The sequence below is a fragment of the Oncorhynchus nerka genome, linkage group LG15 (genome assembly GCF_034236695.1).
Source record: "Oncorhynchus nerka isolate Pitt River linkage group LG15, Oner_Uvic_2.0, whole genome shotgun sequence".
Classification (NCBI taxonomy): Eukaryota; Metazoa; Chordata; class Actinopteri; order Salmoniformes; family Salmonidae; genus Oncorhynchus; species Oncorhynchus nerka.
In genome coordinates, this window is record NC_088410.1 from 59,096,868 (window position 1) to 59,377,511 (window position 280,644).

General features: G+C 42.4%; 11 protein-coding genes and 1 long non-coding RNA gene across 16 annotated transcripts; 4 read left to right on the top strand and 8 right to left on the bottom strand.

Moving 5' to 3' along the window:
* Nucleotides 1–59,220: 59,220 nt before the first annotated feature.
* slc6a11a (solute carrier family 6 member 11a) lies at nucleotides 59,221–130,488 on the top strand. Its single transcript, XM_029682920.2, has 16 exons — nucleotides 59,221–59,554; nucleotides 61,924–61,995; nucleotides 103,917–105,085; nucleotides 106,795–106,929; nucleotides 107,786–107,926; nucleotides 112,222–112,312; nucleotides 112,557–112,689; nucleotides 112,934–113,068; nucleotides 113,463–113,566; nucleotides 114,075–114,199; nucleotides 114,938–115,050; nucleotides 115,167–115,304; nucleotides 116,499–116,601; nucleotides 126,461–126,561; nucleotides 126,719–126,889; nucleotides 127,154–130,488. Exons 3-16 carry the CDS (start codon nucleotides 104,899–104,901, stop codon nucleotides 127,274–127,276), a joined length of 1,800 nt encoding a protein of 599 aa, XP_029538780.1. The 5' UTR covers nucleotides 59,221–59,554; nucleotides 61,924–61,995; nucleotides 103,917–104,898; the 3' UTR covers nucleotides 127,277–130,488.
* Nucleotides 130,489–141,703: 11,215 nt separating this feature from the next.
* On the bottom strand, nucleotides 141,704–142,977 carry ppil1 (peptidylprolyl isomerase (cyclophilin)-like 1). The gene is made up of 4 exons (XM_029684147.2): nucleotides 142,799–142,977; nucleotides 142,438–142,592; nucleotides 142,116–142,184; nucleotides 141,704–142,008 (listed from the first exon to the last, which is right to left on the bottom strand). Exons 1-4 carry the CDS (start codon nucleotides 142,852–142,854, stop codon nucleotides 141,788–141,790), a joined length of 501 nt encoding a protein of 166 aa, XP_029540007.1. The 5' UTR covers nucleotides 142,855–142,977; the 3' UTR covers nucleotides 141,704–141,787.
* A 635-nt stretch (nucleotides 142,978–143,612) lies between these two features.
* On the bottom strand, nucleotides 143,613–151,514 carry LOC135560220 (uncharacterized). 2 transcript variants are annotated; one of them, XR_010458807.1, is made up of 3 exons: nucleotides 151,265–151,514; nucleotides 149,462–149,673; nucleotides 143,613–146,142 (listed from the first exon to the last, which is right to left on the bottom strand). It is a non-coding gene; the product is annotated as an uncharacterized LOC135560220 (long non-coding RNA). The 2 variants fall into 2 exon arrangements; XR_010458806.1 differs by having other exon boundaries at nucleotides 149,462–149,682.
* Nucleotides 151,515–159,344: 7,830 nt separating this feature from the next.
* Nucleotides 159,345–166,784, top strand: eno1b (enolase 1b, (alpha)). The gene is made up of 12 exons (XM_029682927.2): nucleotides 159,345–159,453; nucleotides 160,579–160,673; nucleotides 161,427–161,522; nucleotides 162,844–162,902; nucleotides 163,095–163,164; nucleotides 163,359–163,492; nucleotides 164,456–164,678; nucleotides 164,862–165,059; nucleotides 165,388–165,589; nucleotides 165,849–165,957; nucleotides 166,110–166,168; nucleotides 166,330–166,784. Exons 2-12 carry the CDS (start codon nucleotides 160,589–160,591, stop codon nucleotides 166,394–166,396), a joined length of 1,302 nt encoding a protein of 433 aa, XP_029538787.1. The 5' UTR covers nucleotides 159,345–159,453; nucleotides 160,579–160,588; the 3' UTR covers nucleotides 166,397–166,784.
* A 321-nt stretch (nucleotides 166,785–167,105) lies between these two features.
* LOC115142989 (arginine-glutamic acid dipeptide repeats protein-like) lies at nucleotides 167,106–179,289 on the top strand. The gene is given in 19 exon segments (XM_029682921.2): nucleotides 167,106–167,307; nucleotides 168,667–168,715; nucleotides 168,991–169,115; nucleotides 169,646–169,745; nucleotides 170,000–170,098; nucleotides 170,477–170,557; nucleotides 170,756–170,909; nucleotides 171,066–171,146; nucleotides 172,988–173,181; nucleotides 173,336–173,503; nucleotides 173,731–173,844; nucleotides 174,094–174,877; nucleotides 174,880–174,979; nucleotides 174,981–175,355; nucleotides 175,567–175,780; nucleotides 176,305–177,025; nucleotides 177,464–177,625; nucleotides 177,765–177,963; nucleotides 178,144–179,289. Coding segments are annotated over 19 exon segments (3,780 nt in total). The 5' UTR covers nucleotides 167,106–167,281; the 3' UTR covers nucleotides 178,178–179,289.
* A 259-nt stretch (nucleotides 179,290–179,548) lies between these two features.
* On the bottom strand, nucleotides 179,549–191,673 carry LOC115142991 (PPARGC1 and ESRR induced regulator, muscle 1). Its single transcript, XM_029682928.2, has 4 exons — nucleotides 191,518–191,673; nucleotides 184,362–188,100; nucleotides 183,548–183,664; nucleotides 179,549–183,226 (listed from the first exon to the last, which is right to left on the bottom strand). The coding sequence occupies exons 1-4, from the start codon at nucleotides 191,641–191,643 to the stop codon at nucleotides 183,117–183,119; spliced, it is 4,092 nt and encodes a 1,363-aa protein (XP_029538788.1). The 5' UTR covers nucleotides 191,644–191,673; the 3' UTR covers nucleotides 179,549–183,116.
* A 457-nt stretch (nucleotides 191,674–192,130) lies between these two features.
* On the bottom strand, nucleotides 192,131–196,199 carry LOC115143673 (RING finger protein 223-like). The gene is made up of 2 exons (XM_029684148.2): nucleotides 195,891–196,199; nucleotides 192,131–194,927 (listed from the first exon to the last, which is right to left on the bottom strand). Exon 2 carries the CDS (start codon nucleotides 194,892–194,894, stop codon nucleotides 194,178–194,180), a length of 717 nt encoding a protein of 238 aa, XP_029540008.1. The 5' UTR covers nucleotides 194,895–194,927; nucleotides 195,891–196,199; the 3' UTR covers nucleotides 192,131–194,177.
* A 2,687-nt stretch (nucleotides 196,200–198,886) lies between these two features.
* lg15h1orf159 (linkage group 15 C1orf159 homolog) lies at nucleotides 198,887–205,217 on the bottom strand. Its single transcript, XM_029682930.2, has 9 exons — nucleotides 205,146–205,217; nucleotides 204,276–204,360; nucleotides 202,912–202,996; nucleotides 202,625–202,720; nucleotides 202,469–202,525; nucleotides 201,304–201,438; nucleotides 201,166–201,191; nucleotides 200,965–200,995; nucleotides 198,887–200,700 (listed from the first exon to the last, which is right to left on the bottom strand). Exons 2-9 carry the CDS (start codon nucleotides 204,345–204,347, stop codon nucleotides 200,603–200,605), a joined length of 600 nt encoding a protein of 199 aa, XP_029538790.1. The 5' UTR covers nucleotides 204,348–204,360; nucleotides 205,146–205,217; the 3' UTR covers nucleotides 198,887–200,602.
* Nucleotides 205,218–216,593: 11,376 nt separating this feature from the next.
* kbtbd12 (kelch repeat and BTB (POZ) domain containing 12) lies at nucleotides 216,594–224,449 on the bottom strand. The gene is made up of 6 exons (XM_029682931.2): nucleotides 224,289–224,449; nucleotides 222,651–223,858; nucleotides 221,816–222,086; nucleotides 219,740–219,890; nucleotides 219,095–219,292; nucleotides 216,594–218,358 (listed from the first exon to the last, which is right to left on the bottom strand). The coding sequence occupies exons 2-6, from the start codon at nucleotides 223,727–223,729 to the stop codon at nucleotides 218,189–218,191; spliced, it is 1,869 nt and encodes a 622-aa protein (XP_029538791.1). The 5' UTR covers nucleotides 223,730–223,858; nucleotides 224,289–224,449; the 3' UTR covers nucleotides 216,594–218,188.
* Nucleotides 224,450–231,486: 7,037 nt separating this feature from the next.
* slc26a6l1 (solute carrier family 26 member 6, like 1) lies at nucleotides 231,487–243,689 on the top strand. 2 transcript variants are annotated; one of them, XR_003865587.2, is made up of 20 exons: nucleotides 231,487–231,840; nucleotides 234,609–234,748; nucleotides 234,934–235,044; nucleotides 235,231–235,406; nucleotides 235,745–235,909; nucleotides 236,406–236,558; nucleotides 237,214–237,296; nucleotides 237,565–237,712; nucleotides 237,977–238,090; nucleotides 238,269–238,346; nucleotides 238,550–238,645; nucleotides 238,974–239,080; nucleotides 239,381–239,450; nucleotides 239,580–239,672; nucleotides 240,369–240,479; nucleotides 240,716–241,153; nucleotides 241,356–241,410; nucleotides 241,499–241,641; nucleotides 241,742–241,868; nucleotides 243,576–243,689. XR_003865587.2 is itself a non-coding variant. In XM_029682932.2 (19 exons), exons 1-19 carry the CDS (start codon nucleotides 231,701–231,703, stop codon nucleotides 241,766–241,768), a joined length of 2,448 nt encoding a protein of 815 aa, XP_029538792.1. In that variant the 5' UTR covers nucleotides 231,487–231,700; the 3' UTR covers nucleotides 241,769–242,190. The 2 variants fall into 2 exon arrangements, 1 of the variants encoding a protein (XP_029538792.1); XM_029682932.2 differs by lacking the exon at nucleotides 243,576–243,689 and having other exon boundaries at nucleotides 241,742–242,190.
* p4htmb (prolyl 4-hydroxylase, transmembrane b) lies at nucleotides 242,535–257,998 on the bottom strand. Of its 3 annotated transcripts, none has more exons than XM_029682934.2 (10): nucleotides 257,562–257,998; nucleotides 256,866–257,272; nucleotides 254,719–254,800; nucleotides 254,321–254,511; nucleotides 249,050–249,146; nucleotides 248,731–248,893; nucleotides 247,237–247,422; nucleotides 246,832–246,922; nucleotides 246,189–246,312; nucleotides 242,535–245,136 (listed from the first exon to the last, which is right to left on the bottom strand). In XM_029682934.2, the coding sequence occupies exons 1-10, from the start codon at nucleotides 257,569–257,571 to the stop codon at nucleotides 244,889–244,891; spliced, it is 1,599 nt and encodes a 532-aa protein (XP_029538794.2). In that variant the 5' UTR covers nucleotides 257,572–257,998; the 3' UTR covers nucleotides 242,535–244,888. The 3 variants fall into 3 exon arrangements, 2 of the variants coding, with proteins under 2 accessions (XP_029538794.2, XP_029538795.2); XR_003865588.2 differs by having other exon boundaries at nucleotides 245,050–245,136; nucleotides 246,822–246,922; nucleotides 257,562–257,997; XM_029682935.2 differs by lacking the exon at nucleotides 242,535–245,136 and having other exon boundaries at nucleotides 246,177–246,312; nucleotides 246,822–246,922; nucleotides 257,562–257,997.
* Nucleotides 257,999–262,337: 4,339 nt separating this feature from the next.
* On the bottom strand, nucleotides 262,338–277,451 carry LOC115142998 (myosin heavy chain, fast skeletal muscle-like). The gene is made up of 38 exons (XM_065001758.1): nucleotides 277,395–277,451; nucleotides 276,010–276,222; nucleotides 275,748–275,891; nucleotides 275,499–275,655; nucleotides 275,369–275,396; nucleotides 275,126–275,246; nucleotides 273,639–273,731; nucleotides 273,491–273,554; nucleotides 273,299–273,397; nucleotides 271,230–271,333; nucleotides 270,860–270,998; nucleotides 270,452–270,720; nucleotides 270,195–270,365; nucleotides 269,800–270,112; nucleotides 269,590–269,660; nucleotides 269,301–269,388; nucleotides 269,081–269,198; nucleotides 268,846–268,969; nucleotides 268,238–268,374; nucleotides 267,871–268,126; nucleotides 267,512–267,754; nucleotides 267,231–267,407; nucleotides 266,966–267,111; nucleotides 266,778–266,868; nucleotides 266,283–266,672; nucleotides 266,081–266,207; nucleotides 265,873–265,991; nucleotides 265,569–265,765; nucleotides 265,293–265,476; nucleotides 265,035–265,200; nucleotides 264,513–264,637; nucleotides 264,087–264,395; nucleotides 263,675–264,004; nucleotides 263,399–263,569; nucleotides 263,177–263,281; nucleotides 263,000–263,095; nucleotides 262,641–262,775; nucleotides 262,338–262,522 (listed from the first exon to the last, which is right to left on the bottom strand). The coding sequence occupies exons 2-38, from the start codon at nucleotides 276,208–276,210 to the stop codon at nucleotides 262,502–262,504; spliced, it is 5,829 nt and encodes a 1,942-aa protein (XP_064857830.1). The 5' UTR covers nucleotides 276,211–276,222; nucleotides 277,395–277,451; the 3' UTR covers nucleotides 262,338–262,501.
* Between the last annotated feature and the right edge of the window lie 3,193 nt (nucleotides 277,452–280,644).

Sequence of the window (280,644 nt, forward strand, 5' to 3'; positions counted from 1 at the left end):
GTGCTAGTTTGAAAGTACAGTAATCAGTCCCCCGAAGAAGGAAAGATTGTAGAAGATCAAACACTAGCTTACCAGTCCCTGATACGAAACAGGTTGAGAAACACTCCTGTAGATAATGGTACCTTAACAGAACTAGAATGAGTTCTCATCGCATTTCTATGGGTATCTTTGAACTACATTATCTATGATAAATATGTTTACCTTTAATGGTTCTCTGTTAATCCCAGAGTAGGATATCATCTTAGAAACCCAAACAGTTTGTTTCCAAACCAGTGGGTTAAATGTTAATGACACAAGCTGGTAAACATATTCACACTATAGGGCTGTTGTTCGGGGAACAATACTACGCTGGCTTGTATATGTTCTTTTCACAGTGTCCTTTTCTGCACGGTTCCTGCTACTATGGTGGATATGTAACCAGGCCCAGTAACCTAGTGAAAAGTTTACACCTGCACCTTAACATTCTCTGACTGAAGGACATTTCAGAAGATTTTAGGCAAAAATAAGTACTGCATGACAACATTACACCTGGACACTACAACTGCAGTCATTTTCTATTTAAAATGTCTTTAATATTTTATTTTACACTGCACATCTCAGAAATTCACCCTAAAATAGAAGTTGCTGTGTTATTTTAACAATTTCATCCATAACTTGTCATGAAAATGTTTCTGTTATACATTCAAAGTGTTTTCTCTTATACTAAGAGACTGAGAAATTGCCGATTTGGGTCATTCTACGAAAATGGTGGCTTTCTAATCCGGCCTTATTCATCAGGAAAAACACCAGAAAATGTGAGATAATGACACAGAAAATATTTTGTTTTGTTGTAATTGAAGTATTTTATTATTAATAAAACAGATGTAAGATAGTTATATTGCAAACATGTTTTATTTATTTATATATTGTAGAGCACGGTCAGGTCAGTACCATGAAATTGTCTTGTCCCTCTGGTAAGGAGTCATGGTTTAGTGACATTTTGAGTTAAAAAATATATTTCTCCCTCTTTAAATGTCATAATATAAAGGAAAGTATTATAGTTATTTAGTGGACTACTTAAAAAACTAAAATATCAAATAAATATTACAAATAATTTACAAGTAATAGCTGTTTCTTAATTTCCTGTCACTGGTGTTAAAATGTATAAAACCACCACTTTGAAAAAATGCAACATCCTTAACAAATTCTTCCTGCGTCAAAGGTTAATTGTAGACAGGACTGTTTTGATATGTTAACAATTTGAAGATTAACTTGGTAATTTCATGCGAGGACTTAAGATGTGTCACTGGTGTTATACAGTTTATGGTAAGTGAAAAGGAAAATGGATTAAATGACTTGATAATATTGCATTAAGTGATTTATTTACAATTTAAGAAGTGTGGTTTGACCTACAGTGGCCACCATCTACGATATGCCATCTTGTCTGCAGATTTGTCACTGGTGTTATCGTCACTGGTGTTACTGTTCTTGTTGGTAACACCAGTGGCATGACGATAACGCCAGTGACAATCAATACACCCCAAACTTTTTTCTCAACATAATGTTTTATAAAAACCTCAACAATCATATTAAAAAATACTTATTATCATTTTATTACTGTTTCAATATTGTAATCACACATCACTTGCAAGTATTCTTCAGAGATCCAGTCAGTTCACTTTTGGGGGGGTCACACAAGCAACTAACGCTCCACACTGGTGGACGCACACCCAGCAGAAGGCATGATCCAGCAGCCATATGGGCTAACCTGGACCCCATCTTGGGCATGATAAAACACCAGTACCCTGCCGTGCAACACTATCATTTCTTCAGTGATGGCCCCTGCCACACAATATAAATAGAAGGGCAACTTTTACATGGTTTGCACAGAACCTTACAAGAAGGGCTTCCAGGGGACTACGTGGAACTTGTTTTGAAGCCAGTCACGGTAAAGGTGCTCCAGATGGAGTGGGGTGTTCATTAAAGAGGTCAGCCGACCTCTTGGTCCGCCACGGGAGAGACATAACGGAAGCAATGTCTTTCTACCAGGAGTTGAGGGACTCTTGCAGTCAAATACAGTTGCATTATATCAGCGAGGAAGAGGTGGAAAGAAAGGCACAGAAGATGTCTGAGGTATCTCTGGTTACCGTGAAAGGAACCATGCGAATGCACCAGGTTGTAAGTATCACACCTGGCACCCTAAAATATAGAGATGTAAGTTGTCTCTGCCAAGCAGCGGAAGGCGTGTGGGGTTGCCCATGTTATGGACAGCCAGCAGCATACTACCCTGCATCCTACTGCTGGATTTCTTCTGAAGCTAAGCAGGGTTGGTCCTGGTCAGTCCCTGGATGCTGCTGGAAGTGGTGTTGGATGCCAGTAGGAGGCACTCTTTCCTCTGGTCTAAAATATCTCAATGCCCCAGCGCAGTGATTGGGGATACTGCCCTGTGTAGGGTGCCGTCTTTCTGATGGGACGTTAAACGGGTGTCCTGCCTCTCTGAGGTCATGGCACTTATTGTAAGATTAGGGGTGTTAACCCCAGTGTCCTGGCTAAATTCCCAAGCTGTCCCTCATACCATCATGGTCCCCTAATCATCCCCAGCTTACATTCGGCTCATTCATCTCCCGAGGTCGTTGCTATAAATGAGAACGTGTTCTCAGTCAACTTACCTGGTAAAATAAAATAAATAAAAATGGACTCCAAGAAGTTCCCATGCTGTCTAATGGCTGTGATCTCTCACCTCCACATCAACTAGATGTCATTGACCTGGACACCTCACCTCCACTTCGTCCAGATGTCATCGAGTCACCACAGTGGACAGTAGTGTATCTTGAACTACGACGAACAACCATACCCTGGCATTATACTGGAGGTTGAAGAACATAATGTCAAAGTAAAGTGCATGCACAGGAATGGTGTCAACAAGTTCTGCTGGCCAAGCCCAAGAGATGATATCAACTGGTATGGGGATGACCAGATTGTCTGTCTGATGCCAGAGCTGCTGCCAGTGAACAAAAGATCTGTTCAAATTTGCCACAGTATCTGGAAGTACTTGGAGGAGCTCCTGACGGTGTGAAAGTGGCAGATGTTAACTGGCGACTGGTAAAGAAGCTATCGGTAGCTAGAAAGCAATGGAGAGATGATAAGAGATGTACGCGACACAATCACGTGGCAAAGACAAACATATCTGAAGTAAAAGTGAAGAACAATACTGGAAAAATTCCATTAACATGTTTTACTGCCTACAAAATGTTTGTATCAGTGTGGTTAGGAAAACATTTTAAGTTCATGTTCAATGTTAGTGTTTCTAATGTTCTAGTGGACATGTCTTATATGTTTGTATGACAATGTTGTGTTTTGAAAGATACATTTTAGTCAATAGGCTTCATCTAAAAGAAAGGAGGACCAAGGCACTCTTCATATAATTGATTGAAATGCCTTTATTAGTATGGCATGTTCAATAGAAACAAAGTTTTTTTTTTAAACGACGCGTTTCGGCTGCATGACCTTCGCCAGGGACTACAAAAAAGAGGAAGGTCCTCTTTTAAACAGCTTATCAATTGGCCCTAATTGGAAGGGGGAGTGGTTACACAATTGATTGGACACGCCTAGTAAGCAATACTATACACATTGAAATACTGTAGCTATGTTATCATAAAAATACAACTCCAAACTAGAGGTATCAAAACACTAAAAGGTAGTTCTAACCTTACATATGACTGGGAGAAGTGTCAAGAATAAGAAAGCTAAATATACCATAGTACACTAGAACACAGCAAAACATGAACAACAACAGTCTAACCATAGCTGAGGGCAATGGAGCAAAATATCCACTAGATGACAGCAAATGGACCCATCACGACCCTACAGGAAGGGTGAGAAATCCATATCTTCATTTAAACCAGGGTATTTAGTGGCCTGTAGTTTGTAAATCCAAGGCTTCATCTTTTGGTCTTAATCTTTGACCAATAACCCTCATTTAAATTGTTCATATTTAATCAACCCATTTTTTAAAATCTGAAATTATTTGTAATTAAAAATATTTCTAATAAATTGATCAAATTTGTTTGAAATAATCTTATTGGTTTCACATTGTGTTACTGGTATTACTGTACGGCATGTTGGTGTTCTGGCATCAAAGTTGGCCAATTTAATTGAATATGGTTTTTGTATCAACCTGACTGTTGCTACATTCATTAGTAAACATTTTCAGGATATGAAAAGATGAGAAAGATGAGACTCTCAACTTGGTATGGAGACATTGACTGGAGGTTAAATACTGGATGTATTTATATTTTTTGAATTACAATTGCAATTTCATCAAGAAAGTGCCCAATATATTGCACAAATTGAAGTATTAGAATCCAGGTATCTCTTGAGACATTTACATGGTAGATACAGTATATCCTCCCGGGATTTAGTGGGACCTCTAGTACATAGCAATCACCAGAAGGGGGGTGTTAAGAGGACTGTTGGTGCCTGAGGGCTATTGAATGCAATGACAAGTGGGCTATGACAGTGTACAAAATTGAGCTGTAAAGTCAGATTTACTGTATAGCTAGATTTCACTCTCTTTTTCTCCGTAAATCTAGCTCTGTGACAGATTTGGTGCGTTTATCTTAAAACAGTCTTCCTGAATTGTAAAACAGTGTTACTGTCGTAAAAAATAAACATCTATTACTTTTTAGTGATACATTCTTTTGGCCATGTAGGGTATGTGGACAACCCTTTAAATTAGTGCATTCGGCTATTTCAGCCACAGCCATTGCTAACAGGTGTAAAAATCGAGCACACAGCCATGCAATCTCCATAGACAAACATTGGTAATGGAATGGCACGTACTGAAGAGCTCAGTGACTTTCAACGTGGCACCGTCATAGGATGCCACTTTTCTAACAAGTCAGTTCGTAAAATGTCTGCCCTGCTAGAGCTGCCCCGGTCAGCTGTTATTGTGAAGTGGAAAAGTCTAGGAGCAACAACGGCTCAGCCGCGAAGTGGTAGGCCACACAAGCTCACAGAACAGGACCGCCGAGTGCTGAAGCACGTAGCGGGTAAAAATCATCTGTCCTCGGTTGCAACACTCACTACCCAGTTCCAAACTGCCTCTGAAAGCAACGTCAGCACAAGAATTGTTCATGAAGCTTCATGAAATGTTGTTCATGAGCTTCATGAAATGGGTTTCCATGGCCGAGCAGCTGCCACAAGCCTAAGATCATGCGCAATGCCAAGCATCGGCTGGAGTGGTGTAAAGCTTGCCGCCATTGGACTCTGGAGCAGTGGAAACACATTCTCTGAAATGATGAATCGCGCATCACCATCTGGCAGTCTGACGGACAAATCTTGGTTTGGCGGATGCCAGGAGAATGCTACCTGCCCGAATGCATAGTGCTAACTGTAAAGTTTGGTGGAGGAGGAATAATGGTCTGGGGCTGTTTTTCATGGTTTGGACTAGGCCACTTAGTTCCAGTTAAGGGAAGTCTTAACGCTACAGCATAAAATTATATTCTAGACGATTCTGTTCTTCCAACTTTGTGGCAACAGTTTGGGGAAGGCCCTTTCCTGTTTCAGCATGACAATGCCCTCGTGCACAAAGCGAGGTCCATACAGAAATAGTTTGCCGAGATCGGTGTAGAAGAACATGACTGGCCTGCACAGAGCTCTAACCTCAACCCCATTGAACACCTTTGGGATGAATTGGAACGCCGACTGCGAGCCAAGCCTAATATCCCAACATCAGTGCTCAACCTCACTAATGCTCTTGTGGCTGAATGGAAGCAAGTCCGTGCAGCAATGTTCCAACATCTAGTGGAAAGCTTTCCCAGAAGAGTGGAGGCTGTTATAGCAGCAAAGGGGGGACGAACTCCATATTAATACCCATGATTTTGGAATGAGATGTTCAATGCGCAGGTGTCCACATACATTTGTACTAGTGTACATCTACCTCTATGCCAAATGTGGTTATTTTATCTCAAAGTTTTAAAAAATCAGCATAGTACTATACAAAAGAGAGATTATCTTACATTCCTCCATATTAACACAGAAATCATAGCAAATTGTTTTTGTTGGTAAGTAGTTTGATTAAAAGTCCTAAAAAAGGATTTAAAAATGCCTTCAAAATTGTCCTTTTTGGCACTTTAGGGTAAAAATGTACCCCCAGTTGACACTTTTAGAGTTAATAATATATGAATAACAGTAAATAACAGGTTATAACAGTTAACACGGATAATACAAGTTAATAACACATGTAATGGAAGGTAGTTATAGTTAATAACACTGCAGTGGAGTAATATTTTATGAATAACTATATAATATATATTGCACAATCGACCCAAAATAATACTTTGCAATTTAATATGACAAAGTCTATTAAAATGTTTATCGGACTCCATAAAACTGATTTAGCAAGAAAGGTCTGAGAATTGTCTATATCAAAGACAAATAGATTTAATATAATTGTAAAATGAACTAAACATTATACAAGGCATGAAGCTTAAGTTACAAGGTAATACTGACATTAACACAACATGAAGTATCTAAGCATGATCAGAGAGGGAGAGAGAGAAATGGCCCATAGCGCATGGGAGAGAGCGAGAGAAAAACAGTGTCTCTCACCACAGCAGGTCTGGAACAGAGAAGAGACAGACAATGAAAGTGAGACCCCTTTATAACATATGAGTTGTTGACCAATAGCATTACTGTAAAGTTAACCTCCAATCAGATATCATACCTACAGGATGTAAAGAAAACAACACCTACTGCCAAGCATGTAGGCCTTTCTACTTGTAATAGGCTTATCCTGATGTTGTGGGTAGAGTGCACTTTTTGAAATATTATTATTATTTTTTGTCTCACAGCCATTCTACATGAACAGTAAGCAAATGTCTATTCAAATCTCAGTGTATTTATCAGGGGCATGAACAATTAATTTGAATATGATTTGAATATGAAAAATATACTAGAGATGTGGTTGTTGCACTTCCTTATTTTACAGTCCTCTTTCAGTTGTTGAACTAATGTTTACTAGGATATTATTTGGTTACAATACATTATTTCCGGTACTTACTTCCAAATACACAAATAGCAATTATCTAGTGCTTGTTTTAATTGATGCCCAGAAAACATTATGTTTTGATCATGTAAGGGTTTTCCTGTGGTGAAGGAGAAGTGGACCAAAATGCAGCGTGGTGGTTATTCATGTTCTTTAATTTATAAAGACACTACACATTAAATAACCAAAAACAGTCCTATCTGGTGCAAACACAGAGACAGGAACAATCACCCACAAACACACAGTGAAACCCAGGCTACCTAAGTATGATTCTCAATCAGAGACAACTAATGACACCTGCCTCTGATTGAGAACCATACTAGGCCGAAACATAGAAATACCCCAAAACATAGAAAAACAAACATAGACCGTCCACCCAACTCACGCCCTGACCATACTAAAATAAATACAAAACAAAGGAAATAAAGGTCAGAACGTGACAGATCATATAATTATTAGGTTAGTATCATAATTAGTTTACCATTTAATTTATAAGTAATTAGTAAGTATCAGGTAAAATAAAAGGGTGGGGGAGAAGGTTTGTAGTTTAGCATGTCTTTTGGTTACGCTGACCCGCTGAGTCCACTAGATGACAGTACAGGACGTGTCTTACAGGACATGTGTGATAATAGAGGCTATGTCTGTACAAGTCAGACAGGAATGTACAACAGCCATGTTGTAAGCTTCTGTATGTAAACACACTCTCAATGCTATTGGATACCTGAATGATAAGGAGCAATTCAACCATTCACAGACATGGGACAGACAGATGCACAATTATTGTTGTTATGTGTGGTGTGCAGTGGTGATTTTAACATGTAAATCTTGGTGGGGCAAACACAAATCCATCTGGTTTGCGCTTAGTGGGACTATCATTTGTTTTTTAACAGGACAATAACCCAGCACACACCTTCAGGCTGCGTAAGGGCTATTTGGCCAAGAAGGAGAGTGATGGAGTGCTGCATCAGATGACCAGGCCTCCACAATCACCCGACCTCAACCCAATTGAGATGTTTTGGAATGAGTTGGAGTCAAGGAAAAGCAGCCCACAAGTGCCCAGCATATGTGGGAACTCCTTCAAGACTGTTGGAAAAGCATTCCTCATGAAGCTGGTTGAGAGAATGCCAAGAGTGTGCAAAGCTGTCGTCAAGGCAAAGGGTGGCTGCTTTTAAGAATCTAAAATAAAAAATATATTTTGATTTGTTTAACAGTTTTTTTGGTCACTACATGATGTGTTATTTCATAGTTTTGATGTCTTCACTGTTATTCTACAATGTAGAAAATAATAAAAATAAAGAAAAACCCTTGAATGTGTAGGGGTGTCCAAACTTTTGACTGGTACTGTATCTACATATTTAACTTTTTCTATTTAACCTTTATTTAACTAGGCAAGTCAGTTAAGAACAAATTATTATTCACAATTATGGCCTGCCAAGAGGCATAAGGCCTCCTGCAGCGACAGGGGCTGGGATTAAGAATAAAAATGTAGGTGAAAACATACATCATGACAAGAGAGATATCACAACGCTACATAATGAGAGACCTAAGACAACAACACAGCATGGCAGCAACACATGACAACACAGCATGGTAGCAACACAACATGACCAACACGGTAGCAACACAACATGGCAGCAGCATAACATGGTAGCAGCACAAACATGGTACAAACATTAATGGGCACAGACAACAGCACAAAGGAAAAAAGGTAGAGACAACAATACATCACACAAAGCAGCCACAAGTGTCAGTAAGAGTGTCCATGATTGAGTCTTAGAATGTAGTTTGAGTTTTTTTGCAGCTCATTCCAGTCGCTAGCTGCAGTGAACTGAAAAGAGGAGAGACCCAGGTATGTGTGTGCTTTGGGGAGCTTTAACAGAGTATGCAATGTTTCAGCAAGATAGTGGCCGTATCTGTTGCGCAGAAACTCACTGCGCAGCAACTCACTGCCTTCCTGAAGACAAACAATGTATACGAAATGCTTCAGTCTGGTTTTAGACCCCACCATAGCACTGAGACTGCACTTGTGAAGGTGGTAAATGACCTTTTAATGGCATCAGACCGAGGCTCTGTATCTGTCCTCGTGCTCCTAGACCTTAGTGCTGCTTTTGATACCATCAATCACCACATTCTTTTGGAGAGATTGGAAACCCAAATTGGTCTACACAGACAAGTTCTGGCCTGGTTTAGATCTTATCTGTCGGAAAGATATCAGTTTGTCTCTGTGAATGGTATGTCCTCTGACAAATCAACTGTACATTTTGGTGTTCCTCAAGGTTCCGTTTTAGGACCACTATTGTTTTCACTATATATTTTACCTCTTGGGGATGTCATTCGAAAACATAATGTTAACTTTCACTGCTATGCGGATGACACACAGCTGTACATTTCAATAAAACATGGTGAAGCCCCAAAATTGCCCTCGGTAGAAGCATGTGTTTCAGATATAAGAAGGTGGATGGCTGCAAACTTTCTACTTTTAAACTCGGACAAAACAGAGATGCTTGTTCTAGGTCCCAAGAAACAAAGAGATATTCTGTTGAATCTGACAATTAATCTTAATGGTTGTACAGTCGTCTCAAATAAAACTGTGAAGGACCTCGGCATTACACTGGACCCTGATCTCTCTTTTGAAGAAGATATCAAGACTGTTTCAAGGACCGCTTTTTTCCATCTACGTAACATTCCAGCTCCTCGTATCGGCCGGGCTAGAGTGGGCATCGAACCAGGTAAGGTTGGGCAGGCTCGGTGCTCAAGAGCTCCAGTGCACCAGCACGGTCCGGTCTATCCAGTGCCACCTCCACACACCAGCCCTCCGGTGGCAGCCCCCCGCACCAGGCTGTCTCTCCGTCCTTTGTCTACAGGTGCTCCCACCTGTCCAGCGCTGCTAGAGCCTTCCTCCTCTCCAGCGCTGCTAGATTCTCCCGTCTCTCCAGAGCTGCTAGAGTCTCCCGCCTGTCCAGAGCTGCTAGAGTCTCCCGCCTGTCCAGAGCTGCTAGAGTCTCCCGCCTGTCCAGAGCTGCTAGAGTCTCCCGCCTGTCCAGAGCTGCTAGAGTCTCCCGCCTGTCCAGAGCTGCTAGAGTCTCCCGCCTGTCCAGAGCTGCTAGAGTTCCCGCCTGTCCAGAGCTGCTAGAGTCTCCAGTCTGCAAGGAGCCGCCAGAGCCGCCAGTCTGCAAGAAGCCGCCAGAGCCGCCAGTCTGCCAGGATCCTCCAGAGCCCCCAGTCAACCAGGATCTTCCAGAGCCACCATTCAGCCAGGATCTGCCAGAGCCGCCATTCAGCCAGGATCTGCCAGAGCCGCCATTCAGCCAGGATCTGCCAGAGCCGCCATTCAGCCAGGATCTGCCAGAGCCGCCATTCAGCCAGGATCTGCCAGAGCCGCCCTTCAGCCAGGAGCTGCCAGAGCCGCCATTCAGCCAGGAGCTGCCAGAGCCGCCATTCAGCCAGGAGCTGTCAGAGCCGTCAGTCAGCCAGAAGCTGCCAGAGCCGTCAACAAGCCGGAGCTATCTCTCGGTCCTGAGCTACCTCTCGGTCCTGAGCTACCCCTCGGTCCTGAGCTACCCCTCGGTCCTGAGCTGCCCCTCAGTCCGGAGCTACCCCTCGGTCCTGAGCTACCCCTCGGTCCTGAGCTGCCCCTCAGTCCGGAGGAGTTTGTTTAGTTCAGTGGGGCCCTTTAGTAGGGTTGCCAATCCAAAGTAGGCGGTGAGGGTCGCTGTTCCTAGGAGGAGACTAAAGCGGACAAAGACAATGGTGGAGTGGGGTCCACGTCCTGCGCCAGAGCCGCCACCGCGGACCGATGCCCACCCAGGTCCTCCCCTATAGGTTTAGGTTTTGCGGGCGGAGTCCGCACCCTGGTGGGGGGGAGTACTGTCACGTTCTGACCATAGTTCTTTTGTGTTTTCTTTGTTTTACTGTTGGTCAGGACGTGAGCTGAGTGGGCATTCTATGTTGTGTGTCTAGTTTTCCCATTTCTATGTTTGGCCTGATATGGTTCTCAATCAGAGGCAGGTGTTAGTCATTGTCTCTGATTGGGAACCATATTTAGGTAGCCTGTTTTGTGTTGGGGTTTGTGGGTGGTTGTTTCCTGTGTCTGTGTTTGTGCCACAGGGACTGTTTCGTTGCCAGTTCACTTTGTATTTTGTATTTGTGTTCATGTTCAGTTTTCCCTATTAAAACATGGACACCTACCACGACGCATATTGGTCCGATCCTTGTTTCACCTCTTCAGAGGAAGAGGAGGAAATCTGCCATGACAGTATTTGGCTAAGGTGTATGTAAACTTCCGACTTCAACTGTAGGCCTAATCTTAAATATTTTCCCAATTTATCTAAGTGCGCAGTATTTGTTTGGCATGTATTTTCAAGCCAAGTTTGAACTCCGATGTCCAAACTAAGGATTTCATTTCCAGCCTATATTATGTTTAGATTGCACCCCTGTAGTGCTGTGGTGCTTGAGGCACACAGTTTAGCTGCTGGGAATTGACACAGAGGTATAGCTTACTTATTCAACTGTCATTCAAAGTAACATGATAGATTTTAGCTGCTAGTTTTGGAAGTCATTTTGTATGACCATTTAGTATGGCTGGTTTAAAACCATGGGGTGTCTATTGACAAAACACACTATGGCTCCGGTCTTTGCAAGAACAATAAACATCATGTATGCACATTACTTGTCTTGAAATATTAAACTTGTCTTTAGAATTTTTTATTAAATGTAGGCAATTTCTCCCACGGCATGTTTTGTAGAATTTGACAAGAGGAATCTGACAGCTAATTGGATAGTCCCTGTGAATGCAACTTCATCTGAGATGGAATTCTGGGAGTAAAAGGTGCTGAATGGTCAACGCAGCATTTGCGTTGATATGGCTTTCGCAGACGTTGTAGCAATCACTCTACTTGCGATTCATTCTTCCTGCGTTGCAGGAAGGTTCTCATGCAACAGAGTGATCAAATTAAGACCCTACATCTGTACAGTTACTATTGCTCTCCTTTTGCCAACTAGTATGTCAACACACATCCTTCTAAACGAATTCAACCTAATAGCACACAAGTCTCATAGCAGTTCAACATATTGTCAATGTGTTCAACATAATACTTCATCATCATCAGGGCAACTCAATAGGACTCAATCCTAACAGCTGTATTCATTTTAATTTGGGAGTTTTTTGCAGCTGCTAATTGAAGATAAGAGTCTTGAGTGCAGAAGTTATCATACAGTTAGTGTCTGACAGAAAAGGTCTAGGAATTGGACCACTGGCGTTAGGGACCCACGCAGAACCCGGAGGTTGGGCCCCCCAGATAGTAAATGAGCATGTCATAAGCCAGGAAATGTGTGTTAAAACTGCAACATTTTCTCTCTGACTCATGGCAAAACATGTAGAAAAGCAGAAAATTAGCTCAGGTTTTCTTGAAAATCGGGCACAATCCTTGTCCTGCAGGGAATGTTTTTTGTTCTCGAACTTGAACAAATTCACTCTAGACCCAAACTGCTACAGACCTATATCTATCCTGCCCTGCATCTCTAAGGTCTTCGAAAGCCAGGTTAACAAACAGATTACTGACCATTTTGAATCACATCGTACCTTCTCCGCTATGCTATCTGGTTTCCGAGCTGGTCATGGGTGCACCTCAGCCACGCTTAAGGTCCTTTTTAAAAAAAAATTTTTTTTAACCTTTATTTAACTAGGCAAGTCAGTTAGGAACAAATTCTTATTTTCAATGACGGCCTAGGAACAGTGGGTTAACTACCTGTTCAGGGGCAGAACGACAGGTTTGTACCTTGTCAGCTCGGGGGTTTGAACTTGCAACCTTCCGGTTACTAGTCCAACGCTCTAACCACTAGGCTACTCTGCCGCTTAAGGTCCTTAACGATATCATAACCGCCATCGATAAGAGACATTACTGTGCAGCCGTATTCATCGACCTGGCCAAGGCTTTCGACTCTGTCAATCACCACATTCTTATTGGCAGCCTTGGTTTCTCAAATGATTGCCTCGCCTGGTTCACCAACTACTTCTCTGATAGAGTTCAGTGTGTCAAATTTGAGGGTCTGTTGTCCGGGCCTCTGGCAGTCTCTATGGGGGTGCCACAGGGTTCAATTCTCGGGCCGACTCTCTTCTCTGTAAACATCAATGATGTCGCTCTTGCTGCTGGTGATTCTCTGATCCACCTCTACGCAGACGACACCATTCGGTATACTTCTGGCCCTTCTTTGGACACTGTGTTAACTAACCTCCAGACGAGCTTCAATTCCATACAACTCTCCTCTCGTGGCCTCCAACTGCTCTTAAACGCAAATAAAACTAAATGCATGCTATTCAACCGATCATTGCCAGCACCTGCCCGCCCATCCAGCATCACTACTCTGGATGGCTCTGACTTAGAATACGTGGATAACTACAAATATCTAGGTGTCTGGCTAGACTGTAAACTCTCATTCCAGACTCACATTAAGCATCTCCAATCAAAAATTTCACAACAAAGCTTCCTTCACTCATCCTGCCAAACATACCCTCGTAAAACTGACCATCCTAACGATCCTTGACTTCGGCGATGTCATCTATAAAATAGCCTCCAACACTCTACTCAGCAAACGGGATGTAGTCTATCACAGTGCCATTCGTTTTGCCACCAAAGCCCCATACACTACTCACCACTGCGACCTGAACGCTCTCGTTGGCTGGCCCTCGCTTCATACTCGTCGCCAAACCCACTGGCTACAGGTTATCTAGAAGTCTCTGCTAGGTAAAGCCCCACCTTATCTCAGCTCGCTGGTCACCATAGCAGCACCCACTCGTAGCACGCGCTCTAGCAGGTATATCTCACTGGTCACCCCCATAGCCAATTCCTCCTTTGGTCGCCTTTCCTTCCAGTTCTCTGCTGCCACTGACTGGAACGAACTGCAAAAATCACTGAAGCTGGAGATTCCCATCTCCCTCACTAGCTTTAAGAACCAGCTGTCAGAGCATCTCACAGATCACTGCACCTGTTCATAGCCCATCTGTATACAGCCCATCTATCTACCTCATCCCCATACTGTATTTATTTATTTTGCTCCTTTTGCACCACAGTATCTTTACTTGCACATCCATATTTTGCACATCTACCATTCCAGTGTTTAATTGCCATATTGTAATTACTTCGCCACCAATGCCTATTTATTGCTTAACTCCCTTATTTGACCTAATTTGCACTCACTGTATATAGACTTTGTTTTCTTTTTTTTCTACTTTATTATTGACTGTATGTTTTGTTCTTTCCATTTATAACTCTGTGTTGTTGTATGTGTCGAACTGCTATGCTTTATCCCTGCCAGGTCGCAGTTGCAAATGAGAACTTGTTCTCAACTAGCTTACCTGGTTAAATAAAAGGTGAAATAAAAAAATAAAAAAATAAAAATTTGATTTTGTTGCGTTATCTTGAGCTCAACATTTACATTTAGGGGAATTTTATCAGGAAATTATTTGTTTTTAGAATTTTCTAAATACTTAAATATTATTCATTTCCAATAGACTCTATGGCTGGAAATGCCCTTGTCCAAAGCAAAGGGTCACAATTTCAAATTCTTCAAAAAAGTAATAATGGATATTAACTGAACAATTATCTTATGTAGTTTCTTGCAATAGCCCTCTGTAACTTTAAATAATATCTCTCTCAAAACTATGATTCCTAAAATATGTGTCCGGAGATTTGCCTAAAATCCAAAATTCTTCAGGAATGAGCATGGTCAGCTATACCATAAGGTTCCCTTATTCATGTCTGCATTGTTGTGCAACAAGCCCACTCATGATCTGTAAAGTTCTCTACTTTTGATAGATTTAAGCAAACAATAGTGTAATCACCATACATTTTGATTTTATTAGGTTATAGAGCCATAAAGCAACTGAGATTTTGTTTTGCTACTGTGTACCACTTAAAAAAATACAAATTAAAAAGTAAACTCTATAAAGCCCCAACTCCATCAGATTTTTGTCTAACATCAACTCTGTCAGATTGCTGAAAAAGATGATAGGATGATTATGTTTCTATTCGGGATTTTCAAATGAATCATTTTCCATATTCTATAAACGTTTGTAGGCCTATTGAAATTTGATTTTTAGAGGCCAAAATATGTCTGTTTTGAGTAGACTATCTGTTGTCAACTTTGTCAGTGGCTTGTCAACTCACTGTTCTGCAACATATGCTTGAACAATTTAAGTATTTGCTGTGCTAGACCTGAGGGATAATGTTTGTTTTATTGTGACAGACACTGGGAGTCAGGAAGCAGGTGCAGATGGTGAGTTTAGTAATAACGAACATGGAGAGTCACAAAACAAGCGAAGCGCCTGGACATGAAAACTGAATCAATACTTCCTGAAGATAAAGATAAAGATAAAGGGGGAATAATCAGGGTAGTGATGGAGTTCAGGTGTGTCTCATGATAGGGCGCAGGTGTGCATAATGATGGGTTGCAAGGACCGGTGGTTAGTAGACCTGCGACGTCAAGCGCCGGAGCAGGAGTTGACGTGACAGTACATACACCCCCCCTGCTCCAGTCGCAGGATGATGCCGGGCCAGGAGGACGGCCCGAGGGTGAAGAGCGGGCTGGTCCGGACGGCGAAGGTGAAATTCTCGGCTGGTGTTGGGATCTAGAATGTCGTCCACCGGAACTCAGCACCTCTCCTCTGGACCGTACCCCTCCCAGTCCACCAGGTTTTGGAGCCGACCCCCACGACGTCGGGAGTCCAGGAGTGATCTGACGGCATAGGCGTGGCTCCCCTCGATGTCCAAGGGAGGTGGAGGGGTGTCGTGGGGGACGGCATCAGCCAAAGGACCAAGAACCACCGGCCTGAGGAGGGAAACATGAGAGATCCGGTAGTTAGTGGGAAGTTGTAATCTGTAAATTACTTTGTTGACCATTCGGAGGACCTTGAACGGTGGACCACAAACTGGGGACTCAGCTTCTTACAGGGCAGGCTGAGCGGGAGGTTCCTGGTAGAGAACCAGACGCGGTCACCAGGATGGAACTTCACACCGGAGGAGCTTAGGCGCTGGAGTTTCACACCGGAGAAGCTTAGGTCTGTCTCGGGGGAAGGGAGTCAGCCCGGTGGAGGAGTGTCGCAATGAATTCTGGGCGTATTCAGCCCAAGGAAAGAATCGGGCCCACTCCCCTTGCTGGTCCTGGCAACATTTTAACCTAGCCTCACGGCAAAAAAGGTAAAATAGCATTAGCTTATCTATAAAACCGCACATTTTTCTCTCTGCCCCCTTGCTTGGACCATGCGGGGCCCCGTGGAACTGCATTTAACCACCGAACTGGACAACTACAGCATTCTTGCTTTATAATATGATATCTAAAACATCTCAATATGTCTGTCTGTAAAACAGCGTTGAGGAAGGCAGGTTGTCCAACCCAACCCTAGTCCTGAAGGCTGTTCTCAGGGATTAGTGTTTGATTCCGACCATCTTGGAGAGTTACAGTTAAGTCAATATCCAAAGGATTTATTTAATTAAAGATGTGTTATTTAATCAATCAAGTGGAGATAAGAATGCTTGAGTAATCCAGAACAAGACACACATTGGTCTAAGGCTTATACCAACACATTTTGAAGGTGAAGCCTCTGGAGCCAATTATACATTAGTCATGATCAGGGCCAGCGTTATGGACAGGCCTGAAGTGTAAACCAGAGTCAACGGATGCTGTTGACGTAGCTATGCGGCTCTGAGACCACAATCTGCGGGTGACACACAGCCCAAATTCCCAACAAACGCGGCTCTGGTACTCATCCTCTAGTCATTTGAATGTGTTGACAGTTGGAGAAATTGCTTGAGCTGCGCTGAGAATTCAAAATGTATGAAAGCCAACTGTCCAATATTCTAGAACACAGCTGTGCATACACTTACATGCACACCACTGGCACGCGCTGTTGAGTTTTGGCCCATTCAATTTATTTTGACTATTTAGCTAACCATCCTATACATCTCATGAGAAATTAGGTGGTGTTTTAGTGTAACAACAGTGAAGTTATACTATGCTATTATATTTTATGTTATGTAGAATACAAATGAATCATTATGTGACCTTCCAAGACATGGATTCCGCTTTGATGTAACTTTAGGCCTACTTTGTGAGGAATGGGTGGCTCTGGCAGAAATACACCGCTGTTGTCCATTGCACTGAACAAGCAATTGAAGCGCACCTATAGCCTACTCTTTTGCCTTATGCAAAATTTGGGGATGTAGAAATGAGAGACCACATGTGTGGCCTTATGAAAATATTTGGCCAATGAAACATTTCTGGTTGGTCTCAGGGAATGTAAAACAGTTAGGGAGACTTTTAAAATGGGATTCAATGAGGTAGCAGCAAATACTGTATGTTGAATGAGCAACTAATAAGCATGGAAAGCCTCACATTTGATGAAATGACCTTATAGGCTCTCCTTCAGTATAATACACCAATTTACTTTTGTAGCTCTTCATCAGAAGCGCGCTTTTTGTAAGTAGTTAGGCCTACTGTCCTTTTCAAGTTTAGCTGGAATTTAGCCCTAAATTATTTGAGAAATAGGATTGGTTGACAATTGCCTATGAAATATGTATTTCTCTGCTCTGCGCAGATTATCAGATCTCAACAACAATTGGAGAAGTATTTAATATGACCAGTAGGCTTAGCTACCACATCCTTATAATATATATTTTATCATAAGCGCAACCTGACTGCAAGAGACAGGCTGGAATGTCTGACTGAAATACAGGACAAATCAATATTTTTGGGGTGTTTGAATTTGTTGAGGTACATGATTGTTTGGTTGTGGGAAAAAGGGACAAAATGCGGGACTGTCCCACACAATCAAGGACATGTGGTCACCCCTAGACCTGGCATGCCCTACCGTACCTCCTTGCCCATTGATAATTTATTTAACCGAGATGAGCACAGAATAAAATGAAGCATCCCAGCGAGTGAAACAGTGCCCCTTTGTCTCAGTATGTGTAGTCCATGTATCTGATGCTGTCTGGCCAAAAAGAGTAAGGCATGTCATACATAAAGTAAGACAGAGGGGTGCTGTTTTGCTCACTCGGATGCTCTCTCCGAGATAGTTTCAGCCCATTCCAAATTGAAGGACAGTTGGTATCATAGCCGCAGGAAGTAGGGGTGCTCAGGGTGCTGCAGCAACACCAGAAAAAACGTAATTAAAACAAAATTTAAATACATTTATTTTTTAACATGGTTGGTGGGTTCACACTGTTCGACTGCTGGAATTATTTTGGACGATTGTTTGAAGGTAACCTACTTTTTAAAAAGTGATTCGCTTGACAATCAGATGAAAACATCATTACTGGCTGTAACTTCAGGAAAATGTTATGTTTGCGCTTTTCTAATAACCAATTCGACTGGGTTCATGCAAGTGACTGATTGATCGTGCCTGGGAGGAATCCTCGTTATCAGTGTCTGCAATTTGGCTGTACGCCCAGAACATTGTTTTGAGAATAGAAAGGGATATCTGTCACATTGTATAAATGATTGGAGACCGGCACAGGAATTTGTAAAAAAAACACAGGGATGTAACCCGAACAACAGAGCGAGGTAAAACCTCTAATAAATACACAGGATGAGACCCACAATACACTACACGGGGCGAGACCTATAATAACAAATGTACAACAATTCACGGGATGAGACCGGTAATAACAAGTGAACAATAACCGACAAAACAATGGTGCACAGAGGGCACATATATACAATTACTAATCAAGGGAAAGGGACTCAGGTGTGCATAATGAGACAGTTAAGTGACGCCTAGAGGCCGGTGACGTAGACCTCCGGAGCTGGTGCACGGATTGAGCAGAGGTACCAGGGGAATCTGTGACAGTACCCCAAACTATAGTTTTGGCAAGTTGGTTAGGATATTTACTTTGTGCATGACACAAGTAATTTTTCCAACAATTTTTTACAGGCAGATTATTTCACTTATATTTCACTGTATCACAATTCCAGTGGGTCAGAAGTTTACACACAGTAAGTTGACTGTGCCTTTAAACAGCTTGGAAAATTCCAGAAAATGATGTCATGGCTTTAGAAGCTTCTGATTGGCTAATTGACATAATTTGAGTCAATTGGAGGTGTACCTGTGGATGTATTTCAAGGCCTACCTTCAAACTCAGTGCCTCTTTGCTTGACATCATGGGACAATGAACAGAAATCAGACCAAAGACCTCAGAAAATAATTGTAGTACTCCACAAGTCTGGTTCATCCTTGGGAGCAATTTCCAAATGCCTGAAGGTACCACGTTCATCTGTACAATCAATAGTCTGCAAGTATAAACACCATGGGACAACGCAAACGTCATACCGCTCAGGAAGGAGACATGTTCTGTCTCCTAGAGATAAACGTACTTTGGTGCAAAACGTGCAAATCAATCCAACAACAGCAAAGGACCTTGTGAAGGTACAAAAGGTACAAAAGTATCTATATCCACAGTAAAACGAGTCCTATATCGACATAACCTGAAAGGCCTCTCAGCAAGGAAGAAACCACTCCAAAACGGCCATAAAAAAGCCAGACTACGGTTTACAACTGCACATGGGGACAAAGATCGTCGTCCTCTGTTCTGATGAAACAAAAATAGAACTGTTTGGCCATAATGACCATCGTTATGTTTGGAGGAAAAAGGGGGAGGCTTGCAAGCCGGTGAACACCATCCCAACCGTGAAGCACAGGGGTGGCAGCATCATGTTGTGGGGGTGCCTTGCTGCAGGAGGGACTGGTGAACTTCACAAAATAGTTGGCTTCATGAGGAAGGAAAATTATGTGAATATATTGAAGGAACATCTCAAGACATCAGTTAATGCTTGGTCGCAAATGGGTCTTCAAAATGGACAATGACCCCAAGCATACTTCCAATATCGTGGCAAGATGGCTGAAGGACAACAAAGTCAATGTATTGGAGTGGCCATCACAAAGCCCTGACCTCAATCCCATCTAACATTTTTGGGCAGAACTGAAAAAGTGTGTGCGAGCAAGGAGGCCTACAAACCTGACTCAGTTACACCAGCTCTGTCAGGAGGAATGGGCCAAAATTCACCCAACTTATTGTGGGAATCTTGTGGACAGCTACCCGAAACATTTGACCCAAGTTAAACAATTTAAAGGCAATGCTACACAATACTAATTGAGTGCATGTAAACTTCTGACCCACTGGGAATGTGATGAAAGAAATAAAAACTGAAATAAATCACTCTACTATTATTCTGACATTCTTAAAATAAAGTGGTGATCCTAACTGACCTAAGACAGGGAATTGTTACTTGGATCAAATGTCAGGAATTGTGAAAAACTGAGTTAAAATGTATTTGGCTAAGGTGTATGTAAACTCCTGACTTCAACTCTATATACAATTACTAATCAGGGGAATTGGAATCAGGTGTGTGTAATGAGACAGTTCGCTGATGCCTAGAGACCGGTGACATAGACCTCCGGAACTGGTGCATGGAAGGGCAGCAGTACCGGGGGAATCCGCAACAATATCTCAGTTTCAAGGTCTCAGCTTGGAGAGAAGAAGCCTTGTGCGGTTTTGATCATTCACATACACGAAACAAACGTTAATGATGAATTAATTATGAATAATGAATAAGCTAAATCATGCAAATATAACTTGTCAGTGTAAGCAGTATATAAGAGAACTAACAGGACTGCCCCGGTGGAGCTCACTTCAGACTGGTATTTTATGCATCTGTTTGACTATGACCTCTTCAGCTTGCTGTTAATAAACAATGATTAATTTAGTATTGACTTCAGGTGTCCCTGGTGGTAATTTCTACAAAATTTTACAGTTAAATTACGTCTTTATTTTAAAACCCATGAAAAAAATGTGTAGCAGGTCCCGTGGAAAAAAAACATGCCCCCTATGGAAATCAAATGCCTGTCCAATTGATTTGTTTTGGCACTCCGTCCCTTGGTCAGGGTTACAATTCTGATACTGTAACGATCTGAGTGTAGTGGGTGAGGAGTCAAGCGCAGGAAGCAGAGAGTTCAGGTGAGTGCCATTTTAATGCACCGACAAACGGGAACATAAGCCAACCCACACGAACACACACGGCGTAATGAACAAACAGGGGAATTTAAACGGTCCAGGGAAAACCCACAAAATGGGAAAACACAAAACCCATAGACGTGCACACAAGTACACTAAAACAGATGGTCACAATAATTAATCCCGCACAAGGAACTCTGCGGGCCGGCTGACTAATAAAGCCTACTACCTAATTCAAAACAGGTGCACTCAATCAACACATAAGGAGGGGGAGGAAATAATCAGTAGTAGCTAGTAGGCCGGCGACGACGACCGCCGAGCGCCACCCGAACGGGAAGGGGAGTGTCCTTCGGTCGGAGTCGTGACAGTACCCCCCCCTTGACGCGTGGCTCCCGCAGCGCGCCGACACCGGCCTCGAGGTCGACCCGGAGGACGAGGCGCAGGGCGATCCGGATGGAGGCGATGGAAATCCCTCAACATTGACGGATCCAAAATGTCCCTGGTGGGTACCCAGCACCTCTCCTCCGGACCGCACCCTCCCAGTCCACGAGGTACTGCAGGCCCCTCACCCGGCGTCTCGAATCCAGAATGGCCCGTATCGTATACGCCGGGGACCCTCGATGTCCAGAGGGGAGGAGGGACCTCCAGTACCTCACCGTCCTGTAGGGGACCAGCTACCCCGGCCTGAGGAGAGACACATGAAACGAGGGGTTAATCCGATAATAGGAAGGGAGTTGTAATCGATAACACACCTCGTTTATTCTCCTCAGGACTTTGAACGGCCCTACACACTGCGGCCCAAGCTTCCGGCAGGGCACGCGGAGGGGTAGGTTTCGGGTCGAGAGCCAGACCCTGTCCCCTGGTACAAACACGGGGGCCTCACTGCGGTGGCGGTCAGCACTCCTTTTCTGCCGTCCACTAGCCTGTTGAAGGGATTCCTGGACGGCCCTCCAGGTCTCTATGGGAGCGCTGCACCCATTCCTCCACCGCAGGAGCCTCGGTCTGGCTCGGATGCCACGGTGCCAGGACCGGCTGGTACCCTAACACACACTGAAAGGGGGACACATTAGTAGAGGAGTGGCGTAGTGAGTTCTGGGCCATTTCAGCCCAGGGGATGTATCTCGCCCACTCCCCTGGCCGGTCCTGGCAGTACGACCGCAGAAACCTACCCACCTCCTGGTTTACTCTCTCCACCTGCCCATTACTTTTGGGGTGATAACCGGAGGTCAGGCTGACCGAGACCCCCAGACGCTCCATGAACGCCCTCCATACTCGGGACGTGAACTGGGGGCCCCGATCAGAAACGATGTCCTCCGGCACCCCGTAGTGCCAGAAGACGTGGGTGAATAATGCCTCCGCAGTCTGTAGGGCTGTTGGGATACCGGGCAACGGGAGGAGACGGCAGGACTTAGAGAACCGATCCACAATCACCAGAACCGTGGTGTTGCCCTGAGACGGGGGAAGGTCGGTCAGGAAATCTACGGATAGATGTGACCATGGCCGTTGTGGAACGGGGAGGGGTTGTAACTTCCCTCTAGGAAGGTGCCTAGGAGCCTTACTCTGGGCGCATACCGAACAGGAGGAGACATAAACCTTAACGTCCCTAGCCAAGGTAGGCCACCAATACCTCCCCCGAAGGCTCCCCACTGTCCTCCTCACCCCAGGGTGACCCGAGGAGGGTAGGACGTGAGCCCACCGAATCAGTTGGTCCCGAACACCAAGCGGCACGTACCTCCGCCCCGCCGGACACTGAGGAGGCGCGGGTTCAGCCCGTAACGCCCGCTCGATGTCCGAGTCCACCTCCCATACCACCGGTGCCATCAGCTTTGAGGCCGGAAGGATGGGAGTAGGTTCGGTGGACCTATCCTCCGTGTCGTAAAGGCGGGACAGTGCGTCCGCCTTCACGTTCTGGGAGCCCGGTCTATAAGATAAAGTGAACCGGAATCGAGTGAAAAACATGGCCCACCTTGCCTGCCGCGGGTTCAGTCTCCTAGCTGCCCGAATATACTCCAGATTTTGGTGGTCGGTCCAGATGAGAAAGGGGTGCTTAGCCCGCTCAAGCCAGTGTCTCCACACCTTCAGAGCCCTGACTACCGCTAACAACTCCCGGTCCCCCACATCATAGTTACGCTCCGCTGGGCTGAGCTTACTCGAGAAGAAAGCGCAGGGGCGGAGTTTTGGTGGCGTACCCGAGCGCTGTGATAGCACGGCACCCACCCCAGCCTCGGACGTGTCCACCTCCACTATGAATGCTAGAGAGGGGTCCGGATGCGCCAACACGGGTGCATCCGTGAACAGCGCCCTCAACCTGTTGAAAGCGCACCGGGCCCCCCTTTAGCAGTGAGGTAATTGGAGCCGCTACCTGGCCAAAACCCCGGATAAACCTCCGGTAGTAGTTGGCAAAACCCAAAAACCGCTGCACCTCTTTTACCGTGGTGGGAGTCGGCCAATTACACACGGCCTTACTGCGGTCACCTTCCATCTCCACCCCCGAGGTGGAAATGCGATAACCCAGAAAGGAGACGGCTCGTTTGGAGAACACACACTTCTCAGCCTTGACGTATAGGTCATGCTCCAGCAGTCTACCAAGCACCTTGCGTACCAGAGACACATGCGCGGCGTGAGTGGCTGAGTAGATCAGAATGTCATCGATATAAACAACCACTCCCTGCCCGTGCAGGTCCCTGAGAATATCATCTACAAAGGATTGAAAAATGGCTGGAGCATTTTTTAACCCATACGGCATGACGCAGTACTCATAGTGGCCCGATGTGGTACTAAATGCGGTTTTCCACTCGTCTCCCTTCCGAATACGCACCAGGCTATACGCGCTCCTGAGATCCAATTTTGTGAAGAACTGCGCTCTCTGAAAGGATTCCACTGCCGTAGCAATGAGAGGTAGTGGGTAGCTGAACCCCACTGTGATGGCATTTAGACCTCTATAATCAATACACGGACGCAATCCTCCCTCCTTCACAAAAAAGAAACTCGAGGAGACGGGTGAAATGGAGGACCGAATGTACCCCTGTCCCAGAGACTCCGTGATATATGTCTCCATAGCCAACGTCTCCTCTTGGGACAGTGGGTACACGTGACTCTTGGGAAGCGCAGCGTTACCCTGGAGATCTATCGCACAATCCCTTCCCGGTCGATGTGGTGGTAATTTAGTCGCCTTCTTTTTACTAAAAGCGATTGCCAAATCGGCATACTCAGGGGGAATGCACACTGTGGGACCCTGGTCTTGACTTTCCACCGAGGTGGCACCGACGGAAACTCCCAGACACCTTCCAGAACACTCCTCTGACCACCCCTGGAGAACCCCCTGTTTCCACAAAATTTTAGGATTGTGCCGGGCCAGCCAGGGAATCCCTAACACCACTGGAAACGCAGGCGAATCAATAATATAGAGACTGATACGCTCCCTATGATTCCTCTGCGTTACCATGACCAGTGGGATCGTGGTCTCCCTGACCACCCCTGACCCTAATGGCCGGCTATCTAGGGAGTGCACGGGAAAGGGAGAATCTATCGGCACAAGCGGAACACCTAATTTAATAGCAAGTCCGCGATCCATAAAGTTCCCAGCTGCGCCTGAATCGACTAGCGCCCTATGCTGGGAAGAGGGAAAAAATTTAAGAAAAAAAATCAAGACAAACATGTGACCAACAGGGGGTTCTGGGTGAGTCTGGTGCTGACTCACCTGGGGTGATCGGGAAATGTTCCGCCTGCCATCTCGACTCCCAGACGGACCCCCCCAGCACCGATCGGCCGTGTGTCCTCTCCGACCACAGTTGGTGCAGAGGGAGCCTCCTCCTCCGGTACCCCTCGGCAAAGCCCCTCCCAACTCCATCGAAACAGGAGTGGAGGTGCTGGGTGGTGGAACACACAGGACCCTCTCCGAACGCCCGCGGGCAGCCAGCAGATTGTCCAGTCGGATGGACATGTCAATCAGCTCATCTAATGAAAGAGCGGTGTCCCGACACGCTAGCTCCCTGCGGACGTCCTCCCGGAGACTACACCTGTAGTTGTTGATAAGGGCCCTGTCGTTCCACCCGGATCCTGCTGCCAAGGTACGGAACTCCAACGCGTAATCCTGGGCGCTCTTTTTCTCCTGCCGAAGATGGAATAGTCGTTCTCCCGCCGCTCGGCCATCTGGAGGATGGTCAAACACGGCGCGGAAGCGGCGAGAAAACTCGGGGTAGTGCTCCTTAGCTGAGTTTGGGCCATTCCAAACTGCATTTGCCCACTCCAGAGCACGACCCGAGGCAGGAGATGAGGACATTCACCCTCTCCGCTCCCGAGGGAGTAGGTCTGACGGTGGCCAGGTACAGTTCTAGCTGGAGTAAGAACCCCTGGCACCCTGCTGCCGCTCCATCATAGACCCTCGGGAGCGTAAGACGGAGGGGGCTGGAGTCGGGAGATGGGGAGTCCTGAGGAGGGGGGGGCGAAGGTGGAGAGAGACCGCTTCTCTCCCATCGGTCCATTCCCTTCATCACCAGATCCATCGCCATTCCGATCCGATGGAGAACGGTGGTGTGATGTAGAACCCTCTCTTCCATCGATGGGAGGGGAGTGGCTGTTGCTCCTGCTGACTCCATTCCTCAGTGGTGCGGGATTCTGTAACGATCTGAGTGTAGTGGGTGAGGAGTCAAGCGCAGGAAGCAGAGAGTTCAGGTGAGTGCCATTTTAATGCACCGACAAACGGCGAACATAAGCCAACCCACACGAACACACACGGCGTAATGAACAAACAGGGGAACTTAAACGGTCCAGGGAAAACCCACAAAATGGGAAAACACAAAACCCATAGACGTGCACACAAGTACACTAAAACAGATGGTCACAATAATTAATCCCGCACAAGGAACTCTGCGGGCCGGCTGACTAATAAAGCCTACTACCTAATTCAAAACAGGTGCACTCAATCAACACTAAGGAGGGGGAGGAAATAATCAGTAGTAGCTAGTAGGCCGGCGACGACGACCACCGAGCGCCACCCGAACGGGAAGGGGATTGTCCTTCGGTCGGAGTCGTGACAGATACATAGTATCTTGCTTGAGAAAGTTTGTCTCGGCTGTCTGAAGTCCATGTCACTGTGTCCTGTTGAGATGTCACTGAAGCCAGATATAAAACTAAATCCTTTGGGTGTCTCTACCCAGAGCAGCAATGTTATCTTCACTCACACCAATTGTTATGTCATTAGAATAATATTTGCCTCTTGGCAGATGCTTTTATCTAAACTTTAGCTTTAGTGAAAGACCATTTATTTAACTTATTTATTGCTGTTTTATTACAACATTAAGCCAAACATAATAATCAAGCTTATCTTGTATGCCTAGGCAAGAAAAAGAAAAACTTATAATATTGGGTGACAGCGTTTACATTGATCCAGGCCAACCCAGGTGTGAAATTGATCATTTAAGTATTTTCCTCTCTTCATGTCCTGCTGAGTCAATCGGTAAGTCTAAGGAGAGGTAATGAGGTGTGTCTGGTATGTGGTGATAAAATGGCAGATGTCCTTTGGCAGGATGAGACAGATATAACCCAGCTAGCGCATAACGTTCTGAGAACCATATGTTCCTCAGAATGTTCTACGGTGGGAATTTCAGTACTTCAGCATAACGTTTCTTACAGGTTTTCTCATGGTTATATTTAAATTAATGTTTGCATATTGTTTTGAGAACATTAAGAAACAATGTTCTTGTGTGGGAATTTCAGTACTTCCACAGAAAATTCCAAACAAATTCCCATGTGGTCATATTTAATGTAATATGTTTACTACATTCTGGGAACATTCTCAAAAATGGTGTGATTTAAGTGATGTTCTCAGAACGTTCAAAGAATGTATGGTTCTCTTTTATGTCAGTTCTTGGCAATATTCTGGGATTGTTCTAAAAATTAAAAAAATTCACATTAAAGGTAGACTCAGCTAAATGACGTTGCCATGAGCAGTACTGCAGATATTGAGATGAGCGAGATACAAGACTGCTCTCACACGGTCACACACACACTATCTGCGCATGTGCACGGGTTCGCTTTAGGCTGTTCATAGCGTGGGAGCCACGGGACCACAACAGTGGAGATGTTTGAGCCTCACACGTCAACTCTTAGTATTTGCGGAAATTGACCCACTATGCGGTTTACTTTCTGCATCTACGTCATATCACGAGTCTACCTTTAACATCAATACGCTTTAAATTCCGTTCTCAGAACACAAAGAACGTTCTATGAATGTTCAGTGTTATTTCCTGATAGTTGCTGGTTGAAAATATAATCTACACATGACCTTCTAATCAGCAGGTTTACATGGGCGGGAGTTTTGGCTATCCATGGTGATATCACCATGTGGTATATTTTTTATAGACCAATAACTAAACCTATCTGCCAATACCAGCTAGTTTTCAGTTGTCACTTCCCTACTCAGACCACACCCAGAGAGTTATAGCAAAATTCTTACTTGAGTAATATTTCTTTGCTAATAAGCTATTTTTGCCCATTTTAATGGAACTCTATTACAGTAAGGTACTTACTTGTTACACATAAATGATTTGATATTGATATAAAATGTCTGCATTTGGCTGTTAAGGCTAGCATGGTTCTGCCTTCTCTTCTTTATTGTCCATTCTCTGAAGATTTAGCTTATCTAAAGTGTAGTTATTTGAATTCATGTACAGAAGAAATTCAATCTATGAGATTTGACCTGAGCTGATCTTACCTTTTCATACCAGTTTTACCTAATTTAGGTGGACACATTCGTGGTGTATTTTGTGAATGTACGATCCAAGCTTTGTTGCTGGGTTTGCTATCTTCTCTGTGTTGGGCTTCATGTCATACGAACAGGGGCTGCTCATGTCTGAAGTTACAACATCTGGTAAGAGTACCACTAACTTCCTTGTCTGGTGCCAGATCAGTTTGTGCTGTCTTGCCAACTTCCCGTGACAATGACCATAGGAGTTGGCAAGACAACACAAACATATCTGGGACCAGGCCACCACTAACTTACATAGTTTACCACTAACTTACATATGTTTCAAGTTTCCATTAAGATTGTACTATTGGTTATCGATGACAATTCGGAAGATGTAGATGCTGTTTTACATAGGGTCAATGAAAATCCGTGTTCCTTCACCCAAAGCTTTGTTCCCACTCTCAAAAAAGGAATTTCTCAGTTTTACTTACCCTCAAACCTTGGAATCAAAGAGAGCAGGTTCCACTCATTCAGCATATCTTTACAAAGCTCATTGATTGTCATTAACCTCTGTATTTATGGACATAATTAAATAAATGTTAGAACCATAGCTAGCTAGCTAGCTAAACTAACTTGGCTACATCTCATTTAAGGTAAACTCTAACGTTAACTAGCTAATAGAATTTGCATCCATCCTCCTCAAACCATCCTTCTCCTCGACTAAAGCTGCCACTATCAGAAGTAATTGAAAACCAGTACAGTCAAGCTAACCTGTACATAGCCCATCTATCTACCTACCTCATCCCCATACAGTATTTATTTGTTTATCTTGCTCCTTTGCACCCCAGTATCTCTACTTGCACATTCATCTTCTGCACATCTACCATTCCAGTGTTTAATTGCTATATTGTAATTACTTCACCACCATGGCCTATTTATTGCCTTAACTCTATATAGACTTTTTGTTTTCTTTTGTTCTACTGTATTATTGACTATGTTTTGATTATTCCATGTGTAACTCTGTGTTGTTGTATGTGTCGAATTTCTATGCTTTATCTTGTTCAGGTCGCAGTTGCAAATGAGAAATTGTTCTCAACTAGCCTACTTGGTTAAATAAAGGTGAAATAAATGTTAAGCATTCATTTGGGCTGCAATTTCTGAGGATGGTAACTCTAAGGAACTCATCCTTAGCAGCAGAGGTAACTCTGGTACTTCCTTTCCTGTGGTGATCCTCGTGAGAGCCAGTTTCATCATAGCGCTTGATTGTTGTTGCGACTGCACTTGAAGAAACTTTGAAAGATCTTGACATGTTCCGCATTGACGGACTTTCATGTCTTAAAGTAATGATGGAATGTAATTTCTCTTTGCTTATTTGAGCTGCTCTTGCCATAATATGGACTTGGTCTTTTACCAAATAGGGCTATCTTCTGTATACTACCCCTACCTTGTCACAACACAACTGATTGGCTCAAACACATTAAGAAGGAAAGACATTCCACAAACAAACTTTTAGCAAGGCACACCTGTTAATTGAAATGCATTCCAGGTGACTACATCATGAAGCTGGTTGAGAGAATGCTAAGAGTGTGCAAAGTTGTGGCTACTTTGAAGAATCTAAAATCTAAAATATATTTTTCTTAGTTTAACACTTTTTTGGTTACTGATTCCATATGTGTTATTTCATTGTTTGGATGTCTTCACTATTAATCTACAATGTAGAAAATAGTTTTAAAAAATAAGAAAAACCCTTGAATGAGTAGGTGTGTCCAAACTTTTCACTGGTACTGTATTTCATATCCTTCAGGTAGTTTATGTCTTAACATGCACTCTGCGACAGTAATGTCATATTTATGGCTATGCTAATTAGTAGGTTATTCTGTGAGCTTACTATTGTATGCTGGCTAGCTCTGTTTTGGTTGTCATATCACTTCGGACATTTAACCCTGCATTTGCATAGGATAATATCCCCCAGTGCATTGTTTATATGCTCTGTAATTGTATACGTGTATGGTATTACATTGTATTTCAGTGTTTAGAGGTATTCAAGTTCATTGTGCAATTGTAGTCCTGTACTGAAAATGATAGTGCTATGCTTTGTAGTACACCTGCAGCGGCACCCCTATGATCTCAAATGAGTGTAGTCACGGTCACGTTTTATTGCTCTGTATGGTCCTGCATAGCATTAAGTAACCATAGTCATGTTATAGCCATGCATATTGTTTATATGTGATGTGAATTGGAGATTGTATTCAATCATTGTATCTTTATTTATCTCCTTACTTGTAGACCACACACACACTTTGGTTGAAGCAAGTTGCCAGACGACCAAGTGTCTTAGCCCATCTATACTACATACTCTCTGTGGTGCTGTTCCGTGCCTGTGCATCTTCAGCATTATTAAGCCACCTCAACTGGAATCCTACCTGTCGGTCATCTGTGCCCTTACCAGCACACAGCACAAAGTAAAACCTAACCTAAAGAATATACAGTCCACCAAGTCCTCATTTACACTTAACTTCACCAGAGCCTCTTAGAACCATGCGGCCACTTTGGGACTAGGTACATTACATGCACAGCTACCATAGATAATCTGGCCTTCATTTTACCATACTTGCTTTATTGGTAATTTGCACAGAAATCCTGTCACGGTGTCTAACCTGACATACAACACACACATCACAGGCTGGGAGCAGCTCATGGGCACTAAGGGGTAAAGTGCCTTGCTCAAGTGCACAACAGCAGCAGATAGTATACAGAAATATAGTAGCTGGCGACCCTTTGGCTGACGGATCACTCCCTGCAGATTTCCCCGCAGGCATCTCGGGGGTTCGAATATCGGCCTGCCTCAAAGCTACTGCCGCCCCTGTTCATTTGACACTTTCCCCCTTTTCATTTAGATCGTTCCTCACTCACGTTCCTTTGCTCAATCATTTGACCTGGCTTATCAACCCTTCCCTCAAAGTATTTCATTTAGAAACGTGGGTGAAACTATTCCTTTAATCTCCCCGTTAGCAGTTAAGCCTAGCGGTTAAGAGCGTTGGCCCAGTAACTGATAGGTCCCTGGTTCAAATCCCCGAGCCAGCAAGGTGGAAAAATATGCCATTCTGCCCTTGAGCAAGGCAGTTAACCTCCAACAACAACTGCTCACTGGATGTTGATTAAGGCAGCCCCCCGGGACCTCTCTGATTCAGAAGAAACATGCAGAAGAAACATTTTGGTTTAATGCATTCAAATAAAATGTATTTATATAGCCCTTCGTACATCAGCTGATATCTCAAAGTGCTGTACAGAAACCCAGCCTAAAACCCCAAACAGCAAGCAATGCAGGTGTAGAAGCATGGTGGCTAGGAAAAACTCCCTAGAAAGGCCAAAACCTAGGAAGAAACCTAGAGAGGAGCCAGGCTATGTGGGGTGGCCAGTCCTCTTCTGGCTGTGCCGGGTGGAGATTATAACAGAACATGGCCAAGATGTTCAAATGTTCATAAATGACCAGCATGGTCGAATAATAATAAGGCAGAACAGTTGAAACTGGAACATTCTGTTATGCAACTGACTATGTACCCCTTTTACCCTCTCTTTCGTAGCGGAAGAGATGGACCAGGAAACACACTTGCTTTTGGAAGGCTTGACTATATCCTAAAGTTAAATAACATAAAAGCCTTACACACAGTGAGTAGTCTGTAAACGCCACCTTTATTATACACCAGAGGAGGTCCTTGGGACACACACATGAATACATAGGACTGTGGACACACCAAGCTGGAGCAGTAGCCAGGTCTGCTACACGTTGAAAGATGTGCATTTTGAAAACGTTGTTAAAAATGATTGATAATTCATTGAATAGTTTGTGCTCACAACAGTCATATTTGAGAAGGCAGCCCAGAGGACCATGTGGCTGAACAACATCTGGTCGGCAAACCAGGTTGCGGAGTACATGAAGGAGACCGCGATCCAGAGGGCTCAGTGGACCAGACTGAATGTGGCCAAGACAGTCCGAGATAGTCCAAGAGTATCGGCTTCTGCTGGATACTCAAGGCATGGTGGGTAATTTTTTTTACAAAAACATTAGACTTGAATTTGATTCTGTTTGTTGTGATTAACTAGCCTGGCTGGCACGACCCACGTGACTCACAGCGCAGGGGGAGCTGTAACCACACTGGTCTGGAAAGGAGGTTGTTTGATAATTAATGCAATATTCACTAATAAATTGTGCAACAGGGTTTGATTGGTTCTCTCAAAAGTTTATTTTTTTTCTGGGGTTGAGATCTCTCATTGTTTGAATTTGAAAATCCTACCATTGTAATAGAAGAGGGGTGGCACTCAGGGGCTATGTATGGCTGTGGGTGTTTGAGTGAGAAAAACACAGAGGAGCACCAACCTGTAAATGTACAGCCCCCTTCATTATCAATGCATTGTGCAGACAACCTCAAAGAGCCATTCCAGACTCTGAAGTCAGGAGATTTGAGAACATGTGGATCTGAGCAACTGTGATGCCATTAATGTTTGTAGATATGTAAATGTTATCTGTTGTACAATATATTTTAAAGTAATTGTCTGCTTTACTACAGATTGCTCAGGACTTCTACATTTTAAACCCGGACTTCTCGGGGAAACTCACTGGATCGGTCTTCAAGGACAAAAATCGTACCTTTGCCAGGCCAGAGAGAAGCAGACCCAAGAAGTGCAGGTATATTTCAAAATGATCCTGCTGGTGGTGCGTCAGAGGCTCATTCATTTTTAGTCTGAAACAATCAAGTTATTCACTAAACATTCTTCTCTCCAGATACACAAGCTGACATCGCTTTAAGACTTCAGCCAGTGGTCCTCCCAACACCAGTCTACAAGAGGAAGACATTCCGACCCCGCTTCAATGAGACCAGAAAGTCCTTCATTAACTTGCAGCCCTTAAGTTTAAATAGTGGATGGTCATATTGGTCATATTGATGTGGAAATTAGAATGTCATTTTGTATACCTTGAATAAAACACTATTCCAAAATATGTTACGCATATCTGCACACTCCAAGACATTAGGAACATTTCCATCCAATTTCATGCAAATATTCTAAAATCTGCATAAAACCATAAGCATATTTTCCCACCGGAGATGATTCCATGACTTTTGCGGAGAAAAGGCTGTGCGTGATGACGTTAAAAAATACAAGTTAAATGGGTTTCCATCGCATTTTCAGCTCTACGGTTTCGTTATATAGCAAATGTGCCCACTCTGGTCTTGGCACATGCACTCTAGCCAACAGATCACACATACTGTATAGTGGGGGTAGGCTATCTATACTGATCAAAAATATAAACGCAACATGCAACACGCAATATGCAACATGCAACACTTTCAACAATTTGACTGAGTTACAGTGCATAAGGAAATCAGTCAACTGAAATAAATTCATTAGGCCTTAATCTATCACGACTCAGCAGGGGCACAGCCATAGGTGGGCCTGGGAGGGCATAGGGTCACCCACTTGGGAGCCAGGCCCACCCACTTGGGAGCCAGGCCCACCCACTGGGGAGCCAGGCCCAGCCATTCAGAATACGTTTTCCCCCACAAAAATACTTTATTACAGACATAAATACTCCTCAGTTTCATCAGCTGTCTGGGTGGATGGTCTCAGACAATGCCACAGGTAAAGAAGCCAGATGTGGAGGTCCTGGGCTGGCGTGGGTACACATGGTCTGCGGTTATGAGGCCAATTGGACGTACTGCCAAATTCTCTAAAACAACAGAAGTGGCTTATGGTAGAGAAATGTACATTAAATTATCTGGCAACAACTTTGGTGGACATTCCTGCAGTCAGCATAAGAATTGCACGCTCCCTCAACTTGACACATCTGTGGCATTGTGTTGTGACAAAACTGCACATTTTAGAGTGGCCTTTTATTGTCCCCAGCACAAGGTGAAACCTGTGTTATCATGCTGTTTAATCAGCTTCTTGATATGCCACACCTGTCAAGTGGATGGGTTATCTTGGCAAAGGAGAAGTGCTCACTAACAGGGATGTAAAGACATTTGTGCACAACATTTCACAGAGAAGCTTTTTGTGTGTATGGAATTTTTCGGTGAATATTTTATTTCATCTCATGACACACGGGACCAATATTTTACATGTTGCGTTTATATTTTGGTTCAGTATACATTATGAGATTATTATGGATAAGACTGATATTATTTGCAATCTGAGTGTGCACATCAAGTTCAACTGACACTTTAGTGTGGATGTTTGGACTGTTTGGTTCGTTAAATAATATAAATAAATTCTAATAATCATCTTATGAAATCTTAACTTGTAAAATAAGAAATATTTGGACAATAGGGCTTTTTTAGATGTGCTATTTAAAATATATATATATATATATTCTTGTACATTATCTGACGTGATGTATAGCAATAATGAAGTATTTGAAATTCAACATTGTATCTTGATTGTGTGTGTAGGAAAGGGAGGGGGTGAAATAGTAGAAAGGCAAAAATATGCAAGCAAATTGAAATTATGATGGCACTGAAAATAAACCAAGGATTACATAAATTAATCAACTGCTGTGTTTGTCCAATATTGACCCAGCGCTGGGTTGTCAAAATGAACAAAATGTGGTTATTTTTTACCCATCATTTTTTTAAATATTTTTTTTCAACAATAATTCATTTTGGAAAATAGTATGAATTGCCATAACTACAGTACATTTCTATATTTTATTTATTTTCTCCCCAATTTCGTGGTATCTCATTGCTACAACTCCCGTGCAGGCTCGGGAGAGATGAAGGTCGAGAACCATGCGTCCTCCAAAACACAACCCAACCAAGCCGCACTGCTTCTTAACACAGCACGCACCCAACTCGGAAGCCAGCCACACCAATGTGTCGGAGGAAACACTGTACACCTAGCGAACTGGTCAGCGTGCACTGCACCCGGCCCATCACAGGAGTCACTAGTGCGCAATGAGACAAGGATATCCCTACCGGCCAAACCCTCCCTAACACGGACGACGCAAGGCCAATTGTGCATCGCCCCATGGACCTCCCGGTCGCGGCCGGCTGCGACAGAGCCTGGGCTCGAACAGCTAGCACTGCGCCACCCGGGAGGCCTATTTCTACATATTTAAGATGCCAAAATATTAATTATTTTCAGTAATTGCTTTCGGTATCCTAATTGTGTTTTGTTTTCTGATTGTTTCATGAATGCATTCAACAAGCTTTGGATGAAGGACTTCCACAGGGCGCCATCTCCAAAGTTCACTCAAAAAGGCAATAGTTCTGAACTGGTTTACATTTTTTTGTTTTTGTTTTAATTATAAAAATTGTGTTCATTATCTTTTAAACTTCCATTGGTTAATCTATTTATCAGAAAATCACTTTGCTCATGTAAATAGTTCATAGTCCCTTTAAAGGAGCCTAAGGTAAACATCCCCATAGTGTCCACATTTCTCTCATGTACAGTGGGGCAAAAAAGTATTTAGTCAGCCACCAATTGTGCAAGTTCTCCCACTTAAAAAGATGAGAGAGGCCTGTAATTTTCATCATAGGTACACTTCAACTATGACCCTGAACAGGCAGTTAACCCACTGTTCCCAGGCCGTCATTGAAAATAAGAATTTGTTCTTAACTGACTTGCCTGGTTAAATAAAGGTAAAATAAAAAAATAAAATGAGAGACAAAATGAGAAAAAATCCAGAAAATCACATTGTAGGATTTTTTATAAATTTATTTGCAAATTGTGGTGGAAAATAAGTATTTGGTCACCTACAAACAAGCAAGACTTCTGGCTCTCACAGACCTGTAACTTCTTCTTTAAGAGGCTCCTCTGTCCTCCACTCGTTACCTGTATTAATGGCACCTGTTTGAACGTGTTATCAGTATAAAAGACACCTGTCCACAACCTCAAACAGTCACACTCCAAACTCCACTATGGCCAAGACCAAAGAGCTGTCAAAGGACACCAGAAACAAAATTGTAGACCTGCACCCGGCTGGGAAGACTGCATCTGCAATAGGTAAGCAGCTTTGGTTTGAAGAAATCAACTGTGGGAGCAATTATTAGGAAATGGAAGACATACAAGACCACTGATAATCTCCCTCGATCTGGGGCTCCATGCAAGATCTCACCCCGTGGGGTCAAAATGATCACAAGAACGGTCAGCAAAAATCCCAGAACCACACGGGGGGACCTAGTGAATGACCTGCAGAGAGCTGGGACCAAAGTAACACAGCCTACCATCAGTAACACACTACGCCGCCAGGGACTCAAATCCTGCAGTGCCAGACGTGTCCCCCTGCTTAAGCCAGTACATGTCCAGGCCCGTCTGAAGTTTGCTAGAGAGCATTTGGATGATCCAGAAGAAGATTGGGAGAATGTCATATGGTCAGATGAAACCAAAATATAACTTTTTGGTAAAAACTCAACTCGTCGTGTTTGGAGGACAAAGAATGCTGAGTTGCATCCAAAGAACACCATACCTACTGTGAAGCATGGGGGTGGAAACATCATGCTTTGGGGCTGTTTTTCTGCAAAGGGACCAGGCCGACTGATCTGTGTAAAGGAAAGAATGAATGGGGCCATGTATCGTGATATTTTGAGTGTAAACCTCCTTCCATCAGCAAGGGCATTGAAGATGAAACGTGGCTGGGTCTTTCAGCATGACAATGATCCCAAACACACCGCCCGGGCAACGAAGGAGTGGCTTCGTAAAAAGCATTTCAAGGTCCTGGAGTGTCCTAGCCAGTCTCCAGATTTCAACCCCATAGAAAATCTTTGGAGGGAGTTGAAAATCCGTGTTTCCCAGCAACAGCCCCAAAACATCACTGTTCTAGAGGAGATCTGCATGGAGGAGTGGGTCAAAATACCAGTAACAGTGTGTGAAAACCTTGTGAAGACTTACAAAAAACGTTTCACCTCTGTCATTGCCAACAAAGGGTATATAACAAAGTATTGAGAAACTTTTGTTATTGACCAAATACTTATTTTCCACCATCATTTGCAAATAAATTCATTACAAATCCTACAATGTGATTTTCTGGATTTTGTCTGTCATAGTTGAAGTGTACCTATGATGAAAATTACAGGCCTCTCTCATCTTTTGAAGTGGGAGAACTTGCACAATTGGTGGCTGACTAAATACTTTTGTGCCCCACTGTAAATGTTGTAGCTACACAAAAATATTAAATAAACAATTTATTTGGGAAATATCCAGTCTTTGCTATGTTCTTTATTACCATGCTGATGATTTCAAGTTGAATTGGATTTATGTTTTATTTGTTAAAAACGTTGAATACATCTTTTGTTAATTTATTACATTTATTATGTATAGTTTTTTTCTCTGTGAAGAAAGTTCATTTAAAGTTATGTGATTTGGTTTGTGTAGATACATGTCACTGTTTAAAACACAGTAACCAAAAACCTGCTCCAATTTGCATATTCATACTAAATGTTCGCCAGAAGTTCTCAAGTTGCGGCAAATTAACTGCAACATTTGCCACATAACGAATTTGCATGTGAAAATATTGGCTTGCTGCAAATTTCTGTTTGCCAGAAGCCTGTTTTTTCGATAAAGGTTGCCAAATATTTACATTATCAAATATTGCTAAGAATGTGAGAGTAGTGTATATCCGCTAGCAGGTCTCCAAACCGTACTACGAGCACCAATAACGAGTGCCCTAACCACTGTCCCAATAACGGATATCCGTAGGGTATGTGCTTTTAAGAATTAGTTCTTAACTGATGTTCCTAGTAAAATAACATTAAAATTGGGCCAGTATTGTTAGGGCCTGTCCAGAAGCATACCCTAGCCCGTTGTGTAGATCTGAAACAACCAGATAAATGAAAATTCACCCTATTGCTTACATCTAACTAGGCAAGTCAGTTAAGAACGAATTCTTATTTACAATGACAGCCTAGGAACAGTGGGTTAACTGCCTTATTCATGGGTAGAACGAGATTTACCTTGTCAGCTCAGGGATTCAATTTAGCAAACTTTCAGTTACTGGCCCAAAGCTCTAACTACTAGGCTACCTTCCGCCTGAATGCACTTTGAACTAAATTTCAGCTCTGTTAAAAGTACACTCAGGAAAACTGTTTTACTGATCATAGTGATTCAGGAGTAACATTAAAACGGGGTAAAATGCCCCACCAACATTAGGCCACTATACAGAAAGCCATAAAATTGCTGTAATAAGTAAATCAAATACGTTCTGAGAGTAGAGCTGACCCCATTTAGTTGACTGGTCAATTGTTTGGTCCATAGGCTGTTGTTCTACCGAGAATATTTTGTTGTTGAGCAGTTGCAAAAAAACACCAAATGTATAGCAGATGTTTTGATTGACGCCTGTCTCAGTGGTTTCATCCATTGTGGGGGCTTCGGGGATGGCACACCAGTATCACCAGTAGTAAACTGGTTACTTTTAATTCCCATAATTTCTAATCTACAATGTTTGTTTGGTTACCGTAATATCTGTTAATGTATTCAATATATTATGATTACAGTTTACAGTTCTCATTGTGCAGGCATGTTTGTAGAGCGAACAACCTAGACTACACTTGTGAGAAACAAGTTTTGGTTTATTTAATTCCATTTACAAGTTGTTAATTTATTCATTGTGTTTTGTTTGGAGCGCTCCTGTCAATGTTGAGTAAGGACATGCACCTGATTACGCATAGAAGTAGGCCCAGGCAACCTGGCCTGGGCGCAAATGTAGGCTTATAAATGTGCCCATTTTGGGGATCTGACTGTCTTAACTCACCACCACTAACATGCTGACCAGACCGGACACATCGCGTGAGCGAGCGCAAAATAAATGTAGAAATCCATGTTATTCAATTATTGCAACCACACTGCTCGCGTGCGCCAACGAGCGTCTGCGATGCCAAGGGCTAAAATATAAGTAAATCCTATTTTTGACGCAGACCGCACTGAAAGTCCTGCCTCTCCCATCTCCTCATGGTTAATAGAAGCAGGTACCCACGTGTCATCTCCTCATTGAAAGACTAACTGTTTTGCCGGTTGTCGTAATACTATGAAAGTGTAGATGCTGATCACCATATAGGTTCACTAGATGAAAAAGCCTGGAAGGAGGAGAGATGACTAGAAATGAATCGGTTGGCCGTTTTTTGTGTGGATTAATTGTCGGAGTAGAGGACCTTGTGCATTTCAGGTTAAATAACAACTCAATGTTTATATCCCAGGACAAATTAGCTAGCAACAGCAAGCTAGCTAAATAGGACAAATTAGCTAGCAAGTGCAAGCTAACAAGCTAAATTGCCATACATGTTTAATGCTTTTCGACCTGTCCCTAAATTAATGTCATTGGTTCAGAGTTTGTTTTGATATTTTAACCTGCGTGTCTAGATAGCGTTTGGTGTAGGGGGACACAATACAAAAGCGCACAAAGGCGCACGCGCGCAGCCGGTTTGGGTTCCATGTAATGAGCTGTGGAGCTTCTCAAAGTAATTGTCTTCACCTCAAACAAACAAAGTCTGTTTTTACATCCATTGAGAATGACAATAGTATCTCAATGTAGCCTATTTGAAAAATCTTTCCAGCTCTCTCCCTTTCGACAACCACTCTACGTGATTACTTCTTATCACTTAGCAAATACAGCTGTGTCTGTCTTGAGCACACTGGCGCTGCAAACTCTGAGGATCCAGAATATTTTATACAATGTTGCAAGTTTGCTAGCATGAGCTTCAGTCAGACCAAGTTGATAGTTGATACAATGTTTCAAGTTCCTTGTAGGCAGGCCGTGTGTAGCCAATGGTATTTATTTTTATCAGGATATTTTCTACCTGCAGGCTGCAATATTTGCTGGCTTTATTTAGGAAATTTTCATAGTTGGCAATGGCAATAGAAGTTACTAATTTTCATTTAAATATCATTTTTATTAACCACATGACAGTGATTTTGAGATATGAAGTCTTTATTATGTTCCACGAAAATGTGCATATGAAAATCATAACTGGCACACAGATTGGTAGAAATGGTAAGATAAATTAGCACTCCAAATGGAAAAGGTTGCCGACCCCAGCCTGTTACCGGTAAGTTAATGGCTGTTACCGGTAACATAATGGCAGAATTTGTGAAGGCCAGCAGCAGCGGGAGGTGGTGGTTCGTTAACAGTTAACAAAAAATTAAGTTATCTTGATCTCTGGCTCCCTCTTGAGTCATTTGTGTGTCTAAAGGATTTAATCACAGTGTGCTTAAAGCAGCAGATAAGCTCAGTAGCCTACATATAGTTGATTTTATTCAAACAAATAGGGTGTGTCTATATATGGAAAAATACTGATTTTATAATTTCGACCAGAAATATTGGAATTATGTTCAAATCCCAGGTGAGGACATGCTGAATAATAATGACTGTATACAGTAAATTAACATGCACAATGTAATTATGTATGTCAAAGCATGTCAAATATTAAGTTGGAGACACAATGCTCTATTGGACATCAAATCAAATCAAATTTTATTTGTCACATACACATGGTTAGCAGATGTTAATGCGAGTGTAGCGAAATGCTTGTGCTTCTAGTTCCGACAATGCAGTGATAACCAACAAGTAATCTAACTAACAATTCCAAAACTACTGTCTTATACTCAGTGTAAGGGGATAAGGAATATGTACATAAGGATATATGAATGAGTGATGGTACAGAGCAGCATACAGTAGATGGTATCGAGTACAGTATATACATATGAGATGAGTATGTAGACAAAGTAAACAAAGTGGCATAGTTAAAGTGGCTAGTGACATAAGGATGCAGTCGATGATCTAGAGTACAGTATATACGTATGCATATGAGATGAATAATGTAGGGTAAGTAACATTATATAAGGTAGCATTGTTTAAAGTGGCTAGTGATATATTTACATAATTTCCCATCAATTCCCATTATTAAAGTGGCTGGAGTTGGGTCAGTGTCAATGACAGTGTGTTGGCAGCAGCCACTCAATGTTAGTGGTGGCTGTTTAACAGTCTGATGGCCTTGAGATAGAAGCTGTTTTTCAGTCTCTCGGTCCCAGCTTTGATGCACCTGTACTGACCTCGCCTTCTGGATGATAGAGGGGTGAACAGGCAGTGGTTCGGGTGGTTGATGTCCTTGATGATCTTTATGGCCTTCCTGTAACATCGGGTGGTGTAGGTGTCCTGGAGGGCAGGTAGTTTGCCCCCGGTGATGCGTTGTGCAGACCTCACTACCCTCTGGAGAGCCTTACGGTTGAGGGCGGAGCAGTTGCCGTACCAGGCGGTGATACAGCCCGCCAGGATGCTCTCGATTGTGCATCTGTAGAAGTTTGTGAGTGCTTTTGGTGACAAGCCGAATTTCTTCAGTCTCCTGAGGTTGAAGAGGCGCTGCTGCGCCTTCTTCACGACACTGTCAGTGTGAGTGGACCAATTCAGTTTGTCTGTGATGTGTATGCCGAGGAACTTAAAACTTGCTACCCTCTCCACTACTGATCCATCGATGTGGATAGGGGGGTGTTCCCTCTGCTGTTTCCTGAAGTCCACAATCATCTCCTTAGTTTTGTTGACGTTGAGTGTGAGGTTATTTTCCTGACACCACACTCCGAGGGCCCTCACCTCCTCCCTGTAGGCCGTCTCGTCGTTGTTGGTAATCAAGCCTACCACTGTTGTGTCGTCCGCAAACTTGATGATTGAGTTGGAGGCGTGCGTGGCCACGCAGTCGTGGGTGAACAGGGAGTACAGGAGAGGGCTCAGAACGCACCCTTGTGGGGCCCCGTGTTGAGGATCAGCGGGGAGGAGATGTTGTTGCCTACCCTCACCACCTGGGGGCGGCCCGTCAGGAAGTCCAGTACCCAGTTGCACAGGGCGGGGTCGAGACCCAGGGTCTCGAGCTTGATGACGAGCTTGGAGGGTACTATGGTGTTGAATGCCGAGCTGTAGTCGATGAACAGCATTCTCACATAGGTATTCCTCTTGTCCAGGTGGGTTAGGGCAGTGTGCAGTGTGGTTGAGATTGCATCGTCTGTGGACCTATTTGGGCGGTAAGCAAATTCGAGTGGGTCTAGGGTGTCAGGTAGGGTGGAGGTGATATGGTCCTTGACTAGTCTCTCAAAGCACTTCATGATGACGGAAGTGAGTGCTACGGGCGGTAGTCGTTTAGCTCAGTTACCTTAGCTTTCTTGGGAACAGGAACAATGGTGGCCCTCTTGAAGCATGTGGGAACAGCAGACTGGTATAGGGATTGATTGAATATGTCCGTAAACACACCGGCCAGCTGGTCTGCGCATGCTCTGAGGGCGCGGCTGGGGATGCCGTCTGGGCCTGCAGCCTTGCGAGGGTTAACACGTTTAAATGTCTTACTCACCTCGTTTAAATGTCTTACTCACCTCGGCTGCAGTGAAGGAGAGACCGCATGTTTTCGTTGCAGGCCGTGTCAGTGGCACTGTATTGTCCTCAAAGCGGGCAAAAAAGTTATTTAGTCTGCCTGGGAGCAAGACATCCTGGTCCGTGACTGGGCTGGGTTTCTTCTTGTAGTCCGTGATTGACTGTAGACCCTGCCACATGCCTCTTGTGTCTGAGCCATTGAATTGAGATTCCACTTCGTCTCTGTACTGACGCTTAGCTTGTTTAATAGCCTTGCGGAGGGAATAGCTGCATTGTTTATATTCAGACATGTTACCAGACACCTTGCCCTGATTAAAAGCAGTGGTTCGCGCTTTCAGTTTCACGCGAATGCTGCCATCAATCCACGGTTTCTGGTTTGGGAATGTTTTTATCGTTGCTATGGGAACGACATCTTCGACGCACGTTCTAATGAACTCGCACACCGAATCAGCGTATTCGTCAATATTTCCATCTGACGCAATACGAAACATGTCCCAGTCCACGTGATGGAAGCAGTCTTGGAGTGTGGAGTCAGCTTGGTCTGACCAGCGTTGGACAGACCTCAGCGTGGGAGCCTCTTGTTTTAGTTTCTGCCTGTAGGCAGGGATCAGCAAAATGGAGTCGTGGTCAGCTTTTCCGAAAGGGGGGCGGGGCAGGGCCTTATATGCGTCGCGGAAGTTAGAGTAACAATGATCCAAGGTTTTACCACCCCTGGTTGCGCAATCGATATGCTGATAAAATTTAGGGAGTCTTGTTTTCAGATTAGTTTTGTTAAAATCCCCAGCTACAATGAATGCAGCCTCCGGATAAATGGTTTCCAGTTTGCAAAGAGTTAAATAAAGTTCGTTCAGAGCCATCGATGTGTCTGCACACTATGCCTGCTTAAAGTTCCATTTGAAAAGTATCACAGCGCCTCCATAAAAATATCATGTACATGTTGCTGTCCATATCATCTCTTGTATTTATCTAGCGGCATAATATTAGCCTCGCTGTCTGCCTGTCCGACCTAGGAAACAATGTTTCACTTTGGCATTTTGATCTCTGTGTCATACAGAGAGTGGTCTCTGTACCATACAGAGAGTGAACGGTGCCCAGACGAGACAACGTTTTCAGAGCTAGGCGAAATCACACATTACAGATTCACTGTATCACCGACTGGTACGGCAACTGCACCACCCGCATAGCAACTATGCAAAAATAATTAAAGACTGGGTCACATCTGTAGCAAGATGATCAAAAGAATTAACAACCAGATTATATATTCTTGTGGAAGAATGAAATTGTATTAATTTACTTATCAAAATAACGCTTGAATTAAAATATGTAATTCATCATTATTGTAATATGTTGGTAACAGTTTTATTTAAGTGATAATGCCCGACAATCCGGTGTTTGGAGGATATATTGGCACGTGCCAGACTTCGAGGACATTATCACTTTTATACAACTGGTTACCAACATATTCAAATAATGACTGACATATTTTCATTAAAAACATTATTTTAATGAATTTATTCATACTATTTATTCCTTCCACAATATATTGGGTGTGTTCATAAATTCAATCTGGTGTGTGGCGTTTGTAAATTCAGAGCGTTGTCTGATTGTCCTTTCGTAAATTCAGAGCGTTTCGTTCTCGGAGCTTTCAGAGCGCACGTTGGACGCTCTGGCCGAGGAGTAGGGTTGATCAGAGAGTTCTGGCCTCACAACGGCAGTCACGCTAACTGGCTAACGTTGGATAGCTACTGTTTTCATGTTATCCAGAGCGTTGGGGACTGTATCTGTGCTGCTGACAACAATGTAATTGAGTTTTTTTGCCAACGTTTACTGACACCGGTCATATTGAACGGGTGTTGGTTGCCCTTTCCTAAATTCATCAGTTATTCTGCACTCTGGCACACTCGGACGAGAGTGCTCTGAAATCGGAATGGATGGCCAGAGTGAATTTACAAACACACCCATAGTCCCGACACAAATCGAAGGTTGCTACCCAAGCCGGCTGGTCGTTTGTTCTATTGGTTCAGTTGCTAGAGACGGGACCCAGTCGTTCAGTCTTTTTGTTCTGTGCCTATGAACATGACCCAGTCGTTCGTTCTAAATGTTCCATTGCCATACTGGCAGGCAAAGTTCTTATCCCTTGCTTACACGTCAAAAAGTGCAGCCAGGATTTGGATACATCTGTGACATTGAGCTAATGTGGCACGATTTCGCCTGGCATAGAAAATGTGCTCACTCATCAGTACACTGTTTTTCAGAGGAGGTAGCCAACAACACAGCTAACACAATAACTGAAGCTGGAAAGACTGCAAACTAGCCGCACTTCATTTCGTTTTATCTTTTTTCTATTGACATTTCTTTGTATACATACATACAAATTATGCCAGCTGATTCATGATTGCCTGTCTGTCTCGTCCCAACTCGTTCATTACTACCTGACAGCAGGAGATCGAATTTAAATATTGAAACAATGTTGCAAATGCCGGAGAGACAGACAGCAAGGTTTATAACAAATATCCACTGTTGAAAATGAAATCTTATTCTAAAAGAATGTGAGATAATGTCTAGATGCTTTTTATAGTAGAGATCAAGTTCATAAATTGACTGGCTGGGCTGATGAGACAGTGGATTGCGCAGTAAAATGGAACAGAGTAAATAGGCATTAAAAAAAAAAGATTTAGCCTGTGGTAACTTGTGGAATAGACACCGGCTGGAATGCGGTTTTAACCAATCAGCATTCAGGATTAGACCCACCCGCTGTATAAAAAAAAGCAATAACGCACGGGAAGCAGTGCTGTATCATGAATAGAGTGACAGGTAAATGGGTTGACTGGCTATAGCATTGGGCTGCGGTACACCATTCACCTGTGACCGTATTCATGATACAGCACTGCCTTGCATGTCTTATTGCTTAATTCATATTTTATAATCTGACAACATGTCATTTCACTGTTTGTCCACACCTACAATTTGATTTGAACCATGTTCTGTGTATTTTTGGTGTGACGTTGATGGAATATTCTCCAAACCCTCAGAAAACTGGACACATGAATGTTCTTGCAAAGTTCCCATGAAAAATGCCTAGAACATTATTATGTTCTAAATAGGTTCTCAGGTGGTTTTCGCTAACATACATAGAATGTTCTCCTAACTAACGGGAAACTGGACACTCACAAACATCTGGGGAACATTCTCCCTTGAATTATTAGCTGGGATTTCTTCCTTCATTCCTGCTGTGTTAGTAGTCTACAGTAGTCAAGCACTGGAACAAAGTTATGTCCTGACCTAGCCAATGTCTCAACACTCTCTCAGTACACTAGTCTAGTGAGACCGCTGATGGGGCCTCCCCTCTACCAGAGGTTGAAACGGGTTTAGCTGCTTTCTGGGGGCATACAGTATGAGTCTTGTATCCTTGCACATAAATTAGCTAACACCCATGTCCTCCTTTAAGGTACTACACATACTATTGGCTACTAGTTACCTAAAAAAAATCACATTCTTATCATACTAATCTATCATCCTAGTTTAACATTTTATTAAAATGTTGTGATCATAAGATACCAGTGTATTTGTATACAGAATTATTCATAGTTTCACACTGTATGATAATGCCTGTTTTCTGTTGTAGGGAGTGGCAACAATCTCCTCCTGCTCTCTGTCTGTCAGTTTCTAGCAGTCGGTTGGATTTATGATAAATCCTCCAGATTCTCTGGTGATAACAAATGCAGGACAATTAGGTAATGTGTCTCTTCAGGAGTTAGTTATTTGCCCCAAGCGACAGTTCAGTTCATGTTTTGAATTGTGATATATCCTGAGTGAGAAACTACTATGTTGAAATATTTAGACCTTCTAAGATGGGTCTGAATCATTTTGGATGAATGCGGTTGTGGCAGACTTGTTTTCGAGTTGCTGTGCATTTTGTTGCCAACCTATTTTGCGGTTTTTTTACGGTTTTTACTTTTTAACCTCTTCAACCTATGGGGGCGCTATGTCATTATTGGATAAAAAGACGTGCCCGTTTAAGCGCAATATTTTGTCACGAAAAGATGCTCGACTATGCATGGAATTGACAGCCTTGAAAGACAAAACACTGACGTTTCCAAAACTGCAAAGATATTATCTGTGAGTGCCCCAGAACTAATGCTACAGGCGAAACCAAGATGAAGTTTCATACTGGAAATGCCCCAGATTCTGAAGGCGCTGTGTTCCAATGTCTCCTTATATGGCTGTCAATTGTGTCGTTTCTCCAAGGTGTCTGCAGCATTGTGACGTGTTTGTAGGCATATCATTGGAAGATTGACCATAAGAGACTACATTTACCTGGTGTCCCGCCCGGTGTCCTGTGTCGAAATGATTGCGTAATCTGTAGGTCCATGCGCGTTCCATTTCTTCATAAGAGAAAGTCAACTGCCACGAAGGATTTTATCGTCGATAGATATGTGAAAAACACCTTGAGGATTGATTCTAAACATCGGTTTGCCATGTTTCTGTCGATATTATGGAGTTAATTTGGAAAAAAGTTCGCGTTTTAATTTTTGTTTTTTTTCTTACCCAAACGTGATGAAGAATGATGAAGAAAACGGACCGATTTGTCAACACAAATAATATTTTTTGTAAAAACGGAACATTTGCTATCTAACTGAGTCTCCTCATTGAAAACATCTGAAGTTCTTCAAAGGTAAATGATTTTATTTGAATCCTTTTCTGTTTTTTTGTGAAAATGTTGCCTGCTGAATGCTAACGCTAAATGCTACGCTAAATGCTACGCTAGCTATCAAGACTGTTACACACATGCTTGTTTTGCAATGGTTGAGAAGCATATTTTGAAAATCTGAGATGACAGTGTTGTTAACAAAAGGCTAAGCTTGAGAGCAAATAGATTAATTTCATTTCATTTGCGATTTTCATGAATAGTTAACGTTGCGTTATGGTAATGAGCTTGAGGCTGTAGTCACGATACCGGATCCGGGATGGCTCGACGCAAGAAGTTAATTACCGTTTATATATATATATTTTTTTTCCTCAACTTTTTCCACTCCGGACGCTTTAACGGGACACGATTCGTCAGGACCTCCAACAGCTGAAGCTAAGTAGTAACATTAACATGATACCTTCTAATTGCAGTCGCTGTACACGCCTTACGGCGAGGATAGCTGTGCTACAAGCCCAGCTTCAGACGCAATCGTTAGGCAAGGGTAATTTCAGTGTAGGAAAGGATGAAACAGCCTCTGTGCCACCAGTAAGTACAGATAGTAGTATAAATCCCCTGGCACAGTCCCCGCAGCCGGACAACTTTCTCACAGTTTCTGGAAGGAAATGCTGTAATTAAGCAGCGAGTCGGAGTCAGAGGCCGAGTCTTCTCTGGTCTCTACTCCTCTCGTTACGGGGTCTGAGACGCCAAAGCTTCCCACCATTAGCTCTGACAAATTGAAAACTCTAGTCATTGGCGACTCCATTACCCGCAATATTAGACTTAAAACAAATCATCCAGCGATCATACACTGTTTACCAGGGGGCAGGGCTACCGACGTTAAGGCTAATCTGAAGATGGTGCTGGCTAAAGCTAAAACTGGCGAGTGTAGAGAGTATAGAGATATTGTTATCCACGTCGGCACCAACGATGTTAGGATGAAACAGTCAGAGATCACCAAGCGCAACATAGCTTCTGCGTGTAAATCAGCTAGAAAGATGTGTCGGCATCGACTAATTGTCTCTGGCCCCCTCCCAGTTAGGGGGAGTGATGAGCTCTACAGCAGAGTCTCACAACTCAATCGCTGGTTGAAAACTGTTTTCTGCCCCTCCCAAAAGATAGAATTTGTAGATAATTGGCCCTCTTTCTGGGACTCACCCACAAACAGGACCAAGCCTGACCTGCTGAGGAGTGACGGACTCCATCCTAGCTGGAGGTGTGCTCTCATCTTATCTACCAACATAGACAGGGCTTTAACTCCTCTAGCTCCACAATGAAATAGGGTGCAGGCCAGGCAGCAGGCTGTTAGCCAGTCTGCCAGCATAGTGGAGTCTGCCACTAGCACAGTCAGTGTAGTCAGCTCAGCTATCACCATTGAGACCGTGTCTGTGCCTCGACCTAGGGTGGGCAAAACTAAACATGGCGGTGTTCGCCTTAGCAATCTCACTAGGATAAAGACCACCTCCATTCCTGTCATTATTGAAAGAGATCATGATACCTCATCTCAAAATAGGGCTACTTAATGTTAGATCCCTTACTTCAAAGGCAATTATAGTCAATGAACTAATCACCGATCATAATCTTGATGTGATTGGCCTGACTGAAACATGGCTTAAGCCTGATGAATTTACTGTGTTAAATGAGGCCTCACCTCCTGGCTACACTAGTGACCATATCCCCCGTGCATCCCGCAAAGGCGGAGGTGTTGCTAACATTTACGATAGCAAATTTCAATTTACAAAAACAAATATGACGTTTTCGTCTTTTGAGCTTCTAGTCATGAAATCTATGCAGCCTACTCAATCACTTATTATGTATATACTTTTTTGTTTTCTTTTTTTTCTACTGTATTATTGACTATGTTTAGTTTACTCTGTGTTGTTGTAAGTGTCTAATTGCTATGCTTTATCCTGGCCAAGTCACAGTTGCAAATGAGAACTTGTTCTCAACTAGCCTACCTGGTTAAATAAAGGTGAAATAAAGAAAAGAAAATAGGCAAGGTGCAATAGATTATATAAAATACAGTATATGTAAGAAATGTAAACATTATTAAAGTGCCATTATTTAGAGTGGCATTGTATAAAGTGACTAGTGATCCAGTTATTTAAGTGACCAGTGATTGGGTCTCAATGTAAGCAGCAGCCTCTCTGACTTAGTGATTGTTGTTTAGCAGTCTGATGGCCTTGAGATAGAAGCTGTTTTTCAGTCTCTCGGTCCCAACTTTGATGCACCTATACTGATCTCACCTTCTGGATGGTAACGGTGTGAACAGGCAGTGGCTCAGGTGGTTCTTGTCCTTGATGGTATTTTTGGCCTTCCTGTGACATCGGGTGCTGTAGGTGTCATAGAGGGCAGATAGTTTGCCCCTGGTGATGTTCTGCAGACCAAACCACCCTCTGGAGAGCCTTGCGGTTGAGGGCGGTGAAGTTGCCATACCAGGCTGTGATAAAGCCCAACAGGATACTCTTGATTGTGCATCTCTAACAGCTTGTCAGGGTTTTAGGTGACAAGCCACATTTCTTCAGCCTCCTGAGATTGAAGAGGCTCTGTTGTGCCTTTTTCACCACACTGTCTGTGTGGGTAGACTATTTCAGTTTGTCTGTAATGTGTACGCCGAGGAACTTAAACTTTCCATCTTCTCCACTGCTGACCCTTCGATGTGGATAAGGGGGTACTCCCTCTGCTGTTTCCTGAAGTCCACGATCATCCTTAGTTTTGTTGATGTTGAGTGAGAGGTTGTTTTTCCTGACACCATACTCCGAGTGCCCTCACCACCCCTGTAGGCTGTCTCGTCGTTGTTGGTAATTAAGCCCACTCCTGTTGTGTCGTCTGCAAACTTGATGATTGAGTTGGAGGCGGGCATGACCACGCAGTCGTAGGTGAACAGAGAGTACAGGAGGAGGCTGAGCATGCACCCATGTGGGGCCCCAGTATTAAGGGTCAGCGAAGTGGAGATGTTGTTTCCTACCTTCACCACCTGGGGCGACCTGTCCAGGACCTAATTGCACAGGGCGGGGTTGAGACCCAGGGCCTCCAGCTGGATGATGAGCTTGCATGGTACTATGGTGTTAAATGCTGAGCTGTAGTTAATGAACAGCATTCTTACATAGGTATTCCTCTTGTCCAGGTTGGATAGGGCAGTGTGCAGTGTGATGACAATTGCATCGTCTATGGATGTAATTAAACGTTCAAATATATTGGAATGATGAGTTGCACGCATCATGCATGCGCTGCACTTTATTTGGCTAGTAGGTAAATAGGCCTACATTAGGGTACAATGACTGGATGGCTGTATGCCTCCAGAAGGGCATCTTCTGAGGCTGAGGGGTGCTTTTCCGAAGCTGCATGGTGCTGCATGGAGATCATAAGCTCTTCAACTGGGCAGCAGTGTCGTGGCATAATTGCCATATAATTGCATAATTAGACCACTGCAACAGAGTTGGTTTGAAGTGTGGGAATAAGTTTATGCCCGATTTAGCCTACATTTAAGCTCTCCTTTGAAGTCCATATATACTGATCTCACCTTCTGGATGGTAACGGTGTGAACAGGCAGTGGCTCAGGTGGTTCTTGTCCTTGATGGTATTTTTGGCCTTCCTGTGACATCGGGTGCTGTAGGTGTCATAGAGGGCAGATAGTTTGCCCCTGGTGATGTTCTGCAGACCAAACCACCCTCTGGAGAGCCTTGCGGTTGAGGGCGGTGAAGTTGCCATACCAGGCTGTGATAAAGCCCAACAGGATACTCTTGATTGTGCATCTCTAACAGCTTGTCAGGGTTTTAGGTGACAAGCCACATTTCTTCAGCCTCCTGAGATTGAAGAGGCTCTGTTGTGCCTTTTTCACCACACTGTCTGTGTGGGTAGACTATTTCAGTTTGTCTGTAATGTGTACGCCGAGGAACTTAAACTTTCCATCTTCTCCACTGCTGACCCTTCGATGTGGATAAGGGGGTACTCCCTCTGCTGTTTCCTGAAGTCCACGATCATCCTTAGTTTTGTTGATGTTGAGTGAGAGGTTGTTTTTCCTGACACCATACTCCGAGTGCCCTCACCACCCCTGTAGGCTGTCTCGTCGTTGTTGGTAATTAAGCCCACTCCTGTTGTGTCGTCTGCAAACTTGATGATTGAGTTGGAGGCGGGCATGACCACGCAGTCGTAGGTGAACAGAGAGTACAGGAGGAGGCTGAGCATGCACCCATGTGGGGCCCCAGTATTAAGGGTCAGCGAAGTGGAGATGTTGTTTCCTACCTTCACCACCTGGGGGCGACCTGTCCAGGACCTAATTGCACAGGGCGGGGTTGAGACCCAGGGCCTCCAGCTGGATGATGAGCTTGCATGGTACTATGGTGTTAAATGCTGAGCTGTAGTTAATGAACAGCATTCTTACATAGGTATTCCTCTTGTCCAGGTTGGATAGGGCAGTGTGCAGTGTGATGACAATTGCATCGTCTATGGATGTAATTAAACGTTCAAATATATTGGAATGATGAGTTGCACGCATCATGCATGCGCTGCACTTTATTTGGCTAGTAGGTAAATAGGCCTACATTAGGGTACAATGACTGGATGGCTGTATGCCTCCAGAAGGGCATCTTCTGAGGCTGAGGGGTGCTTTTCCGAAGCTGCATGGTGCTGCATGGAGATCATAAGCTCTTCAACTGGGCAGCAGTGTCGTGGCATAATTGCCATATAATTGCATAATTAGACCACTGCAACAGAGTTGGTTTGAAGTGTGGGAATAAGTTTATGCCCGATTTAGCCTACATTTAAGCTCTCCTTTGAAGTCCATATATTTAAGACCCGATTCATATAAATGATTTTAAATTCATATTAACCCCTCCTACAGAATATGCTTTGGCAAGATTTTGAGTGATGAAATCAATGTCAAAATATTCTGTCAAAATATTTTGAGTGGCAAAGATTCCAATGGGCATACATAATTGTCATAAGGTGAATGCACCAATTTGTAAGTCGCTCTGGATAAGAGCGTCTGCTAAATGACTTAAATGTAAATGTAAAATTATAGCTACTGTTTACAGGCCTCTTGGGCCATATACAGCGTTCCTCACTGAGTTCCCTGAATTCCTATCAGACCTTGTAGTCATAGCAGATAATATTCTAATCTTTGGTGACTTTAATATTCACATGGAAAAGTCCACAGACCCACTCCAAAAGGCTTTCGGAGCCATCATCGACTCAGTGGGTTTTGTCCAACATGTCTCTGGACCCACTCACTGTCACAGTCATACGCTGGACCTAGTTTTGTCCCATGGAATAAATGTTGTGGATCTTAATGTTTTTCCTCATAATCCTGGACTATCGGACCACTATTTTATTACGTTTGCAATTGCAACAAATAATCTGCTCAGACCCCAACCAAGGAACATCAAAAGTTGTGCTATAAATTCACAGACAACACAAAGATTCCGTGATGTCCTTCCAGATTCCCTCTGTCTACCCAAGGACGCCAGAGGGCAAAAATCAGTTAACCACCTAACTGAGGAACTCAATTTAACCTTGCGCAATACCCTAGATGCAGTTGCACCCCTAAAAACTAAAAACATTTCTCATAAGAAACTAGCTCCCTGGTACACAGAAAATACCCGAGCTCTGAAGCAAGCTTCCAGAAAATTGGAACGGAAATGGCGCCACACCAAACTGGAAGTCTTCCGACTAGCTTGGAAAGACAGTACCGTGCAGTACCGAAGAGCCCTTACTGCTGCTCGATCATCCTATTTTTCTAACTTAATTGAGGAAAATAAGAACAATCCGAAATTCCTTTTAGATACTGTCGCAAAGCTAACTAAAAAGCAGCATTCCCCAAGAGAGGATGACTTTCACTTTAGCAGTGATAAATTCATGAACTTCTTTGAGGAAAAGATTATGATTATTAGAACGCAAATTACGGACTCCTCTGAGTCTGCACAACTCTCCCAGGACCTAGGATCAAGAGAGACGCTCAAGTGTTTTAGTACTATATCTCTTGACACAATGATGAAAATAATCATGGCCTCTAAACCTTCAAGCTGCATACTGGACCCTATTCCAACTAAACTACTGAAAGAGCTGCTTCCTGTGCTTGGCCCTCCTATGTTGAACATAATAAACGGCTCTCTATCCACCGGATGTGTACCAAACTCACTAAAAGTGGCAGTAATAAAGCCTCTCTTGAAAAAGCCAAACCTTGACCCAGAAAATATAAAAAACTATCGGCCTATATCGAATCTTCCATTCCTCTCAAAATTTTTAGAAAAGGCTGTTGCGCAGCAACGTACTGCCTTCCTGAAGACAAACAATGTATACGAAATGCTTCAGTCTGCTTTTAGACCCCATCATAGCACTGAGACGGCACTTGTGAAGGTGGTAAATGACATTTTAATGGCATCAGACCGAGGCTCTGCATCTGTCCTCGTGCTCCTAGACCTTAGTGCTGCTTTTGATACCATCGATCACCACATTCTTTTGGAGAGATTGGAAACCCAAATTGGTCTACACGGACAAGTTCTGGCCTGGTTTAGATCTTATCTGTCGGAAAGATATCAGTTTGTCTCTGTGAATGGTTTGTCCTCTGACAAATCAACTGTAAATTTCGGTGTTCCTCAAGGTTCCGTTTTAGGACCACTAGTGTTTTCACTATATATTTTACCTCTTGGGGATGTTATTCGAAAACATAATGTTAACTTTCACTGCTATGCGGATGACACACAGCTGTACATTTCAATGAAACATGGTGAAGCCCCAAAATTGCCCTTGCTAGAAGCATGTGTTTCAGACATAAGGAAGTGGATGGCTGCAAATTTTCTACTTTTAAACTCGGACAAAACAGAGATGCTTGTTCTAGGTCCCAAGAAACAAAGAGATCTTCTGTTGAATCTGACAATAAATCTTAATGGTTGTACAGTCGTCTCAAATAAAACTGTGAAGGACCTCGGCGTTACTCTGGACCCTGATCTCTCTTTTGAAGAAGATATCAAGACCATTTCAAGGACAGCTTTTTTCCATCTACGTAACATTGCAAAAATCAGAAACTTTCTGTCCAAAAATGATGCAGAAAAATGAATCCATGCTTTTGTCACTTCTAGGTTAGACTACTGCAATGCTCTACTTTCCGGCTACCCGGATAAAGCACTAAATAAACTTCAGTTGGTGCTAAATACGGCTGCTAGAATCCTGACTAGAACCAAAAAATTTGATCATATTACTCCAGTGCTAGCCTCTCTACACTGGCTTCCTGTCAAAGCGAGGGCTGATTTCAAGGTTTTACTGCTAACCTACAAAGCATTACATGGGCTTGCTCCTACCTATCTCTCTGATTTGGTCCTGCCGTACATACCTACACGTACGATACGGTCACAAGACGCAGGCCTCCTAATTGTCCCTAGAATTTCTAAGCAAACACCTGGAGGCAGGGCTTTCTCCTATAGAGCTCCATTTTTATGGAACGGTCTGCCTACCCATGTCAGAGACGCAAACTCGGTCTCAACCTTTAAGTCTTTACTGAAGACTCATCTCTTCAGTGGGTCATATGATTGAGTGTAGTCTGGCCCAGGAGTGGGAGGGTGAACAGAAAGGCTCTGGAGCAACGAACCGCCCTTGCTGTCTCTGCCTGGCCGGTTCCCCTCTTTCCACTGGGATTCTCTGCCTCTAACCCTATTACAGGGGCTGAGTCACTGGCTTACTGGGGCTCTCTCATGCCGTCCCTGGAAGGGGTGCGTCACCTGAGTGGGTTGATTCACTGATGTGGTCATCCTGTCTGGGTTGGCGCCCCCCCTTGGGTTGTGCCATGGCGGAGATCTTTGTGGGCTATACTCAGCCTTGTCTCAGGATGGTAAGTTGGTGGTTGAAGATATCCCTCTAGTGGTGTGGGGGCTGTGCTTTGGCAAAGTGGGTGGGGTTATATCCTTCCTGTTTGGCCCTGTCCGGGGGTGTCCTCGGATGGGGCCACAGTGTCTCCTGACCCCTCCTGTCTCAGCCTCCAGTATTTATGCTGCAGTAGTTTATGTGTCGGGGGGCTAGGGTCAGTTTGTTATATCTGGAGTACTTCTCCTGTCCTATTCGGTGTCCTGTGTGAATCTAAGTGTGCGTTCTCTAATTCTCTCCTTCTCTCTTTCTTTCTCTCTCTCGGAGGACCTGAGCCCTAGGACCATGCCCCAGGACTACCTGACATGATGACTCCTTGCTGTCCCCAGTCCACCTGGCCGTGCTGCTGCTCCAGTTTCAACTGTTCTGCCTTATTATTATTCAACCATGCTGGTCATTTATGAACATTTGCACATCTTGGCCATGTTCTGTTATAATCTCCACCCGGCACAGCCAGAAGAGGACTGGCCACCCACATATGCTCTCTCTAATTCTCTCTTTCTTTCTCTCTCTCGGAGGACCTGAGCCCTAGGACCATGCCCCAGGACTACCTGACATGATGACTCCTTGCTGTCCCCAGTCCACCTGGCCGTGCTGCTGCTCCAGTTTCAACTGTTCTGCCTTATTATTATTCGACCATGCTGGTCATTTATGAACATTTTAACATCTTGGCCATGTTCTGTTATAATCTCCACCCGGCACAGCCAGAAGAGGACTGGCCACCCCACATAGCCTGGTTCCTCTCTAGGTTTCTACCTAGGTTTTGGCCTTTCTAGGGAGGTTTTCCTAGCCACCGTGCTTCTAAACCTGCATTGCTTGCTGTTTGGGGTTTTAGGCTGGGTTTCTGTACAGCACTTTGAGATATCAGCTGATGTAAGAAGGGCTATATAAATAAATTTGATTTGATTTGATTTGGATACATCCACCTAAATGTGTGCCACACCTAAACATGTGCTTTTTTTTGTCTTTTGCATTTTTTGTCACATTCTAAAATGGATTAAATTATTTTTTTCCTCATCAATCTGAACACAATATCCCATAATGACAAAGCAAAAACAGGTTTACACATTTTTGCAAATGTATTAAAAAAAAATGAAATATCACATTTACATAAGTATTCAGACCCTCTCCGATGCGGTCTCTCTCCCTTTTCCTTCACTGAGACTGACGATCTAATGATTTAAATGGGTGGTTCACAAGTAATTCCACTAATTATACATTACCAGTGTGATCATATACCTCACGTTTTGAGGTATAATTTTTAAATGGTCTGAGAAGAACAACATTGGCAGGGCAATTCAAGAATAGCCAATATACAGTGTTAATGTAATGAACAAATAGCCTCTGCACAAACCTCATTGCTGCAGAACAGTTTTTTAGGTTAATGTTGCACAAGTCATGTTGAATAAAAACATTTTACTCTGAATTTGATCTCGGCTCAGAAAAGGTTGGTGACCAATGCCCAAGGGCTATGAGAGTGTGTGTCATGAAATGATTTTCATGTCAGATGTACTGAAATCCTGTCAAAAGGTGTTATCACCCTCTGGGTGCTGTCTAGTTTAAATTCTTTCTTCTCAGGGATCTTTGATTTATGATGGGAATATAATTGACTTGCGGCACCCGTCCTTGCAGACGGTAAATCATTGGAAATTATTCTTTTGATTTAATGCAATTCCTCCCTCCTGCAAATATATATATTTTATTATCCGTTCAGCTTTTTGGTAACTGGATATATATACCAATATTCTCGACTCCGGAGCATTTAAAGCTCCAATATGTAACTTTTATGGCAACCTGACCAAATTCACATAGAAAAGTGAGTTATAGATCTGTGATTTTAATTGAAAGTGAGTCTAAGAAGTAAGTGGTAAATATGTTCTATGCGCCTTATTTCTACGCTTCCCTTTCCTAAGTTTCATGTTTGAGTCTTTTACTTTCGGTTTTGTACACCAGCTTCAAACAACTGAAAATACAATCTTTTTTCATATTATCATTTAAAATGTATTTCACAGCAGTTTAGAATGATCCTCTAGTGCTTGTTTTGTCACATAAACTGAAATTGGGCAAACTATTTTAATTTTAGCAACCAGGAAATGGCAGAGTGATTTCAGCATATTGCACCTTTAAAATCATTGACTCTATTGACACACCCCTGCCTCATTCTAAGTAACATAATAAAAGTATGTGGTCACCTGCTCGTCGAACATCTCATTCCAAAATCATGGAGTTGGTCCCCCCTTTGCTGCTATTTATATATATTATATATATATAGGAACAGTGGGTTAACTGCCTTGTTTAGGGGCTGAACAACAGATTTTTACCTTGTCAGCTCGGGAATTTGATCTAGTAACCTTTCAGTTACTGGGAACCTTTCAGTTACTGGCTATAACAGCCTCCACTCTTCTGGGAAGGCTTTCCACTAGATGTTAAAATATTGCAAAGGGGACTTGCTTCCATTCAGCCACAAGAGCATTAGTGAGGTCGGGCACTGAAGTTGGGCGATTAGGCCTGGCATCTGCCAAACCCAGATTCATCTGTTGGACTGCCAGGTGGTGAAGTGTGATTCAGAGTCCAATTGTGGCGAGCTTTACACCGCTACAGCCGATGCTTGGCTTTGCGTATGGTGATCTTAGGCTTGTGTGCAGCTGATTCATGAAGCTGATTCATCCTCTTCCAAGATGGCATAGTAGTTCAGACGTCTTTTGTCCTCGTCTTGTCGTGTCCCGTATATATATATATTTACAACTTTAAATATATATATTTTTTTTCCATCAACTCATCTTCTAAACACTCTACTGCAACCCGCTTCACCAATTTATATTTATAAAAAAGTATTATTTACCTCAAATCTGTAATCCTCCAAGAAGCTAGCCAGAAACTCCAAGAAGCTAGCCAGAAACTAGCCAGAAGCTAGCCAGGAGCTAGCCAGAAGCTAATCCAGAAGCTAATCAGAAGCTAGTTCAGAAGCTAGTTAGCTTCTTTACTGGCAAATCGTTAGTATTCAGCTAACCACGGTTTGTGGTCATCAGCTATCCTTTAGCTCGAAAATCTATCGCCAGTTTTGTACGGCGCAGCGCAGCGCGGCTCGGAACGGAACATACCGGACCAATTTTCTCTCCATGTCCCTGGATTTCAACCGCTCTCTGGACATTCATACCTGGATCTCACAGCTAGCTAGCTGCTATCCGTGTGACTATCGGCTTTCGTCGATTCCGGAGCAAACATCAATTATTCCGGAGCTAGCCAGTTCCATCAATCACTCCTGGGCTGCAGTCACCTATCCGGACCCGTTTTACTGCCTACGCGGAGCCCCACCGGGCCTTCACAACTGGACTGCCGACGTTATCTACCCGAAGGAGTTATCCGGCTGGCTCCTCCGTCACGACGTTACCTGAATGCCCATCTGCGGCCTGCTAACCGTTAGCTGTTTTATCGGCTGCTATCTGAATAGACAATCGGACAATTTATTTATTTATTTTTATTATTATTATGTTTTCTTCTTGGGCCTCTATAACTATATCTGTTGTTTTTATTTTTGTTTTTGTTGTGTGATTTGGATTAATCCCCTCTACCACACGGAACCCCACTAATCTACTGACGGAACGCAAGAGGTGGCTAATAACAGACCTCCATCCTATGCCAGCTTGCTACCTATGGCCTGGCTAGCTGTCTAAATCGCCGTGACCCCCAACCAACCTCTCCACTCACCGGACTCTTTTGATCACTCGACTAAGCATGCCTCTCCTTAATGTCAATATGCCTTGTCCATTGCTGTTCTGGTTAGTGTTTATTGGCTTATTTCACTGTAGAGCCTCTAGTCCTGCTCACTATACCATATCCAACCTATTAGTTCCACCACCCACACATGCAATGACATCTCCTGGTTTCAATGATGTTTCTAGAGACAATATCTCTCTCTTCATCACTCAATACCTAGGTTTACCTCCACTGTATTCACATCCTACCATACCTTTGTCTGTACATTATACCTTGATGCTATTTTATCGCCCCCAGAAACCTCCTTTTACTCTCTGTTCCAGACGTTCTAGACAACCAATTCTTATTGCTTTTAGCCGCACCCTTATTCTACTCCTCCTATGTTCCTCTGGCGATGTAGAGGTGAATCCAGGCCCTGCAGTGCCTAGCTCCACTCCTATTCCCCAGGCGCTCTCTTTTGACGACTTCTGTAACCGTAATAGCCTTGGTTTCATGCATGTTAACCTGTTGATCCTACTCCCTACTTTTTCGAACATTCTGTTAAAAATCGCGCAACATTTCAGCGCCCTGCTACTCATGCCAGGAATATAGTATATGCATATGATTAGTATGTGTGGATAGAAAACACTCAGACGTTTCTAAAACTGGTTAAATCACGGCTGTGACTATAACACAACGTGCGTTTCATCGAAAAGTGCAGGAAAATCTGATCACTGAAAATGGGAAAATATATCAATGCGCCACTTGAATGTATTGTTGAATGGAAACCACATTACCTGGAGCCGAGATTGCAATTCCTACAGCTTCCACACGATGTCACCAGTCTTGTCAATTGCCTAGGCTTTGTTTCTTGGTCAAACGAAGAAGAGACAGCCCATTTCTTCCGGTCTCCGACCGGGTGTTTTGGTCTTGAAATATCCTGAAATGATTTGAAGACATGGAGCTATTGAATATAGATCGCCCCGTGATCAATTTGATAGATTTTTAACGTTTACTAATACCTAAAGTTGCATTACAAAAGTATTTCGAAGTGTTTTGTGAAAGTTTATCGTCGACTTTTTTCATTTCAAAAAATGACGTTGCGTTATAAAACGCATTTTTTTTCCTTGATCACACAGTCTTCATAGATCAATATCTAAGCTATATATGGACCGATTTAATCGGGGAAAAAAGACCCAAATAGTGATGTTTATGGGACATCTAGGAGTGCCAACAAAGAAGATTGTCAAAGGTAATAAATGTTTTATATTTTATTTGTGCATTTTGTGTAGCGCCGACTGTGCTAATTATTTTGTTTACGTCCCCTGCGGGTCTTTTGGGGTGTTGCATGCTATCAGATAATAGCTTTTCATGCTTTCGCCGAAAAGCATTTTAAAAATCTGACTTGTTGGCTGGATTCACAACGAGTGTAACTTTAATTCAGTACCCTGCATGTGTGTTTTAATGAACGTTTGAGTTTTAACGAGTGCTATTAGCATTTAGCGTAGCGCATTTGCATTTCCAGATGTCTAGATGGGACGCCTGCGTGTCGGGGGGACGCAAGAGTTTAATAGTTCCAACAAGGTTAACTAATGCAAATCAAATCAAATCAAATCAAATTTATTTATATAGCCCTTCGTACATTAGCTGATATCTCAAAGTGCTGTACAGAAACCCAGCCTAAAACCCCAAACAGCAAACAATGCAGGTGTAAAAGCACGGCAGTGCAGGCAGGCAGTGTACAGTGCCTTGCGAAAGTATTCGGCCCCCTTGAACTTTGCGACCTTTTGCCACATTTCAGGCTTCAAACATAAAGATATAAAACTCTATTTTTTTGTGAAGAATCAACAACAAGTGGGACACAATCATGAATAATTTTGCACGCCCAATTTTTCCATTTTTGATTTGTAAAAAAAAGTTAGAAATATCCAATAAATGTCGTTCCACTTCATGATTGTGTCCCACTTGTTGTTGATTCTTCACAAAAAAATACAGTTTTATATCTTTATGTTTGAAGCCTGAAATGTGGCAAAAGGTCGCAAAGTTCAAGGGGGCCGAATACTTTCGCAAGGCACTGTATGTTTCTACGCACCCCAATATGTCCCTCCTTCCAAGCTGTGTGTGTGTGTGGTTTAGTTTTTCTTTGAAATTTTACGGGAAAAATGACTGATTTACAGTTCATGGGGGTTGCCTAATCACACATATGATGTTTTGGAAAGATCTGACTTTTTTAACCCTTCGAAACAGCCCCTGAGACACCAATTATGGCACTTCCGGTTGGCACAGGAAGCTATAAGTAATAACATATCCTTATTGGGATATGCTTTTACAGAATCCTGAGTTTGAAGTCTTTACGTTCAGAACTGACTGATTTACACAGGGTTGAATGCACTATTTCTATCAAACTGCAGGTTGGGTATGGATATACATTTTTAGGGTGATTTTAACCACTTCCGGTTGGTCCAGGAAGATTAGAATCGACACAGGTAGACCTCATAGTGGCCTGATGGTCTGTCATCGAAGACAGGTTCACACGGCATTCATAACCCACATAGGCTTCAGGTTGAATTTAGGAGTGCAGGCAATGTATTCCTATGGTGAGAGAAGTCATTGTAATCTGTGAGATAAAAAAAAAAAACTGATTTACTGTTAAGGGTTAATGCCACACGGTCAAGGTTAGGCTTGCATGGATCGGGAGGACCTCATGAACGTACCTGAGGTCGAATTGTGCTTCTCACCCTAAAGGTTCTCTCACTGTCACCCAAAAGCAAATGACGTTGGGGCAGGCTTCATTTTGGGCCTACTTTTCTCATGGTCGCTGCGCTTAGACCGAGCGAGCTACGGTCAAGCGGGATATCTCGTTGAACTCGGCACAGCCTAGAAATTATGGTAATGCCATTGCCTGCTCTCTGTGTCTTTAAGCAAAGCACTTTGTCAATCCATCCTTGCTGTGTGTGTGTGTGAGAGCTTTTCTTTGACATCTGTTGGGAGAAATGACTGATTTACAGTTCAGGAGGGTTACCTAGTCACACATATGAAGTTTTGGAAAGATGTGACTTTTTTAACCCTTCAAAACAGACACTGTGACCCAATTAAAGGCACTTCCGGTTGGCACAGGAAGCTATAAGTAAACACATGTCTTGATTGAGGTAGCCTCTTACAGAATCCTGAGTTTTAAGTCTTTAAATTAAGAATTGACTGATCTACACAGGGTTGAATGCAGTGATTTTCATGACAGGTTATGTGTTTCAAAACCACTTCCGGTTGCTCCAGGAAGCTTAGAATCAACACACGTAGACCTCATAGTGGCCCGATGGATTGTCATCGAAGACAGGTTCATACGGCATTCATAACCCACATAGACTTCAGGTTGAATTTAGGGGTGCAGGCAATGTATTCCCTTGGGGAGAGAAGTCAATGCAAACTGTTTGATGTAAACACCTTCTTTTAACTGGTAAGGGTTAATGGCACACGGTCAAGGTTAGGCTTGCACAGATCGGGAGGACCTCAGGAACGTACCTGAGGTCGAATTGTGCTTCTCACCCTAATGGTTATCTCACTGTCACCCAAAAGCAAATGACATTCAGGGCCAGGCTTCATTTTGGGCCTTCTTTTTTTCAGGGTCACTGCACTCAGAGCGAGCTACCGTCAAGCGGGGCGTCTCGTTGAACTCGGCACAGTCTGGAGACTATGGTAATGCCATTTTTAGTGTTGATTTCAGAATGCCATTTTGGTGATGGTCCCTCTCCGTTTAAACATATTGCAAATGTACAAAAGTCAACTAGCAAGTCAGTGTCCATCAGTCAATTATATGTCATTCTGACACCAAACTGATACCAATTGACACCAAACCCACTTTTTCCAACTCATTCAGAAGCCAACTATCACATATTTCAGAGCAGGCCCATAATTCACAGCGCCTTCAGTTTAAAACATAATAAAAACGTAAAACACATAGTTACCTTCTAGCTGCGGGTCCGGAAATTATGTGTAGGCCTATGTGAGGCGACCCCAAATCCTGAGTTTCGGCTCGATAGGTCATTCGGTGCCCGAGCAAGACCCTAATTGGTGCTGAAAATCCACTTTGTTCCATGCCTTGCTACGGGGTCCTTGAATGAGCTATCGGACAGAAATTTACATTTACATTTAAGTCATTTAGCAGACGCTCTTATCCAGAGCGACTTACAAATTGGTGCGTTCACCTTAAGACATCCAGTGGAACAGCCACTTTACAATAGTGCATCTAAATCTTTTAAGGGGGGGGGGGGGTGAGAAGGATTACTTTATCCTATCCTAGGTATTCCTGAAAGAGGTGGGGTTTCAGGTGTCTCCGGAAGGTGGTGATTGACTCCGCTGTCCTGGCGTCGTGAGGGAGTTTGTTCCACCATTGGGGGGCCAGAGCAGTGAACAGTTTTGACTGGGCTGCGCGGGAACTGTACTTCCTCAGTGGGTGGGAGGCGAGCAGGCCAGAGGTGGATGAACGCAGTGCCCTTGTTTGGGTGTAGGGCCTGATCAGAGCCTGGAGGTACTGAGGTGCCGTTCCCCTCACAGCTCCGTAGGCAAGCACCATGGTCTTGTAGCGGATGCGAGCTTCAACTGGAAGCCAGTGGAGAGAGCGGAGGAGCGGGGTGACGTGAGAGAACTTGGGAAGGTTGAACACCAGACGGGCTGCGGCGTTCTGGATGAGTTGTAGGGGTTTAATGGCACAGGCAGGGAGCCCAGCCAACAGCGAGTTGCAGTAATCCAGACGGGAGATGACAAGTGCCTGGATTAGGACCTGCGCTGCTTCCTGTGTGAGGCAGGGTCGTACTCTGCGGATGTTGTAAAGCATGAACCTACAAGAACGGGCCACCACCTTGATGTTAGTTGAGAACGACAGGGTGTTGTCCAGGATCACGCCAAGGTTCTTAGCGCTCTGGGAGGAGGACACAATGGAGTTGTCAACCGTGATGGCGAGATCATGGAACGGGCAGTCCTTCCCCGGGAGGAAGAGCAGCTCCGTCTTGCCGAGGTTCAGCTTGAGGTGGTGATCCGTCATCGAAATATTGGGGTCCGTCTCTATGGCCCGAGCCGGTTTCAATGCACCTAGTCTTGCGTCTCTGAGACTTTTCTAAATGTCGTCATTTTTGTAATGGTCAAAATGAATTGAAGTCATTGCAAATGTACGAGGCTGTTTCTCGGTCCGAGAACCTTCTAGAGCCAAGTAACTCACCACGCACTATCGACCTGAGGTCTAGAACAGGTTTCTAAAGTTTCAGAACTCTAGGTCTGGCTGTTCTTTTTTAGCTCGAACAAAGCGAACTATTGCAGGCACTGTCTGTCTCTACGCACCCCAATACGTCCCTCCTTCCAAGCTGTGTGTGTGTGTGTGATTTAGTTTTTCTTTAAAATGTTATGGGAAAAATGACTGATTTACAGTTCATGGGGGTTGCCTGTGTGTGTGTGAGAGAGAGAGCTTTTCTTTGACATCTGTTGGGAGAAATGACTGACTTACAGGTCATGGGGGTTGCCTAATCACACATATGAAGTTTTGAAAAGATCTGAACGTGAACACATATCCTCCTTGGGGTAGGCAAATCCAGAATCCTCAGAATCCTGAATCCTGAGTTATTTACGGAGGGTTTAGTGAGTGTGTGTTATTTCAGAAAATCACAGAAATCTCATAGAGCTCCGCAGCCCACTTTAAAAAGATTCGTATGAACACCCTGCAACTGGATCTGTAGCCGTTTTAAACAAACATTTTTTTTGAACATCACCAATTTGACATTGTATGATTTCTCTTAAATGACGATAGATAAATGTCTGGTTCTTTTTTTAATGACACCGTAGGTTCCTTTACTTTGACGTGAAGCAGAAAAATTATTGCTCTATTTTCATTTTGGACCTTTAATCCCAGAAAAATAGCCATAACTCAAAAACCGTTGAGGCCTAGATGCCATCTTGTTCGGGGCCAACTGCCCATTATGCCAAACCTACGCTCACCAAGTTTCGTCTTCGAAGTCTTTTCCGTTTTGGAGATAAGGCCACGTCGTGATTCGTGATGTTTTGTACATTTTCAATATGATTCCATTCGGCGTCTTGTGGGAGTTGTCGGGACAGCAGAAAAATGACCAAAATTTGATTATTTTATAAAACGGAAACCGAATGTCCGAGAGAGTTCGTTTGATGACTTCCCGGTAGATCCGGCCCTGCTGCACGGCCCGACGCCGTCCGCGAATTTTACAAACGTTTTCGGACGTCTGGTAAGGGACTGTACATTTGCAATACGGACTTTCTCACAAACCATATGGCGAATGTCAAAATGTTCCCTTAAGGTATTGAAGTCTGCCGTCACAGCCACTTCGGCTTTGATTGCAAACCAGAAAGGCTGTTCCCATTGACAGACCAAGGGCAAGTGCATATGAAAACTTTAGATCCACATGGGTTTACCATAAGGTTTCATAATGTTTTCATAAGGATCCATTTTCACTCATGTGCAGAGTGATGCTGTTTTACTATGTCATCTTGAACACTTTCATAAGGTAACATGTTTAAGATAAACCTGGCATGTTTTTGGAAATGGTGGCTGTTTGACTACCTTTGCAAATGTTTATTGTTTTATGGAAATAAACTGTCATCGGTTGTAAAACATAGATAGCCACTCCCCCTAGGGCAGTGGTCACCAACCTGTCAATTGCGATCCAAGGCTTTCCTCCTCGATCATCAAACATTTATGTGAAAAGCCCAACGATAAAGCCTTGCATTCCTATTTTTTAAATGTGTTTCACGCTGCATGCGGTAGGTGCACTTGATTCAGCTGCCCTACGTTCCGTGTAGTCGAAGTGTTCCGATTTTTAACCATTTCATGTGTCTGAAGGTGCAAACTTTGCCTATTTGGGCCCGGAGACCACATTGAGTTCACCTATATGCCTACCGCTGGCCAATCAGATCACTGTGTCTGAAGTAACCAAGGCGCCAGGGTCCTAAAACTCCTACAGTTTTGCTTCGGTACTGCCGTTTAACTGACGTCCGGCACAGAAAGACAATTTCCATAGAGGGCCACATAGAGAAGTCAAATTTGAAAAGTCAGAATAAGACACTTTAGTCATCACCTTTTTGCACCAAACATCCACTGAATTATTCAAATAATTGTTGCTGACGCCAAACTTTTTTCCATCACTCACAGCTGAAGATAATAATAATATTTTATATTCATCCTATGTCTGCCATGTTTTTGGAGCAGGTGATGATGTCGTCACTGCTCTCGCTGCTCCCTGTGCGCATAATGTTGCTAGTGTGCATGTGATGTTGGATGAACACTGAGTGTACAAAACTTTAAATCAAATAATATCAAATAAAATGTTCAGTAGCCTACATATAGTTGATTTTATTCAAACAAATAGGGTGTGTCTATATATGGAAAAATACTGATTTTATAATTTCGACCAGAAATATTGGAATTATGTTCAAATCCCAGGTGAGGACATGCTGAATAATAATGACTGTATACAGTAAATTAACATGCACAATGTAATTATGTATGTCAAAGCATGTCAAATATTAAGTTGGAGACACAATGCTCTATTGGACATCAAATCAAATCAAATTTTATTTGTCACATACACATGGTTAGCAGATGTTAATGCGAGTGTAGCGAAATGCTTGTGCTTCTAGTTCCGACAATGCAGTAATAACCAACGAGTAATCTAACCTAACAATTCCACAACTACTCCCTTATACACACAAGTGTAAAGGGATAAAGAATATGTACATAAAGGGCCTCCCGGGTGGCGCAGTGGTTAAGGGCTGACTCTGGGTTCGCGCCCAGGCTCTGTCGTAACCGGCCGCGACCGGGAGGTCTGTGGGGCGACGCACAATTGGCCTAGCTCCTTGTCTCATCGCGCACCAGCGACTCCTGTGGCAGTCCGGGCGCAGTGCTTGTGTTTCCTTCGACACATTGGTGCGGCTGGCTTCCGGGTTGGATGCGCCAACCTTCGTCTCTCCCGAGCCCGTACGGGAGTTGTAGCGATGAGACAAGATAGTAGCTACTAAAAATAATTGGATACCACGAAATTGGGGAGAAAAAGGGGTAAAAAAAAAAGAATATGTACATAAAGATATATGAATGAGTGATGGTACAGAACGGAGTAGGCAAGATGCAGTAGATGGTATAGAGTACAGTATATACATATGAGATGAGTGATGTAGGGTATATAAACATAAAGTTGCATATTTTACAGTGGCTAGTGAAACATGTATTACATAAAGATGGCAAGATGCAGTAGATGATATAGAGTACAGTATATACATATATGAGATGAGTAATGTAGGGTATGTAAACATTATATTAAGTGGCATTGTTTAAAGTGGAAAGTGATACATTTTTACATCAAATCCCATCAATTTCCATTATTAAAGTGGCTGGAGTTGTGTCAGTATGTTGGCAGCAGCCACTCAATGTTAGTGGTGGCTGTTTAACAGTATGATGACCGTGAGATAGAAGCTGTTTTTCAGTCTCTCGGTCCCTGCTTTGATGCACCTGTACTGACCTCACCTTCTGGATGATAACGGGGTGAACAGGCAGTGGCTCGGGTGGTTGTTGTCCTTGATGATCTTTATGGCTTTCCTGGGACATCGGGTGGTGTAGGTGTCCTGGAGGGCACGTAGTTTGCCCCCGGTGATGCGTTGTGCAGTCCTCACTACCCTCTGGAGAGCCTTACGGTTGTGGGCGGAGCAGTTGCCGTACCAGGCGATGATACAGCCCGACAGGATGCTCTCGATCGTGCATCTGTAGAAGTTTGTGAGTGCTTTTGGTGACTAGCCGTATTTCTTCAGCCTCCTGAGGTTGAAAAGGCGCTGCTGCGCCTTCTTCACAACGTTGTCTGTGAGGGTGGACCAATTCAGTTTGTTCGTGATGTGTATGCCGAGGAACTTAAAACTTACTACCCTCTCCACTACTGTCCCATCGATGTGGATAGGGGGTGCTCCCTCTGCTGTTTCCTGAAGTCCACAATCATCTCCTTTGTTTTGTTGACGTTGAATGTGAGGTTATTTTCCTGACACCACACTTCGAGGGCCCTCACCTCCTCCCTGTAGGCCGTCTCATCGTTGCTGGTAATCAAGCCTACCACTGCAGTGTCGTCCGCAAACTTGATGATTGAGTTGGAGGCGTGCATGGCCACGCAGTCGTGGGTGAACAGGGAGTACAGGATAGGGCTCAGAACGCACCCTTGTGGGGCCCCAGTGTTGAGGATCAGCGGGGTGGAGATGTTGTTACCTACCCTCACCACCTGGGGGCGACCCGTCAGAAAGTCCAGTACTCAGTTGCACAGGGCGGGGTCGAGACCCAGGGTCTCGAGCTTGATGACGAGTTTGGAGGGTATTATGGTGTTAAATGCTGAGCTGTAGTCGATGAACAGCATTCTCACATAGGTATTCCTCTTGTCCAGATGGGTTAGGGCAGTGTGCAGTGTGGTTGCGATTGCGTCATCAGTGGACCTATTGGGGCGGTAAGAAAATTGGAGTAGGTCTAGGGTGTCAGGTAGGGTGGAGGTGATATGGTCCTTGACAAGTCTCTCAAAGCACTTCATGATGACGGAAGTGAGTGCTACGGGGCGGTAGTCATTTAGCTCAGTTACCTTAGCTTTCTTGGGAACAGGAACAATGGTGGTCCTCTTGAAGCATGTGGAAACAGCAGACTGGGATAAGGATTGATTGAATATGTCCGTAAACACACCAGCCAGCTGGTCTGCGCATTCTCTGAGGACGCGGCTGGGGATGCTGTCTGGGCCTGCAGCCTTGCTAGGGTTAACACGTTTAAATGTTTTACTCACGTCGGCTGCAGTGAAGGAGAGTCCGCGGGTTTTGGTAGCGGGCCGTGTCAGTGGCACTGTATTGTCCTCAAAGCGGACAAAAAAGTTATTTAGTCTGTCTGGGAGCAAGACATCCTGGTCTGCGACGGGGCTGGTTTTCTTTTTGTAATCCGTGATTGACTGTAGACCCTGCCACATACCTCTTGTGTCTGAGCCGTTGAATTGCGAATCTACTTTCCTAATATTGAGTTGAACCCCCACTCCATTATGTTTTAATATTTTGTACATCAGTGTAGATGGTCCTTGAATCGGCGTATGCGAATGTTAGTAGACTACCTTGAAAATAACAGTTGGACATCTTGGACACAGTCTCCAGTTCTTATTTTTCCTCAGTGGCAGTAGCCTGTGCTGATTCCACAACAACCAGATGTTCCAGTTTTCAGGGTTAATGGAAAGAGAGCCTGTGCCATGACTTCCGCTTTTGATGTTAGCAAGCCGACGCCCTATCTTAACACCTCCTCCTCCACATTTACAGTTTTTTAAATTCTGGACAAGACCAGATTGCGGGGGTTCTAGTGTAAGGCGTTTCTTTTACTTTTTAAGTACAGTGCATTCGGAAAGTATTCAGACCCCTTGACTTTTTCCAGATTTTGTTATGTTACGGCCTTCTAAAATGGATTTAAAAAACAAGCCATGAGGTTGAAGGAATTGCCCGTAGAGCTACGAGACAAGATTGTGTTGAGGCACAGATCTGGGGAAGGGTACCAAAATATGGCCGCAGCATTGAAGGTCCCCAAGAACACAGTGGCCTCCATCGTTCTTAAATGGAAGAAGTTGGAACCACCAAGACACTTCCTAGAGCTAGCCGCACAGCAAAACTGAGCAACCGGGGGAGAAGGGCATTGGTCAGGGAGGTGACCAAGAACCCGATGGTCATTCTGACAGAGCTCCAGAGATCCTCTGTGGAGATGGGAGAATCTTCCAGAAGGACAACCATCTCTGCAGCACTCCACCAATCAGGCCTTTATGGTAGAGTGGCCAGACGGAAGGCACTCTTCAGTAAAAGGCACATGAAGGTCCACTTGGAGTTTGCCAAAAGGACCTAAAGGACTCAGACCATGAAAAAACAAGATTCTCTGGTCTGATGAAACCAAGATTGCACTCTTTGGCCTGAATGCCAAGTGTCACGTCTTGAGGAAACCTGGCACCATCCCTACGGTGAAGCATGGTGTTGGCAGCATCATGTTGTGGGGATGTTTTTCAGCGGCAGGGACTGGGAAACTAGTCAGGATCGGGGGAAAGATTAACGGAGCCAAGTTGAGAGAGATTCTTGATAATAACCTACTCCTGACTGCTCTGGACCTCACACTTGGGAGACGGTTCACCTTCAAACAGGACAACAACCTTAAGCACATAGCCAAGACAATGGAGGAGTGGCTTCAGGACAAGTCTCTGAATGTCCCTGAGTGGCCCAGTCAGATTTTGGACTTGAACCTGATCGAACTCAGAACCCTCAGAACCCAGATTCCACTCTTAATCCAACCGCAAATCAAGAGTACATGGAAAGTGACATAGTTGAGATAGAGATGCACACATGACATCTTGCTAATTTCAAAATATGATGCATAGTATTTTGATACGATATTTTCAGTGCCTAATGAAACAGTCCGTACATATGTAATATTTTAGGAATATATGCAAATATTAAAATGTATTCATGATTTATTTTCTTTCATCGCATCTCATATTTTGTGTTGAGGTAGTTTATTTCTTACCTCAGCGATACTACCTATTGTCACGGTCGTCCTCCTCTTCATCTGAAGAGGAGAGGCGAGAAGGATCGGAGGACCAAAATGCGGCGTGGTATGTGTTCATCATGAATTTTAATAAAGAAAACACTGAACACTGAAACACTATACAAAAACAATAAACAAAATAACAACCGTGAAGCTAATGAGAACTGTGCTGAAACAAGCAATCAACATAGACAATCACCCACAAACAAACAGTGCAACCCAGGCTACCTAAGTATGATTCTCAATCAGAGACAACTAATGACACCTGCCTCTGATTGAGAACCATACTAGGCCGAAACATAGAAATCCCCAAATCATAGAAAATCAAACTGACTGCCCACCCCAACTCACGCCCTGACCATACTAAATAATGATTAAAAAACGAAGGAAATAAAGGTCAGAACGTGACAGTACCCCCCCCCCCCCTCCCAAAGGTGCGGACTCCGGCCGCAAACCCTTAACCTATAGGGGAGGGTCTGGGTGGGCGTCTGTCCGCGGTGGCGGCTCTGGCGCGGGACGCGAACCCCACTTCACCATCGTCTTAGTCCGCCTCATTGGCCGCCTCCGTGGCTTCCTAACCATGGCAACCCTTCTAAATGACCCTACTGGACAGAGGGGCAGCTCGGGACAGAGGGGCAGCGCCGGACAGGCGGGAGACTCCGGCAGCGCCGGACAGGCGGGAGCACCTGTAGGGAGGAGACAGAGAGACAGCCTGGTGCGTGGGGCTGCCACAGGACCCACCAGGCTGGGGAGACCTCCAGGAGGCTTGGTGTTAGGATGAGGCACCTGAAGGACCGGGCTGTGGAGGAGCACTACTCTAGCCCAGACCCTCCAGAGTGCAGGCACAGGTTGAACCGGGCTGTGGGTAAGCACTGGAAATCTAGTGCCTACTACGTGCACCTCTCCCTTAGGCTCCACTCCCACATTTGCCCCTCTCCCTTAGGCTCCACTCCCACATTTGCCCGGCACGAGCGGAGCACAGGCATAGGACGCACTGCACCCTCCCAGCGCCCCAGAGACACAGTACGCAGAGCCGGCGCAGGATACCCTGGACCAAAACTGCGTACCGGCGACCAGACACGCTGAGCAGGCACCATACGCCCTGGCTCGATGCCCACACTCGCATGACACTCTCGGGGGGCTGCCCTATAGCGCACCGGGCTATGGGCACGTACTGGCGACACCGTGCGCTTAACACGGTGCCTGACCAGTAACGCACTGCTTATAATAAGCACGAGGAGTGAGCTCAGGTCTGCTACCTGGCTTAGCCCCACACCTCGTCTGCCACCCCCAAAAACATTTTGGGGCTGCCTCTCGTACCTGTCGCGCTGCCGTGCTGCCTCCTCATATCGCCGCTGCTCTGCTTTCGCTGCCTCCAGTTCTGCTTTGGGGCGGCGATATTCCCCAGCCTGTGCCCAGGGTCCCTCTCCGTTCAATATCTCCTCCCATGTCCAGGAGTCCTGTGATGCTGTTGTTGCTGCTGCTGCTGCTGTCGTCGCTGTCCTTTACCATGCCGCTTGGACCTTGGTTGGTGGGTGATTCTGTCACGGTCGTCCTCCTCTTCATCTGAAGAGGAGAGGCGAGAAGGATCGGAGGACCAAAATGCGGCGTGGTATGTGTTCATCATGAATTTTAATAAAGAAAACACTGAACACTGAAACACTATACAAAAACAATAAACGAAATAACAACCGTGATGCTAATGAGAACTGTGCTGAAACAAGCAATCAACATAGACAATCACCCACAAACAAACAGTGCAACCCAGGCTACCTAAGTATGATTCTCAATCAGAGACAACTAATGACACCTGCCTCTGATTGAGAACCATACTAGGCCGAAACATAGAAATCCCCAAATCATAGAAAATCAAACATAGACTGCCCACCCCAACTCACGCCCTGACCATACTAAATAATGAATACAAAACAAAGGAAATAAAGGTCAGAACGTGACACCTATAATGTATATAGGACCCACTTTAGGAGTGGATGGCAGACATATTTTTGTGATGGGGCTTTTATAAAGGTTACTGGGAGTTTTCTGCTACTTCTATCTTTTCAGATCATTTTAAGATGTTAATTTACTACTATGTACTGTAGATGGTGATGCTATAATGAAGGGGTTTCAATAGACTTGGTGGAACACTAACTTTTTCCAAATCAAAATCAAAGTTTATTTGTTGAGTACAGTTTAGCAGATGTTGTTGTGGGTGCAGTTGTTATGTATCTAGCACCTAACAATGTAGTAAAATGTCAAACAAGTACACAAATAAAATAAATATATCTAAAAAAATATAAATGAAAAACACTCCATCTTGAAATGTCGGAACGAATCCATTTAACAAACCAAATAGCACTGTAACAGTAATCCAAATGCAATATATACATATTTAAACCGGGTGAATTTACACAACATATATTAAGAATGATATGTACAGCAGTAGATATATTAGAGTGAGCTATGCCAAGAATCCAGTATATAAATACATATGGTGTGTATAAACAGTGTAACTAAAATGCAATGTACAGTAGTAGAAATAATAGAATGAAATATGTAAAGAATACAGTATTTAAATACACAGTACAAAACCCCATGGCAAAATGGATAGAATTGCAGGAATTTAGCATATAAATATATATGTATGTGAATGGTGTGTATGGACAGTATGTAAATAGAAAAGGTGGGTACAACAGTAGTTATTTAGGGTGAGCCATGACTAGAATATAGTATACACAGTGCATTCAGAAAGTTTTCAGACCCCTTGACTCTTTCCACATTTCGATACGTTACAGCTTTATTAATTCTTAAGGTTAGGATATTTTCACGTCAGGATGAAAAGTGTGCCCAAACTAAACTGACTGCTACTCAGGCCCAGAAGCTAGGATGTGCATATAATTGATAGATTTGGATGGAAAACACTCTAAAGTTTCTAAAACTGTTAACATTATGTCTGTGAGTATAACATAACTTATTTGGCAGACAAACCATCCAGGAATTTTGTTTTTGAGGTCACTCTCTTTTCAATGTGTTTTCTATGTGGATCTAGATTTCTAATGCACTTGCTTGCATTTCCTATCGCTTCCACTAGATGTCAACAGTCTTTAGAAATTGGTTGATGTTTTTCCTTTGAGTAATGAAGAAGTATGGCTGTTCAGAACAAGGGTCGAGTCTAGTGTACTGTTGTGGTTGGGGTGCACGACCTGAAAGCTCGCGCCACTTTGTTTTTGTCCTGTATTGAACACAGTTTAATCTGTCTTAAATGTTATTGATTATTTACATTTAAAAATACCTAAAGTTGGATTAGGAAAGTTGTTTGAAATGTTTGGATAAAGCTTACAGGTCATGGATAAAGCTTAGTCATGTTGAACGAGTTGGAACCGGTGTATTTTCTGAATCAAACGTGCCAAATAAATTGAATTTATCGAACAAAAGGACCATTTGTGATGTTTAATGGACATACTGGAGTGCCAACAGAAGAAATCTTCAAAGGTAAGGCATGAATTATATCGTTATTTCTGACTTTTGTGTCGCGCCTGGCGGGTTGAAATGTGATTTTCATGTGTTTATTTGATGAGGTGCTGTCCTCAGATAATAGCATGGTTTGCTTTCGCCGTAAAGCCTTTTTGAAATCTGACACTGTGGCTGGATGAACAAGAAGTTCATCTTTAAACCGATGTATAACACTTGTATGATTCATGAATTATTATTATAAGTATTTCTGTTTTTTAATTTGGCTTGATGCTATTTTACTGGGTGTTGTCAAATCAATCCCGTTAACGGGATTGGCGCGCGAAGGGATCACTAAGAAGTAAAAAAAAAAAAAGTTTACTCATCAATCTACACACAATACCCTATAATGACAAAGCAAAAACTGGTTTTCAGAAATGTTTGCAAATGTATTAAAATTAAAATAAATGGGACTATCAAATGTACATAAGTATTCAGACCCTTTACTCAGTACTTTGTTGAAGCCACTTTTGCAGCAATTACAGCTTTGAGTCTGACGCTATAAGCTTGGCACACCCATATTTGTCGAGTTTCTCCCATTCTTCTCTGCATATCCTCTCACGCTCTGTCATGTTAGATGGGCGTCGCTGCACAGCTATTTTCAGGTCTCTCCAGAGACGTTAGATCGGGTTGAAGTCTGGGCTCTGTCTGGGCCGTAGGGATGGTGCCAGGTTTCTTCCAGATGTGACACTTGGCATTCAGGCCAAAAAGTTCAATCTTGGTTTCATCAGACCAGATAATCTTGTTTCTCATGTTCTGAGACTCTTTAGGTGCCTTTTGGCAAACTTCAAGTGGGCATTTATGTGCCTTTTACTGAGGAGTGGCTTCCGTCTGGCCACTCTACTAAAAAGGCCTGATTGGTGGAGTGCTGCAGAGATGGTTCTCCTCCTGTAAGATTCTCCTATCTCCACAGAGGAACTCTGGAGCTCTGTCATCAGGTTCCTGTCATCAGTGCCCTTCTCCCCCGATTGCTCAGTTTGGCAGGGTGGCCAGCTCGAGGAATAATCTTGGTGGTTCCAACTTCTTCCATTTAAGAATGATAGAGGCCACTGTGTTCTTGGGGACATTCAATGCTGCAGACATTTTTTGGTACCCTTTCCCAGATCTGTGGATTGACACAATCTTGTCTCGGAGCTCTACGGACAACTCCTTCGACCTCATGGCTTTGTTTTTGCTCTGACATGCAGTGTCAACTGTGGGACCTTATATAGACAGGTGTGTGCCTTTCCAAATAATTTCCAATCAATTGAATTTACCACAGGTGGACTCCAATCAAGTTGTAGAAACATCTTAAGCATGATCAAGGGAAACAGATTCACCTGTGCTCAATTTTGAGTCTAATTGCAAAGGGTCTGAATACTTATGTAAATAAGGTATTTCTGTTTTTTATTTTTAATACATTTGTAAAATTGTCTAAAAACCGGTTTTCACTTCCTCATTTTGGGGTATTGTGTGTAAATTGAAGTGGATGTTTTATTTACTTAATCCATTGGAGAATAAGTCTGTAATGTAACAGAATGTGGAAAAATGTAAGGGGTCTGAATACTTTCTGAATGCACTGTACACTACCGGTCAAATGTTTTACAACACCTACTCATTCAAAGGTTTCTCTTTATTTGTACTATTTTCTACATTGTAGAATAATAGTGAAGAAATCAAAACTATGAAATAACACATATGGAATCATGTAGGTAACAAAAAAGTGTAAACGAATCTAAATATTTGAGATTCTTCAAATAGCCACCCTTTGCCTTGATGACAGCTTTGCACACTCTTGGCATTATCTCAACAAGCTTCACCTGGAATGCTTTTCCAACAGTCTTGAAGGAGTTCCCAAGTATGCTGAGCACTTGTGGGCTGCTTTTCTTTCATTCTGTGGTCCAACTAACCCCAAACCATCTCAATTGTGTAGAGGTTGGGTGCTTGTGGAGGCCAGGTCATCTGATGAATAACTCCATCATTCTCCTTTTTGGTAAAATAGCCCTTACACAGCCTGGAGGTTTGTTGGGTCATTGTCCTGTTGAAAAACACATGATTGTCCCACTAAGCCCAAACCAGATGGGATGGTGTATCGCTGTATCGCTGTTGCTGGTTAAGTGTGCCTTGAATTCTAAATAAATAACTGACAGTGTCACCAGCAAAACACCCCCACACCATCACACCTCCTCCTCCATGCTTTATGGTGGGAAATACACATGCAGACATCATCCGTTCACCCACACGGCATCTCACAAAGACACAGCGATTGGAACCAAAAATTGCAAATTTGGACTCCAGACCAAATGACAGATTTCCACCGGTCTAATGTCCATTGCCGTGTTTCTTTGCCCAAACAAGTCTCTTCTTAATATTGGTGTCCTTTAGTAGTGGTTTCTTTGCAGCAATTCCACCATGAAGGCCTGAAACACACAGTCTCCTCTGAACAGTTTATGTTGAGATGTGTTTGTTACTTGAACTCTGAAGCATTTATTTGGGCTGCAATTCCGGAGGCTGGTAACTTATCCTCTGCAGCAGAGGTAACTCTGGGTCTTCCATTCCTCTGGCGGTCCTCATGAGAGCCAGTTTCATCATAGCTTGATGGTTTTTGCAACTGCACTTGAAGAAACTTTGAAAGTTCTTGAAATGTTCCGCAATGACTGACCTTCATGTCTTAAAGTAATGATGGACTGTCGTTCCTTGTTACGAATCCCTTTTGGCCCGACAGTCTAGGGGGGATGGTAATGAGACCCGTAACATAACTCATGCAAATTATAATTGTGACAAAGTAAAAGTGAGAACGAAATAACCACAACAACTGAAATCTACCGTCAAACTCAGAGTTTATTGTTAAACACACGGTAATGGGAGGGGGGGGGGGGGGGCAGGAAAAGGGGCTGAGCTGGACCCAAGGAAAGAAACAATAAGTATTAAAAAAAAACCTAAGCTAGACTAGCCTACTTTAACAATAGCTAACTAACCAAAAATACAGTGGGTGGTCCGCCCAGTTCTAACTAGTGTATTTAACAAAGTCTACCTACGGGTAGTGTATGCCCATGGGCGACTTGTCTTGGTTTCCCCTTTTCCCACCAGCAAACAAACAAACAACATAACCAAAACAATACTCACATGTGATGAAAAAGTGCTACGGAGGTGCTCAAACAAAAGAGAGGTTAATACACAAAGAGAGAGTGAAACACAGAGACCTACAGACATGGCATTTACAGAGAGATTGAGCTCTAGAGCAAACAACTGATGGGGGTTTTAAACCAAGGGAAAGGAACTGTGATTGTTGACTGATTGGGGAGTGATGATTTTCACCTGTGAGGGGAGAAGGAGAGAAAACAACACAGGATACATACACACACACACAGGATACACACACAGGATACTTGTATCCGTAACACTCCCACCCTTAAAAGAGCAACCCTAGGGGGGATTGCGACCACAGTATTAATGAATACTCACAACAACAAAGCAACAACCTTGCAAAACATACAACAATCATTACACACGAGACAAAGTATCCGCAAACACATTATCAGAACCCTTTTTGTGGCGGATCTCCAAATTATAATTCTGTACAATCAGCGCCCAACGCATAGGGCGCTGGATCTGGTTGTACATTCGGTGGAGAAAAACTAAGGGGTTATGGTCAGTATATACAATAACTGGTAGGGCACTGGAACCAATATATACTTCAAAGTATTGCAGAGCCAACAACAAAGCAAGAGCTTCTTGTTCTATTGTCGCATAGTTTGTTTGACATTTATTAAATTTACGGGAAAAATAACAGGATAATCTACTCCACTCTTGTCCTGCTGCAGTAGAACAGCACCAGCACCTCTGGCACTAGCATCTACCTCAAGTTTGAACGGTTGTTCAAAATCCGGAGCAGCAAGTACAGGGGTACTACATAAGAGTGCTTTCACAGATTCAAAAGCTCTCTTACAATCAGGGGACCACACAAATGATCTAGCCGGACTAAGCAAATCGGTCAATGGAGCAACTACCGCAGAGAAATTTTTACAGAAGCTACGGTAGTAGCCAACCATCCCTAAAAAGCGGCGTAGCTCTCGTCTGGTGGTAGGGGCAGGGAATGCAGTTATAGCCAAGACCTTGGCATCAACAGGGCGCACCTGTCCATGGCCAACCTCTTTACCGAGATTGGGAAGGCTACTGTTACCGAACTCACACTTTGCCAAGTTCAGGGTTAGAGAAGCAGCTGCCAACCGTTCACATACTACCCTTAGAGAGTCAACATGATCTGACCACTCAGACGAATAAATCACTAGGTCATCAAGGTATGCACTACAATTAGGAACGCCAGCTAATACGGAGTTAACCAGTCGTTGGAAAGTGGCTGGTGCATTTCGCATCCCAAAAGCCATGACCGAGTACTGTAGGAAGTTGTCTGGGGTCACAAAGGCAGACATCTCAGAAGCACGTGAAGTTAACGGAACCTGCCAGTAACCTTTTAAGAGGTCCAACTTAGTTACATATTTAGCAGCACCAATAGTGTCGATACAGTCGTCCAGTCTGGGTAACGGGAACGAATCTGGCATTGTGACAGAATTGACCTTTCGATAATCCGTACATAACCTGGACGTACCATCAGGTTTAGGAACCAGAATGCAAGGAGAACTCCAAGGGCTTGAACTTGACGTAGCCAGGTCATTCTCCAACAAATATTTCACCTCATCCCTCATTATCTTCCTCTTGAAAGCGTTGATACGATATGGGTGTTGCTTGATAGGTGTAGCATTTCCAACATTAATGTCATGTTCCAACACGTTTGTGCGAGTAGGAACGTCATTAAACAGACATGGAAAACTGTGTAGTAGCCTCACAATATCATTGGCCTGTCCATCCGTTAAATGAACCAGACCTGACTGGATAGACAGCAGCATTTCTGAGTTGGGCAATCTAACACACTGCTGTTGAGTATTGCACAACTCCAATCCATCAACATCATCAATATGACAGTCCACTATCATAGCAGTAGTAGCAGAGGAGACAGCAGTACTGTCCTCTGTTTTTGAACTATCTAACTGTGTGATGGGTCGGGTGTGGTATGCTTTCAACATGTTAATGTGACACACACGAGATTGGCGTTGTCTATCAGGAGTTTGAAGCACATAGTCAGTTTCACTTATTTTATTTTCAATTAAATAAGGACCAGATAAACGAGCTGAGAGTGAAGATCCTGGAACAGGTAATAACACCAGTACTTCGTCACCTGGCTGTAGTGGACGAGAAACAGCCTATTTATCATAGTGTCTTTTCATGCTCCTCTGTGAGGAAGACAAATCAAATCAAATGTATTTATATAGCCCTTCGTACATCAGCTGATATCTCAAAGTGCTGTACAGAAACCCAGCCTAAAACCCCAAACAGCAAGCAATGCAGGTGTAAAAGCACAGTGGCTAGGAAAAACTCCCTAGAAAGGCCAAAATCTAGGAAGAAACCTAGAGAGGAACCAGGCTATGTGGGGTGGCCAGTCCTCTGGCTGTGCCGGGTAGAGATAATAACAGAACATGGCAAAGATGTTCAAATGTTCATAAATGACCAGCATGGTCGAATAATAGTAAGGCAGAACAGTTGAAACTGGAGCAGCAGCATGGCCAGGTGGACAGCAAGGAGTCATCATGTCAGGTAGTCCTGGGACATGGTCCTAGGGCCCAGGCCAGTTGAAACTGGAGCAGCAGCATGGCCAGGTGGACAGCAAGGAGTCATCATGTCAGGTAGTCCTGGGGCATGGTCCTAGGGCTCAGGTCCTCCGAGAGAGAGAAAGAGAGAAGGAGAGAATTAGAGAACGCACACTTAGATTCACACAGGACACCGAATAGGACAGGAGAAGTACTCCAGATATAACAAACTGACCCTAGCCCCCCGACACAAACTACTGCAGCATAAATACTGGAGGCTGAGACAGGAGGGGTCAGGAGACACTGTGGGCCCATTCGAGGACACCCCCGGACAGGGCCAAACAGGAAGGATATAACCCCACCCACTTTGCCAAAGCACAGCCCCCACACCACTAGAGGGATATCTTCAACCACCAACTTACCATCCTGAGACAAGGCTGAGTATAGCCCACAAAGATCTCCGCCACGGCACAACCCAAGGGGGGGCGCCAACCCAGACAGACTGACCACAACAGTGAATCAACCCACTCAGGTGACGCACGCCCCCCCAGGGACGGCATGAGAGAGCCCCAGTAAGCCAGTGACTCAGCCCCTGAACAGGGTTAGAGGCAGAGAATCCCAGTGGAAAGAGGGGAACCGGCCAGGCAGAGACAGCAAGGGCGGTTCGTTGCTCCAGAGCCTTTCCGTTCACCTTCTCACTCCTGGGCCAGACTACACTCAATCATATGACCCACTGAAGAGATGAGTCTTCAGTAAAGACTTAAAGGTTGAGACCGAGTTTGCGTCTCTGACATGGGTAGGCAGACCGTTCCATAAAAATGGAGCTCTATAGGAGAAAGCCCTGCCTCCAGCTGTTTGCTTAGAAATTCTAGGGACAATTAGGAGGCCTGCGTCTTGTAACCGTAGCGTACGTGTAGGTATGTACGGCAGGACCAAATCAGAGAGATAGGTAGGAGCAAGCCCATGTAATGCTTTGTAGGTTAGCAGTAAAACCTTGAAATCAGCCCTTGCTTTGACAGGAAGCCAGTGTAGAGAGGCTAGCACTGGAGTAATATGATCAAATTTTTTGGTTCTAGTCAGGATTCTAGCAGCCGTATTTAGCACTAACTGAAGTTTATTTAGTGCTTTATCTGGGTAGCCGGAAAGTAGAGCATTGCAGTAGTCTAACCTAGAAGTGACAAAAGCATGGATTAATTTTTCTGCATCATTTTTGGACAGAAAGTTTCTGATTTTTGCAATGTTACGTAGATGGAAAAAAGCTGTCCTCGAAATGGTCTTGATATGTTCTTCAAAAGAGAGATCAGGGTCCAGAGTAACGCCGAGGTCCTTCACAGTTTTATTTGAGACGACTGTACAACCATTAAGATTAATTGTCAGATTCAACAGAAGATCTCTTTGTTTCTTGGGACCTAGAACAAGCATCTCTGTTTTGTCCGAGTTTAATAGTAGAACGTTTTCAGCCATCCACATCCTTATGTCTGAAACACATGCTTCTAGCGAGGGCAATTTTGGGGCTTCACCATGTTTCATTGAAATGTACAGCTGTGTGTCATCCGCATAGCAGTGAAAGTTAACATTATGTTTTCGAATAACATCCCCAAGAAGTAAAATATATAGTGAAAACAATAATGGTCCTAAAACGGAACAGAGCTGCCTTTGCGAGAGCACAAGCTTGGTGTAGGCGCTCACGAAAGCGACTAACGTAGTCCAACACATTCTCATCTCCTGTACACAACTCTTGGGACAAGAACTGTTCTTTAAGGACTTTCATTGGTCCTCTTACTGTGTGACCAAACACTAGTTCAGCCGGGCTGAAACCTAGGGATTCCTGCACAGTTTCACGAGCAGCAAACAAAACTAGAGGAACTCCCTCATCCCAATCTTTCTCAGATTCCAAACAATATTTACGTAGCATAGACTTCAGTGTCTGATGCCATCTTTCAAGCGCACCCTGAGACTCTGGTTGATAGGCGCTTGACACACGGTGCATAATTGATAAGGAGTTTAACACCTGCTTGAAGAGCTTGGATAGGAAATTGGTACCTTGATCGCTTTGTACCACCTTAGGTAACCCGAAGGTCGTGAAGAATTTTATTAAGGCTTTATTCACTACCGGGGCTGTAATCCTTCGCAGAGGAATGGCCTCGGGGTATCTTGTAGCCATACACATTATCGTTAACAAAAACTGGTTACCCGATTTTGTCTTCGGTAACGGTCCAACACAATCAACCACCACATGCTCGAATGGTTCACCTATGACAGGTATGGGACAAAGAGGAGCGGGAGGAATAACCTGATTTGGTTTTCCTGTTATCTGACATGTGTGGCATGTCCGACAGAACTGAGCCACATCTTGTTTTAAACCCGGCCAAAAGAAATGTCGAAGGATCCGATCATAAGTCTTTGTGATTCCTAAATGACCAGACCACTGGTGATCATGAGCAAGGGATAATAAATTTTGTCGAAAGGCTGTAGGAATCACTATTTGGTAAACAGCATTCCAATCTCCACACGCGTCAACATGGGATTTCCATTTACGCATGAGGAGATTACCATCAATGAAGTAAGCCACGTTCTTCTTCTTCACATCTTCCAATGAGACAACACTAGAAAAACATTTAGCAAGTTTGTTGTCAACCTTTTGGTTAGCAATCAGCTGCTCACGAGTGACTGGTAACTATATTGCATCAGCAATAAGTTCAACGTTCTTTGATTCTTTCCTGGGCTGTTTGTCAGAGGTGATCAGCTTCTCAGAGGTATCACACAATCCATCCTCTTGATCATCCTCTTTGAACAGAACAGTGTTCGACAAATCTATCACGTCACCCTCTTGTAGTGCCTGAGCACGAGTGACAGCACAAGCGGGGAACACATGTGGATAACTCTGTGCCAGCTCATTCGAGAGAGAGTGGTCACTTTTATCCAATACTTCCAATACGGGTACTACCTTTCCTCCGGCAATATCGTTACCCATTATAAAGGTCACACCTTTCACTGGCAACTTAGGACGTACCCCCACTCTGAATATTCCACTGATTAACTCAGAGTGTACTTTCACAAAGTGCAATGGCACTGGGACAAAACCCATTTCAATACCCTGCACTAACACACTGGAACCACAGTATGTATCGTCAGATAAGGGCAACACATCAGACAATATAAACGACTGCGCCGCACCAGTATCTAAGGATTTTAACCGGACGCTGAGACGCTTCGTCATTCGTTAGGGACACAAACCCCTCGGAAATGAATGGTTCATAACTGCGGTCGGGGACTGAGACTTTCAAACTACAGTTACCCTGAGGCACCTGTTTTGTTGCAGACCTCACAACCGTACGAATTAGACCAACACCTGTTGGCGGCTTGGCACGAAGAGGCATCCCTTGTTTGCGTTTAAGCAGGAAGCAATCATTAATCATATGTCCTACTTTATGACAATAGAAACAGGGACGCTCATTCTTCTGGCGTGCTTGATATACTACTGCTGGCCGACTAGGGCTAAAAGTAGGAAACTCAGTGGATCTACTCTCAGTATGAGCCGAAAACACACTCTTGTGCGTCAACACAAACTCGTCTGCTAACTCAGACGCTTCTGCCAGGGAGGATACTTTGTTTGTTTAGGTAAACTACAATGCGTTCAGGTAAGCAATTTTTAAACTCTTCCAACAAGATTAACTCCCGGAGAGAGTTGAAATCAGTTACCTTACTAGCAGGATGCCATTTATCAAACAGATTTCCCTTGTCTCTAGCAAATTCCACATAAGTCTTATTAGAAGACTTTCTATGAGACCTAAATCTCTGTCGGTATGCCTCAGGCACAAGCTCATAGGCACGAAGAACAGTAGCTTTGACCACGTCATAATTCAAACTGTCCTCCAGAGGTAGCGCTGACAAAACCTCTTGGGCTTTACCAGTTTATTACTTCAGTGTAAATTGACACCATACCTCTTCAGGCCATTTCAATGCTACGGCTATACGCTCAAATACACAAAAATAGGAGTCAACCTCCGACTCTCTGAACAAAGGTACTAAGGCTATCTGCCTACTAATGTCAAACGTGTTTGAGGACACAGCAGGTGAGGACGACTCACTAACAGTGACAGCAGGACCGGAGGCTAGCCTCGCTGTCTCTACCTCCAGTTCCATTTGGCGCATTTTAAATGTCATCTGCCGCTGTTCTCGTTCTTTTTCTGCCTCAATGTTACACATTTCCAAATGCCGTTGTTCGCTTTCTGCCTCAATTTTACACCTCTCCAACTGGAGAGTCTCTCGCCTAATTTGGGCTCTCTTCCGCCTCCAGTTGGAACTGTGCTAAACGGACATCCCTCCTGGCATCACCGTTTGACAGTGGGGAGAGTGGATCAAAACGGGACAATGTGGCTGGAGCTTTAACCTCGCCCTCATTCTCAGACACCAATGGGCTTACAGGAGCAGCAACATCCCCTACAGGGGTAGTAGGCTCAGGCAGCGGTAACACAAGCACCTGCTCTTCCAACAATACATTTAACACTAGCTGTTTAACCTCCGCCTTAACTAAACTCTGCGGAATCAATATTGAATAATGGTCAGCCACGGTCATTAGGTCAACTCTACGACATTTGTCAAAAACCTCCCACGAAGGGTTATCCAAAAAGGATTTCAAATCAAAAGTAGTCATTTTACACAACTTCACAAGTGCCAAAGAAAATAGCAAACACTAATGCTACTTCAGCTATGACGCTCAACACTGAACTATACCACTATCACAATCTACATGAGCGGCATGGGTGTCAGTTATGACAGATCCTGGACGAGCCCCCACTTATGTTACGTATCCCTTTTGGCCCGACAGTCTAGGGGGGGATGGTAATGAGACCCGTAACATAACTCATGCAAATTATAATTGTGACAAAGTAAAAGTGAGAACGAAATAACCACAACAACTGAAATCTACCGTCAAACTCAGAGTTTATTGTTAAACACACGGTAATGGGAGGGGGGGGGGGGGGCAGGAAAAGGGGCTGAGCTGGACCCAAGGAAAGAAACAATAAGTATTCAAAAAAAACCTAAGCTAGACTAGCCTACTTTAACAATAGCTAACTAACCAAAAATACAGTGGGTGGTCCGCCCAGTTCTAACTAGTGTATTTAACAAAGTCTACCTACGGGTAGTGTATGCCCATGGGCGACTTGTCTTGGTTTCCCCTTTTCCCACCAGCAAACAAACAAACGCCATAACCAAAACAATACTCACAGGTGATGAAAAAGTGCTATGGAGGTGCTCAAACAAAAGAGAGGTTAATACACAAAGAGAGAGTGAAACACAGAGACCTACAGACATGGCATTTACAGAGAGATTGAGCTCTAGAGCAAACAACTGATGGGTTTTTTAAACCAAGGGAAGGGAACTGTGATTGGGTAGGAAACAGGAGGAGGTGTGTCTTCTGATTGATGATTATTGACTGATTGGGGAGTGATGATTTTCACCTGTGAGGGGAGAAGGAGAGAAAACAACACAGGATACATACACACACACACAGGATACTTGTATCCGTAACATTCCTCTTTGCTTATTTGAGCTGTTCTTGCCAGAATATGAATTTGGTATTTTACCAAATAGCGCTATCCATTGGCTCAAACGCATTAAGGAAAGAAATTCTTCAAATTAACTTTGAACCTTTTCACGCGTACCAACAGATGGATGTGATCATTCTACAGTGTTCCCTGTAGCATACGATCAAACCGGTGTGATTAGAATGTTTATTTAGAACGGCCAGTTTCGAATGAAGCTACAACAAGCATTTTAGCTGGCCACACTGTTTTGTCAGAAACATTTTGCACAAACACAGTCCTTACAAAGTTATGTCCAGAATGTGAGCAGTTTATTTTTGGATGCAATGTTCAGACATTCACAGAAGTATCTACAGCATAACATAATCATCCAAACGGAAAAATGTAGGCTACATTTGTCCTAGCGCTAACTGAGGAAAGATTGACTTAACACAAGCGGTCATATTTTTATAACTCTCGGCTGACATAAACTACAATATGAATTAGCTAATAGCAATTACTATTATAATTACTCACATCACGGGTGAGCTCAATAATGATCAAAATAATTGAGTAAAACATTCTCTAGAAATGGAAAGTAATCCGACGATGGGTAGTTTCTGTGCACTGTCATTAATTTTTTATCCTCACAGAAACCAAAGATAATAAGAGAAGACAAGATGAGTTTGGTCTGTTTATAGTATGCATGTTGAAGGGGGTGTGTCGTCTACCATTGTTCACATCCCACCATTCACTTCCGGAAGTTCTCAAAAAATGAGTGAACCCTTACTCACCTCATTTTGTTATAACATGTTTGGTCCGACAGACAATTACGTGAAATCCAGAATGCATTGTATGTCAACAAACATGGCTCCACACACAGATGGAATTAGCTTAGCTCATTATAATCAGTACAACCTTCAAAAAAGTATTTTACACACATAATATGTGCCCATTACAATCTATGCAAGAATCGGGATGCATGATTTGTCATCAGAACTTGAAAACATGAATAAAACAGTAAATATATCAATAATTACCACACAAAACATTTTCTGATCGTGATTTATTGATACAAGTGGCGTGTGCTGGCAGTCAATCACGTAACCTCTCACTCATGTTAACATTAGAAGCCTCCTCCCTAAGTTTGTTTTATTCACTGCTTTAGCACACTCTGACAACCCAGATGTTCTAGCCGTGTCTGAATCCTGGCTTAGGAAGACCACCAAAAATTTGGAAATCTCCATCCCTAACTACAACATCTTCAGACAAGATAGAAAGGCCAAAGGGGGCGGTGTTGCAATCTACTGCAGAGATAGCCTGCAGAGTTCTGTCCTACTATCCAGGTCTGTACCTAAACAATTTGAACTTATACTTTTAAAAATCCACCTCTCTAAAAACAAGCCTCTCACCGTTGCCGCCTGCTATAGACCACCCTCTGCCCCCAGCTGTGCTCTAGACACCATATGTGAACTGATTGCCCCCCATCTATCTTCAGAGTTCATGCTGCTAGGCGACCTAAACTGGAACATGCATAACACCCCAGCCATCCTACAATCAAAGCTTGATGCCCTCAATCTCACACAAATGATCAATGAACCTACCAGGTACCACCCCAAAGCCATAAACACGGGCACCCACATAGATATCATCCTAACCAACTTGCCCTCTAAATACACCTCTGCTGTTTTCAACCAAAATCTCAGCGATCACTGCCTCATTGCCTGCATCCGTAATGGGTCAGCGGTCAAACAACCTCCACTCATCACTGTCAAACGCTCCCTGAAACACTTCAGCGAGCAGGCCTTTCTAATCGACCTGGCCAGGGTATCCTGGAAGGATATTGACCTCATCCCGTCAGTAGAGGATGCCTGGTTATTTTTTTTAAATGCATGCCCCATTCAAGAAATGTAGAACCAGGAACAGATATAGCCCTTGGTTCTCTCTAGACCTGACTGCCCTTAACCAACACAAAAACATCATATGGCGTTCTACATTAGCAACGAACAGCCCCCGTGATATGCAACTTTTCAGGGAAGCTAGAAACCAATATACACAGGCAGTTAGAAAAGCCAAGGCTAGCTTTTTCAAGCAGAAATTTGCTTCCTGCAACAAACTCAAAAAAGTTCTGGGACACTGTAAAGTCCATGGAGAATAAGAACACCTCCTCCCAGCTGCCCACTGCACTGAGGATAGGAAACACTGTCACCACCGATAAATCCACTATAATTGAGAATTTCAATAAGCATTTTTCTACGGCTGGCCATGCTTTCCACCTGGCTACCCCTACCCCGGTCAACAGCACTGCACCCCCCACAGCAACTCGCCCAAGCCTTCCCCATTTCTCCTTCTCCCAAATCCAGTCAGCTGATGTTCTGAAAGAGCTGCAAAATCTGGACCACTACAAATCAGCCGGGCTAGACAATCTGGACACTTTCTTTCTAAAATAATCTGCCAAAATTGTTGCAACCCCTATTTACTAGCCTGTTCAACCTCTCGTTCGTGTCGTCTAAGATTCCCAAAGATTGGAAAGCAGCTGCGGTCATCCCCCTCTTCAAAGGGGGAGACACTCTTGACCCAAACTGCTACAGACTTATATCTATCCTACCCTGCCTTTCTAAGGTCTTCGAAAGCCAAGTCAATGAACAGATTATCGACCATTTCGAATCCCACCGCACCTTCTCCGCTATGCAATCTGGTTTCAGAGCTGGTCATGGGTTCACCTCAGCCACGCTCAAGGTCCTAATTTATATCTTTACTGCCATCCATAAGAAACAATACTGTGCAGCCGTATCAATTGACCTGGCCAAGGCTTTGGACTCTGTCAATCACCACATCCTCATCGGCAGACTCGATAGCCTTGGTTTTTCAAATGATTGCCTCCCTGGTTCACCAACTACTGCTCTGATAGAGTTCAGTGTGTCAAATCAGAGGGCCTGTTGTCCGGGCCTCTGGCAGTCTCTATGGGGGTGCCACAGGGTTCAATTCTTGGACTGACTCGCTTCTCTGTATACATCAATGATGTCGCTCTTGCTGCTGGTGAGTCTCTGATCCACCTCTACGCAGACGACACCATTCTGTATACTTCTGGCCCTTCTTTGTACACTGTGTTATTTAACAACCCTCTAGATGAGCTTCAATTCCATACAACTCTCCTTCCGTGGCCTCCAATTGCTCTTAAATACAAGTAAAACTAAATGCATGCTCTTCAACCGATCGCTGCCTGCACCTACCCGCCCGTCCAACATCACTATTCTGAACGGTTCTGACTTAGAATATGTGGACAACTACAAATACCTAGGTGTCTGGTTAGACTGTAAACTCTCCTTCCAGCCTCACATCAAACATCTCCAATTCAAAGTTAAATCTAGTATTGGCTTCCTTTTTCGCAACAAAGCATCCTTCACTCATGCTGCCAAACATACCCTTGTAAAACTGACCATCCTACCGATCCTCGACTTCGGCGATGTCATTTACAAAATAGCCTCCAATACCCTACTCAATAAACTGGATGCAGTCTATCACAGTGCCATCTGTTTTGTCACCAAAACCCCATATACTACCCCCCACTGCGAACTGTACGCTCTTGTTGGCTGGCCCTAAGCGTCATACTCGTCGCCAAACCCACTGGCTCCAGGTCATCTACAAGACCCTGCTAGGTAAAGTCCCCTCTTAACTCAGCTCGCTGGTCACCGTAGCAGCACCCACCTGTAGCACGCGCTCCAGCAGGTATATCTCTCTGGTCACCCCCAAAACCAACTCTTCCTTTGACCGCCTCTCCTTCCAGTTCTCTGCTGCCAATGACTGGAACGAACTACAAAAATCTCTGAAACTGGAAACACTTATCTCCCTCACTAGCTTTAAGCACCAGCTGTCCGAGCAACTCACAGATTACTGCACCTATACATAGCCCATCCATAATTTATCCCAAAAAGCTACCTCTTCCCCTACTGTATTTATTTATTTTGCTCCTTTGAACCCCATTATTTCTATCTCTACTTCTCTACATTCTTCCACTGCAAATCTACCATTCCAGTGTTTTACTTGCTATATTGTATTTACTTCACCACCATGGCCTTTCGTTTGCCTTTACCTCCCTTATCTCACCTCATTTGCTCACATTGTATATAGACTTATTTTTGTACTGTATGTTTGAGTTACTCCATGTGTAATTCTGTGTTGTTGTATGTGTCGAACTGCTTTGCTTTATCTTGGCCAGGTCGCAATTGCAAATGAGAACTTGTTCTCAACTTGCCTACCTGGTTAAATAAAGGTGAAATAAAAATGAATAAAAACTCCCACTCTGAGCCATTCAGTGTTGTTGTTTACAGTTGAAGTCGGAAGTTTACATACACCTTAGCCAAATACATTTAAACTCAGTTTGAAGTGAGCTCCACCGGGGCAGTCCTGTTAGTTCTCGTATATACTGCTTACAAGTTGTATTTGCATGATTTATATTATTCATTCATCATAATAAATTCATCATTAACATTTGTTTCATGTAAGTTATTGATCAATACCGCACGAGGCTTCTTCTCTCCAAGCTGAGACCTTGAAACTGAGATATTGTCACGGATTCTCCTGCCCTTCCATGCACCAATGTTCGATGGGATTGAGGTCAGGGCTTTGTGATGGCCACTCCAATACCTTGACTTTGTTGTCCTTAAGCCATTTTTCCACAACTTTGGAAGTATGCTTGGGGGCATTGTCCATTTGAAAGAACCATTTGTGACCAAGCTTTAACTTCATGACTGATGTCTTGAGATGTTGCCTCAATATATCCACATCATTTTCCTCCCTCTGATGCCATCTATTTTGTGAAGTGCACCAGTTCCTCCTGCAGCAAAGCACCACTACAACATGATGCTGCCACACCTGTGCTTCAAGGTTGGGATGGTGTTCTCCGGCATGCAAGCCTCCTTCTTTTTGACCTCCAAACATAATGATGGTCATTATGGTCAAACAGTTCTATTTTTGTTTCATCAGACCAGAGGCCATTTCTCGCAAAAGTACGATCTTTGTCCCTATGTGCAGTTGCAAAACATAGTCTGGCTTTTTTACGGCAGTTTTGGAGCAGTGGCTTCTTCCTTGCTGAGCGGCCTTTCAGGTTATGTCGATATAGGATTCGTTTTACTGTGAATATAGATACTTTTGTATCTGTTTCTTCCAGAATCTTCACAAGGTCCTTTGCTGTTGTTCTGGGATTGATATGCACTTTTCGCACCAAAGTACATTAATCTCTAGGAGACAGAACACGTCTCCTTCCTGACTGGCATGACGGCAGCGTGGTCCCATGGTGTTTATACTTGCATACTATTATTTGTACAGATGAACGTGGTACCTTCAGGCGTTTGGAATTTGCTCCTAAGGATGAACCAGACTTGTGGAGATCTACAATGTTTTTTCTGAGTTCTTGGCTGATTTCTTTTGGTTTTCCCGTGATATCAAGCAAAGAGGCACTGAGATTGAAGGTAGGCCTTGAAATACATCCACAGTTACACCTCCAATTGACTCAAATGATGTCAATTAGCCTATCTTTTTTGCTAAGTCAAACGACACCGCTGGCTCTGCTCACACTGCCCTACCCTGCCCTACCCTGTGCTCTGACCTCTTTCTCCCCTCTCTCTCCAGATGAAATCTTGCGTCTTGTGACGGCCGGCCGCCCAACAACCTGCCCGCTTGACCCTATCCCCTCCTCTCTTCTCCAGACCATTTCCGGAGACCTTCTCCCTTACCTCACCTCGCTCATCAACTCATCCCTGACCGCTGGCTACGTCCCTTCCGTCTTCAAGAGAGCGAGAGTTGCACCCCTTCTGAAAAAACCTACACTCGATCCCTCCGATGTCAACAACTACAGACCAGTATCCCTTCTTTCTTTTCTCTCCAAAACTCTTGAACGTGCCGTCCTTGGCCAGCTCTCCCGCTATCTCTCTCAGAATGACCTTCTTGATCCAAATCAGTCAGGTTTCAAGACTAGTCATTCAACTGAGACTGCTCTTCTCTGTATCACCGTTCCATGATCTCGCCATCACGGTTGACAACTCCATTGTGTCCTCCTCCCAGAGCGCTAAGAACCTTGGCGTGATCCTGGACAACACCCTGTCATTCTCAACTAACATCAAGGCGGTGGCCCGTTCCTGTAGGTTCATGCTCTACAACATCCGCAGAGTACGACCCTGCCTCACACAGGAAGCGGCGCAGGTCCTAATCCAGGCACTTGTCATCTCCCGTCTGGATTACTGCAACTCGCTGTTGGCTGGGCTCCCTGCCTGTGCCATTAAACCCCTACAACTCATCCAGAACGCCGCAGCCCGTCTGGTGTTCAACCTTCCCAAGTGCTCTCACGTCACCCCGCTCCTCCGCTCTCTCCACTGGCTTCCAGTTGAAGCTCGCATCCGCTACAAGACCATGGTGCTTGCCTACGGAGCTGTGAGGGGAACGGCACCTCAGTACCTCCAGGCTCTGTGTAGGATCAGGCCCTACACCCAAACAAGGGCACTGCGTTCATCCACCTCTGGCCTGCTCGCCTCCCTACCACTGAGGAAGTACAGTTCCCGCTCAGCCCAGTCAAAACTGTTCGCTGCTCTGGCCCCCCAATGGTGGAACAAACTCCCTCACGACGCCAGGACAGCGGAGTCAATCACCACCTTCCGGAGACACCTGAAACCCCACCTCTTTAAGGAATACCTAGGATAGGATAAAGTAATCCTTCTCACCCCCCTTAAAAGATTTAGATGCACTATTGTAAAGTGGCTGTTCCACTGGATGTCATAAGGTGAATGCACCAATTTGTAAGTCGCTCTGGATAAGAGCGTCTGCTAAATGACTTAAATGTAAATGTAAATGTAAATGTATCTGGAAATTTCCAAGCTGTTTAAAATTACAGTCAACTTAGTGTATGTAAACTTCTGACCCACTTGAATTGTGATACAGTGAATTATAAGTGAAATAATTGTCTGTAGACAATTGTTGGAATAATTACTTGCATCATGCACAAAGTAGATGTCCTAACTGACTTGCCAAAACTATAGTTTGTCAACAAGAAATGTGTGGAGTAGTTGAAAACGAGTTTTAATGACTCCAATCTAAGTGTATGTAAACTTTCGACTTCAACTGGATGTATGTAGCTATTGAGCTAAGCTGTAGCATTAGCAATGTCTTTCAAAAGGAAATAACTCACAAATGTGGAAATTCTGGAGATTCTTTACAAATTCTGACAATGAGTCTAAATGTCAGGAATCAGATTCTGACAGTGAGGAACTGCCCCCAACCTTTCAGCCATTGAGAACCCTGAATCTGAGGACCACTTGTCCACTGACGAAGTCCCAGGTCCCTTTAAAGATGCTGGTGGTGATGGAGGAAGACCGATAGTGGATGAAGTGCAGGAGTTCTATATTAGCTGGAAGGCCGCCAGCCATTTCACCCCTCCTGGCTCTGCTGTTTGCTTTGATGAGTCCCAGTCTGGAGTGCAACGCCCCTTGCCATTTCCATCTGAGGCAGAGTGATTCAAGTTGTTTCTGACAGAGGAGCTGGTGGGAGACATAGTAGAGGAGACCAATCGCTATACCTTGGAGCTACAGGAGAAGAGAAAGCCAGGAGTGAGGGGGAAACTCGCTAAATGGGTGACAACCACAATTAGTGAAATGTATACCTTCCTGGTGACAGTCCTTCTCATGGGGATAGTAAAGAAGAACTCCCTAAGAGAATACTGGAGCACAGATCCTATGTTTGCAACTCCCTTCTTTTGCCACCCTCTATTCCCAAGACTGCTTCCCAGTTGTGCCATACAACGACCTATGCATTGATGAGTCCCCAAAAGGCACAGGTTTGGGGCCATGTTCTTTATCATGTGCGACGTGAAGACAGGATTTGTCCAGGACATTATAGTTTACACAGGATCCACCACTGACATCCAACATTATGAGGGGCTTGGGGTGTCCAGTCCGTGGTGATGACCATGCTGGCTCCTCATCTCGGCAAGGGACACACTTTGTATGTGGACAATTGGTACAGTAGTCCCACACTCTTCCAGCATCTGCTCTCAAACATCACAGGGGCCTGTGGCAGAGTCAGGTCAAACAGGAAGGGGATACCGGCTTTCGGATGCAGGAAGATGCAGAGGGGAGGCGGAGTTCAAGCTTTCGGATGCAGGAAGATGCAGAGGGGAGGCGGAGTTCAAGCAGAACGGTCAACAGCTGGCAGTAAAGTGGCATGACAAACAATATGTCCATGTCCTCTCCACTGTCCATACAGCAACCATGTCGGCCACAGGGAAGGTGGACCAGCTGACGGGAGAAAGAAACATCAAACCAGACTGGGTGCTTGACTATAACCTCAAAAATGGGGGCAGTGGATAATTTGGACATGATAAACAGCTTTGTGGAATGTACTTGAAAAACGACCTCATGAGCGAGCTGCTGGAGGAAGACCACGCCCCTCGGGCGCCCATCCTGCTGCTTTCCTCTAGTCAAACAAGTTTTTGTTGTTGTTGTTCAACCAACCACCGCCAATACTGCAATAAAATAGACGACTATTACATATTGGATTACGGTATGTGTTTTCTTTCTGTGTTTTCATCCAGGTAAACTGTTCAGGAGTGTACACTAGCATACAAAAGCTGGCCTCAATCTTCAACTTGAAAGATGTCCAGCTGCAGCTCCAGTTATGATATTGGCAAATACTGTCTGTGGTTTCTGAAAGTACAGAATAAAGAGGAATTATTCACTAGAATACAATATAAGGATATAGCAATAAAACAATATTACAAGGAAGTAGCATAATAAACACTGCTATAAAAATAGTATATTGCAATGACAAAATCACTAATTTGAGTTACAACAGTAAGAAACAGCAACTTTTGAGCTCCACAGGGGGGGGGGGGGCAAGGCAGGACATGGAAGGGCAGGGCAGGGCAGGGCAGCGCTGTGCTAACTAGGCCAAATGAAAACAAACCATGGTGATATATTTTTTATTTAACTAGGCAAGTCACTTAACATTAGCTTTGATTAGCTTTCGTCCGAGATGGCATAGCAGTTCAGACGTCTTTTGTCCTCGTCTTGTCGTGTATATATATATATTTACAACTTTTTTTTCACATACATTTTATTTTTATTTTCCATCAACTCATCTTCAATACACTCTCCTGCAACCTGCCTCACCAATTGATATGTATAAATACGTATTATTTACCTCAAATCTGCAATCAAATCTGCAATCCTCCAAGAAGCTAGCCAGAAGCTAGCCAGAAACTCCAAGAAGCTAGCCAGAAGCTAGCCAGGAGCTAGCCAGAAGCTAATCAGAAGCTAGTTAGCTTCTTTACTGGCAACTCGTTCGTATTCAGCTAACCACGGTTTGTGGTCATCAGCTATCCTTTAACTCGAAAATCTATCGCCAGTTTTGTACGGCGCAGCGCGGCTCGGAACGGAACATACCGGACCGATTTTTTCTCTCCATGTCCCTGGATTTCAACTGCTCTCTGGACATTCACTCCCGGATCTCACAGCTAGCTGGCTACTATCCGTGTGTCTATCTGCTTTCGTCGATTCCGGAGCAAACATCAATTACTCCGGAGCTAGCGAGCTCCGTCAACCACTCCTGAGCTCCGTCAATCACTCCTGGGCTGCAGTCACCTATCCGGACCCGTTTTACTGCCTACACGGAGCCCCTCCGGGCCTTCACAACTGGACTGCCGACGTTATCTACCCGAAGGAGATCCGGCTGGCTCCTCCGTCGCGACGTTACCTGAATGCCCATCTGCGGCCTGCTAACCGTTAGCTGTCTTACCGGATGCTCTCAGAATAGACAATCGGACAATTTATTTATTTTTATTATTAACATGTTTCTTCTTGGGCCTCTATAACTATATCTATTGTTTTTATTTTTTTGTTGTTGTGTGATTTGGACTAATCCCCTCTACAACACGGAACTCCACTAATCTACTGACGGAACGCAAGAGGTGGCTAACAACAGACCTCCATCCTATGCTAGCTTGCTACCGATGTCCTGGCTAGCTGTCTAAATCGCCGTGACCCCCAAACCAACCTCTCCACTCCCTGGACCCTTTTGATCACTCGACTAAGGATGCCTCTCCTTAATGTCAATATGTCTTGTCCATTGCTGTTCTGGTTAGTGTTTATTGGCTTATTTCACTGTAGAGCCTCTAGTCCTGCTCACTATACCTTATCCAACTTATTAGTTCCACCACCCACACATGCAATGACATCTCCTGGTTTCAATGATGTTTCTAGAGACAATATCTCTCTCTTCATCACTCAATACCTAGGTTTACCTCCACTGTACTCACATCCTACCATACCTTTGTCTGTACATTATACCTTGATGCTATTTTATCGCCCCCAGAAACCTCCTTTTACTCTCTGTTCCAGACGTTCTAGACGACCAATTCTTATTGCTTTTAGCCGTACCCTTATTCTTCTCCTCCTATGTTCCTCTGGCGATGTAGAGGTGAATCCAGGCCCTGCAGTGCCTAGCTCCACTCCTATTCCCCAGGCGCTCTCTTTTGATGACTTCTGTAACCGTAATAGCCTTGGTTTCATGCATGTTAACATTAGAAGCCTCCTCCCTAAGTTTGTTCTTTTCACTGCTTTAGCACACTCTGCCAACCCGGATGTTCTAGCTGTGTCTGAATCCTGGCTTAGGAAGACCACCAAAAATTCAGAAATTTTAATTCCAAACTACAACATTTTCAGACAAGATAGAACTGCCAAAGGGGGCGGTGTTGCAATCTACTGCAAAGATAGCCTGCAGAGTTCTGTCCTACTATCCAGGTCTGTACCCAAACAATTTGAACTTCTACTTTTAAAAATCCACCTCTCTAAAAACAAGTCTCTCACCGTTGCCGCCTGCTATAGACCACCCTCTGCTCCCAGCTGTGCTCTGGACACCATATGTGAACTGATTGCCCCCATCTATCTTCAGAGCTCGTGCTGCTAGGCGACCTAAACTGGAACATGCTTAACACCCCAGCCATCCTACAATCTAAACTTGATGCCCTCAATCTCACACAAATTATCAATGAACCTACCAGGTACCCCCCAAAGCCTTAAACACGGGCACCCTCATAGATATCATCCTAACCAACTTCCCCTCTAAATACACCTCTGCTGTCTTCAACCAAGATCTCAGCGATCACTGCCTCATTGCCTGCATCCGTAATGGGTCAGCGGTCAAACGACCTCCACTCATCACTGTAAAACGCTCCCTGAAACACTTCAGCGAGCAGGCCTTTCTAATCGACCTGGCCGGGGTGTCCTGGAAGGATATTGATCTCATCCCGTCAGTAGAGGATGCCTGGATATTTTTAAAAATGCCTTCCTAACAATCTTAAATAAACATGCCCCATTCAAGAAAATTAGAACCAGGAACAGATATAGCCCTTGGTTCTCCCCAGACCTGACTGCCCTTAACCAACACAAAAACATCCTATGGCGTTCTGCATTAGCATCGAACAGCCCCGTGATATGCAGCTGTTCAGGGAAGCTAGAAACCGTTATACACAGGCAGTTAGAAAAGCCAAGGCTAGCTTTTTCAAGCAGAAATTTGCTTCCTGCAACACTAACTCTAAAAAGTTCTGGGACACTGTAAAGTCCATGGAGAATAAGAACACCTCCTCCCAGCTGCCCACTGCACTGAAGATAGGAAACACTGTCACCACTGATAAATCCACCATAATTGAGAATTTCAATAAGCATTTTTCTACGGCTGGCCATGCTTTCCACCTGGCAACTCCTACCCCGGTCAACAGCACTGCACCCCCAACAGCAACTCGCCCAAGCCTTCCCCATTTCTCCTTCTCCCAAATCCATTCAGCTGAAGTTCTGAAAGAGCTGAAAAATCTGGACCCCTACAAATCAGCCGGGCTAGACAATCTGGACCCTTTCTTTCTAAAATTATCTGCCGAAATTGTTGCCACCCCTATTACTAGCCTGTTCAACCTCTCTTTCGTGTCATCTGAGATTCCCAAAGATTGGAAAGCAGCTGCGGTCATCCCCCTCTTCAAAGGGGGGGACACTCTTGACCCAAACTGCTTCAGACCTATATCTATCCTACCATGCCTTTCTAAGGTCTTCGAAAGCCAAGTCAACAAACAGATTACCGACCATTTCGAATCTCACCATACCTTCTCTGCTATGCAATCTGGTTTCAGAGCTGGTCATGGGTGCACCTCAGCCACGCTCAAGGTCCTAAACGATATCTTAACCGCCATCGATAAGAAACATTACTGTGCAGCCGTATTCATTGATCTGGCCAAGGCTTTCGACTCTGTCAACCACCACATCCTCATCGGCAGACTCGACAGCCTTGGTTTCTCAAATGATTGCCTCGCCTGGCTCACCAACTACTTCTCTGATAGAGTTCAGTGTGTCAAATCGGAGGGTCTGCTGTCCGGACCTCTGGCAGTCTCTATGGCGGTGCCACAGGGTTCAATTCTTGGACCGACTCTCTTCTCTGTATACATCAATGAGGTCGCTCTTGCTGCTGGTGAGTCTCTGATCCACCTCTACGCAGACGACACCATTCTGTATACTTCCGGCCCTTCTTTGGACACTGTGTTAACAACCCTCCAGGCAAGCTTCAATGCCATACAACTCTCCTTCCGTGGCCTCCAATTGCTCTTAAATACAAGTAAAACTAAATGCATGCTCTTCAACCGATCGCTACCTGCACCTACCCGCCTGTCCAACATCACTACTCTGGACGGCTCTGACTTAGAATACGTGGACAACTACAAATACTTAGGTGTCTGGTTAGACTGTAAACTCTCCTTCCAGACCCATATCAAACATCTCCAATCCAAAGTTAAATCTAGAATTGGCTTCCTATTTCGCAACAAAGCATCCTTCACTCATGCTGCCAAACATACCCTTGTAAAATTGACCATCCTACCAATCCTCGACTTTGGCGATGTCATTTACAAAATAGCCTCCAATACCCTACTCAACAAATTGGATGCAGTCTATCACAGTGCTATCCGTTTTGTCACCAAAGCCCCATATACTACCCACCATTGCGACCTGTACGCTCTCGTTGGCTGGTCCTCGCTTCATACTCGTCGCCAAACCCACTGGCTCCATGTCATCTACAAGACCCTGCTAGGTAAAGTCCCCCCTTATCTCAGCTCGCTGGTCACCATAGCATCTCCCACCTGTAGCACACGCTCCAGCAGGTATATCTCTCTAGTCACCCCCAAAACCAATTCTTTCTTTGGCCGCCTCTCCTTCCAGTTCTCTGCTGCCAATGACTGGAACGAACTACAAAAATCTCTTAAATTGGAAACACTTATCTCCCTCACTAGCTTTAAGCACCAACTGTCAGAGCATCTTACAGATTACTGCACCTGTACATAGCCCACCTATAATTTAGCCCAAACAACTACCTCTTTCCCAACTGTATTTAATTTATTTATTTATTTTGCTCCTTTGCACCCCATTATTTTTATTTCTACTTTGCACATTCTTCCATTGCAATACTACCATTCCAGTGTTTTACTTGCTATATTGTATTTACTTTGCCACCATGGCCTTTTTTGCCTTTACCTCCCTTCTCACCTAATTTGCTCACATTGTATATAGACTTGTTTTAAAAAAATTTTTTTACTGTATTATTGACTGTATGTTTGTTTTACTCCATGTGTAACTCTGTCGTTGTATGTGTCGAACTGCTTTGCTTTATCTTGGCCAGGTCGCAATTGTAAATGAGAACTTGTTCTCAACTTGCTTACCTGGTTAAATAAAGGTGAAATAAATAAATAAAAAATAAAAACATCAAATTATTATTTACAACTACGCTAGGCCAATTGTGCACCACCCTATGGGACTCCCAGTCGCAGCCAGTTATGATACAGCCTGGATTTGAACCAGGGTGTCTGTAGTGACGCCTCTAGCAATGCGATGCAGTGCCGTAGACCGCTGTGCCACTTGGGAGTCACAAGGCCAGGGTAACTTCAAAATACAACACAAGCTAATACTTCTCTGATGCAATTAGCATTGTTTTACAGAGCTAATAGAATAATAGCTAACGGTTCATAAGCACGATTGAATATATAACCATAAAGGTTATGAAATGAGTAACGTTACCTTGCGTGTATAAGGAATATATATATACACAAATATATTATGCTCCATACATACAGTGAGCTACAGTAGAAACAACATACAGAAACTATTATAACGTAATAAGGCACTTACTTTGATAGAAATGCACACATTTCCAAAGTTATTAGTAATGAAAACAACAATGACCGCGATGCGGGCAACAGACGGCAAATGTGAACATGTGTGTGCAGATCCTGCTCTGACGGGAGATACGCAAAAGTCTACAGACTTAAAGTGCACAAACAATTGGGAAGTGCTTGGGGAATTTTGCTGGTCAGAAATGTCCAAAAAATTCATCGTCCACAAAAGTAGAAATGAATATTGTTATGTGAATAAATGAAGAGGAAGAACACACCTCAATTCAAACTGTTCTTAGAAAATAAAAACGTATTAGAAAATCATTTGGAATTGACAAGTTGAAACAACCGATAAATAAAAACAGGCTGCCGTGCATTGGTTTGTGGGGGCAGCGCAGGTTAAAGGGGTGGCCAGGTAGCCTAGTGAGCGTTGGGCCAGCAACCAAAAGGTTGCCAGATCGATCCCTGAGCAGACAAGGTAAAAATCTGATGTTATGCCTCTCAACAGGGCAGTTAAGCCGTAGGCTGTCATTGTAAAGAAGAATTTGTTCTTAATAGCCTAGATAAATAATTAAAAATGTACTGTTGTGTAACAATCACATTCTGGAATGGAGAGGACAATCTAACATCACGTGCATGAAAAACTCATGCTGGGGCAACCATTAGAGATAATTGGAAGGTTAAAAAGGCACACCTGTTAATTTAAATGCATTTCAGGTGACTACCTCATGAAGCTGGTTGAGAGAATGAGGCAAAGGGTGGCTGTTTGAAGAATCTCAAATATACTTAGATTTGTTGAACACTTTTTTGATTACTACATACATACACATATACATATGTGTTATTTCACAGTTTTGATGTCTTCACTATTATTTTACAATGTAGAAAATAGTTTTTAAAAAATAAAGAAAAAACCCTGAATTAGAAGGTGTTTTAAAACTTTTGACGGGTAGTGTACATATAAAGTGGTCAGAACAGTATCTAACATTATTAAAGTGACCCGCGTTCAATGACTCTATGTGCATAGGTCTTCAATCTCTAAGATGCAGCGTAGTGGTAGCTGGCTAGTTCATTCTAAATTGTTTTCAAGGTACTTACAGCAAGAGTAATTACTTGTCGGCTGACTCTTCTTATCTTCCTTCCTCAGCTCAAATTGATGAGCAATTTACATAAGCTAAGCAGAAAAGAAAATAGCAGGAATTCAGCAAATGAGCTGAAATTGATGAGCGAACGTATACTCGCAAGAAAAATAGACAAGCAGCAGGAATTGAGCAACCAATGCAGTAGACTGTTTCTGGGAATCTGAAGGAAACAGTGACAGGGCTTTTCTCAGAGGTGTCAAGCCAGTAATTAACAGGACAGTCATTCTGGGGGTAATTCTTCAGGAATTCACCAAAAGCGCAAAAGCAGTATGTCATCCCTTAAAGACAAGGTAAGAGTGATTACTTATCGGCTGACTCTTCTTATCTTCCTCAGCTCAAATTTATATGCAATTTATATAAGCTAAGCAGAAAGAAAATAGCAGGAATTGAGCAACCGAGCTGAAATTGGTGGGAGAACGTCGACATGCAAGAAAAACAAGCAGCCGGAATTGAGCAGACTGTTTCTGGACATCTGAAGGAAATATTGGCAGGATTGGCAGGTGTCAAGACCTTACATAACAGGACAGTCATTCTGGAGCTAATTCTTCAGGAATTCACCAAAGGCGCAAAAGATGTTCCACTTCTTATGGAACTTCATGTATGGAACTCCACGTCTCTTATTGGACTCCAGAAGCACATCAAGTTCATTTCAATTCCCTGTAGGACACATAAATTATCCAACCATTAACACCTTGGATTCAACTGATAAAGATAATTATCCAAATAACGCCCTATTCATTCACTTACTGTATTAAATGACAGACTTGATATGATAAGTGGAAAGGTGTGAAATTATCTTGTTAAACTGTCATTTACAGTTATCTTGAAACTGATCTGTTCAAGCTCTTTAGTAATACTCTTTTGTAACGCTGCTATGATACATAACAGCATGTTTTTTTTTAAACAGTTTTATAACACCAGCCTATGAATCAGTTCTTTCCATTCTAAATATCGTTGATGATATTAAAATCACCAAAAGTTGTTAATCATTGGCCAACTTTAAAACGTTTACAATTGTATAGTTCAGTAATAATAGCCTTCTCCATGCTTTATGGCTGCACTCATCCTGACAATGTGTCACAACTTATATGTCCACACGAGTCCACATTCTTCACAGAAAGCCTTTGTTGAACTGAACTGAACTGAAAGGGGAACTTAATGCAGGTAAAATAAAGTATATGTTATTTTCAAAGTCACGTAAAGATGTATCTGATAGTGCCTTCATTGATTGTGTCCCTACTCATAAATATCAAGGCATCCGGATTGATGAAAGCTTGACTTCAAAAAGCATGTTGATGAGTTAGTTAAGAAGTTAAGAATTAAAATGTGCTAATTTTATAGGAATAGGCAGAGACCTCATGCCCATAGGGGTCCCAAGGGAACATTTTTTAAATACCTTTAAATAAAATGTTCAGATGTTAAATTAATTTACTCAACTTAATTTTTAAGCCTACGTTATATCAGAATTATTAATAAAAATATCTTTCAGCTGTATTTTACGAAGGGGGCACACTGACTGGACCAGGCAAATAGTGCCCCTCCTATTCTCCCCAGTAAGTGGTTCCTTCCTAGAAACTTTAGTGTACATGCAGATCGTATCGTCAATGGAGGAGGAGAGAGTGTCAAGTGACGCACACAGCATTTGATTTGATTTTAACTGCCAGTGATGGGCAGGAGTCGCAGGAAGTATGTTTGTTCGTGAATTTGATCAAGCTATGTGTCATATTGATTCCATCTTGACAGATAAATACAACTAACGTGTTTTGTTGTTTCTCTGTAACCTAGCAATGTTATGAAGTTGGCTTTAGCTAGCCAGCTAGATATGTTCCCAATTTCCATTCAGGTGTTTAAAAATGCAAAATTCTCTATATTCCAGCCACCCCTACTCATCCTTATGTACTTTGTGCCCACTTTAAAATGTTGGGTGCATGACGCCCCCTGACTCTCAAACACATTTCTTCCTTAATTGTTTTTTAATTATTTCGTGTTTTTATTATTTTATTTTAAATTGAATGTACATTTGAAATGTATGGAGAATTCAAATGTATGTTTATTATGACATGAACAATTATGGTTCAAGTAGGATTAGGGTAAGAGTTAAGGTTAGGGAGAGGGTTCGGGTCAGTGGATAGTTAGTTGAAATGTTGTTGACAGTTAGTTGAACATCTACAAACCATCTATTTGGGACTATCCAAATAAAGTGCTAGCATTTAATCTATACAGTCTCTATGGTATAACCATATTGTAGTTCAAGGTCTAATTAGACAAGGCAAGCCACTCTCTTCAATCACACTGGTAACATGACATGATGCCTTCAGCTATTGAGGAAGACAGACATGATGCAAGAAAAACATTCTATGAATAAGGCCACCCAGGAACATTCAATGTCGTCTTGGTAAGCAACTCCAGTGTATATTTGGCCTTGTGTTTTAGGTTATTGTCTTGCTGAAAGGTGCATTTGTCTCCTAGTGTCTGTTGGAAAGCAGACTGAACCAGGATTTCTGTCTGTGTTTAGCTCTATTCCGTTTCTAATTATCAACAACAACAAAAATCCCTAGTCCTTGCCGATGACAAGCATAGCCACCACCATGCTTGAGTGGCACTCAGTGATGTGCTGTGTTGGATTTGCCCTAACCATAACGCTTGGTGTTCAGGACATGAAGTTAATTTCTTAGCTAATGTTTTTTTTTTTTTTTTACCTTAGTGCCTTATTGCAAATAGGATGCTTTTTTTCCCCCTGTACATTCTTCCTTCTTTTCACTCTGTCATTTTGGTTAGTATTGTGGAGTAACTACAATATTGTTGATCCAACCTCAGTTTTCTCCTATCACAGCCATTAAACTCTGTAACTGTTTTAAAGTCACCTTTGGGCCTCATGGTGAAATCCCTGAGTGGTTTCCTTTCTGCCCGGCAACTGAGTTAGGAAGGACGCCTGTATCTTTGTAGTAACTGGGTGTATTGACACATCATCCAAAGTGTAATTAATAATGTCACCATGCTCAAAGAGATATTCAATGTCTGCAATAGGTGCTCCGGGTCTTTGTGGTCGAATCTGTGTTGGAAACCCACTGCTCGACTGAGGAACCTTACAGATAATTGTATGTGTGGGGTACAGAGATGAGGTAGTCATTAAAAAATCATGTTAAACACTGTAATTACACACAGAGCGAGTCCATGGAACGTATTATGTGACTTAAGCTAATTTTGACTCCTGAACTTATTTAGGCTTGCCATAACAAAGGGATGGAATACTTATTGACAGTTCAGCTTTTCATTTTTGTATTAATATGCAATAATACAAAGTTTATTCCACTTTGACATTATGGGGTATTGTTCGTAGGCCAGTGACACAAAATCGCGAAAAATCTATTCTAAATTCAGGTTGTAACACAACAAGATGTGGAAAAAGTCAAAGGGTGTGAAAACTTTCTGAAGGCACTGTACGTATCATCTCCATCTTTTCATTCAGATTTCATGTCTCATAATAATAATAATCATTATCGTCATCGTCAACCCCTGAATAATTTGAAACAAATTCAAAACCTTCTGTAGTCTAGCCTGTCAAGTTCCTATTGCCTCTGTTCACCTGTTCACCTGTTTGAAAGAACTCATGTAGGCCTACACTAAAATGAAAAGGAGACATCCTTCATTGCATGAAAGGACAAATACTTTTGACTGTGTGCTCATTCGCTCTCCTCAGCTGTCTTCAGGCTCATTATTTACTAATGGGACACTAGCTTAGGTGTGCCCAGTTTAAAGGTGATCGGTCAGTGATCGGGGCCCACACTTGACCCGTCAGCGCACTTACAGTACCATCACTAATACTGTACACACCCTAAGCACATGAGACAGACACAGAACACGAGATAGACACGGAAACACGAGACACACGATAACAAAAACCTTTTTCATCTATTGTAAAAGAGTATCACTGTATTTCCAAGAATACTGTACTGTATGTAATACAGGAAATCCAAAGGCTCCTGGTTAGCCTCGTGCCCTAACCCCTATCCTCTCTGTCTGCACTTCTAGGAGTCACCATATGCTGCCTGTCACTCACAGAGCTACGAAGGCAGCAGCCCTATATACATAAATACCAACCGTATTTCAGGTTGGCCTCCCCATTGCGCTGGTATCTGGGACCTCAAGATGTACGCCCTTGATGAACTCAAACCCAGAAGTATAATGATGGACTTAAGGCCCAACCAAGGTCAAGGCTTCAGGAATGATGTGTTTTCAGTTTGATGTTCCATATTTTTCCATAGTAGGACTGACATACAGAGGCGGACTTAGTTCTATGTTTTTCCAGTTTCTAATGTAACTGATTCTGAATGCAAATCTGATGATTAAACAGTTTTATAGGGCGTATACACTGTGTAATTGCCTAAAATGAAACATATATATATAATAGAAACTTATATATAATAGGTATTTTTTAATTGTGGGATAATAATAATCATAGCAGTTCATTTACAAGGGGAAAGGGCCCTTATGAGGGTCCTCATCTGTTGAAATGTGTTAAATGGATCTGTGAGATCCATGTAAAGGTTGAGCCCCCCAGATAGAATATGAAGACTTCAAGAAATTAGCTTTAAAACAGCAACATTTTCTCTCAGCCTCATGGCAAAATGTGTAGAATAGCATGAGATTAGCTTTAAAACTGCAAATTATTCTCTTTGCCCAATGGCAAAAATAAATACCCCCCCACCACAAAAAAAAGTACTTGTCATTCTGTGTAGCTCTGCTGAAACATCAATCTCTTCCATTCCTGCTAAAAGAATCACAGTCCTGCAGGCATTATTTTGGACCGTGTCAAATGACAAGTTAGTCACACTAAAGGTGCAGCTCTCATTCAACTATCTAGTCCACATGTCTTTGGGTCCCCCCTCGGGCAGAAGCAGCTGGCATCTTGACAGTGCTGTTATCCATAAAAGCTCCAGCAGCAGCAGACAATTGCACCAACCATTGACTCCACCAGCAGAACTTGCCTCCCGAACCCTTTCTCTCTCGCAGGATGGCTGCTTCTCTCTCTGCAGGCAAGCATGAGACTCTCCCAGGGCCGGTGCAGGACACCCAACAAAGTGTGAAGGAGCGCGGCCAGTGGGATAGCAAAATGGAGTTTATTCTAACTGTGGCTGGCGCTATTATTGGACTTGGCAATATATGGAGATTTCCCTATCTTTGTTACAAGAACGGTGGGGGTGAGTCAACAAAGTCTTATTGGTTAACATACAAATCATTCAAACCCAGACAGAAAATATTTACACAAGAAGCAATCTAATATCATACAGTCACACAGTCAACAGTGGCTTGTTGGTTAAACATGTGCATACATTTCTACGTACTTTTAGTGGGGTCGGTGGGGGGTAAGGAGGTCAGTCCCTTGAAAAATGTTCTTTAGAACTTCCAAAATCCTCTTTAGAACTTCCAAAAGACTTACCATATTTATGGGTCAGTTTAGTGAAAATAAGAAATAGGTGTGTGAGGTATGTTGCAGCTGATCTAGTCTTTCATAACAGCTATTCTTACATTGAACCAGTCTGCTAGCTCAAGAGTTGGTTATATAGTAAATATAGTCATCAGTTCTGTCCTTGTTTTTTTATTTAACAGTTACAGTTGTATACTTTGTGACTCACAGGCAAGTCCTAAATGTATCGTCGTGTTGTACGTAAATATCTTTCAGTGTCACATCAGAGAACATGAAAATTAACCCCCAAAATATTTGATCTTATTTTATATTTCTCCCTGTGGGGGTGTGGTATATGGTCAATATACCACAGCTAAGGGCTGTTCTTAGGCACAACCCAAACCACAAACCACCAAGGTGCCTTATTGCTATTAGAAACTGGTTACCAATGTATTTAGAACAGTAAAAATAAATGTTTTTTTCAAACCCGTGATATACCTCGGCTGTTAGCCAATCAGCATTCAGGTTTCAAAACACCCAGTTTATAATACAGTTTATAATACAGTGTATTCTACAGGCTTAACTTGTGTGTCATTATACAATAGATACTAGAAAATATAATGTTGTATAACACATATACCATTCCTAATAACATTACATCCAAGTTTTTTATAAAAAGTTTGGTTGTGAGAGCATAATTATAATAATATGATGATGCAATTATCATATCCTATTCCACATTCTCTCATTCTTGTTTACAAATGTGTTGTTGATTTGTTCCCTGGTCAGATTTTATATCAGGCAAAAAGAGGAAAGAGGAGGATTGTTTTTTTGTTTAGCTGATATAAAGCTCATTGAAATTACACAAAAAAACATATCTGCATCCAAATACTTGAGTGAAACCCCCTGAGAACTGTGTGAACCCAGATGACCCCATGGTCATAGTGCTGGTTTATCATTCCCATCACTATGTGATAACTAAGTACACATTCATTCACCTTGCATGGTCACAATTTAAAATAATATTGATGATTGTTGAATGATACAGAGGATTTATTTATCCATCATTTTCCACACTGCACTTTCAGTAGTTTTCTTGGTTTGCTTGGTGTCTCTTAGATGGAGGGAGTTAGTTGACACTAGACTTAGATATCAGTCCTGTGACCTGTTCAGTATTGACGGAGGTTGAACCCGTCTGAGAGGACATCTGTCGCAGGCAACGGGAATGTGATTACTAAAACCGCGTATATTCCCGAGAGCCACATTGAGGGTGTGATCCACGAGGGCCAGATCAAAATGGGATTGTTCAGATGTGTAATGGTGAAAGATACAGAGAACTATGTATGCTTTCAGTGTCAACTAATCTCAGCACCCAGAACCAAGTCAGCTATATTTACGGCTGTCACAAAAGATTTGTGTCAACTAAAGTTTAACGTTTGAAAGTAGATTAACATTAGGCATTGTATGGAGGCCTAATATATATGACTCCTTCCTGTACTATAGGGGCGTTCTTCATCCCGTACATCCTGTACCTGGTGACCTGTGGCATCCCTCTGTTCATCCTGGAAACGGCTCTGGGCCAGTACACTAGCCAGGGTGGCATCACCTGCTGGAGAAAGATCTGCCCGGTGTTTGAAGGTGAGTTTCTCTGTCCAGTCCTGTACACTTAAGTTAAAAGTTACTTTTTCAAATGCCTTTGCCACAGCACAGGTAAGTTACATTGTTATCATTGTGACAAACACTGGTAGGATGAGCCTTCTATTATCTGCTTCACAGATAACGTCATAATGTAGATGTGCGTAGCATGGTCTTGTTACATCACAGTGAAGTTAAAAGATGATGCTACATCTATGTATGGTTGAAACGTTATTTAAGTTAAATAAGGCACACAGCAATGAAGAGTAGAGTGAGACTTACAGTAGAGTGAGTAGGCTCTATGATAGGGTGTGCGTTCGTTATTTGCGGTGAGACACAAAGCAAAAAATTGGTTTGTGATCTTCATTCATTAAGATGTCTGTGCAGTTATATAGGGCCTCTCCCATTCTGAGAATATGTTTAAAACACTAACTCATATATCTAACTCATATTACAACAGTGTCCCTTTCTGAAGACCCAGTCTGCATTACATTTTCATTAAAAATGTTGAATGAAATATAATATATGCCATTTAGCAGACACTTGGAATTGAACCGATGACCCTGGCGTTGCTAGAGCCACACTATTACCAACTGAGTCTGAGTCACAGCTGAACAAAGCACACTAACTTTCAAGGAATAAAAAAAGTTATTTCCAAAAATGCAAATCAAACAGCATTCAGAAACGGTACTTGTAACACAAATTGATTTGGATTTTAGACATATTTTCAGAATGAATGGGGCCCTGTAGTAAATCTGACTCATGGGGAATCAAATACAACCAAGGTAAATGGGAAAATCATGTTAGGTTGTTGATTTTTATCAGCATGTTGATATGTTTCTCTTCTTGTCTTCATCAGGAATGGGCTATGCCGCCCAAGTGATTACTATATATGGATGTATGACCTACATTGTGATTCTGGCGTGGGCTTTCCTCTACCTGTTCTCATCCTTCACTGTTGACCTGCCATGGGCCAACTGCAACAATGCCTGGAACACAGGTATTTACAGTACTGGTGACTCTACTGAAACGTGGTGCAGAGGCGGACTGCTATGTTTCATAGGTTTCGATTGAAACGGGCCCCAGCTGCCCACTGACTGACTGATAAAATAATTGTAAAAACATTATATGGTCTACGTATTAAAAAATATATTGAAATTAAAAACATATATGAAATAAATATTTTCAGTTGTGGGATAATAATAATCGTTGCAGGTAATGTCCGTGAGAAAATGTCCCTTTTGGGCGAAATCATTCGATAATCATTGCAGAAGCATCTACCTTCGTAGCTTAGTTGTAAAACACAGAGTGCTGCAAACAAATAACATCCATCACAAAAGTTCAACCAGTCCTAACCACCCACAATTCTAAACTGCTTGCAGGCAAAATAGTTCAGTGGAGATCATGAACAGTCAGTGTGTTCAGGTGAACACCTTCTGACAGTTTAAGAGAAGACAGACAAAACAGTGAGAATATAGTGGGGGAGGGGTGCTTTCTGCTGTAGGCTGTCTTCTACCTCTCACTACCACTCCCCCCTCCCACATCAACGTTTGTACCTTGTCATCGGACCTCTTTGCTCAGATTGAATTAAGTACATTCAAATGTACTCTGGGCGATCCACCAATTCGGTGCTTTTTGAGAAGTGTAACTTGGTCAAAAAAACGTTTGATTTCCCCAAATTTTGGCATTCTGTCATAAAGAGCACATGTTCAACTTCATAAACCTCGCATCTCAAGAGGTTACATACAAAAACAAATGATTATAGTACGTTCATATTAAGTGCCAAATAAATGAACAGGGTTAATGATTTAATCTTAAATCAGCCATAAATCCCCTTGTGACAGGGAGAATGGAAGCTTGTGTGCTACAGGGAGTGGCATTTTATCGATGTTTTTTTTTTACATTTCTAGCCTGTCTATCTATGGGTAACCTAACATAGCAGCTGTAAAAGAAATGCCTGAAACTAAATCCCCTACATACTGGTCTTGACAAGAAAAAAAACAACTGTTGGGGGAGGTTCACTTCTGCACTGTTCAACTAAACCAGCAAATTTAATGGAGGAGTTAAGATGGAGTGTTGCCTTGTTATTCTCCAAAAGCTCTTCTTAATGTACACAGGCACTCTTTCCATTTCCCCTGAAAACCGGAACATCCAGTTGTTGTAGACTCAGCAGAGGCTAATCTATGGGCAACAGAGTTGACACGTTGTGCTCAGTTTTCCACCACTAAACACTAGAAAATTGCCAAAAAGAGTCGAACCAGCTCACCTGCTTTTACGCTATGATCTGACTATTAGATGTTGAATGTTACTTTTGAAAAAAATATTTTGAAAGGAGCAGTTTCACGATATTAAATTGAGAAATCAGTTCATGTTATGGGGTTGACCTTAAAATGAGGGACAGATGCAAATGAATCACTAATCACATTAAATAAATAATAATCTTCATAAATGACTTTGTAAACACAACAAAGTAACTAGAGTATTGCAATGATGGTGAAAACTTTGAGAAATGTTGGGGTTAAAACTTCTTATGGCTGCAGGGGCAATATTGAGTAGCTTGGATGAAAGGTTCCCAGAGGTGCCCAGAGTAAACTGCCTGCTCCTCAGTCTCAGTTGCTATATGCATATTATTATTAGTGTTGGATAGAAAACACTCTGACGTTTCTAAAACTGTTTGAATTATGTCTGTGAGTATAACAGAACTCATATGGCAGGCAAAAACCTGAGAAGAAATCCAAACAGGAAGTGAGAAATCTGAGGTTGGTATATTTTCAACCCATGCCCAATTGAAATCAGAATTGGGATATGAATGAAGTTGCACTTCCTAGGGTTTCCACTAGATGTCAACCGTCTTTATAAACTTGAATGAGGCTTCTGCTGTGTTGTGGGACTGAATAAGAGCTGAATGAGTCAGCTTACTGGCAGAGAGCCATTTCCTGGTCACGCGCATTCCACATGATATCGACTTGCGTTCCGTTGCTTCTGTAGACACAAAGGAATTCTCCGGTTGGAACTTTATTGAAGATTTAAGATAAAAACATCCTAATGATTGATTTTATACTTAGTTTGAAATGTTTCTTCAACCTGTAATATAACTTTTTCAAGTTTTTGTCCAAAGTTTTTGTCCAAACGCCCAAGCGTTTGGATATGTGTACCTAAACGCTAACAAAAGAAGCTACTTGGACATAAATAACGGACATTATCGAACAAATCAAGCATTTATTGTGGAACTGCGATTCCTGGGAGTGCATTCTGATGAATATCATCAAAGGTAAGGGAATATTTATCATGTAATTTCTGGTTTCTGTTGATTCCAACATGACGGCTAATTTGATAAATTTTCTGAGCGCCGTCTCAGATTATTGCATGGTTTGCTTTTTCCGTAAAGTTCTTTTGAAATCTGACACAGCGGTTGCATTAAGGAGAGGTATATCTATAATTACATGTGTATAACTTGTATTATCATCTACATTAATCATGAGTATTTCTGTTGAATCGATGTGGCTATGCAAAATCACTGGATGTTTTTGGAACTAGTGAATGTAACGCTCCAATGTAAACTCAGATTTTTTATATAAATATGAACTTTATCAAACAGAACATACATGTATTGTGTAACATGAAGTCCTATGAATGTCATCTGATGAAGATCATGAAAGGTTAATGATTAATTTTATCTCTATTTGTGCTTTTTGTGACTCCTCTCTTTGGCTGGAAAAATGGCTGTGTTTTTCTGTGGCTTGGTGATGACCTAACATAATCGTTTGTGGTGCTTTCGCCGTAAAGCCTATTTGAAATCGGACACTGTGGTGGGATTAACTTCTTATGGCTGGGGGGCAGTATTGAGTAGCTTGGATGAATAACTTGCCCAAACTAAAAGGCCTGCTCCTCAGTCTCAGTTGCGAATATATGCATATTATTATTAGTATTGGATAGAAAACATTCTAAAGTTTCCAAAACTGTCAAAATATTGTCTGTGAGTATAACAGAACTGATATTGCAGGCGAAACCCTGAGGAAAATCAAACCAGGAAGTGGCTTCTATTTTGAAAACTCCATGTTCCATAGCCTGCCTTTGCTCCATTTAAAGGGATATCAACCATATGTCCTTTCCTATCGCTTCCTCAAGGTGTCAACAGTCTTTAGACATAGTTTCAGGCTATTATTTTGAAAAATTAGCGAGAAAGATAGCAACGCGTCATTGTATGGCCGGGTGCTAGCAGCGCTTTTTATGCGTAACAGAGTTTGGGCAGCCATTGCCTTTCCCTCTCCGACTGAAAAAGACAGTTGCGGTTGATATATTATCGATTATATATTTTAAAAACAACCTGAGGATTGATTATAAAAAACGTTTGACATGTTTCTGTGGACATTATGGATACTATTTGGAATTTGTCTGCGTTGTCATGACCGCTCTTTCCTGTGGATTTCTGAACATTACGCGCCAAACAAACAGAGGTATTTGGATATAAAAATAATCTTTATGGAACAAAAGGAACATTTATCGTGTAACTGGGAGTCTCGTGAGTGAAAACATCCGAAGATCATCAAAGGTAAACGATTAATTTTATTGCTTTTCTGATTTTCGTGACCAAGCTACTTGATGCTAGGTGTACATAATGTGATAAACTTACACAAACGCTTGGATTGCTTTCGCTGTAAAGCATATTTTCAAAATCTGACACGACAGGTGGATTAACAAAAGGCTAAACTGTGTTTTGCACTTGTGATTTCATGATTTCATGATATTTTTAGTAATATTATTTGAATGTGGTGCTATGCAATTCAGCGGTTGTTGATGACAATTATCCCAATAACGGGATGGCAGCCATAAGAAGTTAACAAAAAGATTACCTTTAAAATGGTATAATATACATGTATGTTTGAGGAATTTTAATTATGAGATTTCTGTTGTTTTGAAATTGGCGCCCTGCATTTTCACTGGCTGTTGTCATATCATCCCGTTAACGGGATTGCAGCCCTAAGAAGTGGGTTAAAATCTTCATAGAAGTCACAGAGGGTGAAATGTGACACTTTTAATTCTCCATGTGGTCTATATTAAAATGCAATATTGGTGCGCTCTTCTCGTAGAAAGACCCACTCTCTTTTTAAAAAAGTAAACAGACTCTAAAACTGTCCTATTCAAACCAGGTTTGATACTTCTGCCCCATAGCGTTTAGCATACACAAGTCGCTTTTGAGTCAATCACGTTAAGAGGATCTGGATATTAGCTAGCATATCCACTTAAAGCTGTCAAGTTTATAACATGTTACAACTAGACTTCAATCTTTTTCAGATGCTTGTGTGACATTTGGCACCAAGAATGCCAGCAGCAATTGGACTGGTTCTCTCCTGAATTCGTCATCTTCCGTTGTGGAGTTTTGGCAGTAAGTCTATAATTAATGCTGTGTTTTTTCACCACTGCATCTCTCATGATTAGATGCTTGACTACTTACATGAGAAATGAATAAGGTACCATAGTTTTTTTTTTAATTAAAGAGAGTTGTATCATAATGTTTAAATTATTGTTATAAGAATACAATAAACTACAATAGGCTGCAACACATTTACATACAATACATTTTCTTTGGGGATCAAATGTATTGCAGTGTCAACCATTTCTCCTTACAGGCGGCGAGTGCTGCGGATATCAGATGGGATTGAGTCCTTGGGAAGTATTAGATGGGAGCTGGCTCTGTGTCTTCTACTGTCATGGATTGTCTGTTACTTCTGTATCTGGAAAGGAGTGAAGTCTACTGGGAAGGTGAGGGTTATAAGATATTGTAGTCAGATAGTAGTTTCATAATTATGCATCATTCCAATCTCAATCAAATTTAAAATCAGAGGTAAAAAACAACAACAAAAAAACAGAGAAAAAAAACTGTTATTTTCTGTAGCTGTAAAGTTACTTGGTGAGACAATGGGTCCGTCGTTAGTGTGGTAATACCGGTATGTGTGGCTATGTTGTGTTTTCTGTATTGTACTAACCCTGTACTACTAATTCATAGGCAGCGTACGTCACGGCTACCTTCCCCTATGTCATGCTAGTGGTGTTATTTGTCAGAGGAGTGACCCTTCCAGGAGCTGAAGATGGCATCTTCTACTACTTGTATCCCAATACAACACGGCTAGCTGATCCACAGGTATTATCTGTAGTATAATCTGTAGTATAAATCTATGGGCCAGTTTCCCAGACAGATTAAGCCTAGTCTTGGACTAAAAAGATCATAGGAACAGGAGCCTTAGCTCCTTAGCCCCAATCTATCTCCTCAAAGCTGAGTAGCAAGCAGAAAAACATCAAGTCCCATTTTTACACAGCCAGGGATTGAACTCCCAACCTTACAATCTTAGGGAGGACTGTCTAACCACACGGTCATTGAGTTTTAGTCCAGGAGTATGCTTGATCAGTGTCCACGAAACCAGCCCTCTAAGTCTTTCTCTATTCTCACCACATCTTACTGGTATACATTTCCGTTGTGACATGTTCAGTTTATAACTTTAGTTTAAGTCTTCTTTGTCTGTTTGTTCATCAATAAGGTTTGGATGGATGCAGGAACGCAGATATTCTATTCTTACGCCATAGGCCTGGGCTACCTGACTTCTCTTGGAAGCTACAACAAATACAACAACAACTGTTACAAGTGAGTTTTCAACTAGGCTGTGGGTTTAATAAAACATGTGGCACGTTGAAGATCTTGCATAGTTGGCTTATTTAGCAGTGCCATGAGGATCTATAGCCACAAGATTTCTCCAGCCAGTCTGGAGACAGTAAAAAGGCACATCTGGGTAGGTGAGGTTCTGGCTGGAGGAGTAGAACACTTAGATAAGAAAAGCTACACAATCTCATGGCTCTGATGCATTCATTCTAGTCACTGAATAATGTTTCGACAGCAAGCTGCGTACATCAGGGTTTCATCTGGTAAACACTGCAGGTCAAGATCTCTTCAGAGCATATTATAAAAGTTGTCTCCATCAAATACAGTACGCCAGGAGGATTCATGGCACAACATGTCATGTCACAACACTTCCTCAATTGCCATGAATGTTAATCACCTGTATTTACATCTTATTAGACCCTTGCCAATGACAACACTGCATGTTAAAGAGGGTGACTATATCATGTGTTGAAAACGGTTTCGTGCCTTGCAGAGACTCCTTCTACCTGTGCTTGTTGAACAGTGGGACCAGCTTCGTGTCTGGTTTTGCCATCTTCTCCATACTGGGTCATATGGCTCGAGAACAGGGTGTGGACATCTCTGTGGTTGCTGAGTCAGGTGAGGCTCTAAAGGACATTCATCAACAAGGGTGTGACTCCTTATTGTTCTCCTGATCAACCTAAATACTGTCTGACAACATAACTGCACACTTTCCTCATCTGAACTGAATTTTTGTCTACCTCCTCTGGTAAAAGCACTGGCTGTGTTCGAAGTACTGTACATCTTGCCTACTACTTACTAAAACAACATACTGTGTACTAATCGTACTACATACTATTTAGAACATACTGTTTAGTAAAAACGAATGCAGTAAGCAACAAATATCAACATACTAGGCTCATCCTACTGAGAATGTTGCATTTAATGCTCAATTACGTTGATTCCTGACATTCCTTTCATTTTGGTACAGCGCGTCCACTCAGCTGATTGTCAGCTCTTGTCAAACACACGTAGGTCTCGAAAGACGATTCTCTTCCTCAATAGTGTGCAGCAAATTCTACAAGATGAAAAGCCAAAATGAGTATGACGTCCTGGCATTGAAAGCATACTTTTTTGAAAAACGTCACATATATGAAAAGTTATATTTTTGCATTCCCAAAATGCCTACTATTTAGAACGAAAGTACGGGTATTTGGACACAGCCCCTGTCTCACCTCATGGAATCTTAATCTTTTTTTATTTTTTATTATTTTTTACATACTATTACACATAACTGAATGTTTCGTTCGATTAATTCAATCAAATTATGTTTGGGTACATATATTCTACAACGTTTTCTTTGTTGCCCTGCTGCAGGTCCTGGCCTGGTGTTCATAGTGTACCCCCAGGCAGTGTCCCTGCTCCCCTGCCCTCAGTTCTGGGCTGTCTGTTTCTTCTCCATGATCATCCTATTGGGAGTGGACAGCCAGGTTAGAGCTCACCACGCCCTCCACCAACACCTCCACCTGGGTTTCTTGTCCCTGCTGTTCTTTCCTCTACTTTCCTCTCCCATGTACAGTACATTGCCCTCTCTCATGTTCCCCAGTTTGTCGGCCTTGAGAGCCTAATGACCTCAGTAACGGACGTCTACCCAAACCTCATCAGAAAAGGCTACCGGAGGGAGATGCTGCTGCTGCTCATCTGCTGCTGCTGCTACCTGGTCGGACTCATCATGGTCACAGAGGTGAGAGGTCACAGATGCAGGTCTCCAATACACACCAGCTCGAAGACTGTTGTTGTTGTTGTTGTGTGACTACCGAGGTGGTTCTCTGATATCTGAACATATAATATCAGGAACATAAATTGAAGCACCTTAGTGAGGTAAGTTAAATAACTTCAAAATAATGGCAATAAAAGGGTGGATCTGGGTAGCACTTTTTTATCCAAGTCCTTTATGGTTGTGTATTACAATAACTATAGTGGACAAAAATATAAATGCAAAATGCAACAATTTCAAGGATTTTACTGAGTTACAGTTTATATAAGGAAATCAATAAATTGAAATAAATTCATTAGGCCCTAAAGTATGGATTTCACAAGACTGGGCCGGGGTGCAGCCATGGGTTGGTCAGGGAGGGCATGGGCCCACCCAATGGGGAGCCAGGCCCAGCCAATCACAATGAGTTTCTCCCCACAAAAGGGCTTTATTACAAACATAAATACTCCTCAGTTTCATCAGCTGTCCAGGTGGCTGGTCTCAGACGATACCGCAGGTGAAGAAGTCGTATGTCGACGTTACACGTGGTCTGCGGTTGTGACGCTGGTTGGACGTACTGTCAAATTCTCTAAAACGACATTGGATGCGGCTTATGGTAGAGAAATGAACATTCAATTCTCTGGCAACAGCTCTGGTGGACATTCCTGCAGACAGTATGCCAATTGCAAGCTCCGTCAAAACTTGAGACAGCTGTGGCATTGTGTTGTGTGACAAAACTTCACATTTTAGAGTGTCCTTTTATTGTCCCCAGCACAAGGTGCACCTGTATAATGATCATACTGTTTAATTAGCTTCTTGATTTTCCACACCTGTCACTTTGATGGACTACCTTGGCAAAAGAGAAGTGCTCACTATCAGCGATGTAAACAAATTTGTGCACAAAATTTGAGAGAAATAAGCTTTTTGCGCAAATGGAAAATGTCTGGGATCTTTTATTTCAGCTCATGAAACATGGGACCAGCACTTTAAATGTTGCTTTTATATATATTTTTTATGATCAAATTAAACAGGATGCACCTGATCTCAATTTATATTAATTTCATACATTTTAGAATAAGGCTGTAACATAAAAAATGTCAATGGGTCTGAATACTTTCTGAACGCACTGTGATCTGTAAACATTGATTGTACTCTATATTGAAGCTTCCTTTTGTTTCGCAGGGTGGCCTCTACATCATCCAGCTGTTTGACCATTATGTGTGCAGTGGTGCCACTCTGCTGCTCCTCTCCATATGCCAGTCACTCAGTATTGGATGGATATATGGTAAGAATAGAGAAATTACACAATGTAATCATGGGCAAACACATACATATGCCAATCTAGCTTCCTCGCCAGATTTTCTCTCACTATAAAAAATAATCATAATTGAAAGTCCTGAAAGGGTCATGAGTACGCACTGGGCACACACTGATTGAATCAACGTTGTTTCAACGTCATTTGTTAACATATTGTGACATGGAATCAACGTGGAAAATACATTGGATTTTTTTAAAGTCATCAACCAGTACTGTTTTCATCTCATTTCAACCAGTGTTGTAAACATTTAAAGTATGGTAAAATGTCAACTTAAATACATAGAAATAACCTAACTAACAGGTTATTACATCAATCTAATTTCAACATAATCAACAGAACTATCTATATGTTGAAATTGCATAGAAAATTCCACAAAGAAACCAAAGTATTTTTTATCCTACATTCAATATACTGTATGTGCAATGTTCCCTCTAATTGAATATTGTGAGAATTCTGTGCAACTTCCGGCTTGTGTTTCCATGGAAAACTGAGGCTGTACCCACTTTAAGTTACAGTTTTAGACTGTAGCCAATAGGCTATTGTAGCTATTTGAGCATAATGTAGGTCTATCAGAGTGGCAAATCCTATAGCATTTTCACATGAAATAGCTTTTGGTTTCTATGATATAGCCTACAGCAGCCTATGTGGTGCTCAAAACAGCCTACATTCCATCATGAGACCTTTAAAAACTGTTTTAGATTATGCAGGGCTTGACATCAATTCATGTTTTTTTTACTTGGTCTGTAACACCATGGGCCAAATAGGTGACTGTAAATAGGTGACTGTAAATAGGTGACTGTAATTATGTGACTGTAATTGTATTGTCTTGCTTGATGCAAGAAACCACTTAAAATTAAGAATGAATTATTATTACCATACAGAGAACAAGACAATGTAGGCTACCCTCTGCCTATTGGCTTATTTGCATAATCAAGCCTATCTCAAAATACAACATTGTCCCTTTAATACAAATAAACAAGATTTTTTCTCCTGACTCGCTTTTCAAAGACAGTTTGAAATGTACATGTGTTGTGATCTTGTAGGAAGAAGTCATTCGTGGGCTAATAACTCACTAACTAGCAAAGAACATCAACAAATGTGCACACGCGTGGCTCTGTGCCCTGATCTGAAAAGGGGCATCCACTGGCGGGTGATTGAAAGGCTGCTCGTGGGCCAATAGGGTCAATAGATGCACTCTGGCTCTGACTACAACAAAATCACAGGCTCGATCTGGCAAAGTTCAATTTGGTTTGGTTTGTTGCATTGAAAAGAAGCTGATATTATGTCGATTAGATCACATCAGAGAAAACGTTGATCTATAGTGAAAACTAATGGGGCGAACTGTGAAGTTCAATCTCCTGCATCTTTGTAAGGGCTGGCATTTCTTCTGCGCGGCAGTCCCGGAGGAGGTGTGTGGCCGCTTAGAGGGAACATTGACTGCGTGGCTGAAATACCACTGTTGTTGGTTACTCAAAGAATGTGGACACCTGCATGCCAAACATCTCATTCCAAAATCATGGGCATTCATATGGAGTTGATCCACCCTTTGCTGCTATAATAGCCCCCACTCTTCTGGGAAGGCTTTCCACTAGATGTTGGAAAATTGCTGCGGGGACTTGCTTCCATTCAGCCACAAGAGTATTAGTGAGGTTGGGCACTGATGTTGGGCGATTAGGCCTGGCTCGAGGTCGGTGTTCCAATTCATCGCAAAGGTGTTCGATGGGGTTGAGGTCAGGGCTCTGTGAAGGCCAGTCAAGTTCTTCCACACCAAACTCGCCAAACCATTTCTCTATGGATCTTGCTTTGTACATGGGGGCATTGTCATGCTGAAACAGGTAAGGCCCTTCCCCAAACTGTTGCCACAAAGTTGGAAACAAAGCATTGTCTAGAAAATCACTGTTTGCTGTAGTGTTAAGATTTCTCTTCACTGGAACTAAGGGACCTATACTGAACCATGAAAAACAGCCCCAGATCATTATTTCTCCACCAAACTTTACAGTTGTCACTATGCATTTGGGCAGGTAGCATTCTCCTGGCATTGCCAGAACCAGATTTGTCCTTTTCGACTGCCAGATGGTGAAGTGTGATTCATCACTCCAGAGAACCTGTTTCCACTGCACCAGAGCCCAATGGCAGCGAGCTTTAAACCCCTCCAGGAGACACTTGGCATTGCGCGTGGTGTGCGCGGCTGCTCGGCCATGGAAACCCATTTCATGAAGCTCCCGGCCAACAGTTCTCGTACTAACGTTGCTTCCAGAGGCAGTTTGGAACTCAGTAGTGAATATTACAACCGAGGACAGACTGTTTTTTACGTGCTACATGCTTCAGCACTCAGCGGTCCCATTCTGTGAGCTTGTGTGGCCTACCACTTCGCGGCTGAGCCACTGTTGCTCCAAAACGTTTCCACTTCACAATAACATCACTTACAGTTGACCATGGCAGCTCTAGCAGGGCAGAAATTTTATGAACTGACTTGATGACCACCATTTTCGGCATGCAGCACGACACGTCTCCTTCGCATAGAGTTGATCAGGCTGTTGATTATGGCTTGTGGAATGTTGTCCCACTCCTCTTCAATGGCTGTGCGAAGTTGCTGGATATTGGAGAGAATTGGAACCCGCTGCCGTATAAGTCGATCCACAGCATCCCAAACATGCTCAATGGGTGACGTGTCTGGTGAGTATGCAGGCCATGGAAGAACTGGGAAATGTTCAGCTTCCAGGAATTGTGTACCAATCCTTGCAAGATGGGGCCATGCATTGTCATGCTGAAAAATGAGATGAAGGCGACGGATAAATGGAACAATAATGGGCCTCAGGATCTCATCACGGTATCTCTGGGCATTCAAATTGCTTTTTTATAAAATTCAATTGTCTTTGTTGTCTGTAGCATATGCCTGCCCATACCATAACCCCACTGCTACCATGGGGCACGTCAGTACGAGAACTCGTTGACATCAGCTGACATCACACTGTCTACCATCTGCCTGGTACAGTTGAAACCGGGATTCATACGTGAAGAGCACACTTTTCCAGTGTGCCAGGGGCCATCGAAGGTGAGTATTTGCCCACTGTAGTCGGTCACGACGCCAAACTGCAGTCAGGTCAAGGCCCTGGTGAGGACGGCGAGCATGCAGACGAGATTCCCTGAGACGGTTTCCGACAGTTTGTGCAGAAATTCTTTGGTTGTGCAAACCCACAATTTCATCAGCTGTCCGTGTGGCTGGTAACAGCTCTGGTGGAAATCTGGCAACAGCTCTGGTGGAAATTCCTGCACTCAGCATGCCAAATGCACACTCCCCCAAAACTTGAGACAGCTGTGGCATTGTGTTGTTTAACAAAACTGCACATTTTAGAGTGGACTTTTATTGTCCCCAGGACTTTTATTGTCCCCTGTGTAATGATCATGCTGTTTCTTGATATGCTACACATGTCAGGTGGATGGATTATCTTGGCAAAGGAGAAATTCTCACAAACATGGATGTAAAAAAGAAGAAGAATTCAGCTCATGAAACATGGGACCAACACTTTACATGTTGCGTATTTTCTTTTTCAGTGTATGTTGAATTTGAGATTTAACTAGACGTATTTTATTTGACCTCATTTCAATGTTGATAGTAAAATGGTTTGTTTGAACCAACGTCATTGTTTCAACGCCATGCAACATCGGGCCACCCAGGAGTGTGTGCTTAGCCCCTCCTGTACTCCCCGTTCACCCACGACTGTGTGGCCATGCACAACTCCAATTCCATCATCAAGTTTTTATTTGTCTTTTCTTTTTCTTTAATTAACTAGGCAAGTCAGTTAAGTCAGTTAAAAACAAATTCAAGTTTGCTGAAGGTACGACGGTGGGAGACCTGATCACCAATAACGACGAGACAGCCTACAGGTAGGAGGTCAGAGACCTGGCAGTGTGGTGCCAGGACAACAACCTCTCCCTCAACGTCAGCAAGAACAAGGAGCTGTCGTGTATTACAGGAAACAGGGGCAGGTGCACAGCCCCATCCATATCAACGGGGCCGCAGTGGAGAGGGTCAAGAGCTTCAAGTTCCTCAGTGTACACATCAATGTCCTCTAACTCCAGCACAGTTGTGAAGAAGGCACAGTAGTCCCTCTTTTCCCTCAGGAGGCTGAAACGATTTGGCATGGCGCCTCAGATCCTTAGGAACTTTGTAGCTGCACCATTGAGAAAACCCTGACTGGTTGTGTCACCGTCTGGTATGGCAACTGCACATTAAAACTGAAAGTGGATCTACCTAAACCAGTACGGACTATTGGAACTTTGAGAGTTACCATCCCTGTGAACAGGTTTGGTGTCTCATATTATTAATTTTTTACAGAAACTGCAACGTGTACGCTAAGAATTGGGAAGCAACTACAGGGAGTGCACATTTAATAATAAATTGAACATAGTTTAAAATAAGAAACATGAAAAGTGTACAGACATGAAACAGAGTCAATAACACCTGGGGAAAGAACCAAAGGGAGTGACAGATATAGGGGAGGTAATCAGGAAGATGATGGAGTCCAGGTGAATCTCATGAAGCGCAGGTGTGCGTAATAATGAGTAAACTGGCGACAACGAGCGCCAGAGAGGAGAAGCTGGAGTAGACGTTACAGTACCCCTTCCCTGACGCTTGGCTTCAGCCTCGGGACGCAGACCAGAGGGACGGTCTCAAGGACCAGGAGTGGGCCGATTGCTTCTGCTGAGGGGCAGGAACCTGTAGAGCTGGGCTGAGGCGCGGAAACCTGTAGAGCTGGGCTGAGGCGCGGAAACCTGTAGAGCTGGGCTGAGGTGCGGGAACCTGTAGAGCTGGGCTGAGGTGCGGGAACCTGTAGAGCTGGGCTGAGGCGCGGGAACCTGTAGAGCTGGGCTGAGGCGCGGGAACCTGTAGAGCTGGGCTGAGGCGCGGGAACCTGTAGAGCTGGGCTGAGGCGCGGGAACCTGTAGAGCTGGGCTGAGGCGCGGGAACCTGTAGAGCTGGGCTGAGGCGCGGGAACCTGTCGAGCTGGGCTGAGGCGCGGAAACCTGTAGAGCTGGGCTGAGGCGCGGGAACCTGTAGAGCTGGGCTGAGGCGCGGGAACCTGTAGAGCTGGGCTGAGGCGCGGGAACCTGTAGAGCTGGGCTGAGGCGCGGGAACCTGTAGAGCTGGGCTGAGGCGCGGGAACCTGTAGAGCTGGGCTGAGGCGCGGGAACCTGTAGAGCTGGACTGAGGCGCGGGAACCTATAGAGCTGGGCTGAGGCGCGGGAACCTATAGAGCTGGGCTGAGGCGCGGGAACCGCGAATCAAGTCAAATCAAATTGTATTAGTCACATGCACCGAATACAACAACCTTACAGTGAAATGCTTACTTATGAGCCCCTAACCGACAGAGCAGTTAAAAAATATATGGATAAGAATAAGAGATAAAAGTAACAAGTAATTAAAGAGGAGCAGTAAAAATAACAATATATACAGCTGGGGTGCCGGTACAGGGTCAATGTGTGGGGGCACCGGTTAGTTGAGGTAGTATGTACTGTACATGTAGGTTAATTAATTAAAGTGACTATGCATTGATGACAACAGAGTGGGAGGGGCAATGTGAATAGTCTGGGTAGCCATTTGACTAGATGTTCAGGAGTCTTATGGCTTGGGGGTAGAAGCTGTTTAGAAGCCTCATGGACCTAGACTTGGCGTACCGCTTACCGTGTGGTAGCAGAGACAACAGTCTATGACTAGGGTGGCTGGAGTCATTGACAATTTTCAGGACCTTCCTCTGACAATGCCTGGTATAGAGGTCCTGGATGGCAGGAAGCTTGGCCCCAGTGATGTACTGTGCCATTCGCACTACCCTCTGTAGTGCCTTGCGGTTGGAGGCCGAGCAGTTGCCATACCAGGCAGCGATGGTGCAGCTGGAGAACCTTTTGAGGATCTAAGGACCAAATCTTTTCAGTCTCCTGAGGCAGAATAGGCTTTGTCGTACCCGCTTCACGACTGTCGTGGTGTGCTCGGACCATGTTAGTTTGTTGGTGGTGTGGACACCAAGGAACTTGAAGTTCTCAACCTGCCTAGTCAAGCTATTAGAATCCCTGACCAGCTCACAGCTAACTTTTTAAACTTCTCACTTTATTCTGAATGTTAACCAGTCTGGTTTAGATTTGGACATAGCACTCTTTCAAGTCTTTGCTGGTTTTACATGTTGTGTTAAATTGCCTAGATCATAAAATCATTGTGCTGCCTTATTTACAGACCTTTCCAAAGCCTTCAACACTGTTGGCCATTCCCTACTCATTAAAAGACTGTCTGAAATGGGACTGGATCAGGAGTCTAGCAAATTCTTTAAGACTTATAATACAGACAGGGCACAATGTGTGCTTAACTGATGGTGTCAAGTCTAGTTTCCTCAATATTATCAAAGGTGTACCACAAGGATCTATTAAATCCTGTAATATTGTATGCAGACGATATGGTTATGTATGCCATTGCACCAACTGTTGATCAAGCTATGTTAGAGCTGCAATCTTATTTTGTTACATTACAGAAAGGCCTTGTTGATTTAAAACGTGTACTTAATGCAGGCAAAATGAAATATACACTACCAGTCAAAAGTTTTAGATCACATACTCATTCAAGGGTTTTTCTTTATTTGTACTATTTTATGCATTGTAAAATAATAGTGAAGACATCAAAACTATGAAATAACACATGGAATCATGTAGTAAACTAAAAAGTGTTAAACAAATCAAAATATATTTTTTATTTGAGATTCTTCAAATAGCCACTCTTTGCCTCGATGACAGCTTTGCACACTCTTGACATTCTCTCAACCTGCTTCATATGGAATGCTTTTCCAACAGTCTTGAAGGAGTTCCCATGTATGCTGAGCACTTGTTGGCTACTTTTCCTTCACTCTGCGGTCCGAATCTTCCCAAAACATTTCAATTTGGTTGAGGTCGGGGATTGTGGAGGCCAGGTCAACTAATGCAGCACTCCATCACTCTCCTTCTTGGTAAAATAGCCCTTAAACAGTCTGGAGGTTTGTTTGGTCATTGTCAAGTTGAAAAACAAATGATAGTCCCACTAAGCCCAAAACAGATGGGATGGCATATTGCTGCAGAATGCTGTGGTAGCCATGCTTGTTAAGTGTGCCTTGAATTCTAAATGAATCACAGACAGCGTTACCAGCAAAGCACCACACCTCCTCCATGCTTTACGGTGGCAAATACACAAATAATCTATGTAATCCGTTCACCCACACCGCGTCTCACAAGATACAGCGGTTGGAACCAAAAATCTCCAATTTGGACTCATTAGACCAAAGTACAAATTTCCACTGGTCTAATGTCCATCATTCAAATGTATTTATAAAGCCCTTCTTACATCAGCTGATGTCACAAAGTGCTGTACAGAAACTCAGCCTAAAACCCCAAACAGCAAGCAATGCCGGTGTAGAAGCACGTGTTTCTTAGCCCAAGCAAGTCTCTTATTATTGGTGTCCTTTAGTAGTGTCTTCTTTGCAGCAATTCACACAGTCTCCTCTAAACAGTTGATGTTGAGATGTGTCTGTTACCTGAACTCTGTGAAGCATTTATTTGGGCTGCAATTTCTGAGATTGGTAACTCTAATAAACGTATCCTTTGCAGCAGAGTTAACCCTGGGTCTTCCATTCCTGTGGCGGTCCTCATGAGAGCCAGTTCATCATCATAGCGCTTGATGGTTTCAAAGTTCTTAAAATGTTCCGTATTGACTGACCTTCATGTCTTAACCTTTTGTCACTAGGGGGCAGTATTTTCATTTTTGGAATATGCTAGAATATGCATATAATTGACAGCTTAGGATAGAAAACACTCTAAAGTTTCCAAAACATAAAACATATTGTCTGTGATTATAACAGAACTGATATTGCAGGCGAAAGATCGAGAAAAATCCAATCCGGAAGTGCCTCATGTTTTGAAAGCGCTGCGTTCCAATGCGTCCCTATTGAGCAGTGAATGGGCTATCAACCAGATTACTTTTTCTCCGTATTCCCCAAGGTGTCTACAGCATTGTGAGTAGTTTTACGCATTTATGTTGAAGAATACCCGTAAGCGGCTACATTGCGCAAGTGGTCACCTGATGCTCTCAGAGTGATTCTCGTGTAAAATAAAGAGGTAGCCATTATTCCAATCGGTCCTACTGAAAAACCAATTGTCCTGGTGGATATATTATCGAATAGATATTTGAAAAACACCTTGAGGATTGATTATAAAAATCGTTTGCCATGTTTCTGTCGATATTATGGAGCTAATTTTGAATATTTTCGGAGTTTTCGTGACTGCAATTTCCGGGCGATTTCTCAGCCAAACGTGAAGAACAAACGGAGCTATTTCGCCTACAAAAATTATATTTTTGGAAAAAAGGAACATTGGCTATCCAACTGGGAGTCTCGTGAGTGAAAACATCCGAAGCTCATCAAGCTTTGGCTGTAAAGCATATTTTGAAAATCTGAGATGACAGGGTGATTAACAAAAGGCTAAGATGTGTCTCAATATATTTCACTTGTGATTTTTATGAATAGGAATATTTTCTTGGAATATTTATGTCCGTTGCTTTATGCTAATTAGTGTCAGTCGATAATTACGCTCCCTCATGCGGCATGGTGGACTGTTGTTTCGCTTTTCTTATTTGAGCTGTTCTTGCCTTAACATGGACTTGGTCTTTTACCAAATAGGGCTATCTTCTATCTACCTTGTCACAACACAACTGATTGGCTCAAACGCATTAAGAAGGAAAGACATTCCACAAATTAACTTTTAACAAGGCAGACCTGTTAATTGAAATGCATTCCAGGTGGCTACCTCATGAAGCTGGTTGAGAGAATGCCAAGAGTGTGCAAAGCTGTCATCAAGGCAAAGGGTAGCTATTTGAAGAATCTCAGATATAAAATATATTTTGATTTGCTTGTTCTATAATTCACTCAAAAATGTCTCAGATGCACTACACATTTACTAATTGGAATCGTTCTCTCATCGAGTGGGATCCCGCCTATAAATATCTGGGCATTTGGATTGATAAAGATCTAACGTTTAAAAAACATACGGAAGAGCTAGTTAAAAATATACAATTTAAAGTGGGCTTCTGTCACGTCTACTCCCGCTCCTCCTCTCTGGTGCTCGTTGTCGCCAGTTTACTTATCATTACTCACACCTGCCACCATTGTTACGCGCACCTGCGCTTCATGAGACTCACCTGGACTCCATCACCTTCCTGATTACCTCCCCTATATCAGTCACTCCCTTTGGTTCATTACCCAGGCATTGCTGACTCGGTTTCATGTCTGTACACTTTTCGTGTTTCTTGTTTTGTACTAGTTTCCATTTATTATAAAATTTGCACTCCCTGTAGTTGCTTCCCGATTCTTAGCATACACGTGGGTTCACGTGCCTCGTGCCGGCTGAGGCGACGCCGGCTCTGCGGGTTCTTGCGCCTCAGCCTGCTCTGCGGGTAAAAGCACCTCATCGGGTTCCTCAGGGAGGAGGTACTGTCACGTCTACTCCCGCTCCTCTCTGGCGCTCATTGTCACCAGTTTTCTCATAATTACACACACCTGTCACCATCGTTACGAGCACCTGTGCCTCATGAGACTCATCTGGACTCCATCACCTTCCTGATTACCTCGTCTATATCTATCACTCCCTTTGGTTATTTCCTCAGGCGTTATTGTTTCTGTTTATATGTTTCACATCTGTACGCTACTCGTGTTTCTTGTTTTGTTCCATGTAACCTTTATTAAATACACTCCTTGTACTTGCTTCCCAATTCTTAGCGTACACGTTACATCCTGTAACATGTCTGTCTCTTTCGAAGGTGCTGAACGCTTCTGTGACAACATTGAGGATATGATTGGCTATAGGCCCTCCTCCCTGGTCAAGTATTGTTGGCTCTACATTACCCCTACTATCTGCACAGTGAGTTTAAACCCAGTCCATCATTATTTCATTCATTTTTTTAATAGATACAACTGAAATTATGCTTACAAAACTTTCTGCTGTCTATCAATGGCAAGGCATAATCAAAACAACAATGAAACAACATATTTCTGCCATCTTCTTTTCTCTTTTCAAGGGAACCTTTGTATTTTCCCTGCTGAAGTACAGTCCTTTGAAGTTCAACAACACATATTTGTACCCGTGGTGGGCCTACTGGCTAGGCTGGTTCCTGGCTATGTCCTCCCTATCTCTCATCCCCATCACCATGGTCTACAAATTGTACTGGGGCAAAGGGACTTTCTGGCAGGTCAGTATGATGGGAAGTTTTCCCTGGAACATTTAAAAGTGTGAATGATTGCATCAAATTCATATTCTTGTTGTTGCACTTTGTCATATTTACAAAGTTAACAATCTAGAAAATTTCAATTAGAAAAATCTGATCGGAAAGGCTGGGATCTTTCATCTGGTTCTTTCATCTCTAAGCATAGAGTTTATGCACTATTCTGAGATTTGTAAGAATACTTTTGTAGCACATTGATTATACTTACTTTGAGACCATTTTGCTCCCAAGCGCCTCCAGACAATCTGTCGGCCAGCAGATGACCTTCCTATGATGATGAAGGAGGAGATGGTAGGTCTCTATGCTCTGGACCATGTTACTGACGATGAGAAGACATACAGCAATAATCTATAGACTGACTGTTCTACTACTAGTTTTGGGGCTGGTTTCCCAGACACAGATTAAGCCTAGTGGGACTGAGACCATGATTTTTCGTCCAGGACAAGGCTTAATATGTGTCCGGGAAACCAGCCTTTTTTTGTTGTCTATTTTTGTAACTTAAAAAAATATATATATAGATACACACACACAGTGGCAAGAAAACGTATGTGATCCCTTTGGAAATACCTGGATTTGTGCATAAATTGGTCATCAAATTTGATCTGATCTTCATCTAAGTTACAATAATAGACAAACATAGTGTGCTTAAACTAATAACACTCAAATGATTGTATTTTTTGTCTATATTGAATGCATCATTTAAACATTCACAGTGTAGGTTGGAAAAAGTATGTGAACCCCTAGGCTAATGACTTCTCCAAAAGCTCATTGGAGTCAGGAGTCAGCTAACCTGGTGGCAGTGTAGCCTAGTGGTTTGAGTGTTTTATTAGTAACCGAAAGGTTGCAAGTTCGAATTCCTGAGCTGACAATCTCTCGTTCTGCACCTGAACAAAGCAGTTAACCCACTGTTCCTAGGCCATCATTGAAAATAAGAATTTGTTCTTAACTGTCTTGCCTAGTTAAATAAAGGTAAAATCAAAAAAACCTGGAGTCCAATCAAAGAGAGGAGATGAGATGTTGGTTAGAGCTGCCTTGCCCTATTAAAAAAACCACACGTAATTTGAGTTTGCTATTCACAAGAATCATTGCCTGATGTGAACCATGCCTCGAACAAAAGAGATCTCAGTAGACCTAAGAATTGTTGACTTGCATAAAGCCTTGATGTGCAAGACAAATTGTATATAAATGGAGAAAGTTCGGCACTGTTGCTACTCTCCCTAGGAGTGGCTGTCCTGCAAAAATGACTGCAAGAGCACAGTGTAGAATGCTCAATGAGGTTAAGAAGAATCCCAGAGTGTCAGCTAAAGACTTACAGAAATCTCTGGAACATGCTAACATCTCTGTTGATGAGTCTTTGATACGTAAAACACTAAACAAGAATGGTGTTCAGGGGAGGACACCACGGAAGAAGCCACTGCTGTCCAAAAAAAACATTGCTTTACATCTGAAGTTTGCAAAAGTGCACCTGGATGTTCCACAGTGCTACTTGCAAAATATTCTGTGGACAGATGAAACTACAGTTGCGTTGTTTGGAAGGAACACACAACACTATGTGTGGAGAAAAAAGCCACAGCACACCAACATCAAAACCTCATCCCAACTGTAAAGTATGGTGGAAGGAGCATCATGGTTTGGGGCTGCTTTGCTGCCTCAGGGCCTGGACAGCTTGCTATCATCGACAGAAAAATAAATTCCCAAGTTTATCAAGACATTTTGCAGGAGAAAGTTAGGTTACCTGTCCGCCAATTTAAGCTCAACAGAAGTTGGGTGATGCAACAGGACAACGACCCAAAACACAGAAGTAAATCAACAACAGAATGGTTTCAACAGAAGAAAATATGCATTCTAGAGTGGCCCAGTCTCAATTGGGTTGAGGTCAGGACTCAACCCGATTGAGATACTGTGGCATGACCTCAAGAGAGCAGTTCACACCAGACATCCCAAGAATATTGCTGAACTGAAACAGTTTTGTAAAGAGGAATGGTCCAAAATTCCTCCTGACTTTTGTGCAGATCTGATCCACAACTACAGAAAACGTTTGGTTGAGGTTATTGCTGCCAAAGGAGGGTCAACCATTTATTAAATCCAAGGGTTCACATACTTTTTCCACCCTGCACTGTGAATGTTCACACGGTGTGTTCAATAAAGACATGAAAACGTATAATTGTTTGTGTGTTATTAGTTTAAGCAGACTGTGTTTGTCTATTGTTGTTACCTAGATGAAGATCAGATGACATTTTATGACCAATTTATGTAGAAATCCAGGTATTTCCAAATGGTTCACATACTTTGTCTCGCCACTGTATATATATTAAGAGTTTTTGGGGGCTTTGTGTTTTATATAGTTCATGTAGCTGCTCAGAGTTGTGCTTGAGTAATGTGGGGTATTAGGTTTCAACTGCAGTATGATGTATAGTGAGTGTAATATCATAGTTTTATTTGAGCTTAATCAATTTAATATCTATAGCATAATGTGTGAAATCATAGAAACATATTTTTCTTAAGATTGAAATGATTAGTGGGTTGAAGACCAATCATAAAATAGCTACACCTAGATCACCTTAACATTTTGGGCCGGTTTCCCACACATAGAGAATCTCCATTGAACATGCTTTCTAGTCCAGGATTAGGCTTAATCTGTGCCTACACTCAGTATACAGTAGTTCATCAATCCAAGGCGTTGACGTGTATCTTTTATTTTACCGGGTAAATTGACATGCAATCACCCCATTTGTAATGAACTATTCTTATTTGAACAAACAAAATGAACAACCTCAGGATCTAATTCTAAAGAATAATGTGATAAACCCCTGTGTGTAATTTGGTCACAAAAAGATAATGCATTGTAGTCTACTGTTTAACTTCAAATCCATTTCTGATGTCTGTATCATGTTGTATCTTGCTGAAGTGTTGGTCGTGCAATACAAATCTACCACAGCAGGGTTTTTTATGTATTTTTTGAAAGTCAACAAGCACACCTGGAACATTGTATATACAGGTAACTGCCAAAAGAAAGGAAACACTTGAGGGATAAATGGGGGATACAAGGTCAATTGAAAGCAGTTGCTTTCACACAGGTGTGGTTCCTGAATTAATTAAGCAATTAAAACATCCCGTCATTCTACCATGGCTAGAAGGAGAGATCTCTGACTTGAGGGGTCTCAAAGGAGCAAAGAGGGGTTTAAAGTGTGTTTGGGTTGAGATCTGGTGACTGAGACACACAATCGAACACTTATGGGAGATTCTGGACTGGTACCTGAGACAGCGTTTTCCACAACCATCAACAAAATACCAAATTATAGAATTTCTTGTGGAAGAATGGTGTTGCATCCCTCTAATAGATTTCCAGACACTTGTAGAATCTATGCTGATGCGAATTGATGTTGTGATGGTGGCTCATGGTGGCCCAACGCCCTATTAAGACACTTTATGTTGGTGTTTCCTTTATTTTAGCAGTTACCTATATCTCATTATATTAACTTATGTAGAAATGTTCTATTTTATCTAATACTGTTTTACAATATATTTTTGTTAACGTTTCTGTAATAAAATACTTTTAAACAGAACACTGATCCTTCTTACTCCTTATTTGTATTTATTTTACCTTTATTTAACTAGGCAAGTCAGTTAAGAACAAATTCTTATAAACAATGATGGCCTACGAAAAGGCCTCCTGCGGGGACGGGGGATAGGATTAAAAATACAAATACATTTAATTAAAATATAGGACAAAACACACATCACAACAAGAGAGACAACACAACACTACATAAAAAGAGACCTAAGACAACAACATAGTATCCAGGACAAGGCTTATTCTGTGTCCATGAAACCAGCCCTTTTTTTGTCTATTCTAGTTTATTTTTGTAACTTAAAGAGAGACCTAAGATAACAACATAGCATGGCACAACACATGACAACACAGCATGGTAGCAACACAATAGGACAACAGCATGGTAGCAACACAATAGGACAACAACATGGTAGCGGCACAACATGGCAGCAGCACAAAACAGGGTACAAACATTATTGGGCACAGACAACAGCACAAAGGGCAAGAAGGTAGAAGCAACACATCACGCAAAGCAGCCCCAACTGTCAGTAAGAGTGTCTGGTGGGATGTAGGCCTATGTATCATATAGCCTACAATATGTGATACAGACCAGGGTTGGGGTCAATTCGAATTGAAGACTTTCAATTGAGGAAGGGATTTGAATTGAAAATACCAAAATTGAAAAAAGTTTGACATAAATACACTACATGACCAAAAGTATGTGGACACCTGCTCGTCAAACATCTCATTCCAAAATCATGGGCATTAAATTGGAGTTGGTCCCCCCTTTGCTGCTATAACAGCCTCCTCCACTATTCTGGGAAGGCTTTCAACTAGATGTTGGAACATTGCTGTGGGGACTTGCTTACATTCAGCCACAAGAGTATTAGTGAGGACGGTCACTGATGTTGGGCGATTAGGCCTGGCTCGCAGTCGGCATTCCAATTCAAACCCATTAACCCCAACTCTGATCCAGACCTCTGCTTGAAGAGGACAAAGGGGAACGTTTCATAACACATCTGTTTGGTCTGGTGGACTTAACAAAAATGTGTTCGCTCAACTGATTAGAAGAAGACAGCACTTTTCTGAGCTGAGTGAGTTTGGTGTAACAGTGATGCACCGCTTTATCTCCCAGAGAACAGCTAAGGTCAGCGAAAAAAGTGAGGGGCGGCCACAAATCAATTTAGTTAAAATATGGATTTTTTTTTTATGGAGACATTTGTGTTAATGGAGGATTTGTGTTTAATGTTGTAGGTGTGTACAGCCTCATGAAACATTTCAGTCTTGCTTCATCTCCTGGCATGATTAAGTCATGTAAAGTCGACGACAGGCTGTGAAAACCAACTTCTCCTCTCTACTTTGTCAAAAAAACTGTTAACAATTAATTCAGTTATATAAGATTTGCTTGCTCATGGAGAAACTCTACTTCAGATTCATTATGATGAGTTACAGATATGGCAGTGGTCTCCAACTAATGTTGGAATCTTGTCTTCGGTATTACTTCCTTATACCTACTTCCTTATACCTTCCTGTAACCGATCCAAATTTGCTTACACATTGAATGCTAAAAATGATAATTGAAAATGTCATGATTAAAGAAATGTTATCTCTTAGGACACGTTCTGTCTTTGACCCAGTTGTGTACTCGAGACTCAGAACTGTGTTATAATATAGCCTACGGACAAAATCAGGATCCTAAATTGGCAGATTTCCAAGGTTGTATAAGGGACCTTTTAGATGTTACAAAACGTTTCAGTGAATTTGGTCCTTTGTCAAATTGGCACGCAAGTTTGGCATCTTATCCAATGAACCGTGGGAGCCGGTAAATGAGTAGTCGAAACCCTGCTAAGGGCAGGTGCCAGGTGAACTTGGATAACCCTTAAACCAGGGATCATCAACTAGATTTAGCCGCAGGACGTTTTTTCTTGAGCGGATGGTCGGGGGTGGAACATAATTACAAATAATTTGTAGACTGAAAATTGACCGCAAGAACCCCAAACAGATATAATATATAATGATATAATATTTTCTCAGAAAACTTGTGGGGCAATTTTTTTTTTAAATGCCACTTGGGGAAACGTGCCTTAAGCTATAGGGAGATTATCAAACATTATAACCAAAACATCCTATCTGTGTCCACAAGAGTTGGCTATTTCTTATGTCACATAACAACCGTCTGATGAAATAGAAGGCCTACAGTATGCTTTGTTGTTTGTCTCCCTCCAGAGGTAGTCTGTTCAAGTTATAGGATGAGAGTTATCTGCAAGCGTCAGATAAGAAACAGCAGGCATATTTAGGGGTTCTCAGCTAAGCTGACATTGTCAAATAACTCAAGCCTAGATAATAACCTAGATTGATAACTTTGTTTTCACACAGAAACTAGAGGTCATGAGAAAATTGTTCTAAAAGAATGCCACCGATTGGCCTATAGTTGGCACTGTTAAAAGCAGTCTCACATCCTCATATCCGCGGCCCGTTCGACCTAGACTTACAACTTTGTATGTAGGTGTCTTTCCTCATGTCAAACAAATTTGCCTCAATTTGATTGGTTAAGACATGGCTGAGAAACTGATAAATCAGGAAATCCGATTTGACGTGTCCATTTAAATCCGTTGTAAATGACATTTAAGTGTCATCAAAGACATCATGGGGGGAGCACGTGATGCCGCGGAGCTGAGCAGACGTTGACAAACCGAGCTCTTCAAAGTTATTCTATTTTTACCTAAATAACAACGTTGAAACAATATTCTAACATCGGCTGATAAATTGTCAAGTACTTACCTTCCCAAAGAGCCATGGACCTCCGACCGAGAGGCAAGAAGGACGACCAAAACGTAGTTGATTCCCAAGATAACGATAACGCTACAGCTAGCAAGATTAGCATTAGCCCTCATAACTCAGACGACAGTTCCAGACTGTTGCTCTCAGCAGCCTCTTGCGAGCCTGCCGACATACTGGCTACTCTCCTCCGGGAAATTCAGGATGGTAACAGAGGTCTTTCTCTGAAAATGGATAAGAAATCGGCTGAACTCCATTCTTCCATTGACGACCTGAAATCCTCCATGAATGATCTCCTTTTGAGAGGCAGAGTTGTGCATTAGCACAGTTGAAGATACCATCGCTAGACATGACCAGGTCTTGACACAACTGCAAAAGGACAATGCCTACCTCAAAAACAAGGTAGATCAGATGGAGAACCAGAGTAGACGTAGTAATATCCGTGTGGTGGGATTGAAAGAGGACAGCGAGGGCCGTGACCCGGTCCGTTTCTTCACTCAATGGATCCCGGAGGTCCTAGGCATAATCAACTTCACCAAGCCGCTGGAAATCGAACGCGCCCACAGAACATCAGCGCCGAAACCCCGGCCAGATGAGCCCCCACGAGCCGTCCTGATCAGGTTCCTCCGTTTCCAAGACAGAGAGAAGATACTGCAACTCGCAAGAGCCAAAGGGGACATCACCATCGATGGAAAGAGGGTCAGCCTTTTCCCAGATATGAGCGCGGATCTCGCCAGACGCCGCAAGCAGTTCAGACCTGCCGCCAAAGCACTGAAGGAGAAGAACATCACCGGCTACCTCATCCACCCTGCGCGGATGAAAGTTCAGTACAAAGGCCGAAGCCATCTCTTCAACACACCGGGAGAAGTGCACACTTTTCTCAAAGTACTGAGCAACGTCTGAGTCTGAGCCAGGACGGTCTCTCTGGGGGATAAAATGCAGTTCATTTGTTTTCTCTTATCCGGATTGAACTGCTGGTATCTCCCGGTCACTTTAATTGATTTGTACATTTTCAACTAACCGTATCTTCCCGGGGTGAGTTCTATTACATTTACAGGAGAGTATATTTTGGTTTAGTCCATATCTACTGGGCGAAGCAATAAGTGGGTTTAGGCCCACTGCTTTCCCCCTCATTTATGTTAATCTTTCGAAAAGAGACTCAAGCATCCCTTACCGTGGGCAGTAAATATTCAGCCATAAATATCTATTCACAACGTTTGTTTTCAATTTAGAGAGCTCGCAGGTTTTAGTTTACGCCAAGGTTTAGCTAGTAAGAGCAAGATGGAAAGCGAGCAGCAACTTATCTCTACAAGTGTATTCATGTTTGATTGTTGGGATTGTTGTTTTAGTCTGACAATCGGGGTGGGTGGGATTTTTATTATTTTTTTCTTCCTTTTTTCTATGTTTATTGTTTCCTTCCTAAAGAGACACACAGGTCACTTTTGTACTCAAACCAAAGTTGAAACATTTCCTAATTATCTGCATATGATAGATTTCTATTCAGTTACATATTTGAAACCCAACCTATGCTTAATCCACAAAAATATGTCACATTCAACGTAAAAGATCTTAACAGCCCGATTAAAAGGAAAAGAGTCTATACATACCTTAAGAAATTAAAGGCTGACATTGTGTTTTTACAAGAAACACATCTTACAGCCAGTGAACACAAGAAATTGAAGAGGGAATGGGTAGGACACGTTTTTGCATCCTCTTTTAACTCCAAAGCAAGAGGAACTGCAATTTTGATAAGTAGACACATCCCCTTCTGCGTCAACAACACCATCTCTGATCCCTCTGGCAGGTTTGTTTTGGTGCAGGGGCATATGTTTTCAGAGTCTTGGACCCTATTGAATATTTATGCTCCTAACTTCGATGACCATATGTTTATTCAGAATGTCTTCCTTCAGGTTGCTCAAGCACCACCAGGATGGCTACTGGTTGGAGGAGATTTTAATTTTTGCTTAGATACAGTTCTTGATAGGTCTTCGATAAACCCTCACTTCTTACCAAAGCCGGCAAGCTCACCATGTCATTCATGAAAGATCTCAATTTACTAGACATCTGGAGACAGTTGCACCCACAGGATAGGGACTACTCTTTTTATTCACACCCACACAAGACACACACACGCATAGATCACTTTTTACTTTCGACACAACTGTTTCATAGAGTGTTAGATGTCGAGTATCTCCCCAGATTGCTTAGTGACCATTCTCCTCTGGTATTATCAATCTCCATTCCTACCAAGGTAAATGGAGCATATAGATGGAGACTAAATTCTACACTCCTAAAGCAACCTGAATTTTGTGCATTCATCAAAGAGCAGATCAATATTTTTACTTTGACAAACAAACCCTCTGCTCCTGACAGCTTCATTCTTTGGGACACATTGAAGGCCTATCTGAGGGGACAGATTATTTCCTATACTAAAGGGCTGAAGAAAAAACACGGTGCGGAACTGAGTGCCCTTGAATCTGAAATCTCAGAGCTAGAGAAAACCTACCAAAGAGGACCGACTAAAGATCTATACAGGCTTTTGGTAAATAAAAAACTTAAATATAATATTCTGAACACATATCAAGCTGAGAGGGCCATCACTAAATCAAAACAGCGTTATTATGAGCTTGGAGAGAAAGTTCACAAAGTATTGGCATGGCAACTGAAAGCAGAGGAAAGTAAGAGGACAATTAATGCCATAGAAACTCTTACTAAAGAGATATCTTTCGACCCTACTGAAATGAATAATACTTTTAAGAAATACTATGAAGACCTCTACACTTCCCAATCAAGCGATGATCTATCAGAGATAGACTCCTTTCTCTCCTCTCTCAACCTCCCATGCCTGTCAGGGGAAGACAGCGAGCGCCTGAGTGAACACTTCTCAGTTCCTGAATTGTTGGAGGCCATTAAATCCTTACCTTCTAATAAATCTCCTGGGGAGGATGGCTTCCCTCCAGAGTTCTATAAAGAATTTAGGGAGCTGTTGGTCCCCTACCTTATGGAGTTACTTAAAAAAGCCAGAGAAGACAACTGCTTTCCAGAGTCCTTCTCTCAAGCAGTGATTACTGTAATCCACAAGAAAGGGAAAAACCCGCTAAAGTGCGCCTCCTATAGACCAATCTCTCTCCTTAACACAGATTGTAAACTGGTCACCAAGATGCTATCTAAGAGACTGGAGTCATGTCTTCCCCTGTTGGTCAACCCAGATCAGACTGGCTTCATAATTAATAGATTGTCCTCCAATAATCTCAGGTTCTTTGATATAATTCACCTTGCTAGCAAAAACAAAATACCTAGTGTCGCAGTCTCCCTCGACGCTGAAAAGGCCTTTGATAGGGTTGAATGGCCATACCTCTTTCGCGTCTTGGAAAAGTTTGGTTTAGGTACCGTGTTTGTAAATTTGATAAAATCACTCTACAAATCTCCTAAAGCTAGGATTGCTACCAATGGGATTACTTCCTCCTCTTTCCCTCTTTATAGGGGGAACAGACAAGGTTGCCCAATTAGCCCCCACCTCTTTGCCCTCGCCATTGGAACCGTTGGCTGAGGCTATTAGAACGTGCCCTGACATACATGGCTTTGAGGTGGGCCCCCATACCCATAAATTATCACTCTTTGCGGACGACCTTATCTTATTTCTAACAAACCCAGAACACTCCCTCTCTCACTTGCAGATCCTACTACAGTGTTATAGTTCTTTCTCTGGATATAAGGTCAATTTTGATAAAAGCAAAATCTTACCGTTGTCTGTCTTTGACCATCATACCATCAAGCACAAGTTTCCTTTCAGATGGTCGCCTATGGGCTTCACATATTTGGGCATAATGGTGGATGGTAATCTGAACAACCTCTATAAACTCAATCTGGCCAGTTTGTTGCGAAAGGTGGAGGTTGACCTTTGTAAATGGATGGACTTACCTCTCACTCTACTGGGTAGAATCAATGTAATTAAAATGAATGTCCTGCCCAGGTTTCTATATCTGTTTCAATCTCTCCCTATCCCTGTTCCCGCAGCATTTTTTTCCTTTCTCGACAAGCTGACCAGACGGTTTATCTGGCACGGCAAAACCCATAGGGTTGGCCTGGATAAACTGACCCTTGATTACAGTCAAGGGGGCTTAAACCTCATCAATTTTAGAATGTACTACTGGGCTGCACAGTCTAGGTTTCTGGCTCAGAGGTTTGACAATGGTCCCTCTCCCTCATGGTTGAACATTGAAAAGCTTGAGGTAAATGATGACACTGGGGCAGTTTTGTTTTACAAATGGGACAGAAAATCTATAAAAACCATCACAGACAACCCTTTCCCCTAAAACCCCTTTATGGAACAATAGATTGATCCCTATGTTTTTCCAGAATAGTAACTTTAGACCATGGTCTGATAAGGGGATCTCTCTTCTGGAACATTGTTACGAGGAGGGAGTTCTTATGTCTTTTGATCAGCTGAAACAGAAATACCACTTGCCTAACAGGGACTTCTTTAGCTACCTACAACTACGAAACTTTATTAGGGTGACTCTCAAGGGACAATGGAACCTACCTAAGATGTCACCTATTGAACAACTCTGCCACGCAGACCAACCACTGTTCAAGACCATTTCCCGTGTTTACAATGCTCTTATGTCAGGACTAACACTGCCTGGGCTAGATAAACCCCGACTTAGATGGGAGAAAGATCTGGGTATTGATCTGTGGAGTGACCTATGCAGGGATGGTGTTACATCCACATTGAACTCCAGATACAGACTGATCCAGTTTAATTTCCTCCATCAGCTCTATATCACCCCATCTAGACTGCACAAGTTCAACCCAGATATCTCCTCCCTATGTTTTAGATGTGGCTCAGATGAAGGAACATTCCTCCATTCCACTTGGCAGTGTTCAAAACTACACGGTTTCTGGCAGAGGGTATGCGATACCATATCCTCAATTCACGGGGTTGCATTCCCTTTAGACCCGGAGGTCTGTCTACTGGGTAACTTTACTAACACCAATCTTAGGCAAAGCCATACTATAAAGCTAAACAGAAATATTGCTAGCGATTGCCAAGAAATGTATTGCCTTGAAATGGAAATTGGATTCCTCCCTGCCAGTTGCAATGTGGCTATCGGAAGTTAATAATTGTATCCCTTTGGAGAAAATCACTTACTGCTTGAGGAATAAGTTAAAGACATTTTACAGAATTTGGCAACCTTTTATTTACTATATGGAGAATCTCCCCCCACATCTCATTGATTGAATCTATATATAATCCTCACATAATGTTTCACACGTAATGTATAATATGTAGCCTGCGGCAGGTGATCCAATGTCTCGTTATTTATTTTTTCTTCTTTCTTTATTGTATGTTTGTTTATATAATTATTATTATTATTTATTTTTGTTACACTCGTCTGTTACTGTCACTTTGTCCTATCGTTGTCTAATATCTTTTCACTTTTGTTTTGAATGTTCTTAATTGGAAAATGCAAAAATAAAATATTTAAAAAAGACATTACCATGTTAAGTTTGACATTGAAATCTTTAAAAATTTGTAAAATGAACTATTCCCCTTTTTAAAAACTGTAATGCTAATGCTTAAAACAATCATTAAAAAAATAGACTAAAAGTTAGATTCACTCCAAATTTGGTCTTTGGACTCATCACAATCGTCCCTAAAGAGTTTGAGAAAATAACTTTAATGCATTCAAAGATGGCCACATAGATGCACATATGCAAAATATATAGAATTCTTCCTCATGAACTATAGGACCAAATGACACCAAATTTGGAATATAGGCTCATTCGTTTGAGAAAATATGGCTTAGTAACAGTGCCTCGCAAAAGTATTCATGCCCCTTGGCGTTTTTCCTATTTTTTTGCATTACAACCTGTAATTAAAATAGATTTTTATTTGCAATGGACATCCAAATTTGAGAAGTGAAATCAAAAAAACAACTTTTTACAAAAAATTCATAAAAAATTACAATGGAAAAATGGTGCGTGCATATGTATTCACCTCCATTGCTATGAAGCCCCTAAATAAGATTTGGTGCAACAATTTCCTTCTAGAAGTCACATAATTAGTTAAATAAAGTCCACCTGTGTGCAATCTAAATGTCACATGATCTGTCACATGATCTCAGTATATATACACCTGTTCTGAAAGGCCCCAGAGTCTGCAACGTCACTAAGCAAGGGGCACCACCAAGCAAGCGGCACAACCAAGCAAGCGGCACCACGAAGACCAAGGAGCTCTCCACACAGGTCAGATACAAAGTTGTGGAGAAGTACAGATCAGGGTTGGGTTATAAAAAAATCTAAAAAATATCAGAAACTTTGAACATCCCACGTAGCACCATTAAATCCATGATTAAAAAATGTAAAGAATATGGCACCACAACAAACCTGCCATGAGAGGGCCGCCCTCCAAAACTCACAGACAATGCAAGGAGGGCATTAATCAGAGAGGCAACAAATCTCCACAGCAGAGATTGGAGTATCTGTCCATAGGACCACTTTAAGCCGTACACTCCACAGAGCTGGGCTTTACGGAAGAGTGACCAGGAAAAAGCCATTGCTTAAAGAAAAAAATAAGCAAACACGTTTGGTGTTCGCCAAAAGGCATGTGGGAGACTCCCCAAACATATGAAAGAAGGAAATCTGGTCAGACGAGACTAAAATTGAGCTTTTAGGCCATCAAGGAAAACGCTATGTCTGGCACAAACCCAACACCTCTCATCACCCCGAGAACATCCCCACAGTGAAGGACGGTGGTGGCAGCATCGTGCTGAGGTGATGTTTTTCCATCGGCAGGGACTGGGAAACTGGTTATTCAGTTTTTTATATCTCAAAAAATAAGGAAACGATTCATGCAAAATAATCTGCAATAACCTTCTCCTCATGAACCAAACTTCAGATTCACTACATTTTGTTTTTAGACTCATGATTGCACATAAACGAAGATAGTTCCTACATGATAGAGTTACTTTACTTTGTTATCCAACTGATCTTGTGTCCTTTCAGTCATACTGTGAACCCCATTCATTGCTGCTCACAGCTTTATTTCAAGTTTGTCACTCCGACCATGTCACCCACAGTGGCGTGTATTCAAAATTGACCAATAAAACAATTCAGAAAAATAAAATAATGTATCTTTCGTCTCTGTGCTTCATAATTTTCTTTCAGTTTGCAAGAGGCTGAATGTACTATCTCACCAGAGAAATCATCCGAGGGAGCGAAACAGCACCCCTCTATATCTGTATGTGTAGGCCATCTATCTGATGCTGTCTGGTCAAAAGGAATATGACATTGGCATTGTACGCAAGGGAAGCCAGCGAGCATTTGGCCTCCCTTGATAAAAAAGTATAAAATAATAGCCAATCAACCGTTGAGCTAAACGGAGGGAACTCAGCAATGAATGGTCCAGGCGCATCACAAAAAAAGTGTCAAGGGAAGCCAGTGTGGATTTGGATTCACTAAAGTCACATCGAGAGCAAAACGCAGAATGACAGAAAATAAAACTTGAATTGTAGCCGTGTGTTGTTGTCCTCTGGTTGCTAGTTCCCTAAATTAGACATGGATGGAAATAGGGATTTGGACTTGTGGTTTTACTTAATTCTCCCTACTGGCCAATAACATCAAATCTGATCCAACCATTAATTCATACATTGTGCCCCTGGCTTGAGAGGATGGAAGTTCGATATGTAGCCAGATGTAGTAGGCTAATGTTAACTAGCTGGCCTGGCTCATTGTTGCCAATGAAAAAGTTAGGCTAGCGAGAAAGCATTTTAGCCAGGTAGCCTACGAAAACAAAAAATAAGTGTGTACTGTACGAGTTAGACTGCTTCGTCAACATGAGAGGAAGATGGCATTTCTCTACAAATAGGGTGTCAGCATGTTTTTTCTACTTGCACAAACACGTGCACGCACATACGCACAGAGAAGTCAGAATCATGGACAGCTACATCATATTTAGCTTACTTTGATTGCCCTAAATTGTTTTTGGAATCATTTAGTTGTAGACTAAGCATATGTGATTAGATGTTGAAGTGGTTGCTGGAATAGTGGAGGCAGCTCCTGTTTTCTTTGCGACTTGCGGTAACTCTGGTTCTAAATCAAGTTGTTTAGTAGTCCGAAAATGTTGGAAGCATTCACTTGCTTGACCATGCTGTAAGTCATGTAACAGAGGTTGCTCTCCGGATTTATGATGAAACATAGGTGTGGTTGAATTGATTCTGCGTCTTATTGTCTCGGCCTTAGGCCAATACGTTTGCAAGGCATATGAACCAACAGCTTATAGAGCAAACAAACGCAATTATCACAACATATAGGTTGTAATACGGTAATAACATTTTTAAAAAGATGGGGGTGGGCCTTGCCCAGTGATTTTACCCACACACCCTACACCCACAACGATTTAAGCGATTATTGACAATGGTTACATTATTGATTTGAGAATACCAAAATTAATTCAAAGGCATTTATTACAAAAAAAATCATGACAAAATGAATGTACAAATAAATGTAGCCATTGGTTGTATGAATGCATCTCAGTTGGGTACAGTCGTCCTGAGGATTTTTATGTCATCGGCAGGTCGGTCTTGTGTGTTTGTTTCCACCATGCCGACGCGGTTGACCACTGCCATACCTTGGCATACCCTCCCAAAGATACTGTGCTTCCCATCCAACCACTGAGTAGGCCCCAGGGTCAGGAAGAACTGGCTTCCATTTGTATCTGGTCCTGCATTGGCCATCGCTAGGATCCCTGCACCTAGGGAGAGAGCACCATAAGAGAGCAGTAGAAAGCACCATAAAAATACGACATTTTGGTACTATGATATGTTTGTTTCAATTTCATTACTGTGAGACTATTGTTACCTGTGAATTTCAGGTCAGGGTGAAGTTCATCTTCAAACTCTTTGCCAAATATGGAGGCACCGCCACGACCTATGAGCAACACACATTACAGGGAGTAAGAATCTGATGTTGACATCAACAGATTTAGTCATCATTTGAGTTAGTGACTCTTCTTTTCTGTCTCCCTGGGACATTCTGAATGCATCTAAAAAGAAAGTGAACAGCTGATTCATGATCAGGAAGACAAAAGCCTGGCAGTGGAACAAGTGGCATTCTGAAGAATTTCTCCAGGCCTCATCTATGTTAGTGTGTGTATATCTGTGTGTGTGTGTGTCTGTCTCACCTGTTCCTGTGGGGTCTCCTCCCTGCACCATGAAGTCCTTGATGATACGATGAAACTTTGTGTTGTTATAGTAACCTCTCCTGGCCAACTCAGAAAAGTTTTTGCAGGTTTTGGGAGCATGTCTCCAGTATAGTTCCACTGCAATTGTACCCATTCTGGAACACAAGAGAGGGCATGGCATGTTGCTAAGATGGAGCATTCATTTTCAATCGGATATTAAATTAACCAATGGACAGCATTTGATATTCGAAAAACATGATTTGCGTAACTCCGAACGAGTTAGCTAACTAGCTAACGTTAGCTATTCATTCACTCAAAACATTTAGCTAAGGTTAGTTAGGCTAGCAAGCTGAGAACTTACGTTGTCTCCAGGCTCACTGTGGGTGGCTGCCAGGTATCTGGTGGTATTCCCGACATGGTGACTAAACAAATCTAGAGTAATTGTATAAATAAATATACTAAAACTGCAAAGTAGCGAATGTTGTGCGCTGTATCAATGAAAACTGTCTAACGGCTACTGTGGTAGAAACCGGAAGTAATAGCCCCGTATGTGCACTGTGCCGGAAATGCATTTTTTTATTGCCTGAGTTCAGAATGGAACTTTACCGCCACCTAGTGCACAAAAAGTATAGTACAACGACTGAAGATATAAGCTTTTTTTTTTTGCGGTAGATATATATGCAAAAAATTGAGACTCCCATCTATGCTTCATGTGTGGCAGCATCAGTCTGTTCTAGTTGGTGTAATCATGCTTCATCAGAAATTATAAACTGGGTGGTTGGAGCCCTGAATGATGATTGGCTGACAGCCGTGGTATATCAGACCTTATACCACAAGGGTATAACAAAACATTTATTTTTACTGCTCCAATTACATTAGTATCCAGTTTATAATAGCAACAAGGCACCTCAGTGGTTTGTGATATATGGCCAATATACCACGGCTAAGGGCTGTGTCCAGGCACTCTGCGTTGCGTTGTGCATAAGAACAGCCCTTATCTGTGGTATATTGGCCATATACCACACCCCTTCTGGCATTATTACTTAATAAAATGTGTGTGTGTGAGATGCTCAGTGTGTGCGTGTGTGTATGTGTTTGTGGGTGGGTGGGTATGAATTCGTGGGCGCTCGCTCATGCTGTTTATAATGATTCATATGATAATGAAAAGCACAAAAGAACGTTGATGACCTTTATTAACATAATCAACAAAATACTGTTAGCAAATATCTGTTCAAGACATTTTACATACAAATACATAATTCCACCCAAAAAATTGACCTGCAATTAAACATTCTAAGCCAGTTATTGGCGAAATCATTGAGGGGTGAAAAAACATCACATGACCCGATACCAGTTCATTTGTACAGGATTGTCCAAGAGACTGACAGAGAAAGAGCGATGAGACACCTTGTAATGGACGGCATTACCAGACAGTATTAGACAGAGTAGCTAGATCTAAACTTGTCTGGTAAGACGACAATTACAAGGTTTAGGTAGGAGCATCAGAGGAAAGTAGCCAGGGTCTTTGTAGCTACAGCAGCTTGATGACAGACAAGCTGTGAAGACAGAAGACAGAAATGTTGGAGAATTGGAATAGTTTATAGAAATACATCATCAAGATACCAGTGGTGAAAAATGTAAAAATGTTATCAGAGTTAATAGTTTATCAGTGGAGCAAAACATGTCAAAAGGCAAGATGACACAATCTTTCAATAATTTGAACTTTAAAAGGACATGCCAATGAATTATGTAATTGGCCTACAATTTCAGAGAACAGAATGAGTATGCAAAGGGGTGATTCGATATCTGTGTGTTAAACCAGAACTCAGAAGTACAGCCCTTGACAAACATCACCTTTGAAACACCTCAATCACCTTATGCTTTTATATCTGTTGTCCATTGACTTGTACAGTCAACCTATTGTTTGAGAACACACAGTCTGCCAAAATTATTCAAATTATAATATAATAAAATATGCCATCGAGCAGACTCTTTTATCCAAAGGCGAATTACAGTCATCTGTGCATACATTTTCAAATCAAAATTTATTGGCCGCATACACAGATTTGCAGAAATTATTGTAGATGCAGCAGAATGCAAAATAACAAAACAATATACACGTTATCCAGAAGAAAAAATAAAGAAATAAAGAAATATCAGAAGTTTCTATGTCAAAGACTGGAATATAAATATATACAGTACCAGTCAAAAGTTTGGACACACCTACTCATTCAAAGGTTTTTCTTTATTTTTATATATCTTCTACATTGTAGAATAATAGTGAAGACATCAAAACTAGGAAATAACAGACATGGAATCATGTAGTAACCAAAAAAAAGTATTTTAGATTTTAGATTATTCAAAGTAGCCACCCTTTGCCTTGATGACAGCTTTGCACACTCTTGGCATTCTCTCAGCCAGCTTCATGAGGAATGCTTCTCCAACAGCCATGCTGGTTAAGTGTGCCTTGAGTTCTAAATAAATCACTGACAGTGTCACCAGCAAAGACCCCCACACCTCCTGCTCCATGCTTCACGGCGGGAACCACACATGCAGAGATCATCTGTTCACCTACTCTGCGTATCACAAAGACACTGTGGTTGGAAACAAAAATCTCATATTTGCACTCATCAGACCAAAGGACAGATTTACACCAGTCTAATGTCCATTGCTCATGTTCCTTGGCCCAAGCAAGTCTCTTATTATTATTGGTGTCCATTAGTAGTGGTTTCTTTGCAGCAATTCCACCACGAAGACCTGATTCATGCAGTCTCCTCTGAACAGTTGATGTTGAGATGTGTCTGTTACTTGAACTCTGTGAAGCATTTATTTGGGCTGCAATCTGAGGTTGGTAACTCTAATGAACTTATCCTCTGCATCAGAGGAAACTCTGGGTCTTCCTTTCCTGTGGCGGTCCTCATGAGAGCCAGTATCATCATAGCACTTGATGGTTTTTGCGACTGTGCCTGAAGAAACTTTCAAAGTTCTTGAAATTTTCTGCATGGACAGACCTTCATGTCTTAAAGTAACGATGGACTGTCGTTTTACTTTGCTTATTTGAGCTGTTCTTGCCATAATATGGACTTGGTCTTTCACCAAATAGGGCTAACTTCTGTATACCACCCCTACCATGTCACAACACAACATTGTCTCAAATGCATTAAGAAGTAAAGAATTTCCACAAATTAACTTTTAACAAGGAACACCTGTTAACTGAAATGCATTCCAGGTGACTACGTCATGAAGCTGGTTGAGAGTATGCCAAGAGTGTGCAAACCTGTGAGTGGCTACATTGAAGAATCTCAAATCTCAAATAACACTTTAACATTTTTTTGCTTACTAAATGATTCTGTATGTGTTATTTCATAGTTTGGATGTCTTCATTATTATTTTACAATGTAGAAGATAGTAAATATAAAGAAAAACCCTTGAATGAGTAGGTGTGTCTAAACTTTTGACTGGTACTGTATACAGTATGCATATAATGTAGTGTGTTAGACAGCATATGAATAGAAAAGATGCGTACAACAGTAGTTATATAGGATGATCCATGACTAAAATACAGTATATACATATAGAGTGGGTAAAACAGTATGTAAACATGAATGTTACCAGTTTTCAATGACTCTATGTACAGCTGTCTCTAAGGTGCAGGGTAGAGTACCAGGTGGGAGCCGCCTAGTTCCTCGTCTCCCTTCACTTTTCCTTGAAAAATAGTGTGTTGAATAGAAAAACAGGCCAATTGGTTGAGAGTTATAAAAGAGAATAGAGAGAGAGAGAGAGAGAGAGAGAGAGAGAGCATGAGAGTAGGAGAGCAATAGAGATCGTTGTGTTTATTTTTCTCACACAGATCTCAGGTGTCAGCTACACAATATGCCACGCAGGTACAGTAGCGCTGGACCAATCACAAGCCAACTAAAGCACAGGCTCAGCTCCGACTGGGGGAGGGGTAGAGGAAGTGGCTCCTACTGCAACAGTAATTTCACTGGTATTCTTTAACTACTGGGTGGGGTGGAAAATCTACACAAAAGGCAGGAGGTAGGAAGGAACTACCTATCACAAAAGGGGGGTTAGGCAGAAGGTGTTCACCACAGACAGCGTCAATCTCTTTTCCTATGGGACTATCTCTGTCAGCCTTCACTGTCTAGTGTGACACCTGTTCTGGTTGCTTCCTCCAGCCAGTTGTTCCATCATCTTATTATTTACCTATGTAGTCCTTTAAAAATAACTACCCTACTACAGCGTCCATATTTTCATGTGCTGTACTGTACACTGGAGATCACCTGATTTGGAGTCTACAGCTGAACTATGACAATGCCATACAAGGGCCTCACTATTAAACATATAGCATTGACCAGAAAATGTACCAAGAACTATTTACAAACAGCAAATGCTTCCTGCTTCAGGTATGCTACAGTGCCGTTGCACCCCTATTGGTTGTTGGGATTATTGATGTGGTTGTTTGAAGGTCTTTCAGGGAACATCATTACCAGACAGTGTTAGAACATCTGTGTACAGCCGAGCACTGTCAGGTAAGATGTGTCCTGGAAGCCAGAGAAAGTGAAAATCAAAAGCACATAACTATATCTATCTATATCCAACTCAGAGCATATCTAAGTCTACACAACCCTTAGAATACTACTCAAAGCTACCAGCAACTCATAAGATATTACTACACACTGGCTCAAGGACTAAGAAAATGCAGTGCTAAACAGGATTGTGTTTGTGTGTTGTGTGTTGACTCTATGATGCTTGTAGGGGGTCATCATCATCATTACCAGGCAGTATTAGAGAGAGTTATGACATCCAAAACTGCCTTGTAAGATGGAGATGGCCATCCAAATATCAACATTTCATTTACAAGAGGAACACAGATGCGGACAGTGTCAATAGCGGAGGCTACTGGTCCAGAAAAGCACTTACTGACTGCTGTGTTTACCAACCCTGACGGATGTTTTTGATGGTTTCCTTCAATAATTGTGCAACAACATCAGTAGACTAAGTCACTGTTAATAATTATCCAAACGCTACAAAACCGTTCCTTTTTATGATCCAAGAACCTAAACTATCATTTAAGAGGCTGCGGTTTTACAAAAGTTCCTTGACGTTATGCGATCTGCGCTGTTAGTTTTCAAAAGTATGGCACTGGGCCATCGCAAAGTCAAGCTTCAGCTGCATCAAACCGCTAAAGTATGATGTCAATCATTTAGTATTCTAGAGTACCACAGTGACAGGAATATCAGAAAAACTGCACTGACTTCAGAAATCAGATTACTGTCATGTCTAGATTTATCAGAGTATGTCATAGTTAGGGTTGCAAAGCCACCGGTAATTTACTGAAGTTACTGGAATCTTAAGGAATTTTGGTAATGAACAGAAAATCTATGGCAATCTATCGTAACTTTGGTAATTTATACTTGAATAACTTTTTCAAAAATGTATTCATGTATAGTATTCATTTTTTAAATATATATCTGTGGCCACGCTGTCCATGAGTTTCTAATAAATAGGCCATAGAGAAAAATCGAGAGAAAATCAAAAGAAAATCGCCCAATTAATAATAAGCATCTCATCAACAATGCCATTATTTTCAATGGCATTATTTTTAATGCAATTCTTCTAACTATTGACTGTCTTCCATATACTAACAATTGCCACCAATTTGAAGCTCAAACATTGACAACAAATACATAATGACACAGTCAAATAAATAAAAGTGTGTAAAAAAAAATCTTAAGGATATTTCATGCTGAAACCCTCATATTAAACACCAATGGTGTTCACTAAGTTGATGGTTTATATTTAGGATCATGTTTTACAGCTTTGTCACTGAATTATTTATTTTTTAAATCTCTTATTTCATTATTTCATATATTTTACATGTGATAAAGCCACACAGAGGGTCAGAGATTATTACAGACATCTGAAGTACCCAAATGGGCCACTACATTTCTTGCAATAGATTACATAACATCCTTGAAAGAACCCAAAATTCTGGCAGTTTACTGGTAAATGTGAAAGTTTCCAGTAATATACCCTCCCTTTGCAATCCTAGTCATACTAGATTATGACTGTTGAACCATAATACAGTTAATTATATTATTTCTTTATCATTGCCACATTGGCAAACTGCCACCAACGTTGTAGAATGCCCTCATTGACATTTCATGGCAAACATTATACATTACACAACAGCTACAGTGCCTTCAGAAAGTATTCAAACCCCTTTGCTTTTTACACATTTTGTTGTGTTGTTGTAGCATGAATTTGATTAAATTGAGGTTTGGTGTCACTGATCTAAACACAATATTGTATAATGTCAAAGTGGAATTAAAAGCTGAAATGTCTTGAGTCAATAACTATTCAACCACTTTGTTATGGCAAGCCTAAATACCTATATGTACAAACTTTATGCACTGTGCACAAATCACACTGTTCCTGCACTGGTAAATACACTACCATAGCATTAAAAAATTGGTATTGTGTTATTTTACCATATACATATTGTCCGATTACATTAGCCTTTTCATGTGAAGTAACATTACTTTCAGTAGTAGATGTTTGACAGTCTACAAGTAAAATATTGTTTGATTTCTTTCTTTTGGGGCGGCTGGTAGCCTAGTGGATAGAGCGTTGAGCCAGTAACCAAAAGGTTGCTGGACCAAATCCCCTGAGCAGACAAGGTAAAAATCTGCCCATGAACAAGGCAGTTAACCCACTGTTCCCCGGCAGGCCGTCATTGTAAATAAGAATTTCTTCTTGAATGACTTGCCTAGTTAAATAAAGGTGAAATAAATATATATTAAAAAATTAATTAATGTTCAAAATACATAGCCTCCATTGCTGTCAGAACAAGCATAAAGAAAAGGTTTTGCTCTGAAACAAGCAAAGCAAACATTACTTGATGCAAATGTTGTAAGAGCAGGAAAGGTTGTATGGCAGTGGGAGCAGGTGAAAATGTAGGACAATACTCTGGGAGAGGGGGACTGAGAAGGAAATCAAACAGAAACACCTGTAATCTTACCGTTGTGAATAGAGCAGTCATTTTTTTTAAGTCAGGAGTTGTAAAAGGAGAAAGTAGAGGGGGACATATCTCAAATTTCCCCTTGGAGCCCAAGAGAGAGCCACATCCAGTCTCTCTCGGGTCATTCAAGGCCCCATGAAAGGCAAACCCCACAGACATGCCTGATCCCTCCCAGTCATCAGCCAGGCACCATTTCAGTAGACAGACCAGCACTAGAGGCCCTCAGTGGGAGAAAAGGAGAGAGGGAAAGAAAATAGAGAACAAATATTTTAGGAGGCTGAAAGTACAATTAAATAAGGAAGCAATTTGAAACACAAACAATTTACATATTTGGACTCTATCAAATAATAATCTGATCCTTATCCCTAGTCTTGTCCCTAATCTATCCCCGGGGCTAAGGAGGATGTGATATTATATTCTCCTTGGATGAAACTTGTTTTCAATACTCCTGAGTAAAACCTTACTATAGGGTTAACATGACGTTTTAACAATAATAGCTTTGCTCTTGAATAATTGAATAAACCTCTAAATTGTTTGAACAGTATATTGATACATTTCAACTGATACAAATATAGATATGACTTTACGCAATATGCAAAAATCTATTTGGCTTCAAAGCCATACAGGTAAATCAGCATCTGCATGGTCACCACCTACCCTGAGTGTTTTGCATGCGCGAACAAACAGAAATGAAACAAAGGACCCAACCGGGTGCTTAGTCATTCTGACAAAATGGCTGCATGGTCTTAACCACACAAAACCAAGCTATGCACTACTTGACCTCTCACCTGTGAACAACATTATATCTTTATACATTTTTACCACACGTAGTGTATATGAGGCTATGCACATCGCCACATGATGCATCTTATTCTCGGCAGGAGGAAATCATAAAAAGCCATATGCAATGATATCTTGAGAAAATGACATTATCATTACCTGTAGATGACAGGTGTTGGTTGTGTATACAGTAGCATCAACTACTGCCTAAAACAGACTGTTTTAATGCCTTTTCCTATCGCATCTTCCAGTTGAATGAGAAGGGGGAAAGCTCCTATTTAGTCTCTTCTCTAATCATACCAGTAAAAAACAAGTAAGAACAAGCCTGACCAGAGCCTTTTGAAGTTATTCTGAGAGAAGACAAGCATGCCAGTTACATCTACTGTACTGAAAAGAACTCTCCGCCTTTTCCCCTTTAAATCTGGAGCCGAACAATTGTGTGAGTAGAATTTGTTTTTAAATCACTGAATAGAGAAACTGTCTTTTTACAGCATATCAACCACAGCATCAAGTAAATTCATCCATGAGGCCATCATGATTTGCTTATCCTGTACATAGTGGTATTGAGAAACTGTTGACACAACTCATTCTGTTGAGAGGTTTTAGACATATGTGCCGTAACTGGTTTGTCTAGTCAAAGAATAGAGGTTTTCCATTCTCCTCTGTTTAGAGCATAAACTAGGGAGAGAGGCTACCTCCGGGAAATGACAGGTGTCTCTAATCTGATGCCATCACAGTCAAACACCCTTCAAACTTGACTTGTTTTCCCATAAGAAAAATCTTACTGCAGATAAGTAAAACAGGGAAATATACAAATACGGTCCTTAAACTAATATTATTCTGTGGTAGTGATATGATTATTTTCAAAAAGTCCCCTTGCATAAAAGTTAAAGTAAAAAATCTGACAACAATTAAGAAAAAACTATAAAGATATGACTGTTAAAAAACTTTGGTTTTATAATTACGAGTTACTCTATCCTTCCTTGGAGCAGCCAGAGAGCCAGAAGACATAACAAGAGATACCATTGTGTTGCCGGGTCTTGTTGTGTTTTTTCTTCCTCTTCCCTCTTTCCTCCTCTTGCTGAACGATGAATGATTTCTTCCATTACTGGGTCAGATTCAAAAGGCAGAGGCCTCCGAGATTCAGGAGATCAGTTGATCAGTTGATGTAGAAGGAAGACATCAGAGGTAGAGGTTTCGGGTGATGTCCATCGACAAGGGGCCCCGAAGTGGTAATGATGTTACCTGGTTAAGCTCCTAATGCAAAGAGTCTGAGTTTGTAAAGGGCTTGGTTTACATGTACACCTACCAGCCCTACCTCAGTGTCTCTCCACGATGTAACCAATCACCTTGCACCAAGCACCAAGCAGGTGTGTCTCCTTCACTGTGATTGGTCGGGTCAACCTACTGAGAGTCCACTGGGGTATGTGTGTTCGTGCATGTATGACATCAGCTTTACAGTTGAGAACCACGCCTTATCCGGCATGGCTTCTCTTCCTCATCTCAAACACGCCTTTTCCCTATGACCTGAGCTCACGTTGAAGATTCAAATGAATTAACAAAGTGCATGGGTATACAGAACAACATCATAATTGAACTACTATTGGAGTGTAACACAGTAAAAGGTATAAGGTATAAGTAGTAATAAAACCTTGAGGTCAGAATACATTTTCAATACATCTATCTAATCATATTCTCTAAAGCAGTATCTAATCATATGCTCTAAAGCAGTATGTAAGCATATTCTCTAAGGCAGTACTAACATACAGTACCTCACTCAACTGATCAAGGGCTTGATGATTAGTTGATTTGTTAAACTCAGGTGTGCTGGACTAGTACTAAACTGAAATAAAATAAACCGGCGCACTGTTTGGGTCCCTGCAGGTAAAACTGGTGAAAGGCCATGTAGTCATAGACATGGTGGTACTGAAATGAACTGAGAGAAAAGACCACCAGACCAGCTTTACAAACCTGTAACACTGACTGGAGGTCTATACAGCTGAGCTATATAGGGCTGTGTCAATTTAGCTGATAGCCTAGCAACAGTTTCCTTTTTTTGACTGGTTTAACTATATACTCCCCTACTTATTTATTTGGACAGTGAAGCTAAAACTTTTCATTTGCTCTATGCTCCGGAATTTTGGATTTGAGATCAAATGTTTCATAAATATTGACAGTACAGAACATAACCTTTCATTTGTTTCACCATTTAGATATGAAAGCACTTTATGCGCTTGCCCCCCCCCCTATTGGAAGGTGTCATAAGTATTTGGACAAATTCACTTATGTGTATTAAAGTAGTCAAAAGTTTAGAATTTGGTCCCATATCCATAGCACACAATGATTACAGCTTGTGGCTATACAAACTTGCTGGGTACATTTGCTGTTTGTTTTGGTTGTGTTTCAGAGCATGTTGTGCCCAATAGAAATGAATGGTACATCATGTATTGTGTAATTTTGGAGTCACTTATTGTTAATAAGAATAGAATCTGTTTATGAACACTTCTACAACCCATTTAATCCCATTGGTCACAATGGAGAGATAAAACGTTGTTTTTTTTTACTTTACAGGCTCTAGAGATTAAAGTTGTACTTAACAACAAAGTCATGTATTATGCATTGCTAAGTTGTGTAGTATGATTCAAAGAAGTTTCATAGGATTTCTCTAAATTGTCACAAGAACAAGCATACTGTAATGATATGCGCTGAGAGTCGGGAAGCAAATTCAGGGAGTGAGTGTTTTAATAAAATAAACATAATCCAAAACGAGAACCACTAACAGCCCACAGACATGAAACAAACTGAAACAATGACACCTGGGGAAGGAACCAAAGGGAGTGGCATATATAGGGAAGGTAATCAGGGAAGTGATGGAGTCCAGGTGCGCATAACAATGTTGGTGGGTGTGCGCCATAACGAGCAGCCTGGTGACCTAGAGGCCGGAGAGGGAGCACACTTGACACATACATCTATCTCCAAGGCCTACTTCTACGGACAAATTTGGCACCAGAAGTCTGTAACGCTAGACAATTCTGTGCTTCCAATTTTCTGGCAGCAATTTGACTGTCCTGTCCTGCACAGAGCCCTGACTTCTACCCCATTGAACACCTTTGGGATGAATTGGAAAACTAATGGCGAGCCAGGCCTAATCGCCCAACGCTTAATTTTGCCCAACGAATAATTTTGCACGCCCAATTTTTCAGTTTTTGATTTGTTAAAAAAGTTTGAAATATCCAATAAATGTCGTTCCACTTCATGATTTTGTCCCACTTGTTGTTGATTCTTCACAAAAAAATACAGTTTTATATCTTTATGTTTGAAGCCTGAAATGTGGCAAAAGGTCGCAAAGTTCAAGGGGGCCGAATACTTTCGCAAGGCACTGTATCTTCTATTATTTGTATTGCTATGTTTTGGCTGGGTAGGGTTCTCAATCAGCTGTCTGTCGTTGTCTCTGATTGAGAACCATACTTAGGTAGCCATTTCCCCACCTGTCTTTGTGGGAAGTTGACTTTGTTTATGGCACATAGCCTTTAGCTCCACAGTTATTTTTGTAGTGTATATTGTTGTGTTCGGCGTCTTTTGTAAATAAAATAATATGTACGGTCACCACGCTGCACCTTGGTCCAGTTCTTTCAACGGCCGTGACCTTAAGAGTATTCAGGCGTTGGCACATTTAGACCTGGCTTAGTTGACTAATTGGGTTCAAGCACAGGTGCAGACATTGTATATCTGTACATTTGAGTTGAAGTACAGGTGTATAGCTGGTTTGTATGAATATTGGGACTGAAATACATAAGTACACCTACTTTTATGACAAGTGGGGTTGACATAGCAGTAGACCTGTATTTTTTTAAATCAATATTGGGCTAGACATACAGGTGAACATCTGGCCTGTAAGAATATTGGGGCTGATATACTAGTGTAGACCTGGTTTGTAGGAAAGTTGAGGCTTGGGCACTGGGGTAGAACTGTTTATGAGTATGCCCATGAATTTACCTAGTTTATATGTGTCATGTGGTGTATGGATAGTCAAGGCTCATACAGGTAATGGGTCTGGATGGATGTCTATTTCCTAGTCAAATCCTTTCTTGCAACACGTTTGTGGTAAGAAAAAAGTGAATGGGGCTGTGACACACTCAGTACAGTGGTATAACACATATCTATGAAATTAATAGTGTATACAGGTCAGAAGTCACAGGAATAAGATATAAACAGGGTTGGTGTGTGCAGCGAATAGCTGGTTATAGGTTACTGTTGGTGACTTGGGCAATATAGGCCTAAGGAAAGTGGAAAACAGGGCCGAGATAGGCAAGCAACGGATGAGGTGTATTGGCAAAGGAACTGGGGTCTGTGAGTAACAAATAGGTCATTTAAGGGTAGGATATGGGGGTTAGGGCATGGGGTAACAGGGCTGGGGTGTGTGGGTAATTGGGCTGAGGTATATAGATATTGGGGCTGAGGAATAGTGGTAAATTGTATTATAGGCAGAGCACTGTACGTTCACATCGGTTACAATTGTGACCAAGAATAAAACATACCTTTTTTACTTGTAAACAAATATATATATATGGATTACATTTTAGTGTCACTAATGGCATACACATTTGGGAATAAGTGGGTTAATGTGGATGCTACCATGTTAACAGATCATCATATGTGGATTGTGAATAATGATGAGAAAGTTACAGAGGCACAAAGATTATACCCCCAAGATATGCTAACCTCTCATCATGACCAATAACAGGGGAGGGCAACATTTTTGGGGGGTTATGATCTTTGTGAATTTGTGCAAATACTTGTGAAAAAAATAACACATTTCAAATGGGGAGACTAGATACATGAAGTGCTTTCATTTCTAAACAGTAAAACAGATACGTCTGTTAGAATATACCCTAATATAAAAGATGTCATTCTGTGCTATCGCCTCATATGAAACATCTTATCTCAAATCCAAAATGCTGGAGGATAGGGCGCAAAAAAATGTTTGCTTCACTTCCAAATAAATACAGAGGGGAGTATATCTCCTCAACAATTCCTTTTTCATTTGTGTTTTTAGATTTCATATATTTTCATGGTTTATTTTTGTTTATGTGTCATTGATCAGGTTGCATGACACACAACTAATCTTACCTCACATAAAACCACGAATAAGCAATACAGAACCAGCCACTAATAACTAGTATCTAATATTTTTGATAAATTATTCAAACAATAAACTCTACATTTAAATATTTCATTAGCTCTAATATTTAACTCTAGTCCACTGTATAATAGCAGACAAAGGCTTTGAGATCTTCCATTTGGTGTGACTGTGAGTTCATCTTTGGGCATGGGGTAATCATCAGAGAACACATGCACCCAAGCAACAAGGCTGTGCTCTGACTTGCACTCCCAGGTAATTGGGCCCAGCAGGATGTTTGTGCACCAGGTGGGGCAGTGCAGGGGATTCAAATGACTACCCCCAGAGCCCCATGGGACCAGGTGAATCTGGGAAGCAAAGCAGCAACCAAACAAGCCAATTAACTGGCTGATTCCACTTCCAACTCAAGACATCTGCCTTCCATTGATTATACAGTGGTTAAACCACAAACAAATGGTCAAACATTGTCAATCCCATGACTTCACTCAGACACTCCGGTACCTCCCTGCCTTTATACATAATACATAAAGAAGATCACCCAGAGACAGATGTCATGTCCCAGCTACAGGTGGAATGGGGGTTGTGGGAATGATGTAGCCACTGGTACACAGACAGACCGAGACAGACCCTGTGGAGATGGTGAGTTCAGCTCAGGGAGTCCTGTTACGACAGTGTAACCATGGGTACCAAGCCACACAAACACACCGCCCTGAAGGTACTGTACCTTTATCCCTGATGTTGTTTCATCATTCTCATAAAGTCGAAGAAAGAATATGTCAGTGCATTTGACATTTGACCAACAACACATTTTATCTTTGTTATTCTATATGATTTAACCAAATATTGTATACAAGTGGAAGTAGTAGAAAGACATGTTGACTGCCAAGACCAAATAAGACTTCCTGTGCTGTATAGCTCATAAAAGTCACCGATTACATACAGTATAGTGTACACAGTATGCTGTGCCTGCCAGCTGGGAGAAATTGGGGCACAGCCAGGGAGACTGTGTGAAAAAGCAAAAATGTATTCCCACGTATAGTATACTGTACCAGTCCATAGACCAAGTTACAATAGGCCTACATATCACCAAGGGTTACACATAGAGATCCTAGTATTCTAATTCCTAATTATATGGGGTTACATTGGGGAGGAAAAGCAAAGTGATCTCATTAGGCTTCTGGAGTTGGGTGGGGAATAATATTTATTTGCGGCATTTTCATTCAATATTGTATCTATTTTTTTCAACATAGTTTGCCTATAATTGTCATATTACTGTATAGGAATGTCTTGAGAATGGAGAGAAGAAGATAGAGGGTGAGTAAAAGCACAAAGGCTGACATAGTGACAACAACAAAAAAGAAAAGGGGAGAGGTGGGTTTCTGGAAGATGGACTGAGTAAGAGAGGCAAGGGGTTGGGGGAAGATAGAAATGAATAGATGTAGCCCTAGTTGTCCAGGTGGCCATCTTTGACTTCGACTTTGTGCTCAACTTCATGTAGGAAAAAGCTCAAAGTAAACTGGGGTATAGGCTAAATAACAATCTATCCTGAAGACGACCGTTATGTCAGTCCAGGTACAGTATTCATTTACTAGTGTATGATTTATGATTTACTCTCAGTGCATCAAAGGCACACTCAAAGGTACACTCATCCATGACATGCCATTTCCATCGCTATTCACACAGCCGTAACTGGAAACGAGGAACACCTATGTGAGAATGCGGTTCATTGACTACAGTTCAGCATTCAACACTATTGTTCCCTCCAAGCTCGACACCAAGCTCAGAGCCCTGGGTATGAAAACCACCCGCTGCAACTGGATCCTGGACTTTCTGATAGGCAGTCCACAGGCTGTGAGGATTGGCAACAACACCTCCTCCACACTGACTCTTAAAATGCTCTACATAGTCAATCCGGGGTCTGAAGTGGCCGTACAGCATTTACTGCGATGCAGCCTCCGCAGACGTCAGGGCTTTCATACTTCTTGCGCTTAGCGGAGCAGAACAGAACTGTTGTGAAGGAAGTTGTCAAGGAAGTGAGTTTGTATTTATTCAGGACCTACCGCCCCCACCTACCATCAACCAATCATGTCAACGCGGAGCTATACGGAGCGCTCCGCATTGTTACAAAAATTGAGAGGTGCACGGTGATGCGGTACGGAGCTTGATTTGGCCTCTGCATGCCTCCAGAGGCTCAGCAATAATGTCACACCCTCCATACCAAGCCTCCGACCACATTTCGGATAAAGCATAAATTGTCTTTAACACAGGGGCCACCCAGGGTTGTGTCCTCAGTCCTCAGCTTTTCTCCCTATTCACCCATGGCTGTGTGACACCAACTCCATCATCAAGTTTGCTCTCGACGCCACGGTTGTAGGCCTGATAATCAACAATGACGAATCAGCCTATAGGGAGGAGGTAAGTGAACTGGCATTGTGGTGTCATGACAACAACCTCTCCCTCAATGCCAGCAGAACAAAGGAGTTGATTGTTGATTTCAGGAAGCAGAGGATGGAACATGCCCCAATCCACATCAACAGGACTGCAGTCGAGAGAGTCCTCGGCATCCACATCACAGAGGACTCTCCGAATACTATCGCTGAACCATCGAGAGCGTCCTGACTGGTTGAATCACGGCCTGGTATGTGAAATGCTTTGTCCAAGACCGCAAGGCCTTCAATCGGGTGGTGAAGATGGCCCAGTACATCACGGGGACCATGCTCCCACCCATTCAAGACATCTACTCAAAAAAGTGCCGTTAGGAAGGCACGCAGCATCATCAAGGAACCCACACCCCAGCCACAAGCTGTTCACGACCTTACAGTCAGGCAGATGGTATCGGAGCATGAGGTCTGATACCGACGGACTCAGAGACAGTTTCTATCCACAAGCCATTAGACTGCTGAACACTTGAACTGGATTGACCACCTGCTCTGATTCTCTGCACCATAGCACACAAGCACTCACTCATGCACACACACAACCACCCACACAGACATACACACACACACACACATACATTCATGCTACACACACATCACAACTTCTGCTACCAGACTCTTATTATACTGCTCAATTTATACACTTGACCCCCATCCACCCTTCCCCAATACACATGTAACACAGGAGGTTGGTGGCACCTTAATCAGGGAGGAAGGGCTCATAATAATGGCTGGAGGGGAATTAGTGAAAATGGTATCAATAGATTAAACACATGGATTCAATATGTTTGATGCCATTCCATTAGCTCTGTTCCAGCCATTATTATGATCCGTCCTCCCCTCAACAGCCTTCACTGACTTGTAAATATCGGACTATAAATATAAATATATATATAAACATTGTTAAAAATCTGTTGTTCTGCCCCTGAACAAGGCAGTTAACCCACTGTTCCTAGGCCGTCATTGAAAATAAGAATTTGTTCTTATTAACTGACATGCCTAGTTAAATAAAGGTCAAATAAAAATAATGTTTAAAAATGGATCCTTCCTGTATTATATGTACGCTAAAATGTTTACTCTATTCTAATGCCATTTACTTTATGTTCGTATCCTTATCTTTTCTTATTTCTTATTGTTGTTGCATTCTCGAGAAGGAACCTTCAAGTAAGCATTTCGTTGGACGATGTATGCCATGCTTATCCCAGACATACGACTTCAACAAAACTTTACATTTGAAACTGTAGGCCCTACTCCTAAACCATAGTGGCGGTGTGGAGCTTTCTTGTTGATGATTCCAGAGAAGAAGAGCAAAACACGGAAAGGTTTACAGCCACAAAGTGACTATATCACTCAAATGTGCTATTTGGTCTTCATTTAAGGTTATGGTTAGTCATAAGGTTAGCAGTGCAGTTAAGGTTAGGGTTAAGGTTATCTTTAAAGTCACATTTTACGAAGCGAAGTTGTAGAAATGGGCGTGGTTTATGACTTTGTGGCTGTGGTAACTAGACGATCCCAAAGAAAAGGAACAAGCGGAAATCTCTTTGCGACGCCTCTCAGAACTTCGCACTGAACTCGCCGGCATCTCGAGAAAGACGGCTCTTCCTGTCACCTTGACCTCTATTTTAATTACAAAGGTAAGTGACTACCCACATTCGTCTGTTTGGTGAGAAAACTTAGTGTTTTCACAATATTCAAACCGTTTTGAAGACAGAGCTCTGAGTTGTTCCCATTGTTGGTATAAAATAAGGTTATTCGTTTCCGCTAGCCAACCCATCCACTATCATGTTGATTCATCCTATTTTTTCAAACAGTGCAATCCGCTCTTTCGCACTATTACTTTTGGGTAACTTTAGTTAGATTCCTAGCTCATTTGGCTACGCAATATTTAGTCCAGTGACTGTTAAAAATTATGTAGCCATCTGTAGTGCGTTTTCCTGTAATGTGATGATACAATTAATCTTCATCGCTGTGATGTGGCCAGAACTGTGTTGAGTAATCCTTTTCATTCATAACGTGTATTCTCAACCCATGTACGAGACTTTTTGCACACCAACTCCACCTTCAAGGGACGTTCCATTGGGAGGATTTATAGGGGATCTCATGTCAATCGGATCATTTGAAATCCTTGTAGGTATCATTCTAAGAAAAAACGTACACAATGTCATCCACAACGCCGAGAATAGATGGCTTGCAACGTTCAGAATGATAAATTATTGGTTTGACTTTCAAGACGTGGTCTATTGACATCCAGTAGTCCTTCTAGCCTTGACTTAAAGATACCTTACCAATGCTGCAGTCCAGAGTCATGTGATTTATCAGATGGACAGTAGCTAATGGTATTAGGTGGCCAACCTACTGCTAACACGACTAAGCTTTAAAACCGCCAGGAAGGACACTTGTTTTTTTGGGCGGGGGGGCTCTTGCGTGAAAGATTTTACATTTTTAACTACCACTGACAGGTTGTACTGGACTTGATAAGTAATTTTTTATTCAGCAGTCAAAAAATGACCTCTGATATGGAATGGCCATTTGGGGCAGTGTTCAAATCCATTGCCTTGACCTAATGTCAGGTGGTTTCTGAAAAACTTCAGTACCAAAGAATGACTGATAAACTGAAAGAAACATGCTGATTCACATTTTCAGGCTCAGTAGATAGTTTGCACAATGGACATGGAGGTATCATGTTTTATAGGACTAAGAACTCGTATCATGGTGAGTCTTCAAAAAAAATAATGTTTTATTACTTTTCTCCTCCAAAGGTCGAGCACCATGTCCATCCTGAAGATTCATGCCCGGGAGATCTTTGATTCCCGTGGCAACCCCACTGTGGAGGTGGACCTCTACACTGACAAAGGTAAACGTTGCTATCAGCCTAACATATTGTTAAGTGGTCCTCTGTGCTCAGTTGGTAGAGCATGGCTCTTGCAATGCCAGTATAAAACATTCAGTGCGTGCATACATTTTAAGTCGCTTTGGATTAAGTGTCTGCTAAATGGCATATAAAATCTGAAAATAGCCTAAGCCTAGCTTACCTAGGTAAACACTGGCTTTATTGAACTTGAGTGTGAAACCCAGCAACGTTGCAGTTCTTAACCCGCTCAAACCGGTGCGCCTGGCACCTACTACCATACCCCATTCAAAGAAACTTAAATATTTTGTCTTGCCCATTCACCCTCTGAATGGCACACGTTCGTTCACATGTCTCACAGGTTAAAGAAGGGTTTTTAAACTGTCTCCTCCCCTTTATCTCCACTGATTTGAAATAGATTTAATAGTTGACATCAATAAGGGATCATAGCTTTCACCTGGATTCACCTTGTCAGTCTGTCATGGAACGAGCATGACACTCACAATATTTTGTAAAGTCAGTGTATGTTTCTCACTAGATTATACATTTAGTTTTAAAAATGTTCTTATGCGCAATTTAACCAGGTGCTCTAGAAATAGCTCCCATAGTAGTGACTGTGCAGCAGCCTGTTCATTCACCCTCCTTACCTTTTTTTTTATACAAATTTGACAGTGAGTTCAATATTTCCTCCTATAGGCGATTGCCCTACTTTTCATGAGTCAGTATTTTATATCTCTGTCACTGTTCTCCATCTCCCAGGTCTGTTCAGAGCAGCTGTACCCAGTGGTGCCTCCACTGGTATTTATGAAGCCCTGGAGCTCAGAGACAACGACAAGTCACGCTACCTTGGGAAAGGTGTGTATCTGGGGTTAATATAGTGTAACTTCATTATACTGTATGATTATGATGGCAGTCTCTTCCAGGGAGGTCTCTATAACTTGCCATCTGCCATCTTCACACAGTCTTCCTTTTTTATACTCTTCCTCTCTGTCAGGTCTAAAATGGCCTGTTAAATTGGTGAGTTTGCTCCAAATATGTGTGTAAACCCTGGATTATCGATGCTATGTATTGGCCAATGAGTCTTTAAAGCCACAGGCTGCCATATTGGTTCTCCTCAGGAGAATGAGTGGAATTCTACAGTATTTCAATAAAATGCTTTAATTACAAAATCACATGTATTTGTTGTAGTTGAGACTTTAGGATTTGTAAAAAAAAATAAATGAAAAAAATCACTTGTTTCGTTCACATAATATAATTTTTAAGTATACGTTAATTAAGCCTGCAGTGGTATTGAACGTTTTTCAGCCGGGACCCTTTTTAAAAAATGTTTACAAATGTATTATTCCTTTTTTAATTCCATCAGAATTTCTGATGACCCAATCCCAAATATGTCACAATCTTAAAGTTGATACATTTAGATTTAAAAAAAACAAGTAACCTTAAATTAATTACATTGTAATCTCTTTATCACAAAGAAAAGAAGCCTATACATGTAATTTAAAAATGCTCTTTCTCATTAACATTTGTATATGGTCCCATAATTGTACAATCTGTACTCTTTTTATTTTTTTTAAAGGTTGGGGGCAGTCTAGAAAACGACTTTGAATATCACTGCCTTAAGGTGTCTATCATAGAATATCCTTGGCAAAAACAAATGTTGACATTGAATGCTTTTTACAATTGAGAAAGACTACCAAAACAGCACCCTCTGTCAGTCATACAGGGTTTATACACATTGAACATTTGCTAGACAAATCAACATTCATATGTATCGACATACTGGAGAACTACGGAGTAGTAGTGCTCACTTATGCATGATTTTTTACAAATTAGCTTCATTGTTTATCCAAGGCATCTTTCCTGTCTTGCTGTGTGATGTATGTTCTTGATGACTTTGGAAATTAAAGCAGAGTGATCTGTTTTCTCTTAATAACTACTGTACTCATCCTTGTGCATGAAGTCAACACTTTGTCACAGTAATGGTTGTATGATTCACCAAGCTTGATAACAAGGAAGCTAAAAAACGTATTGGATTATTAGTGGTAACTGTTTTGAGGACCGTTTGTTTGCGTCTGAAAAAGCATACTGGATTGTTGATGTTGCTTGAGTTGTTTGTTTCCAAATCCCCCATCTGTCTCCATGTTTCTTAGTCAGTAATGTTTCCTTGGTCTTTCAGGTGTTTCACAAGCAGTGGACCACATTAACTCTACACTTGCACCTGCACTCGTTGGGCAGGTAGGAACATAATACTTTTTAAAAAGTTGATGTTATTCTGGCAATGACATGGAGTATTGTCTTGATATTTCCCACCCTGGTAAAGATAAGCAGGTCTAGGTGTTCACTCCACTTCCACATACTCCTAGTTAATGCAGGCCTAGTTCCTCAGTGTGCAATGTGCCAAACACTCATTTTATTTCTTCATCTCAGGAGGTGTCTGTGGTTGAGCAGGAGAAAATCGATCAGATCATGCTTGACATGGATGGCACCGAGAACAAGTGTAAGTTGTTTCAGATTAGAATACATCAGAGGACTATTGTTTATATTGTCTTATGTTTGACCTAGTTTAGTTGAATGCACTGACTGTAAGCCACTCTGAATGAGGGCGTCTGCTGAATGACTAAATATTTGCCCCATATGAAAGTATATCTTATCTATTTCACTTATTAATTGTTCATGTTTTTGACACATCAGCCAAGTTTGGTGCCAATGCCATCCTGGGTATTTCCCTTGCGGTGTGTAAGGCTGGTGCAGCTGAGAAAGGCGTCCCCCTGTACCGTCACATCGCTGACCTCGCTGGGAACCCAGAAGTCATACTGCCCGTACCGGTGAGCACAGGGCATATTTTGCTCTTATTTAATATCAAAGTGCGCTCACACATGCTGCCTTGTCTTCAGTGGTGTATCGTACTTAAGTAAAAAATACTTTTAAAGTACTACTTAAGTAGTTTTTGGGGAATCCGTGGGGCGGCAGGTAGCCTGGTGGTTAGTGTTGGGCCAGTAACCGAAAGGTTGCTGGATCAAATCCCGAGCTGACAAGGTAAAAAATAATAAACATATCGCTCTGCCCCTGAACAAGGCAGTTAACCCACTGTTCCCGGTAGGCCGTCATTGTAAATAAGAATTTGGTTTGAACTCACTTGCCTAGTTAAATAAAGGTTCAAATTAAAACCTATGTACTTTATGTTTTTGACAACTTTTACTCCAATTCCCAAAGAAAATAATGTACTTTTTACTCCTTACATTTTCCCTGACACCCAAAAGTACTCGTTACATTTTGAATGTTTAGCAGGACAGGAAAATTGTCTAATTCATGCACTTATCAAGAGAACATCCCTGGTCATCCCTACTGCCTCTGCTCTAGCAGGCTCATTAAACCCATGCTTCGTTTGTAAATTATGTCTGAGTGTTGAACTGTGCCCCTGGCTAGCTGTTTAAAATGATAATAATTGAAATCAAGTCGTCTGGTTTGCTTTATATAAGAAATATTTAATGATTTATAATTCTACTTTTGATACTTAAGTACATTTCAAACCAAATACTTTTAGACTATTACTCTAGTATTTACTGGGTGACTTTTACTTGAGTCATTTTCTTTTAAGGCATCTTTACTTTTACTCAAGTATGAAAATTGGGTACTTTTTCCACCACTGCTTGTCTTACAGCTTGTTGTGTAGTTACATTTCTCCACCTACGTCTCTGTTAAAAGATTTTAAGGGACTGATAAGAAAATAATTTGATTTTATTTAATGAAATGTCATTTTAATAAATTGTGGATTTCTGATTTCCCAGGCCTTCAACGTGATCAACGGTGGATCTCACGCAGGCAACAAGCTGGCCATGCAGGAATTCATGATCCTGCCGGTGGGTGCCAGCACCTTCAAGGAGGCCATGCGTATTGGGGCCGAGGTCTACCACAACCTGAAGAACGTCATCAAGAAGAAGTACGGCCAGGACGCCACCAATGTGGGAGACGAGGGGGGCTTCGCTCCCAACATCCTGGAGAACAAGGAAGGTACAAGAGCGACGGGATCAGAGGGTTTTATTTTCAGCCCAAAAAAACTATATTCAGCTCTTTACATTAAGGGAAAAACTCACCTCATCCACCCCTGTGTAGTACCCACATGATCACAAGGTGCTGCCAATATCTAATTGACCATATTTTAACAAATGTACATCTCTGCTTAATTTTCCATAGCTCTGGAGCTGATCAAAGAGGCTATCAGCAAAGCAGGATACACAGAAGAGGTGGTGATCGGCATGGATGTGGCAGCCTCTGAGTTCTACAGGGATGGGAAATACGACTTAGACTTCAAGTCCCCTGATGACCCAGAGCGTTACATCACTCCTGATGAGCTGGCTGACCTCTACAAGAGCTTCTGCAAGGATTACCCAGGTGTGTGTTCTGTCATCTCTTGTTGACCTATTAGTCATTCCTTGATAATTGTTTAAAACCTATGTAATGTTGTCTCTGGATGGATCAGCTTTATATGCATTTTATCTCTCAATTCAATCATTGTACACTACAATGGAGATGGGCACTGTGTTGAATAGTATTGTTCAAATACCTATTGTAGGACTGCTCTGAGTTGGCAATTGAAATTAAAGTTACGCACATAAAATGATCAATTGTCCTTTTCTCTGGTTGTCTACTCTAAGGTACAGGACCATGACTTTCTTCTCTGTATGTGGTCACTTATGATCATATGTCCCCTCTTTGACAGTGGTATCCATTGAGGATCCCTTTGACCAGGATGACTGGGAGGCGTGGTCCAACTTCACTGGCAGCACTGAGATCCAAGTGGTGGGTGATGACCTCACAGTGACCAACCCCAAACGCATCACCAAGGCCGTGGAGGACAAGGCCTGCAACTGCCTGCTGCTGAAGGTCAATCAGATCGGCTCTGTGACAGAGTCTCTGGCCGCGTAAGTTTCAACCTCCCTTTACTCCATAATGACTTCTACAAGAGGAACTCCAGACTCTTTTATTTTCTGAGTTTTGAGTTGATGTAATTACACTAAATATGCATTACATTCATGAAACTTTCAACAAACCGAGATGCGTCTCATGAGTCAAGGCAAGTCAAATAGCCTGACGGTTGCAAGTCTAACGTGAGCCTTACATTTATAGATGTTTTCACACAGTTGGAAAATTATATCTAATGACTCTCTTCCCACTGTCCAGGTGCAAGATGGCTCAGTCAAGTGGCTGGGGAGTGATGGTCAGCCATCGCTCTGGGGAGACAGAGGACACCTTCATTGCTGATCTGGTAGTGGGCCTATGCACTGGACAGGTAAGGGGCTTCCCAAAGGAAATACTGTTGGTATTCAACTGTATATGACAGTTGAAAAACCAATTTGTATTATATAGTCATATTACTGTGTTTTAGTTACCGTCTTCGTTATTGCTGTTTAAGTAATGTTTCCTCTGTCTGTTCATCTCCAGATTAAGACCGGGGCTCCTTGCCGCTCTGAGCGTCTGGCCAAGTACAACCAGATTCTCAGGTGAGGGTTCATGTCCTTTACAGCCTAATCAATGTTGTGACGCTTGTCATTTTTGTTCTGCTACAAAGGCTTTCTCGTTGAGCATGGTTTTCAAATATGGCATCATAACAATTGTATTATTGCTTTGTGGCGCTAAACTTTATCCCCCTGTTCATTCTCAGAATTGAAGAGGAATTGGGAGACAAGGCTGTCTTTGCTGGGAAGAACTTCAGGAACCCCCTGGCTTAACCGAGTGCAATGGGAACATACTCATGGGCATATACACACAACGGTTTAGCAAGCATTCTAATGATTACTTACAAATGCTAAAGAAGCTTACTGATAAACCAAAATCTGAAAGGGTTACATACACATAACGAGGTAGCTAGAAAGACTCATTCAAAGTTCGTCCAATACCATAGGTTATTACATACATTCCCTAGTCTACCTACATTCCGCTGCCCTAGATTAACAATTTACCTGTGAGTTGCAATGAAGGTCTTCCACTGAATCTATTTCAATATAGAGTAAAATTATTATATCCATGAGTAATCAATATAATGGATTGTGAAATTGCAAAAGCTGCAGCCTACCTGTGGCTGCAGATGCTGTGAATAAACTCCTTTTTTGAAACTGAGCCGTTTGCAATTATTTTATCATTTATTCTCAGCGGGATGTGTAAATGTTTGATTGTCAAGCATATTATAATAAGTGTGATGGGTGAATGGAAATCTTGAATTTAGTTATAGCTAATTGTTTTTGGTAAGGACAGTTGTCATTTAACCTAATCAGTTTTCTCGCTTTCTAAAATCTTCCTGGAATTCTGAATTATATTTTATACGTTTGATCTTCTGTATTTTTTTTGTGTCGTTGCTCTAAAAGGGGCACGGCTCTGTGGACATCAAGTGGATGATCGTATTAGGGACCGCGGCACATGCTCAGTTATGTCTACAGAGAAAGGAACTTTGAAGGCTGCGTGTGGGGGCTGAGGTCATTGCACAGCTTAGTGGTAGGAATAAAATCGACTCATCGTAGCCTCCATTTTGAGTAGTAGCTATGAAATAGAGGAATTGCATAGTTTGTATCGACCACTACGCTGGCAGTGTCAACATAAAAACGACACAAGCCTCCGACATGGACGACTTGTTCAGTCCGAGAAGGTATTCGAGTTGCCTCGTTAAATGTATATGTTTTTGGACGCGAACATCTTGTATTGTAATGTTTACATTGCCATTTTTTATGACATACTTGGGAATTGCAATTGTCGCGATGGAGTTAGCCTAATCTATGTAAAGCTAACAAGCTAGCTACCGTACGGACAAAATATATCATTACGTTATTGAATTTTGGACTTTAGTGTCATACCGCTATGTGTCAAATCAACTGTGACAGAGTTGCTGTGGTTTCTGTCGTTTTTCTGCTCCCTGTAAAGATGGGTTGCTAGCTACACATTGGAAAAGAGTATGTAGCTAGGTTATATCAATACTCCATTTTGCGAGACTTGTCGTGCCACGTAAATAGACGCGTTGACGACATGAGGTTGATTATTTAAAATCTAAAATATACGTTATACGCTCGAAAGCAGTAAATGCTTGTTGACAATTTGTAAAAAGATGCCAATGTGATTGATATGTTTGCAAGGGCCTCGAGACGAGTCTCGTTTATGTAATGCTTGGAGGCGGGAACGTAATACCCGCACTCAGATTGGCTCTTACTGATGGATGGGCGGGATTAAAGGAAAACACTGCCCAATTGAAATGCAATTTTAAAACTGTAATATTCTGATATTTAGATTAGGGATTAAAGTATTGCCACTACTCATATAGCATATTTGCCTTGTGATTTGTGTTAAATATGCATAATCACTGTTGAATATAAACAACACATGCATTAGTATGTCATAAAAAGGGAGGTATCTAGCAGTAGACTTAGTTCTCTTTCTGTTTTAGAACAGAACATGAATTGAATAGCAATAAACATTAAAATCCAATACAACCTTATTATCCATATGTTACACCAGACAACAGCAATTTGATTACACACAGTTGAGAAGAGCACAGGATCAAAGCTGCAGTGTAGCACCCCTGGATGAAGAGCATGTTGTGGGGTTAAGGGCCCAACCATAGGGGATTGTTGTTAAACTGAACCCAGCAGCTCTCCAGTTGCCAGATCAAATCCGCCCTTTATTTCCAGTGCCCGGCCCTGGCTTCAAACCAGCTAATGCGCCAACTCCTTAGATGCTGGGATACCTACCGGCCTTACAGTGTTTACTTGATTAATAATACAGTTGATGAAATTGTGTCAAGTTGACTTGATGCAACAACAAATAGAAATACTTGTGTTTCTTGCATTGCATTGTCCCAAAAATATTTATCTGAGTTCCTTTCTGTTCATATTATCAGTTGCAAATATTATACAATAAAGGCTAGTTAATGTAATGAAATCTACAATAACGTAATAATATAACAATGTAATGCTATATGTAACTTATGTTATAACTGAATTATCCCTATTTCCAGGAGCCTGAACAGCACACAGGGGGAGATCAGAGTGGGATCAAGTCATCAGGTAATAGTCCAACAAACCACTGTAGGCAGGATGTCACTCTGTCTAGTCTGTATTGCCCATACGAGACCTTAGCAGTACCGCTATGTCTTTGACAATCTCTGTTGCAAAATCTGTGAGCTACTTGATTCATACAGTGTGTCATCTCATGGTCATAACCTGTCATATATTTACCCATATTTGTGAATTACATGGTGCAAAAGTCATATCATTGTATTAAACTGTCTGTGATGGTGAGACTAAAATGGTACCTGTCTGTATTATTTGTGTGTATGCAGGCCAAGCTCCCTGAGCTGCAACCACGCCCTGTGCTTGGTGTGCAGACCCAGACGGAGAATGAAGAGTTGGTGTGGATGCCAGGGGTCAATGATTGTGACCTCCTCATGTACCTCAGAGCTGCCAGGTTAGTGTCAAATCAGCAGCACTCAATTTAGCCTGATCCCAGATCTGTTTTAGCTGTATATCCAACTCTTGTTGTTGTTGGCTATACAGCACAAATGGGTCTGGGACCAGGCTACACTCATACTGTATCTCTTGTGTGATGAATGGTGCATACGATTCCTGCCAGATTTAAAGACTGGTGGGATGCATTCAAAACCTTGGTGTCTGTCAGCGTTGCATAACACTGGTGGTGAGAGGGATGTGCATTACTATGGTCATGAAGTTGTGTGCAGAAAGAACATAATTGTTTCAGATTGGTGAGCATATCAAGAAAGTGTGACTGCTGCTGGTTTTTAGTTGTCATTTAGTCCAAAGACTTGTCCTATCAGAGTTCTTCGAGCTAGCCTGTCAGGTCATTATTGTTAAAGATAATGTCATTTAAAAACACTTCTGTAGGGGTCTGTAGTGTACAATGCTTTTCATTCTTGTCATCCTGACTGACTGCACAGCCCTCCTAATTTATTTATATTCCCTGCCTCTTCCTGATTGAAGGAGCATGGCAGCGTTTGCAGGAATGTGTGATGGAGGATCCACAGAGGATGGTTGTTTGGCGGCCTCTCGTGACGATACCACACTCAACGCTTTAAACATGGTCAGCAGGATAACTTTGCTGCATCTAAATGGGAATATGAAATGGAACAATAAGATCATTTAATTTTCACCTGTTTTACTTCATTTTTTCTCCTTTTTCTTTTTAAATGTAATTTGTGTTTTTTCCGAAAAATATGGTAGAGAAAAAAATAGGAAAACAAATATCCCGTGTACAATTGTGTGAACAATATATTGCTACGAATAAGATCTGTAACCCTTTTCAGGAGCTCTGTGTTCCTTTGTCTCCCTTTACAGTTACACGCCAGCCGCTATGACGCGGCTAAAGCTCTGCAGCGCCTAGTGAAGAAACCCGTGCCCAAACTTATTGAGAAATGTTGGTCAGAAGATGACGTGGTAAGGCAGCTTGCACCATGCTTGCTTCAGGTGCAAAGACTATGTTTAACTTTAGACACTATGGATCCGATATAGAGTTGAGATGAGCGTTGCAGCCCAGGCTTTTGCATAAATCAGTCCTTGATGCCAGCGCAGATATTTGAGTTAAGCGCTCAAATTTCAAGACAGTATATGGCCCTATGTGCTGTTAGGGCTGCTCTGTGGTTGCATCGGGTTACTCCAAGCAACAATGCTATGCATGTTCAATATGAATTATGGCCATTGTATAACATGTGCAACATTACGAAACACGTTTACACTGCATGGTATATTGCACAAATGTTTGGGAACTATGTTGACTTTGTTTTGCTTCCACGACAATCTTTTTACAATCAACAGAAGCGGTTTATCAAAGGTTTGAGACAGTACGGTAAACATTTCTTCAGGATTCGCAAAGAGCTGCTGCCCAACAAGAAGACGGTAAATGAAAACACCGGGTGTAATATATTTTACTATCATACTGCCTCTCATGTCTGTCTAGACATAACGGACAGATATAATTGGACATAACTATACACACAATCAACAGACCTAACTGTTTGAGATGCAGTCAGTATCTTCATTGGAATCTGCAATCTGTGCCCCTCCTCAAAATCATGCGTGTTGTGTTGTTGGCAGGGTGAGTTGATCACATTCTACTACCACTGGAAAAAAACGCCCGAGGCTGCAGGCACCCGGCCCTACCGTCAGCACCGTAGACAGCCATCCTCACGCAAGGCCAAGACTCGCGCAGCCCTTGCCACTGTGAATACCCCCTCCCGGGCCCAATCATGTGAGTGCTGGGGAGGATCAATTCCCCTAAGATTTAGCTGATTTTATGGCAGGCCGTTAGTCTATCTTCTAGTCCAGTAACTGTAGACAACACAATAAGATCAAAATGAATAGGAGTGGGTATAGTCTTTAATCTGATCTCTTCTCTCTCCTGCAGTGGACGTGAGTTCGGCCAGTGAGGATGATCTGGACAGTGAAGACAGCGAGCAGGGCACCTGTGGACACTGTGCTACTACCAGTGAGTACAGCTGAACTCTCTCCATTTCTCTTCAGAGAACACAACAATGTTATTCCGCCATTGATTCTATTAGCTTGCATTGATGTCATGTATCGTACTTGCTCCACCAGCCACCAGTGCTCAGGTCAATGGGTTCTTATGCATTGTGTGTCTGTGTACTATGTAGCTGCCAAATCCAATTTCTCCTTTCGGGATCAATACCGTTGATTAAATTAAATTACATTTTTTAAAGGTCCAATGCAGCTGTTTTGATCTCAGTATGAAATCGTATCACCAGGCAGGCTAAAACTCCATCCCACCAAAACAGGCAAAAATGTATACGAAAAGGCATTATCATAATTTCCACAATTTCACAGTATTATTCCAACCTCATAGTGTGGACATATATATATACACTGCTCAAAAAAATAAAGGGAACACTAAAATAACACATCCTAGATCTGAATGAATGAAATATTCTTATTAATATTATACTTTTTTCTTTACATAGTTGAATGTGCTGACAACAAAATCACACAAAAATGATCAATGGAAATCAAATGTATCAACCCATGGAGGTCTGGATTTGGAGTCACACTCAAACTTAAAGTGGAAAACCACACTACAGGCTGATCCAACTTTGATGTGATTTCCTTAAAACAAGTCAAAATGAGGCTCAGTAGTGTGTGTGGCCTCCACGTGCCTGTATGACCTCCCTACAACGCCTAGGCATGCTCCTGATGAGGTGGCGGATGGTCTCCTGAGGGATCTCCTCCCAGACCTGGACTAAAGCATCCGCCAACTCCTGGACTGTCTGTGGTGCAATGTGGCGTTGGTGGATGGAGCGAGACATGATGTCCCAGATGTGCTCAATTGGATTCAGGTCTGGGGAACGGGCGGGCCAGTCCATAGCATCAATGCCTTCCTCTTGCAGGAACTGCTGACACACTCCAGCCACATGAGGTCTAGCATTGTCTTGCATTAGGAGGAACCCAGGGCCAACCGCACCAGCATATGGTCTCACAAGGGGTCTGAGGATCTCATCTCGGTACCTAATGGCAGTCAGGCTACCTCTGGCGAGCACATGGAGGGCTGTGCGGCCCCGCAAAGAAATGCCACCCCACACCATGACTGACTCACCGCCAAACCGGTCATGCTGGAGGATGTTGCAGGCAGCAGAACTTTCTCCACGGCTTCTCCAGACTCTGTCACGTCTGTCACATGTGCTCAGTGTGAACCTTATTTTATCTGTGAAAAGCACAGGGCGCCAGTGGCGAATTTGCCACTCTTGGTGTTCTCTGGCAAATGCCAAACGTCCTGCACGGTGTTGGGCTGTCTCCTGATGTACTGGCCTGTCTCCTGGTAGCGCATCCATGCTCTGGACACTACGCTGACAGACACAGCAAACCTTCTTGCCACAGCTCGCATTGATGTTCCATCCTGGATGAGCTGCACTACCTGAGCCACTTGTGTGGGTTGTAGACTCCGTCTCATGCTACCACTAGAGTGAAAGCACCGCCAGCATTCAAAAGGGACCAAAACATTAGCCAGGAAGCATAGGAACTGAGAAGTGGTCTGTGGTCACGACCTGCAGAACCACTCCTTTATTGGGGGTGTCTTGCTAATTGCCTATAATTTCCACCTGTTGTCTATTCCATTTGCACAACAGCATGTGAAATGTATTGTCAATCAGTGTTGCTTCCTAAGTGGACAGTTTGATTTCACAGAAGTGTGATTGACTTGGAGTTACATTGTGTTGTTTAAGTGTTCCCTTTATTTTTTTGAGCAGTGTATATACATACATACAGACACACACACACAGGAAATTCCCTTTTTTTGACTGCACTGGGCCTTAATTTCAGCCTCTAAGGACTGGCAGCACGGCGGCAGAGATAACATCCTCTTGTGTACCACCTGTCGGACCTTCTACAACAAAAATGGCCGCCTGCCGCCCGGCCCCAAGCCTGCTGACCCTCCCTTCATGTTCAAACCTGTCAAAGAGGAAGAGGAGGGCAACGGGAAGCACGGCATGAGGACGCGACGCAGCAGAGCACCGGTAAGGCTGAGAGCCTCCCGTCTTAGCCCCGTCTAGTGGATACCTCCCCTGCCACCCTCACTAATTTGTCTCAGTCAGTACCGTCCAGATCTTTGTCTGTTGTTGTTACAATCATTCTCTCTTTCAGTACTTACTCCGTTGTATCTCTCTCCAGTTGTCTTCACTAAGAAGTGGCCACAAGAGGCGGACAGGCTCCCCTACCAGTGAAGACCAGCAGTCCAGTAGCCATCCATCTCCTGCACCCAGTGGAGCTAGCTCCACCTCCAACACATCCAGAAGCTCCGGCTCAGACAAGACTGACTCCACAAAGAAGCCTGGCAAGGTACATGTTCTTTTTTAAATATTTTCTTTTTTAAGTCAGGGATATATGTATTCACTGTAATGGCGCATTTGTGAATTGAAAGTACACTTCATATCTTAACAAATGTCTAGTTGTATATCTGCTATTCAGACCAGAGCTTCCTCTTCGTCCGAAGACTTTTGACTGTGTTTGTACGTACACCGTAGAACTGAATTGAATAACCAGATTCTATTCCTTCCATCCAACAGAAGATCAAGGAAGAGGTGCCCCTACCAAAGAGTACTAAACGTTCCAGGGAGAGTGCAGCCCAGGTCCCAGAGGAGCCTGAGAGAACAGCAACTAAAAGGACGAAAACACAGCAGGTGAGACGGAGACTAAGACGGTAGCGAGGCGATGACCGCGAACAGGTTCAAGATCAGTGAGAAGCAAAAATGTACAAAACCAGCTCTCAGAAATGCTTTTGTTTCCTCATTATTCTTCAGTTAATGTCTTATCTTCCTGCACTGAGCTACATTGTTGGGTGTGTCTGGAACTATCCACTGCCTCTTTTCATGTAACATTAACATTAACTCCCCTCATCGACAATTCTAACCGTGTGTCATTCCTCTCAGGGTGAACAGGTGGAGTGCCGGTCAGAGGGCGATGGAGAGGCTGAGGCAGAGGGGGGGGAGGTGGAGGAGGAGAGCTGCTCAGACAGCCGCAGTGCCCAAGACGACGGCAGCAGCGACGCCAAAGACATCGACCAGGACAACCGCTCCTCCTCCCCCAGCATCCCCAGCCCTCACCAGGGCAACGAGGGCAATGAGAGTGACTCCGACTCCTCTGTTCAGCAGCCCCAGGGTGCCCACCAGGCGGCAGCAGAGACCATCAGTGCCCCTGCTGCTGCTGCCCTGGCTGTAACACAGGCCGCACCGACTGTTCCTCCAGTGCAGGCTGCAGTCTCGACCACATTCCTGCCCCCCCGGGGCACCTCTCCCTCTGCAGAGCCTGGCCAGGTACAGGCCCAGGTACCCCACTCCCCAGAGCCCCCCCAGCCTGCTCAGGCTGGTCAGTCAGCTGGCTATGAGTCAGGCCCAACACACAGCCAACCCCTACCCCCCTCCTCACACCCCATCTCTGGCCCATCACCCCTCCCTCCACCACTGGGACAGGCCCTTCATCCTCCATCTCCTGTGTTCCAGGGTACTCTTCCTCCACCTGGCTCTCTTCCTCCCACCCTGCCCCTCCATGGTGCTCCCACCCAGGGCCCCCGCCCCCAGCGACCCCCTCCTCACATACCCAGGGAACCTCCTTTCTCCCAGGCGATCCCCCTTACTTCTGGGCCCCAAATCAAACCACCCCCAACCACACCCATCCCACCATCGCACAAGCAGCAGCCACCGCACCTCTCCTCTGCTCCCCTTTCCCCCAGATGCCGTCCAACCTGCCCCCACCGCCAGCACTGAAGCCCCTCAACTCCCTGCCCAACCAGCACCCTCCCGGTGCCCCTCCACCCCCTCCAGCTCATGCCCCAGTCCCTACCCATGCAGCAGGGACTCCCACCCCAACCTCCCGTGCTCACTCAGCTGCAGAACCTCCATGGCAGAGGCAGTCACTCCCACTCCACCCTGCCCTCCTCTGGCCCCTCGGCCTTGCACCCTGTCCCCTCTGCTCCCTCTACCATGGGTCCAGTCCCTGGTCTCCAGCCCTCCTTCTCCTCCATGCCCCTGCGACCCTCGCCCGGAAACCCCATTGGCATGGGAGGGTCACATGTCCAGATTAAAGAAGAGCCATTGGATGAGTGTGAGCCTGAGAGCCCGCCCCCTCCACCTAGAAGTCCCTCGCCAGAACCTTCGGTTGTCGACATCGCCAGCCACGCCAGCCAATCAGCACGGTACTTACTGCATGACATCGCTCATGATGGTCTTATAGAATAGGTCTCCTTTACAGATTTAATTGTGGCCATATTGTTGACCATTTTATGGTGTTGTGTTTCTCGATGTATAACAGATGTTGTTCATCTGAGTTTGCTACATTCTCAAACGTAATGTTGTGTGATTTCTAAATATGCTGTTTTGATACACGTCCATTGTTTTTCTTTTCAGGTTTATCAAACACCTGGACCGTGGCTACAACTCGTGTTCCAGAACAGACCTGTTCTTCACCCCTCTGGCCTCATCCAAGCTGGCCAAGAAGAGAGAGGAGGCTGTGGAGAGATGCAAGAGAGAGGCTGAACACAACGCCCGAGAGAGGGAGAGGGAGAAGGACAGGGAGAGAGAGCGGGAGAGGGAACGAGAGAGGCAGGAAGAGAAAAATGCTGTGAGTAATGTGCTGTGGTCTTCCCTCTATTCCTTGTTTGTTTTCTTTCACATGAATAAATTGTGGCCCGTTCAGAAGGGAAACCCGAGTGTGGTGGCATCAGTGGATATTGCACCAGTTGGATTCGCACTCTTATTTACATGCGGTCTATTTAAGTCGACCAATTCTACGCATGCTTCCTCGATGTCAGGCGCACGCATGCGCTGGTGTCTCTTGCTGCCGCGCTGCTGTTACTCGCTATGCTTGCTGTTTTCTGATCCTCCCCCCAGCCTCTGCCTGTCTGATTTCTGTGTTTCTTCTTCCAAGGGATTTGATAGAGCATATTGTGCTCACTGCTCTGGCACTGAGCTACATGAAGGAGCAGAGCCTATCGTTTCCTTTTTGAAACTGACATGTCTTACCATCTCCTATCTCAGCAATGATATTATTACATAGTAAAACAATGTAATCAGTTAATGATGTCTGTAGGGCTCTATACATTGTTTTCTGGCAAATTTTAACCACCTTAATGTTCGCTCTTCCAGAGAGCGTCCAGCTCGTCCCACGACAGCCGTATGAGTGATGTCCAGATGATCGGCCAGGTCCACATGCGTTCCTCCTTCGAGCAGCCCCCCACCAGCGTGGCGGCCGTCCCCCCTTACATCGGCCCCGACACCCCGGCCCTGCGCACCCTTAGTGAGTACGCCCGACCCCACGTCATGTCCCCCACCAACCGCAACCACCCCTTCTTCGTGTCCCTGTCCCCCGGGGACCCACTGCTGGCCTACCACATGCCCGGTCTGTACGCCGCCGACCCCAGCATGCGAGAGAGGGAGCTCCGTAACCTCCGAGAGAGGGAGCTCCGCGAGAGGATGAAGCCCGGCTTTGAGGTCAAACCCCCGGAAATGGAGACCATGCATCCATCAGCCAACCCCATGGAGCACTTTGCCCGACATGGAGCCCTGGCCCTGCCCCACATCGCTGGGCCGCCCCACCACCCCTTTGGCCACTTCCACCCGGCCATGCAGAACCACCTGGAGAGGGAGAGACAGGCACTGGCCCTGGCCGGGCCCCAGATGCGTCCGGAGCTGAGCTACGCTGAGCGGCTGACTGCCGAGAGGCTCCACGCAGAGAGGATGGCGTCTGTGGCGAATGACCCGGCCGCCAGGCTGCAGATGCTGAACGTGACGCCGCATCACCACCAGCACTCCCACATCCACTCACACCTGCACCTGCACCAGCAGGACCCGCTCAACCAAGGTGAGGGTAAGGGCACTTGTATGTTTTTTTTTGTTTTTGTTTCATCTTCAGGATATGTGTGTACATATGTGTGCTGCATATTCACAAATTGATTATTGTTTTAGTTCTGTCTTCTAAAACAATCAAATCCGATTTAAATTTAAAAACAAAAAAACAGAATTAAGTGGTAATAGTTGTTCCACATCTATGGTGAGTGAAGCTTAAGGACCAATCTCTGCTACAAGGTAGCTATCTTCATTAAAATAAAATAAACATTCTTATTTAATGTTGTTTGGTAGTCTTATTAATTGTTGAGAGAGGATGCTTCTCCTCACTATTACTGTAACTGTCTACCAGTGTAGTTATCAGTTGGTATGCGTGTATTGTTCACCCCCCCTGCACTATGTTAACTGATGTGTGTGATACGTGTTAATTGATATACTGTTTGTTCTCCTGCTTCATTAGATGATGTGTGTTACTGTCACCCAGGTAATGGCCCCCACCCTCTGGATCCCCTGGCTCAAGGGCCCCGCCTGGCCCGCTTCCCCTTCCCCGGAGGCCCCATCCCCAACCCTCTGCTCAACGACCTGCCCCACGACCATGACATGCTGCGACACCCACTGTTTGGTGAGGAACCTCAACCTTCACTGTTTTCTATGGGAACGCACACATTCAGTTCACTGTACTTAGTCTATATTCCTGTGTTATTGTGAATTGACTGAGACTCACTCTGAGGTTTTGTGTCCCTTGATCAACATCCAAACAGCCTATGCCGCTGTTGCAGGAGCAGGGTACCCCCGTGAGCTTCAGGGCCCCATCCCACAGATGTCTGCAGCCCACCAGCTCCAGGCCATGCACGCCCAGTCAGCAGAGCTGCAGAGGCTGGCCATGGAGCAGCAGTGGCTGCATGGACACCACCACCTACAACATGGGGGACCTCTGCCCGGGCAGGAGGATTACTACAGGTGAGGTGATTACCACCTCGAAAAACAACCAACAACAACAGCCTTAGCTGAACCACAGCGCTTTCATTTATGCATTTATCGAGAAGTCTTCAATCCCTCGGCAAAATGAGGATCTTGGTTTATTGATGAGCTGTTGCACTGACATTAATATTGTGTTGTTGTTGTTGTTTTCCTCTGCAGCCGCCTGAAGAAAGAAGGCGACAAGCCATCGTGAGACACCTGACGGTGTGAGTCACCGTGGAAATACATAGAGATAGCAATGCTGTGTACTTTTGACATTTATGCGACAACTAATCTTAGTGTATCCTTTTCTATAAGTCTAAATGTAATTGAGAATGAACTATCTTTGGATCTGTATGCTTGTTTCTTGCTCAGCACTTAAAGGGATAGTTTACCCCCAAATCATCCAAGTTTTTGTGAGACTTTTTCATATTTCAATAATGGTCTGGTTATAGAAATGGAAGATTAGTGTAGTCTCTATTCCATACTATTTGTTGTCTACCACTCCATATGGATGTTGTTGTTTCTAGAGTTCTCCTAATGCAATATATATATATAGCGAGTGCGGAATATGGCTCACCTTTTTTGGAGTTCTGAAAACATCTGACAAACTTTGATTTGGGGGGGTTGAACTATCATTTTAATTTCTAAACAATCTGAATGATCTCCTTGTACAGAATGACATTTAATATTAGATGTTTGGATGATTGACTGTAATAACCTTGCATGACTGTTTCCCTTTCGATTTTCATCAGAACTTAAGAGTAGCGTTGTTCATTTGTGTTTAGACAACTAAAAAGCATAGTAGATTAATTTTATTCTATATCTGCTACATATTTGTCTAAACCCTTTAAAGTTTTATATATTTCAAGATAAGTTTTCACAATTTAACCTAAGCTCTGACACACACAAGTACATTTTTGAGATTGTAAATAATATATGTTCAATATTCTATATTAATAACTATGATTATTATTAATATGAGGTGTGAATTCTTGACTTGCAAGCTGGCACAATAAAGTTAAATTATTTAGATATACACACAGTATATATAGCGTTATAAAGTAAAGTGGGTTAGCACAGAAAATTATAAATTGGGAGTATCACTAATTGTCACCCCTGACAGAAAACAGTGTTTTAGAACAGTGGATCAGGAAAGTAAATATTGTGTTGGTTAGACGAAACAGAAAAAGCATTATAACCTTGGCATCCCTACCATGGACAAATCCTGTTTTAATATTTATGTGAAATAATAATAATATGGAAAAACAAAAATGTATGCATTGCATATTTATTTGAATAAATAATTCTGCAATAACATGATAACATTTGTTCAAAGTATATCTTCTGTATGTATCGGTTGCTTAGGATAGACCTTTTGGGGGGGGGGAATTGTTCTGGTAACAGCATTTGGCCAATAGGGGGCAATCCTCACCCTTCCTCATTGAAGCTGTGCTGTTTCAGTAGGATCACTGTACACTTGTGGCCATTTCAAGTCCCAACACACTGAGTGTATGGTAATGTAGACCCTACATCCAGACTTGTGCAATTATATGGAAATGAAGTGGAGACTGAGAGGAAGAGATACATAGTGGTACATTTAATTGCTAAACAATGACAAATAGCTTCTTGAAGTTATTCCATCAACTTACACACACACAGTGCCATATTATCATAGAGGTTCATTCAACTTTTCTAAGGTGAAAAGTGCTAGTGTTTGATATTCATTTCAAATATCTCAAATATTGCAGATACCATTTGGCCTTTCCACTGCCGAGAAAACAAATCGGAGCCTTGCATAGACCATGTTAATATTGGCATTTTATAAACATGCAGAATCATGCTGAAGTACATTCAGTTACTTTAATTGATGCACAATGTGATATAATATGTTGTGTACTCAACAGAGCCCTTGGTGGAAATGTAATTGATATCTGAGATGGTAATTTGCAACAACTGAATGATTTGTTTGGACTGACCATCATTGAGATCATTTATTACACAGCAACCAACCACGCGTTATCAAATTGTATCAATTCTTTCATTTAGACATACTTAAAACTCCCTCCAATTATTTTTCTTCCCTCAACGTAACGCTTTGGAAGGACATTCTGTCATGACATGTATAATACACTATATGTACGTGGACCATGTACAATAAACTATATGTACGTTGACCCTGTACAATAAACTATATGTACGTTGACCCTGTACAATAAACTATACGTACGTTGACCATGTACAATAAACTATGTACGTTGACCATGTACAATAAACTATATGTACGTTGACCATGTACAATAAACTATGCGTACGTTGACCATGTACAATAAACTATACGTACGTTGACCATGTACAATAAACTATACGTACGTTGACCATGTACAATAAACTATGTACGTTGACCATGTACAATAAACTATATGTACGTTGACCATGTACAATAAACTATGCGTACGTTGACCCTGTACAATAAACTATATGTACGTTGACCCTGTACAATAAACTATACGTACGTTGACCATGTACAATAAACTATGTACGTTGACCATGTACAATAAACTATATGTACGTTGACCATGTACAATAAACTATGCGTACGTTGACCATGTACAATAAACTATACGTACGTTGACCATGTACATTCACATGAAATGTTGCACATCTCCCTTTTTGCAAGCACAGAATATTTAGCACGTTTCTCCCGCTTGCATGCATGACAGAGCAAAGACATATACTGTAGCCTCTCTCCGAGCATTAACACAAACCTACCAGGCTTGACTGACATCTTTGACTTACACGTAACTCTTGACAAATCCATTTTCTCCACATAGACTTTCTTACATACAAATTGCATTTTGCTTTGCACATATGTCAAAAATAGGCACTAATGGTTAGCTTTCAAATTCTCTTGATAAAATGTAGGAACTGACCATGCTGACTGACTTAATCACAACAAATGCTTTTTACAAGGCCCGAATACTCTGTTTTATTACATGAAGGCACCACATAGTCATGCTTACCATGTTACTGTGAAGTTACATTGACATACTGCACAGTCTCTATTAGTCTCTATGGTCCACATCAACCTCCGTTCACCCAGAACATTTTTATCCCTGCTATTTAGGTGTGTTTAATCCTGTCTGAGAAATATTTGCATACTGAACATCGCAATTTAGGTAATGTCTCACTGTCAAAATCTAATATCATTTACCAGCTCAAGCTTCCTGTTGAGTAAAACATTAGTGGCCTGTGTCCCAGACACAGATTAAACCCAGTACCAGACTAAAAAGCACTTTCGATGGAGATTCTCCATTTAGCCTGCTTTTTTTGTTGTTCCGGACTAGATTTAATCTGTATCCGGAAAACTGCCTCTATCTGGATTAGAATGCTTATTAACTTTACTTCTACTGTCCTGCCAGTAAAAATGATGCAATTACTACTGTGATTGAGATATACAGTTGAAGTCCGAAGTTAACATACACTTGGGTTGGAGTCATTAAAACTCATTTTTCAACCACTCTACACATTTCTTGTTAACAAACTATAGTTTTGGCAAGTCGGTTAGGATATCTACTTTGTGCATGACGCAAGTTATTTTTCCAACAATTGTTTACACACAGATTATTTCACAATTCCAGTGGGTCAGAAGTTTACATACAGTAAGTTGACTGTGCCTTCAAACAGCTTGGAACATTCCAGAAAATGATGTCATGGCTTTAGAAGATTCTGATAGGCTAATTGACATCATTTGAGTCAATTGGAGGTGTACCTGTGGATGTATTTAAATGCCTACCTTCAAACGCAGTGCCTCTTTGCTTGACATCATGGGAAAATCAAAAGAAATCAGCCAAGACCTCGGAAAACAAATTGTAGACCTCCACAAGTCTGGGTCATCCTTGGGAGCAATTTCCAAATGCCTAAAGGTACCACGTTCATCTGTACAATAGTACGCAAGTATAAACACCATGGGACCATGCAGCTGTCATAAGGCTCAGGAAGGAGATGCGTTCTGTCTCCCAGAGTTGAACGTACTGTGGTGCAAATCAATCCCAGAACAACAGCAAAGGACCTTGTGAAGATACTGGAGGAAACAGGACAAAGTATCTATATCCACAGTAAAACTAGTCTTATATCGAAAGGCCGCTCAGCAAGGAAGAAGCCACTTCTCCAAACCGCCATAAAAAAGCCAGACTACGGTTTGCAATTGCACATGGGGACAAAGATTGTACTTTTTGGAGAAATGTCCTCTGGTCTGATGAAACAAAAATAGAACCGTTTGGCCATAATGACCATCGTTATGTTTGGAGGAAAAAGGGGGAGGCTTGCAAGCCGAAGAATACCATCCTAACCGTGAAGCACAGGGATGGCAGCATCATGTTGTGGTGTGCTTTGCTGCAGGAGGGACTGGTGCACTTCACAAAATAGATGGCATCATGAGGGAGGAATATTATATGGATATATTGAAGCAACATCTCAAGACATCAGTCAGGAAGTTAAAGCTTGGTCGCAAATGGTTCTTTCAAATGGACAATGACCCCAAGCATACTTCCAAAGTTGTGGCAAAATGGCTTAAGGACAACCAAGTCAAGATATTGGAGTGGCCATCACAAAGCCCTGACCTCAATCCTATAGAAAATGTGTTGGCAGAACTGAAAAATCGTGTGTGAGCAAGGAGGCCTACATACTTGACACAGTTACACCAGCTCTGTAAAGAGGAATGGGCCAAAATTCACCCAACTTATTGTGGGAAGCTTGTGGAAGGCTACCTGAAAACTTTGACCCAAGTTAAGCAATTTAAAGGCAATGCTATCAAATACTAATTGAGTGTATGTAAACTTCTGACCAACTGGGAATGTGATGAAAGAAATAAAAGCTGAATTAAATCATTCTCTACTATTATTCTGACATTTCACATTCTTATAATGAAGTGGTGATCCTAACTAACCTAAAACAGGGAATTTTTACTGGGATTAAATGTCAGAAATTGTGAAAAACTGAGTTTAAATGTATTTGGCTAAGGTGTATGTAAACTCCCGACTTCAACTGTAAATGGTTGTTCGTGTTTCTACGTTGTATGAAACTCTTATGACACTCCTATGGACCCAAGTTAAAATGTCTGGAAAGGGTTCTCTAGAAGCAATAGCTATATATCATGCCTTATCTTCAGTTGAATCATTCAGATCTCCAGCTTCCCTTCTCTTCACCACGTAGCGCCGAAGGTACTGGATGGCAGATATGGCACTCACATTTGCCAGCAGAGCTGAACAATTGTTCAGAGAGATTTGTTTACATAATTTGAAACCTGTCTCGCAATTATACCAGTCCGGTCCAAGCTCTGTTTGTGCTACCTTGGTAACTCATTGTCCGGCCAATGTTGGGCATGGCAATTCCACAAGGAGTTGGCAAGTGCAGAAACAGACTGGCATCCTGGCAACAATTAGACATGAGTAATTGACTTATTTATATTCCGTTTTAATACCTACGAAATGTATAGAATAAATACAATAAAACATTGATATAAAAACCAATGATAATTGATGACAGTGCTTTTTAGCAATAGTAAGCGTTTCTATGGATTTACCTGCTTTCCATGTATCTGCAGCCATTGGATCTGCTGACCTCAGTACCCAGGAGGCAAAGGCAATACAGACCAGACACATGTCAGACTGCTTCAGTGAGAAGAGGATGCCATCTTTCTCTACAGGAGGGAAAACACATGTAACGGAGATGGGTCAATGAAAATACATTACCTTAATACATAAAACGTATTAAGTATTATGTATAATGTACATGTAACTGCCATAATAAAAGAAACATCAACATAGTGTCTTAATAGGACGTTGGGCCACCACGAACCAGAACAGCATAGATGGCATAGATCCTACAAGTGTCTGGGACTCTATTGGAGGGATGTGACATCATTTTTCCACGGGAAATGTGTTGTGTGGTTGATGGTGGTAGAAAACGAGGTCTTGGGCACCGCTCCAGAATCTCCCATAAGTGTTCAATTTGGTTGAAATCTGGTGACTGAGAAGGCCATGGCATGTGGTTTACATCGTTTCATGCTCATCAAACCATTCAGTGACCACTCGTGCCTAATAAATGGGGGCATTGTTATCCTATGGGGGCACAGCCATGGTAGGCAAAATAATGGCCTATCCAGGATTTTTATACATGACCCTAAGCATGATGGGATGTTACTTGCTTAATTAACTCATAACCGCACCTGTGTGGAAGCCCCTGCTTTCAATATAGTTTGAATCCCTCAATTACTCAAGTGTTTCCATTATTTTGGCAGTTACCTGTATGTGTATAAGTATAAGAGTATGTATGTACACAATGTGTGATTGTATAGGTAAAGGATCAACCATCTCACATCACTAGATAATACTTACTTGACACTGAGACGGTTGTCTGTAGGCTTTTGAATCGTCTCTGCTTCTCTGAAAGCTGTCTGAAGATCTGGTGTCCGAGTTGAATGACCTCAGGTGGAGGAGGGGAGATCCTGGTTGCCTCATTGACAATTGTATCAGCTTGGCTGCGTGGTGTAATGGGAGGGGGAAAAGCCCTCTGAGCCTGACCCACAGCTGGAGACATCCAGGCACCAGACCTCCAGCACCAGCTACTGCTAGTGCTGCCCATTCCTGGGAAGCGGATCCTCCTCAGGGAGAGCAGGCTCTTCCAGTTCCCTGTCCAGCCTCTCTGGCTGTAGAAGTGGGTGTTTTGTGGGTAACCATCTGGGGCTGCAGAAGCGGACGAGGAGAAGGACACAGCCTCTTTGGCCTGGATGTCGGAGCGAGTCACCACTCGGATAGGGGAGCGGTCATCCTCCTCGGATTCGAGATATGTGTCTTGTTGTGGGAAGAGAAAATCTTCCAGTTCGGGGGACCTGAGGTCTCGTGCAGCCGAGCGAGAGCAGGAGAAGATGGGGACTGGTTCTCCTTCACCATGCAGGGACTGCTGGACCAGGGGAGGGAATAACACTCCAGCTCCGTACTTAGAGAGAGAGTAGTCATAACAGCACTCAGCCACTGACGTAGACAGAAGGGACTCGTAGACAGAGAGGACATCCTCTGTGAACAGGTACTCGTATAGTTCTGGAAAGGTGATTCTGTAGCGCTCGTCCAGTATGTCTGTATTGGGTAGAATTGGGGAGGCCATTCGGCTGATTCTATCAATCACTGCAAGAACAGGATTCTCCGCAAAGTCTAAGTCCTGACAGCTGTTGAGAAATAAGCTCTTTTCGGCTTCCTCGAGCATGTCCTTTAGCTCCATCTCGACCTCCAGAGCTTGGGCATTGCGCATGTCTTTTGGCCTCATCTCTATATCCAGACCTTGTACAATGGGCACGTCCTTTAGCTGCATCTCTGCCTCCAGAGCTTGTACATTGTGCACGTCTTTCAACTGCATGTGGACCCCCAGAGCTGCTTGTACATTGCACATATCTTTCAGTTGCTTCTCTGCCTCCAGAGCTTGTACATTGTGCACATCTTTCAGCTGCATGTGGACCTCCAGAGCTGCTTGTACATTGCACATGTCTTTCAGCTGCGTCTCTACTTGAGCTACCTCCAGATCTTGCACAATGTTGAGCATGCTTCTGCTCTTCCTGATCTTTTTCAGGCATGTAGCTTCTGGGAGGAGGCTGGTGCTGGAGATACTGTCTTCGTTGGGGATGCTGTCTTCAGAGGAGGAGGATAGTGCTGCAAGCTCCTCACAGTCAACAGGAGTGGCCAGGCCAGTACTGGAGTCTGTTTCTTCCTGTGAGATGGCCCCTGAGCATCGAGACTCTGATCTTCTCCGTTCGAAGTTCCCAAGCTCAGGGCTGGGGATTGAGCTAGTGCCGAAAAATGGCATGTACTCTTCGTCAAAATCGGAGAAGGTAGAGAACTCGCAACTTGAGCGGTCTGGCTTGGGGGAGTCATCGTTGTGTGTGAAATAGTCAGAATCTGCGGTATCGGAAGTGTCCATTAGTGAGCTGTCTTGTGAATAGTATTCCTCAATATCAGTCAGGGAACTGTTCAGCATGTCTGCGTCTGTGACTGTGACATCAACACGTGCACTGTCAGATTCCTGAGGATGGAGGGTCTCCTTCGGGGGAGATGGGCTTCTGCATACCCTGAGGTGCAAGATGTCTTTAATCGTCAATTTTTCCATTTCATCCCAAAAAGCAGAGATGGCATACACTGGGCGAGTAGGGTCTGATGCATTATACGATGTTTCAGGGTTTTCTGTTGGTGTCACTGTTACTTCGGGAAGAGGAAGAGGAGGTTGATCTTCTGAAGTGTTCGTCTGTGGTAAATGTTCCCAGACTGTAAGTGGCTCACCAGCTCTGTGTGCTGGTGTCTCATTAGTCATGTGGGAGTCAGGGCTGTGCTTTGAATCAGCCTCTGACATTATAGGGTTACTGTTACTGTGACCAGTGGAGGGACATGTGCTGACAGACTCGATGTAAGCCTGGTCAGCTGTGTTTTCATAACCTTCACGTTGTGACATCAAGGGGCAATTTAGACAGTCTTCCTGAATTAGTGGCTGTGAATTAGCAGTAGGGGTTTGTAGAGGAAGAGAGGCGGAGAGAGTGGAATCTATCTCACTGGAAGGTGGGTTAGTATCCTCCATTTCTGTGGCTGAGACATACTCCTCTTCAGAATCATAGCTGGTGCTGGTGGTGTAAAATAATTCCCCTTCCTCATTCGAGTACACAGACTCAGAGCGGTGAAGTGCAAATAATAGGTGTTGTAGTTTGGATAATGGATGGTCTACTGACCTTTTTAAGCCAACGGCCGAGCTGTAATTTTCCTGTTTGTTTTCTTCTATAGACGACTCTGGGTCGAGCGCCTCGGTGGAGTCATCCCTCTGAAGGGGCGACTCTGTAGAAATATTCACGTCTTCACTGAATGATGATGAAGAGCTTAACTCTGAAAAGAGAGGGGGTAACTCCGAATAGCTTACATTTATTTTGGGAAACTCTATATAGACTTCTCTATGATAATTATTTGGCAATGTGTGTGTGTCTGGCAGTGGTTTTAACTTATTGCATGACTGGGTACTAAACTCATTCATGGTCTCCTGTCTGTTAGATTCCTCCATTCCGTCTATATCTATCTCTGACTCACTCTCAGGGGGAGGGTCTGGCCCCTCTGAGGTGTGGTGGCCCCGTGGGACTGAATTCCTACAAGTTTTTTTTTTTCTTCTTTTTTTTTTCACCGCGGTGGCAGCATGCACTCTGTGAGGCGCTTGACTTTCGTTCACGGTCACAAACCAGCGCTCTTTTTCTTCCCTTGGCGCCACAATGGCATGTCTCTCGCATAATATAGCTGTTTCTGTGTGGCACAACAGCTGCTCCTGGCTGATATTTTGGCCTGGATACAGGTCTTGGTGTGGCAGTGGAACAGGCTGTAGGGAGAGGGGTGTTAAGATGTCATGTAATGTACCAGTGCCACCTTCGCTTGGCAGCTCTCCGTCGAATCCTTTGATATCTGAGACATCACAGGCTCCATAGGGGTCACTGTTAGCTATGCACTTGTTGCTAGAAGATTCTGGAACTGAACCCAGATTTTTTGTTATGTCCTGGTTCCTAGAGGACTCTTCTGTGTTCTGCTCAGCAGTCTCTCCTGGGGTGTCTTTTACCAACTCTGTGGTGAGGCTGTTTTCTTCAAAGTACCCAGATTCTCTGTTTTCTCCATAGTAGCCAGAATCTGATTCTTTCTGTGCATGGGGGGAGTTGTCAAAGACCCTGTCCAAGAGAGCACCACCCTCTTCCTCAGTGAAGCTCAATGGATCATTTAGTTGTGTTTCTTCAGAGCCACTCTCACAAATCTTTACAGGCAGGTCTGTACAGATGAAATCCTCTCTGAGGGTAGCCTCTTCCTTAACACTGGGCTCAGATGGGATGGCAGTGTTTGGAGCTGCATTCTGCTGCCGGGGGTCATCTTGGACATTGCCTAAAGCCGGAAACACTGGACACACAGAATCCTCTGGTTCCTCATCACTGAGGCCCAAGTCGTCTGAGCCTGCGAGCTCGGGCTGTGGCAGGGAGCATTCCTCACTCTCCTTATAGAAGCTGTCCCAGTCCTGCTCCGCTATGTGCACACTGTGGTCTAAGTCGTCCATGGCAACCTTCACAGGCTCCTGCATCTGTAAATAACACAACATTTAAGGGCGTTAGTTAAAATGTCAAAGTTGAAAGGTTATAGAATCCTTTACATACAGTGCATTTCGAAAGTATTCAGACCCCTTGTCCTTTTCCACACTTTGTTGCGTTACAGTCTACACACAGTACCCCATAATGACAAAGTGGAAACAGGTTTTTAGAAATGTTTGCAAACTTATTGTCACGCCCTGACCTTAGAGAGACGTTTTATTTCTCTATTTGGTTAGGTCAGGGTGTGATTTGGGTGGGCATTCTATGTTTTCTATTTCTTTGTTTTTGGCCGAGTGTGGTTCCCAATCAGAGGCAGCTGTCTATCGTTGTCTCTGATTGGGAATCATACTTAGGCAGCCTTTTTCCCACCTAATGTTGTGGGTAATTATTTATTTTCTGTGTGTGTTTGTGTGCGCCACGGTTGCGTCACGTTCGGTTTCTGTTTACCTGTTTTTTTTGTGAAAGTTTCACTTTATTAAAAGATGTGGAATTACATACACGCTGCGCCTTGGCTCATGACAGGGAGTTTGAAGACAGTGAACGTCACACTTATTAAAAATGTAAAACAAATACCTTATTTACATAAGTATTCAGACCCTTTGCTATGAGACTCGAAATTGAGCTCACGTGCATCCTGTTTCCATTGATCATCCTTGAGATATTTCTTCAACTTCATTGGAGTCCAACTGTGGTAAAGTTAATTGATTGAACATGAGTTGGAAAGGCACACACCTGTCTATATAAGGTCCCACAGTTTACAGTGCATGTGATGTCAGAGCAAAAACCCAGCCATGGAATTGTCCGTAGAGTTCTGAGATAGGAGTGTGTCGAGGCACAGATCTAGGGAAGGGTACCAAAAAATGTCTGCAGCATTGAAGGTCCCCAAGAACACAGTGGCCTCCATCATTCTTAAATGGAAGAAGTTTGGAACCACTAAGACTCTTCCTAGAGCTGGCCGCCTGGTCAACTGATAAATTGGGAGAGAAGGGGCTTGGTCAGGGAGGTGACCAAGTACCCGATGGTCACTCTGACAGAGCTCCAGTTCCTCTGTGGAGATAGGAGAACCTTCCAGAAGGATAACCATCTCTGCAGCACTCCACTAATCAGACGGAAGCCACTCGGAAGCCACACATGCCAGCCTGCTTGGAATTTGCCAATAGGCACCTAAAGGAAACTCAGACCATGATGAACAAAATTCTCTGATCTGATTAAACAAATATTGAACACTTTGACCTGAATACCAAGCGTCTTGTCTGGAGGAAACCTGGCACCATCCCTACAGTGAAGTATGGTGATGGCAGCAACATGCTGCGGGGATGTTTTTCAGTGGCAGGGACTGAGAGACTAGTCAGGATCGAGGGAAAGATGAACGGAGCAAAGTACGGAGAGATACTTGATGAAACCTACTCCTGAGCGCTCAGGACCTCAGACTGGGGTGAAGGTTCACCTTCCAACAGGACAACGACCCTAAACATACAGCTAAGACAAAGCAGGAGTGGCTTCGGGACAAGTCTCTGAATGTCTTTGAGTGGCCCAGCCAGAGTCCGGACATGAACCAGATCAAACATCTCTGGAGAGACCTGAAAATGTCTGTGCAGCGACGCTCCCCATCCAACCTGACAGAGCTTGAGTGGATCTGCTGAGAAGAATGGGAGAAACTCCCCAAGTACATGTGTGCCAAGCTTGTAGTGTCATACCCAAGAAGACTCGAGGCTGTAATTGCTGCCAAAGGTGCTTCAACAAAGTACTGAGTAAAGGGTCTGAATACTTACAGTGAGGGAAAAAAGTATTTGATCCCCTGCTGATTTTGTTCGTTTGCCCACTGACAAAGAAATGATCTGTCTATAATTTTAATGGTAGGTGTATTTGAACAGTGAGAGACAGAATAACAACAACAAAATTCCAGAAAAACTCATGTCAAAAATGTTATAAATTGATTTGCATTTTAATGAGGGAAATAAGTATTGGACCCCTCTGCAAAACATGACTTAGTACTTGGTGGAAAAACCATTGTTGGAAATCACAGAGGTCAGACGTTTCTTGTAGTTTGCCACCAGGTTTGCACACATCTCAGGAGGGATTTTGTCCCACTCCTCTTTGCAGATCTTCTTCTTTTTTCCCTCACTGTATGTAAGCTGCTTTTGCTTTGTGATTATGGGGTATTGTGTGTAAATTGATGAGGGAAAAAAAAAAAAATTTAATCAATTTTAGAATAAGGCTGTAACGTAACAAAATGTGGAAAAAGTGAAGGGGTCTGAATAGTTTCCGAATGCACTGTATTCTCACTTGGGGGGGAGAAGTGGGCAAAACAAATCGAAAGTAACCCAAGGCACATGACACATATTGTTTATGCATCTTTTACTAATTATATTTACAGATATTTATCTGAAGATGTAATGAATACTTTTAAGGAAACGATAAAATATAACTTAAATGTTTTTTTTTTTTTGCTGCAGTGTCTGCAAGAAGTGTTATTTTCTACATGTTTTATGTTGTTCCGTAAATCAAGCACAATGCCGTACAGAATATTTTGAAAATGATGATTGTAAACGGTGCCCTCGTGCCATTTCAGACTTAGAACTAATGTTTTGATTTGTCTTGGGGTGTTGTTGTGATGAACTCACTGCCCTCCCCTCTTGCTATATGAAAGCGGACTCTAGTTCAAGCAGTACCTTGTCGAAATCTACACCCGGTAGATCAGTTCATGTAAAAAAGGGATGGGCTAGTATGCGTCACAGAAACATGGCAGTTGCAGTTCCATAACAGACCCCCAAAAATACATCATGGCCCTACTCCTGGAAAAATGGTCATGTGATCAGAGTTGGGCAACAACGCTACTGTCACCTTCCACCTACAATATCACAACATACTATGCATACTGGAAACATCTCAAGGTTAAAATTCTGTTAGCGTGTGCAATCTATGTCAGACATATTGTAACTTGCCTCTTCACTCTGCATAAACTTTGGCATACAGTCCATACCCATATAAATCCTAATGTGGTCCAAAATAAATACATTCGAGTTAGCGTATCTGTTGTTTTCACATACATAAAGATATAAGATTCATATGCATTCAAATCCACTTCATGGAAAGAGCTTTAACCCATCCAACTCTTCAAAGTCAACCAGTTCAGATACCATTCAACGTATGCTGTTGAGGCTTTGTTCTGGGTTGATAGACAGCTTTTTATAATGAAACTAAGTCAGAAATTTGCAAAAAAATGTGCAAAGGACACTGAGGCCTTGTAGGCTAGTGGTAACTTTTGTCATAAGCACAACACGGGTCCATAAGTAGCATTCTAGCATTCAGTAAGAAGGATGGGAACTGTATTGTAGGCTACAGTATGTGTGGTGTAGGTATTCCATGCTGATATGTTTAGTGTCTGTTCAGCAAGAATGGCCTCCTACCTGTGGGATGAGTATAAAGTCTCCAGGTTCAGCTTTTCCTGCAGCAGTGACATGCTGTGTGTTTGTCCTCCTGCGTCCGCCTGTCCTTGCCTGTGGTGTAGCAGAGTCAGAGTGGGGCCTAGCCATTCACCACATTATAAATAGACCTGTAGCGGTGTGTCTGTCTCCTGGTCACATGTAAGGGCTCTGCTCGGGTCCGGACGCCCTTCTCACCCCCCCCCCCACACCCTCTCCCATTCTTTCTCTCCCTCCCAGAGGTGTAACATTTCAGTGCTTTAAATAGAAGCCCTCTGAAGTAGAAGAGGTAGGATAGGATCAATATAATTACCTATTACCTAACACAATAACAACGGTGAGCATATTATATCTAAACAGAGGCAGTGATAAAGAGGGGACCAGTGTGTGTGCAGACAAGTTGATATGGTACACTTGTATTGAGAGTTATGTCTGCATGAACAAACCATTATTACATAGATATCTGGTAGCATGAGGTGATACACTGAACAAACAGACCATTTGATAACATAGCGCTCTTAAGAAAGTTGCTTAAATAGATGAACATGTGTGTACAGACAGACACGACAAGTTGATTGCACAGACAAGAGAGCAGAAATAGAGGTGTACTGGTCTTTATATAAGGAGGTACAGTATAATGAAATAGCTGTGTGTCAGCTGATTGAAAGTAATAAAATGTGTAAGTGTGAATGTGAGACAAGAGTAACACGTGCATGCGGATTAGGTGTGCTCATGTGATGATCACCACTCAAGGCCATGAAAATACCAAGATGCCACTGTCTTTTCCAAAGAACCCACAAACCAAACACTAGGGGCTCTATTCATAACGCATCACGGAAGTTCAGCGTTACGGCGTGATTGGAATTTAAAGGCAATGTTCCCGCTTTAGCAGAGACTGCATTCATGGAAAACACTGCATATGTCGGATCAATTGGAAATGACCTTTACATTTATATTGCGGAATCTGTAACTTTTTCATTTTTTTATATAACAATTTATTTAGCGTTACAGATTGAATAGAGCCCTAGGTATCCTAAAAAAGACAGTATTATTTGCTAAAAACAAAATTGTTTAATTTGGTACATGATTTCATCAAAAAAATATCTCACATATAAAAAAAACTATCATATAAAACAATGTACCCTCAAAGAACCTATGAATTTTTAAATGTATCTGCACAGTATATTTGTTAGCTAGCCAGCCAGCCAGTTTTAGAACAATGATTCCATAAATGTATTAAATTAAATGACAATGTGCCAACATTTTTTCAGAAAATTTGTATAAAAACCATATACACTGTATTTATAATTATATGACAATATTTTAGGTTGACAAAAATTATATTACACAATATTACTATATTACTGATATTTCACATGCCTTACTTTTAATATCCTGCATAAGTAAAATCAGGATTATGCCTCTACTGGAATTCATTCCAATTAGACTTGTTTGGATTTCTCCCTGACCAATATGGCTGCCATTTTCACCCCATTCTGGGACTTTCAAGGTTGATGACATACAGTGAGCTCCAAAAGTAATGGGACAGTGACTCCTTTTTTGTTGTTGATGAAAACCTGCTCCAGAGCGCTCAGGACCTCAGACCGGGGCAAAGGTTTAACTTCCAAAAGGACAACGACCCAAAGCACACAGCCAAGACAACGCAGGAGTGGCTTCGGGACAAGTGTCTGAATGTCCTTAAGTGGCCCAGCCAGAGCCTGGACTTGAACCCGATCGAACATATCTGGAGAGACCTAAAATTAGCAGTGCAGCAACGCTCCCCATCCCACCTGACAGAGCTTGAGAGCATCTGCAGAGAAGAATGAGAGAAACTCCCCAAATACAGGTGTGCCAAGCTTGTAGCGTCATACCCAAGAAGACTCGATGCTGTAATCACTGCCAAAGGTGCTTCAACAAGGTACTGATTAAAGGGTCTGAATACTCATGTAAATGTTATATTTCAGTTTTAAAATGTTTATAAATAAAAACCTTTTTTTGCTTTGTCATTTGTTTTTATTTAATTGAACCTTTATTTAACTAGGCAAGTCAGATAAGAGCAAATTCTTATTTACAATGATGGCCTACACAGCCAAACCCGGACGCCGCTGGGTCAATTGTGTGCTGCCCTATGGGACTCCCGATCACGGCCGGTTGTGATACAGCCTGGATGTCATTACGGGGTATTGTTTGTAGATTGATGAGCAAAAAAACAATTTCCTACATTTTTAGAATATAGCTGTAACGTAACAAAATGGCAAGGGGTCTGAATATTTTCCGAAGGCACTGTATGTACAAAAAGTGCTGTGATTTCTAAACGGTTCACCCGATATGGATGAAAATATGCTCAAATTAAAGCTGACAGACTGTACTTTAACCTCAGTCATTGTGTCATTTCAAATCCAAAGTGCTGGAGTACAGAGCCAAAACAACAAAACATGTGTCACTGTCCCAATACTTCTGGAGCCCAATGTAGCCCATTTAGTAATTGAATAGGATCTCTATGGCTCATTTGAAGTCCTTTCACCAGGAGAGTTAGCTTGTCTTTCAGTCTCATCCTTCACAGTCCTGCTGTGCCAGTCAGAGTCACCTGCGATAATAAGGTGCCCCCAGGCCCTTTGCTGCACATTGGGTCTCCCCTCCTTATCTCACCGTAGCAGCTGAGTGATGGTGGAAGCTGTAGAGGGAGTAGGGGTCTGCCCCACAGTGGCTGGAGCCTTGCTTTTCAAACAACGAACCGATCCTGTACTAAAGACACACTGCAGCGGCCACATGATGACACACACCAGCATGACCAGCAGCACCACGAACAACACCAGCCGCTTCCAGTCTGAGAAGAAGCTACAGAGGTATCGTCTGCCCCAGACGCGTCTCCCTTGTTCAGCCTCAGTCTGTCTGGACACAGCATCCTCCTGGATCCTCCCAATGTCGATACAGATACAGGTGGAGGAGCCGACAGGGTGGAGGGGGTCAGGGCTGCCGAGGCTGGAGTAACACAGCTTCTTCCCCTCCATCCACACCCTCTCCTCCTGCTGCAGGTGGGTGGGGAGCCTGCCCAGAACCTCCAGGCTTGTGAGGAGGGCAGGGGGACCGCTGGCGGGGATGGAGGTGGGGTGCCTGCAGAGGGGGCAGGGGATCTGGCCCCCGTCCTGTTCCACAGACACGGCCATGACCCGCGTGACACACTCCAGGCAGAAGGTGTGGGTGCAGTCTAGCAGCTTGGGCGTCTTGAAGACATTGTCATAGGTGTTGAAACAGATGGAGCACTCTGGCTTGTCCCCACCGGAGGAAGAGTCCAACTCCTGCTCATCTTCCTCGGGCACTGGGTCCAGGGCCTGGATGTGCCAGACCTTGGTGACCTCCATGGTTTACTCTCCCTCTGGTTTTCTGATACGCACCTACAGAAATAGATGCCCAAGATGACAGTGACTGTTTGAAAACGTTTAAGTTGGTGTCATGTTTTGTTTGCACACCATGAAGATTAAGAAGAGATAGTCTTAGGTCTGATTAGCCTGTGTCAATTTGACTAAAGGTTTTGGCACATTTATTCCTTGAGGGCAGTACAATACCAAAGAAAATGTCTCTCTTCAAATATTAGACAGTGCTTTGAAATACACATCATAGATTAGACTGTTTGTTCACTTTCTTCATGTCTTTCTTCTCTTATCTTTTACTGAACATGTTTTCAATGGAGGCTTTTCATTGATGCAACTATGCCAACCAACCCTTAAACATGATTGTCTCTTTGGTTGTATTTTAAACATTTACATTATACTTCATTACACATTTACATTGTCTTGTGTATTCTGTCTGTCCTATAGTCTGTCTTAACCTTTTTGGAAAGACATTATGTGTTACATTGACAATGTAAAGGAAACATCAGGGGAAATGGAAAAAAATGGAAACTGTTACAGAAATCCCAAATCCCCATTTCCTTATTGGTTAGGTCCTTGAGTGTAGCCAACAGGTGAGTGAGGTCTTTGTTAACAGCCCAGAGGGGAGGTGGCAGGCGTTATTTTATGTCCAGCAGATTAATCATTAACTTTACATTCTACTTCCTGACTCTCCCTTCCTTCTATATATGGAGTAGCATGGGAAGCTCGAACATCCTTATAACATTTTTAAGATTATTTCCATCAGTTTTACCAGTGACTGTCAGGTATCAATTTACAGTATAGAGATGTTTTAGCTTGGTAGCAGCTTTAGTTTAAAATGTTAACATGCATTAACATATCATATTAGGAGAAAGCTTTCTTTGTGACTTGCTGCCAATGACATCTCACAACAACATACAGAGAGATAAGGAGGATCGAAATGTGTTATCATTACCATTCCTTTCAAAATAGTAGTATAGTCCTTACCTGTAGGGAGTGGTATTGGTAGTAGTTTTGATTCAATGTCTGTTGTATTTCCAGAGGAGGTGCTTTTTTTTGTCCAGGGGGCAGTATTTGGCCAACTGATGGAGCGTCAACAGATATGACTTTTCTCTTGTCTTTGTGATCCTTCAGGTAATAACTCAGTCACTCCCTCTCTCTGCTGTCTACGAACTAACAGTGGAGTCTCACCTACACCTGCAGTGCTCACAGGCTTGTCTGGAGAACAGGAAGGAGGTGGGAGGGAATGGAAAACACTTACTCACTCCTCTCTCTCACACACACACACACACACAAACATCTTGCCATGTAACAGTGACAAAAGATTTGATAAAGTTTGTTTGATAAACCTTTAGTAGGGAGTGAGTCTTACTGTAAAAATAAAGACCTCTTCCTGGTATGACATACTATAGTATGGGTGTGAATGGAAACATAGGGCCTAGCTCATATAGTATTACCCATTCATGATAAAAACACATACATCGGCTTGAATTTGACCATTGGGCTGTATGTTTGAGAGACATACAGTACCAGTCAAAAGTTTGGACACACCTACTCATTGCAGGGTTTTTCTTTATTTTTTACTATTTTCTACATTGTAGAATAATAGTGAAGACATCAAAACTATCCAATAACACATATGGAATCATGTAGTAACCAAACAAGTGTTAAACAAATCAAAACAGATTTTATATTTGAGATTCTTTAAAGTAGCTACCCTTTGCCTTGATGACTCGGCAGGGTAGCCTAGTGGTTAGAGCGTTGGACTAGTAACCGAAAGGTTGCAAGTTCATATCCCTGAGCTGACAAGGAACAAATTTGTCATTCTGCCGCTGAACAGGCAGTTATCCCACTGTTCCCAGGCTGTCATTGAAAATAAGAATTTGTTCTTAACTGACTTGCCTAGTTAAATAAAGGAGAAAAAAAATGACAGCTTGGCATTCTCTGGAATGCTTTTCCAACAATCTTAAAGGAGTGCTGAGCACTTGTTTGCTCTTTTTCCTTCACTCTGCAGTCCAACTCATCCCAAACCATCTCAATTGGGTTGAGGTAGGGTGATTGTGGAGGCCAGGTCATCTGATGCAGTACTCCATCACTCTCCTTCTTGGTAAAATAGCCCTTACACAGCCTGTGTTGGGTCATTGTCCTGTTGAAAAACAAATGATAGTCCCACTAAACCAGATGGGATGGCATATCGCTGCAGAAGGCTGTGGTAGCCATGCTGATGAAGTGTGCCTTGAATTCTAAATAAATCACTGACAGTGTCACCAGCAAAGCAACCCTCACCATCATACCTCCTTCTCCATGCTTCACGGTGGGAACCGCAGATTATCCATTCACCTACTGTCTCACAAAGATACGGCGATTGTAACAAAAATCTAAAATTTGGACTCATCAGACCAAAGGACAGATTTCCACCGGTCTAATGTCCATTGCTTGTGTTTTTTGGCCCAAGCAAGTCTCTTATTCTTATTGGTGTCCTTTAGTAGTGGTTTCTTTGCAGCAATTTAACCATTAAGGCCTGATTCACAATCTGAACAGTTGTGTCTGTTACTTGAACTCTGAAGCATTTATTTGGGCTGCAATTTCAGAGGCTGGTAACTCTAATGAATTTATCCTCTGCAGCAGAGGTAACTCTAGGCATTCCTTTCCTGTAGCGGTCCTAATGAGAGAAAGTTTCATCAGTTCGCTTGATGTTGTTTGTGACTGCACAAGTTCTTGAAATTATCTGCATTGACTGTCCCTTCTTGCATTAAAGCAATGATGGACTGTCATTTCTCTTTGCTTATTTGAGCTGTGCTTGCCATAATATGGACTTAATCTTTCACTAAATCGGGCTATCTTCTGTATACCACCCCTACCTTGTCACAACACAACTGATTGGCTCAAACTCATTAAAGAAAGAAATTCCACAAATTAACAAGGCACACCAGTTAATTGAAATGTATTCCAGGTGACTACCTCATAAAGCTGGTTGAGAGAATGCCAAGAGTGTGCAAAGCTGCCAAGGCAAAGGGTGGCTACTTTGAATCTAAAATATAAAATGTACTTTGATTTGTTCAACACTTTTTGGTTACTACATGATTCCATGTGTTATTTCTTCACTATTATGTGAATGAGTAGATGTGTCCAAACTTTTGACTGATACTGTATTTTAATACATCAGTATACCCAGGGATGTGAACCAAAACATACAATGTCTTACTACTTCACCAGTCAGAAGATCAAAACACTAAACACATGGTTGTATAAATAAACTGGTTTTTATTGCTCTCTATATCCAATGCCTATCCATAAACACTTTGAGATATGTCAATAAAATCTATATAAAAATCACTGCGTCAGAAAAGGTGTTGTGACTTGGGTAGTGACACAGTTCAATTACAACCAAGGCAGAGCTACATTCAGAAACTGACTTTTTGCCACAATAAAGCTGATCTGAACTTCCATGGTGATTATTTTCCAAACATCCAGAGAACTAGATTCAAATACAATTTCCTCATCCTGAAAGTAGTACACTTTACACAGCTGCATCTCATTATTTATGTCCCCAAAAGATTAGTCTAACTTCACTCGGAATGAATTATTCAGGATTTACAGATAAGATATTGTTGAGTGTTAATAATTAGAATTCATCCTCAGGGAAGGTGCTCCAATGATCATGTTAACAGTTATACTGTAGTAATCCAGAACTCATAAACTGGTCACTACCGATCAATGTGACAGTGGATTTGGGGAGGTCATGCAGCACCCCCTACTGCAGCTTGCATTTGGATACTAGCAGCAGTCCTGCTTCCCAATTTAAAAAACACTGCAGCTGCAAATATAATACTCTTCTCTTCCCAAGGTACTCAGCCTTCACAGGGAAAAGAGTATGCTATGGCAATCTGTTTATTCCAATTGTACAACACATCCTATTGTAAAATCCTACTATTTACCAACAGTAATGTAAATATTAAATTATAATAAATTAACTCAAAGGATTACGAGAAAGGTGCTTTATTTTTGTAAATCATACATACTCTTCAGAATCAGAAAATACTTCATAAAATGTAAAACTAGAATCAATAAGTACAAAATACCACATTACAAAAACAATACATCATTTGTATAAAAACAATGTACATGTGTACAATTTTACAAATGGCTGTACAACAGCTAATGTAAGAAGGATAAATTCTATTTGGGATTAAAATGATTTTACAATCAGTTGTTCCTGTTGTTGGAAATACCATCACTTCAGACTCATGCCCACTGAACACACAAACTGGAATTACCAGTCACACTAGTTCTCAAAATGTCTTCATACAACAGTTCTTCCAGCATAAATAACTAAAAATGTCACTTAAAACTTGTCCCTAAATTCACCATATCATCACTCAATCACCCTTGAAGTTTAGCAAGTAAAACCCGTTGTACCGTTCCTCCAGCAAGACAAAAAAATAAATAAATACTAATCCTTGATTTAATACAAGGTGTTGCTAAAAAGCCACAGGAGGTCACTCAAATACCCAATAATAAACCAGAAGAGAACATATGCACCTGTCTTTAAAATGATCACCACCCGTTTCCTGGAGAAATCTTTGAGCACACGTCACATCAATGGCACACTAACAACTTCAGTTTAGTGCACATTCTTTTGGTAAGACAAGCATCGCAACATATTTGGCAACAGTGACAACAGTTGCTACTATTAGCCAACAAATGTCACAATTTATGCTTGAAATAAAGGAATTCAAGTAATAGCTTATGTGCAATGGTTCTGAAAAGATTAGGCAAAATGTCAGCATGAATTTCCCACATTATGGCCAGATAAAGCATACGTCATATTAGCTAGCACCTTTTTCAGGTCCTATTACCTGTGTTGGGGTGAATATTATAAAGATTTTTACTGAGAAACATTTTTCACCTAACTCTTAGATGACCATTTTCCTACTTGATAGAGAAATAACATTTGAGATCCATCTTTTTGGGATGAATTAAATAAGACATTAAGATATTTCACAGCCAGTGGATCACATGTTAGCGTTCTTGGTGTGTGTTGCTCTGGAAGATCCACACCTTTCATGGAATGTGACGAGAGCTCTTAAAGAGCTTTAAGCGTTTTTACATTATGTTCTCATTTTGTAGTGTTTGTATTTGTGCATGTATTAAACAAATTAAAATACATTCAGCTTGGTTCAGTGCACAAACCACAGAGAAAAATAATAATAATAAGTATGCTATTTAAAACACCTATGAGAAGATTCACTAATGAGAACAATAAGAATATTGAAATCAGCTTGGAAATTATAAACCTCAAATTAAGGGCTATCACTGAAGCTATCACTGTCCACCTCACCCCATTCTCTACAGAGTTCAAGTAAAACAAACAATTTGCCCAATTCTAGACAGCAATAGAATAAAAATCTAAATAGAAAAAAACATGGATTCAAAATAAATAATTTAAGGTCTATCTATTTACATTACAAAACAGAATTCCGGTAACAAGGCTATACTGCAGGTGTTGCGGAGTCAAAAAGCTGACACCACCTGCTTTTGAATGAAGTAAACTGTCTTCTTAGGCAACACTACAGAGGAGGGACAGGCCTATACATACTCACCAATTTACTGTAAGTGCTCTGGCCTGAGCCTGTCCCTGTCATTTGGCAACTGCTAGCCAGCTGGTTCAGGCCTCCTCCACTGGGCCTCCTCCTTCCCTACACATTGTAGACTGTGGTAGTGGTGGGGATGGTGGCAGCGCTGGACGCAGAGTTTGCCGAGGGCCGCTCCCTCCTCACATATCTGGGTTTCCTAACTACAGATTACACAACACAATGGAGAGAGAGGAGGATGATAAACCCAATAGGATACGGTATGACCCCAATGTTTACTTTTCCCACACACAGCAGGTAGTTCAAACTCTGACTAAGATCGTGCCAGGATAAAGGAGTGAGATCATGTAAAACGTTTGAAAACAATGATATTACGCAATTGCCAGACATGGACACATTTTTCTCAATGAAACAACGACCAAAAACCCTATCGAAGTTTGTAAAGTGTTTTAGTGAAATGTTCTTACCTGAAGAGGTCGCTGATGGTATCATGACAGCCTTGAAGAGAGATGAAAATTCACAAGTCATATTTCTTGATATTCATTTTCGGTACTGCATATAAAATCATTCTAATGTATTGTTTATTCGATGTTGTGATACATTTACATTTGTAACAATGGAGTAAATGTTTCACAATAAATCGGTTGAAATGATTGAAAATGACTTACCGTCTCATTTGGTTGGAATATGTAGGCTGTGAAAGTACACCAGACGTATTAGTTACCTTTTCCATATTTCGAGCACACCATAGAATTATTGTCCCGTTTACAGTTATTCAAATTCAACCCATTATCGTAACGACTTACCCTTATTCCGCCGGTAGAAGATTCCTGGGAGACGGTTGGAGCGTTTAAGGTAGAAAAAGGAGGCAACAGAGAGAATCAGGAACAGGCTGATCAACAGAGTTCCGAACAGAAGAGAGGCTGCCACACCCGGACCACCTGTTCACACAGACAGACAATTGTTAAATAAACTTTATCACTCCTAGTGTTCTCACTAAACATACAGCTCATCTAGTCTAGACCCATGCTGTATTAGGGATCAACTTGCCCATCAGTCAAGTCAGGAGTATTTTTTGGTTGCCTGACGATCACTTGCCTGAAATATTTAATTAGCTATTTACATACAGAAGTGCCATCAATTGCCTGCCTTTCACATACACATAGGGGAGGGGTCAGAATGATCAGTTCTGGAATTATTTGTATTCTGGTTGTAAACAATAAAAAAAACTTTTCAGAACAGGCTCAACTTGACCGACTGCCATTAATTGCCTTTCTTTCACTTAAACAATGGGGAGGAACAAGAAAGATCCATTTTAGGCTACAGGAATTCTTTGCAGTTAGGCTGTCTTCCTTAAAAAAAAAAAATCACCTGCCCAAAGGGGCGAACTCAGAGCAGCCTCAACAGCTCAGGTCACTTGCCCCAGGCATCAGGACAACCCTTAATGTCAATGCCTGCTATATGTGCTATACCCAAATTGTATGGCATGACAACAATAGAAGAGTTGGATACAGCCCATACAGTTTGACAGTTCAACACACAGGTAACTGCCAAAATAAAGGAAAACCTTGAATAAATGAGGGATATAACGTATATAGAAAGCAGGTGCTTCCGCACAGGTGTTGTTCCTGAGTTGATTAAGCAATTAACATCCCATCATACTTAGCGTCATGTATTAAAATGCCCAGTTTCCCGTTATTTTGGCATGACTAGAAGAAGAGACCTCAGTGACTTTGAAAGAGGGGTCTCAAAGGAGCATAGGGGGTTTAAAGGGTATGTGTCTCAGTCACCAGATATCAACCCAATTGAACACTTATGGGAGATTCTTGTGGAAGAATGATGTCGCATCCCTCCAATAGACACACTTTTAGAATGCCCTATTAAGACACTGTGTTGGTGTTTCCTTTATTTTGGTAGTTACCTGTGAATTAACCAAAATGTGTGTAAAGAATAACTGGCAACATTTCTTACCAATTGTGGGAAGGACTGTAGTTATAGTTGTATGATTGGTCCTTTCTGTGATGTATGCTGTTAAAGGCAAAGAGATAAAGGGGGAAAATGAACAGGTTCAGGACACCTGTGGAACCCACCCCACCCAGCATTCATGTCCAGTACTTGTCCACTTACTGTAGTTGCAAGCGGTGAAGTTCTCAAGATCTGCAATAGTCGAGTCACAGTGCATACACACAGCTGTGTTGTTCTCAAGGACACGCAGGTAGCATCCTGAGTAAATAGATTTGATGATTGCTCAAATGTTGGAAGAACAAAGGCCCATGTCTATTTTCTAATCCTAGTACATGTGTCTAATCCAAAAGTGGCTACTACTAATGTATGAGGAAATCACTGTTGCAATTCTAAAGTTAATGAATAACATTTAACAGAACTGCACTATAGGATGACATGGTGGTCAGTACCTGGCTCGCATTGAGTGCTATTTAAGCACGAGCTGTTCAGCCTCTGTCGCTCTCCACAGCAGTCAAAGTGATTCTGATGTAGGGCCTACAAAAAAACAAGCACACTGTAAACCTTAACTACCCTAAGCACACAGCCAAGACAATCCAGGAGTGGCTTCGGGACAAGTCTCTGAATGTACTTATTTATTTATTTAACCTTTATTTAACCAGGTAGGCAAGTTGAGAACAAGTTCTCATTTACAATTGCGACCTGGCCAAGATAAAGCAAAGCAGTTCGACACATACAACGACACAGAGTTACACATGGAGTAAAACAAACATACAGTCAATAATACAGTATAAACAAGTCTATATACAATGTGAGCAAATGAGGTGAGATAAGGGAGGTAAAGGCAAAAAAAGGCCATGGTGGCAAAGTAAATACAATATAGCAAGTAAAACACTGGAATGGTAGATTTGCAGTGGAAGAATGTGCAAAGTAGAAATAAAAATAATGGGGTGCAAAGGAGCTAAATAAATAAATAAATACAGTAGGGAAAGAGGTAGTTGTTTGGGCTAAATTATAGGTGGGCTATGTACAGGTGCAGTGATCTGTGAGCTGCTCTGAGAGTTGATGCTTAAAGCTAGTGAGGGAGATAAGTGTTTACTTGAGTGGCCCAGCCAGAGCCCCGACTTGCATCCCATTGAATATCTCTGGAGACCTGAAAATAGCTGTCCCCATCCAACCTGACAGAGCTTGAGAGGATCTGCAGAGAAGAATGGGAGAAACTCTCCCAAGCTCGCTGTTTATTATCTATGCAGTCACTTTACAAATTACCTCAACTAACCTGTACATTGACTTGGTACCGGTACCCCCTGTATATAGCCTTGTTATTGTTATGTAATTCTCTCGTGTTACTTTTTGATTAGAATTTTTACATTTGTTTAGTAAATATTTTCTTAGCTCTATTTCTTGAACTGCATTGTTGGTTAAGGGCTTGTAAATAAGCATTTCACAGTAAGGTGTATTCGGCGCATGTGACAAATAAAATACAATTTGATTTGTAGCATCATACCCAAGAAGACTTGAGGCTGTAATCTCTGCCAAAGGTGCTTCAACGAAGTACTGAGTAAAGGGTCTGAATACTTATTTAAATGTGATATTTCAGTTTTGTCGTTTTTATACATTTGCAAAAGTGTATAGAGGCCTGTTCTTGCTATGTCATTATGGGGTATTGTGTGTAAATTGATGAGGGAATTTTTAGATTTTTTTTTTAAATATCCGTTTTAGAAAAGGCTGTAACGTAACAAAATGTGGAAAAAGTGAAGGGGGTCTGTCTGAACACTTTAGGAATTACCTGTAACGTTACTGTATGTTACTCTACCTTAGTTACTGGAGTTTCACGACTGATCAGGATCAAAGCTGCTGAAAGGACCATGAGGTATGACACAGCCATATTCAGAACAGTCCTAGAAAAAAACAGAGAAATGTAGACTGACTCCCAGACTATAATAACAAAATCTAAAATCTGTAGCTATAACGTTTGCAGCGTATCCTGAGAGATCTGAAAAATGACAGCTCAGATCATGACTGAGGTGGCTAACGACATTAGCTAGTAATCTGGCAACAATTGCAACGATTGATTGCTCTGGACGTAAACAGCATCTTACAAATGTTTGTTTTTCTATACCGTATCTTACTACAGTAACTACAGCAGGTAGAGTCGGACTGGAACATCCAGTCTGGTGAGATATACTGACTGTGCAGGTGCTAACGTTTGCCTTTTGGTAGGCCGTTATTGTAAATGAGAATGGTGTCTTAACTGACTTGCTTAGTTAAATAAAGGTTTAATAAAGAAATGTTTAAAAAAATAAAAAATAACGTTAGCAATGTCATGCCCTACAGTCATTGGTCATGACACATGCTGTATAACTAGCTAACGTTAGCTAGCTAGCTAGCCAGCCATGCTAAGACTAACAGACTGATTCAGAGCCAATAAAGCCGTTTTGGAGCAGTTTTTCAAATCTAGCTAGCGAACATTAACATCATAGCAAACTAGGCTGACTGTCAGCAATCACGTCGTTATGCGCACTTCTAGCTCGACGACAGAAGTCAGCTAGTTTTTACTCGATTTCCATTCAAATAAGAACAACACTAACGTAGCTAGCTTATCTATAATCAGCATGTTAGCTTGCACATAGAAAAACAGTTATTTGTTATGTTGAACGTCATCAATAAAGCAAAACCAACCTACCGTTGCAAATCACAACACAAGTTTTCGCTCGACAGATGACAGCTGTTGTACAAAAAGCAGCATTTAGCTACAAATAATATTAACTTCTGGCTTTTCCTCTTTCAAAATAAAAGTAGCTGATCATTGGCCACAAACTAACAAACGTAGCTATTTGTGCTATAGATGCAAAAAGACATTATACATGACTTGTACGTCATAAATACATTACAAATTAGACTTGCAAAAAAAAATATTGCAAAATAGACTTTTAGGTAAATGAGTCTCGAAGAATGAACATTTTGACAGCTAATAAAATTAGAAAGTACGTTTCATTGCTTCACATTAGGAATTTCATATACATTCTTGAACAGAGAGTACCTAAATGATTCATAATAAAAAGCATACAATGTATGATTATTAAATCAACACACTTTTGACTTATTCACCGATTATGTCACACTTGGCCTCGAAGAGCTATCTATTGAGGACTTTTATTTCAGTGTTTGAATTTCCTGTTTTGTGGTTTTGTAGAAGGATAACTGTTGCTAAGAGAACTGAACCAAAGATTTTTTTAACTGAACTGATTTTCAACTACAAACATCAGCTGGTCCAATCAGTTGCTAGGATACAATATGGATGGCCATGTCTTCGTTGTGTCTTCAACAAATATTTTTTGTATGCATAATCAATAACCCCTAAGATATCCAAATGCGGTCTTTTAGAAATCTTCACAAATAAAAACATGACGATTATAATCGTTCACTTATATTGAAATACCACAACACTTTATTTGAACCTTCTTCAATGGCTACATAACACTGATATAGATATGAAAGTGCTTGTTATTAACCCTTATGACAGATTGTTCAAGTGTACCTGAATCAGTAAACATTATCACAAAAGAAAAACTGTCAGGCTGTCTAATGAGTCATGACTTTATTATGAGGGCAGTCACTGATACACCCAAATAATTTAACCCAAATGTTTGAACCACGTTCTTTTGCAAGTGGGGTCTCTTCAAACAGTCAGACAGTAAGGGGTGAAAAAAGGGGACTGGTTTCAACTTCCAGCAGTAAATGTTCTCATAACACAAAAACTGTCCAGTTGTGCTGATGATTATACAATGATTGTATAAAACATTGGCTTGATGTTGCAAGAACGTTCCCAGGACATTGCTCTCACATTTTGTTGTGGCAGTATATTCTATAAACTTTACTGGCACATTGTGTTAGTTACCTTACCTGGAAACCTAATGAGAATGTTTTGGGAATTTTCTGTGGTGGTTGTTACAAATGTTGTGCAAAACTTGTAGTGGATGTTAGGAAAACAATCCAAGGATATTTCATTTTCTGAAAATATATATAAAAAAATGTTGCACTGAATACATTTAATAAAATCCCAGAAAACACATCCACTGGGTTGCCTACCAATTTGATCAGGGCATTTCCACGGTAACAGAGTGATGCTGAGACTAAGATTTTTTATTTTAAAATGGAAATGGTTAAAAGTAGTCCTTGTGCATGGAGTTGTATGATTTTTTAAAACTTTGCAATCATTGAATTTAGCTTGACATACATTTTAAAGTAACAAATCTGAGTCAGAATTGTCTTTTTCATTTTCTTCAATTGGATTTTTTTGTTAATTTATCCAAAGCAATCCTTTGAAATACTGTGTACCTTCAATTTCAATTTGATCGGCACAACATTAGAATGTAGTCTATGGAGAACTATTTCACAATGAAGATAAATGAAAGATAGCAAACAAAACATGTACATATTTAACTCAGTTTCAGAACCTATGCGTATTTCATTTTGTAGGGCAGGTAGCCTAGCAGTTATAGTGTTGGGCCAGTAACCAAAAGGAAGCTGGTTCAAATACCTGACCAACAAGGTGAACAATCTGTTGACGTGCCATTAAGGAACCCTCATTTTCTCCAGGGGTGCTGTATGACTATGTCTGACCCTGTAAAACAACACATTTCACTGCATGTGACAATACAAAATGTTTTTTATTTATTTTTTAAACATGGATATTTCACAATGTGTACAGTGCTTTCGGAAAGTTTTTTCTTCTTCTCATCAATCTACACACTATACCCCATAATGACAAAGCAAAAACAGTTTTTAGAAATGTTTGCAAATTTATTTAAAAAAATACAAAACTGAAGTATTCAGACCGTTTACTCAATACTTTGTTGAAGCACCTTTGGCAGCGATTACAGCCTTGAGTCTTCTTGGGTATGACGCTACGAGCTTGGCACAACTGTATTTGGGGAGTTTCTCCCATTCTTCTCTGCAGATCCTCTCAAGCTCTGTCAGGTTGGATGGGGAGCGTCACTGCACAGCTATTTTCAGGTCTCTCCAGAGGTGTTCAATCTGAGCTCTGGCTGGGTCACTCAAGGACATTCAGAGACTTGTTCCAAAGCCACTCCTGCATTGTCTTGGCTGTGTGCTTATGGTTGTTGTCCTGTTGGAAGGTGAACCTTCGACCTAGTCTGAGCTCCAGAGTGCTCTGGGGTAGGTTTTCATCAAGTATCTCTCTGTACTTTGCGCTGTTCATCTTTCCCTCGATTCTGACTAATCTCCCAGTCCCTTCCGCTGAACAACATCCCCACAGCATGATGCTGCCACCACCATTCTTCGCCTTAGGGATGGTGCCAGGTTTCCTCCAGACGTGACTCTTGGCATTCAGGCCAAAGAGTTCAATCTTGGTTTCATCAGACCAGAGAATCTTGTTTCTCATGGTCTGAATCATTTAGGTACCTTTTGGCAAACTCCATGCGGGCTGTCAATTACCTTTTACAGAAGAGTGGCTTCCGTCTGGCCATTCTACCATAAAGCCCTGATTGGTGGAGTGCTGCAGAGATTGTTGTCCTTCTGGATGGTTCTCCCATCTCCACAGAGGAACTCTGGAGCTCTGTCAGAGTGACCAGCGGGTTCTTGGTCACCTCCATGACCAAGGTCCTTCTCCCTCAATTGCTCAGTTTGGCCTTGTGGCCAGCTCTAGGAAGAGTCTTGGTGGTTCCAAACTTCTTCCATTTAAGAATGATTGAGGCCACTGTATTCTTGGGTACCTTCAATGCTGCAGAATTGTTTTGGTACCCTTCCACAGGTCTTTGCCTCGACACAATCCTGTCTTGGAGCTCTGCGGAAAATTCCTTTCAAAAACATGTCCAATCAATTGATTTGACCACAGGTGGACTCCAATCAAGTTGTAGAAACATCTCAAGGACGATCAATAGAAACAGGAAGCACCTGAGCTTATTTTCGAGTCTCATAGCAAATGTATTTATTTGACCTTTATTTAACTAGGCAAGTCAGTTAATGGTTTGAATACTTAAATAAATAAGGTATTCCTGTTTTACATTTTTTTTAAAATTTGAAAACAATTCTAAAAACTGTTTTTGTTTTGTCATTATGGGGTATTGTGTGTAGATTGATGATACTTTTTCTTTTTTTAAATCAATTTTAGAATAAGGCTGTAATGAAACAAAATGTGGAAAACGTCAAGGGGTCTGAATACTTTCCGAATACACTGTATGTTTAGGGACTTTTTCATTAACCATTTCGTGGAAAAATAGGGTTTGGAGAGCCTTTAATATACACACACACACACACACACACACACACACACACACACACAACAAAAACGGTGGTTTGATTAATTCCGAAAATTGCCACATTCAGTTCTTCAACCCATGATAATGTTGGAAGATAAGTGTACATAGAATTATAATAGGGAGAATAGTATACCCTGGCCTATTGCCCGCACTGACCATGAAACTGTGTGATGACACAGCCAAGTATTGCGCCATGCCTCAGGTTCAAACTGTTACGGCTTGGTCTGTGCTACATAATTATTTAATTATTCTACATATTCATTTAAAAAAAAATGTACAATCAACTATTGCTACTGGTCGTCAGCAACAATCACACGGACATGACAGCGTTTACAGAGGAAGCACATTAAGGTAAACAAAACAATGATAAATTCAATATTGATAATGGCTAATATTTAACATTACCAAAATAGTCATATATATATATATATATATATATATATATTTTTTTTTACAAATAAAAAAAAGAAACAGAGAAAGTCAGGGCATAATGTAAACATTTGAGAGTGAACAATGGTTAAATTTGGTGAGAGTGTCATTGCGCAATGCTTTGCATCATCATCACATGCTCCAGGCTGCAGTGGCCTATCCATTTGTCTTGAGTCTCATCACTGCAAGTTAAAAGGCCACACAATTCAAATTCATAAGGTCACAGCTTTTCATAAAGAGGTGGAAATGCCTGTCCTGTAGATAAAAAAGTTGTATTATTATTATTATTTTGATATTTTGGGGGGGTTAAACTCCAATGCTTTTTAAAAATACTTGTTTCATTGAACAATAACACAAAATGTAAAAACAGAAATATACAGACAAGAGTGCATAAACTTAATGTAGACAGGTGTCACGTTCTGGCCTTAGTTCTTTTGTTATGTCTTTGTTTTAGTATGGTCAGGGCGTGAGTTGGGTGGGTTGTCTATGTTCCTTTCTCTATGATTTGGCATTTCTGTGTTTGGCCTGGTATGGTTCTCAATCAGAGGCAGCTGTCAATCATTGTTCCTGATTGAGAACCATACTTAGGTAGCCTGGTTTCACTTTTGAGTTGTGTCAGTGTTTGTTTCCACACGGGACTGTTTCGTTTGTTTCGGTTATTCACGTTGTTATTTTGTAGTTTAGTGTTCATGTAAATAATGTATCGTTATGGACACTTACCACGCTGCACATTGGTCCGATCTCTCCTACTCCTCCTCAGAGGAGGAAGAAGAAACCTGTTACAACAGGGGTTTTTCAGTTTTTATGTAAATTTAAATTTGTATGGTACATACTCCTTTTTTTGTTTCTACATTTACCGATAATTGAAAAATAATAATAATAATAAATGTTTCAGTTCTATCTTAAATCATTTAAAGAGGGGTTTGTTCTCTGCCCAGTTATATGACCTTTTATTTAACTAGGCAAGTCAAATAAGATAAATCGTATTTAAAATGGGAAACTGTTGATTGTGAAATACCCAGCAGAGTTGCAGTTCTTGACACGAACCGGTGCGCCTGGCACCTACTACCATGCCCCGTTCGATGGCACTTCAATCTTGTGTCTTGCCTATTCACCCTCTGAATGGTACACATACACAATCCATGTCTCAATTGTTTCAAGGCTTAAAAATCCTTCTTTAACCTGTCTCCTCCCCTTCATCTACCTTTACTGAAGTGGATTTAACAAGTGACATCAATAACGGATCATAGCTTTCACCTGGATTCACCTGGTCAGTCTATGACATGGAAATAGCAGGTGTTCTTAATGTTTTGTGTACACAGTGTATATAAGAAATCTCTGTCAAGGTGTTACCATTCATTCTGCTAGATTCTACTGGAATGCATCACTTGTTGTCTAGCAAATATTGTATATCTAACAAGGTGACAGAAGTATCATATAAACTCATTTGCAGTCTACCCTGTGAAGACCTTTATTGTATACAGAATCAAAATTGCTATAGATGACAAATGTGTGTCTTGTGGTTGTGACGCAGGGACTCTTGACTGCAAAAAATTGAACTGCTCTCATGTCAGAAGGTTTTTAATTGAGCTAGAATACTTTATTTTAAGGGGAACTACTGTTCATGTTTATTTGGACCCCACTGATATAGACCCATGATTCAATTCTAATTGTTCATTTTATTTTTCTTGGAAGATTCTTTATTCATCAGCCTAGTGGTTAGAGCATTGGATTAATAACCGAAAAGTTGCAAGATCGAAACCCCGAGCTGAAAAGGTAAAAATCTGTCGTTCTGCCCCTGAACAAGGCAGTTAACCCTCTGTTCCTATGCCGTCATTGAAGATAAGAATTTGTTCTTAACTGACTTGCCTAGTTAAATAAAGGCTAAATAAAAAAATTATAAATAAAAGTATCAAGAATGGTCCACCACCCAAAGGACATCCAGCCAACTTGACACAACTGTGGGAAGCATTGGAGTCAACATGAGCTGGCATCCTTGTGGAACATGTCCGACACCAGTCACGACAAATTGAGGTTGTTCTGAGGGCAAAAGGGGGTGCAACTCAATATTAGGAAGGTGTTCCTAATGTTTTGTACACTCAGTGTATATATGTAATTAAAAGTCTCATTAAAGTTTGGCTACATTTTCTGACACCTCCTTCCCATCAGGATTGGTCTGGACATGATGACAGATTGTAACCAATACGCATAGGCTATCACCTAGCCTTTGATATGTACTGTAGGCTAATTATTTATGTACATTAACATACACGTATGTTTTTCTTAACAGAATAGCTGTTTGGTTTTTCAAATCAATTTAATTGGCTATTTTGGTTAATAGCCTTGGTGCCCTGATAGATTGGGCACCTCTTTTGAAGGCCAAATGGCCTTTCCCCTAAAATCAAGAAATTCCAGTTCTGGATAATGATATAGTTGTCTATCGTTATTCAATAATTGTTTAACCCAGATAATGTGTTGTCAAACCAGTTCTGGAAAAACAAAGACTTAACCAGGAGTTAAATCTCATTCCAATTTTCTCTACAACAAGAGATACATTTTAATTGGCCTTTTCTTTCTGATCTTTGCTAATTGTAATACCAAGATCTGTGATCACTGGGGTATTGCATTGAGTTCATAGATGAAGTGTCACGACTTCTGCTCGGCGGTCGACGTCACCGGTCTTCTAGTCATCATCGATCCATTTGTCATTTTCCATTGGTTTTGTCTTGTCTTCCCACACACCTGTTTTCAATCCCATCCATTACCTGTTGTGTATTTAACCCTCTGTTTCCCCTCGTGTCTTTGTCAGAGATTGTTTATTGTCAGTGTAGTGTTATTTGTATAGGTGCGCGACGGGTCTTCGTACCCATATTTTTTTCTTATTAGTGTTGTGGAGCATGTTACTTGGACATTTATTAAAATATTCAATTTTACATTCCGTTTGACTCTCCTGCGCATGACTTCCCTGACGCGTTCCTCCACCCCCATGAGCATAGTGTCCTCTCCTGCTGACTTCATATATTTTGGTCAGAGATTCTGTCAGAGACGTGTGTGTATAGGTGGCAGGGAAGTAAATACACAACAGGTAATGGATGGGATTGAAAACAGGTGTGTGGGAAGACAAGACAAAACCAATGGAAAAATAGATCGATGATGACTAGAAGACCGGTGACGTCGACCGCCGAGCACCGCCCAATCAAGGAGAGGCAATGACTTCTGACATGAAGACTTACACTAATACAGGAGTAATAAAGGCCTAGTTCATATTATTTTTTTAATGTAATTTTTTTTTTTTTTAAGTTGTATTTCGATTTATCAGGGTGTGCTGCAGCTCTGACAACACCTGTACTTCCTGTGGCTATAAGGCTAATACATTTTTAAAGTTAAAAGACACATCTTTACTATTAGGCCCATAGAGATCCTATTAAATTTAAAGGGCACTGCAACTCAATAATAGGAAGGTGTTCCTAATGTTTGGTATACTCGGTGTATATGTAATTCTAAACTTAGCAATAAAAGAAACGTCCTCTCACTGTCAACTGTGTTTATTTTCAGCAAACTTAACATGTGTAAATATTTGTATGAACATGATAAGACTCAACAACTGAGACATAAACAGAACAACTTCCACAGACATGTGACTAACAGAAATTGAATAATGTGTCCCTGAACAAAGGCAGGGTCAAAATCAAAAGTAACAGTCAGTATCTGGTGTGGCCACCAGCTGCATTAAGAAACGTTCCTGAATAAAGCCCTGATCATCCACATATCTGTCAATAACTGACAACTGTTTCAGCAGCATAGCAAACATATTTATGAAAAAATTCGATTTGATCGGCTCGTAGCGTTCTTATTTTAAGTCACGGGCTCATAGCCAGCCACCTTTTCCCCAATGTCAATCTCTCGTTGTCTTTAGGCCTAAAAGAGTCACACCGCAATATAAAATAAATACGCCTATAAAAGGTTGAACTTTGGGCTACAGATGGAGTTGGTATGTTATTCGTTTTTAATGATGAACGGTGAATTATGAAAGTCGATTTTATGTGTGTGTGGGGGGGGGTCACGTTCCCTGACATCACTGAAGAGTCGAAGAGTCGACCTTACAGTTGGGGAGAGATCTTTGCTGAACCTTTATGAGGAACGACTGAGAGGGAACATTTGGGAAGGCGGGAGGTAATCGCCACGAGCATCTCCTTTTAACCCACCTGCACGCGATGAAACGTTTGTCCACTGTGGCCAAGCTCTGCAACAACACTGTTATTCATATCAAACAACTAGCTGTCTTCGTGTGTTGTTTATTACCGAAAAGGAGCTTAGCTAGCTAACCAGAACACGTTTCCCATTAGCCATATTTTTTTGGGGAACTAGCATATAACTACATAGTTGGCTACTACATGACTACAGTGGTGAGTAGCTAACGTTGTTGGAAAAAGCAGAACAAGCTAGGGAACATTAGTTAGCAGCCAGGTCATAACGTCCATAAAGAGTAACGTGAGAAGGCTAACATATCTAATATATGTTAGCTAGCTAACATTACCAGCCAACTAGCTGGCTAGCTAATACATTTGCCAGCTGTTTTGTGTTAAAAAAAAATCATTTGTAATTGGTTTATAACGTTAAAATAATTATTTTATCTGTACTCAAAACAGAAATGAATCCCAACGTGTGGAATATCAAAGAGATTTTAAGCATCCCAACTGGATCCATGTAAGCATAACAAATTTTAGCCAAGAATATAATCCCCCTACAGCCAAGAAGATAATCCACCCAATAGCCAAGAAGATAATCCACCCCATAGCCAAGACGATAATCTACCCCACACAATGAAATACATAACTGTTAGCTAAAGTGCACTGCATCAGACAATTAATGCAGCTTTCAAAAATATATTATTGAAATTTAGCGAGTTAGCCTAAATGTTTGTGTAGCCCTTAAAATGAATTAAGTGTGTGTGTGTTTATAACTTGTAGTGTGCCCAAGATCACCAGCAGGAATGGGGCTACCAGTGACTACTCCAGTTTGACAGACTCACAGTTCCTGTTTGGATCCCAGTTTTGGCCTGAAAACTCTCAGGGCATGTCACAGGACATGGGCTTTTCAAACAGAATATCCGGTAGCTCACAGTCACAAGAGGTAGGTCTATTAGCCCATATTTTCTTTTACTTTGTAAACCATCTCATTGTCTCATCATGTCCACCTTTGTGCAACAGTCCTGAGCTCAGTGAATGCAATTACTTTGTTTTGCTCACAATATGTAGTATCCCATTAATTTATAATACAACATTTAGCAATTCACTTTATCAGATGAACCCCAGAACAAACTCAAAACTGTCAGAGCTTTTCTTTGTTTTATGATGAACCAATCATTGTGTTTCAGGCAAGTGAGCCAAAGATTTTAAGCAATTACCATTCCAAACCATTCCTGTTCGGAGATGGAAAGGACAAAGTGAAGGTGCCAAGCTTTACAAGTGGCAAAGCAATTGGCATACTGGACAGGTTTGAAGAGGACAAGAAAAAAGCTAAAGAAAAGTGTGAGAGGTAGCTATTGTCTCATGAGTGTTACCTGTTTCTGCAGGGATTTTATTATGAAAGATACAAACAACATGGTATTTTGTGGTTTAATTAGTGTCCTGTCTGTTTTATCAGCGACATTCTCACCTCTGGATTTCTACAATTTCGTGAAAAACTTGAAAATGTAAGTGAACAATCCAGAATAATACATTTTTGCAAAATTGTACTGCTGGTCTGGTGCTCATTTTTATAATAATGATAAACCCTTATGCTATGTGTGTTTCAGATTAAGCTCTCTGTAAATCACATTGATGAGAGCACTACAACAGGCAACAAAGATTTTGCAGATTTTGCAAAGACATGTGGGTTGCTTTGAACAATTTCTCTCAACTTTTATTAGAATCTATTGTGCATTGCTCATTATTAACATGTTTATAAAGGAAATAATCTCTGAGACCAGTAGATGGTGCTTTAGTTCAGTAGTGAAATTATGATCACATGCATATATTTTATTATAGAAATATTTGATCTAATACCTCGATTTTGAAATTATGATGAATGAGCCGGTCTCTTTGGCTATAATGGGCAGTGTGTAGATTGTGGCTATCTTTTTACATTGGTCTTGATTGCTATGGAATGGATTGTGTATTCATTGGGGTTACCTTTTAACATATTTTACAGTGCAGCAAAACATAGCCAGTCTGCAGGATGGCTTTGCACAGCAGTTTGAGGCCTTGCTGAATAAAGTGAGCTCACAGAATCAGATGCTAAAAGAGATGGAGAACAGAGTAGCCAAGGTGAGGACAGGTGGCATTTATAACTGTATTGTCAAGCCTTTGTCCTGATGTTGAATTTATACTTAATGAGGGTGTGTGTGGTGAGAGTGTGATACCAACATATGTCTCGTGACAAACAAAACATTAGTTGGCTGACACACAAAATATTTGATTCTGGGTGCTGAGAATACTATTTGACATACTTAGTGTTGATAATTTAATGTGATATATCTATATTTGATTTTCATGTCTTTGCTATTAGTCATATATTGTTGTCTTCTATTCTGTCCTAGACGGGTGTGGCGACTACAGAACTCAGCTCCCACATGCAGGGCCTGCAGCAGAATCTGGAGGTCCTGAGACATGAGCAGAGCCGAGATCAAAGCATGTTAGGAGAAGCCCTGTCCCTTCTAAGCACCTTGATTTCCCAGCACGGGTCCAAACCCCTCCCCACACCTGTCAGGGTGACAGAAAGCACGGTCCAGACATCCCCAGGACTGGTAGAGAGGTTCTGCCTGGTGAGTGAGGAGAAGAGGTACTTTGAAGGTGTACGTCTCTGCAGTGCGACAGCGGTCACAGCGCCTTCTAAAGCAGTGGCATCATGTGGTGTAGGGGAGACGGGAGGAGAGGCGGCAGGGTGGCTGCACCCTGCAGATAGGGGAACCAGAGGAGGACCCTCAGAGACATGTGACCAGGGCCAGGCCGCAGCCCCCAGAGCTCTGTACCTTCCTGCGATGGTGGAGGAGGATCAGCTGGAGCGGTGTAGCCAGATGATGCTGGATGAGCCGGCTAAGACTTCCTGGCAGGGGGTGTACCCATACACCACACGCTCTACCGCTGTGACTCATGGACCAGGAAGAGGTGCCGAAGCCCTACACTATCCTATGCAGGGCCTACAAGACCCCAGCACATCGGGGGGCGCTCCAGCTCTACAGTACCCCATGCAGGGTTTTCAGGACCCCAGCAGGGCCTACGCGCTTCTGCAAGATGTGACCATTAGGAGCACCCGCACCATCATGAACCCCCACTGCGACCCGGAGCAGAGCAGCCAGCCTGACCACAGTGAGCCTGCAGCGGTCCCCTCAGAGAGCCCCAGAGGCAGGAGCACCATGGCTGGACGTAGGTTCACCCAGAGAGGCCAGGGACAGAGGAAACAGCCATTCAGAAGCAGGAGGAGGGCACTAATGCCACGACAGACCAGGAGTAACGGTCGATTAGTGGGCAGGGGTGGGGATGAGAACCGACAGCCCCTCAAAAACCAAAGGAAGCAGGGAGCTGGATCGACTAGCAAGGAGCAGCATGATCCCAACAGGATGGAGATGGACACACTCATACCAGAAGCTCAGAAACGACAGCAGGACAAAGAGAAGAAGTCTAACAAAGCCACCGGAGGCTATCGCAACCCTTTCAGCTTGTGGTCCCAGGAAAGTAACAGCTCTGTGTGCGGTTCCACAGGGAACAACGCCAGGCCCGCCTGGGAAAAGACCCCATCGCCACCTGAGCCCCAGGCTGTCTCAGAGAGAAACAGAGGCTTATGGCAGCTGTTTGACATGAACTGTGATTCTGACTGATGTCTGAAGGGGAATCAGGATGTCAGTGTAGGGAGGTATTGAGGAGGGAGTTGGTTTGACAAGCTGTTGTTGTGTTTGGTTGATCTCAATGTAATTGGTTTTGACAACAAAATTCACCATCAAAAATGTACTTTTTCATCGATTCCCTATGTTTGTGTTTTAGTGTTTTCAAAACCCTTTACACTGTTAATGTTACATCAGACTTTCCCATTAAGATTAAACTACAAATGAATGAGCTACTGTTTCTGAGTACATTTTGGGGCAAATTGTGGGATAACAGAAATCATGCCCACAAAAGAATACGGGATGAAAAGAGGAAAGTAATTGTCAGATCATATTTATAAGTAAAAGTCTGATGGTGTTAAAGTCAACCACGAGGGTGCCAGGCATTATTACACTTTCTGCTATATTACCAATACAACTTTCTACATGACGGTATAACTGGGGGTTTTGGAGGTTTTTATAGCGTTTAATTAAGGGCCATCTCTTCTGTTGGCATACAGGAGAAGGGCAACACATAACTAAGCCAACACGTGCCAGTGCCACGTGTAGAATCCTCTCTCTCATCACCTCTTTCTGCAATTCTAGTACACTAGCTCCACAAACACATGTTTACGCCTGAGCAAAGACTCAATTTAATGTAAGTCTTATTTGCATGACAAAAATATAATCTTGAACAAATGTAAAGAGCAAAATGGAAAATTGATATAAAATAACTTGATTGTGAAGGACCTGTCTGGTTTTCTTTCCAGTATTCCAAAGATGAGGCAGAGGCATTTTACAGCAACATAAAAAATTAAATCGCAAAACAATTGTATTTACAAGCTATATTTCAGTGTCACAAAACCCACTAAGGTATGATATTCAGATACAATGTTTACTTCTAAATGTGCAACTCGGTAGGTCATATACAGTTCAAGACAAGGGTAGAGTGTTATTTTGTGCAGTGCCCCACTCAGGTCAGGGCTTTTAAACACCAACTGCGCAATGTCTGTCAACAAGCACCACCAGGATTAGCCAGCACTACTGCATTTTGACTCCTGGCCCACAGCAGCAGAAAGAAAGGTCTTGTTGCTCAATATGATCATCTTTCAGAATACATAATTGTAGCCCACGGTACTCTTAGCTAAGAAGATTAGACCTTAGGGCAGGTGAACGTCACTGAGTTACTAGGTCTGCCGGGGGAGACATGAGCTCCCGTGGATTGAGGCTTGCCACCAAGCAGACGTCGTAGGCATCATGCATCAGAACGCGGTGGGCCACAACGGTCCAGCGGTTCTCCCACGGGTCTAGTTCCAGGATGTCCTTGATTATGTCTTCATGACGATCTGAGGGAGACTGGGATTAGGATAGGCCAGGAATATTGGAATGTTGTCACTATTGGAATCACTTTACTGACAATATAATTTTTTTTCAGAATAACTTGTGACAAGTTTGCTAACACATGGCGTAGAATGGTGGCATTTTAAAGAGTGGTGTGGCAATCAAATGAAACAGCATTCATCTACACAGTCAATTTGTTAACTCCTTAAAGAGACAGGTCATCTTTTACTCAAACCTGTGCCACGTGATGTCACAGTTTTGTGAACAGTGGAAAGGAAAGTAGGTTTAGTCAGAGAGGAAGAGGCAAGCGAGAGGCATAACTGGGCCCAAAATCTGTCTTCTCCAGCAGGTGCTGTTTTTTAATCCTTGTTTTTTTCGCTCACCAAGCGAGTTTTTATTTGGAGGTCAGTGAGAGTGTCCAATTTCGATTGCAAAAAAACGTATGGCTTATTTGCTACATGTGGCTTATTTGATCGAATAGAAGTTTCATAATGCTTAGGGTGTTACGAGTGTACTGACATAAGTAAGACGTGACATCCCAGCAGCTTTGATTTAAAAAAAGTTTTATCTCGGGAGATGTGCCTGTTGTTCACAAGCGTCTGCCCTCTCATTGGCTAGAATGGTCCCACCTGATCTTGCCTCCTCCCAACTGCCTTCCATTTTTGAAAACATTTATTTTCATCATTTGAGCGGCCACTTGAGTATCTGGTCAATATAATGGATCATCTGTGGTTTAGTTACCCGCCCCCTTGTAGTATCCACAGACATAAAGCTTGCCCCCCACCACCGCGGCGTTGGAGGCATTGCTGCGTAGGGATAGCTGTGGTGAAGGCATAGTAGGCCCATCCCTCCAGAAGTTTCCATCAGGGTTGTAGATTTCCACAGCATCAAGGCAACGACGGGACTGCCCATGATCGACCCCCTCACAGCCGATACCTCCTGTTAGAACACAACTGGGTTGGTACTGGAACATTCATTACTTTGTGTAGTAAAGTGCTACTTTAAAAAACTGGGTTTTGTCCAAACATACTGTTTATGTTGAAGGTTGGGGGTTTCGCTAGGACAGTGTTACTTAATCCTGGTCCCGGGGACCCAAAAGCGTGCACATTTTGGTTTTGTCCCTAGCACTACACAGCTGCTCAACTCATTATCAAGCTTTAATTTAAAATCGTGTGTACAGTAGTGCTAAAGCAAAAACTAAATTGTGCAACCCTTTGGATCCTCAGGACCAGGATTAGAAACACTGCTCTAGGAAAAAACATACTAAAGATCAAATTATGAGGAATAATCACCGGTTGCTGATACAAAGTGACCATCATCGTCATGACCATCAGGAAACCAATGAGAACAAATGGCCAATTGTGATATTTATTTACTTAATCTCACCCATCACGTAGATCTCTCCATTGAGTGCCACAGCACCACAGCGGTACTTGGAGTACTTCATGGGACCAAGCTCTGTCCACTTGTTTGTCTCAGGGTCGTACTCCAGCAGACGGTTGCTCAAGCGGTCTGGCTCGTCGTCCATCCGCCAGGACTGCCAGGGGAAGTGACAGGACAGGTGCAGAGTTTAGAGAAGGAAGAGGTATAGAGAGCGGGCTAAGAGTTGCACACTGACACAGATAGTGTGTCTCTCTGCTGTCAAAGCTTTGCAGCCTAAAGCACAGTGTGTACATGAGTGAGAGTGAGGGACTCCAAAAATACATAGGTGTTGTGAGATTGAATTAAACAAATGTGAAATCCCCCCTTGGCCTTCCTGCCCGCACATTGTGTGTGCAAACGCACGCACGCACACACACACACACACACACACACACACACACACACACACACACACACACACACACACACACACACACACACACACACACACACACACACACCTAATATAGTCTAACATTCACAGGCTATTCATCTACGGTACCAGTCAAAAGCTTGGATGCACCTACTCATTCCAGGGTTTTTCTTTATTTCTACTATTTTCTACATTGTAGAATAATAATGAAGACAACAAAACTATTAAATAACACATATGGAATTATGTAGCAAGGAAAAAATGTGTATATAAAATATATTTTATATTCTAAGTAGCCCCCCCTTTGCCTTGATGACAGCTTTGCACACTTTTGGCATTATCTCAACCAGCTTCATGAGGTAGCCACCTGGAATGTATTTCAATTAACAGGTGTGCCTTGTTAAAAGCACATTTGTGGAATTTCTTTCCTTCTTAATGCGGTTGAGGCAATCAGTTGTGTTGTCACAAGGTAGGGGTGGTATACAGAATATAGCCCTATTTAGTAAAAGACAAAGTTTATATTATGGCAAGAAAGGCTCAAATAAGCAAAGAGAAACGACAGTCCATCATTACTTTAAGACATGCAGGTCAGTCTATACGGTATATTTCAAGAACTTTGAAAGTTTCTTCAAGTGCAGTCAAAAAAATAATCAAGCGCTATGATGAAACTGTCTCTCATGAGGACCGCCACAGGGAAGGAAGACCTAGAGTTAACTCTGCTGCAGAGGATAAGTTCATTAGAGTTTCCCAGCCTCAGAAATCGGAAAGCAACTGCACCTCAGATTGCACCTCACAGAGTTCAAGTAACAGACACATCTCAACATCAACTGTTCAGAAGAGACTACGTGAATCAGGCCTTCATGGTCGAATTGCTGCAAAGAAACCACTACTAAGAAGGACACCAATAAGAAGAAGAGACTTGCTTGGGCCAAGAAACACGAGCAATGGACTTTAGACTGGTGGAAATCTGTCCTTTGGTCTGATGAGTCCAAATTTGAAATTTCTGGTTCCAACCGTTGTGTCTTTGTGAGACGCAGAGTAGGTGAACGGACGATCTCTGCATGTGTGGTTCCCAACATGGAGGAGGACGTTTGATGGTGTGGGGGAGCTTTGCTGGTGACACTGTAGGTGATTTATTTAGAATTCAAGGCACACTTATCCAGCATGGCTACCACAGTATTCTGCAGCGATACGCCATCCCATCTGGTTTGCGCTTAGTGGGAATATAATTTGTTTTTCTACAGGACAATGACCCAAAACACACCTCCAGGCTGTGTAAGGGCTATTTGACCAAGAAGGAGAGTGATGGAGTGCTGCATCAAATTGACCTGGCCTCCATAATCAACCGACCTCAACTCAATTGAGATGGTTTGGGATGACTTGGACCACAGAGTGAAGGAAAAGCAGACAACAAGTGCTCAGCATATGTGGGAACTCCTACAATACTTTTGGAAAAGCATTTCAGATGACTACCTCATGAAGCTGGCATCAAGGCAAAGGATGGCTACTTTGAAGTATCTAAAATCTCAAATATATTTTGTTTTGTTTAACACATTTTTGGTTACTACATGATTGCATATTGCATAATGAAAAACTCTTGAATGAGAAGGTGTTTCCAAACTTTTGACTGGTACTGTATATTAAAACCCTTCTCTTTAGTCCATTACCTGTGGAGTTCGACCCCCGAGCACGTAGAGGCGGTTCTTCAGTCGGACCACGCTGTGATAGGCCAGCGGAATGGGTAGCGGGGCGGCGCTATGCCAGGGCCCACCCTGCAGGGACCAGCGCTCCACAGAGTTGGTGATGAGGTACTGGTTCTTCTGCTTCATCTGGCCTCCCAGCAGGTAAATAGTATCACCCAGCGCCCCCAGAGCGTACGAGTCTCGGTACTCTGCTGAGCTCAGGTGCTCCCAGGTTCCCTGGGCCTCCACCCTGTGCCTGAGGAGGACAAGAAAACCAAAGTCAGCGGCAGGGGTTAGGAGATACATCCTATTTTAGTGAGACTCCACCATGCTAAAATAAAGACAGGAGTGCTATTAAAGCCCATTAGGCAGGCCTCTGGTCTGGAGTTACTGACAATCATTCTCATACTGTCACTCCACCTGGCCATGCACTCCACCTGGCCACGCACTCCACCTGGCCACGCACTCCACCTGGCCACGCACTCCACCTGGCCACGCACTCCACCTGGCTACGCACTCCACCTGGCCACGCACTCCACCTGGCCACGCACTCCACCTGGCCACGCACTCCACCTGACCACGCACTCCACCTGGCTACGCACTCCACCTGGCCACGCATTCCACCTGGCCACACACTCCACCTGGCCACGCACTCCACCTGACCACGCACTCCACCTGGCCACACACTCCACCGGGCCACGCACTTCCCCTGGCCACAGCACATAAACAGTATGCCATTGACTGTCACTCTCATCAGTGACCATTGTTGATGATCTCATTCACACACAGAGCTCATGATACCATTCTTCCAGATTCCTACCTGAATATCTCCACATTCCTGTTCGTCTGCCTGGCCATTTTCCTCACCCCTGCCTCCCCGGCCACCACAATCTCGTTGCCTTCGGTGACGACCCCTGCACACACGAATCCCAGAACGTCTCCGTAGCGTGGGGACGTGATGTAGTGGGTGCGGCCCGTGGAGGGAGCGTAGCAGAAGCTACGTTCCGAATAATTTCCATAGCGTGATCGGATCCCTCCACCCTCGTTGCCGATGCAGAGCAGCAGATCCGTGGTCTCCATCCCATAGCGGAGCTTCAGTTTACGGGGTGAGGAGGCCGGATGCATTCCTGTGGCCTCCAGTGCCCCCTCCATCATCTCCAGACACTCTGCATCCGCCAACAGAGACATATTCCTCTTCATAGCCTCCCTCAAGTAGTCAGGGGCCACCAAGGCGAGACGCACCTTCCTCAGGAGCTCAACCAGGTGTCTACTCCGCCTGTCCTCCACCCCATCCCCCGGAGTGTCCTGCCTGACCCAGCGCAGCACCACGTCCAGGATGGTCTCCTCCCGCGACACGTTGAGGTCGTCGGAGCTCAGCAGCGCCCCCAGTTGGTGGGCCTCTAGTTCCAGAATCTCCTCGCTCATACACACCTGAACGAAGTGCGTCCGCAAGTATCTCTGGGCATGGTCGGCCAGCTCCTCGGCTCCCAGGTCGCGGGAAAAGTAGTACACCCCGAGGCAGTTGGAGGCGTCCATGTTCTCCCTCATGTGGCTCTGGCAGTGGTTGAACACCTCGTCCATCTGCAGGAGGAAGGCAGCGACCGAGACCCCCTGTACATTGGTGTTGTTGAGCGGGAGCTCAGAACAATACATGTAGTTTAACAATAGACCCAGGCTATCGGCTGGGGTGTCACGCAAAAACACTTCCCTAGTACTACACTCCCGCAGGCCGCAGGTGAACATAACCCGGAAGTAAGGGCTGAAAGCTGAGAGGACCACGCGGTGGCAGGGGAAGCTGATGCCCTCAGCCACTAACACCACATCTGTCAGCTTCTCTGTCTCCCTCATCTTCCTCAGCTGGTCCAGAAGACCCAGACTGTGTTTAGCTCTCAGATCCATTTGGATTGAATGTCTATTCAGGAGTATTAACAACACAGAAAAAAATGAATAAAAATCGAAATAGAATAGAAATACATAAAGTATAAATAAATATCACTAAGTGGCAGTGTAAACAAGGAGGTTCTTTATCTGAAAAGGAGAGAAAGAAAGAAACACAAGTTCAATGTTGACCTGATTGAGCCCAGTAGATTGTTTACGTTCATGCCGAGTAGAGTTTTGTTGTAATCTAAGTCACTCTGTAAAGATTTGAGAGTTAAAAGGCCAGTCACTATCTTCAACTTTGCAGTTCTGACATTGTTAACATACATCTGTAAGTATGAAGAGCCATTCTTACTGGAATTCCCATTACCCACATTGACACTTAGACGACAATATAACAGTACAGCAACAAAAGCATGGCCATGCCCCGCCTGCCGCAGTGAAACCAGGGATCCATGTTAAACAGGGATATGACATCAATATCATCTCCCACCATGCATTGTGTTACTAAACTCTTTGCCCCCATTACTGTTGTGCGCTTTGATCACACAGTAGCCAAGCCGATGTCATCCTGTCCTACCATTCAGTGGGAATCCTCCAATTCCAGTAGACCGTCATGTTCCTCAGCCAGCCAGGCTGCAGGAGTTGTGGTTAATGTGGCTGAATGCATCTGGAATTAGGGTCAGAGAAAGACAGGCGGCCTAGCTATCCCCTCTGAAACACAGTACTGTTTACCCTCCCCTTCCCTCGCTGCCTGCCTGAATGCCCTGGCCCTCTGAGTTGAGCACAAACCTTAAAATAGACTGTGATGTGGCCAATGGAACGGCATGCATCTAAGGGCGAGGGGAACATTTTGGATTGACCAGGAATAATGTCAGGAGACTCACACATGATAATGTTGTGTAATGTTGAGCAATGCTGATGTCGAATTTCACAAGTATAATTGCTATTATTTTCTATTGCTATATTTTGGGGGTGTCTCGATCACGTGTAGGCTTATGTATCTGTGGAATGGCACATGGAACCAGCTTGTGGCTTGGATTCGAATTTCATGACATCACTCTCTACAGACATTTTAAATGATAATAATCCCAATATTCATAATAATCTCAATAATAAACTATGATGCAGCTGATACTTTGTTCATACCAATCAAAAAGATTGATGTTAAAATATTAACCCGAGGTGGTGTTAACCATAGAATTAGTAATGGAATAGGATCTCTATAGTGTAAACATCCCGAACAGAGCAATTAATGACCCTTATGACCACAACAGCTATTGCAAAACTAAAACAGTTTTAGTGAGGGCATTTCTCTGTGATATCCTGTTGAGCCTTTAAATCAGAAAATGCTATATGTACTGTATGTACAGTGCCTTCAGAAAGTATTCACTCTCCTTGAGTTTTTACAAATTTTGCTGTATCACAACTTGAATTTAAAATTGATCAAAAAAATGTTTTGTTTGTCACTGGCCTACTACACACAATACCCCATAACGTCAAAGCGGAATTAAGTTTTTAGTCATTTTTACAAATTAATAAAAAATGAAAAGCTGAAATGTCTTGAGTGAATAAGTATTCAACCCCTTTGTTATGGCAAGCTTAAATAAGTTCAGGAGTAAAAATGTGCTTAACAAGTCACATAATAAGTTGCATGGACTCCGTGCGCAATAATAGTTTTTGACATGATTTTTTTCATGACTACCTCATCTTTGTACACCACACATACAATTATCTGTAAGGTCCCTTAGTCAAGCAGTGAATTTCAAACAGATTCAACCACAAAGATCAGGGTGTTTTTCCAATGCCTCGTAAATATTGGTAGATGGTTAAACATTTAAAAAAAGCAGGCATTGAATATCCCTTTGAGCAAGTTATTTATTACACTTTGGATGGTGTATCAAAACGCCCAGTCACTACAAAGATCAGTAGTGGTGCGTGGGTAAAATCACTGAGGAAGCCAAGCCAGTAAAGAATATATTTTACAACCTGTTGTGATAATTGTGTTGTTTTGTCACGGTCGTCCTCCTCTTCATCTGAAGAGGAGAGGCGAGAAGGATCAGAGGACCAAAATGCGGCGTGGTTTGTGTTCATCATGAATTTTAATAAAGAAAACACTGAACACTGAAACACTATACAAAAACAATAAACGAAATAACGACCGTGAAGCTAATGAGAACGGTGCTGACACAAGCAATCAACATAGACAATCACCCACAAACAAACAGTGCAACCCAGGCTAACTAAGTATGATTCTCAATCAGAGACAACTAATGACACCTGCCTCTGATTGAGAACCATACTAGGCCGAAACATACAAATCCCCAAATCATAGAAAAACAAACATAGACTGCCCACCTCAACTCACGCCCTGACCATACAAAAAAAAATACAAAACAAAGGAAATAAAGATCAGAACGTGACATGTTTGCTCTGTAACCCATTTGTTTATATGGAATCCTGCTATACAACAAGGCCGTGACAACAAAAAGACAACAGTCACACAGTGACGGAAAAAAATCCATTACACACGGTGCATTCGGAAAGTATTCAGACCCCTTCACTTTTTCCACATTTTGTTACGTTACAGCCTTATTCTAAAATTTACTAAATGTTTTTTTTCCTCATCAATCTACACACAATATCCATAATGACAAAGCAAAACCAGAAATATTACATTTACATAAATATTCAGACCCTTTACTCAGTACTTTGTTGAAGCACCTTTGGTAGCGATTACAGCTTTGCGTATTCTTGAGTATGACGCTACAAGCTTGGCACACCTGTATTTGGGGAATTTCTCTAATTATTCTCTGCAGATCCTCTCAAGCTCTGTGAAGTTGGATTGGGAGCATCGCTGCGCAGCTATATTAAACTCTCTCCAGAGATGTTTGATCAGGTTCAAGCCCAGGCTCTGGCTGGGCAACTCAGAGACTTGTCCCGAAGCCACTCCTGCATTGTCTTGGCTGTGTGCTTAGGGTCGTTGTCCTGTTGAAAGGTGAATCTTCGCACCAGTCGGAGGTCCTGAGCACTCTGGAGCAGGTTTTCATCAAGGATCCCTCTGTACTTTGCTTCGTTCATCATTCTCTCGATCCTGACTAGTCTCCCAGTCCTTGCCGCTGAAATACATCCCCCACTGCATGATACTGCCACCAACATGCTTCACCGTAGAGATGGTGCCAGGTTTCCTCCAGATGTGACGCTTGGCATTCAGGCCAAAGAGTTCAATCTTTGTTTCATCAGACCAGAGAATCTGTTTCTCATGGTCTGAGAGTCCTTTGGGTGCCTTTTGGCAAACTCCAAGGGGGCTGGCATCTGCCTTTTACTGAGGAGTGGCTTCCATCTGGCCACTCTACCATAAAGGCCAGATTGGTTGAGTGCTGCAGAGATGGCTTCTCCCATCTTCACAGAGGAACTCTGGAGCTCCGTCAGAGTGACCATTGGGTTCTTGGTCACCTCCCTGACCAAGGCCCTTTTCCCCGATTGCTCAGTTTGGCCGGGCGGACAGCTCTAGGAAGAGTCTTGGTGGTTCCAAACTTCTTCCATGTGAGAATGATGGAGGACACTGTGTTCTTGGGGACCTTCAATGCTGCAGAAATATTTTGGTACACTTCCCCAGATCTGTGCCTCGACACAATCCTATCTCTGAGCCCTATGGACATTTCCTTCGACCTCATGGCTTGGTTTTTGCTCTTACATGCATTGTCTACTATGGGAACTATATAGACAGTTGTGTGCCTTTCCAAATCATGTCCAATAAATTGAATTTACCACAGGTGGACTCCAAACATCTCAAGGATGATCAATGAAAACAGGATGCACCTGAGCTCAATTTCGAGTCTCATAGCAAAGGGTCTGAACACTTATGTATATAAGATATTCCTGTTTTTTATTTTTAATAAATTTGCTAACATTTCTCAAAACCTGTTTTCACTTTGTCATTATGGGGTATTTTGTGTAGATTGATTTTATTTATTTTTTATCCATTTTAGAATATGGCTGTAACATAACAAAATGTGGAAAATGTCAAGGGGTCTGAATACTTTCCGAATGCACTGTAGGTTTGTTCCATCACAAAACCGAAGAACACCATCTGTCCGGTGAAGTCCACAAAGCCAACATGGCATGTAACAAACAGTGCGAGCGTGTGTGAACAAATAAAAAAACATTTGGACTCGCCGTACTTGTAGACTAGTTGAAAGCCAATGCTATCCCCCTCTCTTTCATGTTGGCAAAATGGTCTATGGCTCTGTCATACAGTTTGCTTTTAGTTTGTATTGCCATAGGCTACCTTGCTAGCCTAACTTCCTTGCATGGGCAACAATGAACCAGCCAAATTAGCTAGCTAGTTATCTTGAGCCTAAAGGAGCTAGGCTACATCTAGGCTACATATTGAACTTCAATTGTATTTGACCAGTGGCACAACATATTAATTTATACTTAGATCAGAATCACCATCATAATTATTGGCCTGTAAAGAGAATTAAGTCAAAACCACAAGTCCAAATCCCCATCTCCATTCATGGCATAGAAAAGGGCCGATTTAGCAAGCTAGCTACTGCAGGACATCAACACAAACAGACCAGAAACTAAAATGGCGTTTTGCTTAGGATGTGATTTGATTGGAGTGAGGCCAAATCCAAATTGGCCTCCCTTGGGAGGCGTTTTGCTGCACCAGGACAGCCCACAGTTGAGCTCAGCTCAACGTTGATTGGCTAATTACATATATTTTTTATCAAGGGAGGCCAAATGCCTACTGGTATCAATCAATCAAATGCTACGGCCGCAAGATTTCATAATCCAGAAAGCATCAGATACATGGGCTACACTTACTGAGACAGAGGGGCGCTGTTCCCCTCGCTCTGATGATTTCTCTGGTGAGATTCAACCACTTGCTAATTGATGGAAAATTCTGAAAAGATAGAGAGAGACTTTCCCATAAAGACTCACAGCTGTAATCGCTGCCAAAGGTGCTTCTATAATGTAAATGAGATATTTCTGTATTTCATTTTCAATACATTTGCAAACATTTCTAAAAATATGTTTTAACTTTGTCAGTATCGGATATTGTGTGTAGATGGGTGAGATTAAAAAAATATTTAATCCATTTTGAATTCAGGACGTAACACAACAAAATGTGGAATAAGTCAAACACAAGCAAAACAAACAACAAATGCATCCAACAAGTAGAGATGTAGTCTTTGCCCGTTAGGAATATGGGACCATTTACAAAACTTTGGATGACTTTATTACACATGTAAGTGAATTTGTCCCAATACTTTTGGTCCCGTAAAATGTGATGACTATGTACAAAAAGTGCTGTAATTTCTAAATGGTTGAAAATACCCTCAAATTAAAGCTGATAGTCTACACTGTAACCTTATAGTTCGTGTGTCATTTCAAAAGTGCTGGAGTACAGAACAACAAAACATTTGTCACTGTCCAAATACTTTTGTGGTGCCTTCAGAAAGTATTCACACGCCTTCACTTTTTCCACATTTTGTTGTTTTACAAAGTGGGATTAAAATAATTGTTTTTTTTTGTAATTGTTTTGTCAACGATCTACACAAAATACTCTGTAATGTCAAAGTGAATAAAAACTTCTAACATTCAACCCCATAATTCAACACGTTAGAATCGTCTTTGGCAGCGGTTACAGCTGTGAGTCTTGTTGGGTAACTCTAAGAGCTTTGCACACCTGGATTGTAAAACATTTGCTCATTATTCTTTAAAAATGTCTTCATGCTCTGTCAAGTTGGTTGTTGATCATTGCTAGATGACCATTTTCCAGTCTTACCATAGATTTTCAAGCCGATTGAAGTAAATACTGTAACTAGGGCACTCAGGAACATTCAATGCCATCTTGGTAAGCAACTCAGTGTATATGTGTGTTTTAGGTAATTGTCCTGCTGAAAGGTGAATTTGTCTCCCAGTGTCTGGTGGAAAGCAGACTGAACCAGGTTTTGCTCTAGGCTTTTGTAGTTGCATAGCTCTATAACATGATGCAGCCACCACCATGCTTGAAAATATGAAGAGTGGCACTCAGTGATGTGCTGTGTTGGATTTATCCCAAACATAACACTTGGTATTCAGGACATAAAGTACATTTCTTTGTCACATTTTTTCACATTTAAAAAAAAAAACTTTAGTGCCTTATTGCAAATAGGATGCATTTTTTTGAATATATTTTATTCTGTACAGGCTTCCTTCTTTTCACTCTGTCATTTTGGTTAGTATTGTGGATTAACTACAATGTTGTTGATCCAATTTCAGTTATCTCCTATCACAGCCATTAAACTGTAACTGTTTTAAAATCACCATTGGCCTCATGGTGAAATCCCTGAGCGGTTTCCTTCCTCTCCGGCAACTGAGTTAGGAAGGTTGTGTCACGGATCCCCCCGGTACTGCTGCTCATTCTGTTCATCGGTTCCGAAGGTCGACGTCACCGGCCATCTAGACTGACTGAACTGTGTTATTACGCACACCTGGTTCCAATTCCTCGCATGTTGTGTTTGTATAAATGTGCCCTTTGTTTCCCAATTGGGCTGTGGATTATTGTTCCCACGTCCGTTGGTCGTGTGAGTACCTATGTGTTGTCTCAGCCTGTGCTGCGTGTTTTGTGTATTACGGGTCTTGTGTCGTTCTACGAGGTTTACCCTCACTCTTTTGTTTGAGTACATCCCAGTGTTTTGTACACATGTTTGTTTTTGGTGTATTAAAAACCAAGATGATGTATTCATGCGCCTGTCTCCAAATCCTTTACACCAGCGTGACAGGTTGCCTGTATCTTTGTAGTGACTGGGTGTATTGACACACCAACCAATGAATAACTGCAATGAATAACTGTGAAATGAATAACTGCAACATGCTCAAAGGGATATTCAACGTCTGCTTTTGAAATGTTTGCCCTTCTTTGCGAACCATTGGAAAACCTCCCTGGTCTTTGTGGTTGAATCTGTACTTGAAATTCACTGCTAGACTAAGGAAACTTACAGATAATTGTGTGTGTGTGGGGTACAGAGATGGGGTAGTCATTTAAAAATCATATTAAACACTATTATTGCACACAATAAGTCCACACAACTTATTTGACTTGTTAAGCACATTTTTACTCCTGAGCTTATTTAGTTTTGCCATAACAAAATGATTGAATACTTACTGACTTGAGACATTTTAGCTTTTCATTTTTTAAATTAATTTGTAAACGTTTCTAAAAAGACAATTCCCACTTGACATTATGGGGTATTGTGTGTATCTTAGTGACACAAAAGCTCAATTTAATCAATTTTAAATTCAGTCTGTAACAACAAAATGTGGAAAAAGTCAAGGGCTGTGAAGTCTTTCTGAAGGCGCTGTATGTACAGTATGTTGTCTTCCACCTTAAGTCAATAATCATTTCCCTGATGTTGCTTTTTCCATATCCTGTGTTTGTCGATCTTTCCACTGTACCAGATCTGGCTGTAATAGATGACAGGACTAGTATGTCATCAGCTACAGGCTGCCTGGTGTTGTCATGGTTCATTAGCATCACTTTTGCAGTGTAAGGAATCTGGTGGAAACACCTCCTTCCTATGACTAGAGTGCAATCCGGACATCCTGAAATGGGGCTCTTGATGACCTTGAATGACCAAATATGAGGTGGAGAAATGTCTCTTAGTTAGCCATTATAGGCTATGCCCTACACACGATCAACCACTGACCCCCCCCCCCACCTCACACAGACACACACATATAAAGGATGATTTATTGAATGTACCCTTATCTTTGATAGTGATAGAACCTCAGTCAATGGTAATGCCCAACGTGCTTTGGGTGAAAAAGTTAACTTTTTAGTAAACCTGTTTTATTCGGTGTTTGGAAAAAAACGTCTCTTTCACCTGTCATATTGTACAAAAGGGGGACTGACAGGCACTTCACGCGGCTTACACGGGGAGGAAGAAATATCCCAACCTGGTTCTTATATACTGTTAAGGACATATTGGACGAGGTGGTATGGGTACGGGCCGGAAGGCTAGGGGGTACAGAGTGGAGAGGGATGTGCTGGATGAGCAGAGGCTGGAGGAGCTGGCTCAGAGAATGGACTACTCTGACACTCACCCTTCCCTGACCAAGCAGCTTAAAGAGTCCTTCAGGTAAGGCACAGACGGGGTGTGTGTGTGTGCACGCACTAGTCTAAGGTGTGTGAGTTTCTTATTTATTGCAAATAGATGGGGTAAATATTTTATGGAAGGATTTAAGCAGTAGGCTTAGACCCACGTGAACCTAACTCTAGGTTTGGATCAAAATCAAATCAAATATTATTTGTCACGTGCGCCGAACACAACAGGTGTAGACTTTATCATGAAATGCTTACTTACGAGCCCTTTCCCAACAATGCAGTTAAAAAGAAAGAAACATTTGCAAAAAAATAAAGGAAATAGTAACAGAATAAAATAACAATAACGAGACTACAAGTACAGGTGGCGAATCGCATCTCTGCATGTCTGGCAGACATATCAGTGTGGATGACGGATCACCACCTCAAGCTGAACCTCGGCAAGACGGAGCTGCTCTTCCTCCCGGGGAAGGACTGCCCGTTCCATGATCTCGCCATCACGGTTGACAACTCCATTGTGTCCTCCTCCCAGAGCGCTAAGAACCTTGGCATGATCCTGGACAACACCCTGTCGTTCTCAACTAACATCAAGGCGGTGGCCCGTTCTTGTAGGTTCATGCTCTACAACATCCGCAGAGTACGACCCTGCCTCACACAGGAAGCAGCGCAGGTCCTAATCCAGGCACTTGTCATCTCCCGTTTGGATTACTGCAACTCGCTGTTGGCTGGGCTCCCTGCCTGTGCCATTAAACCCCTACAACTCATCCAGAATGCCGCAGCCCGTCTGGTGTTCAACCTTCCCAAGTTCTCTCACGTCACCCCGCTCCTCCGCTCTCTCCACTGGCTTCCAGTTGAAGCTCGCATCCGCTACAAGACCATGGTGCTTGCCTACGGAGCTGTGAGGGGAACGGCACCTCAGTACCTCCAGGCTCTGATCAGGCCCTACACCCAAACAAGGGCACTGCGTTCATCCACCTCTGGCCTGCTCGCCTCCCTACCACTGAGGAAGTACAGTTCCCGCGCAGCCCAGTCAAAACTGTTCGCTGCTCTGGCCCCCCAATGGTGGAACAAACTCCCTCACGACGCCAGGACAGCGGAGTCAATCACCACCTTCCGGAGACACCTGAAACCCCACCTCTTTCAGGAATACCTAGGATAGGATAAAGTAATCCTTCTCACCCCCCTTAAAAGATTTAGATGCACTATTGTAAAGTGGCTGTTCCACTGGATGTCTTAAGGTGAACGCACCAATTTGTAAGTCGCTCTGGATAAGAGCGTCTGCTAAATGACTTAAATGTAAATGTAAGTAGTACCTGTACAGAGTCAATGTGCAGCGGTATGAGGCAGGTGAGGTAATTTGTACATGTAGGTAGGGGTAAAAGTGACTAGGCAATCAGGATAGATAATAAACAGAGAAGCATCAGCGTGTGTGTATGTGTGAGTGTGTGTCAATACACATGTGTGTGAGCGTATGTAGTGTGTGTATGTGTGTGTTGGAGTGTCAGTGTAGTATGTGTGAGCGTGTGGGTAGTGAGTGTATGTGTGTGTTGGAGTGTCAGTGTAGTTTGTGTGAGCGTGTGTATGTGTGTGTTGGAGTGTCAGTGTAGTTTGTGTGAGCGTGTGGGTAGTGAGTGTAGAGCCAGTGCAAGAGAGTCAGTGCAAATTAAAACTGGATCAATGCAAATAGTCAGGCTGGTTCAGCAGTCTATTGGCTTCGGGGTAGAAGCTGTTCAGGAGGCTTTTGGTCCCAGACTTGGCGCTCCAGCACCGATTGCCGTGCGGTAGCAGAGAGAATCAAATCAAATCAAATTTATTTATATAGCCCTTTGTACATCAGCTGATATCTCAAAGTGCTGTACAGAAACCCAGCCTAAAACCCCAAACAGCAAACAATGCAGGTGTAAAAGCACGGTGGCTAGGAAAAACTCCCTAGAAAGGCCAAAACCTAGGAAGAAACCTAGAGAGGAACCAGGCTATGTGGGGTGGCCAGTCCTCTTCTGGCTGTGCCGGGTAGAGATTATAACAGAACATGACCAAGATGTTCAAATGTTCATAAATGACCAGCATGGTCGAATAATAGTAGGGCAGAACAGTTGAAACTGGAGCAGCAGCACAGTCAGGTGGACTGGGGACAGCAAGGAGTCATCATGTCAGGTAGTCCTGGGGCACGGTCCTAGGGCTCAGGTCCTCCGAGAGAGAGAAAGAAAGAGAGAATTAGAGAGAGCATATGTGGGGTGGCCAGTCCTCTTCTGGCTGTGCCGGGTGGAGATTATAACAGACCGTGGCCAAGATGTTCAAATGTTCATAAATGACCAGCATGGTTGAATAATAACAGTCTATGACCTGGGTGGTTGGAGCCTTTGACAATTTTAGGGCCTTCCTCTGACATCGCCTGGTATAGAGGCAGGGAGCTCGGCCCCAGTGATGTACAGAGCCGTATGCACTACCCTCTGTGCTTTATGGTCAGATGCCAAGCAGTTGCCATACCAAGCGGTGACGCAGCCGATCAAGATGCTCTCAATGGTGCAGCTATATAACTTTTTGAGGATCTGAGGGCCCATGTCAAATCATTTCAGCCTCCCGAGGGGGAAGAGGCATTGGTGTTGGTGTGTTTGGACCATGATAGGTCCTTAGTGATATGGCCACCGAGGAACTTGAAGCTCTCAACCCGATCCACTATCCACCCCGGTTAAACCTTAACCCTAACCCCAACCCTAATTTAATGTCCACATCCCGGTTTAACCCTAGCCTCAACCCTGACCCTATCCCCCTTCTGTCTGTCACCCCCCTGCCCCCCTTTTCAAGATGTACTGTACCCAGGCTGAAACGTAGTGTGGTGGGCTGTCTGCCTGTACTCTACTGGCTGCCCCGCTACTCTATCTGGGACTATGGCATGCCGGACCTCATCTCTGGTATCAGTGTGGGCATCATGCACTTGCCACAAGGTACAGTAAGACCACAACCTCATGGGTTTATCACAAAAACAAAATTATCCTCAATAACAACATGCATTTCAATGATCGTAATGTGAACAACCTGCACTTCATATACAGACCCAGTGGAAAATAGTAGTTGAATGATTTATTGGCTAGCGAGGCTGTTTAACTAGATTTCTCGATACTCTCTGCAGGTATGGCATATGCATTGCTGGCCTCCTTGCCCCCAGTGTTTGGGCTATACACATCCCTCTACCCTGCATTGGTCTACTTCTTCTTTGGGACGTCCAGACATATTTCCATAGGTAAGTGGACAGAAATATGTAACGTGATTGGTTGATAAGGAATATGGTTAACACTAGGGCTGTTACGGTGACCGTATTACCAGTGGTTGATAAGGAATAGGGTTAACAACACTCCCAGTCAGTACAATTATTTTTGTGCATACAAATGTACATACACAGATGTCGTTATGATGTGTTTGTGTGCAGGTACGTTTGCAGTGCTCAGTATCATGGTTGGAAGTGTGACAGAGAGGTTGGCTCCAGACAGGAACTTCCTGGTCATGCTGAATGGGACTAACCTGACTGAGGTGAACATCACTGCCAGGGACTCCTACAGGGTGCAGGTCGCTGCTGCTACCACCGTCCTAGGAGGACTCATCCAGGTCATCAAAAGAATAGAACAGTTAGCTGCTACTGGAAAAAACTATACAATACAACATAACACAAGACAACACAATGTACTAGACCATGCTTTAATCCAATGCAATCCAATACAACATAACACAAGACAACACAATGTACTAGACCATGCTTTAATCCAATGCAATCCAATACAACATGACACAAGACAATACAATATGTTACACTGCACTTCAATCCAGTCAATACAATTCAAGAGCTATGACACATAGCACAAATCAGGCATTCGTAGCTAATTTATCCTTACTATGACTGACAGTAGGAATATGTTGTGTTCGAATGTTCATGCTTCCACTTGTAGGTGGTGCTGGGACTGGTGAAGTTTGGGTTTGTGGGTACCTACCTGTCGGAGCCACTGGTGCGAGCCTACACAACAGCAGCTGCTGCTCACGCTGTGGTTGCTGTGATCGCACAGCTCTTTGGGCTGTCCACCACACGCTTTAGTGGGCCCTTGTCACTGGTGTATGTGAGTACCGTGTGTGTGTGTGTGTGTGAGACACTATAACTCAACTGACACTATAACTCAACTGACACTGTAACTCAACTTACATTATAACTCAGCTGACACTATAACTCAACTGACACTTTAACACTTTAACTCAACTGACACTATAACTCAACTGACACTTTAACTCAACTGACACTTTAGCTCAACTGACACTATAACTCAACTGACATTTTAACTCAACTGACACTTTAACTCAACTGACATTTTAACTCAACTGACACTATAACTCAACTGACACTATAACTCAACTGACACTTTAACTCAACTGACACTTTAGCTCAACTGACACTATAACTCAACTGACATTTTAACTCAACTGACACTATAACTCAACTGACATTTTAACTCAACTGACACTATAACTCAGCTGACACTATAACTCAGCTGAGACTTTAACTTAACCTCAGCACAAAACCCTGAACTCATATACTATTGGTGTAACTCTTGTCCACAGACCCTGGTGGAGGTGTGCTCCAAGCTACCTCATACCCATCTCCCCACACTGGCGGTCAGTGGTGTATCCATGGTGTTTCTCATCGCAGCCAAGGAAATCAACTCTGCCATCAGCGCCAGACTGCCTGTGCCCATCCCAGTGGAGCTCATCACGGTCAGTTACTATGATACTCTGTCCGCTGTCTCACCGTCCTGTCGCTCTGTCAGTCTCTTCCTTATGTTTCTCTACAAAAATGTATTCTTTCTTTTTCTACCTTGGTTGGTCAAAGATACATTTGAACTTCAAATATTTGACATTGGTTATATTCGTTTTGGGTAGGTCAGAGATTTCTTTCTTCTGTCTAGTCGAGTTTGTGTTGACAAGTTTTGGCTCCTGCATAGAAAAACAGAAATGTAGAACAATGGCCCTAGTCTGAAACACAAGAGCTGAGTCAACTATATGTGACCATTCCAATGTACTGTATTAGTGTCATCCACAGCAGAAATAAGGGATTCATAACTAATGATTAGGCACACTTCTGGCTTCTGATTCACCTAACCTACAGTATGTTCACTAAATGATTGACGTGATGTTTTCCTTGCAACATACCCATTATTTGTCCAGTTGTATTGAGAAGATTGTGACTAAGTTGAATTGGAAAGCATGTGTTTCTATTTTGATAAAGATTGTGACTAAGTTGAATTGGAAAGCATGTGTTTCTATTTTGATAAAGATTGTGACTAAGTTGAATTGGAAAGCATGTGTTTCTATTTTGATAAAGATTGTGACCAAGTTGAATTGGAAAGAATGTGTTTCTATTTCGATAAAGATTGTGGCAGCAACGGTGATATCGTCCTACACCCACCTAAACGGCAACTACACAATCTCAGTAGTGGGGGAAATTCCCAGCGGGTAAGTATTTAAAGTGTTTGTTTTTTTTACACTCAACTGTGTGTGTGTGTGTGTGTGTGGGGGGGGGGGTAGAGAGACAGAGAAACATGTAATAATCATTAATACCTTGTTTGTCTGTCAAATTGTAATCCTCGTGACTTTATCTTGACCTCTTCTTGTTGACCGCTTCTCTTGCTGGTATGTTGTTAATTCTTATTACCGACCCCTGCTGGTTCATGGTTGACACCTCTGGTACTACCCTGACCTAAATATCCTCTGCTTTATTCAGCCTGGCTGTCCCCAGGTTACCTGATGCTAGCCTGTTTAAAGAGGTGATGGGGGATGCGTTTGCCTTGGCTATTGTGGGCTACGCCATCTCCATCTCTCTTGGGAAGACGTTTGCACTAAAACATGGCTACAAGGTGGACAGCAACCAGGTGAGACAGTCCCTCTTATCATACATTGTTCCAACACCATCAAAGCAACGGAATCCCTCACAATCTACTCAAGCTGTACCATCTTCCCATGAATTCATTTGATCTTGTCCCGCCTCATAGGCCACCGTAACTGAACCGGCTCTGCAATGCAGTCCAAACAAACCTCTGTCTGTTACACTCCCTCTACACACACTCACCTCGCCCATCCTCCCCTATCGCCTTTTCACCTGTCTTTCTCCTCTCCGTCCCCTTTCCCTGCTGTAGGAGCTGGTGGCGCTGGGTCTCAGTAATGCCGTGGGGGGATTCTTCCAGTGCTACGCCGTCTGCTCCTCCATGTCCCGTAGTCTCATCCAGGAGAGTACCGGAGGCAAGACACAGGTGGGAGGAACACTGCGGGACTCCTACTGTGCACCATTCTGAATAGTGTTTGCTATGTTAATGCCATAGTCGTGCATGTAAATGCATACACACAACGAATGTGCGAAGGTCATGTAAAAGCAGCATGAATCTATGTGACCACTGAAAGATGCATTGATATCCAATGTCTTTACTCCAGATGGCTGGAATGGCCTCTGCTGTGATTGTGTTGGTGACTGTGCTGAAGCTCGGGCCTCTGTTCCAGGAGCTGCCAAAGGTACGGCTCTACTTCAGCTATATACCGTATGTGTGTGTGGGAGATGGTGATGGGAGACAGAATGCTGTTTGTATGCATTCGTTCTACATCGTTTACATGAGTTAGTCTGTTCAGGTGTTTTTAAAGGGTGAAGTACGAGGTTTTGAAAGTGCACGTGCGTTCTATACTGGTTGTAGCCACTCTTATGTTTGTGTGTGTTTCAGGCAGTGCTTGCAGCCATCGTCTTTGTGAACCTGAAGGGCATGTTCAAGCAGTACTATGACATCATCACTCTGTGGAGGAGCAGCAAAGTTGATCTGGTGAGTGGAGAAATGAACTTCCTGATACACATTACACACGTCTTCTCTGGTTGTGATTGGTAGATATAGTTGAATATAATTGAAAAACACAGTGACGCTTTGTTTGCAGGGTATCTACATAGGGGGCGTCATCACCCATACATAATCAATACATAACCCATTCATAACCCATACATAACCCATTCATAACCCATACATAACCCATTCATAACCCATACATAACCCATTCATAACCCATTCATAATCCATACATAACCCATTCATAACCCATACATAACCCATACATAACCCATTCAGAAGTAGTACATAAGAATGGCCCTGTTCCCAGGTGGTGTGGCTGGTGACCTGGGTATCCACACTGCTGTTCAACCTGGACATGGGCCTTGGTGCCTCCATCACCTTCGCTGTGCTCACTGTTATCTTCAGGACCCAGCTGTAAGACTGCTCTTCCACTTCTTCAACACTGCATAGTTTTCATCTGGCTGTGTGTTTTTACAAACAAATCAAAAAGCTCAGCATCAACAGGTGCCAGGTGGCAATTCATTCTTGGCACTTTTAAACAGGTCTTTCTGGCCAAAGTCAGTGATTGATTAAAAAAGTGGAAGCCAAAAACCAACATTTGATAAAGAATTCAGAACAACAAAAAAACTGCATCGATTTAATAGTTACACAGTAGCTCTGACTGAGAACTGGAGTGCTCTGGTGGTGAGCCAACCCTGCTGTCCTCTCTTTCAGCCCCAAGTACTCAGTTCTGGGACACGTTCCAGGGACAGAGCTCTACTTGGACATGGAGACCCACAGAGAGGTGAGACACCAGAGAATAGAATCATTCTATTTCTATGGGTGAGAGAGCAGACCTTGGGAGGCAGCAGGAAGGGAGGTGGCCCAGTCAGTGGTTAACCATAACCTTGTCGTTTGTTTGTGTGTGTGGCAGGTGAGAGAGGTCCCTGGCATCACTATCTTCCACTCCTCTGCCACCGTGTACTTCGCCAACGCTGACCTCTACCTGGAGGCTCTAAAAGGAAAGGTGCCCTTTTCCATACAACTCTGACAGTGACACTCATTTGCACTTCATGTGATACTCATTTGCACCTCATGCTCTACAGGGTGTTCGAAAGCGTTCCCCATTCAAAGGCACTTACATTTTTTTGTCTTGCCAATTCACCCTCTGAATGGCACACATACACGATCCATGTCTCCAGGGGCGCAACTTTGGTTTTAGAAGTGGGGGGGGACATAATATATATATATTTTATCCAGTCGGATAAACACTCCAAACAGCCTACCCGACCGCTCATTGGAGTCTGCATGCTCCTAAAGCACGCTGTTGCCAAGTTTTGTTACACATTCCAATGATAAAACTGGGAGGACAGAAATGCAATTTCAGAATATGAGGGGGACATGTCCCCAGTGAAAGTTGCTCCCCTGCATGTCTCAATTGTCTCAAGGCTTAAAAATCCTCCTTTAACCTGTCTCCTCCCTTTCATCTACACTGATTGAAGTGGATTTAACAAGTGCCATCAATAACGGGTCATAGCCTTCACCTGGATTCACCTGGTCAGTCTAAGTCATGGAAATAGCAGGTGTTCTTCATGTTTTGGATAGTCAGTGTTTAGGGAATAGGGGGCCATTTGAGACGCAGACCTTGCGTTTCGTGACTGCAGGCCTATATTTGGGGCATGTGTTGGACGTGACGATAACAGATGGAGTGTCTGTGTCTTAGAGCGGGCTTGATATCAGCAAGATGATCATCTACAAGAGAAGACAGGAGGCCAAGCAGAGACGCAGAGACAAGAGAGCTGAGAGGAGAGCTAGGAGGGAGGCCAAGAGACAGGTGAGACACTGTCGAGCCGCCATTCATATACATTTGAATAACAAATTCCAAACTACTCAGGAATCCTTCTGTACATGCGTAAACTTGTACAGTATAAATCTACGTCATATCTCAACTAATCTATGCATTATTTAGATGACAGACAGCCATGGTGCTGCTCTTTCTCTATGTCTTCACAAGGCGGGTTTTATAAATGTGTTGTAAACTAACGTGTTGTCTGTGTGTGGACTGTGCAGAAGCATGCTCTGAGAGCGGCAGAGCAGAAGACCAGGGTTTTCTCCATAGAGGAGGCGGCGGGGCAATGGAAGGAACCGGGGGGCGGAGATGGAGACAGGGAGGAGTCACTGGGAGACGACCAACGAGGTTGGTGCGGCCGCGAGAACGGCACCGTGTTCGTCATGCCAACAACGCCCCGCACGCCCGATGACCAATGCAGCTGGGAGTACCTAAAGGGCAGTAAAGACCCAGACTGTGCCACCCTGGGGGCAATGTCGGAATTGCAAGACGGGGACACCACCACTCTGGGGTCCAGTAGTGAGGATACCCTGAGCCGGGAACTGGATAAGGTCTCGCTGGGATCGCTGGGCAAGTGGACCTGGGACATCCACTCCATCATCCTAGACCTCTCCACGGCTAACTTTATCGACACCGTGGCCATCAAGACCATGAGAAACGTGAGTGGGTGATGATGACGGCATGGAAATGAGGACGTACGAGAGATGGCCTTGTATTGAGAGAAGAAAATCAGGAATGTAGGCGCCCTCAATGAAAGAAAAATATTAGGATGACAACGGTTTGTTAGGTGGAGATAAAGAGTTTAGGATGTTAAAAGGGGAAAAGTACAGAAGTGCTTATCCTCCTGTCCCGTTTTGACAGATATTCCACGACTTTGGTGAGATTGATGTTACTGTCTACATGGCTGGGTGTCAGAGTAAGTAACCCCACTATCTTTAGCTAATACATGAACAGCTCATTAGTTTGAATAGGATGCGTAAATAACCGTTACTTGTTCTATCCAGTGTCTGTGGTGGAGCAGTTAGAGCTGGGAGGGTTCTTCTCGGAGTCCATCACTAAAGGACGTCTGTTTGCTACTGTCCATGATGCTGTGCTGCACTGTCTTGGCCACCAGGGAACATCAACGCCCAGCTATGAGTATTCTCTGGTGAGAGACGTGCACGTCTACAGTTCAATAGAAGATACAATATGGAAGACTGTATACTGCTTTGAACAAATGAACCATGTCTGTAAATATGTCATTGCAGGAGATGCTGTGCAGCACCAAACTCTGAGGATCCTTGCTGAAGTCTGACGTCTCTGTATATTCTATTTTATGGGGCGGGGCCCCTATCCTTTTGAAAAATGACTTTCAATTGGGAATATAGTATACAGGTATATACTGTGTATATATATATATATATGGTAACTATAATGCCTTCAAAAAATGAAAGGTACACTAAACCCCAACATAGGGTTGCAAAACTACTGATAATTTAACAAAGTTTCCGAAATGTTCGGTAATTTTGGTATTTAACAGGTAATCTCTGGTCATTTATATTTACATAACTTTTATAAAATGTACACATATGACTTAAAAAAAATTATCTTTATATGTATTCATATTGTCTACAGGTTTCTAGTGGATAGACCATATGATTCAAGAGAAAACAGCCCAATTAATGAAAAAAAGCATCTAATCAACAATGAAATCATTTCCTCACTTTTATTATGCCAACAAAACACATATTAACAGAGTAAAATAAGTAAAAGTGGAAAAAGATGTAAGGATATTATATGCTGAAACCCTCATATTATACACGGAATTCACTTAGTTTATGGGTTATATTAAGTATAATGTTTTACAGCTTTGTCATTAAATATATTTTGGATTTTTAAATAGTTGGAAAGTATTCATTTATATACTTTACATTTTATGAAATTTCAATAAAATCCTGAAAGTTTTTATGGTTGTGCCAGTGTTGTCACAAACAGCTTTGGCAATTGGCCTCACTCGCTCCTCTGTGACTCCAATGAAATGAGAGAAATAACTCTCTATAATTCAAAATCTAAAGTAAACTTTATTTGGAGCAGAGGAAAGTGATTCAGTGCATTTGGAAACAAACACCAAACAAGGTGAACAACACAACATGGAAAGTGAAACATTTGGAATAAATAAGTAATAAATAATACTTAAAATAAATAGAAATTCAATACCTGTAGTAGGACGAGAAATAATGGATGCAAGTGACACAAGCATACATATATACAGTACCAGTCATATATTTTACATTTTAGATTTTTCAAAGTAGCCACCCTTTTCCTTGATGACAGCTTAGCAGACTCTTGGCATTCTTTCAACCAGTTTCACCTGGAATACTTTTCCAACAATCTTAAGGGAGTTCCCACATATGCTGAGCACTTGTTGGCTGCTTATCCTTCACTCTGCGGTCCAACTCATCCCTAACCATCTCAATTGGGTTGAGGTCGGGTGATTGTGGAGGCCAGATCATCTGGTGCAGCACTCCATCACTCTCCTTCTTGGTCAAAAAGCCTTTACACAGCCTGGATGTGTGTTGGTTCATTGCCCTGTTGAAAAACAAATGATAGTCCCACTAAGCACAAACCAGATGGGATGGCGTATTTCTGCAGAATACTGTGGTAGCCATGCTGGTTAAGTGTGCCTTGAATTCTAAAGAAATCACTGACAGTGTCACCAGCAAAGCACCCACACACCATCACACCTCCTCCTCTATGCTTCAAGTGGGAAACACACACGCAGAGATCCGTTCACCTACTCAGCGTCTCACAAAGACACGGCGGTTGTAACCAAAAATCGCAAATTTGGACTCATCAGACCAAAGGACAGATTTCCACCAGTCTAAAGTCCATTGCTCGTGTTTCTTGGCCCAAGCAAGTCTCTTCTTCTCATTGGTGTCCTTTAGTAGGGGTTTATTTGCAGCAATTCAACCATGGGGGCCTGATTTACAGTCTCCTCTGAACAGTTGATGTTGAGATGTGTCTGATACTTGAACTCTGTGAAGCATTTATTTGGGCTGCAATTTCTGAGGCTGGTAACTCTAATGAACTTGTCATCTACAGCAGAGGAAACTCTGGATCTTCCTTTCCTGTGGCGGTCCTCATGAGAGCCAGTTTCACCATAGTGTTGATGTTTTTTTTGGACTGCACTTAAATAAACTTTCAAAGTTCCTGAAATGTTCCGTGTTGACTGACCTTCATGTCTTAAAATAATTATAGATGGATGTTTCTCTTTGCTTCTTTGAGCTGTTCTTGCTATAATATGGATTTGGTATTTTACCAAATAGGGCTATCTTCTGTATACCACCCCTACCTTGTTGCAACAACTAATTGAAATGCATTCCAGGTGACTACCTCATGAAGCTGGTTGAGAGAATGCCAAGAGTGTGCAAAGCTGTCATCAAGGCAAAGGGTGGCTACTTTGAAAAATGTAAAATATAAAACATATTTTGATTTGTTAAACACTTTTTTGGTTACTACATGATTCTATTTGTGTTATTTCATAGTTTTGATGTCTTCACTATTATTCTACAATGTAGAAAATAGTCAAAATAAAGAAAAACCCTTGAATGAGTAGGTTTGTCCAAACTTTTGACTGGTATTGTATATACATAAAGAATGTCGAATAAATAAACAAACTAACAAATAAAATAATGAAGTAAATTTGTGCAACACTTAAATAACAGTTAACATGCTTCATCACATGGATGGGGGGGGTCTTTGGGTGATGACAGACATCGTCAAGCTAAAAGAAAACGAGGATTACAGCTGACAGTCTATGGCTATCATGACACACTAATAACATGTATAAAGTCTAACCTAACAGCTCATACGAAGGTACGTACATGCAAGTAGTAGCATAGTCGACCCCCGCCCCCCCTCCGCAATGTGTGTATCAGAGCGTCAGTCTCACTCACAAAAAAATATAACACTAATGTTTTGTGACACACAGAAGGTAAAATTGTGCATAAGTATATAACGTAAACGAAGTTTGGAAGTATGCATAAATTCAGCTGAGAAAACACAACTAATAATGAACAAACAAGGACATCTGAACAACAACATTAGACCCCTTCTCAGTTGCATAAATCCAAAGTTTACCACAGTCCCTGAATATCAACTATCTCTCTATGTACTGGCCGCAGAGGTGTCGTCATGGGAGGTTGTGCACAGCATGGCAGAGTCAAGTTAGGTTGGGGAGGTGGGTAGAGAGGTATCTTTGTGGTAGCTTTAGGCTGAAGAAGAGGGGTGGGGGAGGTCTAGGCCCACTAACTACAAAGTCTGGACCACCCATAACTCTTCTGAGATTGGAACTAGTGTAATTAGTGGACCTAAGGGGAGGTCATTTTTTTTCGGTTTCGGCTACAGCAGTACAGCTACAGTTCCTGATGGGAGTCAGCAGTTTGCAGTTGTTCAGAGCGGGGCTGAGACTGCTCTCCCTCCCCCTCGTCCTCCCCCTCCCCCCCCTCTTTCTCTTCCCCCTGCTGTGACACCAGCTGCTGGTAGCGAGCCTGGCGCTGGTAGTCTGGGTCGATGTTGATCCAGTTATTGGCCACCCACTTAGTGCCGCGGGTGACCACACAGCCGCCGTGCAGAGAGTACTCATCCTGCTCCCCCACCCAGCCTGTGTGTAACAGAGAGCAGTGAGTACAGTATTCAACAGAAGCTCTGATAACAGTAGAACTGATAACTACCATGTGGACTAGCAGGTGGATTCTCTTTCAATGTATTTCTACAACAGTGGGCCTAACCTTCATCAAAACAACACAGACTACAGTTTTTAAATAAGGACCTGAACAGCAGTGAATTAATGAAATGGGGTCAATTGCTATGTGTGTACAATAAGTTGAGTAGGCTGTCTGAGGGGCAGTAATTAAGCTGTATTAGTGTGTTTATATACTGAACTAAAATATGAATGCAACAATTTCAATGATTTTACATTAACAAGGAACAGTCACAAGGAAATCAGTCAATTTAAATAAATTCATTAAGCCCTAATCTATGGATTTCACATGACTGGGCAGGGGCGCATCCAGAATTAGTTTTCCCCCACAAAATAGCTTTATTACAGACAGAAATACTCCTCAGTTTTATAAGCTATCCGGGTGCCTGGTGTCAGACAATCCCGCAGGTAAAGAAGCCAGATGTGGAGGTCCTGGCCTGGTTACACGTGGTCTGCCGGTTGGATGTACTGCCAAAATCTCTAAAACGATGTTGGAGGTGGCTTTTGGTAGAGAAATTAACATTATATTATTTGGCAACAGCTCTGGTGGACATTCCTGCAGTCAGCATGCCAATTGCACGCTCCCTCAAAACTTGAGACATCTGTGGCATTGTGCTGTGTGATAAAACTGCAAATTTTAGAGGCCTTTTATTGTCCACAGCACAAGGTGCACCTGTGTAATGATCATGATGTTGAATCAGCTTCCTGATATGCCACACCTGTCAGGTGTATGGATTATCTTGGCAAATGAGAAATGTTCACTAAAAGAGATGGAAACAAATTTGTGAAAAAAATCTGAGAGAAATACGTTTTTTGTGCGTATGGAACATTTCTGGGATCTTTTATTTCAGCTCATGAAACATAGGACCAACACTTTACATGTTGCGTTTATATTTTTGTTTAGTATAGAAGGGCCGTGCTATGTGTGAGGGAGTACTGTGTACAGTCTGTACCTTGTCCGTCAGAAAGGTAGTTGTACCAGAACACGGCTGTCCCTTTAGTAGGCTTTACCCTTAGGTTGCTCCTATCACAGTTCTTCCTCGTGTCCATTAGATCCACATTGTTCTGGATCAGAGACTGAAAACACAAACACAATCACTCATTAATACCGCTGAGAAAAACATATCGGTACACCGACAAACATGCAAATGTTTAATATAGATACATAAACTAATGATGGGGGGGATCGATACAATTACATATCGATTTTGTTAACGCTATATCGTATTGTTTTGACAATACTGCAATATTATTTTTGCGCTAGTTGGCTATACCTGCACTAAAACTCCAGTTTTTTTCCTTCATAGCTTGTCCTCCATCTTCTTTTTTAAATAGGGAGACAATTTATTTCCAGCACTTTTATTTCCATGACTGATCAAAACGTGTTCTCTCATCCCTCTGCAGCAGACATATGGTTAACAATCCGTTTGGAACGTTGAATCGCAATAAAATAAAAGTATTGAATCGAAATTGAATTGCAATACATATCACATCGGCACCTAAGTATTGTGATAATATCGTATTGTGAGGTTCCCGGCAATTCCCAGCCCTAATATAAACACACAAGAACACACACACAGACAGACCATAACGCACCACTTCCTCATAGGTCCTGTTGTCTGCCACAGGGAACGCGGTCTCCCCGCCCCCCTCAACCGAGTTCAGGTAGAAGAGAACGGTGATGTACCTGGGTGTGCAACACACACATTTAATACAGACACATACCTGAACACACATCCGCACACAGACCAACCACACCATGGAAATGTAAGCCTTAGTCACAAACTACCTGATATATTGATATGTGCTAAGTTACACAAAGCCATCCACCACAGTCTATCACAAACACATCCACCTAAAGCACACAGACGTTACACTACATTATCACTCAATCTAACCGTCTTAATCTGAAGGGTGTGTATCCAGACTCTTCCCTATACAGCATCGTCAAAACAAGGCCAAGGACGAGGCCCTGCCTGACTCAACACAACTCTCTCTCACCTGCAGGAGGTCTCGAAGGGTGTGGAGGTGTTGGCGGCGAGGCGCGTGTGCGTGCAGGCGGTCTCAGGGTAGACAGGGCCGCTGTCGTGGTGGGCGTGGTAGTGGCCTCCGTGCTCATAACGTACCACCTGGAGGGGCTCACTCAGGTCCACCAACGCAGAGGGCATCCGGGTCAGACGGGCCACCCTATGGAGGACAAATGGAGGGGGAGAAAGAGGGACAAAAATCCTTAACATCAGATTCTGATAACCTTGGCCATGGTGTTTGACTCCGACCGTTTATTAACGTGTTTGAACATTTTACAACCATCTAAAAACAAGTGACCCCAAAACATTCCATCACACAGCTCTACAATTTCAAGAGATGAAAAAAAGAGAAGAGTCCCCTCAGCCAGCTGGTTCTGAGGCTCAGTTCACCAACCCAAACCAACACCATAGAGCCTCAAGACAGCACTCAGAAAATCTGGCCCAACCAAATCATCACAAAAGAAAAATATATCACCTATTAGAAAGACACCACAAAAAAATCTAACTAAACTTCAATGCTATTTGGCTCTAAACAGACAGTACATGGTGGCAAACTATCTGACCACTGTGACTGATAGAAAACTGAGGAAAAAATTGACTAGGTACAGACTCAGTGAGCACAGTCTGGCTATAGAGACCGGTCGTCACAGGCAAACCTGGCTGCCCAGAGAGGACAGGCTGTGTTCACTCTGCTCCAGGGGAGAGGTAGAGACAGAGCTGCATTTCCTATTACACTGTGACAAATACTCAGACCTAAGAGAATATTTCTTTCACAAAATTATAATTCAATACAAATAATTTGAAACTATAAAAGATGAAGAAAAAATCAAATATTTATTGGGTGAAAAGCCAAAATGTGCAGTTTTGGCAGCCACATATGTGTACTCCTGCCACAACCTGAGGGACGGCCAGTGAAAAGTACAAAGTAATGTCGATAATATTTCCCATCTTGTTTTGTTTTGTCTTTCATACCACTTCATGTCATATATCTCAGTCATGTTGACACTGGTCTACTACCATTGCTTTAATGTATTGTTGTTCTCATTAATATTGTTGTTGTAGTTGTTGTTAATGGTAATCCCATGTCCACTACTACTATTATTATTGCTGTTGGTCGCACAATTTATTTATATATAAATATATATATATATTTTTTTTCATTTCCCCCCCCCGATATGTATACTTTGACAATGTAAGTAATAATGAACTTGCCATGTCAATAAAGTCAATTGAATTGAATTGAGAGAGAGAGAAAGAGGTAGCCAGGAGAGAGAGAGTGAGAGGGGCCAGAGAGAGAGAGAGAGAGAGAGAGAGAGAGAGAGAGAGGGGCCAGGAAAAGAGAGAGGGGCCAGGAGAGAGAGAGATGGGCCAGGAGAGAGAGAGAGAGGGGCCAGGAGAGAGAGAGAGGGGCCAGGAGAGAGAGAGAGAGAGGGGCCAGGGCAACAGTTGACAATGATGTTCTACTCACCTCTTCTTGAGGTCTCGGAGAACCTGGTGTGCCCCCTGTCCCTGGTACAGCCAGGTGTGTCTGCTGTTCCTGACCAGCTGGCTGCTCTTCACTCCGCGCTGCTGCAAGAAACGCTGGAACGCATCACTGCCCAGACGCCTGAACTCCTCCAGGCTCAGCAAGCCTAACACAGACACAAAGATGTCACCTACAGGCACAAAGTGGGTCACATAGAGATGCAGATATCCAATATGAGCAGCCTGAAAAGATTAGCTCTGTATGCATAGAGACAGAGGTGTCTACCTATCACAAAGAGGCCCGTGTCGAGAATGACCCTTACCGTTACCGTCAGGGTCAGCCTTCAGTCCAGCATAGATCTCTTTCAGATTCTCTGGTGTCAGCCAGATCCCATCCCTCACTCGTGAATGTGTCAATATCTGTAGGAGGCCCAGGAACATGAATAAATCACACATAAAGAAAATAATACAATACATGTTTATTGATCCATTATAAAAAAAGGAACAAAATAAATGGATACATTTGCTGCTCCAGTACCACCACACTATGATTAATGATGTGTGTTCACTCCACTCAGTGGCCTTGTGGTTAGAGTCTCCGCCCTGAGATTGGAAGGTTCAGGTGTTCGTTCCCTGGCTGAGTCACAACAAAGACTGATTAAAAAAAATGGGACCCGATGAGTCTCTGCTTAGCACTCAGCATTAACACGAGAACCGCTGGGCCTCGAGGGACCCCCCCTTCAAGCCATTCTGACTCTAACAGTATAATTAATAAATGTCAGAAACGCTATCGCAAAAACACAATAGCATTTTCATTAGTTTATGTTACTGTAAGCTGTTACTTTTAATGTAAAAACCAAAACATTTGAGTGTTCAATTTTATTTGTGGAGAGCCTTTCTTACAACAATGAAAGAGAAAGCATGTGTGTTGGAACACAGTAACAGCTTCTTTCCATAAAGACAAAATAAAAATACCTCAACCGGGTCAAATGATGAAAACACCAGTAGCTTAAACATCATTATAAGTGCGCGTGATAAATAGTGAAAATCAGCACAACAGCAAAAATGGCATTATAATGAATAGAAGTGTGGATATGACAGCAGTAAAAGAAAAATAATAAATGATTGTCAGCTCTTGCTCACATGGTGTGTCTTCACGCAATGGCATCAGTTGGATTTAATTAACTGTTATTGCTTTTCCTAACAGTCAACACAAATCTTCGCCACTTTCACATGCTCGACACACTTAGCACAAACACGTCGCTTGCAGGCAACACAGGTGTCTTGGATTCTGGTCTTAGTGCATCAGGCCACCTGGTACTGTCTCCTCCCCTGGAGTTGTGCAGACAATTGTTAATCAACAGCGATGTCGTCTCCTGGTTTGTAACATGTAATGCGGTTCTGTACAAACTAGTTCCGAAACGTTGGCTACCATGGCGCACGTCTGTTTTCCAGGTGTCGCGTTCTTGTTTCTTTGTCTTAAAAAAAACGGAGGTAACACTGAACCAATCCCGTGACATGGTTTCTCCAAAGAAAGTACTGGTCTTTTTGCCATGGTAAATTACGCATGCTCTCACTGTGTACTCCAAGTAGGCCAGTCTAGACTGATCCATCTGCTTGGATTTGCAGGACTGACACATGGCACACACCATTTTGAGATTATAATTGGAATTAGAGGTCGACCGATTAATCGGAATGGCCAATTAATTAGGGTCGATTTCAAGTTTTCATAACAATCGGTAATCGGCCTTTTTTGGACGCCGAATATGGCCGATTACATTGAAATCCACAGGAAACTGCGTGGCAGGCTGACCACCTGTTACGCGAGTGCAGCGTCAAAAGGACCTTGTGGCTGCAATGAGCCAAGGTAAGTTGCAAGCTAGCATTAAACTTATCTTATAAAAAACAATCCATATGTGGATTGACCAGATTGTTGACTTTCTTCCTCTTGAAAAGCTCACTTATGACCTCCACAAGAGACAGCCCAAGTTTGATAGACTCTGGTCTCCACTATTCAACTATATTTCAAACTGGACAGAGTGAATGGGGTGACTAGGGAAATGCGCAGATACATGTTGTGTAAGGTACTGTAAAACCTAAAAACGAATTATTGGCCCATCGTCTCAGCGAATGCTTGAAATAGCTGATAAGAACCTTGATAGTGCTGCTGCAAGTGGTATATGTTTATTTTATTTTATTGTGTGTTTTTATTTTAATTTAGTTTTTGAGTACGTGTGCGCGTGTGTGTATATATGTGTGTATCTATGTACGTATGTATGTAGGTATATATATATATGCACCAAGGAAAACAAATAGATTAAGAAAAATAAATGCTTTTATTTGACTTTATCATTCATTTTAATTTTATTTTAATTTTTTCAAATGTATTATTATTTTTTGACCTTTTTTTTTTTTTTAAAGCCTGTCACATCTGTGAATGTGGAATGTGTTTTGTTGGTTGATTGAAAAACAAGAAAACTTAATAAAACTTTAAATTAAAAAAAAACAAAACAATCCATCTTCACATAATCACTAGTTAACTACACATGGCTGATGATATTACTAGGTTAACTTGCTTGTCCTGCGTTGCATATAATCAATACGGTGGCTGTTAATTTATCATCGACTCACAGCCTACCCAAACGTGTGATGATTTAACAAAAGCGCATTCGTGAAAAAAGCACATTCGTTACACAAATGTACCTAACCATAAATATCAAAGCCTTTCTTAAAATCAATACACAGAAGTATATATTTTTAAACCTGCATATTTAGTTAAAATAAATGCATGTTAGCAGGCAATATTAACTAGGGACATTGTGTCACTTCTCTTGCGTTCATTGCACGCAGAGTCAGGGTATATGCAACAGTTTGGGCCACCTGGCTCGTTGCGAACTGTGTTTCTTCCTAACAAAGACCATAATTAATTTGCCAGAATTTTGCATAATTATGACATAACATTGAAGGTTGTGCAATGTAACAGCAATATTTAGACTTAGGGTTGCCACCCGTTCATCAAAATACGGAATGGTTCCGTATTTCACTGAAAGAATAAAAGTTTTGTTTTCAAAACGATAGTTTCCGGATATGACCATATTAATGACCAAAGGCTTGTATTTCTGCGTGTTTATTATAATTAAGTCTATGACTTGATATTTGATAAAGCAGCCTGAGCGGTGGAAGGCAGCAGCAGGCTCGTAAGCATTTATTCAAACAGCACTTTACTGTGTTCGCGAGCAGCTCTTAGCAATGCTTGAAGCACAGCGCTGTTTATGACTTCAAGCCTATCAACTCCCGAGATTAGGCTGGCAATACTAAAGTGCCTATAAGAGCATCCAATAGTCAAAGGTATATGAAATACAAATGGTATTATAGAGAAATAGTTGATGTGTCATAATTCCTATAATAACTACAACCTAAAACTTCTTAACTGGGAATATTGAAGAACTGGGAATATTGAACCACCAGCTTCTATATGTTCTCATGTTCTGAGCAAGGAACTTAAACATTAGCTTTATTACTTTCTTCTACAAAATACTGTGTTTTTGCATTATTTAAACCAAATTGAACATGTTTCATTATTTATTTGAGACTAAATAGATTTTATTTATGTATTATATTAAGTTAATATAGGGTTCATTGTTCATTCAGTATTGTTGTAATTGTCATTATTACAAATATATATCAAAAAATTGGCCGATTGATCGGTTTGGTCCTCCAATAATCGGTACCGGCGTTGAAAGATCATAATCGGTCAACCTCTAATTGGAATATACCAATACAATAGAATGGCCCGCCCTGTTCTTCATTCACAATTGGTGATTACATAATTATGCATTGTTCGCTTCCCCTAACTCATCAACTCCCCCATCATACTTTACTTCATTTATTTCATCTGTTGTTTGTGTGAAATTCATTTCGGTATAGTTTAGGTTCAGTTCCGAGGCGATTATCAACTGGGCACGGCACCTTCCACTGTCGGGAGATGGAGCGAGGCAGGATATACTGTCAGGAGGAGGCAACACGGGGAAATTATTTTAAAAATGACACGCCCTACTATAGTGGTTATAACTCCAGTTCCGTTTGTGATTTTAAGATTTTAACAATGGCAGTGTGTTATATAGACTTATTTAGGAAAAGTCAAGGACGAAGGGGGAAATTACTTTAAAAATGAAGGAGTAATATACAGTGGGGCAAAAAAGTATTTAGTCAGCCACCAATTGTGCAAGTTCTCCCACTTAAAAAGATGAGAGAGGCCTGTAATTTTCATCATAGGTACACTTCAACTATGACAGACAAAATGAGAAGGAAAAAAAATCCAGAAAATCACATTGTAGGATTTTTTATGAATTTATTTGCAAATTATGGTGGAAAATAAGTATTTGGTCAATAACAAAAGTTTATCTCAATACTTTGTTATATACCCTTTGTTGGCAATGACAGAGGTCAAAAGTTTTCTGTAAGTCTTCACAAGGTTTTCACACACTGTTGCTGGTATTTTGGCCCATTCCTCCATGCAGATCTCCTCTAGAGCAGTGATGTTTTGGGGCTGTTGCTGGGCAACAAAGACTTTCAACTCCCTCCAAAGATTTTCTATGGGGTTGAGATCTGGAGACTGGCTAGGCCACTCCAGGACCTTGAAATGCTTCTTATGAAGCCACTCCTTCGTTGCCCGGGCGGTGTGTTTGGGATCATTGTCATGCTGAAAGACCCAGCCATGTTTCATCTTCAATGCCCTTGCTGATGGTAGGCTTTGTTACTTGGTCCCAGCTCTCTGCAGGTCATTCACTAGGTCCCCCCGTGTGGTTCTGGGATTTTTGCTCACCGTTCACCGTGTGATCATTTTGACCCCACGGGGTGAGATCTTAGGTGGAGCCCAAGATCGAGGGAGATTATCAGTGGTCTTGTATGTCTTCCATTTCCTAATAATTGCTCCCACAGTTGATTTCTTCAAACCAAGCTGCTTACCTATTGCAGATTCAGTCTTCCCAGCCTGGTGCAGGTCTACAATTTTGTTTCTGGTGTCCTTTGACAGCTCTTTGGTCTTGGCCATAGTGGAGTTTGGAGTGTGACTGTTTGAGGTTGTGGACAGGTGTCTTTTATTCTGATAACAAGTTCAAACAGGTGCCATTAATACAGGTAACGAGTGGAGGACAGAGGAACCTCTTAAAGAAGAAGTTACAGGTCTGTAAGAGCCAGAAATCTTGCTTGTTTGTGATTTTCTGGATTTTTTTCCCTAATGTTGTCTGTCATAGTTGAAGTGTACCTATGATGAAAATTACAGGCCTCTCTCATCTTTTTTAGTGGGAGAACTTGCACAATTGGTGGCTGACTAAATACTTTTTTGCCCCACTGTATATTTTTATTCATGAGCAGTCAAAATGACTGCTTTAATGGTTCTAGTGTTAAGGAGATATATTGGGCTTGAGGCCTTATGATAGACTAGCGTCCTGTCCAGGGGGTGTACTACATCAAACAACCTCACGCTACAGAAACAGGATATAGGCTCCTGCTCCTATGAGCCGTTCCGGCTCGCACTTGTGCAAGACTACTACTGCTCACAGACACACATCCTCGCTTGCCCACCCACACACCTCCTGGAGTTGTAGCTGTCCGTCCTGGTTGAGGTCTAGCAGGTTGAAGATCTCCTCAGGGCTGAGGTTGAGCTGCTCCGTCAGCTCCTCCTGTCCCTCAGGCACCATCACCTGGCTCTCCATCAGGCCCTTCAGCTGGGCCAGCTGCACCACCACACGACACTCCTCTTCAGACAGGAACCCTGGGATCTCTGGAGAGAGAGGCCCACCGTAAACACCCGTTTGAACGCATGCACGCACCCAAACACACGTATGAGTGCACGCACACACTTACACAAACGCACGTATGAATGCACCCGCGCACACACACACCCTTGGAGAGCAATGACAGCATCAGCCACTAACATGGTGCAGAGGGGTGCAATGCAGAGCAGATGTTTAGTGGAGAGAGCTCTCACCAAACAGCAGGGGCTTCAGACTCAGGGTCCGCATCTCATGCACATTGCCTGGCACCAGTGACAACTTCTGGACATGGCCCACCTGTGAAGAAATAACACTGACTATAACTTCATACCATCAAGATGGCACGGAACACACCATTCACATAGAAGAAAAGCACAACAGACACTAGCCCACCGCTGAACCGTATAGACTAATACTGTCTTTAAGGTTCAGCTCTGGGCTAAACAGAGACAGAACTACACAGGCATCCTTATGCCTTGATCACACCGGTAGCGTCATTTCACAAAATATTACACACCATCATCTGGATATGTGTGGTGGAAAAGTTCAACATTCACCTTCTGCTACCATTTCTGTCAAGCTGTCTTCTTACACAGTTTGACGCATATGTTCAATAAATCCAATGTATTTACACCACAGAACGCACTGCAACTGCCTCTGCAATGCAATTCTGTTGAAGTCGGAAGTTTTCATACACCTTAGCCAAAAACACGAGTTTAAAATGTATTTCACAGTTCCTGACATTTAATCCTAGAAATATTCCCTGTCTTAGGTCAGTTAGGATCACCACTTTATTTTAAGAATGTAAAATGTCAGAATAATAGTAGAGAGAATGAGTTATTTCAGCGTTTATTTCTTTAATCTCATTCCCAGTGGGTCAGAGGTTTACATACACTCAATTAATATTTGGTAGCATTGCCTTTGAATTGTTTAACTTGGGTGAAACGTTGTGGGTAGCCTTACACAAGCTTCCCACAATAAGTTGGGTGAATTTTGGCCCATTCCTCCGACAGAGCTGGTGTAACTGAGTCAGGTTTGTAGGCCTCCTTGTTTACACACGCCTTTTCAGTTCTGCCCACAGCTTTTCCTTGGGATTGAGGTCAGGACTTTGTGATGGCCACTCCGATACCTTGACTTTGTTGTCCTTAAGCCATTTCGCCACAACTTTGGAAGTATGCTTGGGGGTCATTGTCCATTTGGAAGACCCATTTGCGACCAAGATAAAACTTCCTGACTAATGTCTTGAGATGTTGCTTCCATATATCCACATCATTTTCCTTCCTCATGATGCCATCTATTTTGTGAAGTGCACCAGTCCCTCCTGCAGCAAAGCACCCCAACAACATGATGCTGCCACCCCCGTGCTTCACGGTTGGGATGGTGTTCTTCGGCTTACAAGCTTCCCCCCTTTTCCTCCAAACATAACAATGGTCATTAAGGCCAAATAGTTCTATTTTTGTTTCATCAGACAAGAGGACATTTCTCCAAAAAGTACGATCTTTGTCCCAATGTGCAGTTGCAAACTGTAGTCTTGCTTTTTTTATGGCGGTTTGGAGCAGTGGCTTCTTCCTTGCTGAGCGGCCTTTCAGGTTATGTCGATATAGGACTCATTTTACTGTGGATATAGATACTTTTGTACCCGTTTCCTCCAGCATCTTCACAAGGACCTTTGCTGTTGTTCTGGGACTGAGTTGCACTTTTCGCACCAAAGTACGTTCATCTTTAGGAGACAGAACGTGTCTCCTTCCTGAGCGGTATGATGGTTGCGTGGTCCCATGGCGTTTATACTTGCATACTATTGTTTGTAAAGATGAACGTGGTACCTTAGGGTGCTTGGAAATTACTCCCAAGGATGAACCAGACTTTTTTTTCCTGAGGCCTTGGCTGATTTCTTTTGATTTTCCCATGATGTCAAGCAAAAAGGCACGGAGTTTGAAGATAGGCCTTGAAATACATCCACAGGTATACCTCCAATTGACTCAAATGATGTCAATTAGCCTATCAGAAGCTTCTAAAGCCATGACATCATTTTCTGGAATTTTCCAAGCTGTTTAAAGGCACAGTCAACTTACTGTATGTAAACTTCTGACCCACTGGAATTGTGATACAGTGAATTATAAGTGAAATAATCTGTCTGTAAACAATTTTTGGAAAAATGACTTGTGTCATGCACAAAGTAGATGTCCTAACCAACTTGCCAAAACTATAGTTTGTTTACAAGAAATTTGTGGAGTGGTTAAAAAACTAGTTTTAATTACTCCAATCTAAGTGTATGTAAACTTCCGACTTCAACTGTACTTGAACACACTTCTGGTGTACCAAAATGCAAAACCTTGTTTGTGTGATCAAGGACTTAACTCACCCGTATGCCCTCTAGGCGTGGAAGGTACATATGCTGCTGAAAGCCAGAATCTGACTGTTGCTGATTGAACTCGGGGGGCTTGTGATGATTGCTTCCACCGCTTGCCTTCGGGGTGGCCAGTACCTCTCCAGGGCTGTTGTTGTAGTGCACGTAGAGGAGTAGCGCAATGACATTGATGATGTATACATGGAAAAAGACCATTACCACCATGAAGTAAGAGCGGGAGCACACGTTGCTCCTCTGCAACGGGACTCGCTCTCGTGGCATAGGGGGTAGGGTTGGTAATGGAACGGCTTCATCATGTTCATCACTGTCGTCGCAGTCCTGTGGTTCAATCATATTTGACCTGATATGATGATGGACCATAAGCTTATCACGGGTTTGTTGTTCTGAGTACCTTTTGGACCCTGGTACCGAGAAAGACGTCAATTGACGTGTTTAAATAATGCAGTCGGTTCTTTCTGGTAGGTTAAGTCATAAAAGTTACCGCATGAGTGCACAATCCATACTGCCCAGACTCAATCATCATCGTTGCATAGTCATACAACCCACATTCTCCGCTACAGTACCTGTCAACTACCAAGTTAATGTTATTATTTTCTGTAAAAATGAATCAATAAGCGACGAAACGTGAGGCTTGGCAGTACTTTGGTCGAATTCACAGTAACGTTAGCTAGCTACACACATCACACTTACAGGACTGCATCCAACGTCTCTGGTTCACGTTGCGGTTTCAACAGTCCGTGCTGCGCACCTCCAAAAATAGAGGGGAAAGAACCATATCAAAAGGTGTGCGATTTATACATTCGAAGGTTTTTGGTGCAGTGATCATCTATTTGCATTGAAAAACAAAAAAAATATGCGTCCGACCTCTCATTTCTGCCACAAATATCTTCGTGGCGTTTGTTTTGAGACGGACAACACGCCATTCCCCTGACAACTACTGTACACTACTATTTTGCTAGCAGCACTAACGATAATGTCACCTCTCTATGGTAATGCAAACCATAAAAATAAAAGCCCGCATTTCCAAACATTGCAAGGTGGTTAAACTCATTCAAAATATACAGTATGTAACGGATAATTCATGAATGGAAAATAATGAACTATGTGTTCCACAACGCGCTAGCGGTACTGACCTTCCGCAGAGTTGCATTATTTTCCAGAGAATGCATCGAGCCCCGAGTTGAATATGCCTTTATTACCATGGCTATAATTTAACACATTTGACACTATAAACGTGTTCATTCAAATGTGTTCATATTTAAAATCATTTATACAAATACACATACATATACAGTACCAGAGAAAGGTTTGGACACACCTACTCATTCAAGGGTTTTTCTTTATGTTTTACTATTTTCTACATTGTAGAATAATAGTGAAGAAATCACAACTATGAAATAACACATATGGAATCATGTAGTAACCAAAAAAGTGTTAAACAAATCTAAATATATATTTTGTTTTAGATTCTTAAACATATCCACCCTTTGCATTGATGACAGCTTTGCACACTCTTAACCAGCTTCACCTGGAATGATTTTCCAACAGTTGGCTGCTTTTCCTTCATTCTGCGATCAAATTCTTCCCTAAACATCTCAATTGGGTTGAAGTCAGGTGATTGTGGAGGCCAGGTCATCTGAAGCAGCACTCCATCACTCTCCTTCTTGGTCAAGTAGCCCTTTACACAGCCTGGATGTGTGTTGGTTCATTGTCCTGTTGAAAAACAAATGATAGTCCCACTAAGCACAAACCAGATGGGATGGTGTACTCTATCGCTGCAGAATGCTGTGGTAGCCATGCTGATTAAGTGTGCCTTGAATTCTAAATAATTCACTGACAGTGTCAACAGCAAAGCATCCCCTCACCATCACACCTCCTCCTCTACGCTTCATGGTTGGAACCACACATGCAGAGAGTAATAATGTACTGTTGTTTCTCTTTGCTTATTTGAGATGTTCTTGCCATAACATGGACATGGTCTTTTACAAAATATGGCTATCTTCTGTATACCACCCCTACCTTGTCACAACACAACTGATTGGCTCAAATGCAATAAGATGGAAAGAAATGACGCAAATGTACTTTTAACAAGACACACCTGTTAATTGAAATACAGTCCAGGTGAATACCTCATAAAGCTGGTTGGGAGAATGCCAAGAGTGTGCAAAGCTGTCATCAAGTCAAAGGCTGGCTACTTTGAAGAATCTCAAATCTCAAATAGATTTTGATTTGATTCCGGGCTCTGGCTGGGCCACTCAAGGACACTTCTGTGTTGTCTTGGCTGTGTGCTTAGGGTCATTGTCTTGTTGGAAGGTGAAACTTCGCCTCAGTCTGATGTCCTGAATGCTCTGGAGCAGGTTTTCATCAAGGGATCTCTCTGTACTTTGCTCCGTTCATCTTTGGCTCGATCCAGACTAGTCGCTTAGTCCCTGTCACTGAAAAACATCCCCACAGCATGATGCTGCCACCACCATGCTTCAGCATAGGGATGATGCCAGGTTTCCTCCAGACGTAACTCTTGGCATTCAGGCTAAAGAGTTCAATCTTGGTTTCCTCAGACCAGAGAATCTTGTTTCACATGGTCGAATGGTCCTTTAGGTGCCTTTTGCCAAACCAAGCGGGCTGTCATGTGCATTTTACTGAGGAGTTGCTACCGTCTGGCCACTCTACCATAAAGGCCTGATTGGTGGAGCGCAGCAGAGATGGTTGTCCTTTGTCGTGGAATATTGTAATCAAGTAAGAGAGACTTTGTCATTTCTTCAAACAATCATCTTTATTCAATGTCGATTAATTACTGCAATAATGAGGCTGGTCGCCCCACACTCTTGAGTGTTGGGCCGAGTAACCTAACCTTTACTCAAATGCAGAGTACTATACAGTTGAAGTCGGAAGTTTACATACACCTCAGCAAAATACATTTAAACTCAGTTTTTCACAGTTCCTGACATTTAATCCTCGTAAAAATTCCCTGTCTTAAGGCAGTTAGGATCACCACTTTATTTTAAGACTGTGAAATGTCAGAATAATAGTAGAGTGAACAATTTATTTAAGCTTTTATTTTTTCCATCACATTCCCAGTGGGTAAGAAGTTTACATACACTCAATTAGTATTTGGTAGCATTGGCTTTAAATTGTTTAACTTGGGTCAAACGTTTCAGGTAGCCTTCCACAAGCTTTGCACAATAAGTTGGGTGAATTTTGGCCCATTTCTCCTGACAGAGCTGGTGTAACTGAGTCTGGTTTAAAAGCCTCTTTGCTCGCACAGGCTTTTTCAGTTCTGCCAACACATTTTCTATAGGATTGAGGTTAGGGCTTTGTGATGGCGACTCCAATAGCTTGACTTTGTTGCCCTTAAGCCATTTCGCCACAACTTTGGAAGTATGCTTGGGGTCATTGTCCATTTGAAAGACCCATTTGCGACCAAGCTTTAACTTCCTGACTGATGTCTTGAGATGTTGCTTCAATATATCCACATACATTTCCTCCCTCATGATGCCATCTATTTTGGGATGTGCACCAGTCTCTCCTGCAGCAAAGCACCCCAACAACATGATGCTGCCACCCCCGTGCTTCACTGTTGGGATGGTGTTCCTCGGCTTGCAAGCCTCCACCTTTTTCCTCCAAACATAACAATGGTCATTATGGCTCAACAGCTCTGTTTTTGTTTCATCAGACCAGAGGAAATTTCTCCAAAAAGTACGATCTTTGTCCCCATGTGCAGTTGCAAACCGTAGTCTGACATTTTTATTGCGGTTTTGGAGCAGTGGCTTCTTCCTTGCTGAGCAGCCTTTCAGATTATGTCGATATAGGACTCGTTTTACTGTGGATGTAGATACTTTTGTACCTGTTTCCTCCAGCATCTTCACAAGGTCATTTGTTGTTGTTCTGGGACTCAGTTGCACTTTTCGCACCAAAGTACGTTCATCTCTAAGAGGCAGAACGCGTCTTCTTCCTGAGGGGTATGACGGCTGCGTGGTCCCATGGTGTTTATACTTGTGTACTATTGTTTGTACAGATGAACGTGGTACCTTCAGGCGTTTGGAATTTACTCCCAAAGATGAACCAGACTTGTGGAGGTTTACAATTTTTTTTCTGAGGTCTTGGCTAATTTCTTTTGATTTTCCCGTGATGTCAAGCAAAGAGGCACTGAGTTTGAAGGTAGGCCTTGAAATACATCCACAGGTACAGTATACCTCCAATTGACTCAAATGATGTCAATTAGCCTATCAGAAGCTTCTAAAGCCATGACATCATTTTCTGGAATGTTCCAAGCTGTTTACAGGCACAGTCAACTTAGTGTATGTAAACATCTGACCCACTGGAATTGTGATACAATGAATTATAAGTTAAATACTCTTTGTGTAAACAATTGTTGGAAAAATTATTTGTGTCATGCACAAAGTATATGTCCTAACTGACATGCCAAAACTATAGTTTGTTAACAATACATTTGTGGAGTGGTTGAAAAGCAAGTTTTAATACTCCAACCTACGTGTATGTAAACTTTCGACTTCAACTGTATATAGCTGACAATAACAATGCGTAGTCATGGTTGGTTCAACCCCTCCCATGCAAATCAAGGAGCATAATAAGCCACTCTGGGTTCATCCTGTCGTTATCTGCAAGGAGTTGTTATCTTAGTTTCCCAGTTGCAAGGATGATTTTGAGACAATGAGGGATTTTTCTACTCCTAAGCTATCTCTAGTAAAACGTATTCTTGTCTATGTAATGCAGTCTTTAATTAATTTGTCAGCTCAAGCCATCTCTAGTGACAATATGCCCAGATTAGCTGCAGGGAACTTCAGTGGAGACCATATAAACACAGACACTAGTAGAACAGAAATGTCTTACTATCAGTTAAATATTTATTGTTAACCATTACACCTTCTAGAAGGTTCTCCCTTCTCCCCCGATATCTTAGTTTGGCCAGGCGGCCAGCTCTAGGAAGAGTCTTGGTGGTTCCAAACTTCTTCCATTTACGAAGGATGGAGGCCACTGTGTTTTTGGGAACCTTCAGTGCTGTAGACATTTTTTGGTACCCTTCCCCAGACCTTGACACAATCCTGTCTCGGAGCTCTATGGACAATTCCTTCGACCTCATGGCTTGGTTTTTACTCTGACATGCACTGTCAACTGTGGGACCTTATATAGACAGGGTTGTGACTTTCCAAATCATGTCCAATCAATTGAATTTACCACAGGTGGACTCCAATCAAGTTGTAGAAACATCTCAAGGATGATCAATGGAAAAAGGATGCACCTGTGCTTAATTTCGAGTCTCATAGCAAAGGTTCTGAATATTATGTAAATAAGGTATTTCTGTTTTCTATTTTTAATACATTTGAAAAAACTGTCTAAAAAACATTTTTCACTTTGTCAAAATGTGGAAAAAGTCAAGGGATCTGAATACTTTCCGAATGCACCGTATGACTTGTAACTGAGAAAGAAACACACAGGAGGGATGATAACAAGCTATTTTTATTGACTGCTGCCTGCAGTGTTCACACCCAATGTGCCATTGTTCACACATAGGGTAGGCCTACTAGTTACAGTATGTAAACATTCCACAAGAAATTCATATTGTATGGTTGCTTGTGAATGTCTCGTTTCCTCCATTCCTCCAAAGCTGATCACTCCATTGTATCCTTGGACTAAAATAAACATTTAGGGAACAATAATTAGAAATGAATCACATTAATCTCATTTCTAATCTCAGCCATATTTGTTGAATGGCAACAAAATGACCTATTAATAAACGGTTGATCGTACCTTGCCGCCAATTTCACGGCTCTTGGCTCTCATCTTGCTGACCTGTGACTCAGCGATGTCGGCACGCTCCTGAGCTTCCTCCAGCTCATGCTGCACCTTCCTGTACCTGGACAGGTGAGTGTTTGACTGCTCCTCCTGTAAGACAAACCAACTGGTCAAATGTAACATATATACTGTAAGCCTTATTATTATAAGACATTATAAAGTCTCAAACCTGCTTACAAGTTAAGTTATGGAGCGTTATATCCGCAGGCCATAGGTAAAGTGAAGTAAATGTTACCAAAGTAAATCTAGAATTCATAGTTGAAACTATGCCGTTTTATGGTATTTCTACGATAATACGAATTCAATTTACTTACAGCCTCCTCAGACTGTCTCTTGTAGGCTTTCACTTTCAGCTGCAGCTTGTCCACCAGATCCTGGAGCCTGTTCGCATTCTTCTTATCCTCCTCAGTCTGTATAAATTAAAGGACGATTATGGCTTCGGGGTCAAGATGACTCTTTACAGAGTACTTCTCATCAGATGTTGAAAGTACCTGGTAGCTGAGCTCCTTGACTCTCCTCTCATATTTGCGAACACCTTTAATAGCATCAGCTGAACGTCTCTGTTCAGCATCAACTTCACTCTCCAATTCACGGACCTTGAATGAAATCATTTGATTATAACCAAGTTATTACAGTGTATTTCCTTTGTCATTGGTGGAGTCATTAGTAGTCAGTGTGAATGTTTTCATTAAGATGATGTGGTTAGAGTTTACCCTAGCCTCCAGTTTCTGGAGTTGCTTCTTTCCGCCCTTCATGGCCAGATTCTCAGCCTCATCCAGACGGTGCTGCAGGTCCTTCACTGTGACCTCCAGGTTCTTCTTCATCCTCTCCAGGTGAGAGCTGGTGTCCTGTTCCTTCTTCAGCTCCTCAGCCATCATGGCAGCCTGCCACCATGGCATTTCATGTAGAAATGGATAGAGATGTTACTTATCGGCAAGTACATTTTGCTGTAAGAGTTTAGATTTATATTATATGCTATAAGGACTCACATCAGTAATAGCCTTCTTGGCCTTCTCGTCTGCATTTCTTGCTTCCTGGACAGTGTCTTCCATTTCACCTTGGATCTGAGTAAGGTCAACTTCCAGCTTCTTCTTGGTGTTTATAAGGCTGGTATTCTGAGAATGCAGCAGTCCAACACGCTCACTGGCATCAACCAGCTCCTGTTCGGCCACTTTGCGGCCTCTCTCTGTCTGCTCCAGGGCAGCCCTCAGTTCTTCAATCTCAGCCAGCATCAAGTTATTCCTACGCTCCACTATGGCTACTTGCTCCTTCATATCATCTGAGGCGCGGACAGCATCATCAAGGTGCAATTGGGCATCCTGAGGTCAAAGGAAGAAAACTCAATGATATCATATTTGTTTCACAGCCTTCCCGAGTCAAGTAGATGTTTAAAATCCATACCTTGAGTGCTCCCTGGATGTTCCTCAGCTGTTTTTGGCTTTCAGCAGCCTGGCGGTTGGCATGGCTCAACTGAATCTCCATCTCATTGAGGTCTCCCTCCATCTTCTTTTTGATTCTCAGGGCATCATTCCTGCTCCTGATCTCAGTGTCCAGAGTGCTCTGCATGGAGTCCATCATCCTCTGGCTGTTCCTCTTGATCTGCTCTGTCTCCTCATCCTTCTCTGCCAGCTTCCTGTCAACTTCACTTTTAACCTGGGTTAGCTCTAGCTGAACATGGAGAATCTTGGATTCCTCATGCTCCAGCGTAGCCTTAAAATGTATCAAAATCGCAATTAAGTTATAGATGAGTAATAGACAACATAATATATTGTACCTACTTCCCCTTCCCCTTTTTAAAATGGGCATTTGATCTGTATTTTCTTTTACCTCTGCTTCCTCCAGGGCCGTCTGAAATTCTGACTTCTCAAGCTCCACTGTCTTCTTTCCCTTCTCCAGCTCATGGATGGTCTTTCCAGACTCACCAATATGTTCAGTCAGGTCAGCGATTTCCTCTTTGAGAAACATGGAAATAGTGGTTATTACACAAGATGGTCAATTAGATTGCTTAAAGACTATTTACTCTAATTGGAATATTTAAAGAAAATGTTAAACTGCATGTAATTGTTTTATTGCATGTAGACATTAAAGTGTTTCCAGATTTCTATGAAATTTGACCTATAATTAATTACAACATGAGTGAAATAGATTTCCTTTCAATTTGTTTTAATTAAGTATGTTAAATGACAGCTTATCTGTGTTAGAATGATGTGGGCGTACCCCAATAACAGAATGGTGTGGGCATATACCGGTCATTAAACATATTAATGTGAGTTGACCGCTGATTGGCCAGCTTATGGGATGTTCACTGGACAGTTACTTTAAGTTTGATTCAGAATGTTTGGAACATACGTTGCAGGTTCTTGTTCTCCCTCTTCAGTGTCTCCAGGTGGTCCAAACATTCTTCATAGGAGTTCTTCATCTTGAACAGCTCGGTGCTGAGAGAGCGGGCCTCTTTCAGAGACCCCTCTAGCTCTGCCTGGCCCTCCTCATACTTCTGCTTCCACTCTGCCAGAACCTGGAAGTGTCATTAACAGGTTCATGAATAAATTAGTGACTAAATAGGTGGATTTCATTAATTTTTCCTTGCCATCTTGTCTTTCATGGTACCTTGTCAAAGTTCCTCTGCTTCTTGTCAAGTTGGGCAGCTGAAGCATTAGCTCTCTCCACATCAATCATGAGATCCTCCACTTCACCCAGGAGTCTCTGCTTGGTCTTCTCCAGAGAAGCACACTTGGAGTTTGTTGCCTCAATTGTCTCTTGTGCGTCTTGCAGACGCTGTGCAAGCTTTTTCCTGTAAAGGTATAGAAACATGTTTGTTTTTCTCTGATGTTTGCCATTGTATGTATTTTGGTCATTATGAACATGTTCCATGTCTTTAATTACTTGGCATCCTCAAGCTCCTCAGTGCGCTGAATGGCATCAGTCTCATATTTGGTTCTCCACTGAGCCACCTCGCCGTTGGCTTTGGACAATCCACGCTGCAGCTCAGCTTTGGCCTCCTGCTCCTCTTCATACTGCTCCCTGAGCAGGTCACAGTCATGGCGGGCTGATTGAACAGAATGGGCCAAGGCATTCTTGGACTTTCGGTTGATTTGTAGAGAAAGAAACCTTTCTTTAGAATTTGTTCAAAACGATTTGTAAACATTTGATGTATTTCTTTGCAAACCTATTAAGTGATGTATCCTACTTTCACTTCTTCCTCGATGTGCCTCTTGAGTTCCTCAACCTGCTGTGTGAAAGCTTGCTTGCCTCTGGTCAACTGGGAAACCAGAGCACCTTTTTCCTCCAGCTGACGCCCGTATTCACCTGATTGAAGATACAATGTAGGAAATATGTTTCTAGCAGATATATTGATGATGTTTGTTTGGGTAAGTAGTGTTTCTTTGCACACTAACCATTCTCTGTCAGCAGTCTTGCCCTTAGCACACCTATGTCATTCAATTGGCGCACATGTTCATCGTTCTTGGATTTGAGCTCACTCATTTGATCCTCAAGAGAGCGGCACATTTTCTCATAGTTTCCCTGAAACAAGTACAGTTTTAGAGTTATTTGATCATGACTTGTTTTTTGACTTCAATATAAACCTGTTGTTTTTACCTTTGATTTGGAAACAGACTCCAGGTTGCTGGAGAGGTCATCAATCTCCATTTTGAATTCACTCTTCTCCTTCTCCAGCTTCTGCTTGACACGCTGGAGGTTGTCTATTTGTTCTCCCAGTTCTGCCACAGTGTCGGCCTGCTTCCTACGGAGTGCAGCAGCCGTGGCCTCATGCTGCAGGGTGGACTCTTCAAGATCACGACGCAGCTTCTGGAACTCAGCCTCACGCTTCTTGCTCATCTCAATCTGGACAGATGTTGCACCTCCAGCTTCTTCAAGCCTCTCACTGATCTCCTCAAGTTCCCTGGAGAGATCAGACCTCTGCTTCTCAACCTTGGCCCGAGCAGCACGTTCAGCCTCAATCTCCTCCTCAAGCTCCTCAACCCGAGCCTGAAATACATGGTCGTATATATTCAGGCCTTGCAAAGCCAACTTGAAAATATTCATTCTTATAGATTTGAATCACTTTAGTTAAGTTCTACATCTTGAATCAACCTGGAGCTCCTTGATCTTCTTCTGGAGCTGAAGACCAAGTGTCTGTTCATCCTCAACCTTGTTAAGAAACTGGCTTAACTCAAAGTCCTTCCTATGTACAGTTGAACACAAGAACAGGGAATGGAGATGAAGTTGAAGTAATTTTGGTAAAACATACGAGCTTGCTTTATTATTGGTCAGCAACTTACTTCTTAATCTTCTCCTCTGACTGCTGCCTGTCATTTTCCAGATCCATTACGGATTCCTGGGACAGTTTCAGATCTCCTTCAAGCTTCCTTTTGGCTCTCTCAAGGTCCATGCGGACTTTCTTCTCTTGCTCCAGAGATCCTTCCAGCTGTTTTAACAGAGAGCAGGCATTATTGTACTGTGGTTCCATCTACATGTGTATACGGATAATGTACTACTAGTTATAACCTCTTTTTACTCCCTCAATTCAGTTTGTTTTTTGCTCACATCATCCACTTGCTGTTCAAGCTTGGTCTTGGCTTTGGTCAGAGTGTTGACTTTGTCTTCCTCTGCCTGGAGATCATCAAGGACTTGCTGATGCGCCTCTTGGAGGGCTTTCTTCTCCTTGGTCAACTTGGCAATGGTTTCATCTTGGGAGGCCATCTCCTCCACTAGGTTTTTAACCTAAGTAGAATCATGTAATTAACATTAATACAGAATACAGCTTCATTAACATGGTTGCCTGTATCTATAGAGATGCACAAAGGTTGTATTGAAAAATAGATAACCTTGTTTTCGGTGGCATGTTTCTCCTTCTCTACTTTGGCCAAGGTGAGCTCCAAGTCATCAATGTCTTTCTTTAGCTCAGAGCACTCGTCCTCCAGTTTCCTTTTCTTGGCAGTCACCTCAGCATTGAGCTCCTCCTCATCCTCCAGCCTTTCAGTTGTCTCTTTGAGTTTGGCTTCAAGCTGGATCTTACTCTTAATGAGTCCCTCACACCTTTCCTCGGCATCATTGAGGCTCTCGCCTTCCTAGAGTTGTGATTATATGATATTTTATTATTTGTTCCACAATTATACTCTCAAATATAAACAAGGGTTGATGCGCATTGTACGAATCCACTCCTTCAGTTACAGATGCTACTTACAGATGCTACTTGTAACGCCAAGGCATTTCTTTCATTCAGTATAGCAACCATCTTCTCTTCAAGCTCTTTCTTCTTGGACAATGCCTTTGTCAGATCCTCCTTTGTTTTTTCAAAGGTCTCCTTCATTTGGGCCATCTCCTTCTCAGTTTCAGCACTCTTTAGAAGAGGCTTGATCTTGAAGTACAGCTTCATCCATGGCCAGGTTTTGACGTTCATGAAGGAGCGGATGTTGTATTGGATGGCGAAAGTAGACTCTCTGTCAAAATCCAAACAAATAAAAAAATAGTTGGATCAAGTCAATTATAAACGCAACAACTGTGTAAACCAATGAGGATGGATAGACACTTCTTTCCAGCAAAGCCTTTACCTCCTCTCGATCATCTTCATATACTCCCTCCTCATGAGGAAACCTCTGCACAGGGCCTGAGTCATGGTCACCAGAGAAGCCAGTTTCTCATCTCGCATCTCTTCCAGAGTACCCAACAGACCAGCTTTGAAGAACACCTGCAATTTAGTGTTTATTAGAAAAGTATTCTAAACTCAGAGGTTCAAAGAGCATTTTAACACCTTTTAAAGGAGTAAGCTCGGAAACCCAGAACTAAAATATTATGTAACTGCGTCACATGCTTGATTAGGTTCTGGGGGAAGATGTATATGAGAAAAGATACTAATGAGAGAAACAGTCTCCACCTCCCTAAATGGAAACTCAGCCAAAGCCCCCCCCCCATTAAGAAAACGTTCCACTTGAAATCATTGCTTCATATTATTGCTTCAAATCTCTGCCCCCACTTTAAGCACCACCTTCACCCAATCCTGACACGTCCAAATAACCAGTGATGGAAAACTAAAGTACCGGAAGTACCGTTGCTCGTTAGTAGTTGGATGCCACAGTCTTTTGACAGACGTTAACATTACAATACCATTTATGTTATGTAGTCTGTCAACCAGAGATTAGTAAGAGGAACAATGTTTTACCTTGGTGTGCCCAAACTTGTACTGAGTGTGGTCCACATCAATGGACCCCAAGAGCTTCTCTGAAGCCTTCTTGTTGTCCATGAACTGTCCCTCAGGGATGACTTTGGCATTCAATACTTTGTATCTGAAAGAAGAGATAGTTCAACTTCATCGATCAATACCACGCAGTATCCACACAGCGGTGTTGGATGCCACAATATCTGCAACTGACTTTTCAAGAGTACTGTGTAATTACCTCTGCTTGAAGTCACCATATTGGATTCTGCTGGGGAAGCCCTTTCTGCAGATTCGTATACCTTCCAGTACACCATTACACCTCAGCTGGTGGATGACCAGGAAGTTTTCCATCAGACCTTGTAGACAAATGTAATGTTTTACTCATTTATTTTCATAAAACTTAAAACAAGGTTCTTCTTCACAGGGTTAAAAACAATTTCCAGATGTTTAGCACTTACCTGGTGTCTTTGATTCATTGGGAATCAAACATCGCACAAAGTGCGGATGAGTGCTCCTCAAGTTGGTCATCAGCTTGCCCAAGTTTTCCTGAAAGTTGAAACATATTTAAACCAACAATAAACATTTCCCTTGCAAACTCCAAACTCAATGGTTGAATCTCAAACATTTTGAACAAAAGCTATTTCAGATCCACGCGCATCTTAAACATATTATGACATGAATACAATTATAACATTTCCCCTCTCCCATCATAAAGGAATATCCTCTCAATTTTTGATTAACACACACCCTGAACAGAGCAGACACTGTCTGGAAGGAGCCACCCTTCTTCTTGGCGCCACCCTTCTTGCTTGCAGCCTCTATTTGTATATTCAAAAGATACATTCCAGCATTACAGGGATGCAGTATTCAGTATTCAGTATTTACTGAATGTGCTAATGCCATAACTAGGCTTTATGTAAATATTTTCAAAAAATCTGTGTGAACAGTGAACACTACCATCGGCTGCTGGAGTTACATAGAGATAAGCCAGCAGTTTGACTGTAGACTTCTGGTAGAGTTGCACAACAGAGTCGTTCAGGGGGTCCTTGTTCTTGTCCAGCCAGCCTGTGATACTGTATTCTACAATACCAGCATAGTGCACAAGGGCAAAGTGGGCTTCCTTCCCTGCCTCCTTTCCTTTGGTAGGCTTTGGCTTTTGGAAGGCGGCAGTTTTGCCAAGATGCTGTTCATTCAGCTTGGTCTTGAAGGTAGTGTCAGAAGCTTTGGGGAACATGCACTCCTCTTCAAGGATGGAGAAGATGCCCATTGGCTGTTGAGAACAGAATAATTTTAATAGAGACCAGGCTTTTTTACAGTAAAATATTGATTTAAGAAATTGTTATTATGCGTACCTTCTCAATAAGCTCAATGCAGGCAGCCAAGTCCATCCCAAAGTCAATGAACGCCCATTCAATTCCCTCTTTCTTGTACTCCTCTTGTTCCAGTACGAACATGTGGTGGTTGAAAAACTGTTGCAGTTTCTCATTGGTGAAGTTGATGCAAAGCTGCTCCAAGCTGTTGTACTGAAGAAAAGAAAATATTTAGGGTAGTGCATTAAGTCAGCTAGTTAGTGTAAATTGGAAGGAAAAGCGATTTGATTACCACTCACATCAAAGATCTCAAATCCAGCGATGTCCAGCACACCAATGAAGAATTGTCTGGCCTGCTTTGTGTCTAACATCTCATTGATACGGACGACCATCCACAAGAACATTTTCTCATAGACTGATTTACAAAGGGCCATAACCGAGTTGCCAACCTGTGGTACAGTCTGCCCCTTGGTCACCATCTCATTCCCGACCTTCACTCTGGGGTAGCACAGAGCTTTGAGCAAGTCAGCGGAGTTCAGGCCCATGAGGTAGGAGATTTTATCAGCCACTAAGATGGAAGGGAAAATGATACTCTTTTTTTTTTTACAAAGATCAGATATTTCAATCACCAGGTTGAGTAAATATTGATTTGATTTCATGCATGTAATGTACACCAGTTTGACAACGCCAGAGATTCCTGATTTTACCTTCTGTGCCATCAGGCTCGGCCTGCTCCTCACGCTGCTTCTGCTTGAACTTCATTGCCCCATGATGCATCACAGAACCAGTCAGCTTGAAGATGCCAATCTTCTCATCAGCAGTGAAGCCCAAAATGTCAATGGCCTCCTGTGATTTAAAGTAGAGGTGGGCTATGTTTACACAAAATTTACTTCCTTGAAAAGCACGTTGATTTCCCTCTTATCCTGGAAGAACACTACACATCACTTCTTTCGAGTACACTTCCAGAAAGAAAGACACGATTCTGTGCAACATCAATCAAAATACTATCAAAATCTGATTCATTATGCTAAGAATAATCAATTATGGCATGAAATAACATATGTCATTTTGACTTGCGTCAGTGGCAATGAACTCGTCCACATCACAGATACTCTTGACGGTGATTTCACCCTGACTGAGCATGGGATAGTCGTAGGGGTTGGTGGTGATCAGAAGAGCATCTGGAATATAAACACATGTTTAACAGTGACGTTATTAACCTGTTCAACTCTGGACACTCTTTGGTGGCATTTTCTAAATGACACATACTATTGAATACTACCCTCATACAGTACATTTTGGTTACAAAACCATAAGTCTTAAGAACTGTGGGATTCTGATAAAGGTGTCAGAAACAATGTGACTATTACAGAGCCCAATATATATTTTGTCCAATGTTGGGGACTAAACATTTTTTTAAATATAGGTTTGACATAAAATATGTCACCAATTACTGTTCCAAAAGGATATTTTTTATATTTAATTTGGATTAAAAAGTCAGATCTTTTACCTAATGTTGTCACTTGAAACATGCTCAAATTTCCATAGGAACACAGACATTTTAAAAACGCGGGGCAAAGTAATCTTTCGTCTCACAGGAATCCTTTTTCGTCTTAGAGGAATGATATACTGTCACGTCCTGACCATATACATTACATTTAAGTCATTTAGGAGACGCTCTTATCCAGAGCGACTTACAAATTGACTTACAAATATAAAACCTGTATTTTCTATGGTAGAGTAGGTCAGGGTGTGACTAAGTGTTTTTGTTCTAGTTTATATTTTCTATGTGGGGTTCTAGGTTTGATATTCTATGTTGGTGATTTGTATGATTCCCAATTAGAGGTAGCTGGTTACCTTTGTCTCTAATTGGGGATCATAATTAAGTAGCATTTTTCCCACCTGTGGTTTATGGGATATTGTTTATGTTTAGTTGCCTGTTAGCACTGAATTGTCGTCACGGTTAGTTTATTCTTTATTGTTTTGTATTTGTTTAAGTTTCACTTTATTCATTAAAATATGTGGAACTCTACGTACGCTGCGCCTTGGTCCACTCCTTATAACGATCTTGCCATATACATAATTTATGAGGAGAAAGCTGAAGTGTCTATCTATCCAGTGTGTAAATATACCCCCTGTCTGATTCCCAGTTCGTCCACTAGATGGGAGCAAGAAATCATATGACGTATCTTGGCCACTGTTTGGTTTGGGTAGTGAGTCACAGTGCCAAAATGGCTGAACAGATTTTCAAGCCTGACATCTTACAATGACCCAGGAAATCAGGCCTTTGAAGTGATACTTAAAAGAAAAGAGACACAGACAGGTGAGGAAACTTCAAACTTATTTTCCCAATCACTTTTCCTATTATAAATGAGTGAACTAGATCAACGGGCAGTGGTGGAACAAGTACCCACTTGTCATACTTGAGTAAAATAATAGAAAATGAAGTAAAAGTGAAAGTCACCCAGTAAAATACTAGTTGAGTAAAAGTCTAAAAGTATTTGGCTTTAAATATACTTAAGTATCAAAAATCATCTCAAATTCCTTATCTTAAGAAAATATGTGTACTTTATGGATAGCCAGGGGCACACTCCAACACTCAGACATATTTTACAAGCAACGAATTTGTGTTTTGTGAGTCCGTTTGTCCGCCAGATCAGTGGCAATAGAGATTACCAGGGATGTTCTCTTTATTAGTGCGCGAATTGCACAATTTTCCTGTCCTGCTAAGCATAAAAAATGTAACGAGTACTTTTGGGTGTCATGAAAAATGTATGGAGTAAAATGTACATAATCGTCTTTGGGAATGTCGTGAAGTAAAAGTAAAAGTTGTCAAAAATATAAACAGTAAAGTAAAGTACAGATACCCCAAATAACTACTTAAGTAGTACTTTAAAGTATTTTTTACTTAAGTACTTTACACCACTGTCAAGGGTGCATGTGGAGGATGCATACAAGGTAATGTGGATGGAGAAGGAAATGTATTGCTTTGCAATGACCATCAGGGTGTACCCTATTTGGGAGTAACCCCCAAACTCACCAGACCCAGTACAGGGACCAGAACAACTTCTCAGAGTTTAACAGGCTTTTATGTAGCCCTATTGGCCTTATGAATCCCATGTCATATTTCTGTATTTGTCTCTCACCCAGCAATTGTGGCTGGTGTCCAGTCATGAGCTGATAGAAGATGTGGTAGCTTCTCTCAGCGGACAGCTGGAATGTCACTCTAGACTTCTCCAGCAGATCTGTAGTTCAAGTATAGCATGGTTAACAGTGTGTTGTATAACATACATTTTTTAGATGTAAATAAAAAGTATTAAAAAAATTAAGATACTTACAAGTTTCAATATCGGCTGAAGCCAGCTTTCCGGTAGTTCCAAAATGGATTCTGATGAATTTACCCTGAACAGTCGAGACATTGTAAGTAGTTCTTCAAGTTTTTAACAGGCAGCAAGTAATGTGAAGCGGCATTTTAACATTACTTACAAAACGGGAGGAGTTGTCATTCCTCACAGTCTTGGCATTACCATAAGCCTCCAGCAGAGGGTTAGCTGCAATGATTTGATCCTCCAGCGAGCCCTAGAGATGACATGATACAGCAAACTTTATAAATGAAGAGTTTCATTCCAAAATGCTATACAATATATACATTTTCAGAAACATTGGGAAAATTCGCTTTTATTGTTTAAAGAAATGATTAAAGAGATTGGTGTGTTTTTTTTCTATCTAATCATGGCATGGGGTTGTTCAATGATATGCATTTGTGTCAAATCCATCACTTGGGCCTCCTGGGTGGCGCAGTGGTCATGTCTGTCATTGAAAAACCCCATGCCATGGCGTCACTACAGACTCGGGTTCGATCCCAGGCTGTGTCACAACCGGCCATGCCCGGGACTCCCGTAGGGCAGCCCACAATTGGCCCAGCTTCGTCCGGGTTAGGGGAGGGTTTTGGCCAGAGGGGCTTTACTTGGCTCATCACGCTCTAGCGACTCCTTGTGGCGGGCCTGGCACCTGCAGGATGACTTTGGTCGTCAGTTGAAGGTGTTTCCTCCGACACATTGGTACAGCTGGCTTCCGGGTTAAGCAGGCGGGTGTTAAGAAGCGCGGTTTGGCGGATCATGTTTCGGAGGACGCATGACTCGACCTTCGCCTCGGCGATGAGACAAGATCGTAATTGTGTCGCAATTGGATATCACGAAATTGGGGAGAAAAAGGGGGGTAAAATACAATAAAATAATAAATAAAAATCTTTCACTTGATGGTTTCATTTCATAGAGACAAATACGTTTTTTCTTTGCTAAATGCTCTAAATCCACCTCACTCTTAGAGAAATAAGTAGTACTGCTAGGTTTTACACAGTCAACTGTAACAAATAACTAGACTTTATTTAAGGTGCCACCAACCTCCTGTGCCCTAGACCCTAGAACGCAATTGTGTAGATCTGAGATGCTATAAGCGACATGGTGAAACCTGGCCTATGAGAGCGCAAAATGACGCGATTACCATATGGATTGCTCCTGTCAAAATGCGTAGGGTTTCGTGATCCATTTTGGATTGGGCCATGGCCTTTGAAACTGATGGGCGTTGTGGAGAGCCGTATCAAGTGTACAAAGCTCCCCACTGGAGCCAGGGGTTTAATCCCTGCATCCACCCTTCCCACTACATCTCCCACCTGCCTGTATGCCACTTTCGTTTCAGATACCAACACTAAATAAAGTGTCAAAATACCCTTAAAATATACATTTTTAATGAATAAGGAAGCGCACTACTTTTCAGTTTTCTGCATTTGTACTGAAACAAATATAGACCTAAACAATATTATTTATTTTCTGAATATGACATTTAAATATAGCAAATTTGGTCATCAGTACCCACACAAAAAAATAACAATAGCATGATGCCTCTGCCTAAAATCAACATACTTTAATCTTGCCATACTGTATTTGCACAGTATATACAATAATGTGTCTCACCTTTATTTTCCCAGAAGCAGCAGCTGCTGCTTGTTCCTTCTTGCCTCCAGCCACTGCGATTGTCGCAAAGTACTGGATGACACGTTTGGTGTTCACAGTCTTTCCTGCACCGGATTCTCCGCTACGGGGAGGAAACACTCAAAATAAACACTTTACACAGTTGTTTTCTGTTCAAAATGACTGAAGACTAAAGACTCAATGAAGTTGATACGTTCATTAGGCTGCACAGACACAGGTGCTTACGTAATGAGGATTGACTGGTTTTCACGATCTGCAAGAGAGAAAAATATCAAAGATTAGCCTATGTTGATGAGACAATAAAGAGGCCTTCTCTGTTTCAGTTCATTTAAATTGCACCAGTAAGTGAGCATACCAGTGAGCATGTGCTGATAGGCATTATCAGAGATAGAGAAGATGTGGGGTGGGGCCTCAATTCTCTTTTTGCCTCTGTAAGCATTCACAACCGACTGGTCGTACACTGGGAGCCACTTGTAGGGGTTCACAGTGACGCAGAACAGCCCAGAGTAGGTCTGTAATAGAGGGGAATAATGTTTGTTAATAACATTTCAACTCTCCATTGATTCATGTCTTGGCCGCTAGATTATCTTTCATTTAAGCTCACGTAGATCATCCATGCTGCGTAACGCTCTTTGAGGTTATACAACACCGTGGCCTCATTGAGGTGGGTCATCATGGCCATGTCCTCAATTTTATCGTACTTTGGAGGGTTCATGGGGTGGATATCATCCTCTTTTACAGTGATGGTCTGTGCCAAAAAAATACACATAAAAGAGACGAATTATTAATCTAAAATGTTACTTACCTTATATGTGCTAATCCATTTTTATTAGAGTGCTGAGATGGAGATACATTATATCACTTACTTTGTTACACAGTGTTTTGACAGTGGCTTTGCCACCCTCTCTACTCTGGAGAACCCCTTTGAGGTACATCTCTTTGGGCTCAACCACAAAGAAAGCTGATTTGGCATCAAAGGGAGCGGCCTGGGCCGTGATCCTCTCCCTTTCCGGCTTGCGGAGGTAGATGGCCGCCGCACCAAAGCACTGCATCTCTGAGTCCCCCATGGTGGCTCTTTACTGTTAGAATGTAATGCATTGTTGTTAACAAAGACTCAGATACCTACAAAATATAAACAATGGAGAAATACGACTTTAGATTTTGACTTATGATAGGTTACGTCAGTTGTACTAAGCTCATGCGGCATAAGTTATAGGCTATTCACAGAGAATCACTGGGTTGGTGGCACCTTAATTTGGGAGGATGGGCTTGTGGTAATGACTGGAGAGGAATTGTGGAATGGTATCAAATACATCAAAAAGCTGGTTTCCATGTGTTTGATGCCATTCCATTCGCTCCGTTCCGGTCATTATTATGAGCCGTCCTCCCTTCAGCAGCCTCCTGTGGTGGGTACATTAGTTGAAATCATCATTGAACAAGATGTTACAGATGATGCCTTTAGAGAGTTGGAATTTACCTCATTATTAACGTCTTAAAAAGAGAAGATAACCCCACTGTAAAGTATTGACTTCACTCTGACTAAAGGGAATCATTGAACGGTACTTGAGTGGTGGTTGGACACATGGACAGCATACAACACTATACACTAAGTTAACCTTTAAGGTATGTTGTCACTTCATTACTACTATGGTAACTATTTCAAGGTCAAGGCCATCAGACTGTTAAATAGCCATAATCACTAGCACAGAGAGGCTGCTGCCTATATGCACGGACTTGAAATCATTTGCCACTTTATTAAATGGAACACTAGTCACTTTAATAATGTTTACATATCTTGCATTACTCATCTCATATGTATATACTGTATTCTAAACTATTCTACTGTATCTTAGTCTATGCCGCTCTGACATTGCTCGTCCAAATATTTATGTATTCTTAATTCCATTCCTTTACTTAAATTTGTATATATTGGGTATATGTTGTGAGATTGTTAGATATTACTTGTTAGATATTGCTGCACTGTCGGAACTAGAAGCACAAGCATTTCGCTACACCCGCAATAACATCTGCTAAACACGTGTATATGACCAATAAAATGTGATTTGTTTTGAACTGCAGATACACAAACTGAAGGTAACTGAAGGTACACAAACAATGATTAAATTGTAATGACAGGACCTTAGCCAAATTAGTAACTAATAATTAACATTCTTGGTACTGTATATGTGATAACACAAAAATGTAACATTTTACAACTACATGTAATGCTTGCAAAGTAAAATGTTTTTACCTTGTTAGACACCAACAGTGCAGGTAGGTCTCTGGCAGCCGTTGAACAGAATACCTAAAAAGACAAAACATTTCTTTAGTATTTTACAGCTTCCTCTACATTTTAAAATGTATAATATTAAATCAGATAATGCAATATAGAGAGACTCTAATAATTAAGATATTAAGATTATAATCAAATAAATAATCGGAACGTTTCATTTAAATGTGCTTTGTTATCTATGAGCGAAGCAAGACTAAACTGAGGTAGCATCTGTGCTGGAGCATGACTTACCTTAGCTGGGTCCCTGTCTGTCCCGATAGGAGTGGTGTCGCTTCTTATATAGAGGGACGAGTGCCCTCAGGAGATTACTACTTGATCTCATTGGCCATGTATTTTGGCTTTGTTTGGCAGTAACCTCTAGACTGCTAGTTGACGTGTGACTGCTTCGTGAAATATCCCATGATTCATCTCACATATAACCACGGCTGTCATTGTTTTGAATGATTTATTTAATTGGTGTTGACATTAAATATTGTAGCATATAGAGTATATATATACATCTTATTTTATATGTTTTTACAAGATATGTAAACATGTGCTTTGTGGTGTGCAGTAAAAACATTGACTCAATCTATGATGACATCTCTACAAAATCTCAAATGAGGTGTGAAAGGTTTTTTTGTCAAGCATTTTTAACACTCAAGCTTTGTTTCAAGTATAGTGCACAGAACATACTCGACTCAAGGTTAGGTCAATCTCTGGTTCTTACTCTTTTCTTTTTAAACGTTCACTGGCACAACGGAATATCCTCATTTAGCCGTGACATCTTGAAATGTCATTGGCATACGGTTGCAGTAGCCTTGCAAGTCCTAAATTGTTATAATAGAAATAAAATGGGTAATGCCAATGAGCTTGAAGTAAAGTAAGGTGGAGGGTTCCAAGAGATTATTGTTCCACACAACAGGGCCAACAGCTGTGGTCATACCAGCTCATCACATGAAGGAGGATGAGACAACCTCCCAATACGAACCCTTCTTAAGTCATTGAGTGTTTAATCTCATTGCGTTTCTGCTCCCTCGAGATTGAAAGGTTTTCCCTTTGCGAGTAAAGTCACATTGCACATTGCGTGTTTGTTTTATTTTTGTAGGTGTTAAATCTTCTACCAAAGAGTGTTACTTTGAGACGGGGCCAGTTGTTTTTCCACTTGGCGCACACTGGTTGAATCAACGTTGTTTCCACGTCATTTCAATGAAATGACGTTGAACCAACATGGAATAGATGTTGAATTGACGTCTGTACCCAGTGGGTTGTAAAGCAGACACTAATATTGTGCTGTTGAAAATGTATCATGTGTCTTGACAATAGATATTACAGGTAAACACAGTGGAGTACCATTATTATGCTAAGAACACACAGCTCAGAACATTAAGCTCAAATGAGATCTCAATCTGAAGATGTACTGTAGAGATTGACAGTTGTCTAAGAAAGCAACAGGGTGACCTTCCTCCCACAGTTTTGCCAAGAATGTGCCATGCCGTCGCCAAGGGATCTAATACGGCACGATTTAAAACCAAGAGAAGGCTGCCAGAAGGATACGTTTTTTTTTTCCATTGGAAAGGTGATCTGAACAGTGGATGGGAGGGTTAAGAAATTCTCAAGTGGTTACCCACAGGATATAATGGTCTCCTGTATTCAAGTAGAAATGTGATACTTGATATCTCCTTTGAAACACTCATTTTTTATTAGGACATATTCCATATGGCTGTGTACTGCCAAATTGCACATGTTTCACATGTTTGACATGTTTAGAAGGCTTATTGTGTTTTCAGGGACCTTGACGTGCTACTGTCAAATTCAACCACTTGAGCTTCCTTGCTTGCCAAGCAGCAGCAACTGTGCACAGGGCAGCAGACCACAGTGTCAAGTAAGTAACAACAATAGCATTTTGTTAAATTATCTAGGGTTTTGTTAATCAATGTGTTATTGCTTTGAATTAGCTTATTACACCTGCTTATTGTAATGTGCGATTTGAAAGTTTGAAATACAGTTGAAGTCGAAAGTTTACATACACCTTTGCCAAATACATTTAAACTCAGTTTTTCACAATACCGACTGTTTAGCCCAGGTTAAGCTCTGGGCTAAACAGAGACAGAACTACACAGGCATCCTTATGCCTTGATCACACCGGTAGCGTCATTTCACAAAATATTACACACCATCATCTGGATATGTGTGGTGGAAAAGTTCAACATTCACCTTCTGCTACCATTTCTGTCAAGCTGTCTTCTTACACAGTTTGACGCATATGTTCAATAAATCCAATGTATTTACACCACAGAACGCACTGCAACTGCCTCTGCAATGCAATTCTGTTGAAGTCGGAAGTTTTCATACACCTTAGCCAAAAACACGAGTTTAAAATGTATTTCACAGTTCCTGACATCTAATCCTAGTAAATATTCCCTGTCTTAGGTCAGTTACTTTACTTTAAGAATGTGAAATGTCAGAATAATAGTGGAGGGAATGATTTATTTAATCTCATTCCCAGTGGGTCAGAAGTTTACACACACTCAATTAGTATTTGGTAGCATTGCCTTTAAATGGTTTAACTTGGGTCAAATGTTTCGGGTAGCCTTCCACAAGCTTCCCACAATAAGTTGGGTGAATTTTGACAGAGCTGGTGTAACTGAGTCAGGTTTGTAGGCCTCCTTGCTCGCACACCCTTTTTCAGTTCTTCCAACAAATGTTCTATCGGATTGAGGTCAGGGCTTTGTGATGGCCACTCCGATACATTTACATTACATTTACATTTACATTTAAGTCATTTAGCAGACGCTCTTGATACCTTGACTTTGTTGTCCTTAAGCCATTTCGCCACAACTTTGGAAGTATGCTTGGGGTCATTGTCCATTTGGAAGACCCATTTGCAACCAAGCTTTAACTTCCCGACTGATGTCTTGAGATGTTGCTTCAATATATCCACATAATTTTCCTCCCTCATGATGCCATTTATTTTGTGCAGTTCACCAGTCCCTCCTGCAGCAAAGCACCCCCACAACATGATGCTGCCACCCCCCTGCTTCACGGTTGGGATGATGTTCTTTGGCTTGCAAGCCTCCCCCTTTTTCTTCCAAACATGGTCATTATGGCCAAACAGTTCTATTTTTGTTTCATCAGACCAGAGGACATTTCTCCAAAAAATATGATCTTTGTCCCCATGTGCAGTTGAAAACCATAGTCTGGCTTTTTTATGGCGGTTTTGGAACAG

Excerpts from the sequence above, each read along its gene's own strand:
- slc6a11a (XM_029682920.2), top strand. The coding sequence starts at position 104,899 with ATGGCTGCTTCTCTCTCTGCAGGCAAGCATGAGACTCTCCCAGGGCCG. Across the intron at positions 112,313-112,556 it reads TCCGTTGTGGAGTTTTGGCA|GCGGCGAGTGCTGCGGATAT; the intron begins GTAAGTCTATAA and ends TTCTCCTTACAG. Across the intron at positions 126,890-127,153 it reads GCAAAGGGACTTTCTGGCAG|CGCCTCCAGACAATCTGTCG; the intron begins GTCAGTATGATG and ends TTTGCTCCCAAG.
- ppil1 (XM_029684147.2), bottom strand. The coding sequence starts at position 142,854 with ATGTCGGGAATACCACCAGATACCTGGCAGCCACCCACAGTGAGCCTG. Across the intron at positions 142,593-142,798 it reads ACAGTGAGCCTGGAGACAAC|AATGGGTACAATTGCAGTGG; the intron begins GTAAGTTCTCAG and ends CTTGTGTTCCAG. Across the intron at positions 142,185-142,437 it reads AGGAGACCCCACAGGAACAG|GTCGTGGCGGTGCCTCCATA; the intron begins GTGAGACAGACA and ends TGTTGCTCATAG.
- eno1b (XM_029682927.2), top strand. The coding sequence starts at position 160,589 with ATGTCCATCCTGAAGATTCATGCCCGGGAGATCTTTGATTCCCGTGGC. Across the intron at positions 161,523-162,843 it reads GTCACGCTACCTTGGGAAAG|GTGTTTCACAAGCAGTGGAC; the intron begins GTGTGTATCTGG and ends TTGGTCTTTCAG. Across the intron at positions 165,590-165,848 it reads GTGACAGAGTCTCTGGCCGC|GTGCAAGATGGCTCAGTCAA; the intron begins GTAAGTTTCAAC and ends CCCACTGTCCAG.
- LOC115142991 (XM_029682928.2), bottom strand. The coding sequence starts at position 191,643 with ATGGCTAGGCCCCACTCTGACTCTGCTACACCACAGGCAAGGACAGGC. Across the intron at positions 188,101-191,517 it reads ACTTTATACTCATCCCACAG|ATGCAGGAGCCTGTGAAGGT; the intron begins GTAGGAGGCCAT and ends TGTTATTTACAG. Across the intron at positions 183,665-184,361 it reads GACAACCGTCTCAGTGTCAA|AGAAAGATGGCATCCTCTTC; the intron begins GTAAGTATTATC and ends TCCCTCCTGTAG.
- LOC115143673 (XM_029684148.2), bottom strand. The coding sequence starts at position 194,894 with ATGGAGGTCACCAAGGTCTGGCACATCCAGGCCCTGGACCCAGTGCCC.
- lg15h1orf159 (XM_029682930.2), bottom strand. The coding sequence starts at position 204,347 with ATGGCTGTGTCATACCTCATGGTCCTTTCAGCAGCTTTGATCCTGATC. Across the intron at positions 202,721-202,911 it reads TAGCACTCAATGCGAGCCAG|GATGCTACCTGCGTGTCCTT; the intron begins GTACTGACCACC and ends CTATTTACTCAG. Across the intron at positions 200,701-200,964 it reads ACCATCAGCGACCTCTTCAG|TTAGGAAACCCAGATATGTG; the intron begins GTAAGAACATTT and ends TGTAATCTGTAG.
- kbtbd12 (XM_029682931.2), bottom strand. The coding sequence starts at position 223,729 with ATGGATCTGAGAGCTAAACACAGTCTGGGTCTTCTGGACCAGCTGAGG. Across the intron at positions 222,087-222,650 it reads AGGAATGTGGAGATATTCAG|GCACAGGGTGGAGGCCCAGG; the intron begins GTAGGAATCTGG and ends TGTCCTCCTCAG. Across the intron at positions 219,293-219,739 it reads TGGAGAGATCTACGTGATGG|GAGGTATCGGCTGTGAGGGG; the intron begins GTGAGATTAAGT and ends GTGTTCTAACAG.
- slc26a6l1 (XM_029682932.2), top strand. The coding sequence starts at position 231,701 with ATGGGTACGGGCCGGAAGGCTAGGGGGTACAGAGTGGAGAGGGATGTG. Across the intron at positions 237,713-237,976 it reads ACAAGGTGGACAGCAACCAG|GAGCTGGTGGCGCTGGGTCT; the intron begins GTGAGACAGTCC and ends TCCCTGCTGTAG. Across the intron at positions 238,091-238,268 it reads GTACCGGAGGCAAGACACAG|ATGGCTGGAATGGCCTCTGC; the intron begins GTGGGAGGAACA and ends TCTTTACTCCAG.
- p4htmb (XM_029682934.2), bottom strand. Across the intron at positions 254,801-256,865 it reads CACGCCTAGAGGGCATACGG|GTGGGCCATGTCCAGAAGTT; the intron begins GTGAGTTAAGTC and ends ATTTCTTCACAG. Across the intron at positions 245,137-246,188 it reads CTACCTTTCTGACGGACAAG|GCTGGGTGGGGGAGCAGGAT; the intron begins GTACAGACTGTA and ends TGTTACACACAG.
- LOC115142998 (XM_065001758.1), bottom strand. The coding sequence starts at position 276,210 with ATGGGGGACTCAGAGATGCAGTGCTTTGGTGCGGCGGCCATCTACCTC. Across the intron at positions 270,999-271,229 it reads ACGAGTTCATTGCCACTGAC|GAGGCCATTGACATTTTGGG; the intron begins GCAAGTCAAAAT and ends TTTAAATCACAG. Across the intron at positions 267,408-267,511 it reads AACATGCCACCGAAAACAAG|GTTAAAAACCTAGTGGAGGA; the intron begins GTTATCTATTTT and ends GATTCTACTTAG.